Below are 272,220 nucleotides of genomic sequence, written 5' to 3'. Positions count from 1 at the left end.
GCTAGTCCTTTGTGTGGATTCACTGCCAGCAGTGTGGCTGTGCTCAGTGCTGCAGCTTGTGGGTGTAGAGCTGCCTGTAGGGTAATATCAAAGTCATACTGCTATGTAGCTGACTATGTGGCTTTCAATCCTTAGATGGCATCATTTTCTGGCACTGATTTAGCTGCATGATATTTTCTTGCATCCATTTTTATGCTGTGTGCCAAGCCATCACACAACCCCCTCAACTTATCTCTTTGAATTATTCTTGCATTATTAAATTCCCTTCTACTACAGAAAATGTTGTAAAGCCTAGAATGATATGAATAAAACTAGGACAATAAAGAAGCTCATTCTTAAAAGCTCATTTTAAGAAAATGAATATCTGTACTCCCAAGTTTTAACCACTCTCTTCAGACAGATTTCCATTCCTTTTATTCAAGTATTTTTGCCTTTGATGCACAATTAAACAGCCAATATTGCTTGATTTAGTCATGCAAAAATAATTTATCCATCCAGATTTCTGAACTAAGGTACATAAAATTCAATCCTCATTTGTTAAACTTCTAGGAGCAAAACTGTGTTTGCCCTAAATACCTCCAGAAGCCATTAATCATTATTGGCAATAATCTTCATTGAAATGTTAACTAAAATCCACTGCATTTTTTCACAGAACATAAAAAATTATCACATTAGTTTCCCTCAAAATATTTCAGCAAAGATGTAAATATTAACAGGGCAACCGTTTATTTGAATTTTGTTCAGAAAAATTTTTCTTTGGAAATTCTTTGTGCCGAGGATCTATTTGCTATCTGAAAACATCAAAGAGCTCGGTCAGAGATGCAAAAGAAGAGCAGTCACATGGCACAGTCTGCTATAGCTGGGGCACTTGAAGTGCACTAGAGAAAGAAGGTGACACTTGTAAAGTATGAAAAAAAAGGCAAGAAATCTGTTAGTGTGACCAAAGATGTTTTTTCGTTGGTGTCATGCTTGTAAGACATGCATGAACATCAGTACAGTAATCCTGTTTATAGGCCAAAAAATAATTTTTACAAACTTTTACTGTCCCTGTGTTCTGATGCCAGAGTTGGTTGCTTATCAAGACAAAAGTTTTAAGGGATAAAATGAAACAATATTTTCCTCTTTAAGGAACACTTGAAAAATCTAATTTTAGGATCTATAACAATAGGGCATACAACTAATGCCATAGACTACACGGAGACAGAACGTGACATGTAGATGAGGTCTAGCTTTGACATGATACATATAACTATATTATAAACATTTTAATGCTTATAATAAACATTATAAACAGCTCTATTGGTCCCAGTGCTGAAGTTTCTTTTCAGAAAAATACATCTCCATGGAAATTAACACTTGAGAGGAATGTATAAGTGAAATAATTGTCTGAAAGATTAAGCATGGGTAGAGGTGAACTAGTGAGCTGGTTAGCCTATTTCACTCCAGTCGTCTTTTAAAAATTTCTTAAAAATTACTTTATTGGAAGGAAATGTCTATATGCCAAGTAGGTCTCAGTCAGGAGACTGCTGGTCACCTCAGGAAGATTTGCTATAACATACGAATTGGATGCATGAATACAGATTATAAATCCAAACTCTGGTGCACAACTTTTAGATAGAATTTCTATGGGCAAACCCTTTCTTCAACATCAGTTTTGAAATTACAGCTCTGAAAATGAAATCTCTCTGAAGATATTTGTTCACTCCTTGTTCTCTTGGGAAAGGAGTTTTTAAAAACGGAATGGGGAAAGTACAGCTGGCAGCACTCTTCCTTCCCCCCGAGCAGGTGCCTGTCTTCTGGATACACCAGGCAGAGAGGTTTAGCCTTGCATCCTCTTGCCTCTTACTATGCCCATATCTCTTAAGGGCCACAAACCACAAGGGAAAAAGGAAAGCTCAATTAAATACTCGATTATTATTTGGAAAAACTTCATTTGTGTGCAAAGACATTTCTAGGAAATATCATATTCAGAAAGATAAATTGGTAAAAAGAAAGATTGCCAAGTTTGCTTCTACTTTGGTAAAATTTATATATTAGTATTTAGAACATTTCTTTTATTATTGAGACATTTTTATCCATTTCAATAATTCGAACCAATGAGAAGCTTTGATGTAGAAAGTTGGATTATATTCTGCCCCACTCTAATAAGTTCAGTCATGTATTTTGTGAATCCAGGTGTATGTACTCCACAATGCATCACAAAACTAGTGCATGTATTTCTTTATTAATTATTTATATCTATATAGGGTTCTGCTCTGAACTATCAGCATTTTCCCTATGGGCGATTTCACTCAGTCAAAATTTGGCCCACTGTTCCTTTGTTCTTTTAGAAGTCTGTGTGTATCTGAATGCTGAACTTGCTTAATGCACCCACTTAACGGGGGCAACAGAGAAAAACAAATGTCCAACAAATTCACTATTAATATATTAATTTAACATCTACACGAACTTTAAAACTTCTGAAATCAACTAATTTCCAAATAAAATGCAAAATACGCCAGAGAATGATTTTATTCTCTTCTAGAAGCAAAAAAAAAATAGCATGGGCATTTTTATATTTCATCTCAGAATGGAATCTGACCTAGATTTAAACTCTTATCTCCAGAGATGAAAGATCTCCACATTAATCTACTGTTGCTTGAACATGTGGCTTTACATATATCAAAAGGGGGGCAGCTCATGAAGTTGAACTTCAGCTGCCTATCTTTTGTTCTTCACTAGAGCAGGGCAGTGAAATGATCCCTCTCCTTTCTCGTCCCCTCCCCCAAAACAGGAAAAGAAAAGAAAGAAGCTTTAATCCTCTCTGGTACAAATTTCCCTAATATTCAATAATCACTCCCTGTCTCCTTCCCTGTGGGAGACGTCTGGTAGCATCTGTGCCAGCATATGTTAGACATCTCTGAGTGGGTCACTACCTCATTTTGTCACCGACTCTTCTATCACCTAGAGAGACAGCAACATCCCTGCACAACACAGTTCTCCACAAGACACAGCACTGTCATGTCTCTCTCAATAAACTTGGTTCAGTACACTTTAGCCCATTCTCTGTACACTTTAACCCATTGTCTGTGGTTAACCCACTCTTAGCTGAATCCTTTTCACAGTGGCATTAATATGAGTGAAAGGAACATTATCATGTGTATTGCTTTAAAATGAGACCTCAGATGCTAATTTCAGACCTGTACCTGAGAGGAGAGGAAGGAAAAAAATAAGTCCTTATAGGTCACTTAATATGCTTTAAATGCTTTGAATAATACATATATAATTTGCAAATAGGTGATATTTCAAATCTCACTTGTGATTCATTTCTATGGCAATAGATTTTATTAATGGCTGTGATAAAGTCTGCTTTTCTTTCCTTAATTCAAGAAAATTAGACTGAAACATCTGGCTGCATTAGCTCTCAGAAGTTGTCTGTGAGTTGCTTTTCTTTTTCAGTTTGTGGTGTAATGATGTATTGTAGGACTGTTTTCAGCAGAGGTGCCATTTCTGAAGTGTGCACTGAGCTTTTTCCAAGCTAATGACTCTTACATCTGCTCTACATTTCAGTCCTGCCTCTATTTTTTTTCTATAATCATGGCTGATCTTCAGAAAGTTTCCAACAGAAATTTCTAATTTATGAGAGTCTAATCTAAAAATAACACATAAAACCATTTTTAAAGCCTCAAAATAGTCAATCTGTTATTAGGATTAATTTGTCATTATTTCTGATATTTAACTGAGGCAGGATAGGAAAACCTAAAGGATGCTGTCTGATAATATTGTATAGCAGAATGCTGGTTTTTTCCCCACAGATTTCCTTTTCAAAGGCCTAAAAACTACTAAGTGAAGAGGCTGTTAAACTTTTATGAAAGTCAGTTTAATTTTCTGTGCATTTAAATCTAACTAAAACAAAACTAAATAACTTTTAAAGTGTTATCCTCCAGGTTTAGATCCTGATTCAAAGTGATGTGAAACAAATAGGTGTATCTTGATCTTCTACTTTTTAAGTAGCTCTAAGCTAATTTAAAATTTTATTTTTCACATTAGTCAGAAAAAATATCATATAACTGAATAAGGAATCCAACAGTCAGTTCAGCTTTGTCACACATAATATTGAAAATGCTTTCTCTAGGCTGGTTTACCTAGAACTGTAATATTATCTAAAATGAGGGTTTCAAGACCTTGAAATATAATTTCCTAATTAGAAAAATGAAACTAAATACACCTTCTCTGAAACCATACCATATGTTGCTAAAGTTGCATCCGCTTCATATATCACCAGTCCCTCTGCACAAGAGTCAGCCCTTCGCTGTCATTTGAGCAAATTATCTGGCAGATAAAGAAATGGTGATATAGAGAACTCAGCTCTTTTCTATATCATGATGCAGTATGAAATGCTTGTCCATTTTTTGAATCATAAAAACTCCTCTGATGTACTTACAGACATGATAATTATCAAGATATTTTGAATATATATTTTTGAATATATTTTTGAATATCGATCATTATTATAATTGATCATTATTATAATAAGGAGGGCATTGTAACACTTTCTTCCACTCCAAAATCTCCAGATTACTAAATCTGTATTAGGAGACTAGAAATGACAATTTCATGCACTATTTTTTAACAGAATCATTCCTACAAGATGGCAAAAAGTGGAATGGAAAGATTGTGCTTGGGTACTATGATGTGAGTTCAGATATATAAGAGGATAGTTGTGGACAGAATATGCTGCCAAGTGTTTTAAATATATAATCCTTGTTAAGATTCAGACACTGAAGTAGACCTGAGCTCATGGGTGCCAGACTACTGCTGATTTTAGAAACCTGTGACAATAGGGGTTAACACTAGAAAACCTGACAGACCTGTATGTGTAGTAGCAGCATGAACAGTGCTGCTGTAATTGCATTTTCTTTCTTTCCTGTTAGATAGAGAATAATCAATATCCAAGGAGAAGCTGAATAAGAAATTTTCAATGATTTGTAGTGCTGTTCAACAGGGATATGACTTTTTTGACTCTTAAGTCAATTGTCTGCCTCAAAATTATTTCTGAAGTATTTTCTAAAGTGTACATTAAAATTTGCCTGAGAAAGTCTCGTCAAGCAAACGATATTTCATAGTGTTTTCAGGAGCATGTTTGAATAATCATGCTGAATTTATTTTTGCTACTGAGTACCTTAATAAAGAATCAATACTGCAGCAGGCCTCAGAGGAGAGAATCTCCACATAGTTTTTTGCTTTGTTCAGCTGACACTGAGAATATCATGTAAAGATGTGCACAAGCATTGTCAGCCAACTTGTCCTCTTACTGATTAGACCTAGAGACATATTTGATTACAGAATAAATGGGCAACATGCTTTGCCACCCCTTCTCAATAGAATTTGCAATTTTGCTACACTGTAAAATGTGATTGACAAGTTACTAAGGTTCTGCATTTGGAAGATAAAGTATGAGGTGAAATAAAAGAAAAAATTAGAGAATAATGAAATGCCAGAGAATAATATCCTCTTATCTTTACAATTGTAGAGTACTGTGGTTGCAGTCATATCTGATGAGAAGAGGTTTTGAGGGAAGACATGTTCTGACTGTTGTCATAAAGAGATTGGAATTGCCATTTATGCACAAGATTTTCTTTATGGCTGTGCCCTGTCCTTGTGTAAGTCCATATAAGCTCCTCAGTTAGAGTACTTGAGGATAAATTATTGAAAACTAACTTATATAGTTTTAGCTGTACCTTGTGTACCCTAACTCTGCAAGCCTCAAATTGAATATTTATCTACACATATTGGTATTTATAGCCTAAGAGAGTGGTGTGATCTAAAGGACTAATCAGATAGCAGATGGTGGGGTATCAGTATATGAAATAAAATAGAAAATCTGTTCATTCTATTACTCTTTAAAACATCTTCCTTCTTTTTCCAGGATTGGACATACAGTAGAACAAAAGTAACAACAGGGAGAACAATTTGTGAACACTATCTCCCCAACATGGAGATGAAATGAATAATTTCACAGAACTTTACTATGTCGAATTGCAGATTTTTGTAAATGCTCATGTAGGAGTATATAAGTCTGCATGCACCAAAATATCTATTCAGATCCTTTATTGAATTTTCCACTAGTAGCAGATCATATTCCAAATTTACCTAATAGAGAATTTTCTATTTCTTCTATGTTAGAAAATCCTGTATAGCGAGCCCTTCACTTTTTTGTCTCTTTCAGTGCTTTCTTCAAAAATAAAATCACTTTTCACATATGAAGAAAAAAATATTACTGATTTCCATATTAAATTTCTGCTAAAAATAGCAGTATTCTCTTAGTCACAAATATATTTTCATGATCCATCTGGGCCTTCCAAACTATTTATTCTTTACTTAAAGTATAAACTAGCTTATAAAAATGTATTTACATTAGATTTTAAAGAAAGGGATGACTGTCATGACATACCTGATACTGTGGTTATAGATTTCTACACAACATCTATGTAATATGCTCCATTTTCAAGATGCTGCTTTAGAACTACATTGTTCACTAAGTAACTTCGAATAGATGAGAAGTAGAAATGAAGAACATTCTTATTCTTCACTAGTTTTTTTTTTTATTATAACCTGCTAACTGAAGAAATATATTAAGAGTTACATTGAGTACTCATTATATCTGCAAACAATCAGATTTTTCTTTTACTCCCTGAAGAAAATTGTTTTTGAAGTTGCAACCCTCATCATAAACTCCAGAAGAGTTTAGAATTTAATTTCCCATCCACCTCCCATCTGGATGAAAATTTTGCCGCTTTTGATTTGCAGTCAAAATCCAAAGAGGCAAAGTAAACACTTACTCTGATCACTTTAGAATTGAGGCCTGGAAGGGAAATATTGCAAAGAAAGAAAGAAAGAAAAGAAGGAAAAGAAAGAAAGAAAAGAAGGAAAAGAAAGAAAGAAAAGAAGGAAAAGAAAGAAAGAAAGAAAGAAAGAAAGAAAGAAAGAAAGAAAGAAAGAAAGAAAGAAAGAAAGAAAGAAAGAAAGAAAGAAAGAAAGAAAGAAAGAAAGAAAGAAAGAAAGAAAGAAAGAAAGAAAGAAAGAAAGAAAGAAAGAAAGAAAGAAAGAAAGAAAGAAAAGAAGAAAAGAAGAAAGAAAGAAAGAAAGAAAGAAAGAAAGAAAGAAAGAAAGAAAGAAAGAAAGAAAGAAAGAAAGAAAGAAAGAAAGAAAGAAAGAAAGATTTGCTACTTTAGTACATAGCTTTCAAAAGGAGACTAATACTTACACCAAAATATAAGTTTTTATAGCACATTAGTGCTATAAAATTAGTCATAATATTGGACAACTGCATTTCTATCATATAAGTGAAAATTTATCAAAAAAGGAAAATGTAAAGAAAATATGAAAGTCATAGTATATAAACACATGGTCCCAAATGTCATCAGAGGGGGGTCTCTTGCCACTGAAATCTGTAAGAAGGGTCACCTGAATTTAGGGTTACATGCTGTCTAAAATGCACAGCATACAACTATGAGTCACATTTGATGGGGACTGGAGGTGGTGAAAGGTGGCTGTGCAGAAGTGAAGGCTACTGCCAGGGCTTGCCACTTCCCACTTTCCCAGGAATCTCCCTGCTAGGCCATCCTAGGCTAGCTGTTGCTTCTCCCCCTGTACACGGTTGGTGACAGCATCCTGTGCCACGTCCCTACAGCCGCCTCTAAAGCTCCATAACACTGAGAAAGGCAGAGCCCTGCTGCTCCCCTGGCAGGGCCAGCAGAGCTCTACACCACCTGCGTGCTTCCTGCTGTGCCTCATACTCTGCCTGTGCTAACTACAGCACTCTGCAAGACTCCATCCCATAAAGGACCATAAATCTCTGTAAAGTCTGGGAATTCAGGATAATACTAATTAAAAAGATATGTCCATGTGCAGAAGGTTCAGCTTTTAGAAGTTTGAGGTCTGGCTTGATTTTAAGACTGTTTGAAAGTTGAAATTTGAGTGGAAGATTCCCAACATTAGGATGTAGCCATTTTTGATTACCTGTAAATTCCAACCATGAAACAATAAGGCTTTCAGCTTAGCAAATACTGAAAATTTACACTCTACTCACCAGCTTGGAAATGAATCACATTTTTCTCATTAAGGCCATGCTGTTTTGTCAGAGGTGGTTTTGCATTTCTGTTGTCACTCTTAAAACTTCATGGCAATGCTACACTGGACTCAAGATGACTGATCAGAGATCTAAGAAAGAGCTGACCTTGTTACAAAAAAATTATTTCCAATAAATATTGATTTTCACAATACGATATTTTTTCAGAAGCCATATAACTCAGTAAAGAAAGATAGCTTCTTCCATGCAATGTCGGTGAATCCAGAGATTATAGGTATTCTTTTCCAGCCAAGTTTGTGGCATTGCATTCTCATGTGCCTCACAGTCGTTCTCTGTGTACAGCTGTATAAATATATGTGTGCTCCTATTAGCTCTGGGTGTTACATGCTTTTTTCTTCCTAATTATCTTGTCTTTGCTTCTGTATTCTCACCTGGGTCACTGTAATTTCTCCATTTGGGACAGAAATAAAGAGGTTTCTCAGGAAATTTCAGCCTTGTCCAAAATGCAGAAGGGTGACAAGTGCATGTTTTCAGTAAGTGATAGCAAGTTTATTATCATGTTCAGTTCCTACTTGGGGGCATGCAGAACCTCCATACAATATGAAAGGCAATACCCAACACTACAGCCATGCTAACTCTTGAGAATGCATCTTGTAATGGTGCATCATAAACGAGGATCGTAACAGAATGGTTAGCAGAAGCACCCAGAAGACTGAGAAATGCTCAACAAAAATTGTCACTAGTGTCACTACCTTCAGAATAATTTTTTGTTTTCTCAAATATGAAATAGCACAAAACAGAACAAAACACAAACAACACTAATTCTTGCAAACTTACCACACAAGATCTTTCTGGTTAAATGGTTCAATATGACACAGCTTCACTTCAGTGTTATTGACAAAGCAGTGCATTCATCAATAAATATGTCATCTCCTGTGCCCTGTGATTCTACTTTGCCTGTAAACATTCAGTCTTCTGGATGAACATACCTATTGAGGGACTGCATTAATGTTCTACATTCAGAGGATAATCATTAATCATAGCCTGTAAACTTTATTTAGAAATACATTATATCTTAAGAGTAATACTAAGTGAAGCTCAAAAGTTAGGTTGACGGATGTCATTAAATCATACATATTAAAATTATACTGCCATTATTCCTTTCATTTCTTTAGTTATAATTAATGTCAAAAATACGAGCGAGAAGTCACCAGTTTTTATACCAGATCTTCCCAGTCTGAAAAATCCCCACATGTGAAGAAGGTGGACAGGCAAAATACTTGTAATAATACACTGAGAGTGTATTATTACATTATTATTTTGTTTTTCTTCAATTGCACACAGATTCTGCAGTGGGGCATGAAGTGATAATATTTAATCAGATTTCTTTGTTGGGAGAAGTAGGTTTGAAGGCAGAAGCTGAGAAATGAGAGGTTTGCACTCTAATGTAGTCTTGTCAAGGGTATAATTTTTATGGGAAATACTTAAAATATGGAGCTGGCAACAGTGACAAAGCAAAGCTTAAGTTCAAACTGGACCTTATATTTCATACGCAAACTTCAGATAATTCCTATTTTTGGTTGGATCTCACTGATGGCAGAAGAGAAGATTTGGAAACTTCATTCTTCCAATTAGTAACTCCAATTACATAATATAACTCACTCTCGAATCCAGAACTGATATTTTTCTCATTTCTATGTAGCTAAGTTATATTCATATATTAGAAATCATGCACATAGTGAAATTTATGTAGACTAAAATTAATTTTCAAAAACATGTCTGACTCTTATGTAGTTCATTTTCATTAATTTAAGGCATGTACATCACTTTCTTATATAAAAATAAACTGACTTTGATAAATATCTCAGATTTGCCTTAGCTTTTGAAAAGCACAGAAACTATAATTTTGATGATTTTAGCAGGGTGGATATTATAATTATAGTTGTCTAACATATATATTTGCAAACACAAAGAAGTAGAAGAAAGAGAGCCAGGGAGGGAGGGTCAGAGAAAGAGAGAACATATCTTACTCTTTTCATCAACATGTAGAAACTTGTCACCACACACTACTAAGGCAGCATAAGTCTGACCTTGTCTCTAATGTCAAAATTTGTCCCATCAGTTTTCAAAGCAAATGATTGGATTGACTAATGCACTTGTTTCTGGGACAACACTTTTATTTCTTTTGAAAGTATTCTTAATGGTGATGGAAGATGACATTGGGGCTTTACAGATGAATTTGAACTTCCTGGAAAAGGTGAATAAGAGCTGATCAGGAACATTTCATAAAATTATGGTGTCCAAGTTACAGAGCATGGGTGAAAAATCTATTTTACCTTGCAGAGAAATTTTATTTTTGATATGACTGATTTGATGTCTGAGTAACTAGCAATTAGTAAAATGAAAGGTTCCTTGTAAAAAAAGAAGGTTGAATTACAAAAATGGGAGACCATAATTATCTGCTAATAATTCCCAGCCTTAAAAGTCCAGCTTGTGATTTAAAGTAATCATATTTTGATATGGGTTTTAATTAGAGACAATTTTAAAAGCCCCAAACTACTATGTCATTATGTTTTGAAAGGTTGATTTTTCTATATTTTAAGATTCCTTTTCCTTCTCAGAAAATATTAAAATTTTAAAAGGTGTGTTGTCTGGACAGAATGAAGAATCTTAGAACAAAAGCCAACCAGGCACTTCTCTCAGAATTACATTACTTATCAGATGATAGTAATGAAGGAGACTAGGGTCTCAGTCATGATTCTATTTATACATTTTCACAGGTAGATTAAAGATGTAAAGACTGTCCTTTTCACAAGTTACTAATATCTGTATATTAGTGTATTGAGCACTTATATAACTTGTGGAAGAAAACCAGCTGCCACGGAGTTACATCTCCTCTGATTATGCAACATGGTGGAAAGTATAGAAAGGCTGGGGAAAGACAATCTTGGCTTTGTTAGGCTGAACAGAGACGCAAGAAGCGGGCAATCATCGCCTCATTCCCTTCAGACCTCAGAAAGAAAGCTGGTGCTATTGTCGGCATTGTGGTGACCAAGCATCGCTGGGAAAGCCATTCCACACCTTGGTCATTCAGTGGTGCCACTGGAAGTGTAGCCTGAGAATAGGGAATTGTGCGTGAGCGGTACAGAAGAAGCTGCACACATGGGCTTATACACACACGGGGGATGTGGGCAGGTGTGTGGCCAAGCAGGAAAGCAGATGAGCAGGGAAGAGCTTTACTCTTTGTGGCATTTCACTCAGTGTTCATTCGTGCATTTTCAGTGAGGAAAGAAGTACTGACCATCCACTTTTCAAAATGCAGTTAGTTGTTATAGAGCAAGACAGGACTTTGAATCCAGTATTTCTGTTTTCTTCAAACTTCTCTTCTGTTTTCCCTTTTGTGGCAAAAGGCCTCGTTTTGTTTAGTAATAATGATTCTTTTTAAAACAGCTTCATAACCTCTTTTTCGAGGAGGATTTGAAAATATAAGACTGGTATGATTTTGGAGGTAAAATTGCCAGGAGCTATATGAGATAAAGGAAGGAATATCAATAAAAAGAGATGAAAGAAAGCAGAAGAATTTTCATCAGGGTTAGAAGCACAGGCCTGAGTCTGGAAGGGAACAGAAAGAGTTTTCTGTGCTGACATCTTCCAGGATTGGACCCAAACTTAGGCTACAGCAAATCTCATCGAAAAACTGACTTTGTAAGAGGCATTTCTTATTCTACCATTTCCAGCAATTGCCTTAGGATAATTTGAGCATTACAGCTTCTGGAAAAATAGATAACATGATATAATATATATTTATTAGCAGGCAAACAATATAAATTGTTGATATTTCCACATATCAGTTGTTAAAAATGAAACAACAAGGCAGTCTTGTCTTACATTTGACAGCTTCAGCTCCTGGCACACTAAGCTCTTGTTTGATAAGCTACATTCATTCCATATTTGTGTAATACCCTGGAAGAAATTAGGTTGCAATGAAGTCCATTTTTGTCACTGCATGTAGCAATGAATATCACACCCAGCAGGGTACAGTGGCACCTGGCTGTCCAGACCCAGTGTAGCACAAAGCCATCTGGGGGTAATTACAACAAGGTATTCTTTAAAGACCAGATGGGACCAAGGAACAGAAGCCCCTACCCCTCCCAGTCATTTACAACATAATTCCTTTCAATGATATACTTAATCCTCCCACCAGCTACGCTTTTCAGCTTGCTGTTGTCACTGTTCCTTTATGTTAATTCACTTGAGAGACACAGAAAGGGAGAGAGAGAGGAGAGCGGAGAGCGAGCCACCGGTGCCTCAAGGGGCTAAAAGAAATTATTCATCCTTAAATTGTTTCCACTACACCAAGTACAGTAACAGTTGTTGTTTTTTTTTTTTTTTTTAAGAGGGCTGAAATTATCCTAAAGAAGGTCAATGCTATAGCCCTGTGCAACACCAGCTGAGTTTTATTCAGCCACCTGTTAGCTAGGAGTGTTCTGCACATGCTCATGATGCATTTAAACAGTTTAAAGGGTCTTTTTATTGACTGGCAGCCTCCCTACATTCAGAGTGCTCAAGACATGGCCCTGCTTTGTGATCATACGTGGCACACAGGACTTAATTCAATTATGTTGTAAGCCTATCCAGTTTGTATCAGTGGCCTTTCACTTTTGTGTCATTTGTCTTGTACCTTGTAAAGAGTTGGGTGGGTTTTTTTGTGGGGGAGGGGTTTGTTTTGTTTTGTTTTGGGATTTTTTTAGGAAAAGGCATGCACTAGAAGAAAATTGCCTTTATTTCATCATTCAGATTTGCACTGCAGATGTACAGGCTACACTTTAGAAAAAACACAAAAAAGTATTTTTATTAATACAAAAGTAGCAAAACAAAAGAAGTTTTCTACAATTTTAAAATCAAAGATATATCCATCCATTTAATTTTGAAAGAAGGTCAGGCAGACAGCCCAGACATATTTTAAACAAGAAACAAATAGAAAGATGAGTGATGAGAGAAAAATAAGTAAATGTATTTAATAGTTTTAAAATTACAAACCATGAAGGCCTAGATATTGCTGTTCTTTCTTCAGAAGCAATTTTTTTGTTTTAAAGAAATTGTACATCAAATGACTTCTCAATATGAGTAAGCTTGAATATATTTCAGCTTTGCTTATGTTGCTGCATAACCCCTGAATTCAATGTGATCAATGTCTGAGTGAACTTCAAACTTTCAAAAAAAAAGTGTTTTTAAAATTATATGGCAAGTTGTTGCTACTATTTAATAAATTTGTATGAATTATGAAAATGAGATAGCAAGATGTCTTTTGATCTGGAGTTACCTAAGTGAGGTGATCCTGAAGTTCCATGCGATGTTACCTCCTTTGCTTTCAGTCAGTGTTCCAAAATTCTGACCAAACATTTATGAAAACATCGGTCCTGGCTTTTCAACAGGTCACCAACCATGTCCTTAAGGATATTTAAAATGGATTCAAGTGCATAAAAGTCTGTCTCTTAGGGAAAAAGTTGCAAAGGACCAAGCTTTCTGCATACAGAGACCACAAATGCAAACTGAAATGACATTGACAATATAATTCCAAGAAGCGTGGTACAGGCAGAAGGGAGATGGAGCTTTTTATAATTTTAATTTATAAAGACTAAATTAGTTTTTGCAGAAATCTGAAATCAATAAAAATATAATGTGCAATGGTGAAGTGTACCTTTTACCTTTTTATAATGTCTTTTACTTCAAACATTGATGATGTGAAATCACAGTTATAAAATTCTATCTCTGCTCAAGTGTGTGTGTGGATTCCATCACAGTAATAAATAAATATATCTTTGTTAGACTGGGATAAATATTCATTGATATCTCTTCCCTCTCTTTTTTCCACAGAACAAAAGTCAGAGAAAGGGCAGTAGTGCTGAGTTACTTACTAGTCTGCATGGCAAATAGGTATCAGTTGCTGATGTATCAGCCTCAGCACTGAAACACCCTGACTATGAAAGACCTTCATAATATCTTCCCTCCAGTCATTAAAAGAGCTTCTCATGACTGTGAACAATTTATATCTTGAATCTGGTACTTTTCTGACTAACATTTTCCACAAATGGATTGTTGTTTTGGTCATTTTCTCTCATTGGTTTTAAAGATTTGAGGAAGACTTTGAGAAGATTACTGAAAAGCTTAACTGAGCTAGGAAGAGGGATAAATAGTCTAGAGAACATCACACATTTAGTTGCAGTCGGGATCTCTGGGTAGATGTGAATACCACAGACATAGACTGCATAACAGTATTCTAGTTACTCATCAAATAATGCAATCTTTATTATGGAAAACAGCTCCTAAAGGAAGAGCTGGAATATTTAATTTTTAACAAAGAATGAAGAGATAATTACTGGGAAAGAGCTACAGCAAAGTATTTAAAATCTAATTTTACATGTGTGAAGGCTTGCATGGGTCTCAGCATTAGAACTAAATTGGTCCTTCCTCTTCAAAGGTGTCTGCCATGAAACTTTCAGATTCTGATTTCAGCCTCCCCACAAAGAAAACATTTACTTTATAAATTCTTAAATCATATAATGTATGATTTGTGCTCAAAACTGGGTAATCAAACTGTACAGAAAGCAATTTCATATTATTCAAATATCAGTACTTGGGGCTTTAACCTAGGTCTTCAAGGAAGTCAGTAAAAATAAGGACTGCTGATAACTTCCCATCTTGTTTCCATTCTACCTTATTACTTCTCAAATTATGGGTGACTGATTAGATTATTACAAGCATTTATGCAGATAATTCCCAGCAATACCTCAGAACCAGACAGTTCATGTGTATGAGCATACTTTTTTCACATAAAAATCACATGTTCTTGATCACAGTGAACTGCTAAATTTCACAAATGCTTACTTTCTAAAAAATTGCAAACAATTACAATGCACATTATGTCAAAAATCACAGATAGATATGAAGGATGGACTAATGTAAAAAGCTTCTATCATATTCCCAATCCCTAAACACTCACAGTAATTACTTGTGCTTATTTACTTAGATGTAAGGATGTGCCAATTGATTTAATTCAAATAAGACTTATACATGAATCTTATCTAGTCTACAGCACAACTCAATCCACTTTAAAATGCAAATTATTCCAGCGTAATCTCTGAGTTCTCCATCTACCCTGACATTCACTTCCTTCTTTTTCACATTTTGATTGTTTCAGTTTAGTTTCCTATGATCTTTGATTTGCCTTTGTAAAGCACAATGTAGGTAAAAATCTCTAAATAATGTGGCATCTGGATCTTACATTGTTGTGGTACTATGAAATCATGTGCAGCCTGAGATATGCTGCCCCGGCATCATAAGGTGCTAGAGAGCCCTTTTTTCACACGTCATAGGAAAATTTCTTGGGAAAATACTCATAAAATAATAAAGTGAAAAACAAGAAAGTCCAGAACTATTGAGACAGAAAGTTCGGTTCCATGCAGAAGCCACAACTCTTTATCTTTTGCATTTAGTGAAGTTATACCTAAATAAAATCCCTGAAGGTGACTTTACAAAGATGTCATACGCTCTTGGTATTGACAAGGAGCTTTTCTCTCTTTTGAGAAGATAAGCAGCTGAAAATCCCTTTTCCTCCATCATCCCTTCCTTCTCTTATAAGATAGTGGTGGTTGTTTCTCAATCCCACAAAGTAATGAATGAAAACTCGTTTATGGATTACACCAAGGCTGTAGGCCTGTCATAGAAGACCACCAAGTTTGCCAGGCATGGTTTGCCCTTAGTAAAGCCATGTTGGTTGTCACCAATCACCTCTTTGTTTTCCATGTGCCTTAGCATAGTTTTCAGCAGAACCTGCTCCATGATTTTTTCCTGTCACAGAGGAGAGACTGACTGGTCTGCAGTTCCATTGGGTTTCTGCATTCCCCTATTTTAAAATGAGGGTTATAATTCCCTCTTTGCGGTCACCAAGGCCTTCACCTGACTGCTATGATTTTTAAAAAGTGATGGAGAGTGGCTTAGCAGCTTCATTTGCCAGCTCCCTCAGGACCCACACATGAACTTTATAAATTCCCACAGACTTGTGCATGTTCCTTAGACCATCTTGGCTCTACTCCTCTCCTAAAGTGGGCTTAGGGTCTTCATTCTCCCAGTCTCTGCTTTTGGCTTTCTCGACCTGTGTGACATGGCTGGAGTACTTGTTGTCTGAGGCACAGAAACTGTTGAGAACCTCACCCTTTTCTTTGTTTGTAGGGCCGCCAGGTGTCTGGTTTCCTTCTGGAGTGGGTAGCATTTTCCATAGACTTTCCCCTGCTTCTAATATCTATAGAAGATTTTTCTATATCCTCTGTATCTCTGGCCAGACTCAATTTTAACTGAGAATGAGACATGTACCAAAAAACATGCTTTCTTTTTAGTAAATTAAAGCGTGAAGCTAAAAGTAAACAAACAAACAAACAAATAAATAAATTTTTAAATACAAAACCAGTACCAGTGGCTCAGGAAGTCTGTGAGACAAGACTTTGGAGAGGCATTCCATGCAAATACTAAGTTTCATGCTTTCTGGTGTTTTGTTATTGGAGGTTCTTACTGCCATTGTTGCCTGATATTCACTTGCTCTTCTGCTGAGGATACCAGCTGCAGCAGCTGCAGCACCTAGCAGGTAGTGTCTTAGCAGGTAGGCACTTAGGACTAAAGAAAGAAGAGGAAAAAGAAGAGGTAGAAGGGCTGTACACAAGAACAGCAACTGCAGGAGGATTCTGAGCAGGGCAGCCCTGAGGGCTCCTACCACTCCCTGAAGAAATGCAAACAGACTGTCTGGGCATTCTGAATCATCCCAGAAGACAGAGACAGTCCCTGTTAGTATGGAGTGACTCTGACTGCTATTCATATGAATGTTTGCACATTTAAAAAGTCAAATATATGAAATAGATGTTCTAATGACAATGTTATATAGGAAGTAAAGAGAAAAGTTGCTGTTAACTCTTTTCCATGTGGTTCTTTGCAGAAATATTTTGTCTGGGCTCATTTTTCTGGACCGGGAGATATATCCTTAGTTTAATATGGAGAAAATCGGTTTTATTTGCAGCGACTAGACTTGTCAGTTTAGGAATTGTCAGAATACCTCAATTTCTCTGGCTTGTTTTCTTTTTTCCATTTTTTTTTTAGACAGTAGAAATTTCTAGATATGAAGATGTTAAGCCCAGTATAAAGAAATGCTTTTAGTGTGGGAAATGTTGAGATATTAAGATATCATGAAGAGAAACTGAGAAGTCATGAAAACAGCAGGTTTTTTTAGAGCTAGATTTCACCTGGAGCTAAAATGAGAACTTGTTCATCTGGGTAGAAGGAAAACCATAAAATGGGAAAACCAGGAAAAAGTAAGTCAATAGAGTTTTGTTGATTAAAACTTTTTTATTTTAATATTGCCTAGTGCCTTGAATTCAATTTCGTGTTAGTTCTTCTTGGTTACATCCTGATCTTGGTGGATCTAGCCACATTTTAGATCACTTAGTAGTAAAACTCAATCAAAACTCTAGAAAAAGAGAAGGAGTTAGCAAGAACATATGAAAAATAGTGAAATGATAGCCAACTTCTGAATATTTTTATGAAGATTAAAAGACCCATATTTCTGTACATCTCATTGATGCTATACATTCTGCTAGAAATCAAAGAGTTTTAGTATTTGGTTTCATAATAATGTCTTTCAATTTCAAATTGAGGTTTTTTAATGAAAAATATATGTGCAAAAAAAATCAGGGGTTGCCTAGAGTTGTAATAAATTTATTCCATAAATGTTTCCTGTTTCCCCAAAAGCTTACTACTTACATATTTTGACCTTCTTTTTCTTCTCTTTTACTATTCCAGAACTCAGATGTGCCTTAAAGCAAGACACCTGCATGGTATCTATAAAATGATATGTTAAAGATGCCCATCTTCACTTGGAAAAAATGAGCAAATATCAACTTTCTCAGTGAGTAACAAGTCCATTGGTTTAGATAGTAGTTAATTCAGGTGAAAATCTAATATGGAGTGTAAGTATGTCTAATGATGATGAGGAAAAATCTACAGTCTTCTAAATCTATCATGAATAAAATGGGCTTTAAGGAAAGTGCAGGCTTTCCTTTGGATATTTATTTACTTTATTTAAAAAGCTAAATAAATTTTTTCTAAAACAACTAGATAACCATTCACAATGTTGTTGCAGAACAACATTTAAGGAAGTAGGCTAAGTTTCTTAAGAAATGCTGAATATAGATGCTATTCATGTAATATATAAACCACCAGAAGAAACACTACATATTTAGAAAGGGATTTGTAATGACTGGCTTTACCTTCATGAATAACGCTGTCAGTAGAATCACAGTCTTCCCCTCTTGTAGCCCATGACTTCTCTTGTGTGACATTTTATCCTGTACCAGCACCTTTGTTCTTATCTCAGATGACAAGGCAAATAGTTTCGAGTCTCTTTTATTCTAGATTTCGAGCACTGTTAAGAACAGTATCAAGTACCTAGCGTAGGAAGAGGACAGCAATTTCAGTAAATTAAACAGTCCCAGAAATATTTTCAGATACTAGAAAATTGTCACTTAACAGTACTGAATCACTGGATAAGTCAGTGGTTTCATTTGTTCTGTGATTAATGTTTTAAATATTATCTCATCAAATGTACAACTCGAGGATCCAAAGTACTGCATTTTGCGTATTTAAACTCTTGACTCTCCCTTAAACAGAATACTTAGTACTCCTTGCAGTGAAAAGATTCTATCAGAAGAAAAGAAAGTATCTCTTCTCTATTGAGATCTTCAGCTATCTATTACAACTGGGAATATTTTTCAGAACTCTAGTAGCCTAGGTGGAGAAAATCTACCTCCCCTTGCTACAATCAGGGAAAATTGTGCTTACAGCTACCTGTATGCAGATTTGAATGAAAAGCAGCAAAATATATTAGAATTGTGCAAATGTTCCAAAGTAAGGAGGATGACGCTTGAACTAAATGCATACTTAGGAAAAAGAGAATATGTTCAAGAAAAATTATATAGTTAAATTTTTGGATTAGGGCTTGGTGTTTCACTATAAAAAAATGAAAGAAAAAAGAAAAATCAACAGAATAGTACAGAAAAAATGCCGACTTGTAAAGATATAAACTACTACCTAATAATAATAAATATCATCTTGGCAAGGGCTGTGTCTGTGAGCCGTCTAGAGCAGTAAATCTTTGGAAAAAATGTGAAGACCAGAGAAGCAGAGCACTCACTCTATGGAAAACAGATATCGACACACTGGGAGTGGGAATAGAGGCAGATAGAGAAAAGACAATAGAAAATAGGGTTATAAGCCTATTGACAGCTTTCTTGTTTTTTGTGGGTTACACAGTAAACAGAATTTAAAAAAAAAATAGAAAAAGAGAAAAAATGAAAAATTGCCCGAGAAAACCTGAGAAAACCTGCATATTTTTACTACACCTGCATATAAATGGCTTATAGTAGTTGTGTTCTGAAATGTCTGGATATGCCAAGAGATAGGAAAAAACTCTTGCCAGTGAGGGAAGAGCTGTTAAAATATCAAAAAGTGGTAGCCACCCCAGTTTTTGCTGCAGCCATAGTTGTAGTTTTCTGGTGGGTTCTCAAGGCCTTACATTTCCCCACATTGATGATATTGATACAACAATACACAGGCGTTCTGTTCCCCTCTCAGCTGGTGCAGAATCAGCACTAGGGCATGGAACTGAAATAGTCAGGCTCTTCTCTGTGTTGCAAAGACTTTTCTCGCATTTCATTGCTGCTGCAGGGCTCCCAGAGGGGCTTGCAGGAGCCACCTCATGCTCAAGCAGCCATGCCCAATGGCTTGGTATCTCTGCCAAATGCAACGTCCTGCTTGCCCGGGAGCAACGGGATTTTGATCCATGAGTAACATCTGTAAGTCAAATTCCACTGTTTACACTTAAGTTTAAGTCAGACTGCATAGGGTGATTTTGCCTTTGAACCAATTTAAATGAGACCAAAACTGACACCAAAATATATTGTTACTCTGAAAGGACCTGCCAAAGGAAAAACGAATTGTCACTGACGAAAATAACTCAGGGCAAAATTTTCCCTTTAATTTTATGAGCTCTTTGTGAAATCACATTGTTTTCTTTCAGAGTGTTGAAAGCAATGAAATACTATAACCCCTAGCAGCAGAAATTTACATTTCCTGGTCTATTTAAACTCCTCAATTCATTAACTTTCCTCTAATGTGTTCCTACATACCAAACAGTAGGCCTGACTTTGCAAGCCCTTTTGTTAATCAAGACCCTGTTTTCATATTTATTTCCATAGCGTGTTCGTATAAAATAATGATAAAAAATCCCCTTTAATATCTGGTATCACTGATGTCCTGGGACCAAATTAATTTTGCTTCTCTGAGAATCTGGAAGAGTGTCTCATTGTGTGCAGCCATCTCTATAAACCTCCCAAGGTGATCTGTTTGCTCACATTTCTTTTAATTGCTTGTTCATCAGTTTATTAGAGAAGCTGCTACGAGATAGCTCATGAGAGCCTGGCCACGTTTCTGAGCACTGTGCCACAGACACAGACAGAGAGCTGGCATTTGAAGAGCTGCCCTGCATCCTGCAATGTAGAGCATGCACCCACCCTGGCTCACTGCTTTTTGTCTGAGGAATTTAAAGAGTCCCTCAGCTCCCCCCTGCTCCATGCAGGTTGCTTGCGTTTTGTCCTCTAATTCTCTTAAAGCACCAAATATCTTTGTGTTCTATCAATTGTGAGTTGCAATTTCGAAAAATAAGTATGTGAACCAATATATACAATTAAATACAATACCATGAAAGGCCACAGGAACCAGCTCTTCAAAGTGTAGAGCAGGCCCTTTTCAACTTCAATGGCAGTATAAGATGCTCTGAACTTCCCAAACACTTCTAGAGACTAATCTGTGCTTTTCATTGAGTTCAACTACAGAATGAGTTTACCTCTATTTACCAAAATTAGGCTTTCTTTAGTTGTTGGCATGGGTCTTTACCGAGAATTTACTATTAATATTTATGTAGGTATAATAAAAATGTGGGTTTGCTTTACTATTTTCTACATGACACACGTCTTTTCTTGGACGCCCCCAACTTTCTTTATACTTCATTTGGAAATAGATGAAAATTCCTCTTTCAAGTAGATAGAAAATGAATTAAAATAAGACTTTTAAATGACACTGTTTATGGAATCACTTAATACTTGGTAAGGGGAGAGCTCAAAATGTTCCTTTAAGTGATAAATGCATAAATCTTTTTTAGGGTTCAGAAAATACTGCTTTTTGATATGTATCTTGCAATGCAGTTTTTCAATTGCTGCGAGGTTGGTTTTTATTTTTGTTTCAAGTACCTGCCCCATAAATTTTAAAGCTCATATTGCCTTAAAGGAAAAAAAAAAAAGGAAAAGTGCAATCTGGGTGCTAGGACATTAGAAAGAAGCAATAAATTATTGCTGTAATGACATGCTAATTAAAATTTTGCTTGTAACTCACATAAGTGTTTGAAGCCCAGCAAATTTCTCTTTTCATTTGTGAAGTGTGAAGGTAAATTGCCCAGTGACAGTGGGACATCACTAACAAGTACAAATTGAATAACATGCTATCTTGCTCTATTAGTCCTGACTAGCATGTCTGAATTAGATATTCAGCACACTCCCCATTGTAGGCCTGATTGATAAATGCTAAGGAGAATTTGTCAAAACAACAGGGGCTACACCCAGTGGGACATCAATATGCTCCATTTAGTCACCCACCCGGCACTTCCTACACAGGATTGTCACATAAAATTAAGACTAGCCGCTAACCAGCCATCAAGCTTGCAGCAGACACTAGGCAGCCTGTGTTCTGTATGCATATTAGTCACATGCTTAACAATTTGGGCTGTCATGACTGAAGCATGCAGTGACCTCTGGAGCAGAGGTTGAATTTTGCAACTACACTGAGACATCATGCTCAGCTGTTCAAGATTTTAGGCCATTTCCTGCCTGATCTGTGCACAGATGCACTGCCCTAAGCTATAATCTGTGGCCTAGTCCAAGTGACAAATGGCACAGCATAGATTATTGCATTATATATTAAGTACTACAAGTCTGTAAATTATAAGTAAACTACCGTTCAGCCTGAATGTCTCCTCCAGCTTTTATAACACTTTCCTTCATAAAGCCTTTCATGTGCAGTACAAATAAATATTTGGAAAACTAAGACATCAAATTTTAAAGACTGAAATAGACTGTTTTCCCTGCAATTAGTGGCTTGAATATGAAAGAGTTTTGTTCCAGCTGCAATCCAATAAGTTAAAGCTGGACTTGCTTTTCTTCTATTCCTCCCCTTTTCACTGAGAATTATTAGCAAATTAAGGTTTTCTGTGGGCTCTATATGTTGAACAACTTTTGCCAGATAAATGGTTGCGGCCAGCCACTTTACATAGTTCTTTCAGTATAGATTAAACATGCAATATTCAATGCTAATAAAAATTAATAAGAAAAATAAATATCATCAGTTCTGAGGGAACTAATTTGTCATTCTATTATGTTCAGTCTCTGTTTATGTACTGAAGTTCTTGTTTATAAGTGGAGCAGCTGTAAAGAGTATAAAAAATAAAGCTGGAATGAGAGGAATTCACTCTGTTTCTTACTACTGAGCTGCAGTATTTCATTGGTCTAAATGGGGTTTTTGTTGGAATACGGTTGTGCATTTCCTATGTGTATTTAAGTCTCCAGTACTTCAGTTATGTAATGTCAAAAATCAAATTCTTCATGTTAGGATGGAAGGAAGAAAGAATTAAAGACAGAAAGAGAAAGAGGAAGAGGAAGGAAGGAAGGAAGGAAGGAAGGAAGGAAGGAAGGAAGGAAGGAAGGAAGGAAGGAAGGAAGGAAGGAAGGAAGGAAGGAAGGAAGGAAGGAAGGAAGGAAGGAAGGAAGGAAGGAAGGAAGGAAGGAAGGAAGGAAGGAAGGAAGGAAGGAAGGAAGGAAGGAAGGAAGGAAGGAAGGAAGGAAGGAAGGAAGGAAGGAAGGAAGGAAGGAAGGAAGGAAGGAAGGAAGGAAGGAAATTTATCTCTTGTTGCTCAGCTGCTGCAACTGAACTGAATATGAGCTTCCAAGAGACTTTGGCAACTTTTCTTTGTATTATATATGAAAATTTAAAAGTTTTTTACCCTCCCTTCCATCTAAATTTGTGTTTTCACTAGTGAAAAAAAATGCTCATATATCTTTCTGGTGTTTAGACTAACACTTTATATCGACATTATGATAACATTGTAGTTTGGAGCATAACAATGGTCCCAACTAAAGTGAATTTTGTCGTATCTTCTAGGTTAACCTTATTGTGGCTCTAAAACCAGATTTGATATGCATATGGAATGAACTTCCTTACACTAAGTAGGTGAAATCAAGACCCTTGAGTTTGGTAACTGGCAAGCATCTTTTGTTTTTTTCTCAGTGTAATAGCTTTCAGGCCAGTCAATCTCCATGTTGTAATGTGCATTGCTGTGAATTAACTGGCAACTTGTCTTCCTAATGTTGTCTTCATGCCATTTTGAAAGTTCTTTGGTTTGAATTAAATAATGTAAAAAAAAGTTTGGATTGTTTTTACTTTTGGTGTCAAATAATGCAAAACATTTTAGCAGATCTTCTATAATGGTCACTGAGTTATGAGTTGTTTGACTTTGGATCATTTAACTGGTGGCAGAAGACACCAAGGTGACAAACACCCATTTAAATTCTCTTCTCAATGATTACACCATGTAACAATAATATACACCAAAATATATTAATTAGATAAATGCGCTTAGAACAAATTTACTTTTCCATAATTATTAAAGAAAAAAATAAAATTTAGAGAATATATACAAAAAATATTCATTTTATCTAGCATGGAACTCAGAATGTTGATGACATTTCCTATTGCCTGACAGCTTTCCTTTCTTTGGGCACCAATTTTTCAGTATTGAAAATCAGTGGGTATTTAGCTCAGATATTGCCTTTTCCTGGTGTGATTAGACACTGAATTGGGAGGAGCTGTCAAATCCCTCAAGAGCAGAGAATCCCTGCAGAGAAACCTTAATAAACTAGACAGGCAGGCAATCATCAACCATATGAAGTTCAACAGGGGCTGGTGCCAGATTCTGCCCCTGGGATGGAGCAGCCCTGGATGTACAGACAGACTGGGCAATGAGAGGCTGGAGAGCAGTGCCATGGAAAGGGCCCTGGGGTTCTGGTCCATGGCAAGTTGAACATGAGCCAGCAGTGCCCTGGCAGCCAGGAGGGCCAAGCGTGTCCTGGGGGCATCAGGGACAGCATCAGCAGCCAGGCAAGGGAGGGGATTGTCCTGCTGTGCTCTGCTCTGGGGCAGCCTCACCTCCAGTGCTGGGGGCAGCTCTGGCTGCCACAGTATAATGAAGTTATTAAATTATTAGAGAGCACCCAAAGGAGGGCAAAAAAGATGATAAAGGCCTTGAGGGGAAGCTGTATGACAGTTGCTGAGGTCACTTGGTCTGTTCAGCCTGGAGGAGACTGAGGGGAGACCTCACTGCAGTTACAACTTCCTTGGGAGGGGAAGAGGAGGGACAGGCACTGATCTCTGTGTGACCAGAGACAGGATCCAAGGAAATGGCCTGAAGCTGTATCAGGGGAGGTTTAGGTTGGGTATTATAAAAAAGTTTCTTCCCCCAAAGGATAGTTGGGCACTGGAATAGCCTTCCCCAGGACAGTGGTTACAGCATCAAGACTGGCAAAGTTAAAGAAGGATTTGGATAATGTTCTCAGGCACATGGTGTGACTCTTGGGGTTTCCTGTGTAGGGTAGGAGTTGCACTCAATGATCTTGATGGGTCCCTTCCAAATCAGCAGATTCTATGACTTCATGATAACAAAAAAATTTATGTAAGCTTTCTCTCTCTTTTAGTGAACTTAAAGTGGAAGATGAGTAAAATAATTGATTTTAGGGTAGACGTAGCAACTAGAATTAGGAAAAAAAATACAAAAGGGTAGTGTAAATCTAAGGTATTTAATTCCTGTGGAGTTTCTTGAGATTTGCAATATTGAAAGAAAGAAAATTACCTTGCCTTGTCAGAAAGTGCCTTTTCTTTTTGTCTTTTGCTGGGAATATTTTATTAGAAGACATACTGATACCAAAGCATACTCCAGTCTTCTGACAGTCAGCTGTATTCAAGTTAAGTTTCATGGTTTTGCCTTTAAGGAACACAGTTTTGGCCTGCTCCCTCTGATAAACTTACAATTCTAATGCTATCTAATCTAAGTGAATTAGTAAGTGAATTCTCCAGTGATACCAGACACTGCACTGTGGTGGTAGTGGCTGATAACCTCTCAAGCTAGTATTTAGCAAATGAACTGAAAAGCCTTACACAGACTGTGAAAATGAGATTGGTAAAACTTCTGAAATCTAGGCATTCAAATCTAGTTAAGAATAAATCATGTTACAGTCACATGCCAACTGACTCTCTAGTTAAAACTAATTTACAAATTAGTAACAGACCCATGTACAGACTAACAAAAATGAAGTTCTAGTATCTTCCACAAAGATTCCACGGGAAAAAACTGGGATCTGAAATAGGGGTTGAAATTTGTTTTTTGCCTGGGATACATAAGAACCTGCTTATATTTGTTGGTGCAAAGATAAAGAAAATGTATAGGAAGCAACTGACCTCAGCTAGATGCTATGAATGGGTGAAAGAGCTACTGAAGCAAAGGCAGAAAGTCATGAGGAAAAGCATGAAAAGTCATGAGGAAAAAAATTATCAAGATTTTTTTCTGGGAAATGAGAATTAGGAGTATAAAATGAAGTGTGTATGTGCAGTCTTTCCTAGAAGGATCTAGTTCAGCAAACTGCATTATTGCAACTCACATGAACAATACATTTACAAACAATGAATAACGTTTGAATCACAGCTATAAATAAAGTCTGTAGGGTAGGCAATAATTGAAAGAAAATACTCCTGGGCTCTGGTTCTGACTCTTGAGTATTAGGGGGAAATCATACTAAAAGGAGATTTCCCACTGAACCTGAAACTAACATTCTCCTACAATAATGATTCAAAAATATGAGACATGAGCTCTATAGCCAGCATTATACATATATGTGTGTGCAATAAGTGATGTATCTATAAATACCATCTGCAATGAACAAAGTGTGTTACTTTATTTTGAAGAACTGTACATAGGCATTAAAATGGGAACTGGTGGCTCATGATGATATAAAGCTGGAATATAAGACAATATGACTTTTTCCAGACTAAGAGGTAAAAAGATACCTCTAGAAGGTGTTAAGAAAGTGATGCAATTACTCACTGAAAAAAAAAAAACAAATGTAAAATGGAAGGTTGTGTTATGAAAGTGGCATTCTTACAGTGGAGAAACAAACAAGCTTATTTTTAATTGTTTATCATCTATGTGCTTGAAATACGATAGGAATTAAACATTTTTGTTTGTTTGTTTTAATTGACACTCTGAATTTACCACAGTTAACACTGACTTATATGAAATGGACTTTTGTATGAAAGTGAAGCTCTAAAAGCTGACTTACTGATCTACCTGCACAAAAAATAAACCAAAAATTTTTCCAAGCCCTACTGGGAAAATTTACTGGAGTGGTTTCCCCCCATGGGAAGGCTAAAGCTGGTCCATACTAACAGCAGCTGCTCTGGAAACAGCAGCCTGCTCTCATTGCCTGGGGCAACATACAGATGATGGATAGTGTAACAGATGAGTGTTCTCCTCATCTCCGTTCTAATCTCACTCCACTAATTGTCACCAATATCATCAGTGTCAGTAGCCTAAGGTAGTGCACGGAGCCTGTGAGCTCCCCCAGAAGCTCTGGCCCTGCTGCTGCTCCCGGGGTTTGTCCCTCTGCCTGTGCATGGTGGTACCCCATGGCAGCACCCTGGGGCCAGAGCCTGGGGAGCAGAGCGTGGAGATGGAGGCTGGGTCTGGGCCCGGGGCTCTGCAGGTTGGCCCACATCTGGCTGATGCATTTGCTGCAGCGTGGTAGGAGGGTTGTTGCAGCTGATGTGGCATGAAACACGTTATAAATAAGTGATGAATAATATGCCAATATTACTTTGTGTTTGCCACTTCCCACTTACACTAGAGATTATCATGATTGTGGAAGTCCAGCATTCAAAACTTAGGAAATGCAAAAAAACTGAAGCAGTTCTGCAATCTGAACACAAGCTTGTGTATGATACCAGTGAGTGTTCACTGGAGACAGACAGTTTTCATGAAACACAGGTTTGGGCAGCTTTGGTAGGGCATGAGGCCGTGTCTGTAGCAGCAGAATTATCCCCACCATCTGGCACATTGTACCATTTAATGTTCACCATACATCTAGTTCAGAATGGAGGCTCTCTCTTAGGTTTCTCTTCAATGATCAGAATTTGGCAGGAAGTATCCACAGACATTTATGAATAATTGTTCGAAATCACTTTAAAGTGAAATGATTGTGCATCTTTTCTCAAAGGAGAGGGAAACTGAGACAGAAAAATATGAATGTCTCACAGTATACTTTTGCTGTATCTAGTACAAAAAAATTAAGATCTGTACTTTCAGAATGTTTCATTTTTTTTGTCACATAAGTGTTTCCATCTCAACAATGACAAGATATTAAGTACTGAGTTAGTATAAGGTGTAGTTAATGCAGTTCATCATCAGATCAGAAGTAGGTGGTAATGTAGCCACACATACATAATAAATCCCTTTAAAAATATTATTGTTAGGGTAGGTGTTTTGAAACTAGATGTTGCTTTCTTTATAGCCTAGAAAATGGATAAAGATTTAGGCTGGTTTGCACACACAGATGCCTTCTGAAGACCACAAGAATTGTATCCTTACATCAGAATTAAATAAATTAAGAACTTTGTTCTTCAAGCAGAGGTAAATTCACAGATCTGCTTGTGACTTTCTCAGTGCATGTATAGATGAAGTTGGAGACACTGATATAAGTCTGTGTTTTCTTATTGCATTTCTTTATGGCCTAGCCAGACATTTCTACTTTAGGGACCATCTTCTCAGTTTCCTTATTACCACATCCTAATTGAATTCACAGCATCCTCCTCCTGCAGGCTGCCAGGGGCCAGCCCTGCTACCAGCACAAACAGCATTTTCTCTGCAGTCTTCCTCTCTTGGTCCTACTTCTTCATGCTGTGCCGTGTATGCCAGAGTAGAAATCACATGGACAGGAATTTACTCTGAGCTTTGCACCACACCACTGCTAATGTTTCTTCTGGACAGGCAAAACTCATGTCTCTAGAGATCTCTTTCCATTTCAGCAAGCAAGGCAACTTCCACCTGGACCTTAAAATAATGCAAAACCAACAGATTCATACTCATTGAATGCTGACAAAAAAACCCAAGTTTCAAAATTAACATATTCAGAAAGGAGGGAGTAATTTTGGATCAATTATTTTCATAGGGAATATATAAAAACTTCCACTTGGAAAGATAGTAATAAACTGCAGTCCAAAACTTGGAAAAGTAGAATAAAAAAAATCTCTTTGGTAGCAAGGTGTCGTCTAAACGTGGAGGAGGGTGAATAGAGTGAGCCAGGAAGGATGTGTTTAGCTTCCAGGCATGCCTGTGGAATAAACAAGCTAATGAGTAAGAGGGAATCGAGAGACTGGTGGCTACCAGTGCAAGTGGGGCAGCAGGCCTGTCATACATAAGGACAGTGAGGGTGGACTGTGAGTCTTCCCGGGGACAAAGGGCCCAAAAGCAAGGGACAGTGGTAATAAGGGGAGAGGAGATGGATGGGGGAGTGAGAGGGAGAAAGCTATCAGGTACAGCTGGGGATTCTGATGAGCTCTAGTGTTGCAAACTTCAGAGTTTTGGTGTTAAAGGAGATAAAATGCTGCAGGATGTTAGTGGCCCCTAGGGAAAGAAGGGTGTATGGGCATGTGGGGAGCAGAATAAATTACCTGTAGATTAGTTTATTAGTAAAAAATATTTCATCTGCCATTTATAGAATCATGGGTTGTGTTTTTTCCATACAAGGGTTAACATTTACATCACTACTGGAGATCTGTTTAAGAGTGTGTGCAGGTTAAATACACTGAATCCTCATCCCATACACAGTAAGGCAGCTACAAGTCAAACATAATGACAGTGCTGATTAATTAGGTACTCCTACCCCCAGCACTTGAGAGTGATTTATTGAGACACATCTCTAACCTGATCCATTGTGCTGACTGGATTAATGGAGTGAGCTAGAGAAATTCACTGGCAATGTTAGATACAGAGCAGGAAAGCATTAACCCTTGGAGCTTTCTTATCTAGCCTATTGACAGAATATTAATTATGACAAAACATACATGTCTCACCTAATTATCTTTTGATAACTAAGCATATATTTTTATTCATGCATGATGAAGTTGCTGGAGTGAAAATCATCTGTACATAAACATTTTAGAAAAATATGGAGATAATGCTGAATTTACAAGGTCCACTATAAACAGGAGACCATAAATGTCTTCCTTTAATTCTTGACTATTTAGTTTAGATTATTAGAACAATTAATGGAGCAAGCAAAAACAAGTTAATTTGGAATATAAATTGGGGCATCATTAGGTTGCATATATACAAACACTCATGATGCTTTATGAATGCTGTGTTTTTCCTGGACTTGTCTCTGGCAGGCTTATCTTCTCAAACTTGGGCCCATTTCATGCAGTTAAATGACATTCCCTAAAACACACTTATATTCCAGGTTACAGGCTTGCTCTGAACTTCGGGCATCAGCTCTTTGTGATTATAAGTCATAGTGGCTGAGCTGTTTTTAGTATCTCAGGTATTAGAAACAAGGCAGGTGCATCCCATAAAGTGGGAAGCACAAGCACAGTCTCCAGGTGGGAGACTCGTGGGTCTTCAGAGATTTCAGTCACCTCTTCCTGGGGGAGCAGGATCTCACACCAGCAGCGTCTGCTTTCAGCAATGAACAGAGCTGAGTGTAGCTTACTCATCTAATATTGCATTTGCTACTTCATATTTGCAAAGAGGTATTCTTCAGCCATCTCAAATAAATATTAATGATTCCTGATTCAGTGGACTTTTCACAAATTTGAAGGAAAATTCTTTGCAAAAAAAAACCCTGTAGAGACAAGAACAAGGAAGAGAAAAACTTCGTATCCCTTTTACTTCATTATTTTTAAAATTACTAATTTCTGGTTTTAATTTTGATTTGCTAAGCAGAGTGAGGAAAAATAAATATTTTTCTTTTTTTTTTTTTGACAAATAATTATTAAAACACCACCAAGTTTAAAGTTTAAGGGTTGAATTAAAAACAGAAAAAAAATAAAAAGGAATTGAAATAATGCAATGCAGAAAGCTACTACCTACATAGCTCTGATCACTTTTAAAAGTTTGGCTGAACTTTGTCCAGACTTGGAGGCAGCTACCCTCTAATGTTGCAGTTTACAGTCTGACTTCCTCGGGTTTGGTTTGTCCTTGTGGGGACCCTGGCTGGGGTCCCTTCTGGCTTGTACACGATGGCTTGCAGCAGTAGAAGAAAGGAATGGAACTTGTCAGGCATTGTCCATACAAAGAACGGGGACACGGTGAAAGCCCAGAACTGGGATTGGGAAGGCATTTTTCCTTCCTGCTGTTTGCACAGAGACAGGGATGAGTGTCTCTGTGCTGTTGCTACCCATTTCACCCACGAACAAACAGAAAGAACAAGTATATACCTGCAACTTACCCTGCGTTATGTGCCCTCACTGATTTCATGATTCTAAGCCCCATTAGAAAGAGTCAGTTTGCAGTCCTGCTTGCAGTTATTTTTGTGCTGTTTTCTCAACACAAGCTCTGCAGTTACACAGAAGAGTTAGTAAGTTTACCCTAGGTATATCCTCAGATTCCTCCTGTAACATTAGCATCAACAAGAAAATGGGTCATGATTAGTGTGGGTAGCTTATCTGTCTTTTCAGGACAGTTTGTAGATGCATTCTTAGTCTCCCAATGCGACAAGCAGAGACACATCCTGTTGCATATGTTCTGCTTGCACCATGAGAAACATAGACCAGCACCACAAGGCCAGGCATTTATGTTTGTAACTAAGCTGCTGCTGTAGAAGGATAGAGGGCATGTGGGCATAAAAACCAGAATCCGAGAATAGAATCATGGAAGGTTGTGGGTTGGAAGCAATCTTTAAAGTTCATCTAGTCCAACTCCCTTCTAATTAGCAGGGACCTTCCACCTAGTTGCTCAGAGTCTTGTCCACCTTGATTTTGAATGTTTCCACAGATGAGGAATCTACAGCCTCTCTGGGAAACCTGTTCTGGTGTTTCACCATTTTCTTCATAAAAGATTTATTCTTTATATCTAGGTGGAATTTGTCCTCCTTTAGTTTAAAACCATTTCCCCTTGTCTTGTCTCTAGATGCCCCACTAATAATTCTGTCCCCATCTTTCTTATAGGTCTCTTTAAGTATTGAAAGTTTGCAATGAGGTCTCTCTATAGCTTTCTCTCCTCTGGACTGAACAAAAGCAGCTCTCAGCCTGCACGCATAGGAAAGATTTCCAGCCCTCTGATGATTTTTGTAACCCTCCTCTGAATTTGCTCCAACAGATCCATGACTTTTAACATTTCTCTTCCTATTACCTGCCTTTCTTATCTCTTTTATTCCAAGCATCTACAATGCAATTACTTTGTCTCAGAGGAATAAATTATTCCATCACAAAGTCTGTGGGTTTTTTTGCACCATGATTTGTCTCTGGTAAATTGTTTGAGTATAATTTGATCGTCTCTTCTTCATTCAATTTTTTTTTTTTTTTTTGGTGGAAACAGTGTGGGTTTATTCTAGTCTCCTACTCAGATAATCCAGCTCTGTATAATGTCACAGACTGTGTCAAATTTGACCACAGACCTTTCTCCATATAGCTTGAGGTTTCTTTCCCCAGGAATTTACTGCAATAATGACAATGAAGGAGAAGTCCACCCAGAATACTGCAACTACTTACTGTTTTCTGAGCTGGGAGAAAAATAAGTCCATTCCTCCCCTTGTTTTCTCTATATAAATATCTCACTTGAAGTCAGGACTACAGTATCTTAATTAATACCTTTATTATATATTTTTATATTTTTTAAACTGGCCCTTTTGTAGGGTTTTTCTCTGCATGTAGGCCAAGGACAACCTATCATCAGAATTATAGATTGAAATTCTCTCTTAGAAATGCAAGACCTTCCCAAGACAGATGAAATTCAGTCAAAGTCACCAAGACCTCACCATTGTTTTAGCCTTTTGCCCTCAGGAAACTGAAGAGAATGAAAAAAAGTTTTCCAGACTGGGAAATCACCCTTGTCACCCCATGACTGAACCATCTGCCAGGCAGAGGAAGGGGACCGTGAGATACAGGAGCAATCTCTGCAGAAATGGCCTTGCCCTGACATCTGGCAGGGCAGACTGGATTTCTCTTGATGCAAAACTCTTAAAACATCTAGTGACCAGGTGTGAGGCAAAAGATGGATGTTCAGTAAGAACTGCTTAATTAGAATGCAAAAGTTTAGTAACAAAGGTGATTTATTTTCCTTTTTGTCAGTCTCTGTGCTCTGGACAGCATGACAATAAGAGACATTCAAAGAAGCTGAGCATCAGGACACTTTCTCATTTAAAACAGTCCATGGGATTCATAATTTAGGTGCCTGAGACAAATCTGTGCTGTAAGTAGTTATATCAGTCAGAGAATATGAAACAGCTATAGGAAAAATAGAACATAGCAAAGCTTATATCAGTTTTAAATACATAGAGAAAATTCAAGTTAGACATTAGGGGCTGGTACAGGGGAATGATTAAGTTCTGTCACAGGGTCCCTTTTTTAATTTTCAAAAAATTTATTCTATGAATATTGTTTATATTTGCTGGTATGCTTTTGTTGATTTTCTTTGCTGTTGTTTTGAGAGGATTTTTTTTCTGTTATTGTTGTTTGTTTGTTTAGGGTTTTACTCTTGTTTTTCCTACAATAATAAATGTAGATTTGGAAGGGACGGGTGGAAAAAGATAAAAATTCCTTGTTTAAGTTATTTTGTCTGCTCAAAATCAATCTTGAATGATTCATAATAGGAATAGGAAAGGAAGAAAAGTAGAAGATCAAAAAATGTCAAGGTTCAAGCTGTGTCATTGTGTGCCAAATCCTCTCTAACAATAATGCTAAAGATAGGAATAATGTTGGTGGGAATGCTGTGAGGAGAAGGGCTCCTTGCCCTGTGTCATATACTAATTCCCCAAGCAGTGTCAGAATTCAGGCTGAAGCAGAATACAGATCTGTTCTACTATGGCAATACTTACAGGCCAAATGTAAAAATAATTTCAGAATACCTATAGTCTAATATATATATGTGTGTATGTATATGTATACTTATAAATGTTTTCTATGTATGCACAAATATAGTATTTTATATACACACATAATTAGAGAGGATGCCAAGTTTGCATTCTAAGTCAGCACCTTTCATTTGGTGCCTGTACTCAGTTCCCCTCATTCATAACCTTTAGAATATTTTTTTGCTGGAAAAATTCAGTTTGCAAGAAAAAATATTGTATTTTCTGTTTCTCTACTTCAGAGACCTTTTCAATTTACCCTCCTCACAACCAGTTTTACCTTTGGACAATCTTGCTTCTACATCCCATTGGCATCTGGCCTAAAATACTCTCTAGCTGACACATGCCTGATGTGTATAGCCACATCAGATTTCTTCTAGAAACTCCACTTACGCATCCTCTCTATTTTTGGTTGTCCCTTTGACAGATGTGGACCTCATTTGATGTTTTTAAAATAGTTTTTATTAAGCATATCTTTTTGTTCCTTATCTCACAGTTGTACATTTTATTGTGGTTACATTAGCTAGTAACTAGTGTGATTTTTGGCCCAGACAGAGGTATGAGAGATTGGGATCTTCAGCCCGAGTGAGCTGTGCAGTCGCATGTGACAGAGGCTATTTGGTGACCAGCTGCATGGGGCAGGGAAGAAGAAAGTCAATAGATGGAAGGGATAGAGCACATACATCCCCTCTGATTGGATTTAGGGTGGGAGCAGGCATCAGAAACATAGAAGCCAGGGGCATTCAGTTATTTAGGGCATCAAAGATGTCTGCAGAAAATGGGATATCTGACATAGGACATAGTGGAGACAACACCCTTATAGAATGGCACCTGGATACCAGGCAGAACATGACAAGAATTCCAAATGAGACTAGAAACCTGAGTTAAGTGAGTGAATTGGTCATTTAAGGTCATTTACTGGCATTATACATATATATGTATACACACGTCTGTACAGTCAGTACATATGTGTGTGTGTATGTGTATACACAAAAATGCACAGGAGTAGAAGCCGGCAGAAACTCAAGATACTGTTGAAGGATTTTGCACGGGTATTGGGGCAGGTTTCACATTGGTGTAACTCACACTGCAGGCTGGCAGATGGGAAACATGCAACAAGAATGTTTTTGTATGTTTGCACTGTTCCTACCTGAAGGGGATTGCAATCATAATACATTTGTGAGCCATGATAAGAGTTCTGACACAGTAAAAATGAAGCACTTCAGATAAAATAAAAGCTAAGATGAACTCAGGGCCAATTTTCTGCAGAGAGAAGAGAACATTTTGTATCTGTCTGAAAAGGGAGAACATGGGCACAAACCTGAGTATTTTTAGCTTCCTGCACATCAATTATTTTATGTTGACTGTACAGGTGCACACATTTTCCCCATAGAAAATGATTGGTACGTTGCCCTTTTTCAATGGACTGAGAAACTATTCCTCATAACTTCAGTTTACTGCATCAAAGCACTATGCACACGGGAGATATTGCAGAGTAATGAAAAAGAAGTATAACCTATGCATAACTGCAATGGTTGAGAATGGAGAATACGCAACTGAGATTGCTCTGAGATATCTTGACCCAAAATCTCAGTTTTCTGGAAATCAAACCCAAACTAATAACATTTTGCATGGAAGAAACATTTCCAAGTAATGAAATTCCATTTTCTGTAATTGGCCTGATATTCCTGTACTCTGCAAATAATGATTTCTCACTGTTTTTGCTGATTTCCTGCATTTCAGCTATTTCTGTGAATAAAAATTGCATGCAATAAGTTTTTTCGTTCTCTGCAAAATTTGCTACATCCCTTAAGAAAATTGAAGCAAACGGTATATTTTTCTAAGCTGTTTATACTGTTCTTAGGTGCTACAATTTGCTGTATTCCTATTAGAAAAGTACTTAAGTTTTCCAGAATTGAATGGGATTTAGGCTCTTATATTGTTTCCCCGAATTGGACTCTTTCTGAGATTTATTCAATCAAATGCAAAATCTTTATTCATGCCTCTATATAATACATAAATTTTAAAGCCAAAAGGAGCCACTAGAGCACACAGTCCAGCCTGCTCTGTAGTAAACCAAAGAACTCAACCAGATATGCCGATGTAAGGTAAAACATATTATATAAACTGCTGGATTAAAAGAAGTAAAGCACTTAAGCAGCTGAGGAAGCAGAATCTCATTCTAACATGATACATTAGGGCAATACAATATTGATATAAAACACAAACCATATATGTAGTTCTTACTCAAGTAGCAAGGCATTTTCAAGCAGCAGATAGTAATAATTTCTGGCTAAATGGAATCTCTTTGCACTTTTTAAGCATTAGGGAAGGAAAGAACAGAGAATGATGTAGCCTAAAAGTCTTTAGTGGTGAGATTTCTTTCCAGATGCTACTGCAACTTGCTTTGGGGATCAAAAAATTCCCAACTGGTGCAACATTATTTGATGAGCACTTCTTTTTGCTTCAGATTCTTCTTGAGTACTCCATATGCATTGTTACAGGATGAGATCAGCTTCCAGTTGTGCAATTAGGAATGTGAATAACATCTGCCACATTTGGTTTGTTCACTCATGGGAACACCCAAGGGAGTGAAATACATAGAGGACTGCTTTGTTTGGAGAAGGGGCAAGGTAACATATTTTATAATTTTATCTCTTCACTAGCTGAGGTTACATCCTCATATTAAAGAAGGCAGAATGAACAAACATACTTTGAACTTGATGAGAAAATAAAATAGCTTATGAGAATCTCTGTTCTTGAAGGTTTTTATGACTCAACCTCAGATCAGTCCCCTTCATCACCATTTCATCAGAATAAATGAGAAAATTTTTGAAAGGGTAGGCAATTTGTCCTAGTGCCAGTACCACCTGTTTGGTACATATTGCTTTTTTCTTTTTTTTTTTTTTTTTTTTTTTTTGTTCTATGCTGTAAAAGTCTTGCGGTTCCATAAAGAGATAAAAATGAGAGAGAGAATGAGTTGACGTTATAGACCAGAAATTCTGAACTATTAGCAATATGCCCTTTCCACAGAGTCAGTAAACAGGTTAAAGGGAAGTTGCATTCCATCAGGATCCATAGCTTTTCAATTAGTGCCAGACCTTCCATTGTTTCAGGAAAGCTTCAAGAGGCAAACAGGATTACTCTACTGGAATATGGATCCTTTATACCCATTAATTAATGGAGAAGAAGGGGAAGGTATTCCCACATGAGGCTAGCTGAACATTAGTTTCTACTTTCTTCTTCTTATATTTTTTCTAACCAGTAAAAGTGTTCCAGCTTCTAATAATCTTTTCTCTATGCACACTCACATTGTCACTACAAAACATGAATCATATAAGTCCTAAACTTTTACTGGAAAATCTTTTCAATACTTCATCTCACTTCCAATTATATGGACTCAGTTATGAAAGCACAACACTCAGATCTAAGCAAAGACATCAACCTCTGACAACAAGTGAAATTCTGAGTAATAGCTTTCCTGTTTGACCAGTGCAGCTACAGCTCTCAGAGGTCCATCCTGCAGTACAGGATACAGTAAGACTTGCAGGATACATGAACTTCTCAAGATAGGATATGATGTGCAAATATGATTCCATAATAAAATAATAAAAAAAAATGTTTGTGTGAGTTCTAATTGTCGTCTACTGTAATTTTCATGACAGTCCTCTCTCTGCAGGTGGGCTTTAAATGTCTTTGTTTCAAGGAGTTTTTATATATGTACATATATATATATATATATATATATATATATATATATATATATATATATTCCTAATACTTCAGTTAATGATATCATCAAAGGTTTCCTCTGTAATGATATTTTATTCCACAACGCTGAGCTCTGCCTTTTAGTTTTAGCCTATTTGATTTCACTGGATGTACTCTCTAGCCTTTCAAGTTTATTTGTATTGGGCAAGAAGCCAATGGTGTTAATGCATGGAAACCAGGTAGCTGTCAGGACTATTGCAGCAGCATATCTAATTTTGTTGCATTAAAGCTGTCACAAAACATTAAGTAAGAGATTATATAAAGTATGGCTAGGGCAAATAGTTTATAATGTAATAAACTAATAATATTTTGAACGAGTTAAAACATGATTCCTTTTATGTTTTTTTTCTCCTTGTTTTTCCTGCTTTACTCATGTTATTCCCCATTCTTTTCTAAATCATTGCTGAAAATCCAAATGGAACTGTGAACACGTCTGTTTGTCTATCTATTTATACATATTTAAAGTTTTTTTCCAGTAATGCCACAAAGATTCTTTATGCATTTCTGCTCCCCTGGTTATCTTTTCAATGCTTCTGGGGAAGAAAATAACTCTGACAACCTCAGTGTTCTTTGCCAACGGTGAAGTTTTAATCCTGCTTAGGTCTTCCAGATGTTACAGCAATACAATAAAATCACAAATGGAGATACTTCTTTGGCCCTAGAGTGGCACAAATACGTTTTTAGCTCCATTTTATGAATAAAATATTCATCAGTAATAGAGTGTTATGCCATGTCCATTTCAAAAAATAGAAGGCACAAGAAAGAGCACATTCTGTCTGAAGAGATGTGGAAATGGAAAGAGCCGACTTGATAGCAAAGATGGCACTGCTGCACAAAGTCCCTAAGATGTCTCCAGAGGTAACGATTCTCCATGGAGAAAAAAGATATCAAGATTCAGAATAAGGAATTGCATAACTATCTATATGAGAGAATAAAGCAAGATATCAATAAATTTACTATTTGCCTTTGCTTTTGTCATGGTTTTAATACGAATCTTACTTGTTGGTCATCCACATCTCCCATATATTCCTTAATCTGAAAGACATCTGGAATAAAGGTTAAAGAAAGAAACAATCACGATGCCACATATTTGCACCTCAGTGTCTGGCCCCGTGCTTCCCCATTGAAAATAAAGATACTCTCAGTGCAGAAGGTGGTTAACAACACTAATCTCTCTCCTAAGTGCTACTCTATCCATCTTAATGAACTAGCTCAGACCTTTAGACAAAGTGAATACTTTCTTTCCTCCCACAAAAACTAAATGAAATAAGAGCTGTGATAAAGCGATTGCTCCAGACTTAATACAGTTTTGTTTTGCTCTTGAATTTAACATGTCAATTTTAGCCCGATTAACCATGATGTTAGGATCAGAGACATATGGTAGAACATGAACAGACAGCTGTCTTCACAGTTTCAGTGGGACAATGTTTGCATGAAAGATCCCAAATGTAGTAATATTACAGATCTTTCAAGGGAGTTTCTACTTATCACTATTCTCTGAAAAGCTTTATCTGCAAATTTCTTCTAAACCTCACAGTTATTGTTAACAAAACCAGTATTATTCTTTTCCTGATTCACTGGTACGTTCTTCCCTGGTTCTCTTACATTTAATTTCAAAAAAGAGGGAATGTTGTGCTCAGTCTTACTATAAGGTGGCCGAAATGTTTTTTTCCCTGTCATGTGAACGGCAATTAATAAATAATAATTTTTTAAAAAAAATTGCTAGCTACCACTTGCTTTTTGTCTGAACATTGAATCTGACAATGTCTGTTGCATTTGCTGTGGAAGAGTGAGGACTAAAGCTATGTTGAAATGTAAGCTAAATAATAACTTATTTTGAATCAGACTCTCTTCATTGAAAGGATTCTGGAATCCCAGAAACAGAGGTGGGAGAAGGGGGGAGGGCAAGAGGGGTGAAGGGTGGATTTTCCCTCCTTCATCCTTCCTTCAGTTCCCTGATAACAGTTCTGACTGAGAAGCCACAGGTCACAATGGAGGAGTAGTGATCAGCTCTAATTTGCCCTAAACCTGGCCCTAGATTTCCCCAGGAAAAATCAAACTGGAAACCTTGTACCATAAATTTGGGCTTTAAAAGTGTGAAGAAGATGCAGGATGAGTCTCGGGTGGAGATTTCTGACATGTAGCTAATGCATTGTAATTTCAGTCCCATTGGACTTGGCACAACCATGGCCCCAAGCTGCCCATACAGATTGTCAGTAATGTAAAGGTACAAAATCAGATAATCAGAAAAGAGATGGTAAACATGGGCTTCTGTAGAAATTTAGTCACCTGTAGCATTTTTAAACAATATTCTTTCAGATCATTGTTATTAACCTAATGCAGTTTAACTCAATCTATGCACAAGGATCCATTAGAAGTGCAGAATTTAGGGCATTCATGGTTAGAGTTAGATTCTCTTGTACAATTTCTGGGGAAACCCAGAACCCGAAGACACTTTAATCTACCTACTTCGTTCCAATAATAGTCTCCCAATGGTGTTATCAAGGCAAAAATTAATTACATGTGTATATTTATTTTTAACTATTTTTACCCAAACACTTAATAAACATTAGATATCTGGATATTGTATCTGTAGGCTTGAGAAATATATTAGCTGTATTAATTTAGTTGAATTGTTGGCTTTTGAACTGAATTCAGTAACAGAGAACTGTTTTCAATAATGTAGATTTCAGAAATTAGAGGCATGACAGTGTCTAACAAAGCTACAACAAACCTAGTATAAGGAATCATCGCATCCTGCTGCTGAAACAGTTAACAAGTAATTTGGCAAACCACTGGGAAGTAATTTCTCCTATTTGAGTGGGGCTAGACCTAGCATTCAACCCTGAAAAAATATTTCATTCAAAATACTGCTCATAGACTTCTTTATTTAAAGGAATTCATAAACCATAGCAAAGCTTTTTCAGCAGAAATATTGCAATGGAAAAAAGGACTTTTCATCCTGCATTCCCTGCCATTGTTGAGATTCTTTACATTTTACTGTCAAGAAAACTACATAAGTACTAGCCTTGTTTAAAAGAAGAGGACTCAGTGAGTATTATACAAGACTCTTGACAGTTTGTTTCCTTCAGGTACCATGATTTTACATTTGAATTTGACCCAAGTGATGTGCTGAGAAGTGTTCAGCTGATAAAAAAGAGTCTTCTGTGAAACTGTCATATTTTTGGCTCATTTTAATAGGCAGTGGTTTCATGTCAAAGAGACACTTCACATTTGTTACAATTGGCAGCATTGTTATTTTTTTTAGGAAGCTATAACGCCCTGATTGGAGCTGCAGCAAGCTTGTCACCAGAGGCTCAGACTCAAGCTCTTTCAGTTGCACAAGCCCTCTGCAATTTGCTTGGCAGGAAATTGGCATGAAAATTGTGCCACTGAACTAGCAAGAAAGAAAAACTCCTTGAAGCTGGTCGAATTTTGGACACCCTCATGTTAACTGCTCAGACTGAGACCACTGCCTGACGTTCATTACCGCCTATGTGGTTTTTAGTTTGAATTCGGAAATCTGGCTTATACAACTGTGTTGTTTGCCTCCTGGTTGCCTTCTTATAATACCTTTTTTACTTGTTGGTGGCTATATTCAAGCAAATTCAAAAGGCGGGAGTAGTAGAAAAATACGTGTCTGTGAATTCCACGAAAATCGATGTAAACAGAGGAGAGATCCAAATGATTGCTGCTGTGGAGGGGCAGCCCGTGCCTGGCAGCAGGCTGTTTGCCAAATGTCACAGCAGACCCGGCTGGCTGAGCAGCCAGCACCAGGCTGGGACAGCTGGGACACTGTGCCCAAGGCCAGGGGGCTGGCCAGGAGAGAGGAGCTCTGTGCTCTGAGGACACAGCTGGAGGGATTTGATGGGAATCAGGCTTGGTTAATCGCGCTCCTCCCGGACAACTTCAGCTAGTCTTAGACGGGTTGTAGTAGAAGGAAGTTATGTGCTGCAATAAAAGGTACATGAAAACTGAAATATTTTGGATACAGCCAAAACAGAGGGGAAAGAAAACCACTCAGATCTCTCTCTATTTCTGGGATACTGCACTCAATTAATTAAAAGGAAAATATAAACAAAAGGTACTGAATATTATTATTTTATTTTGAACCTTGTTGCCTTTATGCTATAGTTTGATTTGCTGGGTGAGCAGTGAGCAATAAGAGATATAATTATTTAAAGAGAAAAAAAATTCATTTGTATTACAAATAATTCCTATATATGGGTATTACTCCTGGAGGTGTCTTTAAAAATCTCATAGGTAAAACTCTGAACATATCCCTACTAAGATAATAACTCGTCAACACAGTACAAGGATTAGAAGTATTTTAAATAAAAACATAAACTCATATAAAATAAAAAATGCTACTGTGAAGCCAAAAGGGTTTCCTTTTAAAAATATGGGGAAATGAAATGCACTGAGAGGACAGAGATGAAAACCTGCACAGGCGACGCACTTGAATACTCTGATGCTAGCAACTATTCCTTGCACAGCCTTTCCCTGCAGAGCCAGTGCCTCCCATGGAGGCTGTTTGAGCACATCACTCAGGCAGAATCGCTGCAGTTCGCTGGCACTTGGCAAGACAGGAGGGACTAGCTGGATGGCAGGAATTTACCTCCACTGCAGCATTTGGGAAGGACATGCCATCAGTCTTCTTGAATGCTTAACTAAGATACTTGGCAGCTCGTTAGGGAACAAAACAATGTCCCCAACAATATTTCCACCATTCTCTCTGATGATTGAGGTAAAATCTCACTAAACTCGGAAGTTTTAGCCATGAAGGTCAAGACATAAATATAAACATTCGTCAAAACTCTGAAGAAGATATTTCTGTGCATAAATTGCTACCATACACTCTGTGATGGCAATCCATTACAAAAAGTTTTCTTCTTCTTAAAAAAAAAAAAAAAAAAGTACACTTTAATGTTAATATAAGCTATAGACTTTATTAATATTTAAAATTAAATGCTATTACTTGATTAGAATCACATACACATCTGCATGAAATCACTAGGAGTCTTTTCATTATCTTCCAGGATGAGATGACGAACTGCTGAAAGAGGAGGAAAGAGTTGTTATGGATCTCAAATTTCACACGTACAAAAAAAAAAGGTAAAAAGAAAAAAAAAAAATCTCACCATCAAATATGTAAAAAAAGCAATGAAAAGTCAGTAGGTTGGCTGATCTTCTGATCTGACAGTACTTCTGTAAGCTTTATTGTGAGCGTCACTGTAATTGATTTAAAGACTTGCAGGATACAAACCATAAAATCTTAGTGACCAACTGAGAATTTTCTTTTTGTTATTTAAACACCACATGACTTAGTTTTCATTAGTGAGATTGCTGTTTCAGTTTAAAAGTCCTAAACACTGGAAATGGGCGTTCTAATCTTGTTCACAAGTTTTGAAAATCCTAATTCTCACTAATTGCTAAACAAATCGTATGCAGTGAAATAAAGAGCGGGTGTTAAAATAAAATGGTTTATAATGTTTCTGGCACAATTCCCAGAAATCAAGCCATTTAACATCCTTGATGCGCTGACAAATATGTTTTTGTTTTTTTCCTCAGTCAGTGTAAACAAACATTGCGGCGGTGGCTGGGGGGAAGGCGGAAGGTTTTAGGGCTGGCTTTGTCCTTGTCCACGGCACATCTCCACCGCCTTGCTGCTCCCAGACGCTTCTGCAGATCTCATTTCCCACATTACTGCGCCCTAAAGGAGGTTTAAAAGACCTGCGTGTATACTTCATAGGGAGGTAATAAGGCATTGCAAGACTAACTTCACACTTCGCTCGTCTGTCAAGGGGGTCTCCCCTTCCCAACAATACCCCAATGTTTTGGTAGGCAGGCTCCAGCCCACTTAGGCAGCGAGGAGGCACGGGTGGAATGCCAGGTATGTCTACAGAGCAAAGTAGTGCAGGCAGCCTGACGCCAGGAGAGAATAGGCAGGTACCTATTGAGTTACAGGATTTCTACAAATCTAATCCACGTGTAATGTGAGACTTATTACAGAGTCAGCCTCTGCCAGGGCTGTGAAAAGTCTGGGGATATGAACAGGCTCAGAAACAATGATCCCAGTTAACTCATTGCAACCCAACATTGGTTAACCAAAACTGGTCTCTTGTCCTTGTAATTTCTTAAACTGTGATTACAAGCTGTATCTTATCAAGTATTTAGTGGCAAATGTAAGAAATTACTGATAGAGCTGTGGGTGACACTGTGTCAACTGCAACACAGTGTATTACTAAGGAAGCTTATATTTATTGGTGAAATAAATGTGTAACGTGAAAATTAAACAGGAGCATTTAAAGTGGGAAGTATTTTAATACATCTGAAACAATAAAACCATCCCAAATGGTTCCCAATAATAATGCAAAGAGAAGGAAAAAATCAGATGTTGTTACATTAAAAAGGCTCCTAGTTGAGTTTTCTGTCATATTGAGAATAAGATGCAGCAATTAAAAATTATTATATGGTCCAAATCTGCAAAGTTCTTCAGCCCCTATAACTTTGAATGAGAACACTGATAGCTCATTTGTCTACTCATTAAACATCATTTTAGTCACGCATCTCTGGTATTTTCGGCTAATAATCTTTCTCTCACATGTTGTCTTACATGACTTTGACAAATAATGAAGCAGACCCTCTCTCAATCAATTAATATTTAATTTGGATGCCTTTGGCCATAAGAAATAAAATTATTTTATGCTGTTAAGGATTAAGGTTAAGGAATGCTTGCATTTCTAGAAATGATCTGCAGTTGTTCAGATATATTTAAAAGCCAGAAAGTCAGAAATGGTAATAAACAATGTTGAATCCACACCCAGAGTTGCACCTTGCAGCAGACTAGTGATTTTGTTCCTTCCCTCAGGCTGTTTAATAGCTACATGACACCTTTAGAGAAGGTCAACTGCTATGGGGTCTGATATTATCGGTTCATCACTGACACCCATCTGGCTATTTATTGACACATATATTTTACTCTAGCAACCAAAAACAAACAAGGCTTTGGAAGAATAGTGGCCCAGTCATCACAGAAGTTTCAAACTGGCTTAGGCTACATTAAGAATTTTGCCTAATTAGTCACTATTTTGTGATTTTATAAAATTGGAACTCTAGAGATCATTTGTATTTGTAAATAAGATTTATCCTTGGTGCCAGAATTGCAATGTAGAAATCCCTTGCTGCTTTTTACATTGAATATGAATAATACATTTTATATTTTATATATTTGACCCAAGCGATGTGGAAAGACTGCATCTCTTATTTTAAATGTTTCACATAATTTGAGAATATTCTGTATTTAAAATTAGAAGAAGTGGACAGAACATGAGGATTTGAAGGTATCTAATGATAAAGTATGAAGAATAAAAATTGCTGGAACCACCTGGGTGCCTTTCAAGGATACTGTCTTGGGCCAGAGCAAAAAAGAGATTAAAATCTTCAGAAGTAAACATCACAGTGTCATGTTTTGAGCACTAGATCCCAGTATGGCTGTAATCAATACTCACTGTTTGAAGTTCGAGGAAGGCAAAATATCTCCTAACAGGTTTCATGGCAGCTGCCATGGTATGGAGGATGTCACGTAAACCAACCAACAGGAAAATATTAAAGATGTGACTTTACTAAATACCTGTCTAGGATAAATCTTTGCTTAGCACTATCTGGACAACCCAATTACTCTTACAGCCTGGAACAAAAGTTTTACAGCAGTTTTCACACCTTTTTAAAAAGATGAAACCTCTCCATTCAGTTTCTGGGACCTGCCATGCAAACTAAGGGTTTTAAAACCATCCCTCACAAGAAGAAGCCTCAATGATCTTTGACTGTAAGCAGTTACAACTAAAACTGAACAGAAAATTACCTTTTGGAATATCATATCCCCTACTTTCATACAATTCCAGTATTTCACCTATCTCACCCAACAAGAATAAAGCCACTTATTTCCTACTGAGCACAGGAATAGTGATGGAAGTTCAAAAGATTGCTTCTTGATTTTACTTGGTGGGTACAATTGCTTATATATTTGCTTTATTAAAATTTAGTACACTATATGTCAGCAGAAAGTTTTAACCTCATTTTCTGAAGATCTGGACAAAAGTTTGATGCTTAAAATTTAGGTTGTTACATGAGGACTCAACTTGTTCTAGTGTTCTTTACTTCTCCTTTCAAGTAGTCTTATCCGTGCTTAGCCTCTGTGGTAGGTAAAAAGACATTGTTAATCAATGCTTACATTGTGTAGCTCCCTCAGAAATAGCATGCAAAATTTGGAAAAGTAAGAATGTACAGGGTAATTTACAGTAATCTTCTCAGTACTATGGACACTTTTGATAGGAATGATATGCATCTGAAAAGGGAGCAACTTTTAAGACAGTCTTCCTGAAGCTGTAAGAACATTAAATCAATGAGACTGTATGTTGCCTTTAAAAAAAAAAAAATTATCAGTAAGAGGAAGACTTTCAATGACCTCACCTAGTAGGTTCCACCAAATATTACAAAATGCTATTCCATGTGTCAGATTTATAGCAACTTTGCCTTTCTCTTATTTGTTGGGTGGTATTTGTTTCGGGGTTGGGGTGTGTTTGTGTGGTTTTTCTGTTGGAGACTAACCTTATAACATTTTCACATTGACTTACCATCAGGATTTTATATTTAGGTATAGTTGCACTAATATTAACATGTGAGTAAATGTATTTAGATAGCCAGCTTCCTTCCTTCCTCCCCATTAGTCACATGTGCAACTGTTCATAAAGTGTCCATGCTAATCATCCAAATTTATTACACTGAAAGATCTGCAAAGCAGAATTAAAACATCTGAAAAATTTGTTCTTTTCAGGTCACACTCCTGAAAATACTGAAAGCATTGTTTTCATATCTCCATTTAAATTATTATAGTTCTGTTCTGAATTTAATTTGTGTGTCAGATTAATTATTTTTTCTTTAATAGTTCTAGAAGAGGTTTAAAATCTTGGTTTTATATTTCTAAGCCTCTTGCAAAAGCATAAATGATAAATCTCTTGCCTGTTAACTCCCAACCCAACCCACAACATTCTCCTTCCTTAAAGTCTCTGGAACCTTTCAGACATGTACAAGAAAATCATAAATAACTCATTTAAATATTATTTAAAACACACATGGGAAATTTGTCTTGGTGACTATATTATATACTATTAATGGTGAATGTAAACACATTCCTTGGAAGAGGTGCCTGATTGTTAGGTCACTGAAGCCCTGGTGAAGATAAGAGAGGGCCAAGCATCCCTGTGCTGGTGAGTTGAAGTAGCTGACTAACTACAGATTAGAACTGCTGAAAGTGAAAGCTGCGTTAGTTACCAGAGCGGTTTGACAGCTCACCTTTTATTGTGCTTCCCAAAAAATGCAATTAATATATCCATGTAAAGATATTCAAGCTGAACATTTAATGCACTGGTAAGAAGCTAGAAATTTTGCTGCACATTTTCTAACCACCGATCTTTAGAAGACTTTGAAAGACAGCTAAGAAACGTGAGCCATTTTTATGGTCATTGATACTTTTTGCAGAAACATGTCTGCACTTCACTAGAAGGTGCTTATGTGTCTGAAATACAGAAAGCTTTTAAAAGTTAAGTACATGTTTCTTATTTCCCTCAGTCACACTGTGTTTAGAAATGTAGGGGATGAGCTAATTACTTTGCATAGCTGACAGATACCTGGAACATATTTTCCCAACAGTTTCCTCGATTCCTCACCTGCGTTTCTCAAGTCCAAACCTCAGGCCCTCCTTTGGGCACTGTTGGAAAGCCATCTGACACCAAACATCTGGCCTTGCAGTCATCTCTGCTACCAAGGCTTTATGCTGGGCTCAGGCTTGGCAGGATGGAGCTCTGGTCACTGGTGGCACAGCTGATGCTCAGTTGGTGTTGGAGGCAGAGACCTTTGGAAACTGTTCCAGGTCAGCTGGCAGAATGTGCTGCCTCCAGCTCTGCACTCTGGTGTACATGGGCAGCTGCCCCCTTCCTGGAAGCCTGGTGGAATATGTGAGAGGAGAGCTAGTTCATATTTGTGAGCAGTCTTCAACCTGGCTTTAACCATGCAACCATACACAGTAACTACTTTGATGTCCTGATTTACAAGCCTGTTGTTGTTAATGATTTTTTCTGCATTACTCTTGGCACAAGTTTAGGCTCTCTGGGAGTTTCTCTCCCAGTAGTGAAACCAAAAAGTGAGGACCTGTGCCAATGTTCACAAAAGTAACTGTTTTATGTGAATCTATGAAGTTGTTTTTGAAATGCCTGAGAAATGTGTGTTTTCTACAATATGCTACTCATAGGTTTAAGTAAAAACCAAAACCCAAACTCCCGAAAATCTATTTTCAGTCACAAATGCGAAAACAGTGGCAGATGTGGTAGACCTGGCTATTAATTTCTTTAAAGTGGATTATTTGCAGTTTCAGTAAAGCTGTGTTGCTTGGGGCAGGTTCTATGATCAAGAAGGAAAAGGAGAGTCACAAGGCGCTGCCTCTTGCTTTGGAAAGCCTGTCAGAGCTCCTCTCTGCTTTGGATGAGTGTGATGGTTTGGCTGGAGTAAAGTTAATTTTCTTCACAGCATCTGGTGAGGAGCTGTGTTTTGGATTTATGCTGGAAACAGTGTTGATAACACAGGGATGTTTTAGTTACTGCTGAGCAGTGCTCACACGGTGTCAAAGCCCTCGCTCCACACCAGAAATGAGAAGGCTGGGACTTCTGGGAAGTTTGGACAAGACACAGCCAGGACAACTGACCCCCACAGACATCAGGGATATTTCATCTCATATGGCATCACCGTCAGTATAAAAATCTGGGGGAAGAAGCAGGAAGGGAAGGAGGATATTTGGAGTGATGGCATTTGTCTTTCCAAGTTTCCCCTATACATAATGGGGCCCTGAGCTCCTGGAGATGGCTGAGCACCTGCATGCTGATGGTAAGTGGATTAATTCCTTGCTTTTTTTTGCTTCCATGTGTGACTTTTGCTTTCCCTATTTAACTGTCTGTATCTCAACCCATGTCTGTATCTCACCCTACTGGTGAGCAAGTGGCTGTGTGGTGCTTAGATACCGGCTGGTAACATGATAAATTCTTAGAACTCAAAAGTGGTCTCCACTTGGTCTGAGCAGCACTCTGATAGGTCTGTTTTCTCCAGCTCATCCCATGGAGCAGCAGCCCAGTCTTTTATCCCAGACACAAGCTGGGCCTTCTGCAGCTGTGGGGTCTCTGAAGGGATGCAGAAGGACCTGCACTTCATGTCCATCCCATGCCTTGCTGTCAGGATGGTGCTGGTATCCCATTTCAGCTATCTTGAGGACCAACAGGACCAGGTGTGCTCTTCTGTAGAAACAAATGCCTAATCCATCCTTTTGCACGCATTGGGCTGCCTGCACACTCAGGCACAGGCTGCTGCAGCTTCATCTCTTCTGACTACTTTTTACCAGCTTGGCTGTGCAACTGTTGTTGCTCAGCTTTCTTGCCGGCAGAGATTATGGCAGGATCAAATGATTCAAGGAACTGGGGAGCTCAGCAGAATGCCTTTCCCTTAATCTAGTTGTGCCATCTCTTAACCCTGGCCACTCTGCACAGATCTCAAGTCAGCTAATGCTCAGCTGTTGTGTCAGGAGTGCTGCCACCTGCCCCAGCCTGGCATCCTGAGCTGATGAGTGTCACCAATTGCCTCTGGCATAAATGAATGGGCCATCTCTCAAATTATTAGCCTGGAAAACAGCTTATGTGTTTTAACAGAATCCTAAAGATGGGCATTTAGATTAGATCTCCGAGCTCAGCCTGGTAGGGAATAATACTTGCAAATATTTAAGTGAAGATCCAGCATTATGCACTCCTGAATATAAGAAAAGGCAAAATAATCATTAATGTCGTTGCCCTGAATTTAGAAGAGTAACATTTCTACTGCTCAGCCAATAGGAAAGCTTATTTCAGGGAAGTTGTGATCACCACTCAACAAACCTGCTCTCGAAATGCGTGAAGGTATTGGCAGTCTCCCAGAATACTTCCAGCAAGTGTTAAGAGCAGCTACTCACTACAGAGAGGCAGCTGGAAAAGGCTAACATAAAACAATATCAGATCATGAACTGTGAGAAGGAAGTCTCTTGTTTATAAAGGTTAGTTGCAGTTATCTTTATAGGAGTGTAAAGGTTGCAGAAAGTCTAACAGCTCAAAACTCAAAATGTTTTATAAATTTATTTACTTGTTCATACATACAGCTGAATTTGGCTAGAGCCTGATTTGCAGCTAGAGGGAAAGGTCATGAGTGAAATAGATGTCTTTTTATTGGAAATAATGAAAACTGTTAGGAAACTATGGAAATAATGCTACAGACATAGAACTAAGATCTGCTTTTATACTTTAATAAATAATTAATGATTTTTACTCATACAGATTGCTTCATTTCCAGACACAATTTAAATCTGTACAACCGTATGACTTACAAGCATCTGCAGATTAGTGCTCCCTTTTTTAATTTGCGTGTACAATGTGGAAAAATATACCAGATATGTCTTTGCCTAGCTTTATCTGTTCACCCTTTCACTAACCTAAACAGAACAGTTCCTCCACATGTCAGAAAATAAATTAAATTTTCAGTCAGTTTTGATGTCATGTCGGTTCTTAAGCAAATTACATCCTTTCTTTGGGTGAGAGAAACTTTTTTGAAAGACAAAGCTACATTCTTTAGTGAAAACTAAACCAACACTCTTTGTTTCACTGAGAAATGCACTAATAAATTTATTATTTCCTGTGCTTATTGACTATATTAATGCTGTTATCAGGTTTTTAAAATTTTGGTAAGTAGAATAATATTTATTTGTAATATAGAAATATTTGAATTAATTTTCACAATTATCTTCACACTGAAAGCAACCCTGATATTTTTAGAACTTCTCTAACCATTATATTTTCCCCTGATAAAACTCACTCTGAATAAAATACATACCTTGTGAGGTCTATGTTATTTCCAAAAAAATCCAAAAATCTGATTTTCGTCTTGGGTTACATTTTGATTCTTTCAAATGGAGAAAAGCAAACAGATAAGTACAGAAAAAATTAGGTTTTAATGATGAATATACATTAATGGGACCAGTTTATCCTATAATGCATACAGCTGATCAATCACATCATCTAAAAATCTCTATGTGATACACAATTTTTTCTTTGAAATGTCTGTTTCAATCAAGGCTTCTGAATCATTGCAACTGGAATTTTTTTATAACTGGAAACAATCAGAATTTTCTATCTGAATTTTATTTTTAAAAATATTTGGAATAGTATAATTATGGGGATGCTGAATAAAGTTCTGTGTTGTATTCAGGATCTTTATATTGATTTATGAGGTTTTTAAAAATGTAATCCAGATGTGGATGTGTCCCAGCATTTTTGTTCTGTTGGCACAAATAAACAGATGCTTGTTTAGGCTCTGTGGCAGTGGGAAAGCCATGCCTTGGACTCATTTTTCCTGTGTTCTGGAACAGACTCATACCTAGAAGAGTCGGGGCAGGAGATACAGGATAGCCCCAGCTCATCCTTCCTGCTTCAAGCCAAAGGCTCGGGTGCCCCAGGAGCTCTCTGACACCTCCCCCTTTGTCTGGCAGCACTGGCTCAGCCTCAGTGGAAAAGTTGGAACCCCAGGTTTACCAGCCGGGGAGATTAATTTTGTTATTTCTTATAGCTCTTTCAGGCACCTCTGGAAATGCTATTGACAGTGGCAAGAACTTGGACCATTGTAAGGATTTTCTGCTAAGTACATGAATTTAAACATTTTTATCTCCTAAATAGCAGGCTTTAAGACAACACTTGAAACACATGTTGGAGTGTTAGCTTCATCTTTCTGTCTCTTGCCAGTGGAAAGAAACAGTTTTTCTGTGTAGCTGAGGTTGCATTATTATATTTAAAAATAGTTATGTTACAAACTGAGTGAGGCACTTTTACTCTGAAATGTCAGGGGAGTATAAAAAAGCAAAACTAGTCTTATGTTTTAGACACATTTATAATTGTACATGCACTTAATTGCTCTTGCAAGTGCTCCATTTTTCCCACTTGCATATAATGATGGGCCCTCTGCACTGGCTCTGGCTTCTCAGTGGAGAGAAGAAGGACTAAAAAGCATTTGCCCTATATTTTAGAATTTATTCAAAGATGTTTCTTATCAGTGATGTCAGAAAATGTTGGAACTTAAGAAGGAAGCAGCTTTTGTCTGCCTGCACATCTTGCCCATGGGGATGCTGAGGAACTCATGATATGCTCTAAATGAATGAGAGGTACAGTAATCCCAAAATACTGTCTGAGTTCCCTGACCTAATAAAGTAAGTTCTCCTAAACATTCTAGCATAATGACTGCTGCACAGATAAAAGTCTTTGTATTATTGCTTGATCTTTCTATGCTCCAGTAGTTAGTTAAAATGTCAAAGATCACTTTTAAAAATATTTTTAAAAAGTAATCTTGTAAGGACTAATGTTTTTTGCCACTAAGATAGAGTTGTATTATACTGTACCTCGTTGGATCTCATATGGCAGACTTCATTTCACCAAATTCACAGAGAAAAGAAAATCTACTTCAAGTAATGCATTTAGTTCAAGTGACAACATACCATCCTGAAGGTTCTATTCTGAAGGTTCTAGCTCAAACCTAGTGTATTGGCCAAGGTGGCCACTGGCCCAGACTGGAGGGATGCCGCTTCCCTCCCAGGACTGTGATCAATTTCATTTGTGATTTGGATGTGATCAGGAAAATGTAAATACTTTTTCACTATCAGCATTTATTTATTTATATATATATATAAAAATATAAATATATATAATTATATATATTATATATATTATATATATATTATATATATATAATATTTATTTATCTATTTATTTATTTATTTATGGGGTAACCACCTCCAAAAGGGAAATGCAGTTGCAGCACTTTCATTGGCATTCAGCAGCCAGCCAGCCTTTTGAATGGTGCTTTACATAATGAGTAAGTTTGTCTTTGACAGGCTTATGTAATTATAGAATCACAGAATGGTTCGGGTTGGAAGGGAACGTGCATATCACAATTAACACTTTGAAATCCCTGATGGAAGCACATGCACGTTCTTTTCTTGACTTGTGTGGAAGTAGAGACAGTCTGAACTGTTTCAGATGAAGTTTTAATGCATTTATTTCCCTGCGTGTCAATAGAACAGTTAAACTGTTCTAAATAGTTAAACTCTGTTTAACCAATTTCCTATTTTATTATGAACAAAACTGTAGTAGTCAATGGAGGATTTTAATTTTTGTTAAAAATTAACATCTAAATTAGCATAGATGTTTTCCCACCAGGAGTCCTGTTAGACCATACTGAAGAAGGTTTTGAAGTAAACCAGCTTATCAAGAAGTGTGTAAAGTGGAACTTGCTTATATGTTGTACCTTCATAGTTAAACTGGTGAGAGTTGGCAGTCCTTTGAATTTAAATCTGTGTGTTTTGATCAGTACATATCTTTTTGTGAATAGACTATTCTAATATGGAGATATAGGGGTTTTTCTCTTTAGCCAATACCACTTTCAAAGATATTTAACCTAAACAAAGAATCACAAAAATGTTCACTCAAATTTGGATTACGAGTGTCCAGTTGAAAAGCCATAAATACACAAATATTTCTGAAAAAATTCTTGGGAAGTACCCAGATGTGTTTTATGACTTAGAGACATAGATTGAAATATTAATGGGTGATATTCAAAAGTGTATGTTCTCATGCTCTACAAATCCATTTGAAATCTTTTTAGTTTGTACTTTTATCAGAAATCCACAAACAATTTGACATAATTTTCCTTAGAAAGCATAGTGCAAATATTTCAAGATGTACTCAAGAGCAACAAAATATCTCAGTGCTGAGTTGTCTACCTTTCAAGGCAGTTTTATTTAATTGCTGGCATCACTGAATAATAGAGCAAGCAGCAATTGAGACACAAAACGTGAAACAAAGTCTGAGCTTCTGACAGTCACTGAATTATTTTGCATTAGTGGCCACCGTTGAGTGATCCTGGAAACTCACAGGCCTAAAACTTTTCATTCTTTCTTGAAAAAAAGTTTTTGATTGTTAGAAGGAACCTCTATTGGAGCATCTTGCTACCTACAATCTTCACTATAAGTTGCCAAATTTTTGGGTTTTTAATTTAATGTCATCTTTAATAGGTCCGCTATAAAATATGATGTTAATTTCATATTCCAAATACTGCTTCAGACCAGACTGAATCAAAGAACTCCATGACTTTCAAGTGCCAGAAAATAGGTCTCAGTAGCACTGGAGAACTTTATGACTGATGTTTTTTACTGAAAATTCTGCCCCAAAAGAAAAAGCTAGAAAGAAAACTACAAAACTCATTAACTGTGTGTATACAAGTATTTTCTTTCTGATTTTATCCTTCCTTTCTTGTTTCAAATAGCTGTCTAAACCCAATTATAATAATTTTTCAACTGGTTACCATTTTTCTCTCCTCTGGTAACAGAGGGAATAAAAATTCCCAGCTTTAGAATTAATAACTAATCAGATTACTATAAATTTATCAACCTCAATTTTTTATCATCATTGAAAATATCTCTAAATTAAATAAAGATAGGTAGACAGGACTCAATTTTCATATTTATGGAAATAGGAAAAGTTACTGGCCTTTCAGTCACTTCTGTATTGATGAACAATTCCTTTTTCATACTGTGATATTCTTTTCTCACATTGCTGGTTGAATGTGGGGGAAAACAAAGGAGGCAGGATATAACAGACTGAAATGTTTCAAGCAGTTGGGATTTTATAAGTCATCATGGTCAAGATAAATTGGTAGGCAAAGGGCACATGAGATGGTCAAAGGTGGATATAAATAAATGGGATGGTTCCACAATTTATCATGCAGCTATCATCCATACATACACGATATCTGTCCATCCATCTTGTCCCAGGATCTGGCTACGCTGCTTGTATATCCACAAAGATAGGATGAATCACAGGAAAAGACACCAGCTTGTAAATATGTGTCTACTCTTTCTTACGCTAATCTTCCTCTGGGTCTCAAATGCCTATCTACTCTAAGTAACAGGATAACTGCATAATAACTTCAAGTTACTATCATGTTTAGAAATCACTAAAGCTGGTCAGGTCATTAGTCTGAAATCTTTGAAGACAACAGTTCAGTTAGAAACATAAAAACTGAAAAATTTCTAATTGAATTAGCGCAATTATACAGCAGGAGCTAGCACTGAGATGATTTGGGAAATGTAGTCTTTTACAAGAGGATTTAAAAACATTGTTGCAGAAAAATTTTAAACTTTTATGATCTCTATCTCATAGTTTGAATTCAAAATGTTGTTTGTTAACTGTCTGTGGACAATGGGACTATCTTTAATAATCAAGCACTACCATGTTATCAAAATCTCAAAAAATTACCCAATTATCCGAAATATATTTTGTTCTATTCAATTAAAGCACTCATTTAAAATTAATTTTAAAAGTTAATTACTGGAAGAAATGCAATTTAAAATTAAAATTTCAAATTAAATTACCTAAAATGAAAATAATTTATTTTTTCACTATCAAAGTAACAGAATATTTCACCACTACTATTTTCCTTTAATTTCAAAATCGAGGAAACAGCCCGCCTTCAGAGAACTTTATATGCAACCTTAGACGAAAGTAAAATCACTTGGTAAAAAATCATCCAAACTCATATTGTTATGATCTACAATGAAAACATGCTTATTGACTTGCATGAATTTTTAGTGAACTACAGTACAGTCCTAAATCTAAGCATTTAATTTTGACTATTTCTTTCTCATTGTGGAGCATGTAGAGCTGTCATGGGTAAATGGAAACAGAATTAAGTAGATGGACATCTAAAGGAGTTAGAAGTCTGACCTCTAAAGGGTATGGCACAGAGAAATAGGAAAGATGATGAAACTCTGCTACCAGGAGACTGCACTTCATTCAGTTACTCTAATAACTCCCAGCTCAAGAACACTTTTATCAGTAACTTTTGCAGGGATTGCACTACCTCCTGATCTGGAGAAAAGTTAAAATATTTTTCTTAGAGAATTATAGCTTCATATTCCCCTGACTATCTGATACCAGGAAATAAAGCTGTTCATGACAGGCTTTTGGTTAGTACTAAGATGTTATAACACTGTTTCTAAGGAAAGGCTCCTTGTAAAATGTATTCTGCTTTTAAAATATTGGGCTAGAATTTTCAGAGACAGGAGGTCACTGGGAGATGAGCACTAATTCTCATGTGTTATAATTGCACAGTTCTCCAAAATCTGACCTAGGAATACTGGCCTGTCTGCATAACCCATCTGATCCCAGGTCGTGTAGGGAGGACATTGAAAATCTTTATAAAGAGCCCAGGCCCTTATTCTGAACACATTACTGTCAGGCTCCTAGTGCAGTGATGGTAGGCAAAACTGCTTCTTCTCTGGAGAATATATAATGTCACATGTAAGTCTATTTAATTATTTAGGCAGACATTGGTACTGAGAACACTGGAACTAGGCAGAGTCACAGGCACCCCTTGTAGGTCCAGGTGTACACCTTCCTTAGAAAAATCTATGTGCAGCTGTAGATAAACTTTTAGACACAAATCTATTTGGAAAACTGGTGTGGTCCTGCTTACTGGGGTATTAAAGACGACCACTTTTCATTATATTTGGGGAATTATTTCAGTTCAGAAATTGATAAGAGAACATGAAAAAATATGCAGACGATGTATGTAGGAATGTTTTCTTCATATTAAGTAATACTATTTCATAACAGAAGACAGAAACTCAAGGACCAATTCATTTATAAGGACCAGCTTCAACCTTAATGGTTGACATGCCCTGACACTGACTGCTAGTTACTCTGAGTGTAACTATGCCCTTAAAGTGGATTCACTTTAGATTGCTTAGCTAATCCCTTTTGTTTTTGTCGGAGTATCATGAGAGGAGGGAGGAGAAGGAAAGAGGGAGATGGTAATTTACAAAGTGATTCGAGCTTGCAAAAGTCTTTCTAGTCCAAAACATCCTAAGGTTTGCTTAATATGACTTTGTGCACATTTAAATACTTAAATTGTCATTTTAAGGTTTTGTGGTTTTTAAACATAGCTGTTTGGTTTCTTATCCTTTTCTTTGGTATGGCTTTAATGAATGGATTATGATGGTCAGTTTGTAATGCCATGAATGAAAGATTTAGGACCGCTAATCTTAAGAACACTGCTTGGCGCCAGTAGACAAACAATGCACTCCCCAACTTGTTATCTCAGCCATACTAAGCTTTCACTTCTTACCTGCTTTCAAAGACTGTCAGTTCACTCATGTAGTCCAGAAAGTATTAGGCACAATCTCCTCAAGAAGGTGTTTAGTGTTTCCTGATTTTTTGGGAGGGAGTTTACCAATTTATAATACCTTTGTCTATTCAAAGTGGAACTGAAACACTTGAAGATTGAGCTAGTTTGAAAAATAAACTCTCAAGGTCTTAAAATAAAATGCAGCTTTGCTCTGATATAAATTTTAAGAATATCAGTTAAATTATTGTATTACCTCTTTGTATCGTAATATTAATTCTTTCGAACCTTCACTGTTTATTGGGAATAAACTCTACCAAAAAAGAATTACCGTGATGCACAGAAATGATTAAAGGGAGGGATATAAAGGTGAATGTGTGTGCTCAGTTATACATTCCTCAATCTCTTATGTACATGGAACAGAGCATACATCTTGAAACAAATGCATGAGGCAATGAACTATGTGCTTTTATCTCAAAAGCTACCAGACCCCTACATGAAACCAAGACACTGAAGGTACAGCAATGTTTCTCAGACCCTTAAAACTTTGTCCATGAAAGAATGTCTTCAATTGTTTTGTGATAATTCATTGAATAGTCATAAGTTTTAATGCGTTTTCTTGCAGAAATGTATATAGATGGGCAAACAATGACTTTGTGCTTCTACATAATTTACCTTGTTCAACTGTAGTTGCATGCATACAGAAGGAAGAGGACAGGGTATTTAGTAATGAGAAAAAATAAGGTGAAAAATAAACTTCTTTGCTAGGAACAAACTGCAACAGTATTTGACTATATATATAAAACACTGCATGTTTATTTTCAGTGATATTTGTGTGAAATGTGTTAGCTGAATAAATAACATCCTACAAATCAATCCAATACTTTGACTTATAAAAGCTGAAGGCTTCCTTGGTCTGGTTTTTCTGTTGATAATTGGAAATTATAGGCTGTTCAAAAATTGGGTGATAAAACTGCCATATGATATTTCTGAAAATTCAGAGGAAAAAGAAGAGCAGTTTTAATTTATTATTTCTGTGAAGAATAATTAAAACAATTAAAATTCTTAAAATGCTTTATAATCCTACTTTCAAAAATGGCACAAACTTTACTATTTAGAAAAGAAGAGATTCAGAAACTCATTTGGAACATTTATGAAGGTCACATTTTGTATTTATTCTGAAATTATTTGTAAATTACATTATTCTGAAAATCACAGGAAAACTGCAAACAGTCTGTTCAAATTAGTTTATTTAAATACATAGATCATGATTTTGTATGGTCAGTCAGACCAAATTTTAGACCCAGAACTGCTAGAAAGGAGGAAATAAGGGATTAATAGTTTATGGTACATATAGATATATCTTAATCAAACTGGTTTGTTGCTATGCCCTTCCCATTCTCTGCCATTGCAGGACACGTGATCGTGTTCTGCATCCTCTTTGCTTCTCACAGTGAGAAGCTGTTATGATTCAAGGCCATCCTGTGGAGTGCTACTGAGACCTTTTCAGATTTTAACGTAAAAGCTGAGGTATTTATTTCATAGTGATATCTCTGCCATGATAATACTTGATGTGTGTACAGAAACGGTCTCAAAGTAAACAATAGTGCCATAGATATTTACTAAGTTGAAGTAGAAAACAGAAAATTTTTCTAGACAAATAAAATAACCAACAACAACCCAAATCCCAATGTATAAACAAAATTTGATGAGCAGTCTTAAGATAATAGGTAATAAATTATATTTGGGGTCTTGAAATTATATTTGCCTTACTGTAAAATTTAATTATGCCTCAGTTTCTTTTGTTCAAACCATGTAATAAACACATAGATATTGAATCCTGAAATGTGCATAAACAGAGTGTAAATTTAAAATATTTTTCTAATATTAAGTTTTTAATAATTGGTTCAAGACAGCCCTGACTGAGAAGGGAGAGATCAGACTAGATGACCTCCAGAAGTCCCTGACCTTAGCTGTTCTGTGAATCTTCGAGTCTGTGAAGTCCTCTGAGAGGCTTTTTAATAAAGTCAGTTTGATTTTACAGGCCTGAGCTGATACAATTTCTATTAACAAGAAATATGACTTGTTTGTGACTACCTTCCTACCAGGTAAAACTGGATCACTTTTGCTTAGATCCCTGCCTAAACTTAACAGTTGATGTTTTCAGATCTTCCTATGGAAGTAAATTACAGAAAGACAAACAAAATATTTCTTATTCACCAATTCACCTTGGCAGGTATTCCTCTGGCATGCTTAGCTTGTCAAAGTTTAGAGAGTCCTTAGAGAAGCTTTTAGACTCAGCATTGCCTTAGGGAGTGTGTACATTCAAGCCCAAAGTTGAAAACAGAAGAAGGCTTTTCAATGAAAAAATGAACAATTATTGAAAAAAATTAAATTACCCTCACCAAACAAACAAAACTTTAATAAGTATCTAAAAATGTATTTCAATACAATCCAATGAAAATCATTATTTACAGTTAAATTCATTGCTGTGGCTTGTCCTCACTGTCTTTTTCTTTGTATTCCCATTTTAATGTTTCTTCCTCTCTGTTTTTTTATACATACTTTTAAATGCTGTAGGTTTATTGCCCTATTTCGACCTGAGGTCTGGTTTTCTGCAATAAATTTTCTATAGTTTGTTCTTCATAATTATGTCATGTCTCCTGGTTCCTTAACTAAAAGCTTGATCTCTATTATTCACCATGAGCCAAAGAGGAAGGGGAAGCTTCTGGAACTTAGTAGCAACTGCAAAACAGAGGCAAAAATAAAAACGAAAAAATTTAAAATGCCAAGCAAACAAAAAAGAACACAGATAAAAAAAAAAAAAAACAAAACCAAAAACTCCCAACAACAGAAAAAACAACCAAACAGAAAACCCCAAGCAAGCAAATAAATAAATAAACAAACAAACAAAAAACCAAAAAATCCAATCCCACAACTTTCTTTTCCTAACCAGATGAATATTCCTTTGGAGTAATAAAAATATTCTGTTTTTTGTATCCTTTGTGTAATTTCTTTTATACTTACTGATAGTTTCTGAGACAAATAATGAAAGTGGAATGGTGGCAATTTTAGAAGTACAGGAATTTTCAGTCCATCTATTGAAATGAAGGTTTTCAAATGGAAACGAGGGTAAAGCCTGAATCAGGAATTGCTATGACAGATAATTCAGGATGAGAGGCAGGGAAGGTGAAAGAAACTGATGTCAAGTGTTTATATTAAGCCTTATTAAAGGCTATATACCCAAATCACCTTCCCTAGAATTTTACCATTAAAAGTTAATGAACCAATATTGGTGTTATTATGAATCTTCTGCAGAAATTATCTGGCTATAATAATAAATTATTAATATTGCAACTCTTGCTGAGTAGTATTTAGACATACAAATCCTTAGAAGGATTTCATGAGGGATTGATATGATTTTATTCTATCTGAACAGCTGCCAAAAAAACCCCTCCAGTAGTTAAATCAGTATCTCCAGTGGTGATGCTACCTCAGTAAACCTGTGCTGTGCTCTCTGTCAGACAGAAATGTTGTGTCTATGTGGGCTGGTGCAGGAGTGCACTGAGGAAAAGGAAACAGTTTGGGGACAGAGGGCTGGCTGTCCCAGGGTGACATGCACACCAGCACAGCTGTAAGACAGGCAGTTTCTCAGGGCTAGGGCAGATTTCTTGAAATGTGTACGTCACATTTTTTACCCTTGTAGGCTGCAGGTAGTAGTCTTCTCTCATGCAAGTAATGAGAAACTCCTTCTATTAAAACTGCACTATATGGCACAAAAAGATAATCAGTACCTGGGAATGTGTACTAAATTGGCTATAATTTTATTAATTATCAGGGAGCTATTCAGCAGTAATATTTCCTGCATATAAAGCCATATCTATCCTGCTTTCCTGAATAATAGCAAGAAAATTAGTTGAGGGGGAGCAACATTTCTGCAACTGACTGTCTCATTTTAAGCTGTTTTGCATGAGAAAACGTTCAATTCTTAAGTATTCACCAGTGTGAAGCCTACTGCCCAGTTGTGGAAGGCTGCCATAGCATGGGAATTTCCATACATGTTTGGACTATCTTCACAGCTGTCTTCAACTGTCAACTTCTTAGCCAGCATCTGTTACAAAAGTGTGATAATATGTTCTGATTGCATCATTCCAGCCTTGGAAGCCAGAAATTGCATTCTGGTATCTAATGTCTTTACCAGACATTTTAAGACACTTTGTGTATTTTTTTTAACTTGTGTTTAGCACCTATTAGCATCCTATACTGTTCTTGAGAAGGAAACTATCAGCCAAGATTCCAGTTCCCTCAGTCAGTCAAAGGAGTAAGAGGTGTGGAGACCATGAAAATCTTCTCACTGTTTCACTGGCACCTCGACTCAACATTCCAGCTCCTTAGCAGACAGCCCACATATCGACATCCAGTTCCAGTTCTGATCTCTCTACAGGCAACACATTCTCATAGCAAAGGGGTTCACTTCCAGCCTTGAATTTAACGTGGGCTGATTAGAGAATAGACAATCTACTTTGCAATGCATGGAGAGATGCTGGAAGTTCCTTTGCTTAATCTAGGAAAACAAGGGTCTAGCAGAGAACATGTCCAAATGCTACAAATATATCAGAAATATAAGTATCAGGGTGGGACAGACAGCTGCCTCAGCTGGTGTGATTGAAGGATTAAAATAACATACAGATTAAGCATAATTTCTCTCTAATATGCCTTCTAAAGAGAAAAAACTCACCATTCAGAAAGGAAATAGTTTTTAAGAACCCTTTGGAATATCTACAAAGTTTGTTAACAGGACTCCAATTTTCATAGCCAGCTAGTTCACAACTAGATTTTAAACTGGTGAATCCTTTTCAGTAAATTCTCAGCTCCCTGCATCCTCATCTGGAAATCAAACATGTCACTTCATCAAGTAGTTCATCCTTTGCTTTCCTTCACATGTGGTTTGGGTTGGGAAGTCCACCTCATTCTTGGCCAGAGTCCCATTGCTGTGATTGTGGCATGTGTAGCCATGTGCTATTCAACTGATAAAACTTGCCTGTGTATGCAGAAATTATTAAGTGTCTTTATGTAGAGCTTGATGTCAGTCAATCACAAAAACACTTATTCTTTCTTAAAGTTCAGAGAGGTTTGAAATCCTAAATGTACTAAGGGAATTCCTTCTCCAAAAAGCCACTCCACCTCTGATGGTGAGTTGGAACGAAAAACCACATGACATAGGTGTAGAAATGCAAATAAACAGGTTTTCACACAGAGCTTGGCAAGCAACATCAATATTTTTTGCATAATTCCAATTTATGGGTTTTCCATTTATGCTAAAGGATTACAGCCAAGCCCATCTTAATATACTATAGATGTCTCCCTTCCTGAAGAAAATTCACATGCAATTTTCCTAAAGAACCTTGTCCAATTTAAAATTCATAATCATACTTTTAAATTCACGGTCAAACTTCTGCTCAGTCTTGCACCCCACAAAACATATTAAATTTGTGGAAATCTTGGCCCTGTCTCAGAAAGGCATTTCAGAAGACATGAATGACAATCAAAACAATATTTTCTAACATATGCAATGATTCTCTCATAAAAAATGATCTTCTTTTACCAGCTTTTGCTGATGTTATATGAGTACAATCATTGGTAATAAAAGCAGGATTTGAAGAACAGAAAAAAAAACTCCCACAAATTGCAGTAATATATTTCTTCCCTGCTCACATAATCTTGTTCATAATCTGCCTTTTCCCTAAAAGTGTACAGGCTTCTAGTAACTAGGACAAAAGCAAATTTTACAAGTAGTGTTGAAAAGCATTTAATACAACCTAAATTCTTAAACCGTTATATTCTTCTACCATACAATAGGGATTTATAATCCAGAAGTCACTGAATGCAGCATCTAAAATCTAGCTCCACTCCTAACTGAAATAGTTATATACCTGTCAAGCTGAGAGAGAACCCATTTAAAACTCATACTGGCTTTTGTATCCCCCTTTGGCTGAGAAGGAAGTAAAAGGATTCAGTCAGTGCAGGAAAATTAAACTATGGTGTGAAAAAAAATTATTCGTATATACCCCCAAATTTCTTTCTTCAGATTGAGTTCATAGTTCTGCCAACTGTATATAGTGTAGTGTATAAACTGTATAGCTAAGGGTGGGGAGGGAGGAGAGAGAGAGAAGTGCTTTTTTGGTCTTGAAGTAATACAGATGTATATCTAGGGAGTATATACACTATATTCTAAAATACAAAACAGTGGAGAAGAGGATACAAGGAGAGGGAGGAAAAGACAGTCCTTACAGAGTGGTAGTTACAGTTTGTTCCAGATTAAATAATTTTAAAAATGAAATTAGAGTTGTGTCTAGTGACTGTATCCTATTCAAGGGCATTTTAATTTCATAGCATGAGTATTTTTAAAGCTATAATTCACCTTTATATTAGTTTTTATATTTATATATATATTTATTATATATATTTATATAATAGTATATAAGTATATATTTTTATAATTGTATTTACATAATTGGTATTAGTTTTAATGCAGTACAGTTCTGATTCATCACTAATTGAATTATAACATTGACTTTTCAGGAAACAATTTATCAAATATTATATAAGTAAATGTTTTCTATATAACAAAGGGGTTTCTATTTCAACACAAATAAGTACAATTTTGCCAATATAATGGATAATAAGTAATTATCACAGCTGGTATGACCTTTTTGAATATGTGCCATTTAATAAAACCAACAAATTCCTAAATAGTTTTTACAAAGCTTTATCTATGTGGACAAATTTTTAATATAACAACAATATGGCTATAGCTACTTATAGGAGACATACAGCTTCTATCACAAAAACAATGAATTGTTAATTATGTATTTGTTGTTCATGACATGACACATTCCGGTAGAACGAATTTACCTTCAAGGGATACCTACCTCGTATCTCCTTTATCTTGCTTCTCTTCTGTTCTGCTAAGATATTTCTAATGCAGAATGAAGATTTGCCAAGAAGTATCCAAAACCTGGCATAACTGTTTAACTGTTTCCCACAAGTGCAGTAAACATCTATTGCTTTTGTGTGTGTATATGGTGTGTAATTCACATAGGCTTTATAACAGTTTTCTGCTTTCTCTTTTCCTTTTTTCCCGCCAGTAAAAATATATATTTAACCAGCTGATCAGTGGCAGAAAATGCTTATTTTACAACATTATGATTTTTTTCCCGTCTGTTCTGTTTTTGTTTTCATAGGAAATTGTTAACAAATATGTGATTTACATTCTCTTACGCAGATCCTTTTTCCTTCCAATTTTGTTCTTGAACTGAACCATGTATATGGTTCAGTATGTAAACTTTCATGTAAATGGTTCTTCCATTGTTTTTATCTTCAGGGACTTAGCATAATTAAAATAATAGGTTTCAGAGTGCACTTCTACCAGAAAACTCTTCTGACTGCCTTTGTGACACTACCACAACAGTTTGGTGAAACGGAGTTTATGCCATGCAATGATTTCCTTGACTGCTCTTGGAGAGTTCACTTTCTGAGTAACATTACAATAACATCTTATAAAACAAAGTCCCTTATATTTCCTCTCTTAATGAACACTTATGGTAATGAAGAAATTTAACCTGTCATGCCATCAAACCATGTCTGTATTCTGACATTATGTCTGAGGTTGCTGCTTTGCAGCTTGGCTCAGAGCATGATCTGCTCTGCTGGTAAAAGGACAGATAGTCACTGTGCTGTCAATAAAGTCTTTTCTGTCACATCAAACTCCATCTGAAGTAACCCAAATATCTTCTGAGTATTTGCTATATAACTCAGGAACTGTTATTGTTACAATCACTTTATTTTTTATGGATTAATTGGCTTATATTCTTGATGGGAAGGCAGGTTTTCAGGGGCTTCGTTTTAGAATCGCCTCTGCTTACTCAGCAAATAGGTTATGGACAGATGACCTAGATCCTGAAATTTTTAAGTATGTTAGGATCTTGCCATCTCTTCCTTGTTTTCCTTCCTGTTTTTTTCTCATCCAACAGGGAAGAAAATAAAACCACTTTTTCTCTCAGCAGTTTAAGCTTCTTGTATGCTTTTTTTTTCCCGTGTTCACACAGCAAATGTTTGAATGAGCTTTGAAAGAGCTCTCTCATTAGGTCTTCTGAAGTTAATTACATTGTTTTAGAAGCTCTGCTCATTCTGAGATCCAAATTGGCATGCAAAAATTTCTTATAGCTTGGTAGGTAAACAGTGTGATGTTTTAGTGTAACTGTTCATGAGAAAGCATTTTCTTGCTAGTGCCTTTTAAAGCTTACTAAAGCTGCAGAGCTATCCTGAACTGTTCACTGCAGCTCCAGTTACAGTTCTAGAGTTATAAAGCTCTACTTATTATGGTATTTTTGCTTTCTAAACCATCCTTGAAGTTTTATTAGCATAGTGTAAATACTTTTACAGCCTTTAAAGCTACCTCTGCTTTATTGTCTGTGTGTTTATTTCTCCTAGATGTAAGACTAGTTAAAAATGGAATTGTGACTTGGAAAGATAATTCAGTTTTTATTTCTAAATCCCAGTTTTAAATTACTATATTCTTGAATAAGAGCATTTTAAAGGCAGAAGAAAAACCATAGTCTGCATGTGGTACTGATGTTGAAAATATTTTTGCAAAAAAAGGAGGGGGAAGGGAGAAAGGGAGGGAAACAGGACTTTAGACCAGGTGTTTTACTTGAGACTGACAACTGTTTTTAAAACACTGCTGACCCTTTAAGCCCGTATCCTAGCATAATATATGTTTATGTGATACATTGCAAATAGAAAAAGAGAAGATTCTCTAAATATTAGACTAAAATGGGAACTAACTTAGACAGAAATATTATAGCGAGATTTACCAAACAATGTCTGAAAAAATTACCGTAACTACTACAATGTCATGACAGAAGGGGAATAGTTTTATTTAGAGGGACATTTTTTCCATATGGACTTGAACTGAAGCTTACTGAACTCAATGGAAAGACTCAAAATTTAAATAAAAGCCCACACGAGGTGCCTCTAGAAACTTAAAGCATTCTAAATTAAATAGCTTTGGGTTTTTATTTTCACTCTGAGCCATAGCTTGTCTTAACTTTCTATATTTGCTAATTACGAAAGTAGCATGATATGTGGGATTTGAGAATTTTTTGGATGTTATCTCTGTACTCAATGAGGAAAAACAACATCTAATTGCTTATAATTTGAAAAAGAAGTTTAGAATAAAAATTAAATATCCATGGCATGAAAAGAATGGTTTTTATTCTACATGAAACAGATTGATTTACAAGAATTTGTTCTTGTAGAAAGGCAACCTAAAGGTTAATTCTGACTTCAGTGAACTTAAATTTCAGTGCAGTTATGAAGAAGAATGACCATTATTTGAAGAGAGCATTTGCAGGAAAGTCTACTTCAGTACGGAGATTCTGTCATGGAAATGGCTTTGCTATCCCTCATGGGTTCAATCCTGGAATGAAGGATGTTGGTGTGGTTGTGATGATGACTTTGAAAGAAGCAGAATTTCATGCCCTCTGTGAAAGAGAAGACTGCTAATAGAAACAAGCCTAAGAGTACTATCCATTGCAAATACTCTATTAATGCAACTTAATGGAAACATAAGAAATTGCTATGATTTTCTTCCTTCAAAACACTATACATTCAGTCAGTAAAAATATTACAATACTCAGCAAAATTTACTCCAGTGATTTTTTTCGCCAGAAATTTGGTCCTAAAATATGCCAAAAACATGCTGGGTCTCTGCTGAGGAAGAAAAACTCCAAGCATGTGATCAAGCCCAATAAATAGTCATGCAAGTGAGAGAAACAAAATGAACAAAGCATTGGCCTGTGTTTGTTGCATGTTCCACAGAACAATAGCTCACTGTACTGTGCACAACCAACTGATCAAATTGCTGATAATTAATAATAAGTAGTGCTTCAGTAATTCATTGCACATAAGACAAAAGAAAATTCTATTAATCTCCCCACGTTTCTAACTTTGTGCTTTGCAGGCATACAGATACATACACACATATAAGGTATTTTAAATATGCCATATATGCTTTTTATAGGTCAATAAAGAATTATTTTGTGTACATGCACAAATAGAAAATCTAGCGTGATTCTTGTGGCCAGACTTATACTGCTGTTGAAATTTTAGCTGTTAAAGTTCCTTATTTTTGAAGTTTTCAGATCTGCAAGTTTTATGGTGTATAAACACGTTTTTGCTTTTGTGTTCCTTTGTTTATTTTTTTTAAGACTATGGATAATAGGGGCAGGAGAGGGGTTACATTATTTCACTTACAGTTAGAACAGTTTGTGTAGGTGGTCCAAAGGAAGAAATGCTGTTAATTCTGAGCTGTTGATTCGGGCCAGCCTGCATCTGCCATGAGCATTTTTGTCACCAGCAGTGCAGAAGAGAGTGATCTTGCTAGTGCTTATATCCCAAACCCTGGAAAACAGAGGACTGTTTGCACCTGGATTACCAGGTGGTACCTCTAGAACAAGTGCCATAACTGTTCAGCTGCACACTTTGTAGCCAGGTAACTTTATGCATGGAAAGACAAAGTTAAATGAAAATGTACACTTGGACACAGCATAGATACTAAAATGTACTTTTGAACCACTGTATTTAAGATTCCAGTCCCTGGGATGAGAAAGTCGGTTGCTTCATTACCTTCAGGAGCACTCTCACAGGTCTCACTTTGTTTCTGCAAAGCAGCCCCTTAAATGCAAAAACAACATGCGAAGAAAACAGTTTGTCTTGCAGGGCAAACCGACAGAGAAAGGAAACAGATGGTGACTCATTCTGTAGAACACACCCATCTTACACAGGTACTGCAATTCACACAACACCCTCAGATCATGCAACAGAAACTTGCAGGTGCCCAAAGCTGCTGTGCAGATCCAGTGATCAGATTGTGTGTAGTAGGTCTGCCTGAGCCAGGCTCTGACTACTGCCTTGAAATACGTGTTAAAGCAGCCCTCAATGAGTAAGAAAAATGAGGAAAGGCTTGGTTTTGCACAAGTCAGCATTAAATCAGAGGAAGTAAGTGAGTAAAAGATGCTTTCCAGAAATAAAGCAAGTGTCAAAAAGAAAAACAGCTGCACACACAAAAAATTCTCAGGCATCACAACTGGCTTCCTCTTCAATTTCTCATTCCATCCCTTTTGGTAGTACTTCTGGTGAAGCTTAAAGGCTTTCTTTCAACATATTCTAGAGTTCATTTGCTCTGATGAAGCACTACATATTTTCTATGGTGCATTCTGTCTTTTATAAAAGAAATAAATAAAAATATATAACTGGAAGCCAGCCTGAAACCTCAGAGGTGAATTTCATTCTGAATAGGAGGGCTTGCTCAAGGTTTAGCTCCCCTCCTCCCCCACCAGAAGGTGCATATTGCGACCATGGGCTCATCTCTGTGAGAGTGATCTTCATTTCCTAGCAGTGGGACCACATGCTTGCCCCAAAGGATGCGCATCCATACAGATTCAGGCCATAAGTGAAGCAGAAAGGGGCAAGTATTTCTCCCACTGGCTTTTTCAGTAGTGGGAAAAGGGTGAGGGAAAAAGAGACATTAGCCCAGTTCCTCTTCTGCTATTGTTGCTATTTTTTCCCCCGTGGAGGTCCTCTGTCTCAGTGTTTTATATATTTAAATTACTCAGCGTTTATGTGGGAGAGCTGGATTTAATTAATTCCTTGACAAACTTCTGAGGCACCTGACAGCTAAAATGTTTTAAGATAAGTATAGTTTATGTGATTGGATAGCTATGGATTTTAGATAATTTATGATTTGAGAGGGGGTAAGATAAGGAAAATTTTAATAAACTGTTTGAATTTTGGGGTAGAATTAGACAAAGAATAAAAAACTGTTTTTCTCTTCTTCACACAACTGATTCCTTTACAATCAATAGTTAACTAATGACCAATCCTTTTTCCTTTAAAGAATAGCTTTTCAATGTAATTTGCTTTTTAAACATAGAGGTTTGTAAATTCCTAAATATTATATTGTGTATAATTACTGTTAAAATGTAAGCAAATGCGATATAAAATCTACAATTTTGTTTAAAAAAGTTTTTGCAATATTTTCAGATGTACTATTCTGGGTCACTCCAAAATTACTAGAAATTCTCACTTCTGTTTTGCTTTCTCAAAAACAGAAGATTTGGATTTCAATGTCTTATCGGACATGTTCACTTCCAGATTTTCATTACACTTACTTACCTAAATATGAAAGTAGGCTTTTTCCCTTTTCTCTCTTAGCTATCTAGTTACCACACCTCTGTCATCATCATGGAGACCTTACCAAAACGACCTTGAGAAATTTAATAGAATTTTCTTTCTCGTGAAGTAATCCTCCCATTTGTATAGCCAGCTGTGACATTCTGTCAGATACAAAAAGCAATTCTAATAGACAAATGACAGCTCAAGATGTTCCATTTTACCACCACATTTTTGCAATTTAAAAACAGAGTTAAGCTTTTATTCGAGCAATGCAAGTTTATTCCACTTGATAAGTCACCAAGGGGTCCCTGTTGGTATTTCAGGGATGAGAACTCTGGAAAATATTAAGAAAAAATTTAATTGCTCTGCAGCTCATCTAACCCACTCTATTGCAGTTCAAATATTGGGTTTTGGGAATTTTAATTAAAAAACCCAATAATTTCATAGGAATAGAAATTAATTCCTTGCAAAATAATGCTGACTCTGATCTCCTGAAAGTCTAAAGTCTCCTGAAAGTCAGTTGTTCTGTAAAATTTCATCATAATTTCCATGTTTTGTTGTTGAAATAACCCTGCTTCTCTACAATGTTTTCTGGGGTGGACTTTAAAAATAGACTCATGTTCCCATGCTATATTGATTCAGTGTGCATAAACACCATAAGTACTTTATTTCTGCAGCAAAGGCTTTTGTCAATGGAGATGTTATCCTTCTCATAGGGAATTGGAACGTTGTCACTGAATTTAGAAGATATCCTGATACATTTTATGGCAACTGCAAGGTGCTGAATGTAATTTTCTCAAAGAAGCTGAAGAGAACAGAGAGATCAGAGCATCTCACGGGATCAGAACTCAACAAAAAATGTAAAATGTGTGCAAAAGAGAAAATTATGTCCTGAAAGTCTTGTCTACATCATTCTTCCTGTTCCTTTTGTGATTCATGGTCATAAACACTGCATGCAGAAATAAGTCATCTGGACTAAGGAAAAAATAACTTTATATGGTGCATTTATTTCTGCAAGAATGGATTTTAAAATATTGTAATATATACTGTAAAACTTTTATATGCACTACTGAAGAATGAATGTTTTCTTTCTATTGCATAATTTGTCAAACTTTCTTATTTGTAGTCTGTACTACATATTCTTTGCTATTTTGGGGTGGAGAATACTCAAAAACTGAAAGGGGATGTAAACAAGCATATTTTATATTACTTTCAAAATCTAGCATGCAGCACATTTGTAGGGCCCAATTTTCTTTATAGCAAGTAAGTCATGCTAACTTTTATTGATCAGCTAACCTTAAAGTGGGCTTCATTAATAAAACTTCTCTGCACTTATCCAAGTACATATCCAAATGTATTTTAGCTTCTCAGTCCCTCTAGATTTTACGATAATGGGCAAAGTAGAAAGCATTAGGCATATCTTGCCCAAACAATCAATAATCTACTGCATATGTATGGATTGACAAAAAGAAGTACATGGAGGCATCATACATAAAATATGATACTAGGGATGGAAAAAAAAATACTCTTTTGGTTTTGATCATGAAACAAGTAACACCCTTTTATTTCTTATTAATACACTGCTTGCACCAAATATACTTTATTCTTGACTGTATAAATGATATGGAAAGGCTAATATTTTAAAATATCCATTATGGCCGTTCTAGCTCATATTCAGGTCTGAGCTACTACTGGAAAAAAAAAAGAAAAAGCTTTCTTAGGATGACAATGACAGAAAAATAAATCCAGGAAAGCGACAGATTTGAAATAAAAATGTAACACCTGCCAGGCAGCTTACTCATGGTATAAACAAGGATTAACACCAGCAGTGATGCAGAAAATACTGGTCTTAGCACACATACGTTTAAACATCACGACCTGAATACAAGAAAAATTACTTCACACACTGACTATTTCAAATTGCTTTAGGATTCAGCAACAACTCCTAGAAAAACAATAGTGCTCAATACACAGGCAATGAACACATTCAGTCCAGAAGGCAAATAAGCTAGAAAAGGAGTTTTTCTAGCTTCTCTTTGGTTTCAATGTAGACTATAGCTCTAGACAAGGAGAAATATAAAACCTAAGTAGTTATTTAGAATAAACTGTATAATCATTTGTCATAAGCAGGTCCCACAGATTTCCCTGAAACAATTGTTGTCTTTCTCAAGGGTCGTTATTTTTCCTTAGAAGAACCAGGTTACCAATAAACATTTTAGAAACTCAACTGAAGCTCAGTACTCATATCCTTGTGATCAAGAATCGGTTGTGACTTGAGGAATAGGTGGTTTCGTTGCTGAGTTAGAGCTCAGGCTTCAGGCATATGGCAACAGATGATCACCATTAGGGGCGTTAATATAAGGTTAATTGTTTGGGTCAGGCCTCTGCTGGCAGGCACTGGCTACATACAGCTGTGTATACGATTATCAGCCGAACAGGAGTCGACTGAAACAATCTGTATTCTCTGCTCTGACTACCTGTCCTCCCTAGCACAGAAGGAAAACAAACTGATGAATGATTATTGAATTTGAAAGCACTAAAACAGAAACCTTTTGGTATTTTTATCCTCAACTGGCAAGTCAAAGAAACATTATTTTTTTGCCTTTTGACAACGTAGTTTTTAATGCATGGTAGGGGCTCTCAAGGCATCATTGCCATAACTTCTGTCTCTTTCTGGACTGAGAGCAATAAGTAGTACCACTTGGGTTATTTTTTCCTTTCTTCTCCCGCTGGCGAGCAAGTGGGATGGAAAGCATCTTCTGAACAGATAGATCTGCTAATGACCAAATTATCCCTTTGCACTGAGAAGTGATAATACAGCTTTAGCTCTCCCAGAGAAAACTGGCTTGTGGAAGAGGATTTAAGGAGTAGTATTACCCAATATTCATTCACTTAGTACCCAAGTACTGAGTGAATGACTAGCCCTATTAAAGCCCTCATACAGGTAAAGGCAGTCATTCAGCTGATGGTAATATTTAAGAAAAGAACCCAGAAAAGTACCATTCACCTCAGGGTTTATAAAATTGTTATTATTAATTATTATTAGTAGTAGTAATTATTCACAGCTTTCAGGTGTGTTGGTAGAGTTGTTGGGTATTCCACACACATTCACAAATTGCTTTTCTTCCCATATCTTGGGAACAATCATGAGGGCATAGATGAACAAAGGAGCAGGATAACCACCTTAAATGTAATAAGACCCCCCCCAGCATGACGGGTCCAAAGAAACTCCTATCCTGAGCATGGTTTCCAAAGGAAGCATGGAGACAATGCAGTACTCTAGAAAAAATTTGCTTGAAATCATCAGTAAATGTAAGAAAGGTAAGTTAAAAGCACAGAAATCACAGTATCATTTTTCAAAATGGTGGAAAATTAGGAATGTTCTGTGCTACATACGTAAAAAGTACTCAGCCTCAAGGGTAAGTAGAATATTTTACTCCACCTCAAACAGGATGCAAGTTGAAAAAGAGACACATTAGGAAAATAAGTAAACAAAGATAATAATTAACAATGCTTCATTTTCCTGAAAAAAAAAAGTCTTGGGGTTAAGTTAATTTTGTTATAAATTTATCAAAGTCAGTAGAGTTCTGTCAAAATGTATTCTGGCTTGTTTGCACACAGTGAATGCTACCATTCTGGCAGAAATAAGGATCCTTTAAAGGCTACTCGCACAGCTTTTGCATTCAAAGTCTATATTTGTTTTGTAACATAACAGGAGTTCTTTGGTTCAGGTTATATGTTATGCTTTAAGATTTTAGAATTTCAGCTAGATAGAATTATATTTGTTCAGTATGGTATGGCAGCTACATTTTACCTGTGGACAAAATTTTATGTGTATCTAGTCAGTCTATTCCAGCAAAGAGATTAAGTTTAAGGGAAAAAACCTGTGATACTTTATTTTTCTTTTCTTTATTGTCAAATATTTTTGACCTAAACATTATCCACCTTTTGTCCACCTCTTTATAAAATCTTTGATCTCTCCATGGTGTAGACAGAGTATTGACTTTTTTGCTCCATGCAAATCTGAGTAGTGTTGCTAAACATTTTAGTCATGCTTACATAAAATCTCCCAGAAAGCCTAACCTGAGCCCCTTGAGTTCAGGTGATGTCTCTTCTCCCTGACCTCTTCTGACAAACAAAGAAGGGGGAGGGATTCCTTAAAGGAGTCATAGCCACTTTCTTTTAACCTAACAAGGAAACACACCTGTGTTTCCAAAAATGTGTTTTAGGCAATGAAGTATGTACTAAGTCTTAGAATGGGAAAGAGTGAGGAGTACTTTTAAAAAAGACCTTGAACATGCACATACAAACACTGTCAGCAATAATGGGAATTGAACATCATCAGTGAGGACACATTTATTTGGCCCTGGATGTAAATGAAACACAATAATGGGAATAAAACAAGCAGAGCTAGAAGAAGGAGAGAGGACAGTAATAACAAGATGAATGTCCAATTGCACATCTTGGGCAAGAACTCATTTGTTGTTAGGTGAAAGATTTAAGCGATTTCAGTAAACCCTTGAAGACACCATTACCAACTGACAATTTGCTATGGGTACCACAGAAGTCCAAGCAGCTAAAGAGCTCCAAAACTAGCAAAATCCATCAAATTCTCCAAGGAGCATAATATTGTTCTTCTGTGTAAACAGTCCTCTTATTCCTTAGGTTATGGGCCAGGTTATAACTCTCATTAAGTCAATCATCATCAGCCGGGCTTGACCAGCAAGTAAAAAGGAGAAGGCAATCTGCCATTATGTAGGCATTAGTCTAGAGTGAACTATTATCTTCAACACCCTGTAGCTCAAAACATAACTACTTAGATTGCTCAGATAATAACTGTGGCCAGCCAGCCATTTGCAGTTACTATAGCTGCTGGCTTCAGAAGGCAGATAAATATATTAAATCTCTATTAGAGCATTCCATCATAAAGTGCACTCAGCTGCAATACCCTGTCTTTTCTCTTAACACCTCTAAAGAGATACATGAATGCCAGACAGTGCTGTGGCATGGATGGTATTGTCATTTCATTATTTGTAGTTGGACCATAATGGTATGTAATTTATATCCACTACCGAAAAAAAGAATAATACAAATAAAGATAATCAGTAAATGCATAGGAATCACACAGCTTGTAGAACTGCTGTTGAGGGTAATTGTATATTTCATTGCTTTCTAACACGCTGGGATGCTTAATACTGTGTCTTCTGCAGGGTAACCTCACTTTATTTAGTACAACTAATTTCAACTGGACAGAAGCACAAGGCTATGTTCACCCAGCAATGGAACATATGACATTCACTCCTGTCAGGATAGTTCTGTCATGTATTATCAGAAACAGATGTGTTTTCCTTATGCAAGTGTCTACAAAAGAGTTAATAACTGCTTTTTTTAAGGCAAACTGTTTTTCTTAAGGCAAGCAGAAGAGAACAGCTATTTTGCATAAAATTGCAGAGATTTATACTTTCAAAAATCAGTTTTGTTTCTGATACCAATGCATAGAAAACCTCCCCTTCTTTGTTCACTCAGATGCTCTTTTGTTAGATAAAATACATATGTAATCTCATTTAATTCCCCAAAACCCAACTCAGATAGAAATATTTATTTGGCTTCACCCTCATGAAGATAACTCATTCTAAGTGAAAGTTGTACTTGAAAACGTCTTTTACAGAGGATTTTTCCTTACTTAAGGAAATATTTATACTGCAAAATGTCGTGCAAACTGCTTTTGTTCAAGCCTTTCTTTTTCTCTTGTATGATTTTTGATCTCCCACAAGGAAATAATATAACCAGGTAGATTGTTTTTCATAACTTCCTTCCCAGATGAAAGGAGATAATCGGAACTATAGAAACAGCAAAACCCCAATTCATTTTGTCTGAAGGAATTGTTTTCTCATAGTAAAATTTCATCCTGTTTATTATTCTATTATACACATTATCTTATCTTAATCTTAACTGATTTTTTATCATTCTGACAGAACAAGGGAATGATACGTCCAGTATAGAAGAGCTAACAGAAAGCTATCTGGCAAATTCTCAAGATAGTATGCAATTAGGGGAAGAGAAAAAAAAAGTAAAAAATAAAATCAGAATGTTCTTTGGACTTGTTTTTCTACCAGACCCCTTTTGAAATTTCAACCAACAGAGAAACAGAGTATTAATAAAATAAAGTGTATATTGCTCATTTGTAAATGTAAATGTTGATGGAGGCTTGAAAAACCCTGCAGTCCTCCTAATGGATTCAGTGAAAGCACGAAAATTTGGATTAAGATTTGCAGGCCTGGAGTTCAAAAGTAAGGCCCCTCAGTGGTCTGACATTCAAAAATACTGAGTAGCTCTCCCAGTTGTGCATGTGTTGGTATGGATGTGCATTGTTTTTAGAAACCAGAGCCCTAATATTGGAGCTTGGAAGAAACAGAGTTTTGAAATATTTAACATTAATAATGGAATAACCATCTCCTATGTGTAGAAATGGCCTACAAAAAGTGCAGTTCAGGTAGTTAAATGATGCTGGTAGAAATTAAATTGGAACCTTCCCTTGCATTACTTCCTGCTGTCTTCCAGGCTTAATGTTACCTTAATATATGTATCTGAATCTAATTTTTCCTGAACATCCGGCACTCAAAGGCTGACAGTAATATGCAGTCACTCCTTCACCATGTACCAAGGTATTAACTTATCACCAGGGTAAAAAAACCTGCTGCTTTGATTTTATTGCAGTTGAGCACCACACTCTCTAAAAAATTATATCCCAAGTAAAGAAATGACAGATGAGAAAAAAATGGGAGAAAAAAAAATTACATTGATTACCAAAAAAGAGGCTTGTGTGAGGTCAGGCTATATGTGAAAGCTCTAACTACAGTGCTTGATAAAAGTAGATATTACAAGCTTTTCTGAATCATATTCTCACATTAAAATGTAAGTGGCCAATTTTTTGTAATAAACAACATGGCTGTTCATGCCCAGCCCAGCAGCTTTTCAGGTAGGTTAATGGACATGAGAGAAAAAGTTCAGGTTGAGACTTTTAGCTCTTTTGGCAGTAGTGATAGGCTGTCATTCATTCTGTGCTGAGAACCTGTCTCGCCTCTGAGTGTTTCGGGAATTAAAGCAAATGAGAATAATATGCCCCAAAATGTTAGGGTGGATATATCCAGGGAATAAGTGGGTTTACACCTGAGCATACCACAGTACTGCATGAACATTACTTGCAAAACACTATGTACAGAGGGCAATATAATGCTAATTCATGATCCAAAACAAAGCAGCTTCAAGTCTTCAACAAAACTACTTTACAGCAGAAATATATTGAGCCTTGGCAACAGAGGGTTAACCTGTAGAAAATATTATATTGTAAGCCTTGCAAATTTTAGTGAGATTTCTGCACTTACATGAATATATTAATCTCTTAGTGTTTATTGCTTTTAATAAGCATGAATTCCTACACTTGTAAGGAGGTTATAGAAAAGCTTGAAAATGTAACCTGAGTGCATTTTGTTAATTTAGAAAGTTTAAAAAATGAACTGAATTAACAAAAATATAATATTTTTTAACATCTCATGGTTTTGAGAGCCTTACTGAGTTTTAGATCCTTGAGGATAGCAACATTTTCATAGTAATTTTTTGCAATGTATTACATTTCAAATACTTCCAGACAAGGAAAGTGATTTTGAAACACTTAAAATTCATTATTTTTATCATACCCATATAATTTAGTAATCATATGAAGTAGGAAATCAAAAAATACTTTCTGGCAAAATATTTCTTGAACACCTAAGCTGTTCTTCCATTTTACTATTAAAAAGATATGCTTAAGAAAAAATGTAATACAGATACCTTAAATGAACACCCATAACAGGAAGCCAAGTTGTTAATCCTCAAACTCTGGTGATTAGAAGTGGGGAAAATGGTTTTCCCACCTCAGAAAATACTGCTTAAAATTCTTTATATTTTATATACTCATAAATTTGAGATTGGAAGGTAAGGAAGACAGAAATATCTGTGGGAACAAAACTGTAGAGAAGTTATCCCACAGCATCCAAGAGCAGTTAAATAAGAACAGACTCTAATGGAGCAAAAGGTCTCCAATCCAAGTTTCACTCATTACAGCTAGATGCTCTGATCACCAGCTGTGTTTACCTGCGGCAGAAAAGGTCATGGATTCTTTAAATAATTGAACATAGACATTGGGCCAGAAAATTAAAGGAGGTGATTCATTGGTCCAATGATTAGGACATTCAGCTTGGGTACAGACGACCTAGTTTGTATTATGACTCAGGCAGTCAATGAAGCCACTGAACCTCTAGCTCCAAATGAAGCACATGAGGGAGAGGATAGCAAAGGTTTTTTGCTGCCTCAGGAGGTGAACAGTATTCACCACAGCAGCTTGGAGAAGCCAAGACTGAAAAGACAGCAGTGGAATGACTCAGGCTTTGTGCTTGGACATGCAAGACCAAGGTTTGTATTTAAATACCCAGTTTGAATCCAAAGTTACAAGGCAGAGTTATCCATTTGGAAGATGTCAATTTCCACTGGGTTAATACGGGATGTTATTAGTTGTATTAATTTTGTTATAAAGTATGTCTCAATCTGTACCACCAAAAGCTTAGATTTTAACGACTTTATATTTTCGTGCTTTAAGAGAACATTCTTTTCACGGTTTAGTGCAAGAAGCTCCATTAAAATCAGAAGTTCTGGAAGTTATAGGGAAGACATCAAACTTAATTGCAGCATTAGATTGTTTTTTTCTCCTTATTAAACTAATAATGATTTTTTTAAATCATGAATTTTTATAAAAGAGGTAAAAAAACCCTGTTCATTGCCTAAATGGAGGGGGCTTTGGTATGTAAGTTGAAGGCTAAATACAAGCTTCCTAGAAAGAAATAAGGACAAAAATTAATCATGCCACTTAATAAAAAAAAAAAAAGTGCTTATGCAAGCACATCCAGACTATAATGATAGCCTGCACTTTGAGGCTAGTCATGGAAATGTCCAGATCACATTACTGTCAAAGTCAATAGTACAGCTGTGGATAGATCTAAACATAATATAACACAACAATCCAATAGATTTTTAGAAATTAATAAATGCATAGATATAAGATGCTCATATCTTGTTACTCCAGATCTCTTAAAACTACATTAAGGCATAACAATTGGATAAACTAAGAAATGTTCCTATAGTTAGTCCATTTTTCCAGTTATAAGCCTCTTCTTAAGTGCTAATGTAAAATTTCAGAAGGATGAGTGGCATCTTGCAGTAGATAAATGAAGGAAAAGAGCAAAAAGGAGGACCTTCTGCAGAAAGCAGCACCTTTTGTTTTCAGCTGAAAAAAAAGGAAATAAAACACATATTTATAGACAAATACAAAGTGTAATATATGGGTACCCATATGCGTGTATAAATACATACCTATGTTGAATTTTTTAGTGTCAGGGACCAGATGCAGACACTGAGAAGCTCAAAAGAGCATTGGAGAGTTTGGAACTCAGAGCAGCTGGATTCATCTGGTGAGGCCACAGCAGCTCAGCAGCAGTAAAAGCAAGTGGTCATAGAAATAAAAACCCAGCCCTCAGCAATACTCAGCATAAGCAAAAGTCAGTGATCAGGGGGAAGACCTTTTCTTTCCTTGTCTGGACAGGGTCTTTATTAATATTAACTTGGAAGAGAACATTAATCTGTTTATTTAGGCTTGGGAACCAGTGAGTAGAACAATGACTTGGGTCAGAGAGCATGAATCTGTTTGTCTAATTGCAAACACGTAGTGGAGGATATGTATGGTATTTTTATTGATGAAACATACTGAATGTTTATGCATTCAAATATTATGATGACAAGCACAGAGGCAACTGCTGTGTTACCTCCTGCTACTTGAAAAAATATTTAGCATAGATTTGTCTTGGGATCTTTATCCAATTCTATGGTTTTCTCACCTCACAGTACGTTTTCTGCCTCTAGTTCTGAGGCTTCTCACAATTTTTTTCATGCAAATAGAAAAGAAAGATAATTGCAGTGTTAATTACAGCTTAAAGATTAATGGCAAAATAACAAAGCATGGAGTAATAGTAATAAAATCTGGGTAAGAGAGTTGAAAGCAAGCCAAAATGCTTTAAAAGGGGATGCTTCATTTCTCCTGGTCTAGAGGTTATTTCATTCTCCTTAGAAAAAAGGAAGCCACAATCAATTCTAAGGACAACTTTTGTATTTCATTCAGTGGTTCTTTGATGGAAAATACATAAGTGGCTGCTGGAGTATAGGCTAAGGCCAAGTTTTCCTTAGCTATTATGGGGGAATTTTGTTCACATACAGGTTTTCACAGTTCAGAGAAATGTTTTGCTCATGTATTTGGATTTTTTTTTTCTTTGTCTAAAATTAGAGAACATTTTCAATGGAAGAGGTAGAGAATTCCTTTATTCTTTATCATTATAACCTACAGTTATAGTAGTGATTTTTTCTGGGATTGAAGGTATAAGCTTGAATTTCCTGAGACAGAGGAAATAACTGAATACATGTCTCTCCAGTCAATGCTTTATCCATCGAACTATTGCAACAATGAGTAGGAATGATTTCCACTTCCAGTGCAACTTAGAGGGAACATGATAGATAACCTTGTATTTTGTACAGATCCAAGTGATGGAAAAGGTTGCAGTACAGACTGAGACTCTCTGAGACCCAAAGTTCTCAAGAAAAGCACTAAGTTGTTCATCAGTTCTGATGAAACATAGCACAAAATAAGAAGTAAACTTCTCAGTGTTATTACTTTAACTGGTGTATCTAATACATTATGATATAGAAACCATCAAGAGCTATATGCATTGTTAGATGCAACTGTTGGTAGACTCAGTGCAGCCATTTTATTCTTAAGTTCTGAGTTGGATTTAAATATGCCAGAAAACTACCAAAAAAATACTGCCAAAAGGCAGAAGTTAGAAAGTGGGTAGTGTGGTAAACTGATATAAGACTTTTTTGAGCAGCTCTTTGGTAGCTGCTAGACTATTTTGATCATACATACAAAGCTCACTCATTGTTGGAAACCCAGAAAGGAACTGTATTTTGTCTCTGATATCCTTAGTTGGAAATGAAACTCAGTGCAGTTCTTCCAATCAATGGTGAACCACTTTGATTAATATTGCTCCTTTGTTGAAGAGGTTAACCTTGTTCCTACTTGAAAACTTTAAGCAGTTATAAGGAGCTATTTTAACTGCATATTATAAATTCATACTTTATAAGGACTTAGAGAGTCACTTTATGACATTGTGAAGACAGAGCTAGAACTGAGGGGGTTTTTGTGGTTTTTTTTTTTGAGATCAAGAAGCTCAGGAATCTTGTTGCAGGTTGTCTGCAGATGTAAATAGGTAACAGGTCATTCTGCTTGGGAAATCAAAGATGTACCAAAATGAATATCAGCCACACAATTTGTTTGTGTGTCAGTGGTTACATAACTTCTCATGCTGCAACCAAGCTGGTTAAATAAGCCTTCCATTTTAAGGCTGAGTGGACCTGAATTTTCTACCTCAGTAATGCACAGGTACCCAAGTGGTGCACTTAGAGCCAGTTATACAAGTTTATAACAAAAAGATGGTTCATGCACCAGAGAATTAATAACACAGTACAAAATATGAGACATCAGTTAGATACAAGCATATAAGAATAAAAATATAAAAGAGGAAAAGTTTGGGAGAATCACAAAGTGCTTTACACACACTTTTTACCCATCTCTTGCCAAGAGTTAGAAATTACATCTCAGCTACACAACAAAAGCAAAATTTACTTCATGTTTCCCCAGGCAAGTAAAATACCAAGCAGCAAATTTTTAGAAGAATTATCTTTATTTCAGGATTACAGAAGAGAATAAAATTATCCTCTTATTGTTTCTGAACTAACTGCCAGAAATCATCTTGTTAAAAAAAAAGTTGCTCAAGGATGCACACAGATTTATAAAAGTGCTTTTCAGAAGATATTAATATCCATTCTCTTGTTCTTGCAAAAATTGAACTAACAGAAATATAATGAAGCATCAAATTGTTCCTTGGTGATTACTTTATCATTTGTTTTACGTTATTGTCAGTCTTTTCAAAAATTGCTTATTATTACTTATCAGTGAAGCCTTGAGAGTCTGAATAGCTCTGAAGACCAAGTAAATGCATGGTCTCTGCATTGAAAAGTAAATTATAGAGTAATTTCTTTTAATATCATTAATAGACGTTACTCGCAAAAGTATAGTATATATATAATGTTGTCGATGGTGTTGATGAAGGTGTTATCAAAAGCCCGTGGTTTTAGATTAAAAAATGTGTTCAGTGAATATATTTTATGCAGACTAAAAGAATATATTTTCTCAGAATAAACATTGAACAGACAAATATATAATTTCGTAGGCAGCAAAAATAAAGTTACGTATTTTTAGGTAAGAGAGGTACTGCATGGGCATTCCTGCAGTCTAGAAGATCAGGATTGTCTCTGAACAGATGCACTGAGCATGACTTTACATATGTGGCATTAAAAAGTTGTTTAAGTGCCCTATTGGGTACAAAAGACAGGTTCAAGGGAGACAGTCATTCCGCTTCTCTAGCACCTCTCTTTTGACAACATCAGATCCTATGAATTCATTGAGAATTTGAAAAGTCCTCAGTAGACTAGAAAGGAAATATTATCTACTTGTATAATATTTTTATTTGAACTCAGTTACTCAACTGTCACTGAGGTCATAACCTGTTTTAAAAAAGCTAGATTCCAAGTGTTCATGTTTCTTCTACTGACTTCCAGAAACATCTCTAGAGAAAAAAGCATTATAATGTTCTCATGATTTCTACTAAACTTTCAGTTTCCTGAAATTTTTTCAGTAGGAGTAGAAACCTTTAAATTCCTGGACTGTAAAAATATTTTCCTGTTGTTACTTTGCTTCAGTATTCTTTTTTAATTAAACTGTGAAGCAACAGAAGAGGTCAAGGTAAACTCAATTAAAATGATATTGCATAGACATATGTTTGCAAGTAGATGTTTAAAGGTATTTTATGAAGATTACAGAGTTTGTAACAAATGGCATGCTGAGTGGTCCCCTGTTGCTTATGAAGTTAGAAAGTCACTCCCTATGGCTGCATAATTTCTTTCAAACCTCTTACAGAATAGTACACATCTCCAGTTTAATATAAACACAACCCTTCAACAGCAACATATAAAATACCTAGCTCTCTGTTTGTTGAAATAATGGATAAGGTGAATCCAAATGTTTTGGCAAGATTTCTAGGTTCAAAGACAGAAATGTATTTCCCCATAAAATAAATTATTTGCAACTATTAACCCTCCCAAAATGTAAAAGAAATAGAATAGCTCTTCAAAAGACAGACTTTATTGATGAGTCCTCAACAGATTTAAGATATAATGACCGTATTTAAGAATTTTGAATTTCCTTTGTTTATCTGAATTTGCTTTTGGATACTTCTAAGAAAATATACTGACTTCAGCTTTACCACCCTGATTTCTCACATAGGTGTCTTGATGACTGGTATATTTAAAAGATGAGAAATTGAAAGCCTTAGTCAAAATAACAGGTAAGTTTCTGTCCCAGCCCTGGACTTGGCCTCATATTCTTTGAAGTTCATTCTGCACCCCACCCCCTGCCCACTCCCCCTCTCCCCGTGAAAAAAAGATATAAAAGCTTAGCCATAACAAAACCCAAGAACAGCCCTGAGATCCTCAGATATTTATATCTTAGTGCATAGTCACTAAAATTAAACATTGCTAATGTATTTCAGAATAGAAGATGTTCCCTGACTAAGCAAAAATAATTCTGAATTCTATATTGAATTGTATCATGGGGATATAATTGACTCACCAATTTAAAAATATCTATTTATAGATTTAACTTTCTGATTAGGCTTTTTAGAGTTAAAAAAATGCAAATGACCATACCAACTCATGTCAAAAGGCAATATTAAAACCTTGACAATTTCTATTTAAATTGTTTGCCTCTCTGTATATGCACAAACCCCTGGGATTAAAGCTTGGATATTCAGGACTGACACAAAGATTTATGCAAACTTTGACATGAAGAAATCTTAGGTTTGAGTATTTTGAAAATTTTTTATTCATTACAAATTATTTCTCAGACTTTGTTTCCAAAAGTCTCAGTAAGCTACAAAGTGTTATATTTCTGTTTCTGAAAAATGGTTATGACATTTCTAAAGTAATGCTTTTAAGGAATGTCTCAATGAAGTTTCATAGAATAGCATAGATGCGGCTGTTGTCTTAATCAGGAAAAGAGAGAATTCCCACAAGTAATTAACTGTATCCCAAATATTGTATAAAGGCAGCTAAAAAAATTCTGAGAAAAGACACTAAAAGAAGTATTCACAAGGTGCAGAGACCACAAATAATGAAGAACTGATACAAGTGCCCTTGCCAATGCTAAACAGAAAGAGCAAGTCAAAAGTTATCTAGAATTTACTTAAGTAAAGCTCTACCAGAGGAAATGTTTGCTGTAATCAGGATTTCATTTTCAATGGAGGCTCTTCCCTCCAAAATCTCTCTTTATGCAAGACCTCAGGGCTTGGTCCTGTGGCCAAGACTGTTCCACACCTTTATCAGTGACATGGACACTGGGATCGAGGCCCCCTCAGCAAGTTTGAGCTCAGACACTGAGCTGGGTGGGGCACTCAACACAGGGGAGGGAAGGGATGGCATCCACAGGGACCTGGACAGGCTTGAGAGGTGGGACCATGCAAACCTCAGGGAGTTCAGCAAAGCCAAGTGCCAGGTCCTACACCTGCACTGGGGCCATCCCAGACACACCCACAGGCTGGGCAGAGAAGGGATTGAGAGCAGCCCTGTGGGGAAGGACTCGGGGCTGGTGGCTGATGAAAAATTCACCACGAGCCAGCAGTGAGTGCTCCCATCCCAGAAAGCCAAGGAGATCCTGTCTCCATCCAAAGGAGCATTGGCCAGCAGATTGAGGGAGTGGACTGTGCTGCTCTGCTCTGCTGAGACTCCAGCTGGAGCACTGCATCCAGCTCTGGGGTGCCCAGTATAAGACATGGAACTGCTGGAGCAAGTCCAGATGAGGCCGCAAAGTCCATAAGAGAAATGGAGCATGTCCCCTAAAAAGACAGGCTGAGCAAGTTTGGTCTGTTCTGGAGATAAAAAGGTTGTGTAGGAACCTCATAGCAACCTGCTAGCATCTGAAGGAGACTACAGGGAAGCTGCAGAGTCTTTGTCAGGAGCTGTAGTGATAGAGCAAGGAATAAAGAATTCAAAGTGAAGGATAAAACATTTAAGTTAGATATATGGGAGAAATTCTTTACTGCAAGGGTGGTGAGGCATTGGAAGAGGTTGCCCAGAAAAAACTGTGGATGTCCCAACACTGGAAGTGTTCAAGGCCAGGTTGGATGGGGAATTGAGTAACCTGGTCTACTGGGAGGTGTCCCTGCATCTGGCAGGGGGTTTGGGATGAGATAATCTTTAAGGTCACTTCCAACTCAACCCATTTTATGATTCTTTAAAGCAACCAGAATCCTCAGCCTCTGAGATCTTTGAGGCTGTAGTTGGCATCAAGTATCTCCCTGTTTTCTGCTTTGAAAAGGTCTCTGCATCTTTTACAGATCAAGAATACTAAATGCAGAGCTATGTACTGTAAAGCTTAACTGAAAATTTATGTTATATAGTATGGAAAATGTGGTGAAAACCAAACTCCAACTGATGAAGCATTGCTTTGTGAAAATCTTATCTAGTAGTAATTATTCCTTTCTCCATTTGTTCCTCATTACAGTCTATAAAAAAAATGTTTCACAAGAAACTAAGTGCCTATGACATGGTAACACCTGAAAGTGGTTGTAGATCTAATCTATCTTCATTAAACTTCATTCACTGAGTTGACATCTTACTGTAAAATTGAGATTAAATACTTCATTTCACTTCTAATGTCAACACAGTGGTAGCTCAACGACACAATTTCTGGACCTAAATACATTGTTTTACAGAAGTAAGCAGCTTCCTTACCCCTCACAGACCAAGTGGGGTAATCCTGTTTTTAGACCCACCTCAGTGGGCTGCAGTGTTCATTCCCTTCAGTGTGAAAAAGGACATTGCATTCAGACTGCAGCAATGACAACAGGAACTGCTGTGGCAGCCATAAAAACAAAGTGTGATAGTTAGACCAGTGTCCTGTTTCCAACACTGCCAAACAGCAGGCATTTGGTGAAGGTTATAAGGAAACCACACTCATGTAATGTTCTTCTCCAAGATTCCTATTTCATCTTTGGCAGTTACTAGCTTAGAAAACTTCTGTCAGAAAGATGATGATGTCCTGACACCTGGAAGGTAATCTGGCTTTTTGCAACAAGTAACATTGAGTTATAAACCAACTCTGTTGGACTTGTACATCTATTCTTGACCTTCACCTCCTGAGCAGACAGGGGTGTTGAGATCAAATCCACAGAGATTATCTTCGTGAGTTCAATGACATGAATCAGAGAATATGAAAAGATCTCATGCCACAGGCATACTACCAGTTTCTGGACACTTTTTTCTTGGGGTTCCCACCAAATGAGATGCGAATATGAACTCATTCTGAGGAATTCATTTCCCTAAAGATTTTTGCTATGCCTTAGAAGGCTATGAGCAAACATTCAACACTTCATTTCTGTCATCAGCTGCTTTGGTGAAAGACCTTATTTTTATACAGGTGAAACATAGGAAAAAAATAATACAAAAACCCCTCAACAAACTCCAAACCATAGCAAGAACAAGGGCAACAAATGAATATAAAATGCACAAATGATGTGTGGTTGCTGTACCTTTGTATATTGGAGTAAAAGGGAAGGAAATTGGATTTCTATGCTCTGCAGTGATATTCCACAGATGTAATTGCTGTTCTTATGATTCTTTTTACATCAGTAGACACTCGGTTCCTGTCTGTGGTGTCTGCTTTGGAGATGCTAGTGCACGTGTATGCTAAATGATCACTGAAAGGTTTTATATGCACTCGTTCACTGGAACTATTCACATTCATGTACAAGGTGTATCTCAATGCCATGCTAAGGTTTTGTGAAATCTGGTCCAAAGGCATACAAATGTCCCTGCACTTGCATTTAAATCCATTAGGTGATACAAGTGCATTTGCATTACGATCACAGGTGACTAAGAGATTAGGAGATAACCTGACCTTGGTATCCAGCGAAAGAGAGTGAACTGCTGGTGCAGTATTTGTGTAGTGCAGCGTATTACAGCTGTTTCAGGATTCAGCATCCACAGAAATTGCATTAGAATGAACACAGATCATGTGAGGATACTTTCAAAGAAGGATTAATAACCTATCATAAAATGACATGTTATTTACACCAGAGGGAAAGTAAAGAACAGATTCAAGGCAGTTTGACATGATGTAATTCCAGTTAATCCACAGCAAGTGTTGCGTACAAGGAACTCTGACTTTCCCTCAATATGAGATTTCATATTCCTTGACCATTATTATAATTCAAAACTAAATAAACTTAAATTATTCACAATAAAATATCCAAATCCAGCACGAATAATCCACAGTTGATTAAATCAGTCTACATTTCAAACTCTTAAATTTATTTCTGTACCAGACTTAATTGAGTTTTGGAATTGTGTACTGGACTTGTCTTTGATCTGCAGAAGGAGCAGAGTACATCACAGCTCTCAAGAAGGAGAGATGAGTACTGCTTGAGAGAGGCTAACTAAATTTCTCCTTAAACCAGAAAGACTGCGCCTTTTCAAAAGTGTCCCCTTTCCCAGATGTGCCTTTTCCCACTCTCTTTTTGTTTGCTGAGTATTTCTGCAAAAGGGAAAGACACACAGGTTACTTAAGGCAACCCAAAGGGACAGATTGCACCTGAGCCCCTGCCTGCACTTGTGACACAGCAGTACAGCCTCCTATTTTTCTCTGTGCACAGGCAGGCTCCCCACAGCAAAATAGACATCTTGTGTCACAAGAAAGAAAATAGTCTGCATTTTACAGTTGAAGGATTGATTTCCAGAGGAGCTCATTATAAGCTTGGGATTCACGTGTTACTTAAGGGTACTACTAAATTTTCTCTGTTAATGAGTTACTGAAAACTGTATTTTCTGCTGGGAATTAGCTGGAACAGTCCCCTTCTGTGCAAATAAACCTAAATTTTATTCCCAGTTCTTTCTTTCTCCAATTCATTCCTATACCTGGGCTCTGATTAAATTCTATAACAATAGAGAACAATTTTAATTCTGCTCCTAGCTGTCTTTTTTCTTCTCTGTCGACTGAGAGGCTTTCCAAGGCCTCAATAGTGTAAGAATAGGGAAAAGCAAAAAACAAAACGAACAAACAGTGTATATATATATATATTAGACAAAAATAGAAAGAAAGGTGACAAAAATAAAAAGAAAAGCACAAAAATTATCAACCAAATACCGTTTCAGTCTCTGAATTCAATAGGATATGATTTATACTTTTGCCTCAGAAGGTGCTTCCATTATTCTCCATTGTTTCAGCAGAATGAAATAGGAATAAAACCTTAAGAATACAATACACTGAGTTCAGCCATAGGTGATAAGTTCTGGCCTTACCTATCATATTTAGTCCAGTTCTTTTATATAGTCTATTCAGAAAATTCTCAAAAAAGTTTTCACTGACTCAGCTAACAACTTTGCAGGCCAGCTGAAGGCTCTAGCGCTATTTTCAGAAGAAAATGTTACGATTAAAAGAAAAGTTTAAAGAAACTGAACTACACCTTTAATTTATTTTGCAAATATTAAATGCACAGCCACACTTTGCTTCAAACCATACTTTATTTTAGGTCCATAGCTTGCAAATGAGCATTGAACTTCCAAACCAGACCTTTTGCTGTCTATTCATTACTTCTGCTATAGAGCACTTTGCAGTTCCTGTCTGTGCAATTTCCTTTTATTAATGTACAAACAAAACATGATGAATTAAACATGCTATAGCATGTATTTTTTGGCAAGCGTGAAAGATGAGGTAATTGAAGATAGTTATTATTTCCAGCTGTACAATGCTAGCACATAGTGACATTTAAATAATAAGAGAGAAAGTAAAATAGGTGTTGTGGTTTTAACAATACTGCCCTCTAAACATACCAACTCACTAATTTCTACTCATTATTTTGGATATTCCATTGTCACACAGAAACTGTGTCTCAGACTATTTAAGTAATTTCTGATATGTAAAAAAACGACAAAACCCAGACCTGAAAAAACAGAAAATTATGAAGTAACTATGCATTTTATTATAACTAAATATTAGAACCTAGACAAGTCATGTAGAGATCTCTGAGACATAAAGACTTGCTTCTAGGGAAATTCTTTTTCTTTGTTAAAGAATAGATTATTGTAAGAAAATATAAAATAGATATTGTAAGAAAATGACTCATCTTTACTTTTCAGAAATCTGCGATAAACACATAGGATTTTTTTGTGGAATGCTATTTAGTAAAAGAGAGTTGTCAAGGTTTTCCACACATTCTTCTGATTAACCTTTAGTTCAAGATCATTTTCAGTAAGAAACGATTGTTTCTGTCTTGATCTTCTGTCTGGCAATCTGTTGCAAACTGTATTTTACCTGGTACATTATTTTCTCAGAAATTATAATTTTTATTACTCAACCATGCAGACAGTAGCTGAACATAAAGCAGGGAATGATGCTGTTTCAACTAAGTAGTCCAGTGCTTGAATGATGAGCTGACTGGCTTTGTGGGGGCTGGTTTAATTTTCATGTTCTTACTATAATTTTATGGAATTAGCCACCAAACAGAACACTTTAAAGACCTATGGTCAATTGCAATGTGTACACTAATTTTCCATTTGAAAAATAAAACCAGCAAATACTTGACTTGTTCAAAGTCAATAGCCATTACACACAACAATGGAGAGTATTGGATTGGGACTGTCAGTCCCGTGTCTCAGTAAATTTGGAAAAACTGATGCATGTACATGAATTTTTTATCAGTGCTTTGCAGAGGCTTTTATCAGTGCTTTGTTTCTGTTCGAAACATGTGGCCCATGGAAATCACAGTAACTCATGGATTTTCATGTTAGGCACAGTTGGTTCTCCCATGTTTGCATACCCTTCTGTCTGAGGATGGCACACAACCCTCCTCAGTTCCCTTACACCATAGTGGTGCCCTCAGCAGTGCTCCAATCTATCCCTCCAATTCCATGCTTTCCACAGAACTGCTGAAACAAAGGACCCAAATTCAGCAATTAACTTTAAAATCTTTCTCAAGACCTAATTTCAGCGATTCTTAGAGAAAGTGAACATTTCACAGGTAACAGAGCTGCATACCAATGTGAATGTAAAGTGATATCAGTATGAATTAAATCCTCCTTAAGACATTAAATGGCATGTCTTTTGTTTATGATGTGGAAAAATCTGACATTAAAACAGCCTTTCAGTGTAGCTCTGCATTTCCCTTGAATTATGTAGTAAGGAAAAAAAAAAAGAGGAACAGAATGCAGCAAAAAAGTCAGCTATTGCGGTTCATTAATGGTAGAAACCTATTCTATTATTTAATTATTTCAACATTCCAAACATTTATTAATAGAAAGGAAAATCTAATTGCTCATCTTGTGCCCCAAAAAAGCAAAATATAACAAAAAAAAGTGCTGAAGACTAGCATATACCTTCAATGTTTCTTACTTCCTTAAGCAGTTGCACATATAGTTCATGAGTTCAGGACCAGCAACCTATATGATCATCCAGTCCCTCTTCAAACATATCACTAGATCGTACATTTCATTCTTTTACCACCGTGCTGAGTCTCAGAAACTTGGTTTTAGTCAAAGCACATCTTCTAAATATATATCTGAGGCCATCCTAAAATATGTGAAATAACCATGTCCATCTGAAACAAGTGTAACAGATTGCAATTCACTACTCAAAATATGCTGTATTTCCTATGTAAATGTGTTTGGCCTCAGGCTTTTTGTGTTAAACCTTGTCATTCCTTTCTTAAAAGTCTAGCTTTATGACTGTATTTTCTCCATATAAAAGCACTTAAACACTGTAAGCAACTCAACAAGTTTTCTTTTTGGTGTCCTTAACACACTGAGCTCTTTTAAGCCTCCTTAAAGCTTTCCACATATTCAATCATACAAAGACTAATTTATATTTCCTTTTTTGTTTTTCCAGCATCCTTTTTCAAATGCAAACACTAAAACTATAAACAGTATTTCAACATCAACAGTTTCTTCAGAATTCTGATAGACATAACTTAGAATATATATCCAGTTGTTTCTGAATTAAAAGAAACTTTGAAATATTCTTTGGAACTCATAAAGTAAGATTAACACTTTAAAAATCAAAGGCTACCACGCTGGATTATTATGACTTCATAAACTAATTTTTCAGTTTCATAAAATAATCTGCATCAAAATAATATATGGTGATACCAAAATAATTAATTTAAATCAAGAGAACTCTTAGGTATATAGGTATGCTAGCTTTGAGGAAATTGATTAAATCATATTTAAATTTAAGTTTTGATAAGAAGCACTAGTGGAAAAGTTTGCACATCTTGTAGTAAACATGCCTAGCTTATGGATTCTATGCCAAAGCTGTAGCAGGTATCTTTGACATAACTGTATGTTTCTGGTATTTGTGTAGGTGACAGTAGAGGTGAGGCTTGGTTCCCTAAGGCTGATTTAATTTCAAAGCTTATTATCTTATGTGCTATTTTTGTCCTTTTTGACAAATCCACTTTCAAACATCCTTGATCTAAAGTAGCTAGCAAGGATTATAAGTACTGCAATGCAGTTGAAACAAACAAGCAAACAAACAAACAAAAAGGACCTTGGTTATCATCAACATATATGTGGTACAAATGTGTGAACCAAACAAGATTATTTTCATTGTGATTTAGCCCACCAAGTTTCTCAAAATAAGAAAGTTCTTAAAAACTGAGATGAAAAGCTGCAGTTTACAGAAATATTTACCAATGAAAAATGTTCAACAATTGATTTAGAAGCTGAAATCTTAAGTATTTTAAGGATCTTCTCTTTTGTTTGGCCTAACTGTGCTTTCTTTTTTAAGTTGGTGCTATAGATCTGAACCATCACTTCACTATCACTCATCAGTGTGATATTAATAAAGACCAGTGGATTCATTCCTTCTACTGGATTTTTAGGTAAAAAAATGCTGTACATGAGTGAATATTAAAGTTTATGCTTTGAATTTCATGTGACTAATTTAAAGGTCATACTTGTTAACTGTTGCAAATTTTTGCCTATGGAACCTTTGACATTATAAAATGAAATTTAATATTATAACACTCTAAAATTCCTTCAGCCAATGGATTTTGTTTCATATTATATGGCATTTCACATCTTGAAAGCATGGCATTCCAAGCCTTACTCTTAAGAAAAAAAAACAGAAGTATATTTTGATTATGCAGATACCTGTACAAACTAATTGTAGATGAGCATGCTGTAATTAGGACTAGAAAGGACATGAAACTTTTCATTTTATCATTATCACTTGGAAGAGTGGGAAGAAATTAACTTACATTACAGAGGGAATAGACCATACTTTTTATTTGGGAGCAGATGTACAGCTTGATCATGAAAAGGTGAGCACCCTATCCTGGTATTCCTAGTTCACAATTATTAGGTAGTCTTGCCATTTTGATTTCTTTCTTTCAAATCTCTTGACTTGGTACTCTTCTCTAGAGTTACAGGGATCAAACCTTTTACAAACCTAAGGTTTGGGTAGACAAGCCACGGCTTCCCATTGGTGAGCTGTCAGTCCTGCATGTTTACAAAAAATGTTTAGTATGTAAAAAACTAAAGTCTGTTAACAGTAGGCCTAAATTTGCTACAGTTTCTTATTTTCATTCAAAAGATTTAAAGGAAACTTAAAGTGCAGGCATTTGAAATTACTGTAATGGATGTTTTATCATTACAAAATGTCTGCTTTTCTGAAATTATATTTGGAAAAATTCAGCATTTTAGTACTTGAAAACTTGTGCTAGAGGAGATTATATAGTGAAACATGCAGGATAGAGTGTGACTGGAAGGTTCCACTGTCACTGCTGTGTCAGGAGATTGCCGCCAGTCATGTCTGAAAATCTGGGACGTATTCCTCCTTCTCCCACCCCTGCATTTTACACCCTGGCTAGTGTGCTAGCACTAATACAGTAATATCTTTTAGATGACATGTTAAATCAAAGTTTTCCAGAGATTAGCGATTACATGGTACATTTTGAAAAAGAGAAGTACAATAAATCTAGTGTCCTGACAAATTTCTTCAGTAGTCTTCATAACCTTTCCCCTAAGGCAAGGGCATGGTCTCTTTGGAAATAAGCATTCATGCTCAAAGAGATGTCCTGCTCAGAAAGCTGCTAAAAGATTAACGGATATCTAATGCTCTAGGACACATTGCAATATGCCATTTTTGGAATGCCACAGTTTCACGGTTGCATTAAAGTGTAATTTTGTTTCTGTGCTCAGCATACAGATTGCAGATGGCTCTATTTTTCACTGGTTTATTGAAACACTGGCAATTTGAAATAGGCCTAGGGCCACCCGTTATATACAAAATGTATAAACTGCATGTTTTCAGAAAATTAAAATGAAGGTTTTCATGGATTGAGGGTTGTGAGACTGATATGGGAATTTTAGCTAAGGAAAATTATTTCCTGTGCTATGCAGTCACTATCTGTAGAAATGCTACTAAAAGTAAATGGAAAAAGACAACCAACTGGAAAAAAACTCACAAAACCTACAAACAAACAAACAACAAGCAACAACAAAGCAGTCCTGCAGTTCTCAAGTTCAGCAAATTTATTGATAAGGTCATTTTTGTTTTTATATAGCATCCAGTTGTAGAAATTTCATAGTATATCTTCCAGCTGAATGCAGGTCTTCAAGGATTAAAGAAAAGTTCTGTGAAAATATTGACAATTGTCAGACACAAAGGGCTTTTTTCTACATTGGAAAAAATTGGAAAAGTTATCTGCCTTTATCACATTGGCTTTATCATCAAAATATAACTTCTTCCTAACCAGAGGAAGAAAATGTAGATACTGATTTTCCTGAGTGTTGCCAACCAGCATTTTTAAAACTATTTTTTGGTTTTGTTTTTATATGTTTGCATATTCATAGAACTTAAGAAAATCTTCTATTGAAGTTTTCTATCAATTTTTAAAGATGAAAACTTTTGGAACCCGGGGGATGTATTAGGTAATTAATTTTCAGGTATGCAGTTCCCTGAGCTTACAATGGTGGGTTTCTCAACTGGTTCAATTCAAACTATTGTAGTCATTCAGACGTATGATTTACCCATAAAAACTGATAGGATTATATGTACTTATGGTCTCCCTGCTGTAGCCATGGGACCTAAGTGTCAAGAACTGTAGCCCTGGAGTGACAGTTTGTGTATTATCACTGCTGAATTACGCAGAACATGCTTTAACCTGGAACACAAAGAAAAATGCATTATGTTAAATTAAGGATTATCATTACGTATTGGGACAGGGAAAATGTAATGTCTAATCTGTGTGATATGCAAGGTATGTATTCCTGAAGCCTGAAACCCTCTGCTGGCACCTGGTGTGTTAAGGGTCAAGCAGCAGTGCCACATCTGGACTAGGCAAGGCTGGAGCACCACAGCTCCTTCTCAGTCATGATTTACTGCTTGTTTTCAGAATCAATGAACTTTTTTCTGAGATTTCTGAAGAGCGTGAAGAATAGAGCTTAGGCTCCTCAGAAGGGTGTGGATTAATGTCACTTTTAGGTCTGCAAAGGATTTGTGTGATGGGTGCCTATGCACTTGGAAGAGGAGCTGCAGATCCAAAGAATGTATTCAGATAAATCACTGAACAGCCTAACACTATGATACTGTGATCCTTTAGGCATATATTACCGTTTCAAGATAGATTTTGAACTCAAGGACAATATTGCCATTGTCTGTGGGGAGCTGTGAAAATACAGATGGAGCTGAAGCAGAGCCAGAGTCCCCAAGTCCTGTTATATAGTGGCAATAGAGCCACTAGATTCTAGGAGTCACTCCTCACTGACAGCACCTGAAGAAAGTCTTCTGAAAAGTGATTTTAGAACAAGATTGTTAAAAAACTGTCACCAATTCTGAACTATATGAAGCACAGTAAACAGAATAATTCCATTATTCCATTTAGTATTCTATCTTCCATTCTCTATGCATGCAGATAATCCCTCATTATTTTTAATGACATGTAGGGTCCACACTATGCCTGATGTCAAAGGGAACGTGATAGTATTTGGTAAGAGCTTAGGTCCCTTGATAATGGGCACAATGAAGCTACACATATATAAACAGAATGACCACAGTGAGCAAATTCCAATCTGTGCTCTACTAGAATAAAACTCAAGTAAACTTCCTAAATTAAATAGTTTAAGAAAGTTAGGAATTAACCAAGATCAAGTAGTGAATTAATCAGGCAGTTTTAAATCTGTGTCTGTGAGAAATTTGGCTGCATCAGAAGTTTTTAAAAACTCTTAATTTTGGCTAAGATACAAATAGATGCCACAGTTTGGAGATCCAAACCAGTAAACTACGAACAGGCAGCCAGGAGTAAAGAATGTACTGGGAATGTGACCGGCAGTTTCCTGGATTCCACTTAGCCACAATACTCCCCCCTTACTTCTGCATGGTGAAATTGAGTGCAGTGGTCATTGCAGGGGTTTGCTTTAAAGCAACCCAGAATAAGAAAGCAAAACTGAATGGAAGAAATGTGACAATGGCTTTTTAAAAGTCATTCCTAAATCAAGGCCCAAGTATCCCCGTGCTCTATGCCAATCTGAAATCATACTCTTTGTGGAGGAGTAAGAATTTGGCAAATGCATGTCCTCTTATATCACTCCATCTCTAGGACTTCCTGACACAGATGTGCTCTCTACAGAGACCATTGTTTCTCCTATTTATACACAGTTTGTGATAAAATCCTCGTTTGGGACATTTGGCTGTTGACTCCCTCCAAGTCATGGAGGCCCTGCAGAGAGACCTTGACAAATTAGAGATGGGCAATCATCAACCATGTGAAATTCAACAGGGGCTGGTGCCAGATTCTGCCCCTGGGATGGAGCAGCCCTGGATGTACAGACAGACTGGGCAATGAGAGGCTGGAGAGCAGTGCCATGGAAAGGGCCCTGGGGTTCTGGTCCATGGCAAGTTGAACATGAGCCAGCAGTGCCCTGGCAGCCAGGAGGGCCAAGCGTGTCCTGGGGGCATCAGGGACAGCATCAGCAGCCAGGCAAGGGAGGGGATTGTCCTGCTGTGCTCTGCTCTGGGGCAGCCTCACCTCCAGTGCTGGGGGCACCTCTGGCTGCCACAGTATAATGAAGTTATTAAAGTATTAGAGAGCACCCAAAGGAGGGCAAAAAAGATGATAAAGGCCTTGAGGGTAAGCTGTATGACAGTAGCTGAGGTCACTTGGTCTGTTCAGCCTGGAGGAGACTGAGGGGAGACCTCACTGCAGTTACAACTTCCTTGGGAGGGGAAGAGGAGGGACAGGCACTGATCTCTGTGTGACCAGTGGGGTGACTGGTCCTCAGTGAGAGGAGGGCTTGAAGTTGTGTCAGGGAAGTTTAGGTAGGATATCAGGAAAAGGATCTTCCCCAAAAGGGTTTTTGGGCACTGGAACAGGCTCCCCAGGGCAATGGTCACAGCATCAAGCCTGACAGAGTTCAAGAAGCATTTGGGCAATGCTCTCAGGCACATGGTTTGACTCTTGGGGATGGGTCTTTGAAAGGCCAGGAACTGGACTCGATGATCCTTGTGGGTCTCTTCCAACTCAGATTATTCTTTGATTCTATGATTCTGCAACTATATGAGATCACATTATGCCATACAATCTCACAAAATGAAAGGAGCTATGTTTATGGGACAGCTTTTATAACAACAGAGAAACAAACACTAAACAAATTGCATGTAAGACCTCTGGAAAGCAAATTACTCCATTTCCATTTCCAGGAGCTTCCTGATGATGTGACCAGGACATCCTGCTCCCAGCCCCTGGTAGTGGGGTTAGCATAAGTAATGGTGTTTTATGGGGCAAGTAGCTGTTCTCTGTGACTGAGCAAGTCACATATTGCTTCCCTTTCCTTCATTATCAAACCCTGAAAGTCCTGGGAACCAAATAGACAAACTACACCAGATTTCTTCTTTTCCTTACTGGCCTCAAGATTCCTAGAGGCCAGGCTGATTAGTCCCTTCCTCACATGTCTTGAAGTTCCCAAACACTCAGCCTGGTGGTGGCAATGGCCCTGCCAGAGAGCAGGGAAGTGTTCTCTATTTCTGCAGCAGCCAGAGCACACTCCATAAAATCAAAAAGTTTTAAGTCCTAAGTGGGGAACCTGGATTACAACAGCTACTGGACAAAGAGATTTGTGACCTCACAGTGGCCAGAGACACATCTGCTGTCCTCTGCTTCCTCCAAACTCTAAGTAACCATAAGTCTCAAACCTAGATTATGATTGTTATATAGATAGTAAGCCATGTATTAAGATCTGACACAATCTGCAGAGAGTCCAGTTGATTGAAAATCACAAACTATGTTATAAATTCTATATTATGCTACTTCTAGATTGTATTATATTGATTCCGCTAGTAGACATCCTGTGCCATTCTAATCAAAAATTCAGTCCTATACTAATCATGAAATCATGTTAAGAAATTAAAGCTTCCGTTGTAACTGTGGATTAATGTCGTCATCCTTCTGCTAAGGATCCCTAAAGGAACCCATCTGTCCCCTCAGTGTCAGATGACACTAAAGCTGTGGAATTTCCAGCTGGTAATATAAGAGCAAAACCAAAGAGCTATTTCCTCATCAAAAGAAAAATTGTGCAGGAGTCACGTTTCACGGGAAGAATCCAGAAAACTTCACAAAATAGTCATTTCCCCGCAGCAACAGGACTAGGTTCCCTGAAGATTCCTATTGTACTTGTTTTCGGATGTGAGGTGGGATGTAGGAGCTCATCTCACACTCTGACTACAGGCTTGGTGAAAAAGCTCAGACATAAACTTTCTATATAACAAACTGTGTTTCCACACAAAGCAGAACTGTTACACAAGACAATGAGACACTGGCATGTTTTAACAGCTTCCTTGATTTAGCAGCCAGGCTTTCTAGAAAGGCCCTTTCCTACAACAAACATGACTCACAAAGCCCACCACCCCTTTCCTGCTCAGGTGATACACTTCCTTCAAAACACATATCTAGAGAAAGAAAGTGTGACATAGAGGGATTAATGCCAGTTTTGAAGAAATTTCAAAGCAGGAATAAACATGATATAGCTCTTTATATATTTCAAAGGGAGAAACAGGAGATTTGTCAGCTGAACTAAAATTGTTAAAGCAAAATGCTTACTTAAATGATTCCCCACTGGGAAGGATAGAGAAGCAAAGTGATAAACATATGACTAGAAACTTTGATGCTGACTCTAAAACTCTCTTTAACCTTTAGTGTCCTATGGAATGTGGATATATTCCCTAAAATAATACACAGTGCTGCAGATCTACTTTTGATCTCGTATGTATTGCAATCACACTGTTAATAGTGTTATTTTTTTAAGATGCTCTCCTTGAGATGCAAACCCAGTAATCATTTGGGCCAGTAGTACAGTTGTCTGATAAGGAATAACTGCTTATCTCATCCATGATGTCAAGTTAAATAAGAGTACAGTGAGATAAGAATTCTCTGCTGAATCCGTGAGTAATTTGGAATAGCCACATGAAAGTGGAAAGAGGATTTTTCTGTAGAGCATTCTCTGCCACTCTTGTGTACCACAAAATGGTGGGTTGATGGCACTGCTCCATGTAGCTGTTGGAAATATGCCACATTTCTGTAATGATGCAGTAGCGTTCTTTTATACGTGAGCTATATTATAATAACCTAAATCTGCATACAATTTTTCCTTGTCTAGTCTTTTTTTTTTTTTTAATTTTCAGTACCATGTAAGTGTGAACTTTTATGTGAGAAGGTCATAGCATTTATTTATTCTTTACAAAGTTTGTGACCCTAAACTTAGGAGAGCTTCTTTTAAGAGCAGAAATGTGGAATTAAGTTGAAGTATAATTTTGCTAATGTCTCAAAGCCAAAACCCAGAAAAAAATAACAACACACATCACGTAAATTGTGTTGGCTTGATCAGAAAAGCTGGCATATATAACAATGAAATCCAAAAGGCAATAAAATATTTAATCTCCTGTTAAAAATCTAAGGAATTTTCATTTAAAATTAATTAAATTTTCAAGTAAAATATTTCATATTATGCAGCCACCAGGGAATATGCAAAATAGAGCTTTTATGGAGGGAGTTTGTTTGGTTTAGTTTTGCAAAGCTGCCAACTGTCAAACTTAAGTAAACCTTTTCTTAAGGAACTTGCATGCATAAATGAAAATATACAGCAGCAGAAACAAATATGAGGATGAAGGTGGAGCGGTACAGGACAAATAATCTCAAATCTAACTATTGTATCTGAAAGACTGATAGGTTTTCCCCTGTTGCAGTTAAAAAAAAAAATTGCTTTTTAAATATATCTCCATGTCTACCGGAATTGCGAGGCATTTTGCCAAATTAATTGTAACACAGTCACTCAAGGCATCTCTGTCTATCTCTATTCACCTTTCTAGTACATTTATTAGGGTCTCCCCTGAGCTCAGAGGCAGGTACAGAGTCCTACCCCGACTTTGGTGATCTGATTCACAGAGGAGGAGCCTGAACTCTCCTTCTGTCTCTCTGTAAGGAAGAACAGATGTTCACATGGGGTTCAGCCTGTGTAAATCACTGAGCATGGCTCAGACTTCTGCCTTTTTGGTGTGTACTCTGCCGTCTGTCTGCCTCCTCAGGTTTTTATAACACATAGAATTTAGACATTTGATGGTGGAAAGCCACTAATGCAACCTATTGCTAATGACATTCAGTGAAAATAAGTCCAATTAAGTTATGGTGATTTTGGCTGCAGGACAGAATTTCTGTGTGATACTCATTGCCATGACTCAGGATTTTACTGACACACTTGCAATATTGCACTTAGGTACTAACTTCTAGAATCAGTTCTGGACGAGGACCTTGGCTTTCACATACAGAGGAATTTTTAATTTTCTTGGTTGTAGACCAAGTCACAAGCTCTTAAAATCTGACATACAAAATATGAACTGAAGGAATAAAAGTGTATATGTGAAAATGTAACTGGTGCTAAATCTAACAATTCTGACTCCTTTATAATGGACAGAAAGTGACACAAAAACTAGATGTAAACGTAAGTAATCAGTTTTTATGCTATGCAGTTGTAGTGGGTTGGCCCTGGCTGGAAGCCAGGCACCCACCAAAGCTGCTCTATCAGTCCCTTTCACAAGTAGACAGAGGAGAGGAAATATAATGAAAGGTTCATGAGTTAAGGACAGAGAGAGAGATCACTCGATAAATATGGCCATGGAAGAAAAGATTCAACTTAGGGATATTAAATGAATTTATTACTAACAAAACACAAGCAGGATAATGAGAAGTAAAATAAATCTTAAAGACACTTTCCCCCCCATCCCCTTTCCCAGTTGTATCTCCTCCCTACCAGTGGCACAGGGAGATGGGAATGGAGGTTATGATCGGTCCATCACACATTGTCTCTGCTGCTGCTCAGGGAGAAGTCTTTCCCCAGCTCCAATGTGGAGTCCCTTCCACGTGAAACAGTCCTCTGAATTTCTCCAACATGAGTGCATCCCACAGCAATCAGTCTCCATGAATTGCTCCACCATGGATCCCTCTTCCATGGGGTGCGGTCTTTCAAGGATGCTTTGGGCATGATATCTCACAGATCACAAGTCCTGTCAGGAAACCTCCTCCAGCATGAGCTCCTCTCTCCACATCTGCAGATCTCTGCCAGGACCCTGTTCTAGTGCAAGGTTCCCATGGGTTTGCAGCCTTCTTTCAGGCATCCATTTGCCCCAACGTGGGCCTCCTCCAGCAGCTACAGGTGGATCTCTGCTCCTCCGTGGGCTTCAGGGCACAGTTGCTTCACCATGGTCTCACTTTTCTCTCTGGCCACAATTACATCTATGCAATAACACTTTATTTCTTCTCAAATATGCTGTCACAGAGGCATTACTATAATTCCTAACTGACTTAGACTTGGCTGGCAGTGGATCCATCCTCAAGCCAGCTGGCATTGACTCTGTCAGGCACTGTGAAAGCTTCTGCTTGTCACAGAAGGCACAGAGCCAGCCCTGTACACCCCCAACACCAGGGGCCAGCCACGAAAACCCAATACAGCTATATACAATGTATGGTCCACAACAACATCAACAAAAACAACAAAAAAGAGGATTAATTTTTTTACAGACAGATACTGTGACATATGGTGAGCAGTGCTTGGATTCGGGCATCATTGACAAACACAAGCTGTGGGAACTGTGCTGGACCATAGGCTCTCAGGCACCCAAGAGACAGAACCAGCCAACAGTACCAGCCTGAGCTGGGACTAGACACAGCCAAACCTGCTGCTGCTCTGCACTACCTCTGCACACACTGAAGGGAGGGATTGTCAATTAATTTACCTGTAAGTATGTATACCCTTCAGCCCATTGAGTTCTTAACAGCAGCAGGCTGCACACTGGTGATCTCCATTTGAGCAGGGATCCTACTTAGGGTTATTCTTCAAGGTCTCTAATGAGGTAAACAATATTTTACATTAGGCCTGAAATTATATCTTATGCTAGCAAAATAAACATATCCAGCTATAATTTTTTAGAAGTGTAGGAAATGATAGAGTGTTTGATTGCCATCTAATCACACCTAAATTTTTGTTTAAATCTTTGTCAAATCATCATTAAATCATTGTCAAATAATTATAAAATTACTGTTTAATTACCTTTCAGTTATTGCTTAATCACTATTTGATTATTATACAGTCATCAATTAGTTACAGTTGGACCACCATTTAATCAGCAAAAACCCCCTTTTGCTTATCATTATTATGACTTCTTTTAATAATTCACCTGCAATAAATACCAAAAGAAAATTAATTTCTTCCTGTCCATCCTGAATTACCAAACTATCAAGGAACCTCATGGGAAAATGGCAGACTATTAGGAAAAATCATAAATCCAAGTTCCAGGTGCTGCAAAAAAGTTGAACATGACTAAAGCTGCATGACAAATATTAGATACATACCACTTGGCTGAAGAAAATACCAGGCTAAACATTCAAGCAAAATAAAAACAGGAGGAAAATTTGAATACAATCCTTATGTTTCTCAGCTTATTCCTGCTACAGCTGATGCACTCTCCTATTAATTCATTGCTTCGTGGGTTACCTTCTTGTTTACTTCCTACTTCACCAGTCCCATTTCCCTTCTTCATATTACAGGCTTGAAAATCTGTTTAAGACTCTGCACTATTATTGATTAAGCGACAGGTTATAAAGACTAGTAAATCCTCAGAACTTACAAATATTAGTTATTTATTGTTTTATTTATTTATTCACATTACTAATACAGAAATACACAATACAATACACAACAGTACTTTTCGTCACTCTTTAATTTCACTGTTGTTTTACTTTTTTACTTGCCTCTGAATCGTAAGGTGGTATTGCCGTCTATTTCATGCTGCTGTCTTGGGACTCCTCCAATCATCTCCTGTTTACTCTGTATATGTTTTACATCCCCTATTACTCTGTTCACATACTATTCAGAATAGTATCACTTCCTGGTCCAGATTTAAATTTCAGTTTCATCACCTTTTTTTCTCGAATATCCAGGATAAATACAGTCATCTGTGCTATTTAGGTTCTGGGAAATAACTATACTCCAAATAGCTCAGCATCTGTCCTATTACCCATATTAATTTCTGAAACAAGTTTAAAATCTAGTAAAACTTTCCTGATTAGAATTAATTTTTAGTTTCATGTATTCCAGATGGTTTCTACTTTAAATCACAAGAATCTCAGAATTTGTGTCTCCCTAGTAACACTAGCAGTGGAAGTCATTGCAGCTGACCATCTCATGTGGATTTGGTGATAAACTAAGACAGCGTGATAGGCAAAATGTGGCATAGCCACAACTTTGAGAAGAAACATCCCCAGGACTGTAGCCCAAACACTCACATTTAGGAACAGATATACATAAAATGTTAGGTTGCTGCTAAGTTTCACCAGATACAGAAAATGTAGAGAATAAGGTCAGTGACAAGTAGTCTGGACAGGTAACAGGAAATACCCAGAAGCAGACAGAAGAAACCTAATTAATGTGCCAATACTGATCTGGCTTGGACTGGGAAGAAGCATTTCTAGGATTAGAGAATAACTCAGGCACAATAAATTTAGAATTAATTGTACAGGTATGGACTTGCCCCAAGACTTGCAACTTCATACCACAAGGCACCAAATATGAGCAGTCCCCATTTACACACATTGATTTTTGTTCGCTTGATAATCAGACTGAAGAGTTTATTTGGGTTCTCCTAAATGGGATTGTGGAGGAAGGTTTTTTTTGAAGCAAAGTCTAGTTTGCAAACACACACACACACAGAGACAGATATACCAGCAAAGATACCCCTTTAGGAGAGGTCTCAAACATATAACTCGTGGAAAGGGAAGGAACTCTTTGAACACAGGACAGACTCCTGCATCACACATTCTGAGACAGTATGAGAGAGGTTTCAAAGCCAGAGTGGCTTACTGTGTAGACCTGCTTTCAGGAGAGCATATACCATGGACAAGGAGAATGGGTGGTCCCACCACATACTAGGAGAGAGCCATGCCACACAGAGCAAAGAGAAATAACAAGGTCAGAGCTGCTGAACGTGCAGTAGAGGCAGCACTGAGGCACAACTCTCTCTAACCATGTAGAGATTTATAAGTTAGAGCTGGCCTTACAAGCTGAGCTACAAGCAAACTAGAAGGTTGTGGGAAAAGAGATAACGTACACCTTAGATGCAACAATGCTAATTAAACAAGAACCTGTTCTCTGAGGTACTGGAGTACTTCTAGAGGACTTCGTATCTCAGAAATCAAATTCTGAAATCATCCAGAAGGATGTAAAATGGGAAGAATAACTGCACAAGATCCATATCAGAGCATTAAGAATAAAGGCTACAGCCTCTTAAACCAGTGGAAGTGACTGGAAACCTCTATCTGCAATCCAGGAACAGCTTTGCTAATTCTGACACTCAGGTGATCAAGTGTATTCAAAAGAAAGAGAAAAGTTTACCAGTTCTAGATGTGTATCTTGGTATTTATCTACTATTAGGTTTAAATCTACTTCCATTCAATGCTCATAACGTGTTCAGTTCTATAAACTGTTACCTGCTGATAAAAGCAATTACAGATTCAGGCCCCAGATGGCTCTAATGATCTACGAAGTCAATACTGATTGCAAAATATTCTAAATGTCAAAGTTGATCTTAGGATCTATGTCCAGTAGGAGGTCCTTTTCTTTTACAGAGACATTCTTGAAAATATGAACCAATACAAATCCATGTAGATGGACAATCCAAATAAAAGTTGTCACTTTTTTTTCTGAAATTTGTGTATCATGAGACTGTGAGGCTGTGAAATTCCTAACAGTACCTGTATTATCTGAGGAGGGAAAAGAATGCTAGGACAGACAAAAATAAGAGCTGAGGAGCAGAACACGATACTAACTGGTGTTTGCAATGGAACTGAGATGTCTGTGAAGCCATTAATGATGTCAAGGCCAATATTCCCCTTCTCATGTAACAGCCCTGCAGCTGAGCAACACCTTTACCTTCCTCTGATATTAAGGGGGAAGTTTCATTCTGAGAGAAGCACAAACTGAGAGCACAGGTGGACACTCTGTAGTCCTTCTCCCACTCCTTTCTAGCAATTCATTACCCTCCTCCATGACCAGAAGGACAGAAATCATTGAGAGACTGCAGGTGGAGAAAAAAATGGAAAGAAAACAGAATCGATAGTTCACACAGAATGATGGAAGATGTGAGCAGACCAGGAGTGCTTGAATGGCAGAGAAAGACCAGCAGGGAGGGAAAGGACAATTTTTAGAAATAAGAATAAAGACAGGAAATAATTATCTATCTTATAAAAATGTCCATTAGGTGGATTGCTCCATCAGCACGAGGGAGCTCTGATGTAATACTTACACTGTACACTGGAGACAATTCTGCTGCATTTGATGGCTTGGTGGAAAATGGGAAAAGATGCAGTTGTGGGATTTCTCCTCTGTCTATTTACTGCTTGCTGCAGTTCCCAAACATTCAGTAATGTAAAACAGATACTCATGAAAAAATCTTTGTATGCTCATAGCACATCTATTTGTTCCAAAAGTCACATTGAAATTATTTTGTTCGCTGCGTTTGTGTTCTCTTGGCTTACGAACAATGACGAACAATGCTATGTGTCAGAAAAATAATTATTTCTTGGAAATATCTGAGAATAAATAAGAAAACAAGTAATAGAGACATTTCAGTTTTAAGGTATTCTTTTCATTTTCTGTTTTGTTCTTTCTGATACATTCTTGGGAACCAATATATGTCACTCTTACAAATATTTAACTAAGCACACAGATGTTGAGACTTTGGAGCATATCCACGCCAGCTCCATGTGGTATCACCTGAGCTCCCTGTGAGTGGGCACGGAGCTGTGCTCTGTGTTTCTGATGTTTTAACTTATTCAAAGACCAGAAAAGATTTTAATATTTACAAGGCCAAAATAAGAGAACCTGAGGAATACAATTATTTAAATAAAAATTATTCAATTTGTTGGTTGAAGAACAGAGAGGATGAAATTTCCAGCTTCTTATCCAATCACTGTATGCAGCATCAAGGAAGAAAATATGTTTATAAACATTGACACAGAGATAACAGCCGGGGTTTTTCTTCTTCCAGGCCAGGAACCAATTACGGAGTTTCATGGTTTTTCCTGTCCTTGATTTCCGGTTCTGCACATCTTTTCTCCAGCAATACACCTTCAACAGAGTAGGTGGATGATGTCCAGCTTTTTCCTGTCCTCTGTTCCCACCAGGTAATGGCAAGGTGATAGGAGATCTCTGAAGGGACTTGAAAGGTGTCATCTACAGCCTCCTCAGGTACATCTGGACAAAGCCTTGTAATCTCTAGGTTATTGTATAACAAGTGTCTGACTGCGACGCTGTGCGTTGTTATATTTTCTGTTGGTTTAGTTTGTTTTAAATATGGGTCACTGAGCTATTGCTCCTGGACAGACTGAAGTCCTTTTTTGCAAAGAAGTCAAAAAGTCAAAGCTATGAACAGGGAAAAGACTGAAGGTGATCTTTTGCAGGTGCTTCCCACTCAGGATCAGTACACATCTCTTTGATCAGCATGCTAACTGCAGGTAAGAACTATTAAGGTGGATACATATTTGGGATCACATACCTTTCCCCACCCCTGCAAAATGAGACACCCAACACAACGTTACAGATTCACCTCACTAGTAAAAAAAAAAAAAAAAATTGGAAGGCAAAATGTGAATCCTCTATAATGATACCATTTTTCTTGGATCTGACTTTTCCTGTATTTAAAATCAGGCATAACAAGCACACAGCATACAGAGGTATTCAATAGCGTGGACCTCAGGATCTCTGCATTTCATTCTGTGTTCTTTTTGTGCGTGTTATTTAATCTTCTAAAACTCAGTTTATGTGCCATATTTTGCTCCTCTCCTTCTCTTCACTGGCGTTACAGATTATAAAATATTTGAGGCAGATTTATTTTTTTATATTATGTTTTTATGGTGGCAAACACGCTAAGCCTTGATTCCCACTGCGGACTGTAATGCTAATAATATCTGGTGATGTTCAAGGCAACCAGAATCGTGGCTTTTAAAGAAGGGACAATGAATATTGCCTTAGTACCTTTCTGTATCCATCACGAATGTACTGAAGCATACCCTGAGGGCCACTCTGGCCCTCTTCATGTCAGTGATGCACAGAATCTGTTAAGCTTTTTATCCAGCCAGATGCACAGAAGACTGAGTAGCAGCTGGTTCTAAGACATGTTGAAGAGATGCTCTGTGGCCAGAGCATTACTATACTCCAGTGGAGCACACATCATGAGACAGTCCTGTAAAAAGGGCTGTGCATTCTCACATCAGCTCTTAGGACACCAAGATATAGGAACTTCAAGGATGGTCTCAGGCTCATAATCTACTCCCACAGGGTGCACTGAACGGAGATTCTTTACAAGCATCTGCATACAGCAATATCTGACATTTCCTCTGCTACTGGGGTCTTTTTATTTCTACTTTTAAATTTATTTAAAATTTTGTACTTTGATAAGTTAGAAGTCATATAGGCATTACTTTGCCAGTAAAATATCCTCCAATACATTCACATTGGGGTTCAGTTCACCCAGGTCATCTTTGCAACATAATCAAAATAATTATCAGTTAATAATAAATATTAATTTTAATTATTCATTAGTTTTAATAGCTTAATGGTTAATTTTAAGCTGTTGTAGGGCTGACCCTGGTATTCAGTGATCATAAAATTAAATCTGAAAACCACAACTGTATAACACATCCACCATACCTTTTTTTGCCATAGTTAATTGTACAGATAACAAGGAATTAATAGTCATAGCAATTAGTTTGCCTATTTCTGTTTTAGAGTTTGTCTGCATATCCCTGCACTACCTCAGCTAAACAAAGTGCATGTTATCTTATGTTCATCATTTCATAGACAACAAAAGAATGTCATGGTTTTAAATTAATTCTGTAAGCCTAATGTTGTATCAGCACGCACTTTTTTTCTGTTAATGTAATAGCTTTATTATTGACACATTAGTGGGGGGAAAAGAAAATTTCATGGTGAAAACCTGCAATTAATCAGTTAAAGATCTACTGCAAAATCAAAATGTATTGATGGTTGCGGAGAGGATACTGAAATGATAGTATTACTTATTTGCGAGATTTACAACATTAATATATGTTCTATTCACAAGCTGTAGACTTTATCTCTGTAAGTCTCTGAATGTAATTGCATCAAGACATTTACTCAGCAATCTAAAATTTTCATAAGAATAATGTGGTAGGGGTACGATCAAAAAAGGGAAATATTTGTAGTAAATTAAAATCATGCTCATTCTCCGTTGGAAAATTTCTAAAGATCTTGTTATATTGGTAGATTAGTTGCATATTTGGTTTAATTTTTTTTTTTAATAACACAACACAAGTAAAAAGGAAGTAAAATACAACTTAACTATATTCTCCATTTTCAATTCTGATAGTAAAGTAAATCTACTGCTCTACTGATTTGAATCCTAGTTATTCTAGTTATTATTATTAGCACTATCTAATCACAAGACATCTCTCTTTGAAAAAGACTGCAGTTTGTATTTAACATCCCTTAATTCTTCTTCACTTTCAACTCTCCTTGTTTGTTTCCATTTTGCTTCTGTCATCGGAACTAGAAACAAAAGGGTCTCATAAAATTATTCTTCTTTTCTTATACTTTAGCATAAGATCTAAATTTTCAATAATATTTTGACTCTCTGCAAGTAATTTCCAGTGCTCATTATCTTTTCTATAAAAATACTTTTTCCAATTAATTTATAAAAATTTGGTTTGTCTTAGGTAAAATTTTGTGAAGCTTATGTCAATTTTGCTTCTGTAAACGGACGAGCAAGATATTTCCAGCTTCTGACAAAGAGTATTCCAATGATTATGGTGTACTCAATTTTGTTGCCTTCTGGGGAAAAAAAAAATTCATCTGTAGTGGATATATATTAGATAGAAAAAATATTTAAGTGTTTAAGCATGTGGGGTATTTTCTCATATGAAAATTTTACTGACCTGAGGAAAATAACAGCTTCAACTAAGGTTTCTGTTGCAGAACTCTGTACTGAAACATTTATAAAAGGAGTGATTTAAATGAATAAATCTACATATACGTATAACCTGATTACCATCATACCATCAATGTAATTGATCTTCTGAATAAGAATTTCTGTGTTTAGACCTCAAAATGCGTACTTCTACAGTTCTAGACAGTCATGCTTCTCTATTCCAGATAATCATATTAATGTAAGCTGTGTTCATATACATTCAATCATTGTTTTTCTTCCATTCAATGATAATAAATAGGACTAACTCACAGGAAGAAAAGATAACAGGAAATTATGTTGAAACATTCATAAAAGAGAAGCAAGTTGCAAGAACCTTTACCTAACATCCTCTTTACTTTCCATAAACAATTTCTGTAAAATCGTTGCCCTTTATTTCCCTCAGTCTAAGAGCAGCACTTCTGAAGTATGTCGTGTTTCCTTTTGAGCTCTTAAATTTATAGAGGACTACAGATGCAAAGTGTGTTTAGATGCAGCCAATCTATATAAACAAAAACACTTCTTCCAAAAATAGGAAAGACATGAAGTCAAATAACAATTCAAGCTAGTAATTTTCAGAAAGTCTTTTTTCCCTTTTCTGTAGGAATGGAGCAAGATTTCACTCTAAACAACTGTAATCAGTCTTTTGTGGTGATGACAAAAAGTGAGAATTATTGTGAATGAATGAAAGGTGTCAGGGACTCAGCCATATACGACCTGCCTTCAGAAAGGCCTCTTAAACAGTGGACTTGCTTGAGTCCTTAGAAACAGGCAAATGCTTTACCCCTTTATAAGCAGAGCTCTTAAAGGAGTACACTTGCATCATAAATAATCAAAGGAAAAATGTATTATCCTAATTTTTGTGTGCTTTGTTACTTTATAACTGTTGTTGGTGGGCAGGAACACCTGCTAGATTTGCAGGTCTAGCTTTCACAGATGAAAATGTATGTAAAAATATTTGGGTTTATATCTGCTTACATATTAAAGCTTATGCGCCAGTATAATATTGCACACAGAGCTAAATTAGTAACACATATTTATTATCTGAAACATAAAGATGCAGAAATTGTGTTACATTGATCTTTAAAGCTGAGAAATATCTCAAGTTGTTACACAATAACTCAGGTTGTTGCACATGAAGCCTCTTTTTCAATATGCTGATGATATTGACAGCAGAATTTCACCCTTTTTTACTCAAAGGAGAGTTCAGTGCATCTGTAAAGTGGGTAAAATTATTATTGCCTGCCTCAATTTGTGTTGCTTAGCTAAAAACTTTTGAGTGACTCCCCAAGGCAATGACTTTGTGTAGTCTTTGAGACGCTGCAAAACCAACAGTTGAGCACAGTATTAATTTTTTTTTTTAAGCAAACAATTCCATCTTGTCATAAAGCAAATTCAAAGCCCATTTTCAGTGGTGCTTCTGAGCAGGTTCGTGCTTCTAGAACACCTAATCTTTGTCTTAAACTATTAACCATTTGCTAAATTTTTGAATCATGGATTCTGTAAACTGTTCAGATTGGTAAAGCTCCACCAAGAAATTCTGCTAGCTTTCTAACAGAGGTTTGAAAGGGAGGAAGGACTATTCTGCTCACCTGTTCTGACCTCCTGTCATAATTCCTGAAATCAAACTGTTTTTCCCTTTTCACCACATAAGCAAATGTTACCAAACTCATCATTATCAGAATAATATTTATAGTACAGCCCAGATAAAGGGGAAGCAGGTCTGAAACAGATAAATAAAGCTGACCCCAATCATTTCTGAAAATCCAAGTTTGGCAAAATATACACAAACAGTAAAAACATCCTTATCTTGTCACATAGAGGTAGAAGATGGCTCATTGCAACATGTGGTGCCAGTATAAGGGTTTCTAATGTCACACAGCAAATCAATTTCTAAATTAAAGAAAAAAAAAGCAATTTCATGTTTTAAAAATCTGATAAGATTTCTCCATCTGCCATGTGCTACAGTTGACAGCTGCTTCCTTTTGCATAGCTTAGTTCAACATGACCTTAGCCAGAGTGTGTAGGGTATAAGGCCATTGTTGAACATATTAGTGGGAAAGTATTAAAGCTTGGCAGAATTTTCTTGCTTTTGCTGTCTGTCTTCTACTCTGATTAATACCTATCCCTTTCTATACTGTTGCTGTCTGTCTCATATTTCTTCTCTCTGGTAGATGCCTTTTAAGAGTAGCTTGATTCAGCTGTAGTTGACCTTTAATGGAGCAGTGCTGATTCACATCAAGTTTTTATAGGCCTGCTAGTTTCTGCACATATGTGGAGCAGGGGTCCTCTTTGACCTACAGGAGTTACAGAAAGAGAGACATTTTTGGGAAGGCAGGTTTAGTGGGTATTTTCCTTTAAAAGAGCAGTGCTTTCTTAAAAACAAAACAAAGAAACAAACAAACAAAAAGTATTTCCTTTATTATAAGAAAGAAATCTTACACAAATTCAAGAATGGCAAAAAAGTAAACAATTATTATGTTGAAATTAATATAAGCATAACCATATTTTGTCACTTAGACTGATTATACTCTAACAGAAAAATATTTTTATGAAGGAGATTGGAAAACTTCTGCAGTTGAGTGTCAAATCATCATCATTACTGGCAACATCTGATTTGTCACAGTCTCAGTGTCAATTACAAACACACTCTGGAAAGAAGCTTTCATCTTTCTGTTTTCTTGTCCTGCCTCCATCTTCCGTCTCTCCATTCTTAATTCTCTTTCTTTCTTTTATATTCTTTTCAACACTGGTTTCTTCCCTTCTTCCTTATTTTCTCAGTTTCCAGTGACACTGCATTCAATTTCTTAAATATTTCTCTCACCTCTGCCCTCTGTCATTCTGTTTGTTCCTCTGTGTATTTTTGCTCCAAATATTTTTCTCCCACCCCTAAAACCACACTCATCCTCTTTCTATCTTTTCCCTAGGTTCGATTCTCTTTAACCACTCCTTACACATATATTTTATCCTACAGCATGGATCAAATGTATATGGTTTTCAGATTAGATCATATCTAGCCTGTCTCCTAGGCCTTCTATTAATTTTGGAACCGTTTACAGCAGAGGAACCTCTTTACTGATTGCACTTGCAGTGCTGCCCAGAGAACATGTTGAGTATGGTCCTTGGGTTAGAAGATATTTGCTGACCTGCCTTCTCCAAGGAGATTTCCTTTCTTTTCCAAACTGTCATGAAACTGAGTGGACTAGCACAGAGCAGACAACCTACAGGCAAGCTGAAAAACTGTCCTAAAGACATTAAATTTCCCCTGACCTGCAGTTCAAATACATTACATGCATAGGTAGGAAGTTGATACCATTTAAAAATTCCTTATCTGCCAAACGTCTTTATGGCAGTGAAACTGCTTAAGTACACCCTGCACTGCAGGATCTTCAGATGCTGAGTTCACCCTGTACATGTTTGTTTACCTAGGTAAACTGAAGCTGGGTGCAACACAGTTGGAAAAATTACAATATGATTATTAAAATATTACAAAATAACTACACAGCCAGAAATACACACCTTGTAGAGGAAGAGGACAAACACTGACAAGCATCTCAAGCTCTTGCTACACTTAGTCATGGTACATTTCTTGTCATGAGCTGGGATGGAATGCAGGATTCTGGGAAATACAAAGGAAACCACAAGTAGCTTTAATAAGGATTATATGCTCCAGATGAATGTCACAAACATGTAACACATGTATTTGTGGTGCCTATTGCATTAATACTCTGACTTGCTTTCTACCTACATACCCATAACACCCAATACCACCATATTGTATGATATGCCTTTCATCTTCATACGTAATGCATGGCACATGTCCCATTAGCAGGAAAAAATGCTAAGCCATAAGTATATTGTACATGCTTGTACTTAATGTAAGAGTTATTATTTATTGATGGCTTTTATTTGCCCTGTTCAAAAGACAGACCACTGAACATTGGACAACACATAAAAACTCCCCTCCACAGACCCTCCTTTTGCCTTCATGCATGAAAAATATTGTACAAAGGATCACGGTCCATCTTTAATTCATCCCACTAACATTCTGGTTGCACAACCTTTCACTTAGGATTCTCCTATGTTGTATGTAGCCTCTTTAACAAGTTGTGTCTGTAACGTTGAAAATTGCAGTGTTAGCATTATGCAAATCCTTTTCAGTTGTTTTTGTTTTGATTTGGTTTTTGTTTTTTCTTGTTGCAATAAGGCAGCCTCTCCTCAGAAATATAATAAACTATATAATGGACGAGACAGTCTGCCAAAACGTTCTTGTGTTCTAACCTTTCCCTCTTTGGACTTGGTCTCATTTTTGGGTCTCCCTACTGCTTCTCTGGCTGTTAATTTTACAAGATTTATTTGAAGGATCTAAGCAATAATATCCAATTTTACCAGGCATAATTTTTGTTTATACATACTAACTCTCCTCAGCTGATTAACCTGACATCTCTAACCTCTATGCAGATAGCTCTGTGTTTGGCTTTAAAATGTATAGAATGTTTTTCAGTTTTGGTTGCAGTTGTCAACCTTTTTATGCTCATTTGAGAAGCAATAAATACACCTTATAATGACCAAAGACGTGTGGTATATCCTCTGTTGGGTCTGAAGTAGGTCACTGCACGTCAGACAAAACCAGTCGTAAAACTTAGTGTCTTCCAGTTGTTATACTCCTCCATTTATTTGGTGTTCACTGCCGATGTTGGAGTGCAGTTGGGGTAATTTTTTTTGTTTGGATTGGGGGGGTCTGTTTGTTTGTTTGTTTGTTTGTTTTCGGTGGTTTTGGGGTGTTGGGTTTTTTTTGTTTTTTTTTTTTTTTTTTTTGCATCGCCTGAAACCCCGTTGCGAAGGTCAGCGAGGCGCTGGAGAGGAAAGCGAGACTCTCGGAAAGACAGCTGGGCAGTGCCTTCTTCCGCACGGCGGAATTCGGTGTCGGTGCGGCACTGCAGCCGCTGCCGCCAGCGGGCCAGGGGCGAGGGTGGCCCTGGCCCTGGCGACCGCCCCGCTGCTCCCGAGGGACGAAGGCTCCTCCGCTCCTCCAGCCGCAGCGCCGGCTCCGCTGGCACCGGGCGGGCTCGCTGCTCTCCCGCCGCCCTCGCCTCCTCGCCCCGGCCCCGGGCGGGCGGCCCGCAGAGCCGGGAGCCCCGCGGAGCTGAGCTGAGCTGAGCTGAGCTGAGCTGAGCTGAGCTGAGCTGAGCTGAGCTGAGCTGAGCCGGCCGCTGTCTGCCGCCCAGCCGGGCGCGATGTGCCGGGTACCCAGCGCCCTCCTGCCGCCCCCGCGCCCGCCCCGGCTGCTGCTCTGCTGCCTCGTCGCTGACGAGGACGACGTTATTAATTTTTAGGTGGGGGGCAGGGTGGGGTTTTGGGGTTTTTCCCTTTCCAAAGCCGCATTCCAGAGACGGGATTGTGGGCTGTTTTCCTGGGAAGTGAAGAAGCCACCATTGTACCAGCACTAAAACGGGACGCTGATTGAGGGTATTTCGGAGAGGAAAATTTCCCAAGAGAATCATCCTATTTACGTAGGGGTAGGATTGCTGTGTCCCCTACGCACATTTATGGCAGGACAGACTCGTTAGGGGACAGGGTTATTCCGCTGTTCTGCATCCCCTCTCTCCCGCCTGTTTGATCCCCGATGTGGGACGGGCGTCCTTTGGGACCGGAGCAGGGCTGGGCTCGGGTCGTTGCCTCCCTGCCACGGCCCACACAGCCCCCATGGCCCCCGGAGGGAACGAAAGGGCCCGATCACCCCGGCGGGACCCCCATCAGAGCCGGAACTTGAAAGTGGGCCTGAAACTCTCTAGCTGCCTTGAGATTTCTGTTCACCCCGGAGACTAAATCGCCGCTGTATTTCCTGTCCTCGAACACTTCCTGACACTGAGAAGATAACAAAGGGGAAAGTTTAAAGCAATAAACATCCCCGAACTGCCTCGCTCCCCGTGTGCGAGGATGGGGATGCCGGAGCTAAGGCCAAGCAGAATGCGGCTGAAGAGTAAACTGGGCTTTTCCGCGCCTCGGCCCGACCCGTGCTCTGACACCTCCTTAACATCTTTTGGGGATTTTCTTCTCCCCAGAATTTTGCGGGGACTTATTTTCCCCACCTGCCAAAGACCTGTCTAGGCTACCCATGACAGCGTGTCCACTTCTGGCTGGATAAAAAGAGGATGCGGTGATGTGGAGACGCTCCGAGTCTTACTGAACTCCGAGAAAGGCTCTAGGAGAGAAAGGATGACTGCGTTCTGCTTTTTGCTTTTTTTTTTTTTTTTTTTTTTTTTTTTTTTTTTTTTTTTTTTTTTTTTTTTTTTTTTTTTTTTTTTAATTAAGCAGTAGCGGGATTTAATAAGCTTGATTGTATTATTAAAAGTCAGGAAGGTTTTCTGGGCGTGCAGAAGCCCGCTGACAGGTTTTCTTCTGTTTTGATAGATTTAGTGCTGTTATGGTACACTTCTCCCTCACATGCAGTAGCTAAGACTTGAAGATTAAAGATCGCACACCTCTAGATGAGTCAAAGCCTACACCCCGGAGCAGCTAATTCATTTCGTGATTGATTTCCCCGCTGAGCTGTTTCCAGTTTCAGCCTTGTGCGAAACCTCTTCTCCTCTCGGCATATCCATCGCACGAGCTCCTCGCCACGTTCCGCAAGACACCGAGGGGAAATCTGAACCTATAGGAACTCAAATCTAGACCCTTTTTGCAAAGCATCTTTTTGGTCCAGAGCTCCTCAAGTTTTAAGCTGGAGCAGACTGTAGGAGACTTTCTGCTTGCTCGATTGGCGAGGCTGCGCTGAGCCACCAACATGCCGTGGGACAAAAATAGCTCTCCCGACCGGAGTGGGAGAGTCGCTGCCTCCTGCGGCCAGGTGCCCTGGCCTGAACCCTGGGACGGCGACGGCGACAAGCCCCGCAAGGGCGGGCAGGAGTCCTTGCTACCCCTCGCACCCGGCGCACGGCCGCCGCACCGCAGTACTGCCTCAGCTCCTAGCAAGGGCATCTCACCCAGCCCCTAGCGAACCCACTTCCTCTCTTCCGAAACTAGCAACACCTCCTTAATCATTTCCTAAAGCTGATTTTTTTTTTTTTTTACCTCTCCCCTGGAAAGCCGTCCTAGTTTTCTCCGCTAAGCAAACTCAGGACAGAATTTACAGCTGTTCTTTACGGGACGGAAAGGGTTAATCGCCACAGTGGTTTGGGGTTGTGTTGGTTTTTTGTGCTTTTTTTTGCCCCCGTTCCCGTCCCTCGAATGCATATAATCTCATTTGAGCCCCTCAGCGTGATGAAAGCTATTGATTACTGTGTAGAGTCACCGACTTTTAGCAAGCTTTCCCAGCCCCCATCCCAAAAGTAAATAAATACGATGTGCGGGGGTGGGGGGGAACATGTATTTTCGGAAGTGTCTTATATATGTACAAATCTCGGTTTACGTCTTCCCATTCACGTGTATACTTATATCATGAAAGAGAAATCCTTCACCAGGGCTTTCCTCTAAATACCTTATTCATTGAAACTGGCAGTTCCACTCATTATTCCACTCCCTTAAACCCGATTCTGATGCCGGCTAAATATAGAGCTTCGCCTTACTGGGAACGCGAATCGAATACACAGTAAGCAAATCAGTAGCGCAGGAGGGGAAAAAACCCTTGATCAAAGCCCTCCTTTTCTTCCCAATCCTGGTTTGTGGGGCGGAGACAGGTTTCTCGCTTATTGCACATCATTTGCAAAGATCAAGCTTAAAATGCAGTCACCTCTCCCAGAACTAGTAGTTAAACCAAAAGTTAGGAGGTGGGGGTTAATAGAATTACAACCAGATTGAATTATTTTCAATCAAGGGTGTAACGGTGAAAAATAAGATGTATTATTTCAAATCTGGGAGGAGCTGTACTTTAAACAGATCATTTTTTAAAAAATTATATACAAACATCCAAGGTGGGGGAAAAGAACAGAATTCAGTACGGAAAAACACCTTCTCTCTTCGAGTCTCATAAAATCCTGACATTTTCTTTTTCTCAGTCGTTGGATTTTTTTTTTTTTTTTAATTACTCGGACGTTTTTCCAGCTCGCAGCGCGCGAGGTCACCCCGGGGGGAGGCGATGGCGTGCGGGAAGGAAGGAGGCCCGGGCATGCCCCTCGGGGAGGGGTAGAGGATGACATTCGCAGCGTACCGGGAGGAAAGACACAAAAGGTCCGACACGCGCCCACCGCGCGGGGCTGCGGTCGCTCGCCCCGCGGCCAGCAGAGGTCGCCGCGCTGCCTGCGCGCCCGGGCGCGGGGAGAGGCCGGGCGGGCCCCGCGGAGGGACCGCGCAGCACCGAGGGACCGGCCCGCAGGCAGAAAGCGAGCGCCACTGTGCTCCCCCGGCCCGGACGAGCCGAGCGGGCACGGCGCTGCAGCGGTGGATTGCAGTGAAATTGGCCATTACTAACGGTTTGCCCCAAAACACGTGCCAGGGTGTCCGAAGCTGCCCGGCTCAGAAGTCTTTCAAACTGCTTTTTGGTTTACTCAGCTAACAGAGAATTGCAGCTACTATTCTGATACCTAATTGCCTAAGTGTTCATAGTTATACGTATATATGTGCATGTACATAAACGCCCCCACATATATATATATCGCCAGTTGCTTGGGTGTAGAAGTGATCGCCTAGAAAAGCTGCATTTCACACTATTTATTTAAACGTCGCATATGTAAATTAACTGTGTGCGAGTGTTTACAACCATATCTTTACCTCCTGACACTATCTTGAGATCATTTCAGGGCAGTTTAGTTATCTCCGCAAGTGGCAACACTGAGTCTCGCTTCTTGTTTGAAATAAACCTGGAGGGTGTGTTTGCTCCCTCAGCTTCGGAAGGGAAAACATCTTGCAAAGTAAGTTAGAAATCCAAGATGGTCCGTTGTTTAGTAGCTCTCTCAATAGCAAATGCGAGTTTCAGAACTATTTCTTGGCTGTTTCATTGCAACCAGACTTCTTCGTGGAAAATTATTCTCTATGAATATAGCTTTGCCTCTCCTAACACCCAAACTTGCCTTTTAAAAACACGGGACATTGAAAACAAGTATATTTTCCTGATGAATAGTGATTGGAGGGCACTTCTACCCTACGTTGATGAGGGCGGTATAACAGTCCATGTGGAGCAGAAGACAAAAATGGGATCTAAACAAACTCAAAGGGAACGTTTAAATCCGGGTGTGGAGAGGGGGGTGTCGGAAGAGCATGGGGCGGTCGCTCTCGGGAATGGGTACAGTTCGGCACAGGCTAAGGGACAGGCACTGAGTAGCCGAAGTGGAATTTGCCCTTTGAAAAACACACACAAAGAAATCAGTGCCCATGTCTAAGATGCGTTTTGCCCGGTTTGGGAAACTTTCAGATAACTGCCCTCCGGAATCCGAGCGGCGCCGTACGCCGCTGCGCAGACGAGGGCGAGGGCACCGCACCGCACCGCACCTCTCCTGGCCGCGGCTCTCGGCTGAGGACTCCCCACATCGCCTCCAGGGAGCAGCGCCGCAGGTCCGCTCCGGCAGCAAGTCCGCGTCTTCTCCCCACCCCCCACCCTTTTTTTTTTTTTTTTTTTTTTTTTAATAATAAGAATTTTAAGGGATTCTCTTTGGGCAAAGGCAGAAGTTCTAGAGAGACAATTTAAGGTAAATATTAGTACCTTCTTCGATCTTGTATTTAACAGAAATATTGAAGATTTTATCCACGAATTTAAGAGAAAGAGGCTGGAGGAGAAATGTAAACAGTCCCATCTCGTGGCTGGGGTCGTGCTCAGCCATCTCGCCCTACGCTCCCTCTTCAGGGCATCTCCACCTGGGTAAACCAGAGCGTGGCACCCTCCTGGGAAAGGTAAACGCTCAGGAAGAAAACAGTTGGTTTAATACCACCACTACAAAAATTATATATACATACACACATATATACATATAAATGCATATGTATATATGTGTGTGTGTGTGTGTGTGTGTGTATATGTATATATCCATATGGAAACGGTGCGTGTGGCGCAGCAAGCCTGGACAGGTGAAGGGGTACAGGAACCCGAGCGGGGCCTGGAAGAAAAATGAAAGGTGTGACGCGAGATAAGCGATGCAGGAGAGCGACAAGACGAAAGTATAAAGGGAAATACAAATAAGGAGCGAGGAAAAGTTGGCCGCGCGAACCCGAGCCGGGCGGCCGCGCCGCCAGACGCTGAAATATGATAATGAGAGCAGCTGCGCCGCGCCGCCCGCAGCCAATGGGCGTGCGCGGGCGTGACGTGCCCGCGCGTGACGTCGCGCCAATGGCGAGCGGGCTGAGTTGGAGCAGAGAAGTTTGAGTAAGAGATAAGGGCGAGGCGAGTGCCCGCGCCGCCAGCGCCCAGTCCGGCACCGCCGCGCCTCCGCACCGCACCGCGCCACACCGCACCGCGCCACACCGCACCGCACCGCGCCGAGCCGCGCCGCCACCGCTCCGCACCGCGCCCGCCGCGCCGCGCCGCTACGCGTGGACGGACCCCGCCGCGCCCCCGGCGCCGCGCCCCGCACTGCGCCTCGCCGCGCGTCCCCTTCTCTCTCCGCAGCCCTGACAGTGTCTCCCACGCCGGTGGTGTTTTGTGCCATTTTATTTTTTTTTTCACCCTTTTTTTTCCGATTTCGATTTTTTTTTTGCCTCTGTTAATACTTCTACTTTTTTTTTATTATTATTTATTTTTGTTATTATTATTGTTCCTTTTTTTAGCGACAGCTCTCAAACCTACTTTGGGGTCTTAAAACGAAACCGTACACCATTTCACTGTGGACATTACACCCTCTTACAGATATGGGAGACATGGGAGACCCACCAAAAAGTAAGGCGGAATCTTTACCGTTGTTGGAATAAATGTGCTGTCTATTGTAATCGTCTCAGGCAGACGAACTGCTAAAGTGCTGAACTTCATTTGAATGATAGAGAAGGTGCCTTTGTTACCATGCCTGCATGCTTGCTCTGTCGTAGCCTTATATGTTAACAGCCTGGGGTCCTTACTCTCTTAAAGTTTGGGGAGCAGACAGGATTTTGATGGGGTCTCCAACCACGGAGCCTTAAATTCTTCTCTTGATAGGCTGTGGTGAGACTGACTATCCAGCACCTAGTCGGTTCAGGGGTATTAGCATTAGACTTGCAAAAGAGAGCAAGTGACAACTATAATGATGCTTGTTCTTGCTAGAAGCCTCGACTCCCTTCTTCTGAGGGAAAGGGCTGTGTGGGAAGTGCACCCAACCATGCTTCATCGTTTCCAGGCAGAGCCTCTTAAAATGCGAAGCGAAACACATAGGTGCTCTCCTCGTAAGGCAGGGCATTCAAATAAGAAAACAATAAAATAAAAATTAAACAAAGTGGTAGTTTTGAGTTTTGATTCCCTGCAAGGTTTGTGAAATGAGGACCTTCACCCCAAAGATTCGTCACGTTTGCATTTTAACATGTGTCCCCCCTCCTTTCTAAGCGACGCAAGATTTTGATGGCACACTAAAATTACGATCCAAAAGTGTCATATTCTTAAAAAAAAAAAAAAAGCAAAAAACTAAAAGCCCCGACAAACACCCCCCCCCCCCCCCAAATATACAAACAAACAAAAAAGGCAGACACCAAACAACGTTCCCACAATACGTTTTATAAGGGAATGACATTAAAAGTGTGTTTATCTCTGTAGGAGAGTAAACGGTTAGTCAATCATGTATTTATTTTCATTTCAGAAAAACGTCTGATTTCCCTATGTGTTGGTTGCGGCAATCAAATTCACGATCAGTATATTCTGAGGGTTTCTCCGGATTTGGAATGGCATGCGGCGTGTTTGAAGTGTGCAGAGTGTAATCAGTATTTGGACGAGACCTGTACGTGCTTTGTTAGGGATGGCAAAACCTACTGTAAAAGAGATTATATCAGGTACGACATTTACGTTGTTTAATTGTTCGGTGAGATTTTATTTTTCTTTTTAACTCTATAAATTTGACTAAGGAATTAAGAGGGAAAACTGTGAGGAAACGGGTAAAAGATAATTGGTATGTTTTTACGTGTTTTCCCGTGAATAGACCTGCGAGGAAAAAAGTTAGTAGTGAAGTTTTTTTATCTTCTTTGTATATGCAAATATCTTTATTGCTAGAATTAGGTTCGGGACCGTGTAGGACCTTTCTGTGGACTTTGGCAATGCATCCTGTAATTCTAACCAAGGGGGGAATCGTAGATAGCGAAGAATATTTTCAATAGTGTAGATATTATGAGCAATACGGAATAGATCTCTTTCTAAGACAACCTGAGAAATGCATCTCTGTGTTTCTGCAAAGACATAGTGACATTCAAAAGAAAGGCACTTCAAGCATGCCGTAAAAATAAATACACGGGTAGAAAAGAAAAAAAAAAAAAAAAAAAAAAAAAGAGAAGAAAAGAAAAAGAAAACCCTACTTAACCTAGGCCTATCAAAAACAAACAAACAAACAAAAAAAACCCCACCAAACAAAAAGAAAAACAACAACAACAACAAAAAGGAAGACAAAAACAATCCCCAAATTTCCTTCGGACTGGAGGATGACCGAAATGTTTCTTAGCTAAAATAACTGACATTTAATCTTTTTTAAATATTAACCCCTTTGGTGATATCTGACTGCCTTTTCTTTCTTATCTTATCTGTACTGATGAATTAGACAGAGCAGATCAAATTGCCCATCATCTGTTCGCGAACAATTGGGTATATTTAGATAATGGAACCGCTTCCTTCCTCACATTAAAATCTGGTAACTGATAAAATGTGAGAGTTGCCAATGCTGACACTATAGAGAAACCAAAGCAGGAATTTCGAGTGTGTTTATTATTTGTGCTCCTGGGTCATGCTGATCCATTTCAGTGTCGCCTATTGGGTTTGCCAAATCATAAGTTTGTATGACACTGAGGTATGAACAGTTTTGTTTTTTGTTTTGTTTTTTTTTTTGTTTTTTTCAGAAAGTTTTGAAAGCAAATCACCTAGCCACCTAAGATATGTCCTGATTTCTGTGTGATACTGAATTGAAATAAAACCCTCGAATCTTTCCTTCTCTAGTGCACAATTTATAAGCAAACCATTCCTTCAAGCCATTGTGAGATTATTGTCCAAATTCTAAAATGGCGAAAACCAGAGCTTTTTCTTCCTTTTTTTTTTTTTTTTTTTTTTTTTAATTCTTTACTTTTAAAAGAATGGTGGAACAGCTCTCTTTAATGTTGTCTTTCCTCTAAATTCAAATGAAACGTAAACGTTTGGACCGAAATATGTTCACTTACCTCCTTATAGAACTGAGCTGGAGAAATTCAAGCGGAAAAAAAAAACAAACAACAATCAGCCCTTTTAGATTAATACGGAATGCATTTAATTTGCTATAATTTAAAAAGGAAAAAATACCTTACGTGCAAGTTGGCTTTGAATTAGACCATGAATCAATCTCTAAGTGTCAAACCTGTGGGCAACCACCGCAACTTTTGTACCTATGAATGCACCTACTTGGCAATCGCTCTGTTCTTTTGCTGTTTAGCCGTTTGAATCTTTTCTTCTCAAAATTGGAATTCGGGTATATGCAGCTCTTAATACAGGATTAGTACACCTCTATAACGATAAAAGCTAAAGAAGTGTGTACTCACAAGCATACATTACAGACTGTATCTTTAAGGAAGTATACTGGTGAGGAAATTGGTGGGGATAAATATTAGCTCAGTTTTAGGTGCAGTTTTCACAGTTCCGTGGGTTGTGAGCGTGCATAAGTGCATGTACCCGGACATTTGTGGAAAGATGTTAATTTTAATCATACCAAGGACTTCTGGATAAGAAGGACAGTGGGAGACAAGAAAGTGTGCAGTTCGACATCCGAGTTGGAGGATTTTCTTACGTTTATCTCCTGGTGGGTGTACTGTCGTCCTCTCCTCCATGTGAGACGAGGAGCCCACCACCCACTCCAGAAACTCGTAATTTGCTTTGTGAGGCTGTCAGCGGGAGGCTGCCCTTTCATTCCTACCGGAGCGATTGAGCCCCGGCTCAAGGTGGGAGCGTCAGAAGGAGGCGAGACGGGGCAGAGAAGCTGAGGTAGAGACAAGCTGTAGAGCCAGAGCACCGAAACTGCCTTTTTGTTGGGGGAGGGAGAGAGGAGTTACACTACTCTATATGTGAGCCTGAGGAGGCATGTGTGTTATGCTTATTTTGCTGTATTAAATTAATCTGGTGAGAATAGACTAGGGCAAGAGACCCTGCGCTGGCAGTCACCCCTGCTGGGTCCCGGAGGCTAAGCTGACGAGAGTCCGAACACACGTCAAGAGGCACAAGTCTTGAGTGGGTTCCGCGCAAAAAGTATCACAGTTTGGTGAAGCTGGCAGGTTTGTGTCTGGGATGGCAGCTTCGGCAGTGTCGCCTTTCCCTGGTGTGCCCGGGTAATCCAGTTCAGCCCCAGGCCAGGCTAGGTCAGATGAGGAGGCAGGGAGAGAGCAGGGATGGCCCCACTCCTGCAGCAGCCCGAGCGCTGAGGCAAGAGGGAGAGGTCGGATATCCTCGGGAAGAAAGGGGGTCGGTTTTTTGTTTCTTCTTACACCTCTGCCTCCCAACCCTCTCACCGGTGTGTTTGTGTCCACTCCGCCTTTTACCGCACGGGGATCAGGACTGCGAGTGAATCCGGCTTATTCCTTTCCTCTTCTGGCTTCTGTATTTTCCATGCTTTTTAAAGCAGTGGATTGCGTGTGGGGCGTCTACGCGGGGCCAGGGGCTGCCCACGAGCGGGAGTGAAAACCTCTTTCTTTTTCCCTTTCCTTCCACCCCCCCCCCCCCCCCGCCCCTTCCCTGCCCTCCCCCTTCCCCCTCCCGTGCTCTCCTTCCTTCCCTCCCTTCTCCTTCTTTCTGGGCTGGGCCCTGCTCAGGTTATACGGCATCAAGTGCGCCAAATGCAGCATCGGCTTCAGCAAGAATGACTTCGTGATGCGCGCCCGCGCTAAGGTGTACCACATCGAGTGTTTTCGCTGCGTGGCCTGCAGCCGCCAGCTCATCCCCGGCGATGAATTCGCGCTGCGGGAGGACGGCCTCTTCTGCCGGGCGGACCACGACGTGGTGGAGAGGGCCAGCCTGGGCGGCGGGGACCCTCTCAGCCCCTTGCATCCCGCTCGGCCGCTGCAGATGGCAGGTACCGCCCGCGCCCAGCGCCTCGGAACCCGCGGGGTTTGGTGATGCCCGGTCCCGCTCCGGGCGGCGGGGAGAGCCCCACGGTCACAGCGGGTCCCGCGCCTCCGTGAGGAGCCGGGCCTGGGCGTGCATGCCCGCGGAGAGGAGGCGGAGGGGGCGCGCCTCACGCTCGGGGCTGCTGCGGGTTCAGCAGCCGCCAGAAACTCCCGCGTTGGTGGGACCCGTGGGGCGGAACACCTGCGGAGGGGCCGCGCCCCGGCCGCCAGCCTGCCCTTCTGCTGCCCCCGCCGCGCATCGGGTGCGGGATTCCTCCAGCAGCCTCCCCGAGCCCGGGGCAGCCCTGAGCCTGAGCAGGAGAGGGACGACCTGCTGCGGAGAGCAGGTCTGCGCTTTCAGACCCCTCCGCTGCCTCAGGAGCGGACGGAGAAGCTGTTCTGAGCGCTGGAGGAAGTGGGGTCTGAAAAGAGATAGACTTCATAACTACAGGCTAGCGCTTAGGCTGTAATTTAAAACTGTCAACAAGCTAATCTTCAGTAATTGCCTTTTAAAGTGACTCTTGCCTTCTTGAAACGTTTCATGTAATTTGATGAGAATTTCATCTCAAAACTAACCTTGTAACTTCAGAATCGCCCCACCTTACAACTTCATTCACACTTCCAGTTCTCTACTGGTACGTCAGATACTCAGAGACCCTTAGCTTTAGGAAGGGACATTTCTCTGAGGCTAACTAGGCTGGACAATACAAAGTTGGCCAGCCTTTTTGCTGTGCAAGTAACTGTAACCCTGAAAGTTATTTACAAATACAGCTATTCTAAAACCGGTTCATTTTCCTCTTCTGAGCTGCTTTCAGGTGACCTATCTATATATAGGGAGAAATAATCCCGTAACCGATCAGGGCAGAATTCTAGAGAGACTGTGCTCCCCATATCATGTTTGTGCATGTCTCCGAAAGGCTTAGTGTGTCGGCAGGTACAATACTGATAAGATTTGAAGCCTTCGTATTGTCGTCATCGCATTTGCTGATGTATTGTTACTACTAGAAAAGTCGGAACCCGACTGTACAAAAGCGAGCCCTTCTGACTGTTAGCTAAACAGTTTTAGCAAAAAAAAAAAAAAAAAAAAAAAGTACTGTTTTTATTTTTTCTTCGACTGGGTCAGATTACACATAATAGCTACAGCTACACAACGCACAGAAGAATAGCAGAACCGCAGGAACACTTTGAGCTCTTGATGTGATGCCACCCCTAGTTTTGCTCTTCTTGGCAGTTTCCATGAGTTGCTGGGCTTGCTCGCCTTTTAAAAGCACCAGATAGATATTTTTTAAATTATTCATCAAAAGTATAAGCAAATGCACCTAGCACCTCCACTTTTAAAGATAAATCCCATCTCCAGTGTATTGAGACACTGAGGTCTCACAGGCTCTTTTTTTTTTTTTTTTTTTTTTTTCCATTGGCATGGTGCAGAGGATTTGGCTTGGTTTACTCTGGTTTGGAAGCATCAAACTGCCGGGAGCTGTTGCGCGTTATCACGGCTTCTGGCTAAAATGAACTAGATTCACTATCCAAGAAGCAGACTCTAATTATGATTAATTTAAGAAGTATTCCTTCACTAATTTTCGGACCAAAAAGTCTGTTTTGGTGGTTTGTCAGGAAATAAATTCATAAAACCCTCCTGCTGCTTTCCTAGCGCGCATACACCTTAGCTAATTTGCCCTCCCCTGTCAAGTTTCATACAGGTCCAAGCTTCTGTCATTAGGGGTTTTAGGGGGGTGGTTTGTTTTTGCAAATTAATTGTCTGTGGAGTCAGAAATGTCAGTCACTCCACGAGTGCATAAAGCAGAGGAGGCTGCAGCAGGTCCGATAGATCTGAGTGCTTGAATGGCCTTTGAAAGAGGGTTCATCACCCGCCCCCCTTCCCCGCTCCTCCGCCCGCCACCTTCCCCTGTCCCACCAGCTTAGATTCATAGTCTCTGCAAACTCCCTGCTTCCTACTCATGGGGATCCTGTTCCTCCCTTCCCCTTCCCTTACAGCAGAACCTATCTCTGCCAGACAGCCAGCTCTGCGGCCCCACGTCCACAAGCAGCCCGAGAAGACCACCCGAGTCCGGACTGTCCTTAATGAAAAACAACTTCACACCTTGAGGACCTGTTACGCTGCCAACCCCAGACCTGACGCCCTCATGAAAGAGCAACTGGTAGAAATGACTGGCCTCAGCCCGAGGGTCATCAGGGTTTGGTTTCAAAACAAGCGATGCAAGGACAAAAAAAGGAGCATTATGATGAAGCAACTTCAGCAGCAGCAACCCAATGACAAAACTGTAAGTGGCTTCAGCCTCTGTCCGTGTGCTGCCTTACACCCAGCGTTTCTCCTTGGGAATTTTGTCCGGCCCGGACAGCCCCAGGGCTCGTTTTGACGCTGTTAATTTTTTTTGCGATCTCCCTGAAAACAAAGAAAACCATACCGTTAGCCATTACCGTTAGTTTCTGCTGTCAGTGCAATCGAAACAGACCACAGCGAGGAACCTATTTAGGCTGCTAAAGTGTACTTAGAATTTGTGGGACTAAGAATAAGCAGTAGCTTAGACTAACTTCTCTGCAGCATGCTCTGCAGAGCTTATGGTATGTAATAAACCCAGTCTCGACTAATACTTATACTGCAAATGCAAAGCACTCCTTAAGGAGAAAATTATGCCTTTGCCCTCTTCCGTGTTTTTAAACAGGAGTGAATCCAGAAGTAAAAATAGTTTTAAAAAAAGTAAAAATAAAATAAGAGGTTTTTTACTTAGCACTTTATATACTACAAAGTGTGTCTGTTTGTCAGTGCACTTACTGCAGAAAAGGACAAATGCAATGCAAATTTTTCAGAATTACCATAGTGTTAACAGGTTAATTTATATATGGTTATATCTATCTTGAGCTCTTTTCTGCAGATATATGCATGGGTGATGTAAAGAAGTGGAATGCACTAGGTTCAGCAGAACAAATTGTCTGTCTCCATTTTAAGCCAAATTTTTTTTTTTTTTACTGTTGTTTTAAGTCCACTTGAAGAAGAGTCTGTTATTCTCCCTGTGTATATTGACTGACCCGAGAATAACTATTAATTCATAAGGCTGCCTAGTTAAGTGGAATTTAAGGAGTTTCATTTTACCCTGTTGGAATGCAATAAAACACGGTGTTATTAACTCGCCTGAACAATCTATTCGTCGAGGCTTGGAGTTATGTTGTACACTGTGCCTGCACCACAGGGTATATTGAGAGGGCTGGGGGGATTTTTATAAAAAATAGTATTTTTTTTTTTTCTTGAAAGAGCGTGGTAATGACGTACCCCAGGTTTGCTGTGCACTGGATATACGATCCAGTTAAGGTCACGCAAAACAAAACCAGACTGGATGCGAACTATAGAAGGGAGCAGGATTAACCATTTCTCGTTCTGAGACGCCCATTGGCGAGATGCAGAGTGCTCGTGCTCAAGAGAGCTTGGGGCGGAGGGGTATGCCTTGAGACGAATAGGAGGATTAAAGAGAAAGAAAGTAAACTTCCACCGTGATAAATGCAGCGAGTAGAAACAGGCTGACCTAGAGTAGAATAGAGTAAGACATTCACAGCAGATTAACAAAGCAAATACAAGCGACCGTATAGATAAGATAGAAAGCAGTTTATTGACTCAGCGTTTATATACAATAAAGCTAACCAAGCTCATTAACATCTTTTGCTGGGCTGTTTACAGAATATCCAAGGGATGACAGGAACTCCAATGGTGGCTGCTAGTCCGGAGAGACATGACGGCGGTTTGCAGGCGAACCCCGTGGAGGTGCAGAGTTACCAGCCGCCCTGGAAAGTACTGAGTGACTTCGCATTGCAGAGTGACATAGACCAACCTGCTTTTCAGCAACTAGTAAGTGTCGGTTCCCAGCCCGAGCCAGCCGGTACCCGGGCCAGAGCAATGGGCGATTCACTCCAGGTGCCAGATGCTCTCAGAGAGACAAGCAATCCAGATTAGCTGGGTTTTCCAGAAATTGCAAGGCGGGCATGACTGCATCTGTAAAAGCAGAGAACTGAATTGATTTCACAGAGCTTGGAGCAAAATCGATCTTAGTGTACAGCAGAGATATTTCTGAGTTGAGTGTGAGTTTGGATAAGGCTCGACTCAGATCTGGTAATAGCTCGCACACTCCTGAATACTGAAAGCACTTCACCAAAACATTCTTTATATGTCACTTAATTGTACTTACATTTGTGAAAGCAGTTTCTAGAATTCACCCCTCCCCACTTCAGGCTGGTTTTGCCTTTATGCTTTAGGATGAATTTTAAATACATGATTACAGTGTCAGCCAGGGCCCTTGTTTTGTCAGACAAATATGATCTCTTAAAATTTCAAAGTCTGTGTCTTAAGCATGTACTTCTAGATATAGCTTTATGTACCTATATATACACATGAATCTATACATATATAGAGCTTACATTAAGTGTCATTCTTTGGAAAGGATATTGCTAGTACATATTTAGGTGAAAAATTCAAGCAATATAATAAACTACCTTAAGCCAAAACAAAATAGTCCTTTTAGAATAAATTCTGTCCTTAATTCACTTCCTTATGCCTATGTCACTTGGCAGCCCATATGGGACCATATCACCAACAATACGTAGGCACAACAAAGTAAATTAAAGAGGGAAGTTCAGTCTTAAGTCAGTTTCCTGCCCTAAGTGTGTTAAAACCAAATCTTTAAAATAATAAGGTACGTTATGTTTAGTATTTCAGGGATTTAGAATAACAGTTATGAAAAATTAACATGTAAACCTTTTTTTGATCTGCTGGGCTTTTTTTTTTTCCTTTATTTTTTTCCTTTATTTTTTTCCTTTATTTTTAATTTTTTTTTTTTTTTTTTTTTTTTTTTTTACACCAAGTGATGGAAGACAAAGGTTTGTAGTTGAATCTAGCATTGTGTACAGACCTTTTCCGTTTAGTATCATGCTCTCCTGCAGAATCCCTTTTCTTTTGCCCAACAGCAGTCTGCAGTGTGCTCCCCTCTCTGGCACACTATGCTTGCTCAGGAAACTGTAGCACAGCAGCAGGGCTATTTGTATCCTCTTACATCTAAAGCAACCACTGCTTTTCCTGCTTTAATCAAACTGTCCATCAGACAGGAGAAAAATTATCTCCTTGGTTGCTTTATTTACTGTGCCTTAACAAAATACGAGATTTTAAAAATCTTTGATGCAGTGAGGTTTTGTATTAAGCAGTTAAAAAAAAAAAAAAAAAAAAAGAAAAAGAAAGGCAGGACGGAAGATGGATAGTACAAATACACATATAGGTAAATAGACCATTAGGTTGACAAATTGTATTGATATACATTCGACATAATACCTGATACTGAAAAGAGTTAAATTAAAGAATAGTTGAAGGAACGTTCATTGGCCTTTCAAGGCACGGCTCTAATCTGGAAAGGGCCTTAATCACAGAATTGGCCAGCTAAATAGGTGCCAAAGAAATGCTTCTGGATTTAACAAAGCTCCACCCTTCAAGTCATGCCTTTTCCCAGCACTGCTCCTAAACTAACGGGAGCAGCGGGGCACATTAGGATGGAATAGTGTGACCTTTTTTATCAAACAGACTCTCATTAAGAAGAGATAGCACTACCCTCGAATCACGAATGAAAGAGGATGGCTGGTTTCAAATGCCTTCTGCTCCTGGATGCTTCTTCCAGGTTTATTTTGGTATGTGCACAAAAGGGGAAAAAAGTAATCTTTCAGTTTCATGTCAAGAAAACATGTGCACTGCTAAATAATTGACTAGAACATCCTATTGGGATTGCCACTCTTGCAAGACAGGGAAGAAGGCCTCATTAATAAGTTTGTTTGTTTATTTGCTTGATTTTTTCAGTCTTCTTTTTCCATTCTTTTAATCTACTTTTTCTTGGTGATTTGGCCAAAGGCCTGAAGAAGGTTCCTGTGAAGTCAGTGGGGAAGCTAAACAGAGCAACCAGCAGTGACACAGCCTCCTGTGGAGATGTATCAGGCCTATTGACTGCATGCCTTGTATATTTATTTTTGTGTTCTTCTTTGCCTGCTACTTTTCTTTGAGTTTTACAGTTGTAGCAACAGTTCTTTTTCTTATTTTTCTTCTTTTTTTTTCCTCTCTCCCTTTTTTTTTTTTCCTTTTTTTTCCTTTTTTCTTTTTTTTTTTTTTCTTTTGGCAGGTTAATTTTTCAGAAGGAGGACCTGGTTCCAATTCTACTGGAAGTGAAGTAGCATCAATGTCCTCTCAGCTGCCAGATACACCCAACAGCATGGTAGCCAGTCCTATTGAGGCATGAGGAACATTCATTCAAATACCTGTTGTTGTTTCTGCCCTTACCCTCACCCCTGTTGAAGAGAGTGGGAAAGTGAACGTGTTGGGACTTCGAAATTTAGGGGGAAAGAATATTTAACAACCCTGTAAAGAACCTAGCAAGGAACTGCTCCATGAGATGAACGGAGTCATATTTGAAAAGACAAGGTAATATGGTAGCAACACTGTGAAGACAATCATGGGATCTTACTAGAAAAAAATGCTTAAAAGAACCACAAACCCCCACAAACCCTGCGCTTTTCAATGATCAGAGGAGTGTCGAAAAGACGTTTTCCAAATATAATGGATTTGTACCCGTGGATCTCAAAAAAAAAAAAAAACCAAACAAAAAAAGAAAAACAAACAAACAAAAAAACCATCTTTTCATTTGACTGCACATCTTAGGGAGAAACCAAGGTAGAGGGACTTTCTATCTGGTCCCTCCCATTCCGAATGGTGCTGTTTCTATATTGGGGATAGCCTTGCCAAAAGAAGCTCCAGTAGGTTTTCCATCATCAGGAAAGAGACGATTCAGCCCTGCATTGTTGAAAGATTCCTTGCAGGAAGGTGGAGCTGCATTGGTTTGCAATGTTGTTTTTAGTTGACTCTTAACAAGGGGTTCTTTCCTGGGTCTCTTCTAGCATGCCTGTAGCGGGGTTTTGATTTTGTTTGGTTGAGATCCACCCCCTATTAAGTGTGATGCGATTAAAAATAGGTTTTTGAATTCCTCTTTAAAGGCGAATTTATAAAAAACATTGCAACAAGGTATACCTCTATTTTGCCACAAAGCGTCTCGGGATTGTGTTTGAAATGTGTCCGCCCAAGAACCTTCCCCTCCCCCAGAGATGTGTATAGTCATTGGTTATAACGACTGTTTTTCTCTCTTTCCTTTCCTTTCTCTTTCTCTCTCACTCTCTAGAAAAAAAATATAGGAAAAAAAAGTAAAAAAAAAAAAAAAAAAAAAGGAAAAGTAAAAAGAAAAAAAATCACTCTTTTTGTTTGCTCTTGCATTGCAAAATTATAAAGTAATTTATTATTTATTATCAGAAGACTTGCCACTTTTCATGTCAGTTGAATATTTTTTTTGTTTGCTGAAGTAAAAAAGAAAAAAGAAAAAAAAAAGAAAAGGTTGTACCGTGGTCTTTGAATTATATGTCTAATTCTATGTGTTTTTTGTCCTTTTTCTTTCCTTAAATATGATGTGAAATAAAAGCGCCATATGTAGAATTATTATATCTTCAGGACTATTTCACTAGGTAAGCGTTTGGAATAGAAATAATAATAATAATAATAATAATAATAATATTAACATTAAATAATGAACAAAGTTCCCTCTTTTAAATATTTACAGGTTAGCAGCTAAAATACCTGAAATAAAATATTGCATGCAAAGCCGGTCGTTAGTGAATAAAAGGAGTGTGATATTTTATTGCAAGTATTAACGACCAGCTTGTAAATTTCCGTTTCAACAACTGTATCAGGGCTAGTTGGATGCCTTAGCTTTCAATCGATAATGTTAGAAAGTCTCTTGTTCCCCACCCCATCCCTTGCCCTTAAAAGTGATATTACTCTAGGCATGATCAGACATAACGCTAAGACATCTAAAGAACTGAGAGCTCAGGCTTTTTGCTGAGTTCTGATATTTTTAAAAAAATAATAAAAAGAAAGTGCTGTATACCAAAGCCTCGTTGTTGAGATTGTTGAAGTGACCTGTACTTTAAGTATAAGCTCCTTATAAAAGGGACGCTTTTTGCTTAACAAGTCAAGTATGACCATTATTTATCAATGTCTGCTGTCAAAACAATTTAATAATGCTGCAGGAGGAATAGTTGTGGGGATATTTCTGTCGGGGATATTGCTGTGAAATTGCACGAATATGTTCCTTATTTTCTGTCGACTTCCCTCTCTTCACTCCCTCTTTTCTTCCTTTTTTAATTTGCGGGGGAGAGGGTGGTGAAAGCTAGAATCGTGGGCGATTTCTTGGGGAAAGGTAGAAAGAAATAAATTTTAAAAAATGGGAAAGGGTTGTTTTTGCTTCAATCCAAGTGCTCCCTAGTGCTCCCGGGCAGCACAAGACAAAGGTTCACTTTAAAACACCCTTAAGGACTGGAACATACAGAGATTTTCAGACTGACAAAGACAAGTTGGTTTGCATGTCAGTTACTCCAAACCCCAATGTTTTCTTAACATAACCTTCTTTTCCCTCCCTCCTCACCATCTCAGCCCACCCTGAGCAAGCTCAGCTATAGACAAACCATTTCGACAGTACAGAGAACATTAAAAAATGTTAAAATCTAATACAAGGATTTCAATCATCCTGATTAGAAACTGGATTCATTTTGTATGCTCAAGTGTAATACATTTTTGAGTACTTGATAAATATTTAAATAAATATGAAATTTACCTTAAACTGTGTGATCAGTAACCCTTGTGTTTTCATGCAGGATCAGAGGATTGGTACGGCACTTCGGGGGGCGGGAGGGAGAAGGGTTATCATTTCTGCCCGGTGGTCTGACGTGTAAGTTGTTGGAGTCGCTCTCACTTGGGTGAGTTTGGAGACAGAGTCTCCGACTCGGGAGGGTCTGTAACTGGCGCTGGAAACCTGTAAGGGCAGGGCAGCCTGGGGGCCTTGGCGCTCGCCGCCCGCCGCCGGCAGGCTGCCGTGTAGGTGGTGGTGGTGGAGCGGCGGCTCCGCGGGGGAGACGCGGGGTCACGCAGGGCGGGGGTGACCGACACACAGAGCAACCTGCTCGCCAGGGGCTGGGGACAGCTGTCCCTCTGTCTCCCGCCCCGGGAAGGACCGGGAGGCGGCTGGATGCCTGTCGGCTCCGAGGGCCACGCAGGAGGGAAGGGTGGCTTTGGACTGCCGGCCCTTGCGAGGGAAAGACCCCCAGCCCTGCCAGGCGCCCCGCGGTCCGGGCGCGCCCTCCGGGCGGCTGGGACAGCCGTGGAGATAAGCCGCCCGCCGGGAGGCAGGGGTTTGGCCTTTGGGCCGCCAGCACCGCGGCTTGTGCCTCGGAACGCACAGGGCTGCAAGCGCCTCTGGAGCCGGAGCGCTGCCGCGGCTCGGCAGCCGCGGGCCCCGAGCCCGCTCGGGATGTGGCTGCGCACTCGCCCGCAGCCCCGCTCCTGCCGGCAGCCCCGCACAGGGCCTGCCTGACACCCCCGGCCCTGTGCCGGGCTAGGAAGAGTCGGGTCGCTCCTGCGCCGGCCACTCCGGGGTCCCCGCGTCCCCACGGCCACTGCGGCCCGCACACCCGCGGTCGTCCTGGAACCTCCCTCGAAACTTCGGTTAAACACGACTGGTCTGATTTTCAGAGTTCTCTTTTTTTTTTTTTTTTTTTTTTTTTTTTCCTTTTATGGCCTTTGATTCCCTTTTTCATTACATGCATTTGTGAGGTTCCCACAAACTACAGAGTGTTTTCTACCCTGAAGCAAATAAAGACAAACTTTGAAGCGGATCGTCCTACTGCCTTCGATAGAATGCTTCTTGAGCTTGGGCAGCAGGATTTGTGTAAGTGAGAGAAAAGATCCTCTTCATGAAATGCGTGTCGTTATGGTGCTCTGTCAGGTTTCTGCTCTGATTCCTCTTTCTGGTATGGACCGAGGGTGGCGATTAGCAGTCCCAGATCTGCCAGCTTACTTCTTGCAGCAGCTACCCTTAACAGTGTCAAATAAGCCCGTTATAATTTCTCTGAGGACTTTGTTTGCACACACTGAGATCAATATTCAAACTCTTCTCATTTCAATATTTGTACCCAGGTTAATTAGCTCTCAGCATCCCCAGCCAACGTGGCAGTGTGACGCAGAAGCCGGGTACGTGAATTCCAGAGTTGAGATCAGTTAAACACCTCAACAGTAAGTGTTTGCATTTATATACATCTGTATGCATACATTTATTAACAAATTCAGGTTGGGTTACCTAAGAACGGATGTCGGGCGATGCCAGCCCTCAGGCCGCAGCATCCCCAATCCCAGCACAGCGCCCGGGACGGAGCCGGAGAGGCGTCAGTGTCCGTGGTACCGAGTGGGTTTCACGGGCACTGGTCCTCCCTGGCCCTCTCTACACGCCCGAAACGCCGAAAGCGTTTTACGGTGAGAGATGCCGCTGTTGGGCGCTTTGCGTGCTTTAGCGGAGCTGTAAGTAGTTAATAAAGGGGCTGGAAAGAGATCCTGTTTACTGATTGTTCCTGATTGTTGTTTTCTTGATAACAGAGCAAGCCACTGAATGACTGTTTGAGCTCAGGCGCCACAAACATAAACTTAACAGCTCCCAGTGTGCCGGCCCTTCTGGAGGATCACTCCTCACCTCCCAGGGCTTGTGAAGTGCAGGAGGAGAAGGCAGTTCCCAAGGAAGCAGGCTCCAGGATGATGGGGGTGGTGGTGGGTAAGGGAGAAAACTCGCCTGTATACCCGATCTTTCCATATTGCACGGTATCGGCCCTCATTAGCTAGGGGCAAAGAGCATAAAATCAATAGGTACTTTTCTCCCAGCCTCCTACCCGTGCCGGAGCTCGAGGCAGGCTCTGGATGCTGCTCTGCACAGCATCCCAGCCGAAAGACGCTGCTTTTGTACCACGCTGCAGTGTCGCGTGAATTCCCTTAAATTTTCTTGCAGCGGCTAAGGGCCTCCAAACAAGTGCTCGCTATAGGGCAGGGAGGGAGGGCGAAGGAGCCAAGGAGGGCGCGCAGCCTGGCCGCGGCAGATCCGAGCCGGGCCGGCTCTCCCGGGGCTGCAGCTCCAGCGGCGGCCCGGCCGCTCTCCGCCGCGGTTGCCGCTGGAGGAACCACCTGCAGCTCCGGCCCTTTGCTGGGGCGTGTGGCGTGGGGAAGGAAGGAAGGAGGGAAGGAAGGAAGGAGGGAAAGAAAAAGGAAGGGTGCAAAACTGGATTTTTTGCTGGAGTGTCTCTTCTTTGTTTTATTTTCTTCCGAAAGACAAAACAAGGGCAAGGTGTGTTTGTGGCAAGGAGAGAAGACAGAAAATTTTCCAGAAATAAGAGACAAGGACCAAAGCAGAACTTGGCTTCTAGCTCCGGGCAGACGTCGTGTGGCAATGGGAAGAGGAAAATAGGGTGTTACTGTGGTTTTTCTTTAGGAGGGCTGTTCAGGTCGGTAGATCTCCAAGGCTAATCCAAACAAGCCGTTTGACTTGTGAGGTCCGGTGTCTAGACATAGCTGGTGACTCGGCGGCTCCTTATCTGGTTTTGGAATCAGCCAAAAGAGACTTTTCTTAATGTCCACAGCAGCACTAGGATCTGCCGGGGCCGGGGAGCCACCGCACCTCCCAGACAGGACAACAAATACACCCACCACCTGGAGGCTTTACAGCCCACTTTGTTGTTCCCGAGCCGCCACTGCTGCTGCCCAGCCTCCCCCAGCCCCGGCCGCCGGGCAGGGATGACCGGACTGCTGCCCAGACAAACCCACACCCAACTGCTTGCCACTGCAGTGCCCCGCTAGCCCCCCGGGCACCGAAGGGCCACCTCTGCAGCAGGAAGTGGCAGTGGACACTCAAGTCCCGCTGGGATCAGAACCGCTGCTTTCTCGACCCCCGTCACAACACCCCCTCCACTCCTGTGTGTGTATGTTTTTGTTACTACAAGTTTTATGGATTTTTTTTTCCCAGTTGAAGTTTTGCAGAGAATGGGTAAAAATTTTCAAACTAGCTCTTGTTCACGAACCTTTAGGAATGATCAAAGCAAATCAATTAAATGAGAGGAAGTCAGTTTAGATAAAAGATCTTCTATGGGACTAGAATACTGCCTTCTGTATCAGTCCTTCATGCTGGATTTGTGAATATTGCAAACTGTAAAGCTTGTTTGAGGTGGTTAGAATCAATAAAAGCATTTAACTCAAAAGTAAGCAGCATTTGAAAGTGAAGAGAAAGAGGCATCTTTTGCTTGGATGTCACTCATTCCATTTAGTCATTTGGGTTTTTTCTGAGATTTCAAACTCTCCTGGAACGTTGAGTGGCTGGATAGTGGATTTTCAGATTCCTGAACAGTGCATGAGCCCATGCTGTTTTTCTGCTGAAATGCAAGCTGATGTGCTGTGTAATTCCTCTTCAAACTGTGCTGTTTCTCAGTGTGGTTGAGTTCAGGGCCATGATATCCCATTTTGGAAGCTGATGGCTGTAACTATGATGCACTGATATGCTATTTGCAGTGGATATTGTAATTGAGTCTGCTAATGTGGAATTACGAAATTTACCAGTGGGTAGAACTCTCTCCGTGCAGTTTAGGAGGCTTGTGAATAAGTGCTGTTTTCTAGATTTAGTAGTTGCAAATTTCCTCATGCATAGAGCAAATTATATTCCAAGGCTTTTGGTATAATTTTCCATCAAACACATTTAAACCATTTTAAACTCCCAATAACTCAGGGAATTCAGGATCAAGAGAGCAACATTTCCTATAAAAGGAATCTTAACCATGATCCTGGTACTCCTCTTTTTTTTTTTTTTTTCTCATGGGTAAAATTTTGTGTTTATTTTTAACTGTCACAAATACAAGGTGTTGTTTGAAAAGTGTTAAACTTAGCAGGTATATAGAGATAATACTGACGTGTCACTGTGCATGATAAAGTAAAATATGGTGGGAATTAACTTGAAAAGTTTATGAAGGTTTTAACTACAGCCCATAAATTAACCTTTTTTACAAAGATATGATGATATGTAAAAGATCTTACAATATATGTGACACTCTAAAATTTGGAGGCCAAACATATTTCCCCCAACTTGAAGACTCAAACTGAGGTCTCAGACATTGAAGATCTTTCTGTAAATAATCTGAAGTAATTAATATTAGAGCACTCTAGTGAATCAGAAATTGCAGGAGCAAACTTTCCAGTTTATACAGGGCCTTCTGTGAAGGTAGTGGAATATTTGCTGCTAACCTCTAGTGAGGCAGGAATGCATAGCTTTGAAGGCTCAAGTCCAACTCACATTGAAGCTAGTGACAAAAACCTCCTAGACATGAAGGTAAAAATATCAGTGTATAAAATCTGTATAAAAATCGTATAGAGTAAGTGTTTAAAAATAATATAAAATATAATTTTGTAGGAAAAAGTAATTTCCTTCCTACAACTCTCATTCTTTTTCCACATTTTAATTTAAATGTTATGATTTTCTATTATAAGACAGAAAACGCTATGAAGATATTGGTGCATCAGTAAAAGCATCTTGCTTGGTGTGGGAAACAGAAACAGGACTTAATAACTCATCTGAATGTAGAGAATATTGCAAAATAGTCAACCACTCTCTGTCTCACTTATTGCTGCCTTAAGGAAATTTCGTATGTGCAAGTCCTGGGGTAAAAGACTACATGCATATTACCTAGATTATATTTTAAGGGGAGAACTGTTGGCAAAACCTAATGGAATCAGTCCCGCAGCAGGTGTCTGAAGGTCTAATTGGCATGTATTTCATCTTTGTGATGTGAAATAAGGAAGGTTTTGCAGGATTAGCCTTACTGGTATGACTGAAGTTCAGGCTCATCCTGAGCTCGGCAGCTGCCCAATTTGTTGTCACAGAATGATCCCAAACTTCACACACAGCAGTCCCACAGTCAGTGGGATCTGAGGTGTTCAAAAGATGCAGAGTTTCCTTCTGACAAAACGGGCACTAGAAAGGCTAGAGCTTTTTCTTTTAATCAAGTAACCTTACTCAGGGCTAGGCCTCTTCTCTCTGAAATCTGTGGATAGTTCTCATAATTAAGTCAGGATGATCAGGATTGGGTACTTTGTGACCATAAAGCTCAAGCTGTTGTATTAGCTTAAATAAATGTGTTTTAGTCAAGCACTGAGTCCAGATCTTACTGGCTTACTAGGTAGTGTAAACTAGGAAAACAACTAACTCCCACTGTTCATACAGGAGCAGTATGTTTTGAAATCTCTGTTCACTGTTTTTCTTCTAATGAACTAATTTTCAAGGCATCTTTGCCTGTCATTCCAATAAGCACAGCTGTTTTATGCTCTGATCTTAATTTTTTCCTGAGTAAAACCCCAATGGACTTTTAGAGAGTCATGTGTCCTCAATTCAGTTGAGCCCATCCCATTTCAAAGTCAGCAATCCCTGCCAATTATATACTAGCAAAGGAAAGAACATTTAGATTTTTTGCAAGGACTGCTACATATCACATTTCTTTGTGGTACCAATGCTATTGAGAAGTACTTCAAAGCAGGTCATTAAATTAGTCCTGAAAGTGAAATTTCAACATTTGGGATCTTAATCTCACAGTGAATTGGTTCTCCAAAACTGATTACATTAGGCAAAGGTGCTTGCAGTTTTAATTTAACTTACTAGATAATTACAAAAAAACCAACCTCCTCCCAGACTTCTCCCCCCCCCAAAAAAAAAAAACCAAACCAGAAAAAGAAAAAAAAAACCAACAAGAAAATAAAACCCCAACCAAACAAGAAAAAAACCAAACCACAAGCCCAGTAGATTATGTATGACTGATACTACTTCTTACAACTATTAAATCAAAAATATTCTTCATCAGTTTGACTTCTTTTCCTGGTGAACATGCCTATAGAAAAACATTTCTTTCTGAAATCATTGTGTCATTTAAGCAGGTATTTATTTGAGGATGCTTATGGCTCTTCCACAGATACGTAGTGCCTAATACAATGGACTGTGCTCCTCACATGTCCTTAGAGCAATTCTGTAACCTTTGTAGCCCATAAAAGTAAATAAAACAACACAGTGATTTAAATACAACTCTGCAGTAATAACTGACTAGTATAGATAGAAAGCCTTGAGTCTTATAAATGCTAAATTATGATAAAATAACTTTTTCAACACTGCACTTATTCCTGTTTCTATGGTGAAATTGTTGCCCACTTTCACAGGAGAATTTGGTCTCTTCATTCAGTAAGTGCCTCACAGAAGAAGTGGGAATTAAGAATGAAAGAGCATGACAAGTAGCAGCATTGCAATTATCATTGCAAATTTTATATTGCAAGGACTGAGTGTGGATGGAAAACCCCCTGAAAACTGAAAGTCTTGTTCTGCAAGATCAAATGCTTGTCTGTTGTGGTCACTAAAGCAATATGTTCCTTCACTAGGGTTTTATTTGCCTTTAACTATTTAGTAAGATAACCCTATACCTTATATTTCAGGTGATATTTCTAGTTTTGATACACATTTTAATATAATGCTGGACAAAAGGCAGTAATTAAAGCAACTATTGATCAAGTAGAGAATAAAAAGTTAACCAGTCAATAATGAACTAAGTTTTGTGAGTTACCTGATCCAGTTCTTAATAATTTCCATTATTGAGGTGGTGCTAATCTGAGTTGCCCTTTAGTTAATCATTGTTTTACACATTTTTTAAATATTGCAGGATATTTTTTATTGGGCAATAAAAGTGACTAGAGTCAGAGGACATATAAACTCTTATGACTGTGGAGTCTAAAAGGAACAAATAATTATTGATTCCAGTTAGGTCGGTGAAACTGCCAGAGGCAGTAGATGGTAAATACAATTTTAAGAAAAACATGGAAGAGAAAAAGGGAGATTGAAAGTGGTTTATGTCTACCTGTGTCATTTCACCGAGTCTGTGATACCCTAACAATGCTGTCTGGTACTGGAGCCTTTATTTCATGGCACAATCTCGATGTGCATGGGCTGGTGAAGGGTTTCACTGGTATCAAGAGCTTGCAGATCTTCTCTGGGAAAGGTTGTTTCCCTCCTTTTCAGCATAGGCTGAGCTGGTTTTGTTGGGGATGGTTAGACAAGCACTCTCTTCCTTGGAGGGATGCTGAAAAAAGTTGTGACAGAATAGTTCCCAAAGCATAGAGCTGACTTAAATTCACATCTATGTGGGAAGAGGCATTGAGAGATTGCCAATGAGAACCGATTCATGGATGATGGATAGAGATCGGGTGTCCCCAATAAACTTCACCATGCATTTGTTAGAGTGGAAAGAGAGCATTGGCAGGAAGTCCAATGCTGGGAAGAGAGGCTGGGAAGAGAGGCTCTGGATGGCTCCTGGCCCTGAGTTCCCACACTCCTTGGTCCTTCCTCTGGCACAGGGTGCTCCTGCTCCAGTGCTGCAGACTCATCCATGTGCAGGATATTATGGCTTGCTTGGGCAAAGCTCCGCCTGTGCCTTCTCCATCTCCTCAGTCAGCATGGGATCCGTGTATGTGCTTCATGACAGAATATAGACCTCTGCCCTTAAAGCTAGGGCTCAGCACATGGCACCCTCTTTGTAAAGGCTGTGCTGGTAAAGGACATGGGCCCCAGTGCTACTGGGAATCCTCCCTCACCTCCCAGAATTTACAGCCAAGGCGCTTGCTGAAGTGCACACACTAATTTTTTCCCCTTAATTTGGGGTTTGCAAAGTATTATTTTTAACTTCAAAAGATGCCTGGAGTAGTAGCTCCTCGTGCTCTAAAAGACATCAGTGGTTTCAGCATTTATTTGGATGTGGCATACCTGGTTCCAAACTCCCTCCATGCCTGATAAAGCTGTGCATCCTTCCACCACCCTTGGCAGTCCTGTGTACATGTGAAGCTGCTGTGTGTCTGGTGGGGTGATTCCATCCCACTTGCTGAACTTATGCAATGGCAATGGTGAGACTGGAGAGAGGAATCAAGAGCTTGAAGGTTGAAACCTCTGTCATGGAGAACATCTTTGAGTCCATTTGGTTGGACTCAATGATCTTAGAGGGCTTTTCCAAATGTAATGATTTTCTATAATTTGGAGGATAGCTTTTGCCTGAAGCATGTGGCTTGTCAGAAACAGACTAGGCATCCCTGCAGGCAGAGGTCTCGGTGTTTAAGAAACTCCAACATTGAAATCTGGGTTTTCTGCAGAGGTAATTTGTCTCTGGAAATAGTCATCAGGTAAACAAAGTTTTGAGGATCCCATTTTGGGCCCTAACTTCTTAGCCTCTCTTTGGGTGGATACCACTCTGGAGGGTGTTTGCAGTGTCAGATGGTGTCCAAAGACTCCACAAGAGGAAAGATCTGGACAGCTTCCATCTTTCAGCAGCGTCAGGTTTGTAGGGCTTCTGCAATGGAAAAGGGAGACTGTGAATCTCTGCCTCCTTTAACTTGGCTGCCAGTGTGTGGGTGAGACTGAAAAATGACTGCAAGCTGTCTGGCCACAGCTTGGTCTGAATCAGTCTGAAGGAGCTGTCAGAGCTTGAAGGACACTTCCAGCAGGTAGAACAGAGCTTGTACCTGCCCTGCTCACCGGGGACTCTGCTGGCTGCTGAACTGGAAGCATTACTGTTATTTTGACTGCAGCTAGGTGATCCCATCTCAGCAGATGAAAGGCAGGTTCCCCAGAACACTTCCCCTTCATTTACTTCTAAGACATTTGTTATCAATGGATGAAGATGCTCTTGTGATCCATGCCCTAGCACATGTCTTAGCAATGATCTGTTACAGTGAATTTGTCAGAGTGCCATCTATGTTCACTAAGCATACTATCTTGCTGGGAGCATGAGACCAGTGTTCACAGAGCTCTGCTAGCCACTGGTTGGTCTCCAAGTAGAGCTTTAAAACATAATTTTGACTTGTATGCCTGAGAACATGTGCATCTACCTGCATAACCTGTTCATATCTGAAACCTGCAGAACCTGGTTATAAGTTAGAGCAGACACAATATGAAAATGGAAAAGAAAAGCCTGTCAGCAAGTTTTTTCCAGGTCTCTGCTTCTGAGTTCTCTGGTATTCTCTGGTATTGCCTGTTGTCAATGTAGCCAGAATACACTAACCTTCAGTAAATGACCAAGTCTTCTCGAGGAGTGAGGAAGATGAAATAGTAGAGGAAGAGGTAATTATTTGAGAGACATGGGTAAGATTTTGTGCCCATCTTTGTGAAGTTATTTTCTAGTTAGAGATTAGAGTTAGAATATTTAATTTTCAAAAATACTCTCTGTAGCCGTTATTACAAATTTTCTCTTCAGTTTGTAACTGCTGTGTTTTTTTCTTGAGTACTAGTAAATATGGTCTCCTCTACCTGAGCTTGTCAGAAGTTCTTTGTCATATTTGTATCAGGAATATCACAGTTTACTGAGAAATTTCCAAACTCTTGAATTTGCTGTGCAGCTGTTCAGTGCAGTGTGTGAGCAATTGAACAGTTCCTGTGCAAGAGCTTGACCTTACACAGAGCTCTAAGTACTGTAACCTCTTCAAATTCAGTTTGGTAATCCTTGTTTTATTCAGTTCTACAGAGTCAGTCAAACACCAGCAGTTTTAGACAAGTAGACTTGTCTAAAAGCACGTTGTAAGTATAATTTGGATAATAATTGCAATTTGTAATGCAACTGACTCCATGAATATTAGGAGAAATCTCTTGGCAACGGAAGACTGCATCAGAGAGTGCAAAAGAATCACACCAGGGTTCTTAACGCAAACTGTTGTTAGAACTGTTTAAAATGATCAGCTACAATGTTATGGAAAGTAGTGGTAGGGTGGTGTGGTCAATATAAATATTTAGCAGCATGTGGAAAGATATGCTTTATTTTCACTATTATTCACTAAAAATAAAACAGTGAAACTAAGGACAAGGGTGAGAAGAGCAGAAGGGCAATGTCATGGCTTCTTTTCCTAGAATAATGAGGTTTTAATGATTAGGAGTTCGTTTTGATTGCATTTTTCATTAGCATACAATAAATATGCTACAAAATAGTTCAATGCCATCTAAACCAGAATTTAACTGCAAGCAAAGAATCCATAGCAGTTTTCCTTCTCACATTTTGCCTTGCTTAGGTACACTTCTGTGTCCAGATTCACACAGCTCAAGCTCATGGAGGTGTGACAGAGACCTGCAAGAGCAGTTTCTTTCTTTTGTACCACACCCACATCACAAAGAAGCTGGGGCATAGTTTGAAGAGATGATCCAGGATGTTTAAAAATACTACATTTCTAATGACTAATCTAACCCTCCTCAAAGACATTTTGAAAGAATCTATCCTATGCTTAATCACTAAAATGTTCTTTCTGCTTGCCCCTAGCAAGATTCACGATTATAAAAAAAGGTTAGGGATTTTCCCACAGGAAGGCTGTCTGTCTGAGGTTTGTAGATTCTACTTGATATAGCATTATACAGCAAAAGATCAGAGTATGAAGCTTTGTATACTTTTCTAAGGATCAAGTGAAACCCACCCAAGCTGCAAGGCTGTTGTGGACTTTAGTGTGCTTTTCCTGATTTTTAATATTAAATAAATCTTTAACTGTTTCTTCTTTAAGCTAGCTTGTGTGCTCTCATTTAAAGACAATGTTTGCTTTGTAAAAAATACTTACAGCGCTTCTATCATATGCCACTGTTATGACACTCTTAATTCTTTGTCATGATATGCTAGACTGCAAGTTTACTCAAATGTGCAGACTAACATTATGTATTTTAAATATAACTACACAATCAAATATATTCTAGTTTTTTTAATGTCTTGGGATATAGAAGCAGATGGTGACTTACTACTCTCACTTTCATGCTGCTTAATTTCTAGTAGGAATACAATTTGATGGGTATAAACCAGAATTTGACCCTGAAGTATCCCACAGCTATTTGGGATGCAGTCCCAAAAATGATGCAGTCATTTTTGTAAGAATGAATAATGTAAAACAAATATCCACTGAGACTTTAATTTCATTAAGTAAGCCAGAATGCTGTTTCACTCAAAAGCAGCATTTGTCTGCTTCTGTCTGTAGCAGGCAGGAATCATGCTTGAGCTCCATATGACAGCAGCAGCAGGAACAGCAGTAGCAGCAGCAGAATCCATTTTGTACCTGGTGAGTCCCAAAACAGGTAAGGAAACAGTAAGAAAGTCTTTGAAAGAGAGCAGCCTCACACTGACATGACCAGTTACTCTTACACTTCCTACATCCTCAGCAAACTGCTGCCATCTGCATGGGCACTGAGGCCTGACATCAGCAATTGCTCTTAGCAAGAGCAACAAGAGCAACAGACTGACTAGCCACCACTGGTTGACGAGTTATAGACATGATCTTACACAATACCTCACTGGAAATAGGACCTACTGGATGTTTCAGAGGAAGGGGTAACAGAGCATAAGCCTGTGCTGTACCAAATCCCAAATGCAAAACTTAAAATAGTTTGTTTTTTTTTTTTCCCTCTCTGGAAATACCTGCAAAAGTAGAGTCCATTTGCATTCTTAGCAGATACGCAGGTTCTGCACGTATGTTTCTGTATGCTGAAGTTTTAGTAAAAACCCACACTTCATAGTCCTTTTACTTTAAAGGAAAGCAATAATGTACTAAAAATTACTGTGTGTTAAATAAATAGTAAATTATGAAAGGTCTGTTTTAAAAACCCAACTCACTTTTAGAGGGATGCCAAATTTACCTCAATAAAGACCACAGATCCCAAAATATTCTCATAGAAGAAAGTGAAAGCTCTTTCACCATAAAATAATTGGCTCAAATAATCCTAGAATTATAAAATGCTTTCGTTTGGAAGGGACCTTAGACACCATCTGGTTCCAACCCTTCTGCCAGAGACAGGGACACTTCCCACTCTATGCCACATCCAGCCTGGCCTTTAATATTGTGAGGGATGAGGAATCCACAGTTTTCCTGGGCAACCTCTTCCAGTGTCTCACCACCCTTGCAGTAAAGGATTTGTCCCAAATATCTAACCTAAACTTTTCTTCTTTCACTTTGAAGCCTTTATTCCTTGCTCTATCACTACAGTTCCTGACAAAGACTCTCTCTCCAGCTCCCCTGTAGGCTCCTTCAGGTGCTGGCGGGTTGCTATGAGGTCTCCACACAACCTTCTCTTCTGCAGGCTGAACAGCCACAAATTTCTCAGCTTATCTTCATAGGGAAGATGTGTTATTACCCTTATCAGAGACACTGGACCTGCTCTCTTGGCCCTCTGGACTTGCTCCAGCAGTTCCATGTCTTATACTGGGCACCCCAGAGCTGGATGCAGTGCTCCAGCTGGAGTCTCAGCAGAGCAGAGCAGCACAGTCCCCTCCCTCAATCTGCTGGCCATGTTCCTTTGGTGCAGCCAGGATTCCCTTGGCTTTCTGGGATGGGAGCACTCACTGCTGGCTCCTGGTGAGTTTTTCATCAGCCACAGCCCCGAGTCCTTCCCCACAGGGCTGCTCTCAATCACTTCTCTGCCCAGCCTGTGGGTGTGTCTGGGATGGCCCCAGTGCAGGTGTAGGACCTGGCACTTGGCTTTGCTGAACTCCCTGAGGTTTGCATGGTCCCACCTCTCAAGCCTGTCCAGGTCCCTGTGGATGCCATCCCTTCCCTCCCCTGTGTTGAGTGCCCCACCCAGCTCAGTGTCTGAGCTCAAACTTGCTGAGGGTGCCTCGATCCCAGTGTCCATGTCACTGACAAAGGTGTGGAACAGTCTTGGCCCCAGGACCAAGCCCTGAGGGACACTATTCATCACTGGTCTCTATGTGGACAGTGAGCTGTTAACCACTTGTGGTCATCCAGCCAGTTCTTTATCCAGAGTGGTCCATCCATCAAATCCACATCCATCCAATATAGAGACAAAGATGGCAAGTGGGACCTTGCTGAATGATTTGCACCGATCCAAGTAGGTGATATAAGTTGCTCTGTCTCTGTCCACCAAAGCTGTAGGCCCATCATAGACAATCACCAAATCTGTCAGGCATGGTTTGCCCTTAGTAAAGCCACATCAGCAGTTCCAAATAACTTTTTTCCCCCCATATGTCTTAGCAGAGTTTCCAGGAGAATCTGCTCCGTGATCTTTCCTGGCACAGAGGTGAGACTAGCTAGTCAGTAGTACCCTGGGTCTTCCACTTTCCCCTTTTTGAAAATTGGAGTTCTATTTCCCTTTTTCCAGTCATTGGAAACTTCACCTGACTGTCACAATTTATCAAAAATGGTGGAAAGTGTCTTGGCAACGTCATCTGCTGGTTTTCTCAAGCCCCATGGATGAATCTCATTGCACTTGGGCACATTCAGTCTCCTTAGGTGTTCTTGAACCTGATCCTCTCTTACAGTGCCTGAAGGGTCTTTCTTCCAGTGCCTGCATTTGCTTTTCTCAGGTTGAGTAATGTGGCTGAAGCACTCTCCATTGAATACTGAGACACAGAAATAATTGAGAACCTCAGCTTCCTACTTATGAGTAGCTGTGTCTCTTGTTTCCTTCCAGCATGGGCCCACATTATCCCTAGTCTTTGCTTGGTTTGCAGGATACCTAAAAGCCCTCCCTATGGTTACACCTGGCCAGACTCAATTCTATCTGGACCTTAGCTTTCCTGACCTTATCCCTAGCATATCATACAATTTCCCTTTTTTCCTCCCAGGCAAGGTGCTTCCACCGTCTGGAAGGTCCCTTATTTTTCCTCTGAGTTTGCTCAACAGCTCCTTATCCATCCATAGGGGCCTTCTGGAATTTTTGCCTGATTTCCTCCTTGTCAGGATGCATTGTTCCTGAACTTGGAGGAGGTCCTTAAAGATTAGTCAACATTCTTGGGCCCCTTGGCACTCTGTCTCTCTACCAATTAGGTCCTTAAAGAAACCAAAGTCTGCTCTCTTGGGCAGTTAGCTTGCAGCATGATCTCTTTATTGCCATGAGCCCTACCACATGCAGCTGAGGCTCTATTGGAGCATCACCTTCCCCACCAGCTCCTCCTTGTTGCTGAGCATAAGAGCCAGAATCACACCTCTCCTTGTTGGCTCCTCCATCACTTCTATGGGGAAGTTGTCGTTGACACATTCCAGGAAACTCCGAGATGCTCGTGCCTTTCTGTGTTGTCCCTCCAACAGATATTGGGGTTGTTGAAGACTCCTATGAGGGCCAGAGGTTTGGGAGTGTGAGGCTGCTTCTATCTGTCTACAGACGGCTTCATCAGCACTATCCTCTGATTGGGTGGCCTGTAGCAGAACTCCCATGCTCCCTTTAATCTTGACTTACAAATTTCTGGTTCACACCTCACCCACCATAGGTAGAGTTCCATCCTCTCCCAGCCAGTCACTGACATAGAGGGTTATGCCCCTTCCTTGTCTCCCCAGCCTATCTTTCCTAAAAAAGCCTACAACCTTCTATTATATAGCAATAATGACATCATACTCTAGTTACAGGAGCCATTCCTCTGTGATGTCAGTGATATCATATCCACACAGTCATGTGCAAGTCTAAATTCTTCTTGTTCCCTATGAGTGTTTGTGTACAGACACCTGAGCCATCTGTATAATGCTGACTCACCGTCTGAAGCAGCTGAAATATCTTTGAACTGTTCCTGATATCCATTACTGGTGATGGCATCTGACTGGTAGGATTGGGATGGATAGGTGGCTCTCTCCCACAACAAATGTAGTTTAAAGCCAACTTCGTCAGTCTGGAAATTCCCTGACAAAAGATGCTTTTCCCTTTCTTTGTCATGTGGACACCATAAATCCCCGGTAGACTAGGCTTCCCAAAACAAGTCCCATGATCTAAGTAACCAAAACCCTGACAACATCACCATCCCTCTAATAATTTCTTAACCTGCCAGATTTGGCTAGCCATGATATTGGATAAGTTAAAGACAAAGAATAAAATATCTATTTATCACTTGAAATATCACTCCAGTTTTTCAGGCAGCAGATATAAAAGCAAATTATAATTTCAGGCAACATATAATTATTAACTCTGTGATGCTCACTGTCACAAGTTTTAATGGGTACTGAGGGATAAATAGATTGCCTAAGTAATAAAATCAGTGTTGACCGCTAGAAAGCTCTCTTAGGGATGTATGCATCTTTTATCTTATGCTTTAGCTAGAGACAGGATAAAAGTATCTTGTCAGATGTGATGCTGTAGTTTTTGATCAGGCCTCAGTCTTGTGTCATTGAACAGCATAGAATTTAATTTTACTGACTTCACTCTCAGAATGATTGAGTCCTTGCAATTTCCAGCCTTTGTCCTCCTTATTAAAATAAAGTTTTGACTCATTTGCTCAGATGTGAAGATACTTGATATCCCTAGCTTTTCTTTTAGAGGAGATGAGGGTTCTTGACACCTCCTCGAAGTTCTCTTTCTTTAAAGACTGAGAGCTCCCTTTTTTTCAGCCCATGTAATACCAGTTTATTTGTTCCCAATAAACTATACAAGTGTTAGAGATTAAATGTTCTGTTTGAAGCATAATTTAATGTTTCCGTGGAGGAAAATGTTTTTGACTGATTGATAGTGCAACATTCTAAACAACCATCTTAATAATTATCTGAATATTTTAAAGATGGATTTATCTATATTTTTATCACCTGTATGAGGTACCATTCTCATCTACTATCCTTGAAGTTATAGTTTGAATTTTCCATATCAAAAATAATTTGGAATTCAAAATTTGCTATATCCTCTCCTTTTGCTAACTCTGAACAGTTTTGCTACTTTCATTTCTAATGTTTGATTAAAGCTGTAGGTAACATTATTATGCTAACTTCCCCCTTTTATTTTTTATTTCCATTCAAATGGTACTGGATTTACTAGAAACATTGTATGGTCAGTTACTTTTATTTCATGTCACATCGTATATTAACAGTTTCATGAAGCTCTTTCAAACTACAAAGCCTTGCCTACCTTGTATGTATTTTTCAAGTCTTACATTGTATATAATTTATTAATGACTCTGCTCTTTGTATGCACAGAATGTACCCTCAGTGAAGGTCATTCCTAAGGAAACCGTATTTCAAAAACCTTGATAAGGGCAACGCCTCCTTCTTATCATTCAGGATTTTGTCCAAATATATTAACTTAGGCATGAACTGAATTGACATAACCTGATAGGATTCTGAAAATAGAAAAGTTGGGATAGGTTTTGTCACCAAAAAAAAAAGAAATACTCTATTGCTCCAAGACAAGTAAATGATAAATGATTGGATTAAAAATGATTTCAAGAAGAGTGAAACACGAGATGTGGGATCTGATCTCTTCACCATCATAGTGTACTACCTCCAGCCTGGAATTTTTCTGTGCTAACTACAAAAATATGTTCTCATGCACTGCAGCAATAAAACATTAGGACAAGTGACAATTTCAAATGAAAATTGCATTTCCGCTCCTATTCCCACTGGAGAAAAAAGAAAACCTATATATTTATGACACTTAGAACTCAACTAATAAAATATTTACAAGAGGCCACTATCACTGTAAAGCACACAGACTCCTTGCAGATAAGAACAGTTTGGTGATATTGATGTGGGTTTTTGCTTTTTCTGCCAAACCCGGCCTTTTGAATAAATCAGTTTTAGTAGCCAGGATAATGGCATTTTCTCCTCGTCTTGGTATGCTCCTGGTAGAGATGGATGTGGTCTCCATGTACATAAGGAAACTAAGCAGAAGTGCAGTATCAACACACATGTCCTGATGATGAGAGGGTAACTGACCTAGAAACAGGGACAGAATTCCTTAGGTCTCCCATTTATATTTCAGCTTTTGACCGAAATTTGTCTATATACCCTGCTTCCATGCTTGCATGATTCTTTCCATGACTTTGAAATCAGTGGTCAGAGGCATTTCTTTTGTACTAACACCAAAACAGTAGAGAAAAGGGATTATGGCATACTCAGCACCCCTAAAGTACAACATTTTACCTAACAAAATGTCTCTATAGCTGACAATTTCTTCTAGTCCCAAGTCATGTTATGTCTCAATATGATTTTTAAAGTTATTCCTTCTTCTCTCAAAAAACCCCATTGTTTCTATTTTTTGTCTTTTGGGTTTTGACGCATCTGGAATTATTTTGTAGTTATCTGGAGAATACATAAAGCACTCAAAACTAACAGTTTAGATATTGTCTTTTAACTATTATTAAATTTACATCACAAAATAACTTCTCTAATGAAATTGCTTCCCTTGCTGTTCTTCTGTTTTATTAAAACTTCTACGCCAACATGATCACAGAAAAAAATGTGCCACTGACATAACTTGACTAATTATCCCGGGCTTTCTACCTTTAAATTTAATTATAATACAAAAATAAAACTGTAGACTAATATGTGCTCCTTCTCTTGGATTTGCAGTCACTAACAGGAGCCATCAAAGATGTACTGAACGACAGGACTGCTCCAGCGTCTGACTCAAACATACAGAATAAACAGATGGTAGAAATGCTATCTCCATAAATTGTTTTATTTCTTCTTCATTGCTCATATTTTACTTTTCTAGTCCCCTCATTATCAAAATCTTTCATGAACCTCAAGTTTATGATTTTTCCTGTCCTCTGCCGAGAAGAAAATTCTTGAATCATTCTTTGAAAGAAATGACACGTTTCTTAGAAAATACAGAAAGAATGCCATGACAAAGCATGATTTAAATTGTTTTCAAAGAAAAATACAAAAAGAATGTCTATGCAGGTTTTTTTTTGTTTAAATCTATGAAGGTGTTTATGATTCTTACACATTTTGAATGTCACTGAGATTTGTTTATTCAGTATTTTTCAAAAACATCCAAGCGCATCTTTGTGCCTATTTATGGTAAAATAACACTGACTCCACCCATTCACAATCAAGCCCCAAATGAATAAAACAATGGGAAGAGCAATAATATCACAGGAGCCACACTTTATTAATCAGTAATATTTATGACTCCAAGTCAGTGCTGCAAATTTTTGTTCACCCATTTGCCCTGTGCAGGATTATTATTATTTTTTTTTGACACCATGATAAAACACCACTAGATTTTTTTATTAGCATTAATCACAACGGTAAAGGGCAGTCAGGTACAATAAATTTTAGTGACAGCTATGTGAAGCAGGGTTAAGATGAGTACTGTTCAAACATTATTTGAAAAATAATTTTCTCAATTATTTTTCTCTGCATTATAATAAACACATTACTTTGTAGGTATTGTTTGGTTTCCCTAGAGAGATGATTGGCTTATATTCTGCTTAACTACTTGTTTTATTTTTTTAATCAAACAGTATTATTTAATTTTCTGTTGTTATTTAGTATGAAAATCAGAATTTGAATCTATGATATGCTACAGAGATGTGGGTGAAAGAATGTAGTGCTTTCTTCATATGTTACCAGTGAAGCAGTTTTAGATAGATTCAGTGAATGTTAGTGGAATTCAGGAGGGTCTGAACAGCCGTGTCACAGCCTGAAAGGGAGAGAACTTAGTCTTTCTGGCTTTCCTGAAGTAGCTGCATGGCTCTTCTCGTGTTCTGCCAAATACAGTGAAGAGGCAGTCTTTTGGTTTTTTTCCAAGATAAATAGTTAATCCTATACTTATTATGTAAATTGGGCTGCACTAGACAGTTTCTAGGTCCCGCCTTGCTCCTCTGGCAAGATACTTCAGCCTAAACCTAGGGGTCTTCTCTTCTAATGTCCCAGCATTCCAATTTTAATTGACTCGCTTTGACTCTTCTCCTGGATGATTTTGTTAAGATATGCAACATTCTGGTGTCTAGTGCACAGAGAGAGACGAAGCTTGTTGCTGGGGACTCATGAAAATTATAGAATCACAACATTACTAGAGGCAAATATTTTATGACTTTCAACTTTTTAAAGAATATGATCCAAAAATAGGTTTGATCATGGTAATTTCTATGTCTCACTGCTGTGTATTTTTATTCCTAATTTTGGATTCTGTTCTTATCTTTCTGATTTTCAGTACTAGGCTGAGGAGGTAGAGGCAGCCAGTTCTCAAAAATTGGTAGTAAATCACTTGATGGAAGAAGTATATGATTATTTCTTAGAGAAACAAAATATTAAAAGAGAATAATTTCTATAGCGAACAAAATCTTTAATGCATTAACACGGGTTACCTGGATTTAAATTTTGATGTAGAAGAAACCCCTCCTTTGCTGCCAGGCTATTCTCCTTGCCCTGCCCTCTCTCTCTCCTGCGGTGTGCAGCGTGGCCGGGGGTGAGGTCTCGGTGTGCTGTCTCTCAGGTGGCCGGGCAGCTGCTGCGGGCACAGCCCGAGCTCTGTGATTCACCGTGCTGGGTGCCACGCTGCTCCCTGCCAGCCGCCCGGGGCAGGATTCACTCTGCCAGCATCGCTCACAGGGTTATGTAACACCAGCAACATCGCCAGGGTCTCTGCATGGGATGGTGTCTTTTACATCAGATGAGCTGATCCTAGACAGACAGGTTGGACAGCAACATTCCGGCCAGCAATTTGCTTTTCTACTGATATTTCTCCCTTCCCTTCAATATGCCTATACCTCAGCCACTTATGATACAATTTATTAGCACCGTGGCATATTGCTGGTCTGAATTAATATTGTTGAATTCAAATTCTGCTACAGACACTGATGAAATTTACTGCAAAGTTTGTCTAGTACGTTTCAAATGAGGGATCCATATTGTGAGTCATGTTAAAAATCTTTTTTGCTTACATAAATCTTTCAAACTCAATTTCTTCATTACTGTTTTATTGCACTTGCTAACTTATATGGAGACAGAAATGCACAGATAAGTGAAAAAATCCTCTAAGATAGAAAAAGTGAGAGGTTGACTTTTAAAATTGCAAGAATTTATAAAAGAGGGATATAAAGCAGCTCTGACCAGAGCCTGACACTACAGGTGGTGTATTGCTGGAGGCAAGACAAATGTTTCAACAAGCAGAGAAACTGTAGGTCTTTGAGAAGAGAATCTCACCTTCCAGAATCTCACCTTCATTTTTTAGTGTCTGTTACTCTAGTTTTACGTACTTTGTAGCAGTTGCAAGAGGCTGAAGATGAATTCAGTATGGAAGGAAGTTTTACCTTTGAGTGCAGTAGATCATGATCCTATTTAAAGCTCCATTGCTTGCCAGCCACAATACAGTGACTGTTTGAAAGTTAGATGCTCATGATTAGTCTACACTTGGATTTTTCACATCTGCTCCATGTCACAAAGGCATTCTACCTCTGGTTACACCTGAGTATCCCCATTGAAATCACTGTGACAGTCACATGTGTGTAATTGAGAGTAGAATTTGGCCCCCTGTGTTGAAGTTGCTCCTTTGAAAGCTGTTCCACCTCCTTTGGCTTAATCCTACCCCATTAGGGGAATGTAATCCCACTCTTGTATAAGTGTAATGTGACTCGAGTTTCAGCCTGATAACTGGAGGGGGGAACCAGAGGCAGTGTAGCTTAAATTCAAAGCCTCATTATATGTTTCTCCTGTGGAAATTACATGAACAGTTGAGTCAGATAAAGAGCACATTCTCATTTTTCTTTCACATAACCCTCTCATGCTCTTTCAAATCCAGAAGAGGGACTAAGTATCAATACACCATAAACATTTTCTTTCTATGGACGTTAAATAGTTTTTTTTTTTCTTTTTTTTTTTTTTTCTTTTTTTTTTTTTTAAATTTTAGAAAGTAAGAGTAATTTTAGGGAAAAGATAGGATCTTCAAAAAAAGAGCAAGAAAGAAAAACTAAATAAATCAGAAGTCATTAACTAAAAGGCTGGAAGAACCTCTGGGAACTTGGTTCAACCTTCTACTGAATGCAAATTTTTAAACAAAATTTTCCAGGTCCTTGTTAACCCATGTATTCAATACTTCGTGCATGGGAGTTTTCACCACTTCTTTGGGCAGTGTTCAGTTCTCACAGTGAGGAATATTTTTCTTATATCCAAAGAGAATTTCTTATGAAGCAAGTTGTTCTCTTTGTTTTGTTGCCAGGCTCCCTTGTAAAGAGATTATCTTCTCCTTATTCATAAATATACACACAGTATTAGTAGAGTGTAATTAAGTTCCTCCTGAACCACCTAGGTTGAATAAATTCCATTCCATCAATATTTCCTCATATATGAAGTTCTCCAGCGTTGTAACCATTTTGGTGGTCCTCCATTGGACCTTCTCAATTTTTTTGACACTTTTCCTGAACTTGGGGATGAAAACGGAATATTTTTTTCCTAGGTGTGGCTGAAAAAGTGCTGAGGACAGTGGAAAAATCTTAATACTTCTCTTGCTGGTGCACCACAGGGTGCTACTGGCCTTCACTGCTGCCAAGCCCACAGTGCTCCAGGGCAATTTGCTGTCTCATAGCTATTAGATGGCAGACTAAATTTTAAGTCCTGTTTTCTCTGCTTTCGAAAAAAATATGAAGCATATAAGCTGTGTTTGCCATAACAGCCATGACACAAGGTTTTAATTAATTGAGATTTACACCTAATTAGGTGTTTGATTCTGGCAGAAAAAATTAATTCCTTTTGTTCAACCTTGTTTAAACCAAGATTATTGCAAAAGATAAAGAATGTTGAAATAACTTGTAAGGGATTTAACTTTCATGTGATATAGATGCCTAAGTCATTTCTGGAGTCAGGGATGACCAGATTTAAAACAGGATGCATGTATATGAGCTTAAACTGTTTTCTTCAGGCCATGCAGACATAGTGAAATCTGCATCACATGCATGGGTTTTCTTATGCTCCTGTTTTTTGCAACTGAAAACTGAACCCTTGTATTTACTTTTGTATACAGATTGTTTGCAAGCAAATAATTTGGTAGTGTATTTAAGGCAAAATACACCTGGGCTGATGCCTAGAAAATCTTCCTGAAGTGGCAGTGAACCCATAATTAGAATAGAATAGATGAATGAATAGGTATAGCATAAGAGTATGAATATGCATAGGACTACAAAAAGTTTTAAATATTCCTTCCTGATGAGAGTGTGTGATGGAGAACAGATCCCACGTGGTTTAGGGGCAGGAACTCAGATCTCACCCCACCTTCTTTCCACTTGCTTTTCCCAGCTAGTCCCTTACAAAGAACCATTTTATTGGTGAATCAGAGGTGGTTGGGCATTATGCCAATTGTTTAATTTGTTTATCATCCTTTTACTGCAGAAATTGACCTTACCTGCTGTGGCCCACCCAGCTGTTAAGGCTTGAGGGAGAACTTTTGGTCCCTTTTCCTTAATTTTTTTCTTTTACTGAACCTTCTTCAATTAATTTCTGGACAAGGTAGGAGTTGATCATGGGGGAATCCCAGTTATACTTTTGTCATGTTTTTTTCTTCCTGACTCTAAGGTGAATTAAAGAAAAATAAATATATTTGTGAGAGAAGTTAATTAAAAAACCCATTCTTTTTAGAAAAAATACACCCAGATTGTTTGCTGGTTTCAGTGTTACACGCTGTAGGTGTTTGGGGTTTAGGCTGTTTTTTCCTCTCTCTTTTTTTTTTTAGATTAGAGGTTTATTTTCTCTACCTTTTTTTCTCTTTTGAAATTTTGGAAAAATATTTACTTAATTGCACAAAATACCATAAAGAACTTGTGTAAAGATGAGATTATACTAGGTTTTCATAAAAAAGAATCAAGCCGCGAAAGAAAAGCAAATTCTGTATTTGCATAGATTTGGAGGTATTTCTTACTTTGATTTCTTTGGTTCCTCTTTTCCCTTCCACCCTCCCCCCCACCAAGAATTTTATGTCTATTTTACTAGGTTAATTTTTTTTTTTTTTTTTTTTTTTTTTTACAGAGGAATATATATATATACATCTCTGGGAAATTTCTTGAAATGGAATTTCACTCACGGCTTCAGCAGCTGTGTGAGGGACAGTAGCTCAGTGGTGGCATGAGCAGAGTCTGCAAGACGACCTGAGCTCTGGGCTGAAGAATTCACTTTTTCTATTAGGTTCACCCTCAGTCTCTCTGCAGAACAGAATGTGCTAACTCTATTTTAAAGACTGGAACATTTACCACTACTTGATTATCAGAGGACTATCAGCCCAATTTTAATTTGTGTCTTTTTAAAATGCTGTCAGTTAGAACCATAAAGCCCAGCACTTAAATTAATAGAAGTTTTAGGAACTTCAGAGGTGGACACTAATCTTACAACAATACCATGTCTGGCAAGATTCAATGATTTTGCTTAAACTACAGCTGTTTTATGGAATTTCTCTAGAGTATTTATCCTTCAGCCAGTCAATCAGTTGAACAAATTTTCCTAAAAGCTCTTAGTTTCCTGAGGCTGTAGGAAAAAAACCTCAACGAAACAAAACATGTGATATGAACTTTTCTTAATGATTTAGAAACTAGAACAGAAAGAAACTAACGGTATTTGATTTTTAAAGGCAAATAATGACTTGAGACACTTAGATTTCACTTTGCTCATCAAAAAGTTCCTAAGCAAATACTGTGGGTAGTTAAAAAGCAAATCTGTAAAAAAATAATTATTTTCCCCAAATGTAGTAGAACTGACAGACCTTGTTGCAAGACTTTGTCTTTGGGAATTTATACATTCCACGGAAAACCACAGGACCAGAAAACACAGAGGAAAAGATAGCCGTATGTAACTTTAAAAGTCGAATGAGGTCAGGAAACATCACAAGAGAGATGAAAATAAAGAATTTTGCTACTGGCTTTCAAGAAGGGCTGATTTTTTTCCTTCCAAGAGGCAAACAGCCTTCTGTCTTCTGATTGCTCTACTGTATCACCAGGCAGGAGACAATCCTTAGGGCATTCATTGTCTCCTACTGTTCAAATATATGTTCTGAACAGTAGGAAACTCTCTCATTTCCAATGCACACTTTATGGTAAGAAGATTTTGCTTCTTTTTTGTATTCTCACTCCTATAATTTCCTTTCATTTGAAAAATGCCTAAGCAAATGTTGGCAAAGGGATGTTAGTTTTTGTAGTGCAGACAAAAAGAGAGTAGTTTAGATGGAAATCATTATAGCTCTTCAGCTCACTTCCTTCCTGTTATGAAACATGGAGTTGGAAAAAAAAATCTTCAGTGATGACGGAACACAAAGGAATCAAAGGAGATAAAGAAGTGTGTGCATAATATCAGCGTGCCCAAAGCTTTCATTTGCCAAATTAACAGCTATATTATGTTGGAATTATCAGCCCAGCAAGAACTGACTATTACTGTCTCATGATGTCTGAATTTTAAAGCAATGGAAGGTTAGACTAATTTAGAGGAAACAGTGAGATTTTACAGCAAACGGTTTTTCCTTGATTATGGTAGAAATCTAGGGTTCTATAACTGCTGTTCTTCTTAAGCCAATACCCACATGGGGAAATAACTAGCTGCTTTCTATAAAACAAGGGCAATAATCTGATTGGGCTCTGCCCTTTTTCATTGATGTATTGCTCCTAGCCTGTGACTAGAAGCATATCTATTCTGTGATAACAGTGAGGGATACCTGTATTTGGTTATGTGATGGATGTAACCCTAGTCATTTGATGAAAGAAGGATATGTAAATCATTGGGAGTAAAACCAACAGAGGGTGAACATGCAGGACATGTTGTGAAAGAAGGCATTAAGGAGAGAAGCACAGTCTGGATAAACTGGCTGGATTCGTTGCAGAAGTCCACTGCTCTGCTATTGTTTTTTGAGATGCAGTTTCCTTTTTGAAGTCAGTAAATTCAAGTGCAATTTATCTATTTTTTAATTTTTTTCTATATTTGAATAAACCTTTCTCGCATATTAAAAAAAAAGAGAAAAAAGAAAAAAACAAAAAAAGAAAAAAGAAGAAAGAAAAAAGAAAAAAGAGGAAAAAGAAAAAAGAAAAAAGAAAAAAGAAAAAAAGAAAAAAGAAAAAAGAAAAAAGAAAAAGAAAAAAGAAAAAAGAAAAAAAAAGAAAAAAGAAAAAAGAAAAAAGAAAAAAGAAAAAAGTAAAAAGAAAGGGAAAACATTTGGGACATTTTCATAATTTTATTTTCTATCTTCTCCTTCCTTTTATTTCCATGATTTTGTGAGTCTCCTTTTTTAAAAAAATACCTCTTAAATAGCCCTTTTTACCTTAAGTGTAAAAAATATTATTATTTTTCAACTCAGAATTTAGTCTCAGACCACTCTAGGCACAAAAGTAGCGTGCAGTCACTCAACAATTAATGTCATTAGGGTGACATTAAAGTGTTATAGTTGTACCTGAAGCACAGTACAAGCATACTCAAGGCTAGGAAAAGTCACATCTCTGAGCCACTGCTACAGGTTTTCTTCAGACTCAAGTGGGGATCACTTCCAACAAAGGAGGACTTGCCTCTGCAGTCAAAAGGGCTGGAAGTGGTTAGATTTTAGTGAGTGGGAAAGCTGGAAAAGCCACTGAAATATGTGATGTAAGCTAGCTGCAGCATAGGCATAAATTGCAGTACTCCAGGGTATCAATAGTTTTATGGAAGATAGTGAATTCAGCTGACTGAGTTTTTCATTCATACTGAAGCCTCTGGAGCCCAGACTAACATTTTTCTTATTGTTATGACACTTACACAATTTGCACTAGAGGTAGGAAGCAATTAGGTCGACTTTAAAAGAATGCAAACCCACAATTAATGATGTGCATATAGCTATGATGGGAACTTACAACTTCTGTGATTAACAAAAATGTTTCTAAGCCTGCAGCAATTTTCATCAAGCTGATCTCATTCAAACCAAATTAAGCAATCCTCAAAACAAGGTTCACAGCTGGATATGGTATGGTTTAAGAACCAAACTAGAAGACTGAGGGGAAATTGAAATGTACAACAAATGCTGGTTTATAATAATGATTCAAGTTATTAGAAGAGGTTGATCTGCTGTTGTCTCTTTTGGGGATGATTGTAGGTGTAGACACTCAGGGGAAAGATCCCCCTATCCATCAGATTTTTAGCAGGATGGAGACAACTTCAGTCATGTTTTATCAGACATTATGCCTTTCTTGTATGTAATAGACATATAGTAAGTTATAGCATTTAAACTCATTCTCAGTGAATTGGTCTATACTACTGTTTCAGCGGAAAATAAAAAGAAAACCAGGCAAAGCCATTGATACTGAAAAACTCAAGACCACTCCCTAAAAAAAGATACTTGTAATCAGAGGAAGCAACATGTAAAAGAAAGACTGGAAGAGCCAGAGAACAGATCTATTTGATTACAGAAAAAAGTAAAGGAAAAAAAAATCAGACCCATTTCCCTAAGAGTTGCCTGAATAAGAAGGACCTGCAATGACATAGAACTCGTATTCTCCTGTATTCTATTACAGATGTTCATACAGTAAGAACCAAACTATCCTGTTCCCTCAAACACTTCCATCTATCAAGATGATTTTCCAACTATTCAATCCTCTAAAATATGACAAATTCAGACATAGAAGAGGGGATGATATATAAAATTTAGGAGAGTCAAAAGTCTAGTCCTGTAATCCTGTAACACTGTATATATGAACTTAAACTACTCCCAGATGGACAGTAAATGTAGATTTTCAGGCCCAAAGTCTCTTTAGACTGTTAAGCTTTCTTCTAGGATGACACATGTGCTAGAGCTCCACACAGACATGAAGAAGTTTGTATGGCACTCAGTGCAAGGGAATAATTGTCAGTGATTCACTGGTAAATTAAGAAACACCCCAGAAGCAGCAAGAAGTAATTGTAAAATATGAATATATAATTTTCAAACATGTTCTGAGTCTAAATATTCTAAAATCAGAGCTGTACGCTCTATTTTTTAAAACAAATTTCTGTGTCCTGTGGATTGTCTGCGTTTGCAAACTTTTATTTTTACACAGTCGGTATTTGCAGCTGATAGGCTGCTGTGAAAGGGTGTGGGCATACTATGCCCACTGGTTCCATCAGGCATGATTCTAGCTTGGAGCCTTGTAGAATTCCATGTTCAGCACTCATCAGATTGGTGAATACCACCAGATTAAACCTTGTTTCATCAAATCTTTTCCCAGGCATTGCCTGGGATCCTGCTGCTACGGTTTGAAAATGTTTCTGTTTCGTGCTCTGCTGCAGAACAGTACTATAAAATACATTTCCCACAGTTCCAGCTCAAGTCTGCCTGTGGGAAAGCCATTGCTTGCATTCCCATGGAGATTTTGGGAAGGGTAGGTCAGCCATGCTTTATAGCATGCCCTCAAAGCAGATCTCAGCTTTGCTATCCTCTACTTGATATTATGTAAAGCAGAGTTATTATTAGTCTGAACTTGGAAAAAGAAGAACCATTATATTCCAACCATCATGATATGCAATCCTTCATAGTAAAGGTCTCTTATTTAGTCTCAGTGAAGACAATTCTTTTTATAACCAGTTAAGTGTACACAGAGAACTAAGAAAACCCAAAGAGTTTTAGAATGCCCAAGATGAAAAAATTAGTTTGATGGAGGAAACTGGATCATTTGGACTCTTTTCTTGTTAAGCTTCAAAGAAGAATGGTGTTGTACTTTACTAAAGACATATTATAATGTAGGCAGAGACCTCAGATTTTCAATACTATTGGGTTTGTTGTAGCTCCTCATCCTGCACTGATGATTCATTTAGATGGATTTTTCCAAAGACAAGATCTGTGTGCAATCAAACAGACAACTGCAAATTTTGTGTCCAGTGGAATATGGAATTGCATTAAGATACTCTAACTTCCACATAGGTTAAAAGTAAAAGAGTTAACATAAAATTATTTTACCTGGAATAAACATATGAATTTACCATTCTTTAGATGTAAAGATACCATTTTACCTCCCAAGATATTTGATATTTATGTTTCTGGCAAGTATGATTTTGTTGACCAAACAGAGGCATTACAGTATGATGGACCAGAGTTGGTGCAGTGGTCTCCTCAGAGAGAGAGAGACTGCATAATTTTCCTTTAAATCTGGCTTCTTCATTCCTTCTCCTGGGAACATTTTTTGCTTGATGCCTTTGGCTTAATTTGTAGCCACCCACTTCAAAGATGGAGCCATGGAGATTGGTCACGAGCAGCCTGCTATCCCAACATGTTTTAAGAGAAGAGATGTTGCTAGTTGAAGACATGTGAGTGTGCAGTAAACTGTGTTCCCTTCAAATTCATCCTCCTGGGTGCCAGCTTGGAGAGAGGTTTCACTCGTTTTCTAGACAAGGCTCTTTGCAGGAAATGGAGCAGCCCCAGCCAGGTGTACTGCTGGGATGGATCCCAGGGGAAAGCAGTGATTCCTGGAGAGCAGCACGGAGCTGGTGGGCTCTGGGGCAGGTGAAGGGCAGTGGCAGCAGAGGCTGTGGGCACTGGGGGGATGGATGTCCAGGGTCCTTTGCAGCGTGCCCCTGTGCCACCTGCTGTCCCCACCTGGTGCTGGCCAGCAAGGGACACCGAGCTGGGGCACCCGCCCGTGCCCACGGGTGTGAGTCCAGGTTGATTTGATCTCATTTAAAACTCCTGTTCTTCAGTAACAGCTTCCAATGTACCAATGCCTGTGTGAGCAGAGGTGGGTTAAAGTTCAGGAAACAAGAATAGTAGTCCAGAAGATTCTCCAAAGCCCCAAGAGTGTTGACATTGTTAAAACTACATCTTTTTTTTCCCTGACAGTCTATGTTCAGGGTTTTTGTTTTTTTTTTGTGCTAGTCACAGTTTAAAGTACAAATATTCTGCTAAGAGAATTTTTATCTCACTATCCACTGAATATTCAAAAGGTATCATTAAAAAGATGAAATACATAGAATGTCAAAAATCACCTGCAGATACTTGAAATACTTAAATTTCAAAACTCACAAGTTACTACAAATTTTCTTTCAATTCCTTTTGTCTATAATGTTGGTATTATTTACAATTCTGGTTTTGAAACATCAACTTCTTCTTTTTTTTTCTCTTGGTGCAAAGCCAGCATTGTAGAGGGGGATGCAAGTTGGCAACAAGCCTAAATACCAGTGGGAACACATTGTCTATGATAGATTTGTGTTATTAAACATTACCTTAAAAGCTCTGTATAATGATTATTAAAATGATCTTGAAAATATCAATCAGAAAAGTAGCTAATAATTACTAGGCCTGTAATAGAACATGAGCTAATTAGACTAAACTGCAGATTTTGTATCTATGTTTGTGTAATTGATGAAAACACATTCCAGGGACTTGCCTGGCATGAAGAAAAACTGCTTGTTTCTGTTAATAAACTCCTTGATGTAATACAAAAAGAAAAAAAAAAAGGTGGACAAGACCAATGAGTTGTTTTCATCTTGAAAGCAATACCTAGCATTGATTTCTTCTAGCAGCAGAACACCTTCAGATGCATGCAGCTCCTCTGAAACATAAGATTTTCCTGTCATGCATCAATCAGGTTTAAGAAAAAGTAATTATTGAATGTGTGAGTATGAGTTATCCCCCCAAAACTGTATTTCCTGTATGGTGTTTTCCACTGTTACATAGAACATTATGCGTAGTTCTCAAGCTAGGTTATAGTTTTTGACTCACACTTCATCAGAAATAATCTTCCAGTTTTGGTTGTAAAATTAGGACCTCAATCACGAGTGCTTTACCTTATTCTTGGATTGTATTTGGTGACATATGCAAACAGATAAACTTGCATATAGTTAGAAACGTGGCAAGGAAGGGTGATGAAGCTTCTTCTCTGCAGTGCATGCTCTGCAAGACCAACAGAAAGAAAATACTGTAAGGCTTAAATTTTGTTTCTGCAGGCAGCAGATATGGTGCCAGCTCATTATAAATAAGGAACAGCTGTGCAGAAAAAGGAGGTGTCATTTTTATATCACCCCTTTTCAGAAATGAGCAGTACTTTAAGAATGTTTAAAGACCCATTGGTAGAAGAATATTCTGGATTCTTCATGCCTTCTGGTTGTTTTGGACTCACCATTAAAAATAACACCTGGTAAATGCCCTGTGACATCAAAACAGTGGCATGAATTCTTTGTGGCTCATTTTCTGACATCATGCTGGAAGACTCTGCCAAACGTGCAGGTGAAGTGTAAGTCTGTGCGAGTTAGGTTCCCTTGAGGTTACTCAGACTCTCCTGCATTTTTCTAGGCCCAGTGGGCCAAAGGTTTGGTTTTAACTTTTAAATGAGGGGATATAAATAGAAAACTGGCAGTTGGCATTGAGTCCTTGTAGGGGTTTGTTAGGAAGAGAGTGCAATAAATAAGCAGAGCAGGGGGTCACAAATTGGATTGCTGGACATACCTGCTCTGCACCTGTATAAATCATAAACATAAACCTGTATAAATCATAAACAGTTTGAGTTCATGGTTACCTGAATACAGTTTATACACAGTGTACTGAGCTTCTAACTTCTGTCCTGAATAGAGTTGTAGCCTCTGATATGAAATTATGTAAGCTGAGACCTGAAGTTACAAGAAGCTGCGCTTAGTACCAAGATTGAATAAAGAACACGAAAAATTAGTATGTTGTGTAAGAATTAGTGCTCTTATTGTTTTGTGCAGGTAAATTAAACACATAATAACCAATTCATCTTTGATCTGAAGATGCCTTGAGTATCAGATTGGGTGCAAGTAACACAGTTTCTCTGTCTTTATTGTAAAAACTATAGGCCAGAAGTAACAGAAACAAATCTGTCCCTGCTTTATATCTGAATACCTTTGTAAATGTCAGGTATTAGCAGTCACAGAGCAGTACATTTAAGAGTAAACTCACAATTGTTCTATCATAGTTAAAATCAGCTAGTAGTATGAAGACTCAGGTGAAGAAACCTATGCTAACATTTCAAACATAGTATTGTAAATGCTTCACAAAATATTGAATAGCTCTATTTTATAGGAATATGCAAAAATCATATCCTTGAACAACTGTATGTAAACTCTACTAACCCATTTTTGTCGTTAGTTGGGTTATACCATGAAATCAAAATGTTTATATGTACTATCATCTTCTTATCTGATATAGCTATAGAAATCGTCATTATCCCTATAAATATCTAATCCTGTATGGCTTCTAATTTGATATTTCTTTTGACAATGTCTTACAAAAATTATGAATTCGAAATAATTCTTATTTACTTAATATTTTCTGCCAATTTTATATGTCTGTTGTTGAAGTATTTGTGAAAAAAATACATTATTTTCTTCTTATAATATTGTCTGTGTTATCATGCACAAATTATCTCTCTTCTAATTTAACAGTCATAATCTCTGAACATTTTTTCCTATATCTTTATGTTTCTTTCTTCTCTTTCTGTCAATAAAATTTGAAATAATTTCACTGAATTATAAACTGGTAACCGAAGCCTTTGATAGACGCATCTAATTCTAAACTCTTATAATGTGATGAGAAGACCTTTGGAGGTACAGTTTTGTATACTCTGACTATAAAGAAATCAAGGCTCCTAATCAAGTGTCTCAGACAACCATCTAAATTTATGGATATGGTCTTGAAGAGTGAGAAAAGCTCCATCAATTTTCAATGATGTTTAATAACTTGTTGCACTAGTGTAAGTGCTGCTGTGCCAATAGCCAGTGCTGCACTCTGAGCAGAATTGCTGAGGAGCAATTTGCAGAAACACCTAACTATGCCATTCAGGAGCCCTAGAGCTCACTTTGATCCCTAAGGAGTTCTATCCTTAAATTCTGATGAAATACACATGTCAAAATTTTGAGAAAAACTACTCAATATATAGGAGTCCTCAATTCTGTTAACTTATTCAGATTTCGGTTCCTCCTATGTTACTTTAAAATGCTCCATAACTTTTTTTGAGATCAGTTATATTTCTACAAACAGCTCAGGCTAATTCACCATCTCTTTCATGATTTCAATGGAGCCTGCTTGAACAAGTTACCTTTTGCAACTTAATTATAAAATGACATGAATAGAGTTTCCATTAAAACTTAATGCCAATTATTTCTGTCTGATTTAACTTGGAATCTTTATTGACACTGTTGGTCTGTTCTTGGTATTGTTTCTTTTGGTGCTGGTATTACAATGTCAATAATTTGCTCAGTACTGGTCAGGGCAAGTTTCTAAAATGAAGGCATACATACTACTTATGACACCTACTTTCTTATTAAGCCCACAGCAGTTCCAGTTAAGGAAAATAGATGATGCCAGCTAAGCAACAAGTCCTTAAAGATCAAATATCTGACGAATACAAAAAGAGATATGGAACTGCATCCACTACTGGAAAAACTGTGCAAGAAACAGTAATTACATCTGCATGGCTTTTGTTTTTGTGATCTGGTTGTATTTGCGTACAACTCTCTTGGGAGGCAAGAAAAAGTTATTGAAGTTTTAAGATGCTAGAATATTCAAGATGAATACAAAAACTGAAATATTAAAATCCACATGCAAGCACTTGAAGCAATATTTTACACCTCAGGGGTGCTCAAAATTTTTAGCAAAACCACATGGACTTCTGATGAGTTTGGGGAAAATAGTCATTATGCATTTAAGCACCTCTCCAGATATTCTGGTTTGAAATCCAAAGGTTTCAAAAACAACTTTTAATTAAAACCCTGCCATTTGAGAAAAAGATGTTAATTTTTGATAAATAGTGAAAAGATTTTAGTATTTGGCTGGTGTTTTCATTTTGTTCTTTATTTTGTACTGTTTCTTACTTTCACTTGCTTTAGACATAGCTGGCATCTAAATTTTAATTATATCTATTCATTTTACCTGTCTCTTTAAACACTTTTCAATCAACATGTGTTTCCTCTACTTCCTCTGGAAGAATATTGTGTTCAGATTCTTTTTAATCAATTTTACTGCCAAATCCTGTTTGCCTTACTCATGCAAGTATGCCTGCAGAAATCAATTGGGCTACTTGTATGAGAAAAGCAAGCAGTTCTTGCCTTTATTTGGTAAAGCAACAGACTTGAACAAAAGCAGTACTGTACCTGCTATGGGCAGCCAGAAACAATGACGAGCTCCTTGATAAGATTAGATGTAATTTTAAATGCAACTAGGACAAAGAATCCCTCCCACCAACCCCAACTCATAACTCTCTACAGTAATTCCACTGCAGCAAAGCAGTTGAAGAATTACTGACAAGAGCCAGACTGCCCAGTAAGCACCACCTAACAGACACAGAAACATGATCTGCATTATTTTTAAGCTTGGCAGACATTTTGTGCTTCTTTCAAAAAAGAAAAAAGAAAAGAAAAAAATTAAGTATTTTAAACCAGGCACACATAAACCTTATACATTCCCGATTTAAATGTTACACGACGTCCTTGCATTGTAAACACCCTTAGAGATGCTGAAATACCAGCTACTTCTGGCTGATTGTTTCAGAATAAACAAATATTCTGCATTGTCATCCTGTGTGAATAAATTGATTTAACTTCAAAACAAAAAGGTTCTCCCCAGTCCCAAGTTAATTGTTGAACTTTCATTCACAAAATTTATGCCAGCAAAGCTGAAAGCTCAGTTTGCAGCTACAGAATGGGTGCAGGAATACATGCAACATAGAATCTCAGGCCGAATTCCTATTTGTTTTTTGAAATAATGTATTTGATTAATTCTCTCTTTAAAAACCAAGAGAAACCTTCTGTGTAATGTTTATAATGTTATGTATTTGCTAGTCACAGTCCTGGGATAGCAAGTTATTAAGTTCTGCAAATTCACACACAGTGAGGTTCAGACGTGAACAGGATAAACTTTTTTTTTTTGGAGTGTGGGGGGTTTTTTGTGTGTGTGTATTTTTTTCCCTCTTTACTTTTGTCTATTTAACTATACATGGGTCAAATATATCCAGTTAGTAATCTTAAAGCTAATAGTGTGTGTGTTTAGATATTCGTCAGCTTGATGCAGTGGCCATTGAATAATATCTATAGGCTTTGGAGAATGAGAGAACTAGGGAATTAAAACAGCATGGGCAATGTTTCTGAATATGTGGCAAAGGTGATGAAGCAGAGGAGGTTGGGGAGTTTTACAAAGTGTCACACAACATCTTGCTCTGGTACATAGTGTTAGTTTATGAAAAAAACAAAACATTTTTGTCCTATTATGTAAACAATATGGAGAAGTGTTCTCTGCAGCTAGTCTGGGACAACGACTGGCAGCCAACACAGGACTCCCAGGGGAGCAAAAGGTGAAACACTGGAAGTGAACTATCTTGGCTATTAACTACCTCAGCTGCAGTGGGCTGTTGGCCCAGGGGCACCAGCCTCCACCCTCCACCACCTTTCTGAGAGCAGGTGTGCTCCAAGGCCACAGTGGATGCTGGTTTGTTTCACTCACTGAAAGCAAGGAACTGCTACATCACTGTGCTAATGGAAGTGGTTTTGGTTTTGCAGTTTTTCAGCATTTCTTAACAATTTTTAGGCCTCAGCATTATCTGGAAGTATGTTATCCTTGACCAAGAAGGCTTTGTCCTTGGCTGTCACATACTTTGTCCTAGACTTTGTGATCTGTGCTGTTGTCAGAGCCCTCACTATCTAGATGGTCTTGGCACACATCCGTGACACATTTAACTCGGGCACAAATGCCTGATGCGACTGTTCTCAGTTTACCTGGACCTCACTTCCCCACCTGAATACTGGAGATAGGACCAACCCTGCCCTATCTCAAAGAGCTATGGGAGGGTAAAAAACATTTGTGATTGCTAAGTGCTGAGATATCGTCATGACAAAGGCCAGCAAGTGCCTTGACAGATAGCAAACCTCACTGAAGGCAGATATGGGTCCATTTCAGTTTTAACTAATTTTGTTACTTTTCCCCATATGAAATTTAAGAAATTCATATAATTTTAGAGCATGGAACAGTAAATATGTTAGAAGTGAGATTAGTAAAAACTAGAAATTAATATTTATTTAAATATAGCTTCTAAAGTAATTAATAAAATTCAGTATTCTTATCTTCTACAAAAAATGTGGAAACTGTGCAACAAAGATATTAAGTGGTATGTATGAGATCAGAGAATTAACTGCTAATGGGGCTGAAACACACTGATGGGACTGAAATACAGCCCAGTATTTTCCCTTTTATTTTTTAAGAAATCATATTAATACCAGTGGATCATGACAAGAGAGTTTTCATGCAGCATTAATGACATAGGAGTTATGCAGTTCTCATTTTTTAAATACACCAAAAATATTTTCTGTGATTTTTTTATAACATTAATAAGTTTTTAATGCACAAAGCATAATCTAAAATCTGAAATTTTAGTATGAAAAAGCGTGAAATTCTGATTTTATTGGTTTATGTTTCTTGGCATGCAAGATTTACTATTAGTATGCAAGAGAAATTAAGATATATAAATATGCAAAACTTTTTTCTACTTTTATTAGAGTTCTAACATAAGCAAGCCAGCCTTCCAGGTTCTGAATTGTTCATTCTGGAGACACCTCATTTTGTCATTACTGTCGTGAAACAGATTATTCAAAAAAGATGGCTGTCCACTGCTATAAACTTGTGAGAACTTTGTATGATAAGACAGAGCCAGTGTGGCCAAGGCTAGATTGCTTTCAGGAGTTGTGTTTATGGTCACAGATATCTAGCTTCTGCAGAGCAGCAAGCTGCTTCATTTCGGATTGGTGGAAAAGGAAGAAACTACTTATAAATAAGATCCTTCAGTGCCTCCTATAAGGTAAAATGACAGTACACACTGAATGACCAAATAGCACAAATGGGTGTGGCCTGACTATCTCAGTGCCATCAATTTATGTTCAGTTTAACTGAATTTATACAAATATTAAAGATGTTTCAGCATGGCTTTGAATGCCCAATATCTGATATTAAGTAGTGAGCTATTTTCAGAAGTGGGATGCTCAGCACATGCCAATAGCCAGCACATGCCTTTTTGTGGTATCGAAGCCCAATAGCAACTAAGACCATGAGTCACTCTGAAAGCATGAGCTTGGATCCCTCTTCCCTTGGAGACAGTCAAACCCTTATTTGTGATAAATCTATATTTTCCACACAGGCAATCTATACTGCAGCAGTTACTAAGAGTTAAAACAGGGAGCAAAACCTAGAGTGCCGATGGCTTAAAAGTCTCACATTTCTGAGACATGCCTCATCCCCCCATATCATTCTCCTACAGGGTTATCAGAGCAACTTTCTGCATTCAAAAGAGCTGTGGTTCACAGCTCAGCTAAAGTGACCACAGCACAGTGTGAAGTGACATGTCACTCCCTTGCTTGTTTTTTTTTTTTTTCTTTTCCCTTTAAGCCTCCCTGGACCGATTTGAGTTGCCTGTCATCAGCCGAGATCATGGCTCTGCCAGGCACAGCTTCCCAGGACGTGTCAGTGAAGGGGATGCTCCAGGCAGCCTCCTGGACCCGTTGGCCACCGGGGTGTGAAGGCAAATGCTGAGAGCCCCCAGCACCAGTGTCAGGGCAGGCATCAGCTGGGGAGGCAGCTGGCCTGCTGAGAATGGATCTGGGTGCTGAAAGGGTGCACTTCAACCTTTCAGTTTGTACACAAGTTTCCCTGTAACAGCATTATCTGGCAATTGGCGTGCTCAGGCCTAATTTTCAATCCACAAGTAGGAGGCAGGTCATTGAGGATATCCTCACTATTAGAGTTATTCAGTTTGCATAAAGGCTCTACTTAACACTTGAGGAAGGAGTGCTGATTTCCAGAGTGTTGATTTGATCCCCAACGACCGCTGTGTTCACAGCAAGGCAGTGTGGCGCTGGCAGCAAAAGTTTGCTGATGATCAGAAAAGGCAAGGTACCTACAGAAATGTCCGGGACTATATGTAAAATCTCCAAACTTCCATAAATAGGGATGTGATACATGCCTTGCAGTTGAAGATTCTGTCCAGAGTGCCAAAAATGTTTTATAATCATCATTGAAGTCATCAGTTGTAAATGTGAGGGACAAAAGTGCAAATATAGATGTCAATTAGAATAAACTTCAAGAATGGAATGTATCAGATAAAGTTTTCATGTTTATATTTATAAAGTGCAGATATGTTTGAAATCATAGATATTCCTTGCACTTTAAAGGTCCTAATACATTTGTTTTTAAGAGAGAAGTAGTTGGTAAAGGAGATCAAGGAAATCATTAAAAATCTAAAAAAGACAGTAATGGGGCTGAAAGCATACAAGCATTCGATTAATTTTGCCTGGGTCCTCTTTCATCCTAATTTACATGTCAGTTAGCCTAGGCATGTAAACTTCTGAAAAACATTGTTGTTTTCCTTTTTTTTATTTTGCCACAAATATGTTTTCGCGTTTAAAGGAATTGATATGGGATCAAGACAAACACTTGAATTTTGTTTTTGAATGGATTTATGATCTTAAAGCTTTCTCAAAGAAATAGAAGATGCAGTTCCACCTCAGAAAATTCACTGTTACAGAGTACTGTAGAAGTTTTACTCAGAAAGACACTGTCTTAAACATAGAAAAGGAACCGCTTTCACTAATGTTGGCAAAAAAAGGAATCAAAACAAAACTCAGTAGTAGAAAATATTTTTTAAATCCAAGATTCAGATCTATATGTTGTGCCTGATATCTTTCACAGTAATTGAACAAGTTGTACCCCACAGTAAGCTTCAGTACTTATCTGTTGTAAAGCAGTTCGGGTCTGTTCCATGTTCACCTCAGGCTTATTGCTAATGGCTAATAGGCAGCTAATATTAACACCAGATTTTTACCTGCAGGAGAGTGTCTAACAGTGCTATGGGAATAAGCCCTGCTATCCTTAAAAGGATACTTTTTGCTTACCTAAAAATAGATGTGGCATTGCTCCCCCACATTTGTGAATTCCTGGTGTTGAATGAAGTGACTGTCATTCAAGAAACAGCATGCCCACTTTTCTGTACATTATTAGGCTATTATAAACAAAGATGAATGTAAATTCTTGAATTACTGGTCTACACAGAAGTCCCTATGTGCAAAAAGAGATCAATGCTGGAAGTCCTGTATAATTCTTTTTTTTTATTTAATGTTTGTTTCTTTACTCAGAAGATGAGCAACTTCAGCATAGGCATAAAAACACCAAACCGAACTCATCAAGTTCTAACACAGAAGGATTTTCAAATCAAAACAGCTGTTATTTATCCTTATTTTTGTAAGTAATAACTATTACATTAACTTCTTCAAACAGGTGTGGAAATCTTAATCCAATTCATTCATTTGTGAACAAGAATTTCACCTTAAATTTTTTTAAAGAATGCTCTGAACAACCAACCACATGTAAGCAAAGAAGGGACTGCATTATTGCTATTGAATTCTGTAGCCTGAAGCAGAGAATGTACAAGTTGGTACTAATAACAGATGAAAGTTTTTAGTTTTTCTGAGATGTTCTTCCATTTTCCAGCTATCTAGGAAGTCCACAGTAAGTAAGAAAATACAGCAGAGATATACCAGGAGCACTACCATGCACTACTTGAACTCTAACATTTTTAATACAGAAAAAAAAAATAATGAAAAAGTCTTAATTTAGAACTTTTCTGGTTTTGATAAAGTAAATTCTTCCATTAAAAACACTAAAAATCAATCTCTGCTTCTGATTCTTCACAATTGTGGAGATCTCCTAACCATGTAATCAGGAATAGTATTTATCTCAGAAAAACTGCAAACCTGCTGCCTCACAGACATGATTAGCCCTGAAATTTGTCTTTCTTTTCACTACTATTATTCGAATCTATTTTCATATGTAAATATCTGTAGGCCACTGCAGACTTCAGGCTGTTGATGTATTTTACACTTTCATTAACAGTAAGGAAAATGATAATGTTTTGACCTTATCCACAGGTAAGTAAGTATTCCTTACTTAAGAAAGAAAAACTGCAAAGACTGCATAGCTGTTTTGTTACTCTTTAGTAAACCACCTGTATGGTTAGCTAAACAACTACATTTGAGTATTAACATTGATCAGACTCAGCCTAACAACACAACTGATTTGTTTGATTAGGATGGTTTAAAGGTAATTAATGAGCGTTTAATAAATTCATAAAGCATTAATGTAGCACAAAGTATTGTTTACAGATGTATTCTCTTTTATGGGATTATGCTGTTTACAGCTGATATCAATCAGAAATTTTGCACTGGTTTCTCCTCTCCACTAACCAGCAAGATGTGCCCGTGTTTTTAGGGATGAGAGGGATGAAGGAGATGGAGTCCCACCCTTAGGCTTTGGACGACAACCACAGTGACAACAGCAGTAATAGTTGGTAAACTGAAAGGCAGGAATGAATTCAGTGTTTGAGAAATGGACTTAGAGAAAACTGAGCTCTGAGGAATTCTTAACATGTAATGTTTGGTGTTCACTTTGTAGTTCATTCTGTAATTTTTCAGATGAAGTTCAAATGTTTCTTTTTGGGTTTTTGGAGAGGATGGGAAAATTTTTTCTATTGTCCTCAAGGAGACTAAAAATTATCCTTATCTGATCTTGAAATACAGAAAATTTAACTGCTAGGAAGATTTGAAGGGAAATCTGTTGTAGGTTCTACATTTAGTTAAAAAGCCAGGGTAGTTGTTGATGAAACACTAAAAAATGAAAACACTTCAGATTATTTTTGTTCTATAAGGACCTGATGAAATCTTGTTTGCACTAATAGGAATTCCCCAAGTAATTTAATTCAATAGACTTTACTAAACAGACATATTTTTTTTCTATGTTTACAATCATAATCTGCATGGTTTGGCAATTGCATAGCCAATTTATCTGCATGGAAACATGGCCTAGAGGTTTGTAACTGCCACAATAGGCAAAGGTACTTATTTTTCTGAAGTCAATTAAAAATCACCAAGTTAAATCAAATATCTTCATAAATGAACTATTTTATATTAGATTTGTCCCTTGAATTCAACCTGTTGATGTACCATAGCAAATAATTACTTCCATCAGTATTTAGTACTTTTACTTAGAGAAATTAATGGAAAGATATAGTTATGGAAATGCATATAATATCTGAAGTTTTTCACAATGGTGAGGGACTCAAACGGGATCTAGGATTGAAATTTTCCTGGCACACAGGCCTATGCATAGTCCACAAGACAAGTGATTGCAAAATTTCTTTGGTTCCTGACTGCAGTGTTGCTGTTGATGTGTTTCTAAGGCTTGGGAATAATATACAAATTTCAACAGAAACTCTTTTCTTGGAAAGCAATTCTTGTTTCTCCAGGCTGTCATCTTTTGTAAAGCCTTTAATAGTAGTTGACATCATGTGCCATTATGTGTCAGACTGGTTAGCAAAACCTTTTGATACGTAGACTTATTTGTCAAGTAGCAGATTCCCCATACTCCTTTCCACCTTTAAACTGTTATATTCTTCTTTGGTCAAAAATATCTGAAAACACTACTTCAGTATGAATCTTGTCACATGAAATTGGCGTTTTCCTCTTCTTCATTTTTTTTAATGAAGCAATTTATTTTTAAATACTTGTCATGTTCAGCTTGTTACTGCTGCTCTACTTCACCAGGAAAAAAAACCAATCACTACATACTTGTAATTCACAGAGAAATATAGTGACTTGCTTTGGGATTTTAGGAGGAAATCAATTACAAGATTTGGTTTGTGTTAAAAATATAAATATTTGAATTTTTTTCTATGAAAATGAATTGTCAACTATGACATGTTTTTAATTATTTTCTCTTTCATTTTTACAGTGACAATAAAATTAAATCTTTTTGAATAGCAACTATATTAATATGGCTAAGTATGGTGCAGAACACAAAGTTCAGCCCTGTATGCTTCTGTTACAGAGTTAAGTAACATGTAAAAGATTAATTTCTAAATGCAAATGATTCATATATTTTCAGTTAAAATAGATAATGTAAACGTTTCAGCCCTATGGCCTTATCCTGAATACCAGAAGATGGACTTGATTTTCCCTATATGGATACTCCCTGCAATTCTCTCACTGGGAGGATATAGCATGAGTGGTATCAGGCAGAGTTAATAAGGAAGAGGAGAAGCCTGAGTCTGAGAATCTGATCTTTTGCTGCACTGTGTCTTAACTTGTAAAGTGACAACTGTACAGATGTTCTGCCCAAAGAGAAAACAAGTAGTGAGTCTCTATTTTCCTTGATTTCTAGATTCAAAACCAAAAATACCATGTATAATTCTAAAATTCTAATCTGTATTGCTACCTACATATATTTTATCAACTATATGTCCTTTTTAATGGTTATCTCCTGACTGGAGCAACCTGTGGTAATTTTGTCTGGCTGTATAAAAAATTTTGTGGCTGTTTTTTATTTCAAGAATGTATCACAGCAGTAATTTTTGTCCTGGGTTTTCTTCATCTTTGACTGTTTTGGGATTATTTATTTGGAACATACTAGCAAAATGAAGAACAATGGAGATTTTTGAGTTTAGATTTAATTACTTGATAATATGCAAATAGCAATTTAATAACACAAAGGTAAATATCTTTCTGTATTTCAAAAAAGTAAAAAAATCCAAGACTTATTCATCAAGATCAACGATACAAAGAAAAGAAAAATGCTATGTTGACAATAATACGGATAAATACATATCTGTGAAAACTCCTTTAATCTGAAAGGACTTCCATCTTCTAAGTGAGAAAAAGCTGACTAAAATTAATGTCTTCTTTTTTTCTGTACCATTTCTATTGTTCTTAACAATGACAAGAGTCATTTCACTGACTTAAGAAACTGGCTGGTAAAGGGTTACTAAATCAGAGGAGTTCAGAGACAGATTAGGGTTTCCCAGCGGCACATATCTCTAGCAGCAAGTGTGGAAGCCAACTCGGAAGAAACACGTTTGAAGTGGCAGAACTAATCATGCAGAAGCAATTTGCGATTTTCTCTCTCTCAGCCTAGATAAAGCAGAGCATTATGACATTGGCTGCATGGAACAAGGTCAATTTACTGTGAAAAGGCAGCTATAGTCTCCAACTTCAAATAAACTTTCATCCTGAATGATGAAAAAGAGGATTTACCCTATTGCTTATACCACAGAACAGAGAAAACCAAATGAACAATTCAATTAGGACATGCTAGTTTGCATATTTTTTCCCACCACTACCTCTCTCACTGTTTTAGTCATTCATAATGTAATTGTATCTCAAGGTATTTCTCTTGACATAACAGAAAGGGAGCTGCTCAACTGCTGATAGACTTGACGTCAACTGAAGCTATGGGCTTCTCTGAAAATAAAAGGATTAAAGTTCAAAATTTCACATGATTACTTCAAACGAGGTTGGGTTTCTTTTTCGTGTTTCAGATTTTTAAAATGTCACCGTAAGTAAAGTAACTGAGACATAATGTGAAACACTTATTGTATATATTCTTTTAATGTGAAACACTTATTGTATATATTCTTTTAATTGTCACTATTTCGCCATTGTGGCCTGAAATTTCCATATGCTAAGATCAACCCTCTGCTTGAGTGATGTTGCACACTGAAGTCTTAAAGGTGCATCACTTGGACAAGTTTTGATTCTTTCTCTGTGCCCTCCTTACTTTCAGCCAGTGACTAATATCCTTCAACAGGAATAAGGATTCAAGATAATTTCTGTAATGTATTACTGAAGTCCACTTCCTAGGATATGGGGACGTAACACCAAAATTTTAGTAATTTTCCATTTTCCTTACCAATGGTTAACCCATGGATGTAGTTAGTTTCTCTCATGTTCTTAGCCCACAAATAAATTTTTTAACAGTCGTGTTCTTCCAATTCTTCTGTGTTGCAGTGTTAGTATCATACATAGCTTATTTCTCATCATATAGAGAATAGATTATATATATAAAAAAATATATAAATAAAATATATCTCTATATAAAAAAATATAACCTTACCTATACTGTCTATTTCATTAGAGAGACTGTCTTGTTAGGTTAAATAATTTTGGGAATACTTATATTCTGAAACTGGTCAAAAAAGTAGTTTTGTTAATGTATTACTTAGCACAAATTATCCTTTATGCAATGGAAAAAACACAGGCAAGCCCTCACCTACCTATAGCTGGCAGATAGCCAAAGCAGATCATTCCTGGGAAAAATTAAACTGGGCTTAATTTTAATTAGTTGTTCAGGGATTCAGCCAGCTGTGATGTACAAGTTTTTCTGCATTTATGCTTATTAGTTGAATCCAAAAGCCTTCCTCTTTCCTCCCTTGCCCTTCTGTAGTAGTTTATATTTATATTGATGGCAATAATCAGGATATAGAGTATTTTATATGCATTCTGAAATCATAGTTGGAAGGTAAATGAAGATATGATTGAATGCCATAGCTGCTAGAGTTCATGTTAAAAAATGCACAACCAGTCTAAGGGCAGAGAGGCTCAGTGAATTAATGCATTAGTCTATTAGTCTTGCTGTGCCAGACTAGGACTCCAGATTGAGTTCTAGTGAGCAATGAACCTCTATAGGGCTGACATTTGCTCCTGAAAAGGAGTAGAAAGCAGTTCATTAACCTTCGCATTGGTATAAAATCAGCTACTGAGTTCAGGAGCTACTGGCCAGCTGAATTCAGCAGGATATGTGTGTGGACAGGTCTGTCCTTTCACTGCTAATATGGTTTCAATGACCAGCGCTGTTAATATTGTTGGTACTTCACAGGAGAAAAAAAATTAAACATTCCCCCCAGTTCAAATAACTTTGAATCAAAAGACAAACACTACCAGCACCCCACCAGCACTACCCCTTGCCTCATTTACAGTATTTTTGTACAAACTAACAGAAATTTCAGTTTTCAATGTTCAGATTTCAAGCAGGTGTTACATAATTCCAGAAAAATCTTTCATAATTTAACAGCCCTGGACAAAAAGGATGTAAGGCATGAAGACACTTATCTGAGAGAAAAGATAAAACTGCCTTGGTCTCCAGTTGGTATGGCTCCTATAGAATAAGGCTCCAGTCTTTATTCCAGCACTGAAGTGGAGGAACCTTACACTAGATTCCTTTGGATTTTGCACAGGGAAGAACCACAGAAATTTTTGGCCCCTGCTGCTTCATCTGAAAAGCTGACAAATTCACATCCCTTGCCAAAAGTGTCTTGCCAAGAGACTCTTGGCAAGGGCTGGGAAGTGAAGTGGGAACGTGCTGTAAAGGGCTTCCACCCTCATTTCATGCTCACCCCGCACAGACTCATGGGGACAGCAGCTTCCACACAGAAGAATATTAGGTCCTGGCTGAAAAGCTTGCCATTATTAGGATTTCTAGGGATACTGAGGAAATTTCAACTCACCCCTTTAAAGGTGCTATGAAAAATCAAATCTGCATGAAAGGTACCTAGCATTTCAGAAGTAGTAAAAGAATTGCAGTTGTTTAAAAAAAAAAAAAAAAAGGCAACATCATAGACATGCCCTGGCTTAAGGGGGATTTAAAGCTGGGATTTCTTCAGGACTAAGCTTCTCTTTTGACTGCTTTCAAGCATTTCAAATTAACATAAAACACATAAATGTTCACTTTCAGGGGCTTACTGCAGAGCTTTTACAGCTGTATAGAAATGAGAGGCTACTTTAGATGTGTTGCAGGTTTCTTCAGTTGTTATACCAAGTGCTCCCTATGTCATGCTCAGAGAGTGCTTTGCCCAGAACACACTGAAGGATTCAGTAGAGAGGAGCACACCTTTTCATTATTTGGAATGACTTATTTTTTTCACTTGTTCATTATTTGGAGCTGAAGAACTCTTGCTTGAAAACTGAGGAACTGCTAGGCAGGTCCGACTTTTCACCTTAGGGTACTGACTGTTGGCTCACGTCCATTTCTTCACCATAAAGTATTGCTTTGTTCCATTTCTGGAAATGCAACAAGATATGTCAATGCTTCCTTTTGAAATGGAAAATTTGTGACAGATTTCTCATACATCCAAACTGCCAAGAGCAACTTGTTTGTCCCAGAAACTCCTGCACTATGTGGAAGCCATATTAAGTTTCTGATAATATGTTTGGTGCATTCCAAATGTCAATGTTCTTGTTGCAAAACAGATACTACATGATAAATGGGCAGACATGCAGGCAGACATGGATTCATGTATTTTAGGGACAAAAGGAGACCAATGCAGAGTTCTAAAATAAAAATGCATATAAAGGGATCAACGTCATTAGCTTTTGCTTATAATTTCAACTGATAACTGAGGTCATTGTACCAGCTTTCTAAGAATGCGACCTTATAGATAAAAGAAACTTATTGCCAAGTCACCCCTTTTACACATCTGCGAGAGAAAATTACAAGCTTTGGAACATACAATGAGATTTCCTTTTACAGATTTTCTTGCAAATTGATGTCATTGACTTCATACGTTTAGGCAAAATATTTCTTACGTGTCTGAAACACATTAGGCTAGATCCTTTGGTTTGTACTCAGTGCTCAAGCTATAATACGCCTTTTCTCAGAAGTAGTACTAATATTTGAAGAACCTGAAAATAAGGTAGGAGCTCATATTACTATTCTGAAAACTCACTCTTTGTTTTTGAATGAGGGTTACAAAGGATAAATTGTACAAGAAAGCTAAAAACTTCTAAAAATTTTTATTTTCTGTTATATTCTCAAAAATTTAGACACTTTCATTGAAGTGAAAGACTGGAATGTGAACAGGAATCACATGAATTATGTAAGCAAATTCATCTTTTAGTTCACAGCAGTTTTGCACAGGATTTTAAATATAATATTCATATGAAGACAGAGAACTGCAGTGCACTATTTGACATTTTGTGTCTCAAAAGAGCTATTCCCTAATTTATCAGGATACATTTTCTGAAAACAATATGCACTAGATCTGTATAAAACTTCTATTGTCTTAATGGAAGATTTTTTTTTAGTTTTCATATAATTTCTTACACTGTCACACTGACTTAAACTCAATGTCTCCTAATTTTGACTATGTCCCCAAGTTTAGGTTTCTGATTTTGTCTGCAGATCAGTATTAGAGGGACAAATTGTTACAGACCTAGGTAATTTTCACCCCTTGATGATTCTGTAACATAATTAGCAGAAAGGAATATGGACCTACATCTCAGTACCATAGCTTGTCTATATGAAACATTTCTGCAAACCCAGTGCCATTAATTGCTCTCAATTCCTACCAACCAAATAGCGAGCAGAGAATAAAGCAGGAAGCTGTAAAGTAGTAGCGTCTTCCACTTGGGTTCAGCAAGGTTTTGTTATGAAAATCTGGGTAAGTCTTTATTCCATTTTCACTTACAGGCACAATCATTGGGCAGTCAATCAGCTGAATAAATGTTACTTTGGGTTGTCACTGACAGGTGTGACTGGTTGGTGAAATTTTTTCTCTCTGTCCCAGTTCTTGGATGTTCAGGCAGCTATTTGTGTCACACCAACTACAAAGTTTTGATGATCCAGATATCAGTAATTCAGAAAGAAATTTACTCACCTGCCATATTATCAAGTGAGGGCAGACATTTGGGGAAAACACTCTAAGGGAAGCCACTCCAAGGGAAGCCGTCTTTGTGGCCTCAGTATTAAAAAAATATTTCTGTTATTTCCATGCACATGGATACATGCCTACCTGAAGAAAGAAACTGAATTAATCTGACGTTAAGTGTGCAGTTTGATGGAGTAAAGCTTAATATTTTTCATCTTACTGAATATTGACATGTGTTTAAAAAAGCACCACTGGTTTCAGTTCATGTTTTTTTTTTGCAGTTTGTGTGCAGCCTTCATCAAGTGAGTTTGAATGCTTGCATTGTTTATTTACTTCTTTTTATGTTTTACTTTACTTGCCAATATTAAAACATTACATGTGAATGCACTTTTACTTCCAGGATAAAAATCTCTTCAGGGTCAATCAGACTCCAAAGCTTTTCCTTTACTCTGAGACTGCTTTAGATATTAGACTAGGAAATGGGTGCAGAAGTGCTGATAACCATCTTGCTTTAGTGTCTTTAGCAGTATTCCCAGTCAACTATATTATGGCCTGTGAATAATCCTAGTAATTGGAGGGGGATGTGTGTGCACTGGTTGTAATAAAACAATATAGACATACTTCAATTTAAACAACTTACTATCCTTTATTGTTTTGTTTTCCTGGACTGTGTAAATCTAATCTGAATACTCAAGGTTTAGGATTTACCACAAAAGAAATCTGAAATACAGCATCAGTTGACACAGGAATCAAAACTCTTCAGGACTCACAAAGAAGAGTTTGTAATTGCTGCCTGCTGCTAATCCTATCAGCTCGTATTAGTGAAACATGCTATAGTGCTGCAGGGAAGTTGTCAGGATCTGGTTGCAGGACTCAGCCTTTAGGAGAGGATTCAGGCTAAGCTTAGGCTGTACATCGCCACCCATGAGTCTAAGTATGTCTATTCTACTGAGTGACAGACTTCTGAAGGGAAACAATGTGCATGGAAAAGAGCACGCCTCTTTCACTGCAGTACTATTGTTACTTTGGTTTAACTTCTTAACCTCCTCCCTATTAAAGTTTCATTCAGTCATAAAAAAGATACCTGTAGTTCTTTTTCAAATCTCTATTCTCAAAAAATGCATGAAATGCTACTTCATTCCAGGTGATAAGTTTAAAACAAAATGCATTCTTTTTCTTTGCTTTTCTTCTTTTTGACTTTACTGTATTAGGTCCTTTTTTTTTTTAAAGCTTTATTTAGGCTTGTTCTGAAAGAAAGTGACTGATGGAAATAAATTGGTCTTCTAACTTAATCACACTAAAAAATATGTTAATTAGATTTTGCTAACACCTCCAGCAGTTCTAAATCATAGCACTTTGCATATGTAACAAAGAAGAGTGCTTATTCTTTCAGATACTTTGTGATTTGCAAATTCTCTTTATTACCTTTTCTGTAGGGATGTAATAATGAAAGTACTTGTTTATCTGTGTGCTAAACCAGACATAGTCTGAACTCGAAGCATGAAGGTTTTGTCTCAGTAGAATTAATCCGTTTTCAAAAAACTCTAATATTTGCTATCAGGGCATATGTGAAAAGTTCACAAATTTGCTAACCATAATGTTTCTCTGCTTGTAGGCATGGTCAGGAGAGGAATAAACTCTCATCTGAGCTAAGTCTATTGCATAAAACCACAATTTTATTTCTGTGGTTCATGTCTTAAGAAATATTCTTATGTATGTTAAAAATGTAATTTTTTTCTTTGTTCAAACTCTGTAGTCCTTACAGAATGTAATTGATAGGATTCCTTTTTGATTTTTTTTAATCCTTGCAGCTTTTCACATTGCCATGAGAAGATACTAAATGACACTAAGTCCAGGATAAAATATTTGGGGCAATGTAAATATGTGAGATTAACATTTGGTTTCTTTTTTATTTCTCTCTTTGACTGTGCTTCCATAAAATAAAATTGTTATTGTGTTGCCACAAAGCAATGGTACAGTCCGGCAATGAACTGCTCTTCTGAATTCAGTTGAGGGATTCTGCGATTCTAGCACAGCCCACATAAACTGCCCAGGAGGAGTTCTCAGAGGGCTTGTGAACGTAGGATTTTGGAAGCAGATTATAAACCACATCCCGAACTCATAAATTTGTTTTTCACTGTCAAAGCCAAAAGTCCTTTTTTGTTCCCTTTCTTTCTTGCAAATTGTGTAACCCCACTTTGAATTATATCAAGCCAGTTGCAGGGCTTCACAGGAATAAGTAGCTCATTTGGAAAACAAATAACTGTACGCCATTGGAAATATATAAGCTTGTCCTTTTAAAAATAAAACTACTCCACTAGAGAAGATTTATTTCCTAATTTATAGCTATTTTTCTCTGCATTGAAGCGACAGAGTTTTTGTTATATGTCTATAACACTTAGACTGAGATTTGGCATTTTTAATTTAATTGCATAAACATGAAAATTGTATTTCTGAGCACTACCTAGAGCCAGGGTGAGTGCTGGCAAAGATTAACCAAGCTTCTAAAAACATTTCCACAGTACCTTGGCCATGACCTTCGACACCCAAATAAATGCAGAGGTGCATCTATTCAGAGTTGAAATTATAAGATGTGTTTTGCAATAAGCCTTACTTATGGCATATTTAAAAACTGGAATTTAGATTTTTAAAGCCTTAACCACAGTTATTTAGTGGTCTTCCTTTTCAGACTGATGCAAAATGCAGTGTAGATTTGAATTAATTTACTGCTACTGAAAGACACATGACTATAATATAAAAGGGATCTAGAAAATACTACTTTTCTCCAAAAAGTTTTTCAAGCTGTAGATAGTAAAAGATCAATATTGCAAAAGATTATGTGTGTTCTTAAATTTGGGTATGCACACAGCACCACTGCAAACAATGGCCCTAATCACATGCTTGAAACTAAGCATGTGCAGAAATCTTTACAGGGTCATGACCTAGTTCTCTATTGCTCCAGTTCACAGGAGGCCAACCTCCTTGACCTTGCAAGCCAAAATCCTCTTGTCATTGAGAGCTCTAAGATGCATAGCTCACCCCTTGGAAAGGCAGTGTGTACATGCCCCCACCAAGCCCCTCTGAGGGCTGTTAGTGTGGGCTGGACAAACTCTGCGTGGCTGTGAGTAAAAATGTCTTCTACCAACCTGCACATCAGTGCAGTGTGAACATCGTCTTGTTCAAGGCAGTAGGTCTCAAACAGAACATTCTTTGCCAGTTCAAACCATACCCACATGAATCTAATATTTATAATAACACCTATGTGCTAGTCAGTCTTGAAAGCAGTCAGGAGTTTGGTTAATTATCTGGTCTAGATGAAATTAAGCAGCTGATTAACCTGATACTCTACAAAGTGCCTCTGGCCCATATTTGTAATGGATCCTGCTTTTATTACAATATCACCTGAATAATTCTCTCAACAAGGGAACAAGGAATTTTTAGTTTAAAAAATAATCAGCCTCTTGTGGCTTAAATAGGCCTGCTAAAGGCAAGCAAACTACTAATTTTCTTAAAATAACTATCATTTACTTACTTTCTATACTATGTACTTAACTATTTCATCTGATGGAAGCCTATATACTTCTAGAATGAGGGTTTCAATTCATTCAGATCCCATGAGCTGGATGTTTGGATATTTGGAAGTTATTTTGAATTGTTGTACTCAAAGGCATCCAGTGATCAGGAAAAGACCAGGGCAGCCTTCCCACCCCATTTGAATAACATGACTTCAGTACTGGAAAATAAAACAAGTTTTGCTTGTATTAGGTGTATGAGAATGTGCTGGAATAACACAATTATATTATAAGTGTTTTTCCTCATCAAGAAACTAAATCTATTTGCCAGACTAGAACAGGTATATGAGTGTAAACTCTCCAAGTGTAATGATGTAAAAAATATTGCATGTTACCATAGCAGGACATAAAATAAAGGCTAGTTATTTTGGTTGTTTTTCTTAATTAGTTTGACATCAACAAAAAAATAGGTTAGTGGTTAATAAACAGAATCACACACAAATAAAAAAAAAAGATGTAATTATATTCATGCAAACATGCGCACTTTACATAAGTATTCGAAAAAATGCAATATTTGACCATAAGTGCCATACAAATGTGTTTTCAATTAGAAATTGATAAGTCAACTCTATTTTGCATCTTCCTTAGAGCAGCAACAAGTGGTATCAGTAGAATCCAATACTGAGGCAGACACACCAGCTGTCTGTTTCATGTCTCCCATGTGCAGTTTGCACTTCTGCTGTATGATTTTTATTCGAACAGAGTAAAGGCACTATAAAAGAAAAAAAATGGATGAAAAAATAGACTGCATTGTCAATTACCATGGAAAAAAAATCTTCATGGGCATGTAATTAAACTATACAGATGCAGATTCTGCTGGTTTATGTTGATGTAGATCCAGAGAAAGGAAAATCAGTAGTATTACTTTGGATTTGCTTATGCAGCTTAGAACTGAATCTGGACCATAAAATTTAACAATCTGCATTTTGCATTGGATGACATTGTATATAGTCAAGTACTTAATGGTTTATAAATAGCATACCTATTGTAAAAGGTGATGCAAATATACCATTTCATGTTTTTACTTCTCACATTATTACCACAGCCATTGCAATGTTAAAGTTACATAAATAGCCACCTTCAAGTATGCATGTTTTTAGAGGTCTTTTTTTATTTACTTTTATGGTAGAGTTTATTCAAGATACAATGAGATAGCTGATAAAGGCTGTGCTGGAGGAGAGAACAGTAGGGAAGGATAACGATCCCACTGTTGTGAATAAAGTCTGCAGTCTTTGAATCCAGAGAGTATGCAGTTTTTCAGAATCAAGAGAAAAAAGCAAAAGGTCTCTGACAGCCAGGCTGTGCTGACTCGCAGTGCCTCAGCCATCAATTATACACCGAAGAGTACAAAACTCCTTTCAGACCACAGCGCCCTGCAGCCTTACCTGGCTGGCTTACATTTGCTGAGAGCAGGGACTTTCAGTTTTCCCACTGCTACCCACTCACTGGCAGGTGGTATTCAAGGCTGTGTGTTTAATCCATAAGTGCCTCTACAGAGCTGGTCAGAGGTGCCTCTCAGAGACCCCTGGGCAGCTTTCCACCACCCAAGTTGCTGCCTGCCTCACCTCCTCTTCTCCTCACAGCTACTGCCAAGAGCAAGGTGAAGAGGAAGAAAATGATCTCAAAGAAGAAAGGAAGGAACTGAGAAGAGGCTAGGAATCAAAGGAATTGTGAAGACAGGAAGAGAATGAAACTATTAGTAGTAGTAGTAGTAGTAGAAGTATTACTGTTAGTATTAGTACACTAATAATATGTAAGATAGAATTACAATTATATACTAATATAATGAATAATAGCAACAGTAGCAATAAGATGAACCTCCCACAAATGTCTCCTGTCCTTTTACTATTATTTCAGAAGCTGTTCTGATGGGTACCTAAATGGAGCAAGAGACAAAGATAGAGCTTGCTTGTACCTGCATTATTTTTGCTTTTGAAATATTTTAAGTTATTCTGAAATGTTACTAATATTAATTAGCTACCCAGCACATTTTCTAATTGATATTGAAAATCATCACTGTCACAGTTAACTATTCTCTTGATATTTTTTTCATATGCTAAGCGAAACCCATAATGCTTTTTTACTGCTGACCTTGGACTCTAGTGAGCACGGAAGCATCTGAATTTATAAATTCTTATACAAAATTCACATCTGAAGCTCACAGCTCTTTTCCCCCAAGATCTGTGTAAAAAACTGGACAAAATTATCTAACCATCTCTTAAATAAAGTTCCTTGTTTAAACAGCCATATTAGTTCTTGCAGGCAGTTAAACATATTATAATAGTTCCATATCTTAATTTCCCACTATATTCACTGGATTGTTGATACTAAATTAAGTGAAATAGAGCTTCACATACATGTCTGTATTTGTTCCGTGCACTTTGTCCCAAATATTACCTGACAAGCACCTGGTATGGATATACCACCATCATTTCAGATTCTCAGTGTTCAGATAAAAATAGTAAAGCTGCAGTACAAATCACTCTAGATTCAGATATTTTAATGTGGGCTTAGATAGCTAATGTGACTTTCTATTTCAGAATTAGCTGGAGTAACATTCTGTGCATTTATTTGTGGTTGTTAAGCATTAATCATACAAACATCAGAATATCAAGAAGCCAAACATAAGCTGTATAACAAGATCTTCCAAGTTTTAATATCAATCTTAAATTAAAATGCACTCAGTTCTGTTGAAGCCAGAGACTAGAATATTTCTCAGCCCAAGTAGTTTTAGGCAAAAACTCCTGCAGATGACAGGCAACTCAGAAGACACAGGGAAGTTTAAACTAGAAATGAAATAGTACTAAACAGACAACAACAGCATTGCTTTTCGGTTTTGTTTTTTTTTTTTTTGCATTAATCCAATGTTTGGGACCTGCGTCAATTTTTTAAAGTTTTTCAGGATGGTAACAGTGGCAAATGTAGGAAAAACTGACTAGGCTCAGTGTCTACAGCATCTTTTACCCAGGCAGATGGTTCACTGTTGTAATGCTAAAGCTGCAATTGAGATGATGGAATTGAGAGATGAAAAATCATCCCTCAGACCTCAGTGTTTTTGTGGTGAAAATATGCCCATGCAATAAGTACCTTGCTGCACAGTGTTGTGTTTCCAGTGCTTCCAACTCATAATTTTATTTCTGGTTATAAAGTAATCCATTTTCTTTAAAAATCTCCCACAATAAATTCAGAGCCTACTGATCTACTCTGTCATTTACTGCTGGGAAGAAAAATAGGAGAATGAAATAAAGTGCCCTTCAGAAGCTTAGAAGTAAAAAGGCAAACACACACAAAAAATCTTCAAAAAAGACAAAGAAAATAATAAGAAAACAAACTCAAACCAAATGAGTAGTGTTTTTAAAGATATTTTTATGATCAGGAGGCTCACAATTGTTCTCAGAAGTGTTAGTTGGTCACTCACACTTTTCTCAGTAAACATGAGCTAGAGCCCCAAATGTGACTAACACTTTAATAATAAAGTTCTCATACACTTTTATCAGTAAAAATACATACAAGATTATTCACTAATAGGAAAAACTGCTATAAAGGAATACTTAATAAAAGATAATTACCTCCTTAAATTATTGCATCACATCTTTAAACTTTAAAGTACCTTACTTAGAACCTCAGGGATGATCTTGTTATAATTTTCAATAGCTCCTATTTTTACTAATAGACAGTTTTGACAGGACAGTCAACTGACAGAAATGATTCTGAAATTTAGATCTTGCTTGTAAGCAGCTCTAGTTAAAAAGATGAAACAAAGGAAAAGGATGCAAAATATTAAATTATTTTTAAAAATCGTCCCTTATCAAAAAGGCGTTTTTAGTGCAAAACTGCCAACACTATTTAAAATAAATAATGCAGAAACTCAAAAAAGTAATCATGCAAAAGATTTCATTTTGAAGCAGCAAAGCAGTCTTTTTAACCTGGGGGTCTGTTTTATTTTGTGTTATCTTTTTCTTCCATTTAATATCAATTTGGCCCAAACTGAAAATATTTTGGCTTTTCTGATTAATCAGGCAGCCTGAGAGAACAGTTATTCCTTTAATTAGTGTTTTGTTTGGGCTGTAATCTTCTTGGTGGAAATACAGAACACCTGGTGGCTGTCTTTGCTGTGCACGCAGACTGGTACCTCCAAAGGCCCTGCTGCTGGGTTTGGATTCAGGATAGGGACCCCTGCAGCAGCTGGAGTTTTATGTTTTTATGCCTCAGGCTCCTGGCTTGGGTGGGAGTGATCTTGCACTTGTACATGCTGTCTTCGTGGATCTAGCTATGGTCTCTTCAATGCATGTTGTAAGTATATTTTGTGGCTCACCTTGGATTATTGGCCTCTGTATTTTTTACTTTTTTTGTCTTTGTTTTTGGAGGAAGTTATTTGACTGGATTCAACATCCTGAGGTTAAATTCCAACTGAATATAACTTGTAGGACATCACTCTTCGAGAGAGCAGAACAGTTTATATTACACACGAGTGAACAGATTGTTCCAAGGCTCTGCCAGGGTCTGTGCTCACCTCAGCTTCTTGACTTATGTGAAAGCTAAAAGATATCCTGCAGACTTTTCCATTCCTGATTAGGTTTTAATTGAGATTCGTTAGAAATTCTTCTCTTTTCTTCTCTTAAACAAGCCCAGAACAAGGTATTAAAAGCTGTTGTTATCATTCTGCTGCTGCTAGAGTCTATCCTAATATTTCAAGCTATATCTGTACTGTGTACAGTTGTATTAATGACTCCAAATACACATGAAATGCAGGAATATGGAGGTGATAACATGTAGTCTCTTGGACTAATTCAGCTGACTCCATCAGTAAGACAACTTGCAAGTAAGAAAACTTGCATTGCTGCAGACAATATAATACCAGTGCAAAAAGCAGTGTTAATGCAACAAACACTGCTTTCTGTAGCAGAGTGTGATATGCATGGCTTGCAATTTTGTCATCTTGTGTTCTGCACTACCTTACACAACCATTACCTGCTGTCTGTCACACCTGGATGGGTTCAGAGGAGCTATGAGCTTGTTCCTCTCCCTGGGGCTGCATCATCACAAATGTATCTCCTCTAAAGAGAGAAGACATATACAGTAAATAAGATTTATCTTATTACCTCTACATTTGTTGGCCTCTGCCTTTCCTTAGAACAGGGAAACAAGAAGCCTCTTTTTTAAAAAGTTCTGTAATTGGAGTGCTTATTATTAATATCAGAGCACATTAAGGCTGGGAAACATTCATCATATATACGTACAGAACTTCTAAACAGTAAAGTAGGTCAATGGTCACTTTGCCAAAACTCTTCCAATTGAGTTGGAAAAAACTGTTTAGCTTCAGGCAAGGCTGCTGAAATGTTGTAATTTGGTTTCAGTTTGATGCCTGGCGCTGTGTCTCCCTGAGCAGGGTGCCCTGCTGCTGGCTGGAGCACGGGGGTCAGAGCCAGGCTGTGACACAGCCACTGCAGCAGCTGCCTCCTGGGAGCCCCAGCTAACACCTGCACTCACACACACTCCTTGCAGACACAGCTAAGGAATAAAGGAATAAAGGCTGGTTTATGCCTCCCATTACCCCCGTGTATAGGTGAGGTAGAATCTCTAAGGAATAAAAAGTTATTTATAAAAATACGAACTTAAAGTGGAATCTGAATGTCTTAATGACAAAGCTGATTGTATGTGTGAATATAGACTGCATATCTGTGGATAGATATGCCAAACACATGAAAGAAAATGAGAAAACTCAAACGAAGTTTACAGTTGTGTCAGGTGCTCAGCACTCAGCTTTGCTGTAGAAAAAAGAGCGATAAAATCACTAAGATTTAATAATAAAATATTGCCATTTAAATTTTTTTGCTCTGGCTTGTTTTTGGTGTGGTTTTTTTCTTTGTCAGAACAGTTCTCACTGACTTATAAGTAAGAGAATTATGAGACCTTTATTATAATACTAGGAGATTTTTTGTATTTTGTGCATTTAAACAGAACGATATATGGAACTCTTAGAATGGAAGATTGCATCTTTTTCAAGAAGTCTGAATCTGACAGCTGAAGTCTATAATCTGGTCCCAGATTAGAAATTTTTACTTTACAGCAGCTAAGAGAAAGAGAGAGTAATGCTATTAAGTTTAAAGTATTTTAAATTAAAAAAAAAAAAAAACTACAAAACAAAAACACCAAAACAATGAAAAACCCCACAAAATAAAACCGAAAAAAGTGCCAAACATAACACCTATAATTTTCCACATGATTTTAATACAAATAAGATGATATTTACTAAGAACAGATGGCACCATGGTGAAGGGTAACCAATTCTCCTGAGTGGACTTGCATTCCAATATTTTTTCATGTTCCAGAGGTATAAGCTAACACACCCTATAGTGCTGAGAAACAGATGAAAACCCAGAGTAGTTTTTAAACATAAAGTAATCAGGTCTTTCCTAACCTGAATAATTTTATGATTCTATGTTAATACTCTGTAATAGAGAGTCCTGGCCTGGGCCACTGAATCCAGTGTAACAGGGCAGTGTTGGATGAAGAAATTCTTGCTGACCCCCACTGTCTTTGCAAAATGTTTTAACTCATGGTCTTTCCTGGGCTAGCCCAGGACTCAGCAGGAGGCATTAGGAAATGTAGAGAAACATATGAATTGTTTAAGAACTGTACAGAGCTGAGAGCCAAAAGCTAACCATCTCCACTAAGGTTTTTCCATGCTCAACCATATACAGTGAAGCAGCAGCGTATCCTCTGCACAGGAAATACCAAGGTGAGCCCACGTTGTGCTGAGCTCTCATCCCTGTTTCACCACGTACTTTGGGCATTCCTGAAACACAGCAAAAAACAGACTTGTTCTTCTCGTGAGCAGTTCATCTGTTTGAACCCTTGACATTTTCTGGGGGGAGGGAGGGAATTTTCTGTCAGAAAAAGCTCTTTAGTTTTATATTTTAATAGTTTTAAATATTTTTTGTTTATTTTGTCTAATTAAATTTTTTGTTAGTACTGTTTTGACGTTGTTGCCTTATAAAACATTACTTGTGTACATGGTACATCAAAATTGAAGAATTTTCAAGGTTTTATCATTGGGAAGCATGTTAATTGATGATCCAGACAAATTCAGTCCTATTTTCTTTGCACAAAAAAGGTGTAAAAAATTTTGGCATCCTGTCAATTTACTTACGTGTATTAGTGTAGTTACCATAGGAAATATAGTAGGTTAGTAAGTAGGTAAGGAGAGAAGAACTCCTTACTGATAAATTACTGGCAGAAGGGAGGAAAAAAGTAGGCTGAAAACATTTTTTATGATTTATCAGTTCAGTAACTGACTATGATTTTTGCAGCAGAGTCTGCTCCATCAAACTGAGCTGTGCCTCATCTTGTTCTTGTGTTTGGGGTAAAATAATTTTTATCCAGAAATAAGAATGTTAAAAGTAGAAAAAATTCTCCATTTGTGCAACTATGATACCAAATGTTACTTTAGCTTATAAGAACATGATGGTTTATCCTTACATTTATCTTCATAGCTGATGCAAGGATCCTATGTTTTTCTGTGTATATCAAAGACTGTCATAAGTAATAAAATGATGGAACAAAAGTATGTTAAAAAATGTGTCTATAAAAGGCTAAGTCCCCCTGTGAAAGGCAAAGAATAAAAATGAAAAAGACTGTAGTATTCAGAAGGAGTTGGAATGAAATACAATGACACAGTTAAACGAGGTTTAGAAGTTTCTACAGGATTTGCTGGAAAAAATACATCGTTTCCATGAGAAGATTTGAGTTTATTAGTAATAGTCTGGGGAAAATTTCAGGATTTAAGAGAATACCAATAAAGTGAAGACTGACACTAACCAGACCATGCTATAAATACCACACAAAGAGACCAAACAAGCCCTTTACTGAGAGACATGCTTGACGTTCTGCTTCACTGCTAGTCTGTAACAATAGGAAGAAACCTGTTGTCTCTGTAGAATTAGTTCAGTTAAATAAACTGCTCAAAATGCTATTGTTTAGGACTGACAGCAGCTGCTTACTGTGGTTCCTGTTTATGCATGATCAGCTGATGCAGCTTAGAATCTGCTGCAGTGCACTGTAGCACACATACATTTTAAACTGTGCCATTTGGTATATAGAGTCAGTCTGTGCTGCTTTGCATAAATTCCTCTTGGTTTTGTTCTCTTCAAGTGGTAAGCATAGCTGAAGACACAATGCAAGCTGCTCCTCTAAGGAGAAAATTTCTGAATTTTTTGAAATTCGCTTTTATGAAGGTGAATTGGCATATACCTCTAATTTAGTTGCATATAACTCTCAGAGCAATTACTCTTTTCATATTTGACTGCAAATGTAAACTTGTGTCTGGACTGCAGCATATAATCTGTAGTAAAACAAGGAAATCAGTTATTATTCTGAGTATCAATATGAAGGCATTTTTTTTTTTCTGAATGGCAGATAAAGATTAGGATAAAAATTCACTCATATTTTGTTTCTACAAGGAGATCGAATTTCATTCTGATAAGGAATATATCTGTTGTTAATAAGTGGGTATTTTTAAAATGAACAAGACAGGTTACATTTCTGAAAGCTCCTCCAGGCATTAAATAATACAGATACATTCAAGTGTTTCATTTAGCAGTCGGTTTGCCTTTTGCTACGCTTGTGGTGGACATTCAGGTCTGGGAGATAACACAGATATCAATAAATATGTTGTCTATACCACTTAGGTGATGCCATTCAGCCTTTTCAGAAGTGTGACCTATAATATTTTACTAATACAAACTTTGTGCTCACTGGTAATCATGGGATAATAATTCACTAAACAGCTAGAAGAGAGCTCAGCTCAAGCCTCACACGGACATATGTCAGAAACAGATTATAGGGTAAGAGGCAGAGAAAATTAAATTTTAACTCCCTTCCCTCATACATAAAGTCAAAAGACTCTCCAAAACAAACAAATATATCCTCAGCTGTTAGGAAAAATAGAAATCAGTACTAAAAACTGGATTAAAAGGTTGGTTTCATGGGGACAGAAGGGAGCAGACTCTCACTGAAAGAATGATCTGCTTATCCGATGCAGGGAAAGCTTCAGCTGAAGGTCCAGCTTTAAGGCTGGACCCCTTAAAGTTCCTGAGGAGTTCACAATTCATAATAAATGAATAATGTGAATAACTGAAAATTAATACCAGCACTTAGACTGTTCTGTGTAGCATAAAAGAAAAAAAAAGTGAGATGAAATTCATAGAGATCCTTATGTTTTCCAAATTATGCTAAGACATGGAAATCTATCTTCTTAACTCTAACATGTATTTATGTGTTTAGTAGCAGGGAGTTGCAGTAAATGTCATATTATTATGCAGAATGTATTTGTAGCTCATTTATATGTTTATAGTAAATTTGAGGCCCAAGAATTAGGATTTAAAGACTAGCAGTTTTTATGAATAAAGACTTCTGATTCAGGTTTTAAACTCAAAAAAATTGACACAAAATAAAAACAGCTTTTAGCTAGCCTTTCAGACTAGTATAGATAAGATTCACAAACTGGGATATATAAATTATATAAATTATCTGGTAGAATAAGAAATGTCTTTTTTTTTTTTCTTAGATTAAAAAATAATGTTTACGATGTCACAAGTCCTTTGTGATTTATTGAGCAACAGTATTTTTGGAGATAAGGTGAATGCTGCATTTGGTGCTTTTGGATCTGAAATTAGGAAAGAATATATAGGTTGGGTTTTTTTTGTTTTGTTTTGTTTTTTCTTTAAATCAGAGATAACCCATAAATTTCAACTGACAATAATATGTTCCATTTAACATTAATTTTATATCAACATACTATTCAGTAGCACAAGATATTAAGAATAAATTTTTAGTGTGATTAAAGTATTCACATTCTGAATGACATTTAGTTGAACTTAAATTCATTAAAATACAATTAAAAGGCCAGACAGTTGGAATATCAAATCAAGAAAATTTAATAGCTTGATTCTGTTTATTTGCATTCTTCGCTAAGAATTCAGAAAGATCACTGTGTGTCTTCAAGGATTTTTCAAATGAGATTGTCTACAGATGTAAATAAGAGAATAAAATATAAATCTAAATCTGTATTGAGATGATGTAGCTCACCATAGCACTTTACTAGAAACAATGGATCTCAAAAAAGTTTACCAAAGAGGTTAGTGTACTAAACCAGGTAAAGTGTGGTAAGACACAGGAAAAGGAGTTCACCTGGTGTTCCCAGGTAAATGATCTTTACCTGAGGATGTAATATAGCTTGTTTTATTCCACTCTGGTATCAAAATACACAAAGCATTACTGTCTTTCTTCTGGATCAGAGTGAATTTGGCCAGAACAAGGCCAAGTTCTTATCATGATAATCCCCATGAGCTTAGAGCAAGGAGGTTTTGGCCTATGTTTAATTAAAGCAGCATTACAGTATTTAGACATCTGTTACATTTGTACATTGTGGGTCAAGGGCTCAGCTCAGGCTTCTCTTCTGAGGTCTGTATGGCCACTGCTGAGCCTTTTTTCCCCCTCCAATATTTTTCATAGCTAAATCATGGCTTCCATGTTCAAGGGCATTTTACCTCATTAGAGAAAGGCCTATAATTTGATCCTCAATTTCTAACATTTTGAGATTTTAGAGAAGTATATTTAAGAAGAGAAACCTTTCAAAAAAGTTTAATGAGCCACAATGTGGAAACAGTAATGGACAGAGATGCAAACTTCAAGTCTGACTCTTAGAATGATAAGATGGGTATCCAAGCATTGTTAGGTACAACGTTTTATTGTCTTTATTTGAACACCTGTAAACAATGGCTTTCCTACATTTACATAATTCTTTGCTATTTCTATCTTTTATTTTACATCATATATTCTGACCCTTTCTTTCATTCCCTTCTCCACCCCCATCCAAAACAACCTAATGCAAGAAAATCATCCCTCTTTATATGAGCCTTTAGCAATGAGAATAAACACAACGACAATTGAAGTTTGCCCTCTTTTCCACTCTTAAATTACTTCTATCATAGCTCTATTAACAAAAGAGAATATTTGAGTGCCCTGCAGGCACCTCAAAGAGCAGTACCACGGTTTGCATTGAAAAATTTTCTTTAGATCCATATAAAAAGTTGTATTTGAAGTGTTTTGTTAAATTAGCGCCCCTCTGTGTGAACACAATTCTTCAAAGAAAAAAGAGGTTGTTTTCCATCCAGTCTTGTATCTTGTTGGGTTTTACCCTACTACCAGTTTAAACCCAGTGAGTTAACTCCAAAATAATTAATGAAAATTATAAATAAGTTGGTGAAGCTGATTTTCCATCTATTGTTAGCACACATATGAGCATTAAATCATCAGGCAATGCATTTTGATACTTGCTTCCTTACTGACCCTTGAAAAGAAGAAAAATTTCCATTCCCATTTTGGGAAATGCTTTACATTGGTAAAGAATCCTTCAAATAATGAACAATGAAGCATCACTTCGGCATGCAAATAAATTTTTTCTAACTTTTAAAAATTTTCATCTGTAAAGTTTCGGGTCTGAACTTTGACCGAATCTAAAGGAATATCAAACCCCACTCTGATAAACTGTTAGGTATACTCCTGAGCGGCTTTTCCTACAGTTTTAGGAAAGTGATATGTTCTGGCTTGGTGAAGACAGAATCTGAAAATTTCATAGTGCAAGGCTTTATATTCTAGAAGGATATAAAAGAGACGATATATAACCTAATCAGTTTGCTGAACAGCAAGTGTATTTCTTTCAAAGTAAATAGCTTCTGCAAAATATTATTTATATAGTTCTTGCAAATTGGTTTGAAGTGTTGTTTAGACAATCTTATTATGTATAAAGATAAAAACTTCCATCAAGAAATTATGCAAAAGAAAATGGACACACCAGCTGGATAAATCTATCATACATCGGCAAAAAGCAACAAGCACTTTTAATTAGCTGAGTGAATGTAGTTTGTTGAATGTTGAAAGCACAGACTCACTCATATTAAAATGTGCCTAATTTTCTGTGAAAAAGTCCCATCTGAGCAGCCCTGACCACAGTCAATCATACTAAAAGCCACTGGTGCTTTATTTGATTTACCAATATAAAATGCAAATGAGGTGATTAAGTGGAGTGGCAGACATAGTAGGGCCTCTTTCAAACCATCAAGTTAAATGCAAGCAGACAGCAAACTGGCTGTGCAAAGAAAATTTTAGCATATTCGTTTGATTAGTGCTACAAAAATTTAATTAGGTTGGCTAATTACTTGACAAATTGCTCTACACTAGAGAAAAGGCAGAGCATGTTTTATTCCTGCAAAAACTCTGTGTGTATTTTAGCCCAAATGCTATCTGCCAATTTGCAAAAGCATTATTAAATGAATGAAGAATGGTACAACAGTCTCCAACAATGGCGAATTGTATAATGCATATAATTAGAGAAGGCGCACACCACTATATCCATATGTCCATGATCCCTCATGTCTAAAAATATTTAACACAATATTTCTAGAGAAATACTGTCAAAACAGATTATTACAAGGTTATCAATTCTTCATAAGAAACAATATATAGAAAATACTCATTAGTGAAAACATGCTCATCCAAAGCAGAACCTCTTCACCCAAATGAACTCTATCAAACACAGTAACACTTTGCCTGTGTTTGCTAAGAGGAAATAACATACACTGCACAGCTAAGGGATGTGTCACTATTGATTGTTAAGCAATGCCAAGAGCATTAGTTCTCTGGGAATGGAAAAAAAAAAGAAAAATTTGGAGGAATTTCAGACTTTGCAATTTTATTGATGTGAATAGGCCATATAAGAAGAATATCAGGAATTTAGGTTGAGTAATAGATTTCTCTTCTTGTTTGTCTATTTGCATTCACATGCCATGAAAACTGCCAATTTTTATTCAGGAGACTGCATTTGCTTTTGCTGACATTCTATGTAACTAATCAGCCTCTACTGACTCAAACATCACGATAATATAAATAGATACCCACTTTATCTAGTCAAGTGGAAAAAATAAGTATCATATTATATAAACATAATGCATTGCAATTGGCAATTAGATACTGCATTTAACTCAGGCTAAAACAATGTCTTAGGAAACCAAGGAATATGTGAGATCTCTTTTAACAATCATCATGCATGTGCATGCAGGAATAGAATACTATTTCTCGCAATTAGCAGTTCTCAACTTCTGTTCTACCTTGCCAATATACTTTTAAGTGTACAATCTTAGTGAGACATCAAAAACCTTAAATCAAGTATAATTTCAGGTCAGCTCAGTGTAAGTATTACTCTGTGACCACGCTTGTTTCCAACATAATATATGTTAAAACAAATTTTAATTCCTTTGCAGTTTGTCTGAACAACTGTTAAGCTCTATTCAATAAGAAGATAAATGTGCTTTCTGATGATTTTGAAAGGAAAGGAGCCAAACGTGGTATTTCAGTCTTCATGTCCTGATTCTTCAAAATTCATGCTTTTCAAAAATGATGCTCATTACTGCATTTTTGCCTTTTGTAACAAAAATTAAAAGTTCTGAAATTACTTTTCACTTAAAAAGCTCTTGTTTATACTGAAATAATCTGGAAAGAAAATAATAATAATAATAATAATAATAATAATAATAAAATTTTGAAACCACTCACAGAGAATAGAAAAAATGTAATTTGGTCTACTACTATAGTCCTCTTCCACAAAAGCAATAGGAAAGGCAATAGAAGGCTCAGAAAATGCTCCAGCATCCAAACAACTAGCTTTATCCTAGCTCTGACATGCCCTGACATTCAGCGGATGTGTCTGCATTGAGGTAGAACTTAATATTACCTACACATTGAGAGAAAGATGTCACAAATTAATTATCCGAGACTCAAATTCCTTAAAATAATATAAGGAGGAAAAGAGAAGCTTCACTTCAGTCCTGTTTTGACATGTTCACTATAGATATGAAAAACTGCAATGAATAACAGGCCTTGTGTGAGATCCTTCAATAAACTGGAACTTTGCAATGAAGATTAAACTGAAAAATCACCATTTTTTGAGGATAAATATCTAACGAGCTAGTAAAAGCAGTGATTGCACAAGCAATCCCAAAGGATCCCTGAACATGCCAATGGCAACTTCCTTACACAAGTGATTGATCTGCCAACAAGGAGAGGTGTCATGCTGGACCTTGTTCTCACCTGTGGGTGGGGAAGGTGACGCCCCAGTGCAGCCTTTGCTGCAGTGACCTCCAGGTGGTAGAGCTGGAGATTCTCTTGGCAGTGAGGAGGTCATGCAGTAAGCTCACCAGTCTGGACCTCAGGAAAACAAACTTTGGCTTCTTCATGGACCTCCTTGATGAAATCTCATGTGTAAAAGCCCTGGAGGGCAGAGGGGGGAGCTAAGAATGTTGCCTGGTATTCAAGGATCACCTCCTCCAAGCTCAGGGACAATGCATGCAAAGAAGGAACAAATCAGGCAAAGATTCCAGGAGGCACCCATGGATAATGAGCTGCTGAGCAAACTTAAAACATAAAAATAAGCTTTCAGAAGGCGGAGAACTCTTAGGAACCTTCCAGTATAAGAAGAAGCCTACAGGGAAGCTGCAGAGGGACTCTTCATCAGGACAGCGACTGGACAAACAGGAATGTGTGCAAACTGAAAGAGGGGGAGTTTAGGCTGGATATTAGGAAGAAATTCTTTACTGCTAGGGTGGAGAGACACTGGAAGAGGTGGCCCAAGGGGGTTGAGGATGTTCCAATTCTGGCAGTGCTCAAGGCAAAGCCGGATGAGTAATGTGGTCTAGTGAAAGCTGTCCTTGCCCATGGCAGGAGGAATTGGAACCAAACAATCTTAAAATCCCTTCAAACCCTTAATGTTCTATGATTCTATGGATTTTTCCACTATTTTTTCTTGGCCTTGAGCATGCTATCTGTGACCACTCCATGTGTATGAAAATGGAAACAAGAGAACATCTTCAGATCTGGTAAAAGAGAATTGTGGTTTCTCGGAAAATGCCAACCTAATATCTGTGTGTTAAAGGACGTGAGGAAAATAAACTTCCTATTTGATTTTCTTTTGTATGTTTTGAAAAGCAAGGAGCAATTTGTTAAGAAATATTTTAAATGGCTACGCAAATTAATAACTATGTATATAACAACTATATATGTATAACTACATATTGAATAGCTAGATAGGGCAGCCAGAAGAACACAGAAAAATGTTGTTAGAACAGTGGCTGAAGACTACAGCTCTTCCTATGGCCAGTGTAGACCAGAGAATATTAATGATCTTATCTATGTAGCATAACAATTCTTGACCTTCTTTTTGAGAATTTTTCGTGCTAATTAAGGTCCCTCTTCCCACAGGTGCACATAGTCACTTCCTCTAGCCAAGCTCAGTCGTCTAAATTTCAAACTCTCACCTTTCAGCTTTCATAAAAGGCAACATTTTTTCCTCTCAAATCCTTCTCACATCCACAAGTACCTGGTCTCTTTTAACTGCCAAAATCCCTTTTTGACTGACCTATCTATACTAATTCAGAGAAAATGAAGCACCTTTCCTGTAGAGTAACTTCTGTGAAAAAACCTGTAAGAAGGAACAGTGAAAAAATCAGGAATGTCACAGATACGAGGAACAGCGGTCAGGAGGGATTTCTGGGGTTTATCTCATCTCTGAGTTCCATGCACCAACAATGTGAACTGTGCAATGCCCTTGGGATGCTCTGAATGGGACCACCAAAGAGAGAGCAGACCTGGAGCCAGCTGAAGAGGCAGCAGATGCAGGACTCTGTGCACGAGGAAAGTTCTCATTCTCAGCTTTTTGTTTTGGCCTTCACTTGCTAAGGACATGTGCAGAACACTGCTTATCCTAAAGTGATAAATGCACCAGTATAAAACAAAACTCTGGCAAGTGCAGAGCTTCTTGTCTGTTTGATTTACTGCTTATTGCCGCCTTTCTCTGTGTGGAACAGGGGAACAAACAACAAAACAGGAACCTTAAATGTTTGAAAAGACATTTGCTGAAACAGAAGTAAACATAGAAAGTAACAGTCAGTTTTCATATTTTGAAAAAATCCCCCACTTCGTAAACAAAGTCACACAAATAGGAATCCAGTTATTACTTGGATGAGACGATTAGAAATTGGGGAAGCTCAAGACAAAATAGCTATTCATTTTGGTTACTGTTTGTGAGGGAGACACACAGCATTGGAATTGACATTAGTGAGATTTGTAAACGAAGAAAAGTTTTGGTTTACATGCAAATTATAGACTTGGCACGTGGATTTATGTCTTACTGTTTTTTAAAAATCTCAATTTAGAAAAGGAATATATTTTAAAAAATTGTTGCATTAGTGGATTATTTAAGGCAATTTATTCTTTGTTACAGTAAAAAGCTGCTAGACTTGGTTTGGACTTGTTCCTGGTTTCACTTGACTTTTTTGCATGCTTCGTGTTTCATATTCTCTGCTTATTATTGCAGACAAGATACTATACTGAGCTGGTATTCTGTTCCATCCTTGTTTATGTAGCACGATGATACGACTTAGGTAATAAGGCTGAAAAATCCTCATTTAGTTTCTGCTGGGTCCCGGTCTATGAAGATTATGTTACTTTGGCTTTGGTGGAATACTGTGGTTATGCTACACATATTTAAAATTTGCATACTAAAATTAGATTTTTGCTCTATGTTTCTGGAATCAAATTTTGGGTGGCTACATCGCATTGAACAAACTCCTTAACTTTTCAAAGAATAGATCCTTAGTTTATTTATTTGCATTAAGACTCACAAAAATTAGTATTTTAATCATCTTATTGTGTATCATTCTGGAGAAAAGGTAATATCTGGAAAAATAAAGTTTTCTAGTACGAAAATTATTAAATCAGAGTAGCTCCTCTATCTTGAGTCACTTTTCCCCCAGTTCCTTCTGTTTCTGCTGTTTTCTGTCAGTTATTTTCTTTATTTATTAGAATATTATTTTTTCCTTTTCAGCACACTCTGAAATGATGGCAGCAAAATATGGTTCTAAACATATTTGTGTTACCTTTCCCCGACTTACATTATCTGAGGGAGTTAAGACATTAGGAAAGGGTCTTGATAAAAAGGACTATCTATATGGATAATTTGAAGGAAAACAGTGAAATTTAATGCTATCATCATAAATAACATACTCTAATCAGTCTCTCCTTTCATGTGAATTTGAAAATCCTTCTTCCCTAGTACTTGCTAAAGGCAATTATGCAATAGCAAAACCACACAGTGCTACTGCTGAAAACTGCCAATAGATTCTGAAGTGTTTCAAACAAGGATTTATTAGATTGCCTACACACTTGTAAATTATAATAACAGAGGATAGCAGGATGATGAGAATAAACAAAAAGCTTCCTGGGCAAAGCACCTTACAAAACACAATCATAAGTTAATATTTCAGTGATAGTCTGCAGTCTATACTTACACTTAAGAAAATGCTTGCTTTCTTTTATTTCCCAACATTCCCTGAAGTATTAGCCACAAGCTAGTGAAAACAATTAAGGGGTTTTCATGATAATAGGAGGATTTAATTTAAACTTCTGAATATATTTCAACTGCTTGAACTAAAATCTATGATGCTTGAACTGATCATTTAATCACCTTTACAACAACAAAGAATTATACTTTACTTGTGAGCAAAAGTGGATTGTATTCTATGAAATGCTCTGGGTTTACATTTTGGACACTGTGATAGCAAGCAGAACCATGTGAACAAGCCCTGAACATTAAATTACGAGCCACAGTTTCTTCCATTTTACATTAACACAGATCTGAATAGCTTTGATGAGTGCAGGATGTTTATTCTTCGTCCAAGTTAATACATGTGAAAACAAACTTTTGACTTAATACAGCTATTTTTTTAATTATAGGGCAGATATTGTATAATTTGGGCACATAATTTCAAGGTATGTGTTACAGATGATGTAGCAAACACAGGTGGCTTTCTTTTCCTTTTAGGAATTGGGTCCTTGGAAATTTTGGAAGTACTTTTTTGTGATAAGTTTAGTTTCGTACGTACCATCTTACTAATTAGTAGCAATAATTAGAAAACATTGTTAATATTTTCATTAAAGCCTGGCTTCTTTCCAAAACCAGACAAAGTTTCTAGAATGAACAAACCATAACATGATCACATGTGTCAGTTAGGTCAAGAAATTTAGTCCTTGACAGACAAATATCAAAGGACTGATGATTCTGCCAATCTTGTATAGAAGCTGGTAGCACCAAATCAAATTCCTTAACTTATTTTAACCTCAGATAAAAAGTAAGTCTCATAATTTTCTTTCAGCTTGACCTTCTCAGCCTGATTGGATTTTAATCTTCTACAATGCTGCCCTGGAAAGGAATTTTTATTCTTCTTTCGGTTCTTAATCACAATATTCCATCTTAGAAGACAGTCAGAATAAATTTCCTTTAAATGTATGACTGAATTCAAGATCAGATTTTAAAGAAAGGACTGTTGATACCTCAGCTTTAAAAGCAATGCAGACATTCAGTTCCAGAGCTGGATCATTAACAATCCCTGCTAAAACCCACAGGGATCCAAAAGCTTTGCAGGTGCCTGAGGCTTCCAAAACACACGAAGTTCTGTTTCTGGACAAGGCCAAATATGTGAGTTCCAACAGTGCTGAGCAGCCAAGAGAAACTGCCAGTTATACTTACCCACATGAAATCCTGAATCATTTACTAGAAAAATATTCAGAGTGCTGAATTACTGTGAGACATCAGAGTGTTTGTTTTTTGAGCAAAGACTCTGTATCTATGATATGTGTAAGGTACTGAAGTGCATGAAATACAATAAGTGATATAAGTATTTGATAAATTGTTAAGCATATCTCAAGGAAGGTAGGTTCCTCTGTGTGTGTGCTTTCTGCCAAAATAAGAAGGCAATGTACTTGAAATATAGCTATTTGATACATTAGTGTGATGTTTGTTGGTTGTTTCCTTGAAGATGCTCAGAAAGCTGAGGAACTGTTACATTTTATTTCATCTATTAGAAGATGATGGGTGCAAGACTGCTAAATTGTGATGTAGTGAAACAAACTCAAAGTAAAAATTGTTTTTGTGGGTGCACAGTTCAGTCACTGACAAAGTTAAACCAAAGAGATGGTCAAGACAATGATAAGGATCAGATGATTCAAACTCTTGTAAAACTGAGAAGGGTGTGGTGGTAGAATAGGAAAAATAACAATGTTCTTGGACCATCCAGTCTGTTGCTTTGCGTCCTTGTGCAGTTTCTACTATTTTATTCCTTGCACTTGTCTTTCCTGACATAAAGATCAATTTAAACAGAGAGACAATATAACATACAGAGCAAAGCAGAGAAATGTATACCCTGCATACAGTGCTGCTGGTGATAGCAGTATCTTGGCAAGTAGGAGACTGTGTGGGATGGCTGTGGCCAGGTGTTGAGAATGAGGAGCAATAGGACTGGCCTCTGAGGGAAGAGGCTGGATGGGCTGATCCCAAGCTGACACAGGGGGATTCAGTTGGCCCCAAACCCCCTGACACTGGACACAGCTGAGACCCACAGTCATGTATGCGGTGTCTCTGGGAAAATATACTTAAGGGTGAAAATGGCAGAGAGAACGGGAAATGAGGAGAGAAAAAATAGGTGAGAAACAACTCTGAAAACAGCAAAGTCATTGGTGGATGAAGAGACACTGCCGCAGACACCAGAGGAGATCGTGCCCTGCAGCCCATGGAGCCACAACACTGGAGCAGAGGAAAAGCTTGAGGAGAAAGGAGCAACAGAGTGGAGCTTTTATGAACTGGCCACAGGCCCCATTCTTTATCCCTCTGCAGCCTTTATGGAGAGGAGGCAAAGGAGTTGCAAATGAAGGAATGAAGCTGAGCCTGTGAAGAGAGGTAGAAGTGGAAGGAAAGTATTTTTTGATTTGTGCCGTAATTTCCCACCATCCAGATTTATTTTAATTGCTAAATGATAAATTTTGCCCCAGTTGAGTCTATTTTGCCAGTGATGGCAGCTGGTGTATGATCTCCCTGATTTTATTTCATCAATGAACTTTTAATCTTATTTTCTTCCCTGACCTACTGAGAAGGAGGGGCAGTGAGAGAGTACCTGGAGGGATGTTAGCCAAAGTTAACCCAACGCAGAGGTACAAGTGTTCACCTACTGAAGCAATTGAGGATCTCAGGATCTCATTATCACTGCTCTTAGTTGAAAACAAATCACTACAATGTAGGAAGTTAACTACAGCATATTAAGCCAAAGCCACTGAAATGAGTGAATTAAGCAAAAGCTCTGAATATCATGATTTTGGTTGGATTTGATCAACTCAGTGCACCAACACTCTGTAGCATACCTTAAGCCCTTCAAAAAATGTGTCTCTGTAAAGATAAATTCATAGTTTACCCAAATTTAGCCTTCTACTTTCCATTCATATGTGACCTAAATAGTGCGCTGATTGTCTGTCCTCCAGCACTCCAGCACTAGTTAAATCCTTAACTTTCCTTTCTCCAGAATTGGCTGGAGCTAACAAAGAGTCTGAATGACATAGTGATTTTCTACAGTAAGAAACCTGGGCAAGAGCCAGACATTTTATTGTTCATCCCATGCCTTGCTTTCTTGGGTAAAATAGCTTCAGGCTGTTCCCTGCAGACCTGACACATCTGACAATAAAAAAATTCTTCCCGTTTTTCTCTCTCTCTCAGAGAGAGATCACTTAATGTTCAGTGATACCTTGCTATTCAAAATACTAATTGATACAAACTAGGTTCTGAAAATTAAACAGAAGCTGAATTGTCCTGAGGGTTGGGGGTTTTTTTTAAGTTGAAAACAAGTAGCTGAGACAGCTGGAGAAGAAGTAAAAATGGTTATTCAGCTATTTAAGTGATTCTTGATTACTGACTGCAGGCCTTTGTCTATTAAATTCTAGTTTGAAATTCAAAATTTCTTCTATCTCAATTACATACATAGTGAAAAGAAGCAATAAAGCTTTGTTAACTAAGTAATAACCTTGATACCCTAAGTGAAAGCATCTTATCCAATACTGACCATGTGGATGGTGCAATTCTGCATATGACCCCAAAGGTAGAAATGGCACCTTTGACATTGTAGTCTTGCAATTTCTGAACTACTAATGAATGGCTGAACCTACTTCAAAAATATTAACTATTTATTATTAGAGCACTGAGGCTGATTTTTTCCATATGTGGGTAAGAATTGTTCTAGCTCTGAAATCATGGGGCTGGTCAAGAGATACTGGAGTGATGGCTGCTGAGAAGAGCAGAAATGAAGTTCCACCTGATTAATCATCATTGATGAGAGACTGAAAGCACTTGGCTCATCAAATATAACAGTAGTGATTTTCCAGCTAGTTCTTATTCTAGCGAATATGATCACTCCTCTTGTGTTTTCATATTAAGTAACAAATTTGTAGCCACTTGCCACTGTTGTGTGTGCACCCGGATATGGCTGCTAGTCTGGAAGGAGAATACAAAATATCATATTATGGTAAGAGGTATAATTGTATTCTTTCTGAGCTGCAGCAACAAAGAGAACAAGAGTCAGCTCCACTTTGCCTGGAGCAGCAAGGATCGCCAGCCAGAAGTATACTCTTGAGGCAGGTGTAACATATGTCCATATGTCACATGTGGACAGATGTTACTTCAAATAGAGAACCACTGGTTCAATCATAGCTCTTGGATGTTTAGCACTTCAGAAAGTCAGGCATGAGATGAGATGGCTGCTCAACCAAGAGTTTTAAAATCTAATGTTGTCACTGATTTATTCATTCTCCATTATTCAGATTGATCAGAGTGATCAGGCACATGAGATTTTTACACAAAAATGTGTAAGTAAATTCAGAAACATTATTTTAATCAGTTATATAACCACTTCCTTCTGAGAGGCTGATTCTTGTGTCAGTCTATGCTCTCTCTGGTGTGATGGATAACATACTCCCACGCTGAATCACAATGGCTGGAAGAAATAGAAAAATTTTCTCTTGGGACAGATAGTCTATCCAAAACCCAAGCCTGAGGAAACTGCATAGCTCTGGTTTCCCTGATATCAAAAGAGATCAGATTATAGTTGAATTATGAAACATGAGTCTTTCTGCTTTGACAGACTGAAAGGTGTCAAAGTCACTTGTTCCATCTCCCATATAAAAACCATCCTCTTTTGCAGCTTTACCAAAAATACTATTTGTGAAAATTTTCCATTGTGGAGAAAATGCATTTTCTATTGACACCAAAGGTGATATATCAGAGATTTTATTTTTCAACTAGAAAATACATATCTGCATATTCATTTTCTAACTGTATACTTGGTATATCCTATGCCTACACACAGAGATCTTGAAGTTGTTCATGAAGACATTAACTTTTGAATCCTATTTTCTTCTGATGGCACATGCTATCTCCCAGTACAATTGGTAAGGTCAGATACCTTTGTGAGGTGATTTTGATTTCATAGAATCATAGATTCATAGAATCATTAAGGTTTGAGAAAACCTCAAAGGTTCCTGGGTCCAACCTTTGATTAAACATCAGCATATCAACTAAACCACAGAGCTATATGCCATATTGAGTCATTTCTTGAATATTTCCAGGGATGCTGACTATGCCACCTCCCTGGGTACTCTGTTCCAATGCCTAGCAACTCTTTCTATGAAGAAATTCTTCACAACATCCAACCTGAACCTCCCCTAGCACAACTTGAGTCCATTTCCTTTCATCCTGTCACTGACTTCTTGGGAGAAGAGACCGACCCTGGCCACAGTGTCCTTCCAGGCAGGTGTAGGGAGTGATAATGTCTCCCTGAGCCTCCTTTTCTCCAGGATAAACACCCCCAGCTCCCTCAGCTGCTCCTCACAGCACTGGTGCTCCAGACCCTGCCCCAGCTCCGTTCCCTTCTCTGCACTCACTCCAGCCCCTCAGGGTCTTTCTTGCAGGGAGGGCCCAGAACTGGACACAGCACTCGAGGTGTGGCCTCAGCAGTGCCCAGCACAGGGGGACAATCCCTGCCCTGCTCCTGCTGGCCACACTATTGCTGATCCAGCCCACGATGCCATTGGCCTTCTTGGCCACCTGGGCACACCCTGGCTCATGGTCAGTCACTGTCACCAGCACCCCCAGCTCCTTTCCAGCCACTCTGTGCCAGCCTGTGGCACTGCCTGGGCTTGTTGTGACCCAAGGGCAGGACCTGGCACTTGGCCTTGTTGAACCTCACACCATTGGCCTCAGCCATGATCCAGCCTGCCCAGATCCCTCTGCAGAGCCTTCCTGCCCTCCAGCACATCAACACTGCTGCAAACAGGACTGGGCACGATACTGAGCCCTGGGGAGCCACGCTCGTGACCAGCCAGCACTGGATGTAACTCCGCTCACCATCTCCATCCCCTGGGCTTGGCCTTCCAGACAATTTTTAACCCAGCAAAGGGTACATCTGTCCAAGTCATAGGCTGCCAGCTTTTCTAGGAGAATACTGTGGGAAACAGTGTTAAAGGCCTTGCTAAAATGTGTGTAGACAACATTCACAGCCTTTCACTCGTGGGTCACCTGGTGGATGAGTGAAAGAAGACAGAAAGAGACCAGGTTACACAGCCAGGATCTGCCTTTCCCATTCCTGTGGTGGCTGGGCCTGATCCCGTGGTTGTCTTTGTGTGCCATGTGATTGCACTTGAGATAATCTCTTCTCTAACCTTCCTGGACACTGAGACTGGACAAGCCTGGTGCTCCTCGTTTTTAGGTAACTTAAGTTGTTCTTGAGTTGACTATCTCTTCCCATTGTCTCCAAAGGACTTACAGCCAATTACAGTACATCCAAACATATTTAGAATTAGCCTACACATGTATCAAATTAATTTATCCCCATTTTTTCAATTCTCCACCTCAGGAAAATAATAAAAGCCTGTTAGGTTCTCTTAACATATACAACTCCTCCTGACTTAGAAGATTCATAGTGTACAAATTTCAAAATTTCCAGTACAGAATCTTTATGATTTCAGTTTTCCTTCCTAGTGTTAGAATTAGAATGACCTTCGGCTATGATTAGATTCGGATAGATATATTTAGATAATTGTTTAAAAGCTGATTGACCAAATATTTAGATGGTGTCACAGACTGATGTTTAATGAAGAACACTTTGTGAGTGGTTCTTCACTTTTAAAGAGCTTAGTGAAAATACCTCTTTAACCAAATTCCTCTATTAAAATAAATTAAATAAATAAATAAATAAATAAATAAGTAAATAAACACACACACCTAAAATAGTTTCTTTCTTTCTCCTGACAGTTATTCTTCTGGGGGGCCACAGGGTAGAAAAATATCTCTGACAGGAGAAGTATTTTCTTTGTTGAGGTAATCCTAACAGATTAATTTATTTGGCCATGAAGGTTGTTCTTTTTAGAGCACTTTGAAAGCATGAACAGAGCAAAGAATGCTTGAAAGTGCATGGAATTTGATTTACATTTTTAGAACAAAGAAACAAATGAAAATGTGACTATTGTCTTTATCTTCAGTGTTATTGTATGTGGTATCCTTCTATAATCTTCTCTTGTAATGATACTTAATAGCTGCCTTTGAGATATTAATGGAAATTGTCACAGGCAAGGGAGATATTACTGCATCTAATGAAGCAAAGGAGGACTGAAAGGAAAAAAGAACAATAAGTGAAATCTGAACAAATAAAAGAATTTAGCTTATTTCTGAAATTTAACCCCTTACATGGATAATGGTCATAAAATCAAGCTAAACGAATACAGTTACTATTTAACATAATAGTACTCTCTTCATGAAAACTTACAGAGCAGTTGCAGTACATAGATTTTGGATATAAGAATTTAAGTGTATATGATTTTTCATCATTAACACGTCATTATTACAATACTGCTATAAAATATGTCCAATTTTTCATGCACTGTACTAAATGAAATTCTTTCTGACTGAAGATTATGCACGCTTCAAACAATTCATAACTAGGAAGATAAATAAAATGATTTTAAAAGGAAAAAGTATAATTTGGGTAGAAAATACAGCCCTTGTCAAAATACAAAAGCAAGCATCTTATTTAAGCATATATCCCACTATCTCTCCACTCATCTAATGTCTAGAAAAATTACTATTGCATAGCAAGCAGTTGTCCTGACCAGCTAAACAAGAAGTATATAAGAGGAAGCTGTAAAATATAAACGGATATCTTAATAAATATATAAGCATTTTGTAGCAAGTCTTCCACAATCATTATCTTTTGGTAATGAAATGTTCAGTGAAAGACAAAAAATGCCAACCAAGTAGAAGTTATTCCACTTCACAACAATTTGTTCACTACTTGTTCTTCTGATCCAGAGAAAGAAAAAATTTTAAAACACTGTTTAGTTTTAGTTAGATGATATTTTATTTGAATTACATTTTAAAGCAAACTTAAATATATTTAATATTACTTAACAAAATATATTAGTCAAAAAATAAAACAGAATAAATCCGCATGAAGCTCCAAGTTTGTTGAAAATGGCTTGAATAATTACAGTTAAGGGAAAAATTCATTGAGTACACTGAAGACCTATATTTGCCATAGTTTTGAAGACAGTAAAGTCATGGAATTCTCAAAAGTTTTTGACTTAATCCCCTAGAAATTACCTTTTGTTGAAATGATTAATCTGTAAATGATAGTTATTTCTGCAGATGCTTTTCTATATTCAGTGTTTGCAATTAAATGGTTCCAAAATGCATGGAAGGTAAAAAAAAGAAAAAACCCCAGCAAACAAGGAAAACTGGCTTGGGTTTTTTGTTTGTATTTGATTTTTGTGCATGTTTGGGCATGTGTTTTTTGTTTTTAGTTTTCTTTATTGTGCTTGTGGTTTTTTGTTTTGTTTTGCTTTTGTTTTGTGTAGAATATGTAGAATTTCATTAAAACTGGTTCATTTTTAATATGAAATTAGAAAAACGTACTTACAAACCCACGCATCTTATGTATATACTATATATGCAATGCTGTTTTACACAAATAAAAATGTTATAACATGATTTTTATGTATTTTAATGGAGTTGTAATTTTTGGCCTAATTGGAATTTTAAAATATGAGCCATCAAAAATAATTACTTAGTCACTAAGAAAGGAAATTATAATGTGACTTTCTGACAAGAAAAATTAATTTACCGAATTTTGTTTATGAATTTGCTGCCGGTTCAAATATGTGTACTTAGATGTAATGTATCAGTTTAGAGTCAAAGAAATGCCAAACCTGTTCTATTGCCATAATTATGAAACTTATCAGCTGATAATATCAATAATGGAAATATAAATCCAAGGAACAAGGGGTCTGATATTACTATGTATTAAACAGGCATATATGACTGCTGCAATTACACTTATGTGTATGAACATAATCAGATTTCAAAGGCAGATGAGAATGTAGTTGCTTAAGCATGAATGGGAAGAGCAAAAGTTTAAGAATGTAAAGTGAGATAAGAAAGATTAAAACAATATAATGTTTCTGGATTCTCAGATGTTTAGTTCAAAATGCTACTCTTAAAATCATTAGCCAAAATCACCTTGATTTAAATATATACTAAGAAATGCAACAATTTGACTGCTTCTGAGCCTAGAGGTGATGTAGTATTGAAACTAATAAAATAACAATGCACTTCCTTTTGCAGGATATTCACTTACTGATAGATTCTCAGATAAAAGCAGAATTTGGTCATTCACATGTAACGTGCTTAGATAAATTGTGCCATGTGTTGCTGTACAGCAGCTTGAGATTTCTATTAGAAATCTTTAAGGATATGTGTGAAGTGTGAACAGGAAATCCCTAGGAAGTACTTATTATGTCTAAAATTTAATAAAAATATATGAATAAAATTGAAATCCCAACTGTTTATAAACCAAGTTTTATATATATATATAAATGCTAAGCAATCATGCCTTGTGTGGCTACTTTAATGTTTTAATCTTTTTCCTGACTTTGAGTCAGTTTGATAAACAAAAATACAGTGAGCAAGCCTGTACTCAGATGATTCCTAGGCCATTCTAGTAAACATGAACTATATTTTTTGTCTGAAATTTGCAGCAGGCTAACTTTTTCTGATGGTGACTTGTGAACTGAGCACTTGAAACCAATGTTCCATTTAAATCACCTGTGCTATCACAGAAGAAAGAAAAATATACATTTTCCAAGGCTTTGGGGGGAGGCATTTGTTGACTCTAAAATAAGTTACAGACCATTCCCTTCGTTTCCAGACTGTTAATGCTTATCCATGGCTTAAGTAAGAATACTTACTTTTTCTCTTCAGTTGTGAACATTACAAACAGAGATTAGTGGCCTTTCACTTCAGAGCTGTCAGATTTAAAGTGACATGAAGCTATTAACATTCTGTTGCAAGTGGCCAGAAGCTTCCTCTGAGATTCCTCTGTCTTTTGTGGTTTAGATTTTTTCCCCCCCTATCTAAAGATCACTAAAACCCTTAGTTTGCACTGTTTTCATGATGATCACCCATTTCCTTTTAACTTGAATCAGGCCTTGGCAGAGTATCTTCCAAATATTAGTGCTCCTTCGCAGCCCTAGATACTATACACTTCAAAAAGTCAGATTGTCCCATATAAACTACTTTATGATGTTCCATATGGAAGAGTTTGAATGCAATAATTAGAAGCCATCCAACATATCTGTGAGATGACCAGTTATAAAAGGAAATTAGTATACAACACTTATTAGATTTACACTCCAGTAAATCAGAAGCTCACCAAAAATACCCTACAAGTACATATCTCTAAATATGAAACAAAATTCAAAAATCAGGAGAAAAGATGGATAGGAATCTCAAGAAAGATTAAGCAAGGGTACATATGTAGTGTTTGTATTTTTGCGTTCTGTTACTTGTAACTTTTTAGTTGTTTGTTACTGTATGGTCTCCTAGCTGTTTATAAAATCCCTGAGAAAATGAAGGTACCTTTCATTTACAGAGTTTTTCAGGACAGCTCCCAGAATCTCTGGAAGAGACTTAACCTGTGTGAAATTTTGCCCATTTTATAGTAAGGACAAACAGCTATTCACATATTATAGAGACTTAGTGCAAATGACCTCCAACGTGTGTGGAATGGAAAAGATTTTCTACTGTGAGAACTCTGACAGGGAGCATTTTCACTGCTGTGAAGATGTGAGGTGAAACTTTGGGTCACTAAATACACTGAAGTTTTGATAACAACTCTAGGCAGCACCTCACAAAGTTTTATGAGTTGGTTATTAAAGACTACTTCCTATAGAATTAACCTGTGTGTTACTATCCATTTGTATATCCTTTTGCACTCTTCCTTCTTATTCCACTCAGATATTTTCACCTTTGAATAAGATTTCTTCTTCCTTTCTTAAAATTTTATATCAAGTGTTTAAATGTAGCTCTGTTCATTTAAATGTTCTCATAAATGCTATTAAAGTCATGTTGTTTTTATTTGCAGTAGAGCTAAACTTTGTGCTTTTAAAAGGAATAAAAATTTTCAAAGAAACAGTAACTTCATATTTTGGTTCATACATAATGTTACTATGAGAACGTTGTGACATTTACAATAGTAGTCATAGTGAGAAAATAGAGGAAATAGTTTTTTCCCTGTTAAAAACTAAATGGATTTTTTTCTACTTGCAGAAGCAGCATTTCCCTGTTCTTCATCATTCAGGAAATTATGGTTTTGGTTGCTTGAAGGTATGAGATTTTAGCGACCTTGAGCTAAAATCCTTGACCTTGATCAGCACATTAATTTTCCAGTATCTTCTGCTGCTGGATATATCAGTAGCCATTTTACTACTTCTAGCTTGCTTTAAAAAAAGAAATAGTCTGAAAAACCTTTTAAAAACACAAATACAAAACTGGAGTCTTGTCTTTAAAGTTTAAAACTCTTTAAGTACAAAGAACTTGACTGTTAACATGTAGACATAATAATGATAATTTTCCATGCTTGCCTGCACTTTAAAAAAAAGCTGGAATCAATTTAACTGAATTTAACACAGATAGGCAAATCTATTCTAGCTAATTAATTCATTTAAATCTCACAGAAGGCGTTATCACACTCACTTTATAAATTAGGAGAAAGATATGAAGATAAAAGCTCAATGTAAAAACTGAGACTTGAACTCAATCCTTGTCATAAAAGACCCCACCAATTAATGGATTTGGATGCTGCATTCTCATACCAAGACATATATGTAAAATAAAAAAATAATAAAATTTAAAAATTGTCGTTGAAACAGGATTGTCAAAAACCAAGACCAACTACCACTTTGCTACAGAATATACATAAGTCTTCATATTAAATGAAAGAGATCACAGCTTTGTGTATTGACGTGGAAACTGCTTTCATAATTTCAAACTATAGACTGTTTAAGTGACATTGGGATAAAGTTTTAAAAATATTTGAAAATATTTAAAATATATTCTAAACTTTAAAAAGTAATAATAAAATAGAATAAAGAATAAATAATAAGGAATAAGGAATAAAGAATAATAATAGTAAATAATAAATAATAATACATGGAATAAATAAGAAATAAATAATAAGAAATAAATAAGAAATAAGATGTTTTTGAAAAACAAAGACCCCCACCTCCCACAAACCTCTTGGGCTGGTTTTAACTGAAGTCGAAGAGATATCCAGGTACAGCAGAATATGATTCACATGAAACCTCAAGAGTCAGAAACAGAGTGACATTCCCTCCTTCTAAAACTGTGGGGAAAGAAAGCAAGAAAAACAACAGCCCTCTCTGTAAATTATCATCTCTGATTACAGGAAGAAAAAGGAGAGAGGGAAGCACGAAGCATGTTGCAGTGTAACGAGCACTACCTGAGAGCTGCACTTCCCCGCGCACGGCCCCATTCTGTACATAGTGAAATCAGTAACAAGGGTTCTTCTTGACTTGAGTGGATTCAAGATTGAGTTTACTGGCATTGCGCCCAAGAGGCTTCATTGAAACTGTAAGAGCAAGGCCAGAGACTCCAGTGGAAATCCATGCATTGACTGAAGCATGTCCTTAAGCAGATATCTGAGTCCCATAAAGTCAACAGATTCAAATATGTACTTTAAACCGAGAACATGCTTTGTTGAATCTTAGCCTTTGGCAATTACTTGAGACACCAAGTCTTACTTACTTTACAACTAAGCTGCTAAAACATTTTGAAAAAGAAATAATGGCAGTGATCATTTTTATTGATGCTTTTCCATGAAAAAAAAAAAATTCCTAGAAGTATTATTAGTTAATAAAATGACAAGGGCATAATTAGTTTTATCATAATATGAATTTGTTCTTGTCATTGCTGGAAGCATAGCTATATCAAGTAAATAAAAAAAAAAAAAGCAGGCTTAAACAAGTTCTACAGATATAAACAGGCATTGCTCATTAAGCTATAGTTTTGGGGATCCCTGTTCTGCAAGAGATGCAGAGCCTCCTCACAGGCACTTGCAGAAACCTGAAAAGCTGTGAACTTTGTTTTGCAGAAAATGGAGGGAAACAGGTTTCTTTAAATACGGATATGGCAATTATGAAAAATTTTCAGGAATTTTGGCACTTTATAAATACCTAAAGTTAACTGGATTTGATAGATATTCTTATCTTATAAAACCAGAATATTTATCAAGATGAATTGCAGACTCAAGAACTTAATTTTTAATATAAGCTTCCAAGGGATTTTTTACAGTCATATGTGTAGAGACAGGTAGATACATGAAGATGTGGATATATACTAGTTTTTAGACGCAGATATATACTTTTTTTTGTAGGTATAATTTAGAAAGGTATAAAAGTCTTTACTTTGGTACTGGTTGACCTCTTCATTCTCAATTTATTTACTGGAGTATTTATTCTCTTGGTCTGTTCACAATCACTTGTGAATTGAACTTCAGTTCCATTAATGTGTTTGATAACTATGAAGACTGAAAAATCATTCTACTTTTACAAAATTTGTAGCTAAAAAAGATTGAATTACCCTTAATTGTGAAATCATCCTCACAGTTATTTAAAAAAAAAATTGTTTAGGCTTTTGAGATGCATAAATATGGGTATAAATAATGAGTTCTTTTTGAACTGGTTTAACAAATGTTTTCCCAAACTCCCCTGACTTTATAAAATACGTATTTCCATATTTAGATAAAATTACTTCTGGCCATTCTTTTTAAAAATTACATGTATTTTAAGAATATTCTAGGGAGTTTCTAGGAACAGAAGTTGCTTGTTATTGTGAAAGTGAGAGCATTTTATTTTTCTTCGTTTCAGTATGTTCTTCTTTTACTAAGCAAAGCAGCTTAATGTCCCCAAGAAGGGACATAATTATTTGCTTTAAAAAGATCGTACACTAATCTCTTTGCCTACAATATCCTTAAGTAATTTATAAGTGCTTATTTCAAACTGAGGAGTTTGACAGTGCCCCTAGTGAATCTTGATATACATGCCTTACAATTCATACACAAATGATACTACATGAAATATTCATTAGGAATACTCTAAATTATGTACCAAACAACGAGGGTACTGTCATTGTCACACTTTTCGTCTGGTAAATATCCCAGTGGGCACAATGAATTCACTTATATCTCACAAAGAGTTTCCCAACATGTTTCAATTATTTATCTTATGGCTACAATCTTCCATGTGCACATTCATGTTTTTATTTTCCAGGGTTTTCTGAAACACACTCTCATATTCAATGCAGTAAAATACATAAAACCTATAAAGAAAAGCATTAGCTTATACTTAACCAAAGCGAAATACATTTCAAAGTAGTTTGTGTATTTAGACTACTTTGATATCTGGTCACAGCATAAACAGAATATACTTCAAGAAGAAATTGTTAAGTGTTTTTAAAACCTCTAGAAGATTTCCCCATTAACTCAAAGTGAAACACACAAGTAAGAGAATGTGGGAAAATGGATATCTACCACATTTGCAAGAGGCAGACATCATATGATGATAAGAGGCAACAGGTCTGCCATGTGATGAGATGAATGGTGTCATTTGTAACTTCTTGAAAGGCAGACGGGGAGCACATGATACTTCCTTGACACATGATGCCAAATGACACTTATCACTTAAAATAAGTAGCTAGAATTCTCAGACATAATAGATCCATTTGGAAAGTGCACAGAACAATGCTAACTTCTTACAAATATTTAACATCTTCTGACATGTCACATATCATTATTCAATAATATAAACGAGCATAAACCTATTTTTTAAAAATAAATTTAATAAAAACTTAAATTCCTCTATGACACTTTTTTATTGCCTTAAGCTACCTTTAAAGCAGGGATGGCTTGCAGGCAGATTATGGAGGCACTGAAGATCCTGTACAACAGAAGAGAGAAGAACCAGCTTTTCTAATTTACATTTCTCTTAACTCAATAGTATACATAAATAATATGTAAGGACAGAAGGTCAGGTTTGAACTTGCCTGGGCTGATGACAAAGCTAAGGAGAGAACACAAACTATGACACTATAATATTAAAAAGAAAATTCTGTTTTCATTCTCTGGTTTACCAAGGGTTCCAGGGGACATGGTGGCTTAAGTGGTCCCTCTCCCCAGTTAGGCACCCCTGCTACTGCTCCACAGCTGGTTGTCCTCACTGTTGATAGAACTGTGAGGATGCTGTGTAAGCACATCAGGATTTTAAAAACTTGTTTATTTTCAGTGAAGGAGGAGGACATGTCTAACCAGGAGTATCTTCCCAGTGCAACACCATGAAGTTCAGGTACTACAGCTGTGGTGAAAAAGAAAGCCATAAAAACAGAGCAGCCAGAGACAGTGAAATGGGAGGTGACTTTCACTGCAAAGCTTGAATGGAGACTGCATGTAGAGTTTGTGAGTGTTAAATTGTGACAATTTTGGAGTAAACTATGATTTTTAAAATATTGAAAGTGATGAAAAATCAAACTTTCTTATATAATTTATTCTTCGATAATTCCAACAACATTGCAGGATATATTTTCTTTGATGTATGAAAACACCCTCCACGTAATAATACACTAATTCTTGTGTTTTTAAGAACATGATTATTATTTCTCCTTTTCTAATTATTCTAAAAGGAGAAAATAATCTAAATTTTACATTTTTATTTTCTTTATTGCACCTACTAGTTCTCAGAACTTGCATAAAAAATGAACTCTTTCATTTTTTTACTCTTGCTGGAAATTAGTTTAGTTTTAAAAGCACTAGCTACAAATAGTATACTACAGGGAGTTGTAGAAACAAAAATGCAACAAAAATTATATTAATAAAAAGAAATTTTAATCCAAAGTCTATAGAAGCTCTAGCTAGCTTAATCCATTTTAAAAAATCTAATAATAAATTATGTTGATATATCTGTGTGACTATTAACCTTTTCTGATCTGTAGACTCTTGGATGCTTAAATTTCCCTAAAGAAAATTACATATACAAATTTCTTAAACATATTTTGTGTATATTTTAAAATAATATATTTATAGAAAAAACTTTGAATTTAATGATATTGGCATTTCCTTTCCAAATATTTTCAAATTGAGTAAAATACACGTTTAGCAAGAGACACTCTTGACTTTCATGCAAATGGAGGGCAGACGATAATAATTTGTTTCTAAGATATAGCTGAAAAAATAGTAACACTTTAATAACAAACTCTGTTAACAAAATCTGTATTTGCAGATTCTCTCAAATACTACTTCTATCCTCACTCTATATCTCTATAAGGAATACAAAATGTCTCAAAAACTAAGTGATATATAAAAGGTTTTGTTGTCTCTTTCTGTACTCCTTTTCTTAAAAAAACTAATTACTCCCTCTCACAGCATCATGGACAAAGCAGCTTTATGTTTACCTCTAGTATGTTTACTAGAAAGAAAGGGCAAAAAAAGCCAACAGCTATCAATATGTGCAATTGAATTTCAGTGGAAATGCTCCCTTTTATAGAACATTATACTGCTTAACACACGATGTGGCTATGGACCAGCCTGTCTAAATTTAAGGTTAAAGTTATATTATAACATGACACTTTCACTTTGATAAAATTATTGTCTAGATTATTAAAACCTGCAAAAAAAAGACAGTGCAGATGATGCATGTTTTTCTTAGGTAAAACAATGTTAAGAATAAAATTTTGTGGGTCTTTTTTCTTTATAAAGGAAACAGCTAATTATTTAATATTAGATTGAATTAATCTATATATGAGCATATAAAACTATTAATAAACTCTCTGCTAGACACTCCACTGACTTTCACTAACTGATGACAAAGAATTCTGGGCTCTGTAAGTATTTCTGTCGCTGATTTCCTATGAAATTTTGTGAGCAGGCTGAGGCATAAGGATTTATTTAAATCATGATTTAGCCTGGTAGCTGATGCTCTTTTCCTCTGACAGAGGGCTCGGTGGTCTACAGAGTTCATTTGCAGCCCTTTGAGGAGCCCTAAAAAAAAGGTGTGTGGGTAGCTTATGGCTGGTCCTACTTTAACTTGGTGTTAGTGTCAGCTTAGGCAGTGCCTGCTGCCATTCATTTCTGCTCCTATTTCACCCCTTAACACAGCAGGCAAAATGTGTGCAAATTTGCACAGCAGATTGTTAGATTGGTCCAGATTTGGCTTTGAGTTCCATTTCTCTAGTTTGTTAGAAGCCTTCTCCACAAAAAAGGTGCAGCCACTGCCACTCAGAAGCCAAATTAGCCACGTTTCTCAGGGTAACTGCTGAGTAATTAAAGTAGTTAAGTGTCAGATTTCTGTTTTAATAGAAAGTGTCATACCACTAGTCCACAAAAATTCTTTCAATTCTGTTAGTGGAGCACTTCTGAGTCCATCAGGGTACATGAGCTTAGAGAAGTAACTGATTTATTTTGAATATCCATTTCATAGAATAATAGAATCCTAGAATGGTTTGGGTTGAAAGGAACCTTTATCTGGATTATCTGATTTCAAGCCCCCATACCATTGGTAGGGATGCTATTCAGTAGATCTGGTTGCTCACGGTCCCTTACAATCTGGCCTTGAACACTTCCAGGAAGTGGACATCCTCAACTTCTCTGGCCAACATGTTCCAGTACCTCACCAATCTCCGAGTTAAGAATTTCTCCCTAACATCTAATCTAAACATACTGTCTTTCAGTTTAAAATCATTACACCTTCTCCTGTCACTGTCTGTCTGTATTGAAAGTCCCTTTCCCTCTTTTTTCATGAGCTCCTTTAAGGTAGTGAAAGTCTGCAATGAGGTCTCCTTGCAGCCTTCTTTTTTCCAGGCTGGACAACCCCAGCTCTCTTAGCCTGTCTTCATAGGAGGGATGCTTCAGACCTCTGATCATCTTTGTGGCCCCTTCTCTGTAACTGCTCTAACATACTTGTCTTATGTTCAGGACCCAGAGCTGCAGGCAGACCTCCAGCTCTCACAAGGACAAATAGTGGGGTAGAGTCATCTCCTTTATCCTGTTGGCCACAGCTCCTATGAATGGTGGGCCTTGTGGGCAGTTTGCACACATGGCTGGTTCATGTCCACCTTTTAATCCACAAGAACCCCTACGTCCTTCTTGGCAAGGCTTCTCTCAATGACTTCTCACAGCCTGTACTCGTCTGGGATTTTCCTGACACAAATGCAACAACTTAGACTTGGTGAACTTCATGATGTTCTATGATTTCTCAAGTTTGTCTAGGGTCGTCTTCATGGCATCTCATCCTTCTTTTAGGTCAACCTCACAGCTTGGCTTTGTGCTATCTGCAAACTGGCTGGGGGTACACTCATTCCCATGGTCTATATCACTGATGAATTATGGTATTTAAGGGCGCTGTGCCCAACACAGAGTCCTGAGTGACATTCATCACCAGCTGCCACCTGAACATGAAGTCATTGATTACACTCTCTGGTTCTGCCCGTCCAGCCCATTGCTTTTCCATTGAATACGCCATTCATCAAAACCATGTCTCTCCAATTTGGAGATAAAGATATAATCTGAAACTATTTCAAAGGTCTTATAGAAGTCTAGCTAGATGACATCAGTTGATCTTCCCTTGTCTCCCATTAAGAGACCACAACATTGGTCAGGCAGGATTTGCCCCTAGTAAAGCAGTGCTGGCTATGTTGGATCACCTTCTTGATTTTCATATGTCCTAGAATATCTTCTAGGAGGATCTGCTCCATGGTCTTCCCAGGTAGGCTCACTGGTCCACAGTTCCTTTGATTTTCCATTCTCCCCTTTTTAAAAATAAGAGCAACATTTCTTTTTTCTCAGTCACCAGAGACTTCACCTGTCCACCATGGCTTTTCAAATATGATGGAGAGTGACATTGCTACAACATCAGCCAGTGTCCTCAGGAATACATGTCCTCCAATCCCATGGATTTGTGGCTATCCAGTTTCATCAGTTGATCCTGAAACTGCAGCTTGCTTACAGTGGGAAGGAGTTCACTCTCCAAATACTCACCCAGATGTCTGGGGACTTGACAGATGTTGAAAGCTGACTGCCAGTGATGACTGAGGTGCCTCTTCCATATCCATCACCACCAGTTCACCCCTGCTTATAAGGGGAATACACTCATACACTCTCCTTGGCCTTTCTTTTCTGACTATAAATCTGGTATAGAATCTCTTTTTGTTCACATCCCTTTCCAAGTAATTGCCCAGCTTTGCCTTGCCTTTCCTCATCCCTACACGTTCAAACCATATCCCTGTGTTCCCCCGAGGTCACCTCTCCCTGCTACCTCTGCCTGTGCATTTCTTTCCTCTCAGTTTGAGGAGCAGATCTTTGCTCAGCCGTTCCTATTGCTGACCTGCCTTATTCATTCCTACACATTCCTCCACACCTAAACATTATGGTATGATCATAATTTGTAAATTACAACTTATTTTATTTTGTTTTATTTTATTTTTGGAACAATGAAGTTTAAGAACCATGAAAATAACTACAATCAAAAGTTCAAGGAGAAAGGATCTACTGCTTTCACAGTACCTTTGGGCCCAGTCTTGCACTTTGTACTTGAATGAAATTGCCCATCACATAGGACAAAACTCTCTAACGTCAACAAAGGTAACCCGCTTGACATCTTTTCAGACGAAATGTCTGGCTTCTCAAAAATCAACCGATTTCAGTTCTTAAACAAAACAACTGCTTCCTTCACCTGATTTCAAGAGGAACTTTGCCAGTAAAAAACCTGCACAAGTGGCCCCATTGTGTCCACTCACCCTTGAATGATTGCTACTTAGCAGTTTCTCTTAAAAAAACTGCATAATCAAAGTTAGACAATGGGAAAAACAATGAATATGAATGACTCTTGGATCTCTGAGAGCCTTTGTTATGCTGCCACCAATGTACACAAGAAAGGAGCTATATATGTGACCATATGAGGTGATCAAAACATTAACCAGACATTGTAACCATTTTTCAATATTCTCAGCCCCGAGTGTGTGTTTGAAAGAAATGTGCTACTTGGAGCAAAGCCATTTTTAGTGTGTGTGCCCTGTATCTTTGCTTACTCATGGCGGTGGTGGTGACAGAAGTGCTGACGCCGGTCCCAGAAGCAGCACTAGCAATACTTCCCTCTCCCTTCCTTGCATTCAAATCTAATCCAGAGACCTGTGAACGAGAGATGTGTACTTTTATAGCAGCTTGCTTATCCAGAAACTAGCACTGAAATGCATAATTTTATGGTTAGTTTTCCTAAAAGAGGACTTTAAACGATCATTAAGTCATAAACATTTGAGGGCCGGGTTGCGATACTGCTCCTTGCCATGACAGGCGGTGCAGCCAAGGCTGAGTGTGCCCTGCTCCTGACGGGCATGGCTATGCCTGGGCTCTCCCAGAGGGACCCCGGCTGCCTGGGAGCCCAGCCCTAAGGGGTTGCACTCCTTTGTTCTGCCTGTCTGGGGTGCCTCGTTTTTTCCTGAGCTCTCTGAGAGCGCTGTGAGCTAGGCTGTGAACTCTCACCCCGGTGTGCTGCAGGTGCTGCAGGCAGCTCAGCGTTTGAACCCACGCACAGCCAAGTGTCCTGCCCCATCTCACTGCTTCCATTGGGACAGTTGTCGTGGTTCACACATCTTAAACTTCCAGTTCCCACGAACCCTCTTATTTACAGGGTGATATTTATTTATAGCTCTTCCATGAAGTGCAATACGTTATGTCCGTGTGTGTATGTCTGCCTGCCTGTGTACACGTACAAATCCAAGTATTAAAACCTTATCTAGTAAGTATGTGAGATTATTTTCAATCTATGAACTGAATCTGAAATACCTTTAAAAATAAATAAAGCTTTTTTGTAAGGAAAATTACCAAGTGGGTAATTATTGGAGGCATACTACACAGGGTACTTGGTGATACCGGAGTGAGCTTTATTAAGAATGCTATTTGTTAGGCAGTCTTTACAAACACAGTATGCTTTAGCTACTGACCTACTAATTCCTAGGTCATATATCTAGTTGCTAGCCAGGGAGATTTTCTTTCAGGTGATCTGTGCAAAACAGCTCTTCGTGAGATCTAACAAGATCAAAAAACCTTGTGAAATGACCTTAAATCAGAAAAGACACTGTATCACCATGCCATGTGGGTACTTTGAGGTATTGCTTACAAAAATAGGGCTAAACAAATAATTGACTGATACTACTACTGCAAATACTACTACTAATAATGATAGTGATAATCAGCTTTGATGAAAAACCTGATACACCGTTTACTGTGTGTTACTCACAGTCTCATAATTTATAGAGATATTTTTTGCTACGATTTGACAAGGATTAGGAGATAAATCCAAATGAGAATTTTTTTATTTTAGTGTCTCATAAAAACTACCTCTTACTGAAGTTTGAAGTATTGCTTGACAGGAGTCTCTGCATGTAATGCAAAGAGAGTAAAGAACTTTCAAAATCGAGGTAACAATTTCATTTGTGAAATGTGTATTTAGTTCATTAAAAATTAAACTCCCCATAACTTCTGTTACAAAAATGAAGTACAATGTAAGCAGAATTCTCTCTAAATTATTGTATGTATGTGATACAAACACAGCAATTAAATACAGGGATAAATGACTACAGGCACTGTTGATTGTATAGCCAGGTGATAGCAAGCAGAAAATCCACAGACAAATTTGTATTTTTTCCACCTTGTTCCAAATTAAAAGGACTGTGAAAAAGTGTGGCTGTGAGCAAATCTAACCATTTTCATGACTGTCAGTGGTACAATCTCTGAGAACTTCTTCGTGTATTTTTTTGCCTCAATTTATTTTTCCCATAACACATTTTGATAATAAATTTTAGCAAAGTAACTGTGCATATTGAGGCCTATTAGTCTGGTGCAGTACGTATGAGACACTCTCTGTACTTTTTCACACAAAGCAGAAGCCTGTGCCCCAGGCTAGTAGGCATGCAAGTCTCTTGGCTTGGCACAAAGAAGTGCAGCATCCAAGAACCTTGGTAACCTTGCCTATTTACCTTTTCTCATGCATTCACAAACCCACATCTTAGATCACATTCCTTTTCTTGGAGTTTGGTGCAAAGTCTCTCCTTTTAACACTGTGTTAGTGTAGGCAGAGAGAAACTAACAATGAAAAAATGGAATTTGGACTGGGGTGGAAAAGTCAATTGATTATTTAAACAGAAAGTCAGGGAAAGGAAGAGGGCCACACACACTCAAAACATTAGCTCAAGCAGTTACAATAAACTTTCCAGTCAAATTATTCAGATATGCTGAAATTTATTGGAATATGATGACTCGCTACTGAATATAGACATTATTCAAGTTTTCTTTTATTTAGATACTATTTTTAATTTTCTGATCTGATTGTATCAGTATGTCAGGGATACATCAAAACCACCACACTGATATCAGAAGGAAAACATACCATTTTTTTGTGGGATCTCAAATTTTCAAGAGATAAAATATTGGTGCAAATCAAAATATAAATAGAATATTAACATAATTCAGGATCTTGTAGCTCATACACTGTAAAATTAACTTATAAAGGCATTTCAGAAGTGACCTAAATATCAAGCCAAGTACAGTTCTAAAAGCTTCACCTAATCCCTAACAGGGAAGCCAGAGTAGCTGGCATTTTGCAACAGTTACTACATGGTATTATTGGCAGCAGTTCTACAAGCAGCACATATTAGACTAATTACCATTAAACTATATTAGTTTCTGTTGATTTCCTGGCTAAAAGTTCAGAAGATCTTACCTTTTTCCATGTGATGTGCTTGCCAGGTTTTACAGATTTCTCAGGACTTCATAAGTAATATAACACCTTGTGTGATGTAATTTCAATGCAGCAATTGTTTATCACAGAAATGATCCTCAACCTGGCTCTGATCTAAGAAACTTTTGTGAATGCCACTTTGCCCTTGCCCACCTGTTTTATGTTTCTCCTCCTCCCCTTATCTACCTTTTCCACACAACAAGACAATCCAAAGTGTGGGCCATTTAAGTGTCACCAGGTCTGCAAGGTTCGAAAAGCTCTGCCAGTTAACATAAAACAAAATCACTGTTGGTTCCATGGAATCACATTTCTCCACCACAAAGAAAAATGAGAGGAGAGGAAAGGTAGCTTTAGAGTGGGGGTTTGAATGAGGACACTTTGTGAATGTGAATGGAAACTCTACATTCTTTGTTATTTTAACAGGCTGTGTCTGTTCTCCTTGAAAGAAATTGTATAAGAGAAGATTGGATTAAGTAGTTTTTATTTTATTTCAATGCACTTGTGCACTTTTACAAAGATCAACTTACTTAGCCATGTAATAAACTCTTGTTTTACAATAGTAGTAGTGTATATTATACTACTGCAGGTATCTGTAAAGCAGGGAATCAGAGCAGGGAAACAAAACATTTGTTTCTTTGGTGAATGAAGCATATATCATTACCTTCAGTCAGTATGTCAGATATAACTTGAACCTTTGCAAGCCAGTCAGAACAATGTCCAGGTGCCAGTTAATCAGCTTTGAGCAATTGTACCTATTCAGATCACTACCTAATTCTTTGCAATTAAACATTTGATAGGTTGGTGTTTATGATAAAAATCCTGAAATTTCTTAGAACAAAAACCATTTTTATCTACCTAATGCATAACAAAATCTATCTCTTAGCGATCAAGAACCTCTTCATTAGAGACACTTGCAATTTTACACAAGTGTAATCTACAGAAACAAGTATTGATACTTTCAAATATAAAAATCATCTGTATTGCTATTAAATGGTGGAAAATTATGTCCTGTAAAGAACTCCTTTAATCTTTCATTGAATTTTAAATCCTCTATTAAGGATTTGACTATTTTAAAATTTCCACTGTATTCCTCGCATTTCTGGCTCCATCTGAATAGATTCCAGTAGAAACAGGCTATTCAAAGTTATCATTTCAAGTTGCAAATGAACTTTACCAATGTGATGTATTGGGTACAGAGTTTAATGAAAGAAGGTGGACAAGAAACAGCATAGATGTCAGCACTATAAGGAGCTTAGAGAAATAAGAAGGCATTGAAAGTAAGACAATAATTCCGGATAAAATATATATAACGATAAATAAAAAATATATAAAGAAAAAGAAATAAGATTTAGTAAGTGTTATAATGGTGCTGTTTTACAAAGATGAATAGTCTTTTCAAGTTTTCTGTTATATATCCTTTGCTGCATAGTTTTGGAGGTTTTTTGTTTGTTTTGTTTTGTTTGTTTTGGCTTTTTTTTCTGGGTTTTTGGTGGTTGTTTTTCTTTTTCTTAGAATAAAACTCTTTCCATTGTAATCAGAAATATCTACAGAATTTTAACCTTTTCCAGAAAACATTAAGAAGTGTCTAATACTGTTCAACAATTACCCTTGACAGAACAGAGAACTTAAATCAAATTGAGTTTCACTGACAATATTCTGAACCATCCACAAGAAGGTTTTCATTCAATAAGTTGCTCATATAGTTATCATACAAGAACTGATGAATAAAATAAGAATGAGAAATTCCAGGAAGATATTTAAAGGACTGTTGTGATAGGCAAAATGATGTTATTGTGAACAGGAAAAGGAGAGAAGAGGAGCAAAAAGCTTGCATTTGATAGGAAAAAATGTTAAAGGAAGTTAATTTGGTCTTCTACTAAATGTGAGTTCTTCTATGGGAGATGAATATTCAGACATTGATTGGAAATATTTTACATGAATCCTGGAAAAATAATTTATAGGATCAAATAACATTAATAATGACAAATTTGCAGAGAAATAAATTATTAGATGCTATTTGAGGAAGGATTCTCACTGCTGAGGTGTTCCAGAAAGATAAAGTATCATATATCATAATCTTATGAAAAATATATCATTATGAAAATTTTACAGGATAATAATAGGTATTTTGAGAAATTCACATACTATGGAGAAGTGTATATTCTAGGTTCTATGGCTGAAAATTGATGAAATACTTGTTCATGGGAAAGCATCAGCTTTTATATGTTTGCTTCCAGGAAGGTGCAGCACAGGAAAAACATCCAATATGCAGTTCTCCACTTTTCTAGGCATCTGCTGGAGTTATGTCACTTCACTCTTAATCTGAAATGTTTTGTTGAGAGTACCAATGTGCACAAGTTGGTTTGAGAAGCCATTTATGGATTTCATAGAAATCAGTTTAGTTGCTAACCAATAAACCTTGCCACAGCAGGTTAATTCAAGGATAATTCATTTATTATATTTGAATTTTGAAAATTTCTAAAGTTTTCCAATAAATTAAAAGATTTGAAATTATTAGAAAAACATTACTGATGCATACAACTAAAATGATATGCAAGAGAATATTTAAAGGATATGTTAGTTTTATGAGTAGAAAAAACTGTCACAAAAATAATGACAAGCTATTTAAAAAGTCATTAGTGGATTAGAACCTGTTAATGTATTTGATGCGATAAGAGGAGAAAGTCTAACCAAGTGCTTGACTGTCTAAGGCTAGGTTTCTATTTCTCAAAAAACCCCCTTTGCATAGTTATGATACTTAATAGAGAGACCATTCTCAGATCATTTATAGAAGCAGTTAGGACATGACTTTTTTTCCCTATTAATTGTGACAATTTCTTGTCTTTAGTTGTGTTTCCCTTTCTGTGTGTCCTTGGAAAACATATTTTAGGATCATTTGCATATTTCTGTTGAGATATTCTTTGCCCAAACCGGATTCCAGGGTCCTGGTAAAACATTTTGCCACCCCTGTTCTTACAACGTATCATTTGTGTCACTTTCAAACTGTTGTTTTGTTGGTTTCACTTTCCGGTTTAAGGTACGGGCAAGAGTTTTTACAGGCGTGAACAGCACTATCCTGAGCCTCTATGTGTTGTAGAAGCAGTTATTTAATGCCACAAGCTTTTGTCTCTGCTTTTATGTTCCAAAATTATGTTATTTTGTTATGTTTATTATGTTATATACGTTTTCATATGTGAACACACCAAAGAAAAATGTGTGTTATCACTGCTGAAAGATAAACCAAGAAATTGAGTGAATGTGCATAAAATCATGTGATGGTAGAGGAAAAAAGTCTTTTAAGGAGAAATATGAGGAAAGCTTTATTTTCTGTAGAAGTGTCTCGAAATTTGGCATTTTTAAATAGTGTCCTAAAACTTCACAAAACATTTATTAAAACTTTTATTTAACTTCCACTTAGTTAAGTGTTGCCATTCTTTACACTAAGTGGTTATAGCACTGTGTATACAAGGTTAATAAAACCTGCATTAATAAGCTGAAGTGCTCTTCATTCAAAAAACTTAAGATATGCACCACTCTGAAGCCATTTCTAATGATACTCTATTGACAGATGATAATTTCTATTTATTTCTTGGCTCTTCCAGTTAGAACCATGTGAGTAACCAGAAGAGCAATCTCACTCTCTATTTCCCAATTTCCTCTTTTTTTTTGTTTTGCTTTGTTTTTGTTTTTTGTTTGTCTTTTTTTGTTAGTTTGTTTTTTTTTTTTAATTATTAAATAATTTTATCATAAAGGACTTTAACCAACTGCAGCCATTCCACCATATTGCATCTGGTTCAGGTGACACACAGCATCCATGGAGCCTGGACAGACACCAGTAGGAGCATGAAGCAGAAAAGTAAAAGGGATTATTTTTGTTCTACGTCTGCTGGGTTTTGTGCCATATGATGGTAGAGAGTCTCTCAAATGGGTGATTGCAGCAGTTCAGAGTATTCAACTTTGCTTTGCCTGTGGTCCTCCAAGAGCTTTCTCAGACCCTAGTGTTTACTGGTTTAAACCTGGATTGTTTCCTGATTTGGCACATATGCAGTAGAAGCTTTTCTTGAATATGTGGTTCAGGATTAGCCCTAATATCAAGAATCTGCATAATGAACTGTCACAAAGAAATGCTGGCTTTTTCAACCTTGCACAGCTGTACTTTGCATCAGCCAAACAATAAAACAGTCCCCGTTGCCTGGTATTTATGCGCTGAGTGATGTCTGCCTGCCAATTATAGTGAGTGATGTGGTCAGAAGTGGCTGCTGCAACTGGTGTTTAACAGAGCTGCCTCATTAAAGAAAAAATCACCATTCCTCATATATGTATTGATAACATCTTTTTTTTTCCCAAATCAAACTAGTGTAGGAGCACATGATTCTTTTTTAAGGTAAAACTGCTTGCTTCCAGTTTTTAGCATGTACTCCCAAATCTCCAACCTTTTTGGTTTTAAGGAAAATAAGTATAAAAAAGTTCAAAAATAAATTATCTCTTGCTGATTTCTGGATCAAATTGTTCATAAATCCAGAGGAGATCTGACTTTTCAGTTTTAGAAATTTACCTATATTTATGGCATGGGAAAGCAGATGATACGGGAAGCAAGAGCACTTTAACTTTGTACTCTGTTTTTCCCAGAAGCCTTGTGGCACTTGCTGCAAAAAATCTATTTTATTGATAAATAGAAGTACAAAGTCTATAATTCTGTATTGCATATAGTGTGACGCAGTTTGCTGACTTTAACCACTGAATATAAAAATATTTTCCCAATTGTCATTTCACAGAGTAAAAAACAAAGACTGCTAGTTCAAGTACTGGTTCTTTGGTTTCAGTTCACTAAAACTCAGAGATAGGCTCTGTACTCTACTGTTTTCCAGACTGTCAATGAAGGCTTTCTCAAAAAATGTTTCAAAAACTGACATTAAAGATGACAAAAAAAAAAATTACACTTTGTTTCAGTTATTTCTAGTTTTCTGTTTTCACTTCAATCTCTGTCATACAGGTGCACATTCATTGTACACAGCCGTTTTTCAGGCCCTGGCAAAAACGGTTGCAGAAAATAAAAATATTTGCCAGCTTTATTTTAGCAACAAGTGCTTTTACTTCTCTGCGTTTATTCCATGTACATGAAAGTACACAGGCCCACACTGCCTCCATCACAGGAATCTGGCACAGGCAGCTGCTGTCGACTAGCAGCCAAGCATTTTGTGTAGACTGCTACTACTGGTAACAGTTTTCATTGGCAGTGAATTTGTCTCCAGTCCAAAGTCTGCCACTTTCTTTCTTATATTGTGTCCATTAACCCCATCCTCAGACTCCCAGCTCTTCTCAATTTAGCATATATAACAACATAGAAAACTATGCTCCTTTCATCTGCAGCAGCTTGGCCCTGCCTAAAACTACTTCATTTTTATTATTACTTCAAATAGAAAGTCGCCCTTGGCTGTAAGAGTTTTCTGTTGCTGTAGCTATTGAAAAGAGATTTGAACATGAGCATCACTTGTCTAGATCAGATCAGAGCACCAAGCTCTCTGATCTGCACAAAAATAGGTGAGGGAAAGCAAATTAACAAATCCTTTTGGAAAAAAAGAAGTCTTCAAGCCATCTTGACACGCTTTTGAGAATGAGAAGAAATAATCTGTTATTAGACTGCTTTCTCCCTGTAGTGTCAAACTTGAGACGTGGGCCCACGTCTTGAAGTGTTGCCTCTACCCTATGAAATCAAGATGTGTATGTAGATGTATAGCACAATTTTTGCAATACAGGAAACTTCTTTGAATTCTTAAAGTACATCTCTTCTTCCTCTTTAGAATGCACAATGATTACTGTCTCTCTTTCCAAGTGCCCTCTGTGGTTGAAAGGCTATTTCTGTAAAATAGGGAGCATTGGCACAATTTATTCCTGCACATTGGGATAAACTCAATGAGATGCTCATCTCACTTGTAATTATTTTGGGGAGGATTATTTTTGCCACTGAGGCTGCATGACAATTCATATTAAGTATATATGAACGTCTTGAGAGTCAAGAACCTTGTAAAGAATATTCAAAAGTTCTCAGCTGTAAACATGTATGGTGAATGGCAATTAGCTGCTCCATGCTAGTGAAGGATAACAAAACTCAGAAATCTGAGCTTATGTGTTAGCAGGTTTGTCCTGGATCCTAAAACCTGAGACATTTATATTGGTAACTTTTCTGAATTTCATACCAAAGCAGTTGCTCATGGACTTCAGGATGGGAAGCAAATTGTTCTCAGATATGTATTTTTTTTTCTTACACAAAAGAAAGAAAAAAATATGTCTGTTCTAATTCACCACTTAGGTTGAATAAAAAACTTCTTCAACAGATACCATTTGACCCTATATCACACGTTTTAGATGTTTGCTGCCCAAACTTTTATACTGACAGCAACTTCCTCTTCAGCAAAGGGCAGAGGAACCTTTAAACATCAGATCTCTCGAGGCATCAGCTCTTGACTTCAGTTGTGTCTACAGTACCAAAAGAACCCAAACTGGAGAAATAAAAATCTGAGTGATAACTCTTTTTGAATAATCTGTTTAATTGTTTAAGCTCACCTAGGCTTGGAATTTCAGTTTCTAGTTTCCATTTCCCATAAGGGCTTGGTTTTCTATTGTTTGTGACACTGAGGTACCACGGGTTATGAGAAAGGATGAGTCAATTTACACCCTCATCTCAGGTTTCCTTCCCTCTCAACTGGCTCGTCCAATATAATTATTTATTAGACATCTTTATGTGGGATTACAGATGTCAAAGTCTTATGATTCCAAGGCAAATCTTTGCAAATCACAGAGAGTCACATAGGTACTTTGTTAATACAATTTTGATAATATGATACCTAAGCCTGTTCTTGGTAATTTAGTATATGCTTGCATCCACAACACAAGTGAGTGATCTGACAGAGATGATATATACATACATGCAGTCACATTTTCAAGGTCACTGGTACAGGAGCCCCCTAATTAACTGTAATCATTTTACTATGGAGTTTAACACATATTTTACTTCAACTTTGAGTTTGTGAGATATTACCACCTATTGATATATTTATAGAATACGGTCGTGGGAAATTTCACCTCTAAAGCTTCCTTCTTTTGGATGATGAAATACAGACCCAGGATTTTGTTACGAGGAATTTGTTAATCCAGTTTCAAAAATGAACATTACTTTAAGATACATTTACACAGTAATTAATCCCTAAATGTAAACATAATGATTTCACAGGATTTACTCATTGATTACAATAAAGTATTTCCTCATATCAAAAATCTATATCTTAAATCCACAGATATCTTAAATGCATATGTATCCAAGCCTAAAAACAATGGAGTCGTATAATTTTTTAAGATAAATGTTTAAAAATTAAAGACTAACAAAACTGTTTTGTGTCTACAGAACCCAAATAATGCTAAACTCGGATTCTGTGTTTACAGACTCTGGACTGCAAACAAATGTCATGAAAGGTTTTCCTTTTTGCAGAACGAAAAAAAGGCTATGAAAATACTTATTTATCTATCTTCAAACCAGAGATGTTAGTTAGAAATGGGAATTCAAAGCTGTATATTTTGTCTCTCACAACCTAAAAATACTGGTAATTAGCAATAGTGTTTTACAACGCAACTGACCAGAGAAAGCTGAAATAGTGTTCCTATTTCAAATTTCATTGACAGGGCTAAGAAATTAACAGCATTTCCTGAAATACAGAAAGTCCAACTGAAGAGAAACTTCAGAAATTTTTCTCTTACATGCTAGGAAGAAAAATTTGAATTTTTCCACATTAGGGAAAGTTTCTAATAATGTTATTTGTAATATCAACAGATTTTAATCTAGATAAAATGCCAGACATCAAAAAAAGTTTGAGCAATCTTATCAAAGTTTGTTGTAACAATTAAAAAAGTTAAATTTTAAATCCTTTATGGTATTACTTAAATCTTAAAGATCTTGGACATCTATTTCTGTTCTTTATGCTGAGTCACATCCTCAGAGGTGACTCTGTCTCCCATGTCATATTCGTATGACCAGACTATTACTCACTTGAAATTATTGAATACAAGATTGTGTTCTGTGATGTCTTTTTTCCTACCACTGTGTGGGTAAAGAAAAATATAAGTTTTACTACCTATTAATTAGTTGAAGGTTCTGTGCTTCCGTGGAAGACAAGATATTATAAAAGATGGGGCACAAGTTGATAAATATCACAATATTTTAAAGAGAATAGGATTATAATATAGGGTTTTGGGATATTGTTCACAAAATTTGGTGTGATACAATTAACGTGGTTGAATCTTTTGGCTTAATGTCTTATTCAGCTTAGATGATGGTATCGAACATAAATTTTAAGTAGCAAACAACATTTCTTGTCCAGGAAACATTAAAAATGGATCACTAAAGAATATTTGCTATATACTACACTTGACTACATCATTAATCTGAGGAAGTAACTCAAAATCAAGTAATATCTTAAGGATGGATTTTCCTTCCTGCCACAGAACTGATGTGGCACTCAAAATAATTTCTTTGGAGGAGGTGTGTTGTATAAGCAGGGAATAATTCAAATTTCATTTAGCCAGAGAAGATCAAGAAAATGAGTCTCTGTCCCCATTGCTATTCCCCATTCCCCATACTGGGGGTATGGGAAAATATCGGGGTCATGCTCCAATGATTTCTGCGACCTTGGTGAAACTGAATAAAATAATAAGATAAAGTAAAATATATCAAAACAATGTAAAATACAGAAAAAAAAAAAAAAGTAAAAAATAAACACCATTAAGCCTCTTCCCCTATATTGCCAATAGCCGTCCTGTGGACTTAGGACAACTCAGGCTGTATTTGGGACTAGAATGATCTCAGGAGATCTCTAAAACATCATCCTTCTTAAAGGAGGGTTGACTAATGACTGAAAACAGATTACCCAGGCCTTTATCCCATTCAGCGTGGCCTTTTTAATTAGATCATCCAGTCAATATTTTGATGACCTGGCGGACACCAAGATGCATCCATCTTGGAGAGAAAAATACTGTGGGAGAGAGATGAGAAAAAAAGGAAATAATATGTCTCTCATGTTCTTGGTAAGTTTCCTAATCACAAAACTTTCAGATATAGATTTGGAGAAAATGGCGAGAACTGATAGCATGGTTTCTTTCTTTTGTTTTATTTCCAAGTCATACTAGCATGAATTGTCCAAAGCAGCTCTGGAAAGCTTTGATCTCATCATCAGGCTTTGAGGAAGGAGCTTGTAGCTCCTCTGCCTTGGCCGTGCTCCATATAGACCAGGATCTACCCTGTTTGTTTTTCTCAGGTCCAGGGATCTGTGGGTGTGCACAGGGACAGAGATGTTAGTGTCTGAGAAGCTAACGTCAAAATGCTTGTCAGTGACAGCCTGCAGTGCCTTTGGATTTATCTGTTTTCAAGGTGGCTCATTTCAGATTGTAAAATTTGATTCACAAAACACCCTGCCTGTGGCACCAAACTGTGAGGAGAGGGCTTGCTCTTTGCTCATTGAATACCATTTTAGAATTTGAATAGCCTACAGGTGAAAGAAGAAAGTAATCACAGGGCTGTCTACAGAACTGAGATTTTTAGTCCATTTTAGTGGATGTGTTTTAATGGAGGATTTGTAGCTAAATGCTTATCAAGATGTTTAACTTTAGTCATTGATATTTAAAATAAATCTTCCAGGCCCAGAGCTGTAACCAAACTGAGTTATATACAATATTATCTCTTTGCTGAAGTGTTTCAGCATGAAAAAGAATGAGTACATTTCTGCAGGAGGAATGAAACTGTAGTCCTGTCTTCTTAGAAAGAGAGGAAGATTCATTATGGGAAAGTTACAGTTAAGGAATTTTGATTATTCAGGTGTCCATTTACAGCTCTTTAATATGAATTTTCTGTATGAAAATCTCAAAATTTTGGTTAATTGCACTCTGGTTCATACAGACTATGCATTTTTTTTTCCAGAAGCTGTAAAAATTTCATCAAAGAAAGTAAGCATTGGCTTTAAAGCCCAAAAGACTTGTAAAAAAAGATTTTCCCTTATCTTTCATATAATGTAACATGTATATCTTACAAATATATATTATGTTGGCTTATGCATACAGTAGAGTTTATAAATGAGGTAATTTGCATACTAAACTTCATTAAATGTCAGTGTTGTTGTATTATTTCAATGAAGAAGCATAACCCCCTAGATAATATTTATATTTTTTATTCTAAACATAAAAGTCTCAGGAAAAATGTTGTAACTCCATAAAGGACTTCAGACCTGTCAGAAACTCGTAAGACTGTGTGCAAATCTATTACAATTTTGACATCTTAGTTATCTGTTACTTGCTTTTCAAAAATCTTTGCTTGTTTCAATCCAAAGGAGCTCAACTTTACCAGTGAATATATTTATTACTACTGCGATGACAGTCACTGGCAAACAAGCTGTTTTTGTAATAATGTCTTCTATTTCAAGTTTTTTGTTCTCAACTAATTTTTCAAATTTTGAGATATTTTTATTTCATGAAAGATTTAGAAAAGTTCAATAACTGCTTTGTTTCAGAAGAATACAATCTGAACGTTTTATGTTTTTACGTAAAGAAAAATAATGGAGAACTTATTTGGAGAAACTGATAAATTGTATTGCTAAAATGAAAAATACCTAGTTTCAACATTTTTTCGGTAAAATATTGCTTATTTTTAATTTTAGGATCTTCTAGCATGTACCAGCCATCTCACTTGACCTCTTCTAGTAGAATTAGGTCTCTTTGACATCTATTTCAAAGAAAGAGTTTAAAACATTCCATTCCTAAAGTGGATTTTTTCATCCTAGAGATAATAGGTGCTTTCTAATTTCTAATTTCTCTTATTTTCTCAGAATGTACAAGGGTAACTGGTAGGTTTTGTTCAGCATTTGTGTTTCTATGGCACTGTATTTTCAAAGAAAGAACTTTCCAGGCAATGCTGCTTTGAGTGGCTCTGCACTTTGGGTGCAAATCTTGTCTCTGGGCTCACCCATCTCTAATTCTTTTTGGGGTGAAAGCCAAGAAAATTTGGCATTCTTGGCTTTTCCAGGCTTGCCTGCCATCAGTAGAACAAAGTACTGCTTGAAATGTTGGGCCTGGTTAAGGAATAGTCTTTATGAAATCACTTTTTTTTTCCCCTAGGTAATGTGTAGCTGAGTGATAAAGAGGTATGTCTCAAAATCTAGGGAATTTTCCTTTCACTGTCAAATCAATGATAGAAAAAAAGACAAAGAGCTAGTTTAATAGATTAAAAGAAAAATTTGGTTATGGTTGGAAGTGGAATTTCATTCAATTTAAAATGGGGAAAGTTTAGGGTCTTACCCTTCCAGATATTTTTTTAATATATATATAGGAACTGGAAAAAGAATTCATTGTGCACTGATGATATTTACTTGGAAAAAGAATTTGAAAGACAAGATTATTTTCAGATGGCACCTTTCAAATTTGATAGACTTCAAGGATTTTGATCTAATTTAAGTGATGAATTAAATGAATTATGAAGAAAGGTGGACACAGACTGAAGGGTAGTATACCTTTGTATATTACACTGTGTGGTTTGGAAACCTTGAATAAGGTTATTAAAACCTTCTGGAAGTCAGTTTAAGAGCAATTAAAAATACAAATTGCATTTTGAGATATGTAAAATACTTTATTTTGGCAGGTATTTAGTAACACCTGCTGTACTTAGAGCAGTTTCCATTAAAACTCTGTTTTCTCATCTCATTCCTAAAGGTGCAACCTCTGGAATTGATTACTCTATCCTGTCTAAAAGATGCTTTTTCAATACCAACCATTTTTAAAATAATTACAATTTTTTTCTCCTCTTCCTTAAACGTCTAGAGCAGGATAAAGCAGCAATAATAAAGGATTACAATCGTTTTCATTAAATATGGCCCTACCAAAAAAGGGGGAAAATAATTAATTAATTTTCATTTTTCATTATTGTTCTGCGGTGTTTTAATATTAACCATTCTGGTGTTTTATTTTTTGCATTGTATTCTGTACCCCTTTCAGTATATAATCTTAAGTTGTAGTTACTAAAGATGGACAGGTATTATGGAAGATGATTTAGCAGCATTAAGGCTAACCAACCAGCTCTTATGGTAATGATTGCACTAAGAATCCATCAAAGGGTATTTTTTTAAAGTTGTACTGCAGTATAGGCTAACATGGGGCCTTTGTTCTGATTGTGTTGAAAAATAATTTCTTCTCAGTTTTTGTGTATGCATTTGAATTTTCAAATGTAGTATCTTCTCTTTTTGTAATCTTGTTTTTTTACATTTCTCCACTAAGCTGAGATTTTCTGAATCCTAATATTGTCCAGTAAGCTGTCTCTCTCTCTCTTCTTTTATTACATGTTTTGAATTGTTAATGAAAGTAATGATTACTTTCAGCCATTTGGCCACGCAGACCTCAACGTGGCCTCACTCAGACCATTATTTTGACAGGTTCCTTCTCTGTTCTTTGAAATCAAATCTGGTATCCTAGAAGATAGTAATTAATAACACTGGGCTAGTGCTGGTTAGCTGTTTACAAATTCTAAAGTAAACTTTATTTGACCTTAATAACTGATTATGCCTAGAAGAAACACTTTTTTCCTCTTTTTTTCTCCCTTTCTCTCCTTTTTCTACTGTTCCTTCATGTAGAGTGCACTCAGGCCACACTAGGATTAAATATATAACTTACTTTAGACATATAAATTTGTCTATTTAATCTGATGTTTATTAATAGATATACAGCAGGAGCCAAAGTATCTTATCTAGACACATTCTCAATAAAATATTATGTGAGATGTAAATGCATCTAATTTTCCTTCATAATCTTCTCTGACCATTGCATTTCTACAATCTTTTCTTCCTGCAATTCTTGTTCTTTTTCACTTGCAAACCCTTTTGCTTCTTTATCATTCTTATTTTATAAACATTTTCTGCTTACCATTCCCTAATAATTACTCTGGCTCTAGCTTTTCATCCCAGTGTTTATGACTGCTCCATTTTGATTTTTAGATTCTGTTAATACAACCATGGTGATTTTTAAAAATACTGATTCTTACTGTTCTTTTATTTGATAAAAATTCCTGGTAGTTGATTTTTGATATAGATCCTTTCAGTAAGATGTTGTGTTTTACAGCCTAATTCCAATGAGATCTTGCCTATTGAATAAATGTATTTACTCAGGTTAATGATCCTATTCTGTTGGGTTTTTTTTTCTTTTTTTTTTTCTTAATTATGAAATTTATTCTTTACCTTCCTCCAAATTGCCTTCTATCTTTAAATCTTTATCAAGGTTCTGCATATTAGCTAGAACTGTATTTAAAGCAGCTCTTCATAAATCCTTGAATAAATCCTACATAAATCTATTTTAAAAGCAGAATTTGAACATTGGATATATTTCTTAAGATCATACATAGGCAATGAGGCTAAAGTAAAATGGTGAACAATTTTAATTTACTGAGAATGAATGTTGCATAGTAAATGGTCTCAAAATTCTTAAAGAAAAATTAGAAAGTGGTAATGAAACTTAGCACTGCATATAATGCATGTATACTAGGAGGTTAACCAAAGGTTTCATAGATAGAGAATTCTGACATTTCTTTTTTCTCAGTAATTGACACAACTACGTTAGAAATTTTTTTTTACTTATATTTAATATGTGGCAGAATTTATATTGAAAGACTAGGTTAACAAGGGGACATCAAAACCTTTAGATGACAGGAGAAATAGAAATAAAAGTACAACAAAGGTTAAGGCATAGAAAAGTCAGAAAGTGAAGCTTTTGTGAGTAATTTCTTTACACAATACCCATTAATGCATGTAGTTAATTTCCAAGGTCAAGAACAGAAGTTAGCACAAACAGTTTCATAAAGGAGCTGAGCAAGAAGTTCCTATTAGACAATGCTGTCTTTTTTGCTAGGAATGGCAAAGGATAGTTCAGGATATTTTCTCATGTTTCATACTCCTGTTCAAACCACATTCTTCTTTTAAGCCCTCTGCTCTATAAATGGGTCCTTTCCAACAGTAATAAAAATCAATACGAAGCCCATTAAAAATGCAGAATGCAGAAGATTAATGAATTAATAACTATAGTATTTTATGTAGCATAGAGAGCTGTCCTATATAGAGGCACAGCAATTTTGTGTGAGGCCAGGTTGCACTTCATATCTCATAGAGATGGGGACAAATTCCATCTCTCTCTTCTCTCATTACTGTGAGGCAGAAGGTTTCAGTATGGGTGTGCTGCCTACAGGCCTCCGAAGGTAGGTGATTCTCTTCAGTCTGAATTCAGGGCTTACTCATATTTTTTCTTGCTTGGTATATTTTTATGGATTAATGTACTGAAATGGTACTTTAGAACTAAAATATAGTTGTGGTTGGAGCATCATTGTGAGACTTGCATTCAAAGACAATCTCTTTCCCCACAAGGTTATGGTCAAAATACTCAAGAAAAAGGGTGAAGTGACTTGCTCAAAGGTGTATATCAGATGAGGCACAAACTGAGAACAGCGTTTTATGCACTGGAGATGTCAATAGTTTTTATAGAGAATTTGTCACTTTTGGGCCAGAGAATAAACTTGTAGTTTATCAATGTACTACTCAAGAGTTCAGAGTTAGATCTTTTGTCCTTTAAATTTTTTCAAGCACAATTGGTGTTGGTCAAAAGTCTTTGCTGGACTGAGCTTTAAAATACCTCAGGCATGGAGAAAAAAGGTTGGAGGAGAAATAATTTAAATCAGAAAGGACTTATATGCAATGAAATGGGACATGAGCCACATTCAAAGTGAGTATATTCTTCCCTGGATGTGTAGGTGTAACTCCCTCGTGTATATTAAAAATGATCACTTACAAAATGATTTTAGATATATTAATGGACTTACTTCCAATCTATTTCTGCTTGTCAGATGTGACACCTCACATCCTTAAAGTACAAGAATGGCAACACTCTCTTTGCTCTTGACAAGTGAACTAAAACGGAAATCAAAGTATTTCTATACAGTCTTTTCAAAGGAATTTTCCATTTTAACTGATTGAGGAATAGGAACTTTCTTATATTCAGAAATATCTAGAGACTATTCACAATCATAGACAAACCCACAGAATTTCTGATAAGGTAAAAATCAGTAAGTTGTGCTTTAATTGGTGTCATTTTTTTGGTGAAGGGGTTTAGGGAAGAGGGTACAATGAAAAGTTTTTCTTTAGTTCAATTTTATGCCATTTATACAAAGCGAAAATCCTTTCTCTGCTTGCCATTCTAACCTGTCCTTATTTTTCTGGTTAAAGCATGTAATTAATTTTCCTGAAATCCCAATTTATTCATTTTTTCGACTTTTCTTTCTAGTAAAACTGATAGAAAAACAAGGTTGCAATTTGATCATTTAACTAGTATTGCAACAGGTGTTGCATTAGTGAGTGAAAGATCTCCTCTTCCCTGACTCAAGCTTGTAACAAAGCTTGGAAAGTTTGTATTTATAACAAATACAAGGAAAGTGCCTGGTAACCAGAGAGATTTTCCTCATGTAGGCACCATAATTCTGTTGTGGCGCATCTCACTGAGATACAGTTTTAAAAAATTTTGTGTTGCTATCGTACTTTTCTCTGTATTTTGTTTGGTGTATCATCTAGTTGTAGCATCTAGCTGATGTGAGCCTTTGCCGACACTCATGTTTGCTCTATGTATACATAAATGGCGTGAGATATAATTTGAAACAAATGCATAATTCTTATGTCTCTAATGCATTTTATTGTAGTTGAATAGTACATACTTTTATCCTTTATAATTATAAGCAAATAATTATAAGAGGCAAAATATTTATAATCTGTTAACAAAGCTCTGTGGAACAGTGTTTCAGCATGTGCTGAAAATGTATATATATTCTGAATGAATCTGTTTCAATTAAGGTTTTCTTTTTAATACATATTTTTACTATATTGTTGCATATTAATTTGAGTAAAAAATGCATAATCCTAAAAGTAATGACGTAAGGTATGCAATTGTTTTAAGTTATTTATAGCTGCATACGAAGAGGTTGCCTGCTCTCAAACGTCCCAGATTTGGGTAAAACACAAGCACCCAGGAATACACATCCTTCTTTAGAAAACCTGCGCAAAAGAATTTTTGTTTGTTTACTGTTTTAAGTCATGGCTAGTGAACCAAGCTTTAGTACACTTATATCTGACATGATGTACTGTAATAGTCAATATTTGAATTTTGAAGTGCTGTACTATGGGCAGGTGTTATGGCAGGACTTTCCTAATTCAGAGGAGTGAGAGGACTATGCACAGTAAAGAGCAAAACAGAATCCCTCCCTCTGTTTTGTTTGTCCAAAAGACTAAATAGTAATGAATCACATCCGAGCATGGAATGTGATGTTAATATAATTACTTATTATTGCCTGAATTTTCAAAATTAATGAATCATGCTCATTTTGATACAGTGTACCATGATTGTGGTGGTCACACCGTGTGCTTCAAGAGATTAAAGGTTTCAACCAAGAAGGCCAAGGGGCTCCCAACTGTAACAGTTGAGAAACAGAAAAATTACAAGTGTAGTTTTTAGAATCAAGAATGAAATCTTTTTCAGAGAAAAAAGATCCACAGTGACAGAGCCATGTGTAAATGCTGAAAAGTTTCAGCCTACACAGAAGTCCCAATTCCCAGCACATATTGCTAAGCATGTACACATTCACTCCATGGGTTCAATAATTTCAGTTAGGCTGTCTTAATATGACTCAGAATTTCAGCTGAAGATTTCATCTGTGTAGAACCTTACTGAGAAGAAAACACAAATAATAGAAAATGCAAGAAAATTAAATTCATTAAATAATTACAATTTATACATTGAAGAAATTTTTAGTATACCAGAAATCATATGAATTCCACATTTAATTAAATTTGCTTACCAAGTACACAATATATATTCATGGAGTTGGAGGTAAAAGATACAGTCATCATGAGCTTTGCATACATAAATAGGTAAATAAATCAGAATGGGGCAGGTTAGAAGGGACCACTGTGGGTCGAACCTTCCTGCTCAAGCAGGGCCACCCTGCAGCACATTGTACAGGATTGCATTTGGGTGGTTCTTGTGTATCCCTGGAGAAAGAGATTCACTCAGAAGGTCAGTGATTATAAGGGGTTTTTTTAGGAGACTTGTGCAGTACTTCTAGGAATAGGTTATTTGCTGTTGAGAAGAATACAATTGCAAAACGTTGTCACTTTAAAACAAAATATGCTTCGCCAGTGTGCGCAATTAGCACTTTTGACAATGACTTATTTTACATATTAGAGTACATTCTTCTGTAGGAATATATTTGTCAATTGAGAAATAGATTATTTTGCTGCTAGTTTCTACACAACATAACCACCAGAGTCCAACCTTTCATGTTTTAAATTTAAATGTCCCAGATTGTTCAAAGACAGTGCATATTAAAGACGTGATTTATAGTAGAAACTAACTGAAGAGATTAATGACTACAATTTGTTATTCAAATACGTGTTGGGTGGAGGAACCAAAGCAAATCAATGATTTTCTGGTTTTGCTAAGTCCCCATCAGGCTGCTCCACCTTTTAAGGATGCCATTAATTCAGAGTACGTGCACACAACCTGAACTGCCAACTTGGCATAAATTAGAGAAGGGGGTCCTAGATAATTTTCATGAAAACTAAGTTTTCTTGCATTACCATTAACATTTATCCAACATATTTAATTAACTATCTTTTCTTACAGTCTAATTTCTAAGAAATGAATTTAAAGAATTGAAATCAATCATCTGTTTGTTTTCCAAATACCATCGTTTTAGGCAGGAATAACCACTGGCACATAAAAATATTTCTATATATTGGTTAGTTAAATAATACATTTCTATCATTTTTAATGGGCTAAGGAATTAAGTAAACAAATAAACATTTGAAAGGAGTTTTGTCCACAAGATTGGTTTTCATTCCTTCTTTGATAATATGATATAGAAATAACTCTGATGATCAGCTGATCATCACCATTCATATTTCATGACAATGTATGCATATCTAAGTAAACATGACTAACTTTGTGTTTTCTAATTATCTCTTGTTGTAAGTAAGAAAGCAATACATGTGATCATATACTGTCTGTAGTTAAGAATTATGTTTTTGATGAGCAGCCAAGAGTCAAGACAAATAAAATTAATCTGGATGCAGAAGGTTCCAAATACGTTTGGATAGGATGTTCTGGCACTTTCTCAAAAGCAGAAACAGAATCAGAAAATAATAGTCAGTGGAGGAACCTTTTGAAAAGTCTACTCCTTAAGTTTCTAGATAACATTCTGGAAAGCTGTAGGTAATTTGAAACTTTTTTTGGTTGTGTTTTTTTTGTTTGTTTGTTTGTTTTTTGTTGTTGGTTTTTTTTGTTTGTTTGGTTTTTGGTTTTTGGTTTTTTTTTTTTTTTTTTTTTTTTTTTTTTTAATTAACTATAATCTCCCAGTTTAGATTTGTCTGGTCTTAGAACATAACAATTTTCTGAGGTATGGACTTGTTTTTTGATAGAAATGTAGAACCAGAAAATGCAGACATAATTTGGAAAGAAATGACCCTGGATTGGCTCTAGTTTAAATTCTCTACCTACATGTAGTTACATACTGCCTCCAAGCTGCAGCAGCTTTTTTACTGGTGTATAGGAAAATCAAGTGTCCAGAGGTCCACTGACCTCTTCCAATTTATATTCTTTTTTCCTCCTTTAAAATGGCAAAATGTGGTCTGCAAGTCACTTTTCAAAGATAAGCATGTGTGAGTCTGACAGTATAATTTTGCCCTTAATAAACAGAATTTATAGTGTAAGCTGTTTCAGAAGCTGTGATAAACGAGATAATTGGACATTATTCCATATTGTAACACAAACGGCCAAAATTATACCATTTAAGACACTCAAGAGGATCTGTTTGACTTCTTAAAAATATACTTTTATAATAATGAAACCCAAAGCTTATCTTTTTCTTAACTGACAAAGGTATTTTGAGAAACCCATCAATTATAATTCTAAGTGTGTCTGTGTAAGCCAGTTTATATTGACAAGAACACTGAAATGGAATTCAAAGTTTAACTTGACTTGTAATGGCGCTGAGAATTCTCGCATAAAGCATGGCATTATTCCTTTCTTACTTTTTCTTTTCTTTTATGTCAAATGTACAGAAATCAATGTTCAATCATGTAATATTCAATATATAGCATGCATATTATTCTCTGATATATAAGGAAAAGTCATAAATGAAATGCAAAATATCAATACAAACCTTTGCAGAGGCCTTTTAAATCTTATGTGTGTATGTAGTGCAAGAAAATGTACATTTTAAAATGAAAGTACAAACCACTGCATTATAAGTCAAGATTAAGGAATACTCCCAGTTTTGCTGTACTTCTACTTTCCTGGTATTTTAAAAGCCTGATGATCTAAGAGCACACACATTTACTTATCTTTCAAAGACATAATCACACTGTCATCCATTTCAGTACCACAAAAGATGGATAGCATAACATGGACTTAAAATGGGTTCATTAATTATCAAAAAGATAAGTGTTTCATCAGGTATATACAGCAGATAATATTTATCTTTTCTCATAGAGAAAAAAGATTAAAGTAATTCTTACACACATACTGGAAAAGAAAAAGGCTGTACCACTGAAAGTTTCATAAAGTGACACTAGATAATACACTCTGCCACTAAAGACAACCTTACACAAACACAGCCACAGATGCCTTCCATCACATTCAACTTTGGCAGTTAAATACCAGAATGAAACCATATATTCCAACTTTAACTATTTCATAAACTTCCTTTTGTTTCTTAGCAATTACACACACAGGGACTGCTTTTCAAAAGTTAGTGTTTCTGCTGCAGTATTTGATAACTACTTGATAGATATAGAGTAAATAATTTCACTAACTGTATAACACAATGATACATGAAAACAAATACCAGGACTGCAACAGTCTCTGAAAGGAAATATCAAGTCCATCTAGGCATAATTAGTGAAACTGCTATGTGAAGTAAAGAAATATTACTGTAACTCTGTCAGAAAAGAAAATCTGACTAAATAAAAAAAAGAAACAACTTGGGTTATTCTGATGTGTTTAGCAAGGATCCGGTCTGAAACAAGATCAATAAGAAACAGAAAAACCCCTTATGAAAAATAACTGATTAAAAATGTCCTGCAATGAACTGCAGAACACATATTAAATTTTCAATTTTATTAAAAAAAAAGTTTAATTTTAAATCTTTCCTCTGAACAATCCCCCCAAATTTGAGATGTTGCATGTACAATTACCACTAAATGAGAAAAATCAATAAGAGAAACAAATTCTCAGCTGTGATTTCCTAAAGACTATGTATTATGTTTGTAAAGATATTGTTTCACTGGTCTTACTTTGCTCTTATTTTTATTGAAAATATGTTTGGCATAAATCTTTGTCTAGTTATATCTAAAAAAATTCCTCAAACCCAAAATTCTTCAAATTGCATTGAATTTTTATACAAGTAACACCAATTTAACTGAACATCTTTATTCTGCTATAGATAAATATTTTAACACTTGCATGTGTCTCAGCCTTTTTAAAATTAATAATTCACAACAAAAATAGAAACATTACTCTTAGAAACATCACAAGCCAAAAATCTCAAAACAATCCCTCCCTCCTAACTGCAACACCATATCTGGAGTGAGGGAAAAAAAGCAGTGTTTAAAAACAATCTTGTTCATGGCTTTTAGATTTGGCTCAGTCAAAACACAGTGAAATCAGTGGAGGCTCACATTAGCTTTACTGAATTCTGGATCATTTTCCTAATATGAATCAGTAAATCAGTTTATTTACAAGATTGCGTATACTTTATTACACATTACAAAACAGAATTAATGCTCAATTTTCCTTAAGGTAAAATTGAAACTAAAAAGGACAGTTGATTTATATACTAATTACAAATACATGCCTTTCTTCAATATTTGATATTATCTGTCCTCACAGACTTACAGTTCTAACCACTGCAGAAATAAATTTAAATAAGGAAACACTTTGAAAAATTTATTGGCTTTGAAAAAAAATATTTTTAGAAAGCCCCAATTCTTGTAGTTTGTCAAAGATTCAGTGATTATACCACCCTATAAATTTAGCAAAATACTTATTTAGCAGACCAGAACACAGCAAATTCCATTTGCAACAAGGTATCTAACTAACACTCACTGAGGTGAAAATACAAAGCATTAGAATACTGAAAGGAAAACTATTAAGAACTCGCATCAATTTTGTGTGTTGCTCTATCTAGCAGCATTTTAGAAATAGAATTACACTTTGCTATCCCATCATCATTATTGATTCATCCAAATGCCTTATGGACATCGATGAAGAGATCTATTGAATCTTAATGGCAAAAATGTCAGGAGCAGTATTGAAACTAGCACAGGTCAGTGATTTTTAGCATCAGTGACTTCTTGAAAATGATGCCCTGACAGTTTGCTTTTCCACTGCTTGAAAAGGATATTTTAATGGTACATAAACTCTTATGGTGTTCTAAACATGTTAAGGAAAGGAAAAATTGTTTAGTTCAGGCCTATATTTCCCAAAGTTGAAAAATTATGTTTATTTCCACTTAGGGCCATCCTACCAAACCTTTCAAGAGATATATAATAATAAATAGAAACCCTCCAAGGGGAGCAAGTTTATTTAAGTCTAACTGATAATGTCATTCATATTAACAAATTAAATAATTGAACATATAAAGAACTAAAAATGCATCACTGTTTAACTCCTGATAAACTAAAGAAATGCTAAGTGTTTAAACTAAAGTCTATATGCATTCTTTCAAATATACAAAATTCATAGAATAAGGAGTGCAAAATATAAAAGCCCGATATATTGAGTAAATCTTGGCCACAAAATATTACTGAAATTTGAGCTGATGAAGAGTATACTGGTCTAACCAGGAAGTGGAGAATATTCTAGCTGATTGATTAAAAATAATTTATACCTGTGAATTTATTAAAACTCGGAATAGCTGCATCCTTTTTTTTTATTTGGGTTTTTTTTGTTTTGATCTAAATTTACAGTCAAATCAGTTTCAGAAACTGAAATGAAGCTTTCTGATTGAAACATTATTATATTTAAAATTACATACCTTTTTTTTTAACCACATACATGCACACTATACTCAAACAATACCACATTTTAACACTGTGAATATTAATGAATTTGACAGTGCTATTTTGAGAAAATGCCAATGACATTCATACACACCAAATATATCTCTGCAGTCCAAACTGAAAAAAACCCACATAAAAATGAGAACTGGATTCAGCAAGCATATAGTATGAAGAAGTTAACTCAGGGACTGCAGAATGAATGACAGCCTATTTTCTGCTGCTAACTCAAGATTAGAATTGGCACCTACCCTTATGCTAATGAACACCTAATTAGAGACACCTCCTATTCAATAAACTGCTCTCTTATCATCAGTTAGATTACCTGACAAGCCCTTTCACTCCAGTTCTGGCCCACCAAGAATCTTCATTCTTTTTCTTGTCTTCTTTTCTGCAAGAGAACTGATCCCGCTTAATCCCTGGAATAATGTATCTCCTCTTGTGGAAGAGCTGGTTTCCCTCTTCCCCTTTTTACATCAAGCTAATGGAGCCAGTAGGTATTCTATTGATCTTTCTCTATGTGGTTTCCTCAAGGATTTGACAGACTTCCTTACAGGTTAAACATCCAGGCTTTCTGAAGTGGCTATAAAGCTTTGGTTTTGATTTTTCAAACTTTTTTCTCAAACCCTTGCTCATCCATAATCTTTAAAAGCTCAGTTGATGCCATGCAGAGTACAGGCTTATTTCTTTGCTGAACTAATCTAGACACTGTCTAGTGTTGAGTACAGTTGTCTGATTCAAATCTTCTGTTACAAAGCAGATGACATCTAGCTAGATGTCATGAGAAGAGACTAACAATGACAATTCACTTATCCCTTAGAAAGAATCAATTCTCCCACAATGCATCTGTCAGAGAACTCTCACTCAGTAAAAGCAATTTTTCTAGCTGTCTGACACTGTAATTGCTCTTAAATTTTCAATGAACGTTTTACAAGAACTCCCCTGAACCATGATGAAAAACTTAACTTTTTCTAAAAATGAGAGGCTGACAGGATGAAAGAGGTCTTTCTCTTTAAAGCTTTGCTTGCTTCAGTAGGAATTCTTTCATATCATCAACAAGCTGTTGAATAGAGGATAGATTACTTTCCATTTATTTCATCAATCAGATTAAAGGCTCTCCTTCACAATGCCCTTTAAACAAGAGCTGTTTATGATGTCCTCCCAGGTTCTACTTTAATGTAGTATTAAATCACCCTGAGCAAAGAGGCAGGCAAAGCATATAAATATGATGAATATCTGACAACATTTAAGTATTGCATACATTCAGGTCATTTCCCTATTTCTTGTCACTCTGCAAAAAATCTGAAATTCCTCCATTGTCCCACGCAGGTTTTAATGAACATGTGTCATTTTGATCTACCTATTGTCAAAATTGAAGAAAAAAAAAAGAAAAAAATTGGCCTATAAATATAAATAGATATATAGATAGATACACAATAGTTTCATATCTGAAATCTTTTGAGAGAGTATGCATGATGCTAGCCCACAGAACTGCTCATTCACACACTTATTTAATTAAGATTTAGTATGAAAGATGATTCACTTGTAGATGCAGCTGTACTATTTTTAGCACACATAAATATTACATGGGAAAAAAAAAATGTGCTTCTTTCATTTTGTACACACTGAAACCATTTTTTAGTATGAGAAATATGTACAAGCTGCAGGCAATTGTACAAGCATAATCAATAAGACTTTTGGTGTAATTACTGACTACATCATAAAATGCACCATTTCTTATTATCTAGATAATTTCTCAATTAAATAACACTAAACATATTAAAACATATCATTTTCCCTGGCTCACCATGAAATTTTGAATCATAGTAATGAATTCTGAAATCTTTACATGTCATGATATATTTTTATTACGTATTTAGACATTTTAAATGCAGCTATTCGCGTTGGAAATGGGGAGTTCTAGTGCAATCAATAAACATAAACCATTAAATAACTTGCATACAATCAACACATAAATAGCAAGACCACACTGAGAATAAATTTATATGTTCATGAGAATTCTAGACTACATTTGGGTAGCTTTTTTTGTTTGTCTATCAATCATATAACGATTCTGAAACTATTGTTAGTGTTCACATGATATGATACGTATTAGCAAGATGCATTAATTAAGCAAATATGATCGATTTATTATATAAAGAATTTTGTATTTTAACCTTCTGAAATACTTCATCTGAAATTCATTTAGTGTTTACTTGTCTGACTTAAGAAAGTAGAAACAATCAAGAAGAAACTTAATCACAGCTTTATCGATCTCTGTGGTACAAGATAAAAATCTGGATAGTTATCTTCTAGTTCAAACTAGTAAATAAGGAATTATTTGTTTCCTAAGAAGGAATATTTCTTGCATTTTGCAAGATGAAGAGAATAATTTCTTCCTAGATCTGATGATTAAAATCCTTAAAGAACTATCAAGAAATAGCTTAACTCTTAAAAAAAATGAAGAAAAAGAAAATACTGGTTCTTACTTCTCTTATAATTTAGACATCTATAAGGAAAAATAGACCTTAAATATCCTTTACAAGAAAACACACAAACTGCATTAAGATAAACATGTTTGCTTTGTTTTCTTAACCTTTATTTTGACTTTAGATGTCCTTTAAACCACTAGACTTTCTTGTGTTAAGTTTAGAGGTGAGTCGATTATAATCTTTATTACCTATTATCTTCTCTAATTCATTTGGAAAAAATAGGCAATATGGACTGTAGTTTTCTAGATGCCGATAATATTTCCAGCATGGACCACAGACCAGGAAAATCCTGGACAGAAATCACCTTTTCTGTCTGTAAGCCTATTCTCTTTCATAAAAGAAAGTGAACCCAGTAATTCTATCAATGCCAGTCAACTTTCCAAAGAGTTCTCTACATGAAGTGCTGTGGTCCTGAAAACCTTTTCACTCTTCTGATTTTAGAAAAAGAAAGTACATTTATTTTCATTGGGACACTCCCTGCTAATAAACCTGTTTCTGCTCTTCCTGAAATCAGCAGGGTGATTTCAATGAGAGCAAAGTTCAAGGAAGGGTCTATAGAAATACCCATCTTTTAAAACACAAAATTAATGCCCTCTACCATCATCAGTAGGAAAATTCACACACTTTGAGTTAGACACAAATTGAACTAGGGACTGAAAATTATACATTTCATATAAAGGAGATACTAAGTAATCTCACAGTATGAACATGCAAGTAGGAGGAGATGATGACTGTTATTACAGATATTCTTTCAAAATATTTCAGATCCAGACATTTTAGAGATAAGAAAAGTATGATCAAATGAAACAATTTGTAATTGAGAAAATGTTACACTGGATTCAGTGCAATTTTACTTCTAAGAGAAATACTTGCAAGAAACTTGAACCAAAAAAAAAAGGCTATTTAAAAATGTAGCAAGAAATACCCACATACTTAAAGGGCATGAAAGAGTAAGAGTGTGTGATGAAAATGCTGAAAGTGTCTGTATGCTGACTTTGAGGGGGATGCTGTTGCCATGTGACCTTCCACCCCCCCCCCCCTCCCCCCCCCCCCCAAAACTTAAAGAACAGAAATTAACACTAAAGGTGGACAATGAAGTTGTGTCATCCTCATTGGAAGATTTAAGCCATGTAGAAATGGTAGATTATTAATCAAAGCAAGATTTTCTCAGGTTGGAGAAGTGCAATAAACATCTGACCCTTTAAATATTTGTCTGAACTCCAAACTTCTGTGGATTCCCTCATCATTTGAGTTTTATAACTTTGTTATTAACACTCTGCTGAAACAGGAGCAATGGCCAGGCCCATCTTGCTGAGAATGAAAACTATAGCAAGCCATACAAGGTTATACTTCACCAGAGTTAATTGATTTTACATCTGGCTCATCAACCTGTTTTATGGAAGATGAATAGTGTCTTTGTCTTCATCTTAATACTGTGGTGTACACAGAAAATTATTTCTTTGGATCCCTAATTAAATAAATCAAAATTAAATGGAAACAAAAAACTGAGCAATTGGAATTCTATAATAGAAAATTTTAGTTTAGTATCTCTAAAGAACAAGCAAACTAGTGATTTAGAGACACTAAGACGAAAAGCCTGTATAGGACACAGAGGCTAGGGTAAAAGTCAGAAAGAGAAAATATTTTTGAATAAAGAAAAAAATACATTGCACTTTTCAATCATATTTATATAGACACTCTAAGATTTGAGGATATAGAACCACTTTAATAATTTTCTAATTCAATTTCAATAATTCAATTTTTCTCAATAATTCTGCAAGGATACACTGAGATGCAGAAAAACGATTCTATTCACATCATATACTTCACATCTCATTAGCTGAACTCATAAACAAATTTTCTCTACATTTCTCAGCATTACATTTAGTCTCATTGCCAGTCAATAAAAATAACCATAACTAAGGAGAAAATATTAGCTAGGGACAAAAAAATTTACAACCTTGTGCATGCAGAAGCACTTCCTAGATTCTCGTGGTATACGCTGTCTTGAAAGATTTATTTTCCTCTATCAATATTCCTAAATTGGGCAAAATCAAACCCACTGCAATTATACAATTTATATTTAAAATTTCCTTATTATTTTCGAATTGGATATGACCAGATTTAAACTGGCATAGGGTTGATTTTCATCCTGGTAGCTGGTACAGTGCTATGCTTTGGATGCAGTGTGAGAATCATGCTGGTGACTCAGAGATGTTTGGGATGAGCTCAGTGGTGCTCGCCCTAAACCCAGGACATTTCATTGTCCCGTGCTCTGCAGCGATCAGGTGCCCGAGAGGCTGGGGGAGCATGGCCAGGAGAGCTGACCCGACCTGGCCAAAGGGATATTCCATACACAGCCTGGCATGGCAGGGCAGGAACAGGCTGGGAGGGGCCGGGCTGGGCATCGCTCAGCAGGGGCTGAGCAACCGCGACACTGGGCACCACTCACCTCTGGGGGTTTTACTCATCTCTCTGTCATTATTACTATTGTTGTTATTGGTATATTGGTAAACTGTTCTTATCTCAACCCACAGGTTTTATGTTTTTCCTGTTACCCCATCCTGGAGTGGCAGCTGGGTGGGTGAGAACCGAGGGACCAGCCCCAAGGTGCTTAGTTAATGTCTGGGGTTGAATCACAAGAAGATGAATCCAAAGTTTAACAGGGCTTGGGTTGTATTCTTTGATTCTGATTATGACCTCCCTTGCTTTAGAATTTCAAAATGTTTTCAAAACATTACTTTTGATTTTTTTTTCCTGTGGTTTCCATTGCTGCACACTTTTCCTAGAATGTCAGTGATGACCGTGAATCTCCAAAGGGTGTTTGTGTTGGTCTTATGGAATGAATCTATGGACATTTGAGGAAGTCAATCTTGATTAGACTGGCTACTTTTCAAAGGTTATATTACAAGCTAAAGTATCTATCCAAAGTGTACAATGAAAGTTACATTAAGACATTTCAAATATTATTTTGGTATATTATGAATTGTCATTAAAATTCATGCTAAGCATGTCAAGGAATGAATATCAAAAATATAAAAAAAATGAAAGTGTTCAGGATTTTGACAGTAAGATTTAGTAATTAAAATTGTTCAGGCAAATTATTTTGTCAAATCCCTACAGTTTTTCCAGCCTTTTAAAGGCAAAAGCATCTAAAATTCTCTTTTTTAGATCAGTTGTCTATTTTCTGATTGCCAATTTCACCAGGCCAAACAGCTGCAAAATTTAGAGCCAAAAAAAGTGTCTATTGGGAAATTGACACTTGGAAAGGCCCCGGGAAAAGGTATTTGTGAGCACCTTAGCCAACTGCTTGTGTTGGCCTTCACTCAGGTTTTGGTTGCTTCTCTACCTCTCATGAATAGAGGACTTAAAGTATTTAAGAATTTAAAGTATTTGCGTATCAGTTTCAGTGAAAATGGAATAAGAAATTAATTTATACAACTTGATTGCTGCCTATTATTCAGAAAAGCTTAGCCTCTAGCAGGTTAAAATAAGAAGGTTAAATCTTCTTTAAAATAGGAGTTAAATTTCCTATTTTAAGTACTTCTATATCAATAGAAGTTTGGATTTATCCATTTCAAGGTATGTTGGTAGATATATGATAGATTTCCAACAAAAAGAGCTGCAAAATTCCAAATGGCATGAAAATTAACAAAATTAAATGAAAAACAAAACAAAACAAAGAATCCCCAAAACAAAACAACCTACATGATTTTTTAAATGTATTTTCTGATTTAAATTGTAATGAAATTTAATATATTGTAAACACCAGGTTAAACTAAGAAGCAAATCCTACTTCCCTTACCACTTCCTCTTCCCGGTAACAAAAAAAAAACCAAACAAAAAACAAAAACAAACCCCCCCAAAAACCCCCAAAACAAAAACAAAACAAAACAAAAAAACAAAAACAAACAAACAAAAAAAAAAAAAAAACAAAAACCAAAAACCAAAAAAACCCACAACCAACCAACCAAAAAATTAAAGTACAAGATTCCACCAAAGTTACAAAATCTGTTATTGCATCACTTTGACAAGGTCCATTTTAAAAACTACCTGTAACAGTTTTCTGGGATACCTTGCTTTGCAGTGGGTAAACTCACTATGACAATCACAGGCACAATTAAAAAATATTTAATCAGATTTTTTCTGAATGAACAGAAATGCTCCTCTTAACATTAGAAGAGAGAAAAAAAAAAACTAAGCAGATGAGCTTTCGTGGACACATGTTCTCATGTTCTTGAAAACTTGGCTTCAACTCTCAACTACATTAGCTGATGCTATTATAGGAAGAGGCCTTGTCTTTATTTGAGTAGGTTTTCTTTTAATGGCAAGATCATTACAGCTATGACTAGTTTAATATTAAATATATATATATATATATTAACCATTCCTATTGAAGTAGCTGTTTCCCAACTGCTATACTGAAGGAATGACTGAAAAGTTCATGAAAACCAGGTATTTAGTGTTGAAAGTGATGTGGTGGAAAAAGAGACAAGCAAGTAGGTGAAGTTTAGAGACTGGAAAAGCTGAAAAATTAAAAGGTAAGATCAGGTTTAAACAAAGAGAAGACACAGTCTTATTCAATTCATTACTTAAATATGTAAATAAAATAGTCTTAAATTGAATGTTTTAGAACAAAGGAGAAAGAATATAATAGTATAATCCAACTAATAGGCTAAGAAGATATAATACCTATTTTCAAGGGTTGAAATATACAGAAGTGTTATTTCTGAGCAGACCAAGGTAAAGTATATTTCATTTTTTTGTAGTGACAGCAGAAAATAAAAAGGTATACCCTAAAAGTATGAAAAAATGTTCAAAAAGCATTTGAAAGCATTTGAAAGGTTGGATGAGTTGGAGGAAGAGAGAGAAGATGAAGGGGTGTTTTCAGCTAGGGTCTTGAGTATTGGGGAGAATAAGAGAATGATTGCTGGCAACAATGAGGAATTTGAGAGTGTAGGGCAGGCTGTTATACAGAAGTGGATGCTGATAGACAAAATTGTCTAATCTGGTATGTTTTGGTTTTAGATTCAGCATTAGCTCAAAGAGTTCAGAGTCAGAGAATTGTGTTCTGTTTCATGCCTTGTGCTGTACAACACAAGATCACATTAACAGTTAAGGCACAGAATTTCATGAGACATTCATTATCAGTTACCTTGAATGTTCTCATCTTTTCCCATCATACATTACAAGTGGTGGGTTTCAGTTTTTATGGTCATGCTTAAATTTACTAGTGATTGCAAGGAAATATTTTGCAGCATGTAGTATTCAGAGAGATAGGTGTCTATTCCGTGGACTGTGATGACCAAAGTCATTATCGAGAAGTTTTTCACTTCTACAGGGTGGGTAATGTTTCCTGCACGAAATAAACTCATACTCGATATAGACCAGCAGTGGGAGGACTCATGAAGGCATAAATGAGCAACCTAAAAGGAAGAGAAAAGGTAGGTGCAGTGGTATCATTCAGGGATGCACAAGTCATCACCGCATATTGCAAAGAATGGTAAAGATGTGGCAGACTGAAGAAACATTTGTGTGAGAAGGAGTTTCTGGAAAAGAAGATGTGGAAGATTTTTATGAAGTGAAATGCATAAAGGGAATTTAGAAAGAAAACCTGAAGGAATTAAACTGGCACTCTTATGAAAGGATATCCTGGTATGAAGAACAACCATGGTGGAATTAAGAAGGGAGAAGATGAAATGGGTGCCCTAAGTGTGAGACCTCCTAATTCAGGCTTTTAGTGTAAATGTAGATTATTAGAAGATTAAAAGTTAGAAATTTCATTAGGGTAAAAATCACAGGTAAGGACCATAAATCAAAAACTGGTCAAGAGGAGAGATGGAGTCGATAAATAGTTTGTTTATCATTAATGCTGTTTCTGAATGCTCTTGCCCATTGAAAGAAATGCACCAAAGAAAAATGTAAAGTGCTGAAACTGTAACAAAGGCATTGAACTCAGATAATGTGAATCAGAAAGAAGGACATAATGAAGTGAAGAGGGTATTTGACATAGGTGTTCAACTGATACATCTTTGATACCAAAAGTGACAATTTAAAATGAAAATATAATTAGTGGAGATATGTCAGTGTTTACAGAAGAGTGGTCTTTTTAGAACAGTGTCACAGTTTCAATTCATATTATGCTTGAATCCCAGGAAATTTTGGGAACTTTTTTTTTAACTATTTGTAAACAACTGTGCTTTGTCTTGTAGTGCTCCTAGATAAGATGGATTTTACACATAAAGAAAAATATATGTGCTTTCTTCAGAAACACAATTTAAGATAATGTAAGGCTAGTAAAATTATTTTAGATTAGCAGTCTACTTGTTTCAAAGTAGTACATTTCACGTAGCTGTAGAGATACTGAGAATCTATTGCTTGTCTTTTCCAGCTGTTATGAGGGACATAACAATTTCAGTGGTTTGTGTCAAAGCTTTCCCATTTGAAAGAGAGAGTAAAATTATAATATGATCGAGTATTTCATAGTACTGTCTCATTAACAAAATGCCTAGCCAGTACGTTTCAGTAGCAAGTTTTATACGTTGTAAGAAGTTAATGGTGTTTCCAAGCAGCCTAAAACTGCAATTGTCTAGTGGCCATGAGACCATAGCCAGAGCTTGTCTTTGAACTTATAATTCAACATTGACCATTCAAGAATTCTGAAGTATTATTAGCTCCCAGATGAAACTAAATGATAGATATTTCGGTAAAGGAGATGTGGAAATATCTGTCTAGTTTTTTATTTTAATGATCACTGAATGAAAATCTTTGAGAGACATGGAAGGTATTTTGGATCTTCAATCCATTGCATGAATGTTCTATATAATAATTTAAATCTCCTTCTAGTTTAATGTATAGATGGATGATTGTGACAAAAAAATTGACCTATAGGATAGGAAGAAAGCTCCTAAAATTGAGAAATATTTTTAAAAGGTGTTGTATCTGGAATCCAGAGGAGAGATTTCTCAGTGTTTTGACATGAACTATAATATTATTATATTGCTATGTGAATACCAGTCTGCGTTTGTAATTTGCCATTTAGCAACCAATTAAATTCTACTTTGAGATCTTGAGTTTCTTCAAATATACTGAATCCATAGGACACCAAATGTACCTTTAAGGATTCAGGGACACGATTTTGTAAAGTCAGCAGAAGGTATACAAATGATAGAAAAAGGACAAGCAGAGGTGAATGTGAGAAGAATAATCATTTACAGTGCTGAAACAAAGATCTGAAAAAGATCAGAAAAAATGGCACTATACCATGAGGGAATACATGTAACAATTTTAAAAAGTGATATCCTAAGAACTACTGATACCCATCCTCAAAGACAGGCAAAATTATTTTATTTTTATTTGTAAATGTTTGTGCACTTGCCCCCCTTTTATTTTCCCCTCTTCTTTCTTAAAAGTATGTTTCTGTAGATTGCTTGAGTGGCTACCTGAGGAAATTTTTGCTGTCTGCTTCATAATCACCTTCACTATGTGTTATGTAAGCACCCTTTTGTGTCACAAAAAAAACCTAAACCAAATATTGACTACTGAAGAAAGATATGGACTCTCTTCAAATCTCTGCTCATAGGTTTTTTTCCTTCGTACTGGCCTTAGCTACCAGAAAACTAAGAAAAATTAAGGTTGACTCAAAAGATAAATATTTCCTCGTTAAAAAAAAAAATAGAAAAAAATAGATTTGTATTAAATCAGGGAGCTGAATAATCTCACCCAATACTGACAGAAGCAGCAGATCTCACAGAAGCAAAATAGCAAGAATATGCAGACAAGAATAGGAGGAAAGGGACTATCCCAATGTGAAAGTATTTTGCCAGGTTAGTGTAAAAATATATCTTGCAGGACAAACTGGTTTAGGATAAAAATTTTTTAAAGGCAAAAAAAGGTAGAAAAAGTCATATAGAATAAGATCTATAAAGAGATAGTTTGACACTTTAATTTAGGCTAAAATTCAGAGGAATCTTTTGGTGTAACTGTAGCATTTTGCTGATCTTAATGGTACATTGCGGTACTTTTGGGTAGAAACAAAGCAATGAGAATTTATGCTAAAATAACTTCTTCATATACCTGCGGGTAGATTCATATATTTTCACTTAGTATAGTACAATTACCAGTCTCATTTATTACCTACCAAGATGTGAAACCACAAGGTGAGGTCAAAGTATCATCAAGGGTATCTTCATCACTTCAATATCATTGCCTTAAAAAGCACTGACCAGGAGAAGTAGATGACCTCATTTCAAAATTATTACGGTACAGAGAACTCAGTTTCAACATTATAATTCATTTTCCTACAGAATATTTCAAATTTATGATCAGTTTCCTGACATATAATAGCTAATCGTTAAGGATAGCCACTTTAACATAATATGAATACGCATTTCTCCATAGGTAATACAACAGTTCCTGCATTAGCATTATTGACTAAGGTGCATTTAACTTCTTCACTAATACTTAATGGAAGGTTAATGCATAAGTCAGAAGATTAAATGGCTTTTACTTAAAACAAGTATATTGATTAAAATAACTTAGTGCGGTTTTTAAAGATGATTATATAAAAGTAGTCACACTTTTTAATATTTTATTAAATATTATGAGCAAAATGTGGGCTTCACTGACCAAAATTACTGGAAGTTATTGTACTAATTGTGCCTTGAGCTAATTATTGCTCATAGTTAACAAATGAATATTTTATACTGAAAGGTAACAAATCATTCCTGCTAAATTCAGCACTCAAAGTTAGCTTCGTTCCATCAGTCTGTGAATTGCCCTGCTACCGTAAGCACAGTCCTTCATATGTCACCTCATCTTTCTTATGCATGGCACTGCTGAAAAACAGGGTAACCTTCCTATAGACATTACCTGTTCATTTCCAATAAAGTGTGCTTCTATTTTCTTTTCATGGGCAAATATTGCTATTCAAATGTATGTGTTCCATTTTATACACTTGGTATCTCAAATTCCAACATGAAGCCATGAAGCTGGAGCTAGGCAAATTGTCTTGTGGAAGGTTTAGTTTTGAATTTTCAATTCTGCACATATGCAACACTTTGGAGCTGGTCTCACAATTGTATGAAATAAGATGCTTAGGGCCATTTTTCCATTCATTCACTTTAGTTTCACCTCAGTTAAATGCTTGTGCTGAGAATTTTTTGCATTATGCTATGCAGGGCTTCTCCTGGGGACTCTTGCTACATGTTCTCCTGAGCCTTTTCATTATTGTGGAATTGTTTCCATCAAAGGAAAATAAGTAGTTTGGGATGAAATGTTAAAACATTCCTGCAAACATTGTGTATTAGTAGCAGTGTATTAAGTTATCCAGAGGCATTGACAACTATTGTATGTTATTGTATGAGGTACAAGTCATAGGCCTAAGTAGATGTGCCTGGTAAAACATGTTTTGGTTATGCCAGCTTTTTGATTTGGGCCAGCTCTAATCTTAGGCGAATGATAAAGTTAACCTGTTTGTGTTTGACTGGTACTGTGATTCTCTTTGTTTCCTGAGAGGCACTGCACCTGCGAGACATCTCTCTTTACATCTTTCAGAAACACAGCTGACCGGTCATGGCTTTTGTTTGAACTAGATTTTCAAAGGGACCTTAGGTAACAGTAATAAGGGCATATGGTGTAAAAAATCCACAAATAACTGTGTTCCTCAAACCTCTGTTTGCTCACTGGGAAAAGAATAAAAATTGGCTGTAATGTTTCATGGCTCCGGTAGAAAACATTTTTTATTTCTCTTCCTTTTAAAATTTAACTCATGCTTCTTTAAGTGTAGTACATGTTTACTAAAACTCAAGTGGAATAAATAATTTGTATAGCAAAAAATAGCTAAGATAAGATGATAACTTTTCATGTTAGAAAAGGGATTACCACAGAGTGATAAGAGTGCAAGAATTTTGAGTGACCTGGAAGACAGTAAGCAAGAGGCTGCTCACTGCACCTCCCCAGGCAGGTACCAAAAGCAATTAGGACATTGTGTTCAAAGAAAAGAAATATTTCTGATGAGATACAGCCGAGCTATAATACAGCTTGCAACAGAAGGCTGCAGGTGCTGTAAGTGTGTATAGATTTGATAACTGATTAGATATATCCAAGGAAGTAAAATCCACTATGGGATATTAAATTCAAAACTCTGCTTCTGGATCAGAAAATTCCAAGCAGAAGAAGCATTTTGGAGAAATTCTCTTTTATTTCATAAAGTCAGTCCAAAACTCCTATAGTGAGCAGTTTTAAACAGAATACTGAAGGGAGATAGTTATGAGCAATTAGCAGCATATCTTTGCTTAATTTCCAGAGAAAAATCTGAAAAAAAAAATAGTTTCAAAGTTGACTTCGTCCTTTCCAATTTTGTTCCAGATACAAATGTACTTTTCTTTGTGTCCATTTTATCTAGAGAAAAAAAATAGTTTGGTAATACCAAAACACCTTCACACTCCTTTCAGTCTCACAATATTTCAGAGCTGGGTTGGAAACCCAGGTGGACTGTTGTAGCAGCTATTTTCAATTTCTGCTTTAAAATCCCGGTGGGCTTGAGCAGGTAGCATCTGTATTACAGCAAGACATTCTGTGTTTAATTGTTATTACATTCTTAATCCATTAAATCTTGAACTTGCAAAAGACGATGTTATCATACATGAAAAAGTCTAAAGAATGTTGCTATAAAAAGGGCTGAAAGTACAAATAATGTCTGATTGAGTGATGGTGAACTGATTCAGTTTAAATTAAATTATAGTAGGTTTGCAATGAGAACTTGGGTTTCAAAAGGGCAAACCTTAATAAATTAAGGGAACTCATTACCAAAGTTGCTGACTACACTGACCTCTGAGATCTGAATGTGGAGGGGGTAAACATTTTAAAGAAATCTATCAAATCAGTGGTACTGCCATAAGATTACAGGATAGGAAATGTCAAGAGATGGTATAAAAGAGCAGAGGTGAAAGAGAAGGGTAAAAAGAGATTAGTCTGATCTCAGTAGTATGCTAGGCTTTAGCTTTTAAAGAGCTGAATAAAATAATTGAGATAGAATAGAAAATGCAACATAGGTTTGATTAAGGCAGGACTAATCTGATATCCTTTTCTGATAACACTTTTTTTCCTACAGAAGGAAATGCAAACTTGATTTACTAAAGTATTTGATACGGGGCCACATAGGAAATTACTACTTCATCTAGAGAGTGCAGGGATTAAGAAAATCATTGTAAAGTGGACGAAGAACTGTAAAGGACAAAAAAGCTTGCTAACAATGAACTATTGGGTTGTATGAAGGCTGTTTGGGGAGTTCAAGTATCCTGGGACTGATCTGTCTATTCTTGTTAATGACATTTAAAAAGCAAAAAAATCTAGAAAGTTGCACAAGTAAAACTCACAGATGAGCAAAACTGAGTTATCAAAGAAAAAGCCAATTGTAGCTTTCAGCTGGCCATAACTGACTGATCTTGAGGGATTACAATATTGGAAAATGTGAATCAATCGGTTTTGGGATGAGTAACAAGATTTCCTATACAAAAAGGTAGCATCAGCTGAGAAAGTGTGTTGAAGACATGGAGATTTTTATCTTTCTTAGACGATAAGAATGATTGGAAGGAGTTAAACTGCTACCCAAAGAGATTAAAGATTAAATATTTTTACTTTTTTGCACCAAGTAGCAATTTACTACTCAGAGGAAGACAGAGTTTCCTTCAAACAGATTCAATAGTATTTTCTTCTAACAAGTCAAATGAGGGCTTAAGAAAATATGTGAAACCTTCATTAAAAAGTTGAAATCATAGAAAGAAAAAGCAAAGCCATTTATAATAGGTCTTAAAAAAACCATTGAAGAAACAATATCTATTATGAGAGGCAAGTGGACCCAGAAAGTCATTCCAATCCTTTGTTAATACACTACACTAGAAGGAAGAACACAAGCAGTCTAGGAGAGAAAAATGTCTATATTAACACAGATAAAAACTAAAATAACTTTTATTGTATGATCCTTTAGGCCAAAAAAATTCAACAATGTCCTAATTTCTATTTTATTTTTTAGAATTAAACCAACAGTGGCTATTCCAATAAAATAAGTTTTAAGTAAACATTTTAAAGAAAGATTGAGGTTCTATTTTTTCTTTAAATAAGAATGTGGATATCCTTTTTAGCAGTTTTATTGTTAAAGGGCAAAAGAATAAAGCAATGTGAATCATATGTAACAAACAACCTGTTTGAAAGCTCTGTTGCAACACCTGGGATTAAAAACAGATTGAATTGTTTGGGTCCGAGACAGGGTGCCTGTCACAACCAGGAAGGAACAAATCAAGAGGGGAACTTGGTGCTCCAGTGAATGGAACATCTTCCTCCTCTGCTCCAAACACAAATTTCTTCTAAATTTTATAAAGCAAATATGAGAAAGAAATGGAGAGAGGTATTTTAAGGTTTTATTTTGATGAGGTCACAGCTTTTCCATGACAAAGCAAAGACATGGGCCTGACACTGACTAGCATGGGCTGCCTGAGAAAAATCTGTAGCTGTCCTTGTGGTGATGCACCCCAGAGCATGCACGGGTGGTGCTGAAAAGCCAGGCTGCACGCTGCCTCTTCCCACTGGTTTTGTCACCCGGCAGCATCTGTGACAGCAGGCAAATCACTGCAGCTGCCAGGCTAACTGAGCTGCCCTGAATCCCTCCGGGACTACTTGACAATGACCCTAGCTGCTGAACTGTCTTTGACTGTAGTTATAACTGTTATAAACAATAATTATTAATATTTTCATAATGACAACATTACTATTTGAAATATTCCTAACGCGTTCAATTTCCTGCAGCTTCGTTTAGATTTTAAGTAATGTGAAATTTTACAAATCTGTAGAAGTGGTTTTTATTCAGAGATTCAGACTTGAATCTGACTAATAACTAGTTTACAGATAAGCAAACCATTTTACTTAAAATAAATCTTGTGAAAATTGAGTCTTTCATAAGGTCAACTTCTGTAATTTCAGAAGGCTCAAAGATTTTACTCTCCAACTTTTAGGGGTGCAAAACATATGTTTTAGGATGAAGCTTGCATCCCACTGGAAAGGAGACTTTTAGTACTGCTATATGGGTATGGGAAGCACTCCTTGCTTTGTGATGCAGTCTTCAAAGAATTTGTCTCGATTTTAAAGGACTTAGATCAAAGTGCGTTCACCAGAGCCTAAGCTGTTATCTAGGTAGGTGAGTACAACAATTTACACACCTAAGAATCAGTCTCAAAGTATTATAATAAATACATTTAGAATGATATTATTTGGATTTTTATACCAAATATTTGTTAGAAATTAGAAAGGATTAATTTTATCAGTTTAATTTAATTTTATGAAATCCAGTGTCTTTGAAGTCAATAAGAAGAGTTCTGAAGACCCTTTTCCAGCAACAAAACTCCATAACACTTTTAAAATTGGATTTGAAAGAGAACTTCATTTTCTGTGCTGAAATGTCTGTTCTTTTTCAAGATCCCACTATCTCCTCAAGGAAAATAATGCAGTGAAACTCAAATTCTTCCTTACTTCAGTGCATGCATTTTGCCTTAAATAGGTATTGTTAAAACTCAGTATTTACATATGGAAGATACATCAGGAGAAGACTATACTGCTCTTAAGTAAAGGACCACTCTGCTTGCTGAGCCTTCCTGAAGATACAGCAAGAAGATTTTCAAGGTCATATGGCTTTGAAAATCTGGCAGCAGTTCAGTTCACTAGACGATGTAAATTCAGCTTTTTCTTCATTTGTGTGCAGAACAAACCATCATTAACCTAACCTAAGAATCCATCCACCTCCTTGAGGGGAGAGGCAGCTGTCCTAAAGTAAGTACAGAGCAGAGATGCTACATGCATGGAGGCACTGTGTGTGGTGTCCACTGAGAGCAATACAGGCAAATGTCCCACATCTCTGTGCCTGGCCATGACAATGAAAATAAAAATATCATATGCTGATATAGCTGCTATTCAGTTAATGAGAAGAAAATAGCAGTTAAACTCATAATTTCATTAAAGTCAGTATGGAAATGGAGCTAGTTTTAATTTAGAAAAGTATCCACCATAGGGACTCCTTAAAACACATTCTTCTTAATAGCTCAGGCACCTAAATTAGGGATGGAGGCATGCACTTTCTTTTCCCTGGTACAGTTAACATCTGACCTTCGGCATCATGGCTATAGCTTGTTAATATATTTATTTACTCACACAGTGGTGATCCACAGTGAATTCCTCAGCCTAGTTAAAAGGGTAGGAGAGAACAACTGAAGCCCTTCATCTCTTCCTGAGGCAGTAGCAATGCAGTAGAAAAATGGTTATGAAACAAAAGTGACAAAAATAGCAAGAAAAAAAGAGAAGAGTTGAACTGCAAGCACACTTGTCCAAAAGGAACGATATTAATTCTGTTTGGATTATTTCATTACCTTAAGGACTAAAAGCTGTTAGAGTAGGGAGTGGAGAAAGTCTAGTGCTTCATTTGCATGTTTGGTGCTGTTTTCAATCCTAAACCTGTCTGCAAAGGTTCTGTTTCGTTATGGCAAGCTATAGGACTGCTGGGGTGTCAGGAATATGACTGAGAAACTTCCTGTAAAGATGGGAGTTAACCCTGAACTAAACACCCTCTTGAGCTTTTCTGTTATGCTAACAGAAACAAACACATCTTAAATATAAATTGTTTTAATTGTACTCTGAGCATATTGACCGGGTCAGATTAATCAGGGCACATACCACTTTCTATTTTTAGTTCTAGTTAACTTAAACAAGAAAGAGATGTGCAAACTGTGATCGTTATGTGCATGCCTGAAGCAGAATTGAAAGCATTTCAAGAAACACTGAAAGAGGTTGTAATATTTATCAGGTACGTTTTTAACTAGTTTCTAAGGATACGCACGAACTGCAACGTTTTTCCAACACTAGAATGCAGAAATAACTTTCCCATATTCTGGTTTTAGACATATTTTTTCATTCCAAGAATGAGAGATTGACCCTGTTTGGATGTTGGCTGCGCACCAAAGCCCCTCTATCACTCACCTTCCTCTGCAGGACAGAGGTTGTTGTGAAAGGATCGTGAGTTGAGATAAGGACATAGAAAGATCCCTCACCATTAAAATAATGGGAAAAACAGAATGATTTTGGGAAATAAACTGACAATCAAGTTAGAGTAGAATAGTGAGAAACAAAACCTAAATATTTAAACACCTTCCTCCCACTCCTACTTTCTTCCTGGACTCAACTTTGTTCATGATTTTTTCCCTCACAATGTGCAGGGGACAGGGAATGGGAATCATGATCATTACATGTCTCTGCTGTTCCTTCCTTCTCAGGGAAGGGCTCCTTTTCCTGCTCCAGCATGGAGTCCCTAGCACTGGAGGCAGTCATCCATGAACTTCTCAAATCTGAGTTCTTTCCATGGGCTACCATTCTTCGTCCCAGCACGGGTCAGTCACAGGGTCACTGATGTCTCCAGCAAACCTGTTCCAGTGTGGGCTCATCTACCCAGGGGTCCACAGGCTGCCCACAGTGTCACACCTCCTTCAGGAATGTCCACCTCTCTACGCTGGGTCTCCTCTGTGAGCTGCAGGTGGATTTCTGCTGCTCCATGACGTCCCTGGGCTGCAGGACGGCGCTGCCTCACCGTGATCTCCCAGGAGAGGCTCTGCTCCAGCTGGGACACCTCGTGTCCCTCCTTCCCTGACTGTGAGTATGTGTGCCACACGTTTGCACTGCTTTGTCCTGGCTGCACTAGTGCAGCTGGCTGGTTTTTGACTCCCTGAGGAGCTGCAACCATCACCGATGGGCTCAGCCTTGGGCAAGTCCTTCTCAGAACCGGCTAGCACTGGCCCTGGCCAGCATGGACACAACTCCTGGCATCTTCTCCCCGAATCTCTCCCAGGGCCTCCCTGCTACCGAGCCCTTGCTATGCAAATACAGTTCACTTATATACATGAATCCATTAATTCAATCTGTATAAAAGGAAAGGTTTTTGTAAGAATGTACACCTGTTACAGCTAGATTTCTGCTGGAAAGAAACATTAACCTCTTAAGAAAACAAAACAAAACAAAACCCGCTTAATTGGTAAAAGGTAATTTACATAGACCCTCCCAAGAATATCTGAGTTAAAAAAAATAAAAAGGCTTTTATCCGTTTCAGAATAGGTGATACTAAGATATAAAGATATCAGTAAAATAAGTAATGAAAGACATAAGATGCAAGAAAATTAAATTCAGTTTTTAATTTTAAAAATTTTAGGAAGACTAAAGATCTTCAGATTTTAAACAGTTAATTTTTGCTAAAATCCCTTGTACTGCTAATATAAACACAATAATAATGACTATGTTGGTGATCATCTTAAGTGTAATGACCAAGAGGAATCTTAAATTTCACCTTCCCCTCAGGTAAGCCCTGTTGCACTAAGATGGTGAGTCCTGTGTACTTAGTATAGAGCACAAAGGGAGCCTGATCATGCTTGAATGAGAGTTACATTGACTTGAATAGGAGCAAGATTGCTCCATCAGTCTAGATTTTCTTTCTTCTCCTTCTTCTTTTGTTTCAGATTGGTAAATCTGGCTTGAGCTGTCAGTCAAAAACCTTACTAGATGAGATTCAATGTCACATTCATATTTCCAATGACATTATGGATTTCTGTTATACATATATTTACGTTTCACTTACAGTTTAATAGCAATAGACCTTTAGAACATGAGTGCTGAGCAAACCTGATTGATTTCTTGTATTAGGAGTCGAACTTTGGCTTACTTTTTTTTATGTAGAGAAAGATTGTTTCCTAAATGTACATAAGTTCAGCTTTTACCTTTACTATATTTACTATATTCTGTAAAAGACTTACAAAGATTTTTATTATGTATGGCAAATTCGAGGAAAAGTTACCTATGGTTTTGGCTTGCTGCATAAATTGTTCTTGACTTTGATAATTAACTCTAATCAGCTACCCATACCGGGAAAGTACATGTTTTTTTAGGTGCTTTTCATATTTTTTTCAGGTAAGAAAAATAAGAGCTTACTTTAGCCAAAAGCTCAACTTTGAAGGCGTTAATTGAACAGTCTCAGTGAAGTATCTTTATTTTGGATTCCATAAAATTTAATCTTAACCTAAAAAGCATGTTGCTAATCTTAGACTGCATAGACTTGTGTTAAAACCTTCAAGGTGGGATGAATTCATTGCATTGCTTAAATATTACCTCTTTAACATTTCATTATACTTTAAAAATATTTTTTGTCAGTGTAATATTTTTCTATTATCTGAACTGTGCTCTCAGAGAGGTGAACTAATTTCTGTATAACCAGTAACAACTAAACCCAGTTAGCATTTTTTCCTAGTAGTAGCAGGTTTTCTGTTAAATCAGATGTCATTAAGTCAGGCTGAGTCAAGATATAGTTCTCCATTTATTTCCCTCAAAAGGTTTTGCACAGGAGGCAATGCACTAGTTTTCAGTCTAACTGATAAATACCTTTGTTTAAGACTTTCCAGGCAATAAAATATAAGTTAAGTACTAAATAATTATTTAAATTATTGACTCTTGCAATATTCCAGTACTCTTCAAATCCAACCCTATCAGGCTTCAGGATGACCTTCTAAATTATCAGACTAAACATAAGGCTGAAAATATTCTTTTTTTGCAGCTTTAGTGTCCCAAGAATTATGCCTAACAGTTAATAGTTTATCAAGTCTAACAGTTTTTTTTTTTACTTTAAAATCTATGTTGTGAAAATTGCTTTCATCACAAACTATCTTTGGTTTAGTAATATAGAAGAATAAAATACAGAATATAGAAATATAGAAGAACTATAGAATATATATAAAATGATATTTCACATGTTATTTCTTGCACAACATACCCTGTATTTATCGTGGTTTTTAAAATATAAATTGGATGTATTTGGTATTTTCAGTCTTAGCTTTTAAATGCTGTGGTCTTCAAAGCTGTTCCCTTAAGCAGTACCAGTGTGTCCAAAACCTTACAGGAAATGTAATTTTAGCCTTGCATTCATTGACATCTCTCACCTTTCTTTTGTTCACTTTAGTCCTCTGATTCATCTGTGCTCTCATTTTCAAATTCTCACTGTGGTATTTTCTGCGATCACTGACTCTTTCCCACCATCCTTTTCCTTTTATTCCTGTTTTTTGTTCTCATTCAGTCTTTCAGAACTGTCATATTATACTCTAAATTACAATTTATAATTATGATATTTTTAAAAGCTTCTAACTATACTTCTTTCTTGTCTTTTTTTTTGCCTTTTGATATTCTCCTCTTAAAATTAATTCTCAATATATTTGTTTTTTCATTTTTTTAATGTTAGCTCAAAGAGACATTTCTTTATTTTCTTTTAAGAAAATATCTTGTTCTCACTCAAGATAATCAGGAATTTTTTTGTATCTAATTAAGACATTTATTTCTTTTATTTGTACATTTTTTTCATTGTTTTGGACGGCAATTTGAATGAAATTAAGTATGTTCACCTAAAATTCATTATGATAGTGAGTATAAAAATATGTCTTAGGTGACTTGGTTCTGTGCACTGCTAAACTTTGCAAAAGGTGGTGTAGTTTTATACCTTACATGTTTCAGACAAATTTCATATTTTGCTATGATCCTTTAAATATTCTGTCTTTTCTCTCTTATCTGACAGGAACTAAGCACTATTTCTGGGTCTTCAAATCGGCACTCTTTTCTGAAATTCAGAAAGAAGGATGAAAAATTTGAGAAATTTGAATATAATCCCAGTCTATATTAAAATCAAACTACAGTTATCAAAACTTTATTGTGAGAAATAGGAAATGGGAAGATCTAGGTTCTGTAGAAAGCTGAGGAAGTCACTATGCAGCCCTTCTTGGAATAATATATTAATATATTCATTTAGTTAAATTATTATAGCACGGTATACATTCTCCCATTCTCTCCCCTTGTCCATGCTGTTGTGCACCAAGGAAACTTTTAACTATTGATAATATTGTTACCACTCAATTTGTGTAGATATTAACTCAGTACAACACTTCCTAAAGATCCTCCTTCAAATTTTTGTGGAAATAGCTCTCTCATGTGCTCCTGTTACCCTGTTCTCTCATTCCTATCCTTTTAGAAAATGCCCTGAATTTCTGCAGGATGCTGGAGAAACGAGCAACCTACCAGATGACTGTGTCACACTCTGAGAGCTGTACTGCAGCCCCACAAATACTCCCACCATGAAGGTGGGATAGTTTTGTAACTGACTCATGTTTTACTACCCAGCTACATCCATATCAATAAATAAAGGAGATCCATTCCTTAGCCTCAGTCTGAATGGCATGGCGGAGATCACATCCATATGTGGAAAATAGTAATTCCCTTTAATTTTTTCATAGAGTAATAGGTGTTATAAAGCACTGAAAAGTAGGGAGACTAAGAGAACAAGTTGCAATGCAACTGAGTTGCATGGGGGTAGGATGTCCAAAGACTTTTCCCAGGAAGGATTAGTGATGAGAAGATTCTGGAAATAAACATATGAAGGTAAGCAGAAACTGAAAACACCCTCCACTGAGATTGCCTCCTCCCTTTTGTTGTGACAGTTTTTAACGTGTGTATAAACTGTGATGTGGTTTGCAATTTCCATCCCAGGGGTTGGGGCTTCAGAGTGTATATTGTTAAGAATGCAAAGCCTGGTATTAGAGCTCTTCGGGAATACCAGCTTTTCCTTAAAGCACAGTTCTCTCACTGGATTGAGAAGAAATTGGCAGGAAAGACACACCAGACTATTCCGGCTCAATGTAATTAGTAGATCATTCTTGTCGTGGCACAATTTACTGGGAGGAGCTTAGATACAACTTGGTAGCTGTATCCATTCCCTTTTGTTCCACCATTCACTCAGTATAAATCCTAATATTTGTAGAGAATAGCTTTATCTAACTATAATTCTAAGCAAATATTATAAAAATAAATTCATAATTTCTTAGGTGTTCCTGCATGTTTTATCCTTAAAAGGAGATCCAAGACTTAAAAGGAGATCCAGTAATTTTGGTTAACACACCTCTGGAATATAATTCAGGCTGGTAAATGAGTGCCAGTCCCCACATGAATTACCGAAAGGAAAGACTGCTGCCTCTTTTCATCTGAGATCCCAACAGAGTCCACAGAGCTGTCCACCTGGATTTTCCCCCAGGAGAACACATTTGCCCTTCTTGATGCTATAGATCTGCAAATGTTTTATGGGTGGCTGGGTGTGCACAGTGAGGGGAGCCTTGCTCTTCCTGCCAGAAGCGGCATACTCCTCGAAAATTCCTGCTCTGCATCACTCATGTCTTCCTTTTTCTGCTCAGGGGCCTGTAGTGGTTTGACCTTGGCTGAATGCCAGGTGCTCACCAAACCACTCTATCACTCCCTTTCCCATTGGGATAGAGGGGAGAGATTAAGGTGGAAAACAACCTGTAGGTTGAGATAAGGCAGTTTACTACAGAAAAAAAAGAGAAGAAATAAAGAAAAACAAGTGAAAATTTGCACATGCATGAGAAAAGGGAAAAGTTAATTTATACTTCCCATCAGGGAGTGATATTCAGACACTTCCCAGGAAGCAGGGCCTCAGCACTCAGAGTGGATGCTCTGGAAGGCAAATGTTGTTGGATTCCTTCTCTCCCCCGTAGCTTTTTATATCTGAGCTGACATCACACAGTATGGAATATCCCTTTGATCAGCTGGGCTGGTTATGTCCCCTCCCAGGATCTTTCCCACTCCCAGACCCTGTAGTTGAGATGGGAGGTCAGAGGGACCACTCTGCTCAGCAGTAGCCAAAACACTGGTGTGTGATCAAGACCCTTCCAATCAACCAGCAATGCAAAGCACGGCACTGTGAGGGCTGCTGTGCAAAAATGAACTCCATCCCAGCCAGACCCAGTGCAGGGTCTTGGGCTGTGGTCTCTGGACTGTCCCTCCCACTCAGCCCCATTCATCTTATCACCTCTGGTGGAGCCTGTTCACCTTTTATAGCACTGCCACAACTGTCAGAATTCACTTGTGACAGGAGAGACTGCTGTTGTCACTCCTGGCCCACGGCCCACAGCATTCCCTGTAGACCATGCTTAGCACAAAATCATTCACAATCAGTATTTTTTAGTTGCAGAATCAGCTGCACAAGCAGATAGGACATACCACAAGACCTGACCACACTTCACATAGGAGCATATCCCTTCCCCTAGCTGTGTTCTGGAATTGCTATGGACCCCTATGTACCAGCTGCCCCTTCAGCACTTTGCTTGTGTTTGCACACCAGGCAGGAAATGTCCCTGACTGTGGTGTTCCTTAACTATCAGACAAATAGGAAGCCTGAAATCAGCCTGCTCTATCTTCTGTGAAGTCTCACACTTTTCAAGGAACCTTCCACTCTGCCTTGTAATCTTCCCATCACAGCTCATTTCCCTTGAATCACTAGGTGTACTGTGCAGTGGTTTATTTCACACCTCAGTCCCAAAAAGCGGCTCAAGGAAGGGAGCAAAGGATACTCAGTAGTAGTCATGAAGCCTGGGCAGGTCATGGGGTATTTCAATGGTGAAACTAGGCTAAGAGAAAACTCAGTCAGAAAGGAGGTTTTAAGTGAAATGTGAAGACTGAGAAGTGCCGAACAGGAGAGATAATAAAAGCAAATGAGATTACAGGGAAGAGGCAGTATTAAAATAAAGAAGAAAAAGTAGAAGAGGGATTGCTTGGCACAGGTTAAACAGAAGGTACAATGCAGAAAGAAACTGACATAGAGAAAAGAAAAATCTGTGCCCACTACAGATTGCTCTTTCAGATCCTGAAATCATCATTCTTCGCTCTAATCTGTATTCAGCTTCCAAGAAATAGAAATCTGTCTGAGAAAATAATTCTTTGGTCCTTGGCTTAGCATTTGTACAAAGAAAGTAATAGCCTTTCACCTGACAAATTAGGCCACTAAAGTTTGTGAGGCACTTAAACTGATGAGTGTTGAAAAAAGTCTGAGTTAGGTCTGACTACAATGCAGGAATGGATTGTGCAGTGGAAAAGCACAAGACATCACAAACAACAGAGACAAGAGGTAAGAATTTCCATATTTTGTACCAATACATAACTGATTCATGAAAAAAAAAGCACAGTTTGAGATAATGAGTTGAAAATGGTGCACAAACTCTGGCCAAGGGAGGACAACATAAATCTTGGTTTTTTAATGATTAATAACATCCCATTAACAAGATACTTTTTTAGCATAATAAAAATTTGTCATCAGAGAACCAGTGTATTTTTCTGAGACTTACTGCTCTCTAGTACCCTGCATAAGTTAATCAATATCTAAATCCATTTCTCAAGCCCTTAACAACAAAATAGCTATTGCAGCTATATAAATTACACATCTTCCCCTCTGTTTCCGTTCTGTTTGTTATGCTACTCTGAATTTCCACATTTTCCCATTTTTTTCAGCCTTTTGCATAACTATACTTTCAATCATCTGGACTTTTCCTGCCTCTAATAGCATGTCGAAGTGAAACAGTACAGTCATCATAACCTGACTTGGGTTTACTACTTTCTACCAGCAATTTCAGCTTCTGTTTCAATACCTGCATCTTTTTCTTAAGTGTGAAATTCTGGTTGTGGAGTAACTAAAGTGTTCCTGTTCCTTATTCATAAATCTAAATGCCTCTGGGATGCTTGGTTCTTTTATTGTCTACTTTAATCCCAGCTGATACTTCTTGACTAGTTGGGGCCTGTTACTGCCAAGCACTCCATGGCATCTCTCCTTGTGACATTCTTCAGAAATTCCATATGGGTTTTTTATTTTGTTGTTGTTGATGATGGTGGTTGTTGTTGCTTTGGGTTTTTGTTTTTGGTCTTTTTTTCCTTTTAGAGGAAAGGGGATTTGCACTATTGATTATTCTTATTTATCTTACTATACTTTAAAAAAGAGAGCATTTAAGGAAAATTCATTAGTTTTTCTTTCTAGCTGAAAATATACTACTTAAATGGTGCACTTCATCTGGTGCCTTGATATGGAAAAGAAAACTCATGCTATGATAATGCATGAGTTTTCACCTTTTTCTTCCGCCCTATTAAAAGCTTTGGTTCTTCTTCTAGACAACATAGTTTTAATTTACACAAAACTTTTCAGTCTCTATCCCTTTTTAATTGTTATGCCTGTATAATGTGACTAGGGCAGACACAATATGATACAACCAGTAATGACATTACACCACCAGTATGCTGGGGGCGGGTTCCTGTTTATGGTTAAACCCTGATGTTAATTGATGAAAATAGTTCAGGAAACAGAAGCTCATGCATTTTTATCAGCTCGGCTTGCATAGACCTCATACAATTTATTTAAAACCTACATGCAACATATTGAAAAGTGATAGTAAATCCAGGTTTAAAACCTAATTCTGAAATCCATGCTATGCATGAATAATTACTGTTTAACAAAATTATAGATGCTGGGGTAAATGCAAACCAATCCTTCATTGCAAACAGCAGAAGAAACCTAACAGATAACACAAAGAGATACCGTATACATCCACTGAACATCCACTTAATTTGCAAGAGTTCAAAGGACATTCAATCCCAACTGAATGACATCAAAAAGGATTGTAAAAATATCTTGTCAAGCAGCATTGTTGTGCTGTCTAACTTTTTAATCGTAGCATAATGTTAATGCTATTAGAGTTTCTATAAAGACACACAGGGGTCAAGGATGCCAGAGGGAAAAAAAGAAAAAGGGGAAAAGAAGAAAAGGTTACACATGCTAATTACATTTTCTTGAGCTTAGCATGATGGTGTGACCTATATTTATGTATTTGGGTCTGATGATATTATTTCAAACTATTCTTTCAATATTAACTACTTTTAGAGTGGGATATGAAACCTGATATAGAATATCAGGGAAAAATAAAGTATCTTTGCACTGCTGAAAGCTAATTCCCCCCGGTCCTTCTTACTGGAAAATCTTTTATTTTCAGTTTATCCAAATTTATACTTCAGTTCTTCTATACACAAGATGAAGTAAGCTGCATATTTGCAGAAGTACATATACACAGTGGATCTTCAGTAAAACTCATTTCATACCCATTTAGACCTGCAATTGCACGTGCTGAGGAGCACAAAGTTGTTTTCAAGTCTTTGTGTAACAATTATACGTATAAAATTTGTTGCCTTATTGTCAAATAAAAATGAATGTCTACACGAAATCTGCACTTACTTTTACATATTTTCACTTTGTTTCAGATAAGAATGGCATGAACAACAGAACTATGTCCAAGAATTTAATGTCTTTTATGGTGCCAGTGGGGAAATTCACTGTCATTCTTGGGCAATTTTTTGCATCTTTATTCATATTTGTATAAGCTTGTGCTATATTGCAACTTTGCTGTTAAATATAGCCTCTGGCCTGTAGTTAGCATGGTCTATTTAAATTTCAGTTAGAGAAAAAGACACCTTCTTTTTGTATTATGTGATCAAAATTTTGAAGCTCTGTAATTTTCTTGCTGCTCACAGAAACAAAGCATCCAGGCTGACTGAGAAAGCCTTTTCTATAAGCTATAAATATTTGCTATTTGTAAAACCTCAATGAAGGATTTAGTTATTAAAAAACTAAAGGAAGAAAATTGCTAATAATGATTGGTTTGAGCTAATGAGATGTTTTTATGCAAATGTATGAACCTTAAATATGACCTGGAAACAAAAGACTGCTTAACAGTTACTATTAAGCTATACATTAGGAGATCAATTAAAGAGAATTTCTTTCTAATGATCAAGCTGTACAAGAGTTGCTATGGAAACCTGGAAAAGGAGAGATTCAGAATGCAAAATAGCAATAGAAACAAAACCAATATTTGTAAACAAGTATTGTAGAATGTGTATAATCAGTTAAATAATAAAAGACTGTTTCTTTTCCACTCCAATATATTTGAAAGAAGGGCATGTTTCCATATGAAGGTCCCAATTTAGTTGATATTTGGATGCCATAAAGAAAGGTTATGCCAAGAAAATATTTCTGTAATCAATAACAGTTCACTAAATTACAAAATGGGATAGAAAAGCAGAATGACTTTAAAAGTCTCAAGGATTTGCACAGTCATGTCATTACAAATTGCTGGCAAAAAAACCCCAAACATATCTATGGCAAAGAAAGTGCAAACACAGGTGGTTAAAAGAAAGATTAATTCCCTCCCCCATACCTTAAAATAACATGGCATTTGCATCAGAAGAAGCTTACAATATTCCGATTGTCCTATATGAACGTTGCTGGCCACTTCATATGTTTTCATTTTTTTTTCTTTCACCTGTATCTTGTGCGGTTGGTGAATGCCCATAAAATACATATGAATATAATGTTAAATAGCATTTTATGTAAAAAAAAATTAAAAAAAATCTGTCACTAAGTAGGTTTTTTTCAGGTTGGAGAAGGTAAAACCCCAAGAAATTGAGTTTTCCAGTATGCAGAACATGTATTGTCACTACGTACATGGAGAAACGTTCAAAGCAGGGTGGTAACTGGAATTTCTTGTAAATATCTAGGGGCCTTCTTGCAATAAACAACAGATATAATGGACTAGATGCACTCTCTCTCCCCTTTGTTCTCTTGTTTTTAAATTGTCCATGGATGCAGAGGTTTAGGCTCTTTGCAAAGAAAAATCACCAGGAAGCGTTTGGGTGTGTCGGACCTCAGCAATGCTGAGGGCAGGGGCATCCTGAGCCCGGAGGAGTTCCAGTCTGGAAGCGACTCCCAGCATCACAGCTGAGGCCCGGGGTGCTGTGGAATGCCGTCCTTCCCGGGATACCTCAGCAGGGCTCAGCTCCCGAGCCAGCCATTCACAGAACCGAGCCCTACAGACTCCTAACATTACACCTTCATTTAAGTTGATTTTCAGACCATTCCTGACAGCATGGAGAGCAATAAAGGTCAACTTGTTCTGAAGAACATATTCATGTGAATGAGTACATTTGACAATAAATTTGAAGGACTCTTTCATTGTGGAACATGGAAAGCTGCATTAAACAAGTAACATAAAAGCGTCACAGGAAAAGTTTCATGAAAAATTAAGTAAAGTATTATCATCAGTGTTACAGAAGTGGGTGGGAGGCTTTCTGATCATTTTTTTATGGTTCAGGTTTAAGCAACCTAGTGGAATATGTTTTTCCTAAGTTATAATTCTGCTACAGTCGTGTATGATGGGACAACTAAAACGATCTGTTTATACATATATTAAACT

The 272,220-nt window shown here is 37.2% G+C and overlaps 1 protein-coding gene and 2 long non-coding RNA genes across 5 annotated transcripts in view; 2 read left to right on the top strand and 1 right to left on the bottom strand.

The window, feature by feature from the left end:
• Nucleotides 1–118,017: 118,017 nt before the first annotated feature.
• Nucleotides 118,018–131,328, top strand: ISL1 (ISL LIM homeobox 1). 2 transcript variants are annotated; one of them, XM_088155961.1, is made up of 7 exons: nucleotides 118,018–118,036; nucleotides 118,172–118,280; nucleotides 119,164–119,353; nucleotides 122,333–122,592; nucleotides 124,622–124,908; nucleotides 126,318–126,485; nucleotides 128,788–131,328. In XM_088155961.1, the coding sequence occupies exons 2-7, from the start codon at nucleotides 118,253–118,255 to the stop codon at nucleotides 128,902–128,904; spliced, it is 1,050 nt and encodes a 349-aa protein (XP_088012087.1). In that variant the 5' UTR covers nucleotides 118,018–118,036; nucleotides 118,172–118,252; the 3' UTR covers nucleotides 128,905–131,328. The 2 variants fall into 2 exon arrangements, with proteins under 2 accessions (XP_088012087.1, XP_014739774.1); XM_014884288.2 differs by lacking the exon at nucleotides 118,018–118,036 and having other exon boundaries at nucleotides 118,043–118,280; nucleotides 124,625–124,908.
• LOC148219895 (uncharacterized) lies at nucleotides 126,260–244,232 on the bottom strand. 2 transcript variants are annotated; one of them, XR_015799235.1, is made up of 3 exons: nucleotides 243,862–244,232; nucleotides 218,660–218,759; nucleotides 126,260–126,629 (listed from the first exon to the last, which is right to left on the bottom strand). It is a non-coding gene; the product is annotated as an uncharacterized LOC148219895 (long non-coding RNA). The 2 variants fall into 2 exon arrangements; XR_015799236.1 differs by lacking the exon at nucleotides 126,260–126,629 and adding an exon at nucleotides 137,249–139,933.
• Nucleotides 244,233–261,360: 17,128 nt separating this feature from the next.
• Nucleotides 261,361–272,220, top strand: part of LOC148219894 (uncharacterized) — a 10,876-nt gene continuing 16 nt past the window's right edge. Inside the window, exons 1-2 of the long non-coding RNA XR_015799457.1 lie at nucleotides 261,361–261,715; nucleotides 264,669–272,220. The exon at nucleotides 264,669–272,220 is cut by the window's right edge and continues 16 nt beyond it. This is a non-coding gene — a long non-coding RNA (uncharacterized LOC148219894). The remainder of the gene's footprint in view (nucleotides 261,716–264,668) is intronic.

This window comes from Sturnus vulgaris, chromosome Z (assembly GCF_052056855.1).
Source record: "Sturnus vulgaris isolate bStuVul1 chromosome Z, bStuVul1.hap1, whole genome shotgun sequence".
Lineage (NCBI taxonomy): Eukaryota > Metazoa > Chordata > Aves > Passeriformes > Sturnidae > Sturnus > Sturnus vulgaris.
This window is presented reverse-complemented; position numbering and strand designations above follow the sequence as displayed.

Coding starts and splice junctions, on each gene's coding strand:
- ISL1 (XM_088155961.1), top strand. CDS start 118,253: ATGGGAGACATGGGAGACCCACCAAAAA. Junction 118,281..119,163: donor CATGGGAGACCCACCAAAAA/GTAAGGCGGAAT, acceptor TTTTCATTTCAG/AAAAACGTCTGATTTCCCTA. Junction 122,593..124,621: donor TCGGCCGCTGCAGATGGCAG/GTACCGCCCGCG, acceptor CTTCCCTTACAG/CAGAACCTATCTCTGCCAGA.